Below are 250,985 nucleotides of genomic sequence, written 5' to 3'. Positions count from 1 at the left end.
ACGCTGCAGCGATCCGGATCGTTGTCGGTATCGCTGCAGCGTCGCTAAGTGTGAAGGGGCCTTTAGTTATTCGGACCGGCCATAGTGTAAGGCTCAGGTGTTCATGTAAAGCTGCATGAACCAGTTATCTGCCTAAGTATGTAGCAGTACAGACACAGAGGGCTAATACTGCATAAAGTGTATGAGAACATGATGCGAGGAACCTTTTTTTTTTTTTTTTTTTATAAATAGGCCACACAGGGATCGTTAGGTTAATGCATTGAGGCGGTAGGCCAGTCTGAACAAATGAGTTTTTAGGGTACGCTTAAAACTGTGGGGATTGGGGATTAATTGTATTAACCTAGGTAGTGAATTCCAAAGAATCGGCGCAGCACGTGTAAAGTCTTGGAGACGGGAGTGGGAGGTTCTGATTATTGAGGATGCTAACCTGAGGTCATTAGCGGAGCGGAGGGCACGGGTAGGGTGGTAGACTGATACCAGGGAGGAGATGTAGGGTGGTGCTGAGCCATGGAGTGCTTTGTGGATAAGGGTAGTAGTTTTGTACTGGATTCTGGAGTGGATGGGTAGCCAGTGTAATGACTGGCACAGGGTAGAGGCATCGGTGTAACGGTTGGTGAGGAATATGATCCTGGCTGCAGCATTCAGGACAGATTGGAGCGGGGAAAGTTTGGTAAGAGGGAGGCCGATTATTAGAGAGTTACAATAGTCCAGACGAGAATGAATAAGTGAAACAGTAAGAGTTTTTGCAGAGTCGAAAGTAAGAAAAGGGCGAATTCTAGAAATGTTTTTGAGATGCAGGTAAGAAGAGCAAGCCAATGATCGGATGTAGGGGGTGAATGAAAGGTCAGAATCAAGGATGACCCCAAGGCAGCGGGCATGTTGCTTTGGAGTAATGGTGGAACCACACACGGAGATGGCAATGTCAGGCAAAGGTAGGTTAGTAGAGGGAGAGAACACGAGGAGTTCAGTTTTTGACAGGTTTAGTTTCAGATAGAGGGAGGACATGATGTTAGAGACAGCGGTAAGACAATCACTGGTGTTTTCTAATTATTAAATAATTTTGTCATTTTTTAAATTAATATTAGATGGCCCGTGTGAAATTTTCTCTACAAAAAAACTTTTTGACAGTGAGGGTGAAAAATGAGTGGAACATGCTACCACGAGAGGTGGTGAGTTCTCCTTCAATGGAAGTCTTCAAACTGAGGCTAGACAGACATCTGTCTGAGATGGTTTAGTGAATCCTGCATTGATCAAGGGATTGGACAAGATGACCCTGGAGGTCCCTTCCAACTCTAACATTCTATGATTCCAGGCTTTTAAATCTATTGGCAATAGTGATGGGCGAGTGTGCTCATTACATGAGATTTCCAAGCATGCTCGGGTCTTCTCCAAGTATTTTGGGCGTGCTCATAGATTATGTTTGTGTCGCTGCATCTGCATGATTTGCTACTGCTAAACAGCCTGAATACATGTGTACATGTGGGGATTCCCTAACAAACAGGCAATCCCTGCATGTGTTCAGGTTGTCTAACAGCCACAAATCATGCAGCTGTGGGGACACAAACATAATCTACGTTCACGCCAAAAATACTCGGAGTTCTCATCTCGGCTGCAGGAAAATGGCCGCCGCGATCGCCATCTGCGCACGCGCGGCATCCCGTGGCCATTTTCCTGAAGCCCCGGGAAGCCGAGAAGAACCATCTGCGCACGCGTAGCCTCACAAAGATGGCCGCGCCCACCGATAAATGGCTGAATAGTGCAGATCGCGCTATTTTCCTTCAAGCTGCACGCTGGATTCGCCTGTTGGACATGCGCACACCACTACGCCACCAACGGAGATCTGGGGGAGAAACAGCGCTGTCACCACGCCCATATGACCTGACCAGCGTGAGTGACAGCCCAAAACGGCGACTTTACAAAGGTATTTCGGCAGCATAGGTGGGGAATAAAGGCTCTAAAATACACTAATGTAAAGCACAGCTCTGCCCCTATTTAACGCTATTTTTAGCTCTTCTTGAAAAAACGGAGTGACAGGTTCCCTTTAAGGGTTGCCCTAGCTTGCACTGTTGCCTGGATTACTTCTGATGGTGAAGACGCCGGGGCCACGTACCTTACCTTAGTTCTTGAATCTGCCTTTGGTCTGTACCCTTCCCCCACCCAGGAAAGTGAGGGGTAGTAGTGCACTGTAATACACCAACCAGACTAACAATGTAATACAAACAGGGATAAAGGAAAATACCAATCATGCAAATATACTCACATCAACACCAGAGGTAAACACCAGGAAGTGAAAGATGGGGAAAAAATAAAATAGGAGGAGGGGAATTAGCACACATACAAAACCTCATGGCACAGTAAAAGAAAAAAGGAAGGCACTCACCGTTACCAAAAGTGGAAGTCTTTATTTCATGGATAAAAAAGCATAGGCTTGGGAGTAATGCACAGAGTGCGGACAACAGCCATTTCGCAGTCCTGCGCTTCAACGGGTCCTAATTCACTAGGACGTCCAGGCGGAGGTCGGTTCACTGTATCATTTCATTTCACTTCATAGCAGTTGGTTTCACTTCTCCCGAGCCTTATTATCCATAGTGCAATGGGATCTCTCTCATATGCCTCCTGTATATGCTTCACTGTATTACTGTAGTATTCATGACTATTTGTATTTTTTTAGTAAGGTACCTACTTATTGCACTAGCAAATGTTTATGCATTGGGGCTATACTACCGTATTTATTATATTTTGGCACTTTGCACTTTATTGTGACTTGATCTGTTGAATTCATTTAATGTGATATTTTGAGCCTTTTGCATATATATATATATATATATATTGTAGGGATTTCACTCACTCAGCTGCGACGGCTGACACTCAGGAGACGTGTTCCTTTAAAGTTCACTGCGTTTATTGCTTCATAAACCATGTGGCAAACAACAGAAAACAAAATAGCCTTTGGTTCAGGTAAAGAAAAACAAGTGTCCAGTTCATCCGGCTCAGTCCTGAAGCCGTAACACACTCAGGAGGGTTTCACCTCCACACATACCTCTCTGTGTTAAGCATTAGGCTTTCTTTTATATGTCTAACCACACCCAGAACCCATCACATGACCAGACATGTGGTTGTGACATCACCACAGGTCCTGAAACACATATAGGTAGCCATGGTTACATCACAGCAACAAGCTATCTATAAGACACATATCTCCCATCGATTAGACATCCTTTAGCCACGCTACATACGTCCCCCCTCTGCCTAAAGCCGTGGGGCTTGGCACTTTCTCCCACTAGACAAGGGATTCTTGACAGGGCATCAGCATTACCGTGCAGCTTTCCGGCCCTATGTTCCACATGGAAACAGAAGTCCTGCAGGGCTAAGAACCAACGGGTGACCCTAGCATTTCTACCCTTCGTTTCCCTCATCCACCTAAGTGGGGCATGGTCGGATATCAGTCTAAATTTACGTCCCAGCAAATAGTACTGTAATGTGTCGACTGCCCATTTTATGGCCAAGCACTCCTTTTCAACGACTGAGTAGTTCTTTTCAGACGAGGACAGCTTCCTACTCAGATAGAGAACAGGATGCTCCTCTCCATGTAGTTCTTGGGAAAGGACTGCTCCCACCCCAACATCTGAGGCATCTGTCTGAAGAATAAACTCTTTCTTGAAGTTTGGGGCCATCAGAACGGGTTGCTTACATAAAGCCTCTTTCATTTCTTGGAAGGCTGAATCTGTTTCTTCGGACCACTTAACCATTACTGATTTTGTCCCTTTTAGCAGGTCAGTCAGAGGCGCCGCCATTGTGGCGAAGTTTGGGATGAACCTCCTGTAATATCCCACGATTCCCAGGAAGGCTTTAACTTGCTTCTCGGAAACTGGTTTTGGCCATGTTTGAATTGCCTCCACTTTACTGACTTGGGGTTTTATTTCTCCATGACCCACTATGTATCCAAGGTACTTAGCTTCTTCTTTACCCAATGCACACTTCTTCGGGTTTATTGTAAATCCGGCCTCTCTTATAGCATCAAACACCGCTTGGACTTTCTCCAGATGACTCTCCCAGTCCGGGCTAAAGATGACGATATCATCTAGGTACGCAGCAGCGTATGCCTTGTGGGGTGCAAGGACTCTATCCATAGCCCTTTGGAAGGTGGCCGGAGCTCCCTGTAGGCCAAATGGCATCCGGACATACTGGAAGCATCCCTCTGGTGTAGAAAACGCCGTCTTCTCCTTGGCTTCCTGTGCCATGGGGATCTGCCAATACCCCTTCGTCAAATCCAAGGTGGTTATGTACCTGGCGGGCCCAAGCCTTTCGATGAGCTCATCAACTCGGGGCATGGGATATGCGTCGAACTTGGAGACCTCATTCAACTTCCTATAGTCGTTGCAAAATCTCCACTCCCCATCAGGTTTTGGGACCAGGACAATTGGGCTCGACCAACCGCTCTTGGATTCCTCAATGACTCCAAGCTTCAACATACGCTCCACTTCCTTGGAGACTATTTCTCGACGGGCCTCAGGAATTCTATAGGGCTTCACGTTCACGCGCACATGGGGCTCTGTCAGGACCTCATGCTCTATGACCTTCGTGTACCCAGGCAACTCGGAAAACAGGTCCCTGTTTTTCTGGAGTAACTCCCGGCATTGCTGTTTCTGGGACTCCGATAGCGTCTCCGCTATAGTAACCGCTCCAACCTCATCTTCTGGGTTGCTTAACAACGATGGAGTTACTGTCGGCTCTCTATCTTGCCACGGCTTGATAAGGTTGACATGGTATACTTGGAATGGTTTCCGTCTTCCTGGTTGGTGAATTTTATAGTTTACTTCACCAAGTTTCTCGACAACCTCATATGGCCCTTGCCATTTGGCCAAGAACTTGCTTTCCACTGTCGGAACTAACACAAGAACTCGGTCTCCCGGATTGAATTGCCTCACTCTTGCAGACCGGTTGTAGACCCTGGCCTGAGCTTCTTGTGCTTGGAGAAGGTGTTCTTTCACGATAGGCATCACCTTTGCAATCCTCTGCTGCATCAGGGCCACATGCTCAATGACGCTTCTGTGGGGCGTGACTTCGGCTTCCCAGGTTTCCTTGGCTATATCCAGGAGTCCTCGTGGATGTCGGCCATACAGAAGCTCAAACGGTGAGAAACCTGTGGAGGCCTGTGGAACTTCACGAATGGAAAACATCAAATAGGGTAAGAGACAATCCCAGTCTCTACCGTCTTTCTCTATAGCTTTTCTCAGCATGCTCTTCAGTGTCTTGTTAAATCTCTCAACAAGGCCATCTGACTGGGGATGGTACACCGAGGTCCTCAACTGGGAGATTTTCAGGGCTTTGCATAGTTCCCTCATCACCTTGCTCATGAAAGGTGTCCCCTGGTCAGTCAGGATCTCCTTCGGCAGACCTGTCCGGGAAAAGACATGGACCAACTCGCGAGCTATACTCTTTGAAGAAGAATTTCTCAAGGGAATTGCCTCAGGATAGCGTGTGGCGTAGTCCAGGATGACTAATATATACTGATGGCCCCGGGCTGATTTAACTAAGGGACCGACCAAGTCCATGGCAATTCTCTCGAATGGCACCTCAATAATGGGCAGTGGCACAAGGGGGTTCCGGAAATGAGGAGTGGGAGCAGTTAGCTGACATGTAGGGCAGGACCTGCAATAGTTCACTATTTCCCGGTGGCACCCAGGCCAATAGAACCTCTGCACAACCCGTTCCTGAGTTTTTTCCACCCCTAGGTGTCCACCCAAGATGTGTGAATGGGCCATGTCCAACACCTTCCGTCTATATGGACCCGGCACTACCAACTGCTCTCTTATTTTCGTGACCCGGTACAACAACTCCCTGCTCATTAGAAAATGGGGAAATCTTGTGTCTGCCCCCGGCTCCTGTACCACCCCGTCAATAACTGTGACATTATTAAAGGCTTCCCTCAGAGTGGGGTCCCTATGTTGGGCAGTCCCAAAATTTTCACCGGATACCTCTAACTCCAGAATGTCAGATACAGGGGACACTTCCTCCTCATCTCCAGCCAGGACACAAAAAGGAAATCTGTCTGACTCTGGGTGTGGCACCACCCTTCCCGGGTTCACTGGTTCCCTACTCTTGCTGGCTCTGTTGTATCTGCTGCATCAACAGCCTGTTGGTCTCTTGCTGCCTTTGCTCCTGCTGGCTCTGCCTTTTCTCCTGCTGTGACTGCATCTGGACCAATTGTTTCAGCAGGTCCTCCATTTTCTCCGGCAATGCTTGCTGGCTTGCAACAGCCTTGACCCAGGACATTCAAAATAAACTCACGTCTCCGCTGGGAACGCTGCTCGCACGTCTACCACCAATTGTAGGGATTTCACTCACTCAGCTGCGACGGCTGACACTCAGGAGACGTGTTCCTTTAAAGTTCACTGCGTTTATTGCTTCATAAACCATGTGGCAAACAACAGAAAACAAAATAGCCTTTGGTTCAGGTAAAGAAAAACAAGTGTCCAGTTCATCCGGCTCAGTCCTGAAGCCGTAACACACTCAGGAGGGTTTCACCTCCACACATACCTCTCTGTGTTAAGCATTAGGCTTTCTTTTATATGTCTAACCACACCCAGAACCCATCACATGACCAGACATGTGGTTGTGACATCACCACAGGTCCTGAAACACATATAGGTAGCCATGGTTACATCACAGCAACAAGCTATCTATAAGACACATATCTCCCATCGATTAGACATCCTTTAGCCACGCTACAATATATATATATCTATTGTAGGTTTACCACACCAATCATATAGTGAAATTTGATGGGATAATGTAGTGTTATTTGTGTTGTTTACCTGTACTACTAAGTGGCTATTTTTGATCATTCCTGCAATACTTTGTTCTTGCACGTGGTACTAGGATGTTCATCTGTCACCTTTTAATTTTGTCCTTCCATTTTTTAAATTTTCTAATAAAATTCTACAGCATTTTATTCAGCTCTAGTGTCCATTTTCTCTTTGGGTTTCTTTACACATACAAAACCTAACAACAGTCTCAGATAAATTTACCAAACGCCATCTCAAACCACAACCACCTACCAACATCTCCTATCCATGCAGCATAAGCTAACTCTGGCAAAGAGTGCTAACCAGGGCCCAGATTATATAGGATATGGGAGTGGCTAACAGTGAACAGCTGAGAGTCTTAAAGCAGGAATGCTTCCAAGAGCTCTCAACTGAGCAGATTAACAACTGCACTACAAAAAGAAACCTGCACCGTTTAATATGAAGGTGAAGTGTTTCTAAAACAGTGCAGGAGTAGAAGAAATAAGATGTTGCAATCTTCTAGCTCCTCTCTGTTGCGGTAAACCTGTGACACCATGTTTTTGGGGATGAGATAAAACCAATATATAATATTTTAATCTGTTTTATTCCCTGATTGTAAATGTTTTTATTTCTGTTTCTGTGCAGGATTTTAAAGTCAGGATTAATGCCTGAGCTGCTGCTCTGTTAGGAGCATTCAGAGATAAGATGGATGTACAATAACTGATTTGCTACATTAAATGAACACCATTCAGTAAATATTTACTGATCATTAGCCATTTAATCTTTTAAGGGCCACTTTGTACGTTCATGACCAAGCCTCATTTTTTTTAAATCTGACCAGTGTCACCTTATGAGGTAATAACTCTGGAATGCTTCAACAGATCCCAGTGATTCTGAGATTCTTTTTTTGTTTGCGACATATTGTAGGCCCAGATAGTGGTAAAATCTTTTGATAAGACTTGGATGTATTTGTGAAAGAATCAGAAATTTGGAGAAAATGTCACAATTTTAACATTTCCAATTCTTATGCCCTTAAACCAGAGAATTATGTCACACAAACTAATTAATAAATAACATTTCCCACATGTCTACTTGACATCAGCACATTTTTTGAAACATATTTTTTTGTTAGGAACTTACAAGAGTTAAAAGTTGATCAGCAATTTCTAATTTTTCTAACCAAATTTACAAAATGATTTTTTTAGGGACCACATCACATTTGAATTGACTTTAGGGGGCCACTATGACAGAAAATACGCAAAGTGACACTATTCTAAAAACTGCACCCCTCAAAGTCCTCAAAACCACATTTAAGATGTTTATTAACCCTTCATGTGCTTCACAGGAATTAATGCAATGTTAAAGGAAAAAATGAACATTTTACTTTTTTGCCAAAAATTTTACTTGGCACAGAATTTTTGTACCATTGGGAAGTGAAGAAAAAATAATTACATTTTTACCATAAACATTTTGTTTTAGTCCCAGATTTTCATTTTCACACTGGGAAATGGTTAAAAATTGCACCAAAATTTGTCACACAATTTCTGCTGAACATGAAAATACCGCATATGTGGTTTTACAGTATGGCTTAGCCATACAGCAAGACTTGGAAAGGAGAGCGCTATTTGCTTCCTAGAAGAGTTTACAAATGCCATATACAGAGCCCCTAAGGGATAGAAGATCAGAATATCCCCCTCAAGGGACCCCTGCCCAACATGTGGACACTAGGGTTGAGCGAAACGGATCAGACAAATTCAAAAATCGCCGACTTTCGGCAAAGTTGGGTTTTGTGAAACCCGAACCGATCCTAGCGTGGGATCGGCCATGAGGTCGTCAATCTTCGTGCCAAAGTCGCGTTTCGTATAACGTTTTCAGCGCCATTTCTCATCCAATGAAGGAGGACGCAGTGTGTTGGCAACGTGATGACATAGGTCTCGGTCCCCACCATCTTAGAGAAGGGCATTACAGTGATTGGCTTGCTTTCTGCGGCGTCACAGGGGCTATAAAGGGGCGTTCCCGCCGACCGCCATCTTACTTCTGCCGATCTTAGCATAGGGAGAGGTTGCTGCAGCTACATCAGAAGAAGGGATATAGTTAGGGAGGGAAGATTAACCACGAAACCGCTTGTGCTGTAGTGATTTCCACTGTCCAACACCACCTTTTCTTTGCAGGGACAGTGGAGTTTATATTTTTGTGCATCAGCGCTGTAGCTTATTAGGCTGCCCTATATGGCTCCCTGATAGCTGCATTGCTGTTTGTACGCCGCTGTGCAAACCAACTGCTTTTTTAAAAGCAAAAATCCTGTTGCTCCTTTCTGCACAGTTCTCTTGTTTATTTGTCCACACTTTTGTGTGCAGTAGTCCTTTTTATTGCTGTCATACTTGTCCTGAGATCATTGTAGGGAGATTGAAATTGTACTACAGCACTTGTATTTTTTTACATATCTTCCAACCACACCACGTTCTGCCACTTACATTGTGTAGTGTAATATACTGGGCCTGAGTTTTGTTGCAGTCTCCCCCCCCCCAAAAAAGGGAGATTTAAATTGACACTAAGTGGATCTACGTCACAGTTCTGTTAGTTTGTCGTACATCTTCCAGCCACGTTCTGCCACTTACATTGTGTAGTGTAATACACTGGGCCTGAGTTTTGTTGCAGTCTCCCCCCCAAAAAAAAGGGAGATTTAAATTGACACTAAGTGGATCTACGTCACAGTTCTGTTAGTTTGTCGTACATCTTCCAGCCACGTTCTGCCACTTACATTGTGTAGTGTAATACACTGGGCCTAAGTTTTGTTGCAGTCTCCCCCCAAAAAAGGGAGATTTAAATTGGCACTAAGTGGATCTACGTCACAGTTCTGTTAGTTTGTCGTTCATCTTCCAGCCACGTTCTGCCACTTACATTGTGTAGTGTAATACACTGGGCCTGAGTTTTGTTGCAGTCTCTCCAAAAAAAGGGAGATTAAAATTGGCACTAAGTGGATCTACGTCTGTTCTGTTTGTCGTATATCTTCCAGCCACGTTCTGCCACTTACATTGTGTTGTGTAATATACTGGGTGTGAGTTTTGTTGCAGTCTCCCCCCCAAAAAAGGGAAATTTAAATTGGCACTAAGTGGATCTACGTCAGTTCTGTTTGTCGTATATCTTCCAGCCACGTTCTGCCACTTACATTGTGTAGTGTAATACACTGGGCCAGAGTTTTGTTGCAGTCTCCCCCCAAAAAAGGGAGATTTAAATTGGCACTAAGTGGATCTACATCACAGTTCTGTTAGTTTGTCGTACATCTTCCAGCCACGTTCTGCCACTTACATTGTGTAGTGTAATACACCGGGCCTGAGTTTTGTTGCAGTCTCCCCCCCCCCAAAAAAAAGGAGATTTAAATTGCCACTAAGTGGATCTATGTCTGTTCTGTTTGTCGTATATCTTCCAGCCACATTCTGCCACTTACATTGTGTAGTGTAATACACTACGCCTGAGTTTTGTTGCATTCTCCCCCCCCCCTAAAAAAAAAGGAGATTTAAATTCTCCACAAGTTTATATACACCTTCTACCTTGTTTCACAGTACCATATAACGGTTGTTATTTTGGTTAGATTTTTCCAAAAATGAGGAAGTCTGGTGGAAGAGGCCGTGGGCAGTCGTTGCCAGCTGGTACTGATGGTGGTGGTGGAGCATTTGGTGGTAGTGGGAAAAGCAAAATAGCACCAAAGGTTCGAGGTGTTGAGCCAGCATCATCGTCTGGCTACACAAGGCATCGAAAGCTCCCTTATCTGGGAGTAGGAAAACAGCTTTTAAAGCCGGAGCAGCAGGAAAAAGATTTGGCTTTCCTTGCTGACTCAGCCTCTAGCTCTTTCGCCTCCTCTTCAGAAGGTTCGAAATCTAAAAGCAGCGAGTCGTCAGTGGATACTCCCGGTCAGGAACAAGTCGCTTCCTTTTGTCCTTCACCCAAACCAAAAGTGAAGGATGCGGCAGGCAAAACTACAGTTTACTCCATGGAGCTCTTTACACATACCGTGCCTGGGTTAGAGAGGGAAATTGTTAAAAGCCCATTACAAGATGAATCGGACATGGAGTGCACAGATGCACAGCCACAGCTAGATTATTATGCTGTTCCATTGACTCAGATCACTACATTGCCCTCGCAGTGTACTGAGCCAGAATCTGACCCTGATGAGACTATGGTGCCCCGTCACAAACGCTATAGCACCTTACACGGTGACACAGAGGAAGGTGAATATGGCATTGAAGAGGAGGTGATAGATGACCCAGTTGTTGACCCAGATTGGCAGCCATTGGGGGAAGAGGGTGCCGCTGCCAGTAGCTCAGAAGCGGAGGAGGATGATCCGCAGCAGCCATCTACATTGCAACTGCTTTCATCTGGCAGGCCTGTATCTGGCCAAAAATGTTTGTCAAAACCAAAAACAGTTTTAAGACAGCGTGGCCATCTGGTGAAAGTAGCACAGAGTGCAATGCCTGAAAAGGTAATCCATAGTAGGAAGAGTGCAGTATGGGAATTTTTTAACCAAGATCCGAATGATCAGTGCAAAGTTACCTGTAAGAAGTGCTCAAAGACCCTTAGCAGAGGGAAGAATCTCTAAATTTAAATACAACGTGCATGTGTAGACATTTAACCAGTGCACTTGCAAGCCTGGACTAACTACCAAACGTCCAGTACCGTTGGTGCACCTGCTCAGTATGAAGGTAGTCAGCAACAATACATTGCTTCCCTCACAGTAAGCCCACCGGTTAGGACACCACCAGCAGCAAATGTGGAGGTATCGTTGCAAGGCCAAAGCAGTCAGGGAATCACAAGGTTCTTGGTAGAAAACACTGTAGGTAGGCCAACATCAAGAATACCATCACCAACCCTCTCTCAATCTGCCATGTCCACCACCACCCCCGCTAGTTCCACCATATGCAGCTCTCCAGTCCACCTCACCCTACAAGAGACTGTCGTTAGGAAAAGAAAGTACTCATCCTGTCATCCGCGTACACAGGGTTTGAACGCCCACATTGCTAGACTAATCTCGTTAGAGATGACGCCCTACCGTTTGGTTGAAAGAGAAGCTTTCAAAGCCCTGATGGCCTACGCAGTACCACGCTATGACCCACCCAGTCGACACTTCTTTGCGAGAAAAGCCATCCCAGCCCTCCACCAGCATGTCAAAGACTGCATTGTCCATGCACTGAGGCAATCAGTCAGTAAAAAGGTGCACCTCACAACAGATGCATGGACCAGTAGGCATGGCCAGGGACGTTACGTGTCCATCACGGCGCACTGGGTTAATGTGGTGGATGCAGGGTCCACAGGGAACAGCCATAGTGGGACAGTTATGCCTAGCCCACCCCTCCTCCTCCTCCTCCTCCAGAAGTGAAAGCTCGTCCACAGAGCGCAGTCGCACGACCACTCCATCCGCAGCTGCCAGTGTTGCACACGAGGTGTCCCATTATGGAACAGCTAGTGGTAAGCGTCATCAGGCTGTGCTACAAATGAAGTGTTTGGGCGACAACAGACACACCACGGAAGTACTGGCCGAGTACTTGCAGCAAGAAACTCAGCCATGGCTGGGCAGTGTACATCTTGAGGCAGGCAAGGTAGTTAGTGATAACGGAAGGAATTTTATGGCTGCCATAGCCCTTTCAGGACTGAAACACATACCTTGCCTGGCTCACACCTTGAACCTGCTCCTAAATGTGCGAAGACTTTGCTCGCACATCCGCCGGTCGTCCGTACACTCCAGCCGTATGCAGAACCATCAGCGATCACTGAATCTTCCCCAGCACCGCCTAATAATCGACGTTGCAACAAGGTGGAACTCCACACTGCACATGCTTCAGAGGCTGTGCGAACAGAGGCGTGCTGTCGTTTATTTGTGGAAGGATGCACATGCATGGGCAGGCAGTTGGATGGCAGACATGGAGTTGTCTGGTGTGCAGTGGTCGAAGCCGTGGTATGCACACGGCTGGTAAGTGCAGACAACGCCATCATAAGCATGAGCATCCCACTAATGTGTCTGCTGATGCATAGTTTGACGCACATCAAGGAGCAGTTGTCTGCAGCCAAGGAGGAGGGAAGTCTTGATGACAGTCAGCCATTGTCTGGTCAGGGAACTCTCCTGGACGAGGTGGAGGATGAAGAGGAGGAGGAGGAGGATGATGGGGATGAATATTTATGGGAGGAGGATGCTTCTCAGGGGGCAATAAAAACTGGTGGCGTTGCAACCAATGTTAATTTGCAAGAAAGTGCTCCTCAACCCAGCACAAGCAGTGAATTGACACCTGGAACATTGGCCCACATGGCAGAGTATGCCTTGCGTATCCTAAAAAGGGACCCCCGCATTATCAAAATGATGACCGATGACGATTACTGGTTGGCTTGCCTCCTGGATCCACGATACAAAGGAAAATTACAAAATATCATGCCACATGAGAACCTTGAGCAAATATTGGCTACCAAACAAGCAACTCTTGTAGATCGTTTGGTTCAGGCATTCCCAGCACACAGCGGCGGTGATGGTTCTCACACGAGCTGTAGGGGGCAACATGGCAGAGGTGTTAGAGGTGCACAAATCCACAGTGGCGTTGGACAGAGGGGTGTTGTGAATTCTGCTCTTGGGTTCCCTCCAGTGGTTGTTGGTGGGAATGCAGTTGTCTCTGGCTCGCAGTCCTGGCCAGGTGTATCGGATAATTACAATTCTGACTGGGATATTTAGGTGTGCAGGATCCTTTAGCCCTTGCCAGTTGTCAATGTTTCTCTGGAAGTATTGGATCTCTGCCAGGCCTCTCCTGCTTATCTGCCAGTTCAGCAAAGATAAGTGTCGGTTTCTTTTCCTGTGGCACACATGCAGTGTGCTTATTTTCAGTATTGTTTGTTTGTTTTTCTTTTGTCCAGACTAGACTGTGTCTGTGTTTTCTCAGTCTGGTTGGTTTCACTGGAGTTGCAGATATACGCTCCTACATCTTTAGTTAGATGTAGGAAGTTTTTTGTATATTCTGCTGTGGATTTTTTGAAGGGTTTTAATACTGACCGCACAGAACTCTGTCCTATCCTGTCCTATCTAGCTAGAGTGGCCTCCTGTGCTAAATCCTGTTTTTTCTGCCTGTGTATGTTTTTTCCTCTCCGACTCACCGCCAATATTTGTGGGGGGCTGTCTATCCTTTGGGGATTTTCTCTGAGGTAAGACAGTATTCCGATTTCCATATTTAAGGGTATTTAGTCCTCCGGCTGTGACGAGGTGTCTAGGTGTGTTAGGTACACTCCACGGCTACTTCTAGTTGCGGTGTTAAGTTCAGGTTTGCGGTCAGTATAGTGGCCACTTTCTCCAGTGAAAGTTCTCATGCAGCTCCAAGGTCACTGGATCATAACAGTACAACTGGCCAACAATGAGTTAAATGCACCTCAGAAGAAGGGAAGGAAGCTCTTGAGCCATTTTTTTTTCTCCAGTCTGATATGTGTTCTCTTCCCTCTTAATATCTGGGTGGCTGAGGAGCCTGGTGCAAGCATGAATGTTCAGGAATTAGCTTCTCGTGTAGACCAGCTTGCTGCTAGGGTGCAAGGTATTTCTGATTATATTGTTCAGACTCCTGCTTTAGAACCGAAGATTCCTACTCCTGATTTGTTTTCTGGTGACAGGTCTAAATTTTTGAGTTTTAAAAACAACTGTAAACTGTTTTTTGACCGGAGACCTCGATCCTCTGGTGATTCCATTCAGCAGGTAAAAATCGTAATCTCCCTGCTGCGTGGCGACCCGCAGGATTGGGCGTTTTCCCTGGAATCTGGGAATCCGGCTTTGCTTAATATTGAATCCTTTTTTCAGGCTTTAGGACTATTATATGATGAACCTAATTCTGTGGATCAAGCTGAGAAGACCTTGTTGGCCCTGTCTCAGGGTCAAGAGGCTGCAGAATTGTATAGTCAGAAATTCAGAAAATGGTCTGTATTGACTAAATGGAATAATGATGTTTTGGCGGCAATTTTCAGAAGGGGGCTTTCTGAATCCGTTAAAGATGTTATGGTGGGGTTTCCCACGCCTTCCGGTCTGAGTGATTCTATGTCTCTGGCCATTCAGATTGACCGACATCTGCGGGAGCGCAGAACTGTGCACGCTGTGGCGTTATCCTCAGAGCAAATTTCTGAGCCTATGCAATGTGATAGAATTCTGTCTAGTACGGAACGACAAGGTTTCAGACGTCAAAATAGGTTGTGTTATTATTGTGGCAACGCTTTTCATGTCATTTCTGTCTGCCCTAAGCGGACAAAGAGGATCGCCAGTTCAATTACCATCAGTACTGTACAACCTAAATTTCTGTTATCTGTGTCCTTGATCTGCTCATTGTCATCATTTTCTGTCATGGCGTTTGTGGATTCAGGCACCGCCTTGAATTTAATGGATTTTGAGTTTGCCAAGCGTTGTGGTTTTCCCTTGCAGCCTTTGCAGAACCCTATTCCTTTGAGGGGCATTGATGCTACACCCTTGGCTAGAAATAAGCCCCAGTTTTGGACACAGGTGACCATGCGCATGGCACCAGCCCATCAGGAAGATTGTCGATTTCTGGTGTTGCATAACTTGCATGATGTTATCGTGCTGGGTTTTCCATGGTTGCAGGTACATAATCCTGTGTTGGACTGGAAGTCCATGTCTGTGACTAGTTGGGGTTGTCAGGGGGTTCATAATGATGTTCCTTTGATGTCAATCTCCTCTTCTTCACCTTCTGAGATTCCAGAGTTTTTGTCTGATTTTCAGGATGTATTCGATGAGCCCAAGTCCAGTTCCCTTCCACCGCACAGGGACTGTGATTGTGCTATTGACTTGATTCCAGGCTGTAAGTTTCCTAATGGTCGACTTTTTAATCTATCTGTGCCTGAACATACCGCCATGCGGAGCTATATTAAGGAGTCTTTGGAGAAAGGGCATATTCGGCCATCTTCTTCACCGTTGGGAGCGGGGTTCTTTTTTTGGTTCCTTGAGACCCTGTATAGATTATCGCCTCTTGAATAAAATCACGGTCAAGTTTCAATACCCGTTACCTTTGCTTTCCGATTTGTTTGCTAGGATTAAGGGAGCTAGTTGGTTTACCAAGATTGACCTTCGAGGGGCATATAATCTTGTTCGTATTAAGCAGGGTGATGAATGGAAAACTGCGTTTAACACGCCCGAAGGCCATTTTGAATACCTTGTGATGCCATTCGGACTCTCTAATGCTCCATCTGTTTTTCAGTCCTTCATGCATGATATCTTCCGGACTTATCTTGATAAATTCTTGATTGTATATTTGGACGATATTTTGATTTTTTCCGATGATTGGGAGTCTCATGTGCAACAGGTCAGGATGGTATTTCAGATCCTTCGTGACAATGCCCTGTTTGTGAAAGGGTCTAAGTGTCTCTTTGGGGTGCAGAAAGTCTCTTTTTTGGGCTTCATTTTTTCTCCTTCGTCTATAGAGATGGATCCGGTTGAGGTTCAGGCCATTCATAATTGGATTCAGCCCACATCCGTGAAGAGCCTTCAGAAATTTTTGGGTTTTGCAAATTTTTATCGCCGTTTCATTGCTATTTTTTCCAACGTGGTTAAACCCTTGACCAATTTGACGAAGAAGGTCGCTGATGTGGCGAATTAGTCCTCTGCGGCTGTCTTTGCCTTTCAGGAGCTTAAATGTCGATTTACTTCTGCTCCAGTGTTGCGCCAACCGGATGTTTCTCTTCCGTTTCAGGTTGAGGTTGACGCTTCTGAGATTGGGGCAGGGGCCGTTTTGTCTCAGAGGGATCCTGTTGGTTCCTTAATGAAACCGTGTGCCTTCTTTTTCCGTAAGTTTTTGCCTGCTGAATGCAATTATGATGTCGGCAATCGGGAGTTGTTGGCTATGAAGTGGGCGTTTGAGGAGTGGCGACATTGGCTTGAGGGAGCTAAGCACCGTATTGTGGTCTTGACCGATCATAAGAATTTGATTTACCTCGAGTCTGCTAAATGGCTGAATCCTAGACCGGCTCGATGGTCCTTGTTTTTTTCCCGTTTTGATTTCGTGGTCTCGTACCTTCCGGGTTCTAAGAATATTAAGGCTGATGCCCTCTCTAGGAGTTTTTTGCCTGATTCTCCTGAGGTCTTAGAGCCGGTCGGTATTCTGAAAGAGGGGGTGGTCCTTTCTGCCATTTCCCCTGATTTACGACGGGTTCTTCAGGAATTTCAGGTTGACAAACCTGACCGCTGTCCTGTGGGGAAATTGTTTGTTCCTGACAGATGGACTAGTAGAGTGATTTCTGAGGTTCACTGTTCCGTGTTGGCCGGTCATCCTGGCATTTTTGGTACCAGAGATTTGGTTGGTAGGTCCTTTTGGTGGCCTTCATTGTCACGTGATGTGCGTTCTTTTGTGCAGTCCTGTGGGACTTGTGCGCGGGCCAAGCTTTGTTGCTCCCGTGCTAGTGGGTTGCTTTTGCCATTGCCAGTCCCTGAGAGGCCCTGGACGCATATTTCGATGGATTTTATTTCTGATCTTCCGGTCTCCCAGAAGATGTCTGTTATCTGGGTTGTTTGTGACCGGTTGTCTAAGATGGTTCATTTGGTGCCCTTACCTAAATTGCCTTCCTCTTCTGATTTGGTTCCGTTGTTCTTTCAGCATGTAGTTCGTTTGCATGGTATTCCGGAGAATATTGTTTCCGACAGAGGTTCCCAGTTTGTTTCTAGGTTTTGGCGGGCCTTTTGTGCTAGGCTGGGCATTGATTTGTCTTTTTCTTCTGCATTTCATCCTCAGACAAATGGCCAGACCGAGCGTACTAATCAGACCTTGGAGACTTATTTGAGATGCTTTGTGTCTGCTGATCAGGATGATTGGGTGGCCTTCTTGCCATTGGCCGAGTTTGCCCTTAATAATCGGGCTAGTTCTGCTACCTTGGTTTCGCCTTTCTTTTGTAATTTTGGTTTTCATCCTCGTTTTTCTTCTGGGCAGGTTGAGCCTTCTGACTGTCCTGGTGTGGATTCTGTGGTGGACAGGTTGCAGCAGATTTGGGCTCATGTGGTGGACAAGTTGGTGTTGTCTCAAGAGGAGGCTCAACGTTTTGCTAATCGTCGTCGGTGTGTTGGTTCCCGGCTTCGGGTTGGGGATCTGGTCTGGTTGTCTTCCCGTCATGTTCCTATGAAGGTTTCTTCTCCTAAGTTTAAACCTCGGTTTATTGGTCCTTATAGGATTTCTGAGATTATTAATCCGGTGGCTTTTCGACTGGCGCTTGCGGCCTCTTTTGCTATCCATAATGTCTTCCATAGATCTTTGTTGCGGAAATATGTGGAGCCCGTTGTTGCCTCTGCTGATCCTCCGGCCCCTGTGTTGGTTGATGGGGAGTTGGAATATGTTGTTGAGAAGATTTTGGATTCCCGTTTTTCGAGGCGGAAGCTTCAGTACCTGGTCAAATGGAAGGGTTATGGCCAGGAGGATAATTCTTGGGTTTTTGCCTCTGATGTCCATGCTGCTGATTGGGTCCGTGTCTTTCATCTGGCTCGTCCTGATCATCCTGGGGGCCCTGGTGAGGGTTTGGTGACCCCTCCTCAAGGGGGGGTACTGTTGTGAATTCTGCTCTTGGGTTCCCACCTGTGGTTGTTGGTGGGAATGCAGTTGTCTCTGACTCGCAGTCCTGGCCACGTGTATCGGATAATTACAATTCTGACTGGGATATTTAGGTGTGCAGGATCCTTTAGCCCTTGCCAGTTGTCAATGTTTCTCTGGAAGTATTGGATCTCTGCCAGGCCTCTCCTGCTTATCTGCCAGTTCAGCAAAGATAAGTGTTGGTTTCTTTTCCTGTGGCACACATGCAGTGTGCTTATTTTCAGTATTGTTTGTTTGTTTTTCTTTTGTCCAGACTAGACTGTGTCTGTGTTTTCTCAGTCTGGTTGGTTTCACTGGAGTTGCAGATATACGCTCCTACATCTTTAGTTAGATGTAGGAAGTTTTTTGTATATTCTGCTGTGGATTTTTTGAAGGGTTTTAATACTGACCGCACAGAACTCTGTCCTATCCTGTCCTATCTAGCTAGAGTGGCCTCCTGTGCCACTGCCTGTGTATGTTTTTTCCTCTCCGACTCACCGCCAATATTTGTGGGGGGCTGTCTATGCTTTGGGGATTTTCTCTGAGGCAAGACAGTATTCCGATTTCCATCTATAGGGGTATTTAGTCCTTCGGCTGTGACGAGGTGTCTAGGTGTGTTAGGTACACTCCACGGCTACTTCTAGTTGCGGTGTTAAGTTCAGGTTTGCGGTCAGTATAGTGGCCACTTTCTCCAGTGAAAGTTCTCATGCAGCTCCAAGGTCACCGGATCATAACAGAGGGGTTTTATGACCAGGTTGTGAAGTGATTTCGCAATGACCGCAGACACGACAGGTACTGCTGCATCGATTCAAAGTGACAGGAGACAGCATTTGTCCAGTATGGTAACCAACTATTTTTCCTCCCTTATCGATGTTCTCCCTCACAGGTCATTCCCCTTTGATTACTGGGCATCTAAAATAGACGCCTGAATTGGCAGAATATGCATTACAGAAGATCGCTTGCCCAGCTGCTAGTGTGCTATCAGAAAGAGTCTTCAGTGCTGCTGGTTCAATACTGACCGAAAAAAGGACACGTCTGGCTACCCGAAATGTTGATGATCTAACCTTCATTAAAATGAACCAATCATGGATTTCAAATTATTTTGCCCCACCTTCCCCTGCTGACACGTAGCTTGCCTTAAAAATGTCTTGCTTTTGGCCTCCTCTTACTGACTTGTTGTGAATTCTGTGGCAGAGCTCCCTCCTGTGGTCACAAGTGGTACTTCGGCTGATTCTGTCTATGAGCTTCCGTTGGTGGATGTGAGTGGTACTGCGGCTTCTGAGTTTCCTTCCTCAGGTGATGAGGTTAAGTCGTTAGGTGCTGCTCTATTTAACTCCACCTAGTGCTTTGATCCTGGCCTCCAGTCAATGTTCTAGTATTGGTCTTGCTTCCTCCTGGATCGTTCCTGTGGCCTCTCTGCCCAGCATAAGCTAAGTTCTGCTTGTGTTACTTTTGTTTGCTATATTTTCTGTCCAGCTTGCTATATTGGTTTTTCTTGCTTGCTGGAAGCTCTGAGACGCAGAGGGAGCACCTCCGTACCGTTAGTTGGTGCGGAGGGTCTTTTTGCCCCTCTGCGTGGTTGTTTGTAGGTTTTTGTGTTGACCGCAAAGCTATCTTTCCTATCCTCGGTCTATTCAGTAAGTCGGGCCTCACTTTGCTAAATCTATATCATCTCTGTGTTTGTATTTTCATCTTAACTCACAGTCATTATATGTGGGGGGCTGCCTTTTCCTTTGGGGAATTTCTCTGAGGCAAGGTAGGCTTATTTTTCTATCTTCAGGGCTAGCTAGTTTCTCAGGCTGTGCCGAGTTGCATAGGGAGCGTTAGGCGCAATCCACGGCTACCTCTAGTGTGGTGTGATAGGATTAGAGATTGCGGTCAGCAGAGTTCCCACGTCTCAGAGCTCGTCCTATGTTTTTTGGTTATTGTCAGGTCACTTTGTGTGCTCTGAACTTCAAGGTCCATTGTGGTTCTGAATTACCTATTCATAACAGTACTGGAGGCCCAAAGTACTATGCTTCTCAATAGAGGGAAAAAAGAATTTCTGAGACCATTTTTTTTTCTTTGCACTGTGTTTTGCCTTTTTTTCCCCTAGACATTTGGGTGGTTCAGGACACAGGTGTAGTGATGGACATTAAAGGTCTGTCTTCATGTGTGGATCATCTCACTGCAAGAGTACAAAATATTCAAGACTTTGTGGCTCAGAATTCTATGTTAGAACCAAGAATTCCTATTCCTGATTTGTTTTCTGGAGATAGAGCTAAATTTCTGAGTTTCAAAAATAATTGCAAACTGTTTCTGGCGTTGAAACCTCGCTCCTCTGGTGACCCAGTTCAACAAGTTAAGATCATTATTTCTTTATTACGTGGCGACCCTCAAGACTGGGCATTTTCCCTTGCGACAGGAGATCCTGCATTATGTAATATTGATGCGTTTTTTCTGGCGCTCGGATTACTGTACGATGAACCTAATTCAGTGGATCAGGCAAAGAAAAATTTGCTGGCTCTGTGTCAGGGTCAGGATGAGATAGAGATTTATTGTCAGAAGTTTAGAAAGTGGTCCGTGCTCACTCAATGGAATGAATGTGCGCTGGCAGCTATTTTCAGAAAGGGTCTCTCTGAAGCCCTTAAGGATGTCATGGTGGGATTTCCTATGCCTGCTGGTCTGAATGAGTCTATGTCTTTGGCCATTCAGATCGGTCGACGCTTGCGTGAGCGTAAATCTGTGCACCATTTGGCGGTGTTATTTGAGCATAAACCTGAGCCTATGCAGTGCGATAGGACTTTGACCAGAGCTGAAAGGCAGGAACACAGACGTCAGAATGGGCTGTGTTTCTACTGTGGTGATTCCACTCATGCTATCTCCGATTGTCCTAAGCGCACTAAGCGGTTCGCTAAGTCTGCCACCATTGGTACGGTACAGTCGAAATTTCTTTTGTCCGTTACTTTGATCTGCTCTTTGTCTTCCTATTCTGTCATGGCATTTGTGGATTCAGGCGCTGCCCTGAATTTGATGGACTTGGAGTTTGCTAGGCGCTGTGGGTTTGTCTTGGAGCCCTTGCAGTGTCTTATTCCATTGAGAGGAATTGATGCTACACCTTTGGCCAAGAATTAGCCTCAGTATTGGACCCAGCTGACCATGTGCATGGCTCCTGCGCACCAGGAGGATATTCGCTTTCTGGTGTTGCATAATCTGCATGATGTGGTCGTGTTGGGGTTGCCATGGCTACAAGTCCATAACCCAGTATTAGATTGGAAATCTATGTCTGTGTCCAGCTGGGGTTGTCAGGGGGTACATGGTGATGTTCCATTTCTGTCTATCTCATCATCCACCCCTTCTGAGGTCCCAGAGTTCTTGTCTGATTACCGGGATGTATTCGATGAGCCCAAGTCCAATGCCCTACCTCCGCATAGGGATTGTGATTGTGCTATCGAGTTTATTCCTGGAAGTAAGTTTCCTATGGGTCGACTGTTTAATTTATCTGTACCTGAGCACGCCGCTATGTGGAGTTACGTAAAAGAATCCCTGGAGAAGGGTCATATTCGCCCGTCGTCATCGCCATTGGGAGCAGGGTTCTTTTTTGTGGCCAAGAAGGATGGTTCACTGAGACCTTGTATTGATTACCGCCTTCTAAATAAAATCACGGTCAAATTTCAGTACCCCTTGCCGCTGCTATCTGATTTGCTTGCTCGGATTAAGGGGGCTAGTTGGTTCACCAAGATAGATCTTCGTGGTGCATATAATCTTGTGCGTATTAAACGGGGCGATGAATGGAAAACTGCATTTAATACGCCCGAGGGCCATTTTGAGTACCTAGTTATGCCATTCGGACTTGCCAATGCTCCATCAGTATTTCAGTCCTTTATGCATGACATCTTCCGAGAGTACCTGGATAAATTCCTGATTGTATACTTGGATGATATTTTGGTCTTCTCGGATGATTGGGAATCTCATGTGAAGCAGGTCAGAATGGTGTTCCAGGTCCTGCGTGCTAATTCTTTGTTTGTGAAGGGATCAAAGTGTCTCTTTGGTGTTCAGAAGGTTTCATTTTTGGGGTTCATTTTTTCCCCTTCTACTATCGAGATGGACCCTGTTAAGATCCAGGCCATTTATGATTGGACTCAGCCGACATCTCTGAAGAGTCTGCAAAAGTTCCTTGGCTTTGCTAATTTTTATCGTCGCTTCATTTGTAATTTTTCTAGTATTGCTAAACCATTGACCGATTTGACCAAGAAGGGTGCTGATGTGGTCAATTGGTCTTCTGCTGCTGTGGAAGCTTTTCAGGAGTTGAAGCGTCGTTTTTCTTCTGCCCCTGTGTTGTGTCAACCAGATGTTTCGCTTCCGTTCCAGGTCGAGGTTGATGCTTCTGAAATTGGAGCGGGGGCTGTTTTGTCGCAAAGAGGTTCTGATTGCTCGGTGATGAAGCCATGCGCCTTCTTTTCCAGGAAGTTTTCGCCTGCTGAGCGAAATTATGATGTTGGCAATCGAGAGTTGCTGGCCATGAAGTGGGCATTCGGGAAGTGGCGTCATTGGCTTGAAGGAGCTAAGCATCGCGTGGTGGTCTTGACTGATCACAAGAACTTGACTTATCTCGAGTCTGCCAAACGATTGAATCCTAGGCAGGCTCGTTGGTCGCTGTTTTTCTCCCATTTTGACTTTGTGGTTTCGTACCTTCCGGGCTCTAAAAATGTGAAGGCGGATGCCCTGTCTAGGAGTTTTGTGCCCGACTCTCCGGGTTTGCCTGAGCCGGCGGGTATTCTCAAAGAGGGAGTAATTGTGTCTGCCATCTCCCCTGATTTGCGGCGGGTGCTGCAAAAATTTCAGGCTAATAGACCTGATCGTTGCCCAGCGGAGAAACTGTTTGTCCCTGATAGGTGGACAAATAAAGTTATCTCTGAGGTTCATTGTTCGGTGTTGGCTGGTCATCCTGGAATCTTTGGTACCAGAGATTTAGTGGCTAGATCCTTTTGGTGGCCGTCTCTGTCGCGGGATGTGCGTTCTTTTGTGCAGTCCTGTGGGATTTGTGCTCGGGCTAAGCCCTGCTGTTCTCGTGCTAGTGGGTTGCTTTTGCCCTTGCCGGTCCCGAAGAGGCCTTGGACACATATCTCTATGGATTTTATTTCGGATCTCCCCGTCTCTCAAAAAATGTCGGTCATTTGGGTAGTTTGTGATCGCTTCTCTAAGATGATCCATTTGGTACCCTTGTCTAAATTACCTTCCTCCTCTGATTTGGTGCCATTGTTCTTCCAGCATGTGGTTCGTTTACATGGCATTCCAGAGAACATCGTTTCTGACAGAGGTTCCCAGTTTGTTTCGAGGTTTTGGCGAGCCTTTTGTGCTAGGATGGGCATTGATTTGTCTTTTTCCTCGGCTTTTCATCCTCAGACAAATGGCCAGACTGAACGAACCAATCAGACCTTGGAAACATATCTGAGATGTTTTGTTTCTGCTGATCAGGATGATTGGGTGTCCTTTTTGCCGTTGGCTGAGTTCGCCCTTAATAATCGGGCCAGCTCGGCTACCTTGGTTTCGCCGTTTTTCTGCAATTCTGGGTTCCATCCTCGTTTCTCTTCAGGGCAGGTTGAGTCTTCGGACTGTCCTGGTGGGGATACTGTGGTGGACAGGTTGCAGCGGATTTGGACTCATGTAGTGGACAATTTGACCTTGTCCCAGGAAAAGGCTCAACGTTTCGCTAATCGCAGACGCTGTGTGGGTCCCCGACTTCGTGTTGGGGATTTGGTTTGGTTGTCATCTCGTTATATTCCTATGAAGGTTTCCTCTCCTAAGTTTAAGCCTCGTTTCATTGGTCCGTATAGGATTTCTGAGGTTCTTAATCCTGTGTCTTTTCGTTTGACCCTTCCAGATTCTTTTTCCATCCATAACGTATTCCATAGGTCATTGTTGCGGAGATACGTGGCACCTATGGTTCCATCTGTTGATCCTCCTGCCCCGGTTTTGGTGGAGGGGGAGTTGAAGTATATAGTGGAGAAGATTTTGGATTCTCGTGTTTCGAGACGGAAACTCCAGTATCTGGTTAAGTGGAAGGGTTATGGTCAGGAAGATAATTCCTGGGTCTTTGCCTCTGATGTCCATGCTGCCGATCTTGTTCGTGCCTTTCATATGGCTCATCCTGGTCGGCCTGGGGGCTCTGGTGAGGGTTCGGTGACCCCTCCTCAAGGGGGGGGGTACTGTTGTGAATTCTGTGGTCGAGCTCCCTCCTGTGGTCACAAGTGGTACTTCGGCTGATTCTGTCTATGGGCTTCCGTTGGTGGATGTGAGTGGTACTGCGGCTTCTGAGTTTCCTTCCTCAGGTGATGAGGTTAAGTCGTTAGGTGCTGCTCTATTTAACTCCACCTAGTGCTTTGATCCTGGCCTCCAGTCAATGTTCTAGTATTGGTCTTGCTTCCTCCTGGATCGTTCCTGTGGCCTCTCTGCCCAGCATAAGCTAAGTTCTGCTTGTGTTACTTTTGTTTGCTATATTTTCTGTCCAGCTTGCCATATTGGTTTTTCTTGCTTGCTGGAAGCTCTAAGACGCAGAGGGAGTACCTCCGTACCGTTAGTCGGTGCGGAGGGTCTTTTTGCCCCTCTGCGTGGTTGTTTGTAGGTTTTTGTATTGACCGCAAAGCTATCTTTCCTATCCTCGGTCTATTCAGTAAGTCGGGCCTCACTTTGCTAAATCTATTTCATCTCTGTGTTTGTATTTTCATCTTAACTCACAGTCATTATATGTGGGGGGCTGCCTTTTCCTTTGGGAAATTTCTCTGAGGCAAGGTAGGCTTATTTTTCTATCTTCAGGGCTAGCTAGTTTCTCAGGCTGTGCCGAGTTGCATAGGGAGTGTTAGGCGCAATCCACGGCTACCTCTAGTGTGGTGTGATAGGATTAGGGATTGCGGTCAGCAGAGTTCCCACGTCTCAGAGCTCGTCCTATGTTTTTTGGTTATTGTCAGGTCACTTTGTGTGCTCTGAACTTCAAGGTCCATTGTGGTTCTGAATTACCTATTCATAACACTGACGGCTCCAATTCCTCCATTTGCAGCTGCTGAATGTCCACTATAGGCCATTTTTATACCTCCCTAAATGGGTTGACTCCCCCCACAGGGCCGTGGTCACCACTTGGCGCAAGCACCCGTGCGAGTGCCGTTTGCCTGGACAGGTGGGTGTGCCCACTCTTGGGCGACGACACTGGCACTGGGTCCCTCATAGTACAATGAAGTGTCTCTGATGGTGGTGGTGCACAACCAACGTCAGACACACCGTCGTAATATGAGGGGCCCTGTGCCAGTACCGCCGCCCACGAGAGAGTGTTCCCCCCAGCTCGAACAGTGCTCTACCACTTGCAAAATTTACCTCCCCCTGCTCCACCACTGTGTAGTCAGTGCTGTTAAATCCTTCAATGGCACTGCCAATACAAATTTGTTGAAATGATAGATGATAGTAAAAATATACAGGGGCCCTGGCCTCCATTTAGACCAGTTAATACTTTGTGCCAACTACCACTGTCTACTACTCAGCAGAGGAGCTCACCCCTGTACCTAGCTTTGCCACCAGTTTATTTATGTACATTTTTTTGGCTGACATTTAGCCCACTTTATTATTTTGGCCTACTAACTGTGTTAGCCACTTATTACAGTTGTCCTCCACTGAACAAAGCAATGCCGCCTGTGTACTCCTCTTACCTATTTTAAACTGCATTTAGCCTACTTTTTTATTTTAGACCTACTAAGTCTGTGTGAGCCTCTCATAACAGTTGTCCTCCGCTGAACAAAGCTATGCCGCCTGTGTACTCATGTTACCAATTTTGAACTGCATTTAGCCTACTTATTACTTGGGCCTAGTAACTGTGTCAGCCTCTCATTACAGTTGTCCTCCGCTGAACAAAGCTATGCCGCCTGTGTACTCCTCTTACCAATTTTGAACTGCATTTAGCCTACTTACTTACTTGGGCCTAGTAACTGTGTGAGCCTCTCATTACAGTTGTCCTCCTCCGCTGAACAAAGCTATGCTGCCTGTGTACTCCTGTTACCAATTTTGAACTGCTTTTAGCCTACTTTTTCATTTTGGGTCTATATCTGTGTTTCCTCCTCATCCTGCCCATTGCCCAGCCACTGCTAGATGAGTCTGCTGGTACATTGACCCAGACCACTACATTCCCCTTGCACTCTACACAGCCAGAATCTGACCCTGATGAAAGTCAGGTTCCCCTTCCCGCATACTATACCAACTTACACGGGGACAAAGAGGAAGGTGCAGATGAAAGTGCAGGTTCCTTCATCAGGTGGGGGGGGGCATACTCGTTGGCTCTGGCACAGGGCCCCTCATAGTACCCAAAAGTGTCTCTGGCAGTGGGAGGCGCCACCCGCCGTCAAACACACCGCCATACTATGAGGGGTCCTGTGCCAGTGCCAACTAGTGCCCCCCCCGCTTGCTCAGGATCACAGCACTTGCAAAGTTGAAATACTTACCTCTCCCTGCTCCACTGCCGTGACGTATTCCGTGTTTCCTGGGCCCATGAAAATCTTGAGCCAGCCCTACCCCCCCCCACAACTTTAGCCAAATGAGCCCCTGTTTTCAATGCCTAACTATTATTATAAAGTAAATTAAGATTGACAAGCTTAAGAAATAAGAATTGATGTTTTTGGCATTAAAATGGACACTGTAGGTGTTTTCCTGTCCTCCACTCACTGCCGACTTTGATTCCCCATTGACTTGCATTGGGTTTCATGTTTCGGTCGGCCCCCGACTTTTCGCAATAATCGGTCAATTTCACCTGACCCGACTTTTGAGAATGTCGGGTTTCGCGAAACCTGACTCGATCCTAAAAAAGTGAAAGTCGCTCAACTCTAGTGGACACTAAATGTGGTTTAGGCACACTGGGGCTCAGAAGGGAAGGGGGCATTTGGATTTGTGAGAGCAGAATCTGAAGGATTTATTTTTTTGGGTGGTTAGGAGCATTTCAAGAGCCTTTGTACTACCAGTAGCGTGGAAGCCCCTATATTTCCATTGACAGATGATGTACCCGAGTGAGGACTTGCTTTTTTGTGGATTGATTTGAAGCTTTTGTTGGGAACATTTTACACAACATTTTGGATCATATTTATCCTGTGCTCTGCGCTGAGGATTTACATCGAGGTTTCCACCTAAATCTTGGCCTGACGTGATTCAGATAAAACTCCCAAGGGAACCATTCACTAACTCATGAGGCAGCTGAGTTACTCTGGACTGTATCTTGTTTTCGTTCACTGGTTTCCTTCTTTTCAGAAGTGCACAAAACTGTGGCGGACTGCGCTTTTATGCACGCCAATCTGAAGGGAAAGGGAATCCCCTCCTTCTCCCAACCTCCAAAATGCTGCAATCGCTCTTCATCACAGCATTTAGGGGGTTAAACAGCCAGGGGCAATGCTTGCACCGTCCCTGGCTGTTGCTGAAGGAGTTCGGCCATTAACAGCGCCAAGCTCCTACTGTGATCACGCGGGAGGCGCTGATATTTCTGCACCTCCTGTGCAATCATACTTTGATCGGTTAGTCAGATAGACTGACCGATCATAGCCCTCTGCATGCAGGGACCGATGGCATGGGTCCCCTCACCTCTTTCTGTGCTGCTCATGCTTTTAAAGCATGACGGACACAGCACGTCATGATGAGGGAACTGACACCTGCTCATGACGTACTATGTCTGACATTGGTCATCAAGAGGTTAATAGCCATTTTAGACATGCAGATGGCACTTACAATAAACCTGTCATGTTGTGCATGGATGAACATCGTGGTACAGAGGAGAGAAGATGAGCAGAAGGATCAGTAGCGTAGCTACCAGGGGGCAGAGGAGGAGGACGCCCAGGGCACTGCACTCTGAGGGGCCCAACCGGAGCTACGCTACTGTAACTGCATCAGCACCCCACCCATCACCGCAAGGTCAGCTGTATCGGCATCTAGCCGATACAGCTGAGCGCATTGATGAGGGAAGGAGCACTACGCTCGTTCTCCCATCATCCCCCTGTCAGCGTCTGACGTTGCCGACGCCGACACTGACAGCAGGCGCGATGACATCCCTGCCTGGTGCCCGCTGTCAGGACATCAGCGGGCGCAAAGAGCACAATGGGAAAAAGGAGGTAGAGAGGTATTTATTTATTGTGTTTTTTAATGGGGGCTGCCTTATACTACAGGGTCTGCCTTTAGGGGTGCTGCCTTATACTACAGGGTCTGCCTATGGGGGGTGCTGCCTTATACTACAGGGTCTGCCTTTGGGGGTGCTGCCTTATACTACAGGATCTGCCTATGGGGGTGCCACTATATAATACAAGATCTGCCTATGGGGGTACTGTCTTATACTACAGGGTCTGCCTATGGGGTGCTGCCTTATACTACAGGGTCTGCTTATAGGAGTACTATCTTATACTACATGGTCTGCCTATGGGGGTGCTGCCTTATACTGCAGGGTCTGCCTATGGGGGTGCTGCTTTATACTACAGGGTCTGTCTATAGGGGTACTGTCTTATACTACAGGGTCTGCCTATAGGAAGACTACCTTATACTACAGGGTCTGCCTATGGGGGTGTTGCCTTATACTACAGGGTCTGCCTATAGGGGTTGTTAGGGGTCGAGTTCCTGCCTCTGCACAGGGGGAATCTCGGGCCATCTCCGCTGCGGTCTCCCATTCTTCTCCTGCCGCAGTGGAGCTTGCTCAGCAGAGACGTCGATCCCAGCGTCTCGCTCAGTCTCACTCTGTGCTTAGAGTTTCTACTGCGTTTCCTGCTTCTCCCATTGAAGTCAGTGCTGGGCAGCGGCGAGCGGACGTTTCTGGGGCTAAGTCCTGCTTTTTACATTCTGAGCATGCCCAGAGTAAGATCTCTCAGTGGAGATCGAGGGTCACATGATCAGATACTGCAGCTAAGGTCCTTGTAGCTGCTAGGACTAAATCCTGCTTTGCACTCTGAGCATGCCCAGGGCGAGATCTCTCAGTGGAGATCCAGGGTCACATGCTCAGGTGCTGCAGCACTCCATTGGTCCTTCTTTGGAAGGTCCTAAACATGCTGCAGCTATTTAAGCCTCGCATGGCCGCACGGCCATGCGCTAGTATTGTCTTGTAAATATGTGTGTGTGTTGTGAGTGAAAGTCGCTCTTTAAATAACCCTCCCTATTGAATGTCTGTTCGCGGAAGGTGTATGTTTGCTATCTAGCGCCCGACTTATCCAACAGCACGAAACACACATTACAGCTACCAGTTGCTGTGTCCGCCAGTACGGCGCCGTGCGCTTGCTCTGCGCTTTCCTGACCCAAGCCTGGGTGGTTAGTGGCATCCGTCAGTGCGGCACCGCACGCACTCTTGTGCCTTTATATTATTATTTGTGTTCCTCTGACACACCCAGTTGCGGTGTTGTGCCAGCAAGTGTCTAATCGGACTTCAATCTTGTGTAGGGGTTGAGTCCGCTGACTTCTTGCTCGCGCTTTATGTGCGGTACTGCGGTCCTGTGACACAACAGGATCGCTTCCTTCACGTAGGGTGAAGTTAACCCATGTGTGTATACTTAGTACCGCCATATAGTCCGTCTTACTAGCAGCAGGGTCTTTTACCTGCACGGTGGACCTCGGACTGCGAGCGCACCTAGTTTCTTATTATCTATACTTGGTGCGTTCCGCCGGTCCTTAACATAATACTAGCGCCAAGGTCTGGCTAGTAATGACGGACGATCAGCGTTCACAGCGGTACTTCCAGCAGCTGGAGGGAAGGTTGGCGGCTCTAGAGCGTTCAACCTCAGCTGTGGATGTTACTGCTGTCGCTGTTCAGGCTGCAAGTGTGGCTGCAGCTACCTTGTCCACTGCCGCCCCTGTACCGACGCTATCTCGCCTCCCGCTACCAGAGAAATTTTCTGGTGACAGTAAGTCCTGTAGGGGTTTCGTGAGTCAGTGCTCAATACATCTCGAGCTTCTGGCCTCTCGTTTCCCTACAGAGCGGGCTAAGGTGGGCTTTATCGTATCTTTATTGTCGGACAGGGCGTTGCAGTGGGCTACGCCGCTGTGGGAGCGTGGCGATCATGTGGTGCAGAGTGCTCCGTTATTCCTGAGCACTCTGAAACAGGTCTTTTTAGGACCTCGTGTCACCCATGATATGGCGCTCCAACTGTTGGCATTGACTCAGGGCTCGTCCTTGGTCAGCCAGTTTGCCGTCCACTTCCACACGCTAGCATCTGAGCTGGAGTGGTCGGATAAGGCCCTTATTCCTATATTTTGGAAGGGGCAGGCTGACCACGTTAAGGACGCCCTGGCCACTAGGGAGATTCCCGCCACACTGGAGGAATTAATAACAGTATCCACTCGTATTGACCTCCGTTTTCACGAGCGGAGGTTAGAGCGAGCCCAGTGTAGGCAGAGGTTTCGGCTGGCTCCCACCTTCGCCAAACCTTTGGAATCTCCAGTCCAGGCTCCTGAGTCCCATGAGCCTATGGTAGTGTCACGAGCGGGATCTAAGTCCCGGACCGCTCGTGCACTCCAGGTTTGTCATGTTTGCCAACAGTCAGGACATCTTGCCACCAGATGTCTCCAGCGGTCGAGGAAACGTCAGCATCTAGTGGTAGTAGGTGGAGGTGCACTAGACACGGCGACGTTTGCCTCCAAATTATCCTTTAAGGGGACAATAACATTAGGCTCATCCTCCCACTCGGTAGACCTCTGCGTGGATTCTGGGGCGGAGGGCAATTTTATGTCTTCTGCCTTCGCCCAACGTCACGCAATACCCTTGGTTATGCTACCTCAACCAGTAACGGTACGAGTGGTGAATGGGTCGACACTGCCCGCACAGATAACACATCAGACCATCCCTTTTACTCTGTCCATGTCACCATCCCATCAGGAGATTATATCTCTGCTCATCATTCCTGAGGGGATTGATGAGGTCCTGTTGGGGATACCTTGGTTACGGTACCACTCTCCTCACATCGAGTGGTCCTCAGGCAGAATTCTGGGATGGGGTGAATCATGTGGGGGTAGGTGTCACCGAGAGTGCGTTCAGGTTGCTACTACAGAGGTACCCGCAGATCTATCCTCTCTCCCCAAGCAATATTGGTCGTATGCAGACGTGTTCTCCAAAAAGGCGGCGGAGACCCTTCCGCCCCATCGCCCCTATGACTGTCCTATTGATCTCTTGCCTGGTGCTGAGCCTCCCCGGGGTCGAGTCTATCCATTATCTCTCCCGGAGATGGAGGCAATGTCTCAGTACATTCAAGAGAATCTGGCAAGAGGGTTCATCAGGAAGTCAGTGTCACCTGCTGGGGCAGGGTTCTTTTTCGTGCAGAAGAAGAATGGGGAATTACGTCCATGCATAGACTACAGGGGTCTTAACGCGATCACCGTTAAGAACAAGTATCCTTTGCCCTTGATATCTGAGCTTTTCGATTGGCTTCGGGGAGCAAGGGTGTTTACCAAACTAGATCTGCGGGTGTTGTGAATTCTGTGGCCAGGCTCCCTCCTGTGGTCGTGAGTGGTACTTCGGCTGGTTCTGTCTATGAGCTTCCTTTGGTGGATGAGAGTGGTACTGCGGCTTCTGAGTTTCCTTCCTCAGGTGATGAGGTTAAGTCGTTAGGTGCTGCTCTATTTAACTCCACCTGGTGCTTTGATCCTGGCCTCCAGTCAATGTTTTAGTATTGGTCTTGCTTCCTCCTGGATCGTTCCTGTGGCCTGTCTATCCTGCATAAGCTAAGTTCTGCTTGTGTTACTTTTGTTTGCTATATTTTCTGTCCAGCTTGCCATATTGGTTTTTCTTGCTTGCTGGAAGCTCTGAGACGCAGAGGAAGTACCTCCGTACCGTTAGTCAGTGCGGAGGGTCTTTTTGCCCCTCTGCGTGGTTGTTTGTAGGTTTTTGTGTTGACCGCAAAGCTATCTTTCCTATCCTCGGTCTATTCAGTAAGTCGGGCCTCACTTTGCTAAATCTATTTCATCTCTGTGTTTGTATTTTCATCTTTGCTCACAGTCATTATATGTGGGGGGCTGCCTTTTCCTTTGGGGAATTTCTCTGAGGCAAGGTAGGCTTTTTTTTCTACCTTCAGGGCTAGTTAGTTTCTCAGGCTGTGCCGAGTTGCATAGGGAGCGTTAGGCGCAATCCACGGCTACCTCTAGTGTGGTGTGATAGGATTAGGGATTGCGGTCAGCAGAGTTCCCACGTCTCAGAGCTCGTCCTATGTTTTTGGTAATTGTCAGGTCACTTTGTGTGCTCTGAACTTCAAGGTCCATTGTGGTTCTGAATTACCTGTTCATAACAGTACTGGAGGCCCAAAGTACTAATGCTTCTCAATAGAGGGAAAAGAGAAGTTCTGAGACCATTTTTTTTTCTTTGCACTGTGTTCTGTCTTTCTTTTCCCCTTTACATCAGGGTGGTTCAGAACACAGGTGTAGACATGGACATTCAGGGTCTATCTGGATAATCTCACTATAAGTGTAGAGAACATTCAAGATTTAGTGGTTCAGAATCCTATGTTAGAACCTAAAATTCCTATTCCTGAGTTATTTTCTGGAGATAGAGCTAAGTTTTTGAATTTTAAAAATAATTGTAAACTATTTCTGGCTTTGAAACCCCGCTCCTCTGGTGACCCAGTTCAACAAGTTAAGATCATTATTTCTTTATTACGTGGCGACCCTCAAGACTGGGCATTTTCCCTTGCGCCAGGAGATCCTGCATTATGTAATATTGATGCGTTTTTTCTGGCGCTCGGATTGCTGTACGACGAACCTAATTCAGTGGATCAGGCAGAGAAAAATTTGCTGGCTCTGTGTCAGGGTCAGGATGAGATAGAGATTTATTGTCAGAAAGTGGTCCGTGCTCACTCAATGGAATGAATGTGCGCTGGCAGCTATTTTCAGAAAGGGTCTCTCTGAAGCCCTTAAGGATGTCATGGTGGGATTTCCTATGCCTGCTGGTCTGAATGAGTCTATGCCTTGGCCATTCAGATCGGTCGACGCTTGCGTGAGCGTAAATCTGTGCACCATTTGGCGGTATTATCTGAGCATAAACCTGAGCCTATGCAGTGCGATAGGACTTTGACCAGAGCTGAAAGGCAAAACCACAGACGTCAGAATGGGCTGTGTTTCTACTGTGGTGATTCCACTCATGCTATCTCCGATTGTCCTAAGCCCACTAAGCGGTTCGCTAGGTCTGCCACCATTGGTACGGTACAGTCGAAATTTCTTTTGTCCGTTACTTTGATCTGCTCTTTGTCTTCCTATTTGGTCATGGCATTTCTGTATTCAGGCGCTGCCCTGAATTTGATGGACTTGGAGCATGCTAGGCGCTGTGGGTTTGTCTTGGAGCCCTTGCAGTGTCCTATTCCAGTGAGAGGAATTGATGCTACGCCTTTGGCCAGGAATAAGCTTCAGTATTGGACCCAGCTGACCATGTGCATGGCTCCTGCGCACCAGAAGGATATTCGCTTTCTGGTGTTGCATAATCTGCAGGATGTGGTCGTGTTGGGGTTGCCATGGCTACAAGTCCATAACCCAGTATTAGATTGGAAATCAATGTCTGTGTCCAGCTGGGGTTGTCAGGGGGTACATGGTGATGTTCCATTTCTGTCTATCTCATCATCCACCCCTTCTGAGGTCCCAGAGTTCTTGTCTGATTACCGGGATGTATTCGATGAGCCCAAGTCCAATGCCCTACCTCCGCATAGGGATTGTGATTGTGCTATCGATTTGATTCCTGGTAGTAAGTTTCCTATGGGTCGACTGTTTAATTTATCTGTACCTGAGCACGCCGCTATGCGGAGTTACGTGAAGGAGTCATTGGAGAAGGGTCATATTCGCCCGTCATCGTCGCCATTGGGAGCGGGGTTCTTTTTTGTGGCCAAGAAGGATGGTTCGCTGAGACCTTGTATTGATTACCGCCTTCTAAATAAAATTACGGTCAAATTTCAGTACCCCTTGCCGCTGCTGTCTAATTTGTTTGCTCGGATTAAGGGGGCTAGTTGGTTCACCAAGATAGATCTTCGTGGTGCGTATAATCTTGTGCGTATTAAACGGGGTGATGAATGGAAAACAGCATTTAATACGCCCGAAGGCCATTTTGAGTACCTGGTTATGCCATTCGGGCTTTCTAATGCTCCATCAGTGTTTCAGTCCTTTATGCATGACATCTTCCGAGAGTACCTGGATAAATTCCTGATTGTATACTTGGATGATATTTTGGTCTTCTCGGATGATTGGGAGTCTCATGTGAAGCAGGTCAGAATGGTGTTCCAGGTCCTGCGTGCTAATTCTTTGTTTGTGAAGGGGTCAAAGTGTCTCTTTGGTGTTCAGAAGGTTTCATTTTTGGGGTTCATTTTTTCTCCTTCTACTATCGAGATGGACCCTGTTAAAGTTCAGGCCATTTATGATTGGACTCAGCCAACATCTCTGAAGAGTCTGCAGAAGTTCCTGGGCTTTGCTAATTTTTATCGTCGCTTCATCAATAATTTTTCTAGTATTGCTAAACCGTTGACTGATTTAACCAAGAAGGGTGCTGATGTGGTCAATTGTTCTTCTGCTGCTGTGGAAGCTTTTCAGGAGTTGAAACGTCGTTTTTCTTCTGCCCCTGTGTTGTGCCAACCAGATGTTTCGCTTCCCTTCCAGGTCGAGGTTGATGCTTCTGAAATTGGAGCAGGGGCTGTTTTGTCGCAGAGAAGTTCTGATTGCTCGGTGATGAAACCATGCGCCTTCTTTTCCAGGAAATTTTCGCCTGCTGAGCGAAATTATGATGTTGGCAATCGAGAGTTGCTAGCCATGAAGTGGCATTCGAGGAGTGGCGTCATTGGCTTGAAGGAGCTAAGCATCGCGTTGTGTTCTTGACTGATCACAAAAACTTGACTTATCTCGAGTCTGCTAAACGGTTGAATCCTAGACAGGCTTGTTGGTCGCTGTTTTTCTCCCGTTTTGACTTTGTGGTTTCGTACCTTCCGGGCTCTAAAAATGTGAAGGCGGATGCCCTGTCTAGGAGTTTTGTGCCCGATTCTCCGGGTTTGCCTGAGCCGGCGGGTATTCTCAAAGAGGGAGTAATTGTGTCTGCCATCTCCCCTGATTTGCGGCGGGTGCTGCAAAAATTTCAGGCTAATAGACCTGACCATTGCCCAGCGGAGAAACTGTTTGTCCCTGATAGGTGGACGAATAAAGTTATCTCTGAGGTTCATTGGTTGGCTGGTCATCCTGGAATCTTTGGTACCAGAGATTTGGTGGCTAGATCCTTTTGGTGGCCGTCTCTGTCGCGGGATGTGCGTTCTTTTGTGCAGTCCTGTGGGATTTGTGCTCGGGCTAAGCCCTGCTGTTCTCGTGCTAGTGGGTTGCTTTTGCTCTTGCCAGTCCCGAAGAGGCCTTGGACACATATCTCTATGGATTTTATTTCAGATCTCCCCGTCTCTCAAAGAATGTCGGTCATTTGGGTAGTTTGTGATCGCTTCTCTAAGATGGTCCATTTGGTGCCCTTGTCTAAATTGCCTTCCTCCTCTGATTTGGTGCCATTGTTTTTCCAGCACGTGGTTCGTTTACATGGCATTCCAGAGAACATCGTTTCTGACAGAGGTTCCCAGTTTGTTTCGAGGTTTTGGCGAGCCTTTTGTGCTAGGATGGGCATTGATTTGTCTTTTTCCTCGGCTTTCCATCCTCAGACAAATGGCCAGACTGAACGAACCAATCAGACCTTGGAAACATATCTGAGATGTTTTGTTTCTGCTGATCAGGATGATTGGGTGTCCTTTTTGCCTTTGGCTGAGTTCGCCCTTAATAATCGGGCCAGCTCGGCTACTTTGGTTTCGCCGTTTTTCTGCAATTCTGGGTTCCACCCTCGTTTCTCTTCAGGGCAGGTTGAGTCTTCGGACTGTCCTGGTGTGGATACTGTGGTGGATAGGTTGCAGCAGATTTGGACTCATGTAGTGGACAATTTGACTTTGTCCCAGGAGAAGGCTCAACGTTTCGCTAACCGCAGGCGCTGTGTGGGTCCCCGACTTCGTGTTGGGGATTTGGTTTGGTTGTCATCTCGTTATATTCCTATGAAGGTTTCCTCTCCTAAATTTAAGCCTCGTTTCATTGGTCCATATAGGATTTCTGAGGTTCTTAATCCTGTGTCTTTTCGTTTGACTCTTCCAGCTTCTTTTTCCATCCATAACGTGTTCCATAGGTCATTGTTGCGGAGATACGTGGCACCTGTGGTTCCATCTATTGATCCTCCTGCTCCGGTTTTGGTTGAAGGGGAATTGGAGTATATAGTGGAGAAGATTTTGGATTCTCGTGTTTCGAGACGGAAACTCCAGTATCTGGTTAAGTGGAAAGGTTATGGTCAGGAAGATAATTCCTGGGTCTTTGCCTCTGATGTCCATGCTGCCGATCTGGTTCGTGCCTTTCATGTGGCTCATCCTGGTCGGCCTGGGGGCTCTGGTGAGGGTTCGGTGACCCCTCCTCCAGGGGGGGGTACTGTTGTGAATTCTGTGGCCAGGCTCCCTCCTGTGGTCGTGAGTGGTACTTCGGCTGGTTCTGTCTATGAGCTTCCTTTGGTGGATGAGAGTGGTACTGCGGCTTCTGAGTTTCCTTCCTCAGGTGATGAGGTTAAGTCGTTAGGTGCTGCTCTATTTAACTCCACCTGGTGCTTTGATCCTGGCCTCCAGTCAATGTTTTAGTATTGGTCTTGCTTCCTCCTGGATCGTTCCTGTGGCCTGTCTATCCTGCATAAGCTAAGTTCTGCTTGTGTTACTTTTGTTTGCTATATTTTCTGTCCAGCTTGCCATATTGGTTTTTCTTGCTTGCTGGAAGCTCTGAGACGCAGAGGAAGTACCTCCGTACCGTTAGTCAGTGCGGAGGGTCTTTTTGCCCCTCTGCGTGGTTGTTTGTAGGTTTTTGTGTTTTGACTTCAAGGTCCATTGTGGTTCTGAATTACCTGTTCATAACATGCGGGGTGCTTACAATCTGATTCGCATCCGTGAGGGGGACGAATGGAAAACGGCGTTTAACACCAGAGTTGGGCACTATGAGTATCTGGTGATGCCCTTCGGGCTCTGTAATGCCCCAGCCGTTTTCCAAGACTTTGTCAACGACAACTTCCGGGATATGCTTTCCACCTCGGTTGTAGTCTATCTGGATGATATTCTCATCTTTTCTCCAGATATTGACTCCCACCGGAGAGATGTTGGCAGAGTCTTCGACCTCCTACGGGCAAACTCTCTTTATGCTAAGTTGGAGAAGTGTATGTTTGAGCAGGAGTCTTTACCGTTCCTGGGCTATATCATCTCCGCCCAGGGGTTGGCTATGGATCCTGCAAAACTACAGGCTGTGATGGACTGGCAAGAGCCCCATTCTCTTAAGGCGGTGCAGCACTTTATGGGGTTCATTAATTATTACTGCCAGTTCATTCCCCACTTCTCAACTCTGGTAGCTCCCTTGGTAGCCCTCACCAAGAAGGGAGCAAATCCCAAAGTGTGGACTGAAGAGGTCTCCAGGGCCTTTTCTTCTACTAAGTCTCATTTTGCTAGCGCTCCCATCCTACATCGTCCCGATGTCGATAAGCCGTTTATAATGGAGGTGGATGCCTCTTCCGTTGGTGCTGGAGCAGTCCTCTTCCAAAAGGATGCTCAAGGTCGGAAGCATCCGTGCTTCTTCTTCTCCAAGACCTTCACACCAGCGGAGAGGAATTATTCCATCGGGGACAGGGAGTTGCTAGCGATGAAATTGGCTTTCTCAGAGTGGAGACATCTCTTGGAGGGGGCTCGTTTTCCCTTTCAAGTTTTCACAGACCACAAAAATTTGCTATATTTGCAAACAGCCCAGCGGCTAAATTCTCGCCAGGCCAGATGGTCCTTATTCTTCTCCCGATTCCACTTCACCCTCCATTATCTCGCTGGGGAGAAGAACATTCGAGCTGATGCCCTTTCTCGCTCTGTTGTGTCATCTGAGGAGGAGGAAGGAGAGCCTCGGCTTATTGTTCCTTCTGAGAGCTTGAGAACCGTGGCTTGAGTGTCGCTTGAGTCTGTGCCTCCGGGCAAGACTTTTGTGCCCATAAATTTGCGACCGGAGGTTCTCTCTTGGGCTCATTCCTCCAGGCTGGGTGGACACTTTGGAACAAAAAGGACATCTGAGCTGCTGGCGAGGACGTACTGGTGGCCGCATATGCTCCGAGATGTCAGAGATTACGTTCTGGCATGTGTCTCATGCGCCAAAAATAAGTCTCCTCGACAACGGCCGTCTGGGTTACTCTATCCCTTGCCGGTGGCAGACAGGCCCTGGGAGATGGTCGGGATGGACTTTGTAGTGGGTTTGCCCAAGTCTCGCAGCTGTACCGTCATTTGGGTTATTACCGATCATTTCTCGAAAATGGTACATTTGGTGCCGCTCCCACGGTTACCTTCTGCACGGGTCTTGGCAGCGTTGTTCATAAGACACATCTTCCGCCTACACGGCATGCCAGACAAAATTGTCAGTGACCGGGGTCCCCAGTTTGCGTCTCGGTTCTGGTGAGAGCTTTGTCGTCTTCTCAGCATTGAGTTAAATCTCTCTTCCGCATATCATCCCGAGACGAATGGGTTGGTAGAGAGGGCCAATCAGACTCTGGTCACATATCTACGACATTTTGTTTCTGCCAGGCAGGATGACTGGGCATTTTTATTACCATGGGCAGAGTTCGCCCTTAATAACGCTGTAGCCGACTCCACTGGTCAGACACCTTTCCTCCTTAATTACGGCCAGCATCCGCGGGTTCCTGTGCCTATGCCCGTGTCCTCTGCTGACTCCAGGGTGGCAGACTGGGCAGTGGAGGCACGGGACATTTGGGACCGCACTCAGGATGCCATTCGGGCCTCAAAGGAGAGAATGAGGTCCTCCGCCGATGCACATCGGCGCCCTGCCCCGACCTTTGCTCCTGGCGATTTAGTGTGGCTCTCCGCCCGTAACATCAGGCTGCATGTAGAGTCCACTAAGTTTGCACCTCGCTACTTGGGTCCCTTCAAGGTCCTCGAACAGGTTAATCCTGTGGTCTACCGTCTGGCCCTTTCTCCACGCCTTGGTATCACCGACACCTTTCATGTGTCCCTCCTTAAGCCCGTATACATGTCCCGGCTTTCTGAGTCATCTGCCGGGACATCGGGTTCGTCTACGGATGATAACGAGGTGAACGCTATTTTGGGGTACAAGGTGGTACGTGGTAAAAAATTCTATTTGGTGGATTGGAAGGGTTATGGCCCTGAGGACAGGTCTTGGGAGCCTGCTGAGCACATTCGGGCTCCGCAGCTCATTGCTGCCTTCGAACGTAGCGAGGCCCAAGGAGGGGGAGGCCCTAGGAGGGGGGGGGGGGGTAATGTTAGGGGTCGAGTTCCTGCCTCTGCACAGGGGGAATCTCAGGCCATCTCCGCTGTGGTCTCCCATTCTTCTCCTGCCGCAGTGGAGCTTGCTCAGCAGAGACGTCGATCCCAGCGTCTCGCTCAGTCTCACTCTGTGCTTAGAGTTTCTGCTGCGTTTCCTGCTTCTCCCATTGAAGTCAGTGCTGGGCAGCGGCGAGCGGACGTTTCTGGGGCTAAGTCCTGCTTTTTACATTCTGAGCATGCCCAGAGTAAGATCTCTCAGTGGAGATCGAGGGTCACATGATCAGATACTGCAGCTAAGGTCCTTGTAGCTGCTAGGACTAAATCCTGCTTTGCACTCTGAGCATGCCCAGGGCGAGATCTCTCAGTGGAGATCCAGGGTCACATGCTCAGGTGCTGCAGCACTCCATTGGTCCTTCTTTGGAAGGTCCTAAACATGCTGCAGCTATTTAAGCCTCGCATGGCCGCACGGCCATGCGCTAGTATTGTCTTGTAAATATGTGTGTGTGTTGTGAGTGAAAGTCGCTCTTTAAATAACCATCCCTATTGAATGTCTGTTCGCGGAAGGTGTATGTTTGCTATCTAGCGCCCGACTTATCCAACAGCACGAAACACACATTACAGCTACCAGTTGCTGTGTCCGCCAGTACGGCGCCGTGCGCTTGCTCTGCGCTTTCCTGACCCAAGCCTGGGTGGTTAGTGGCATCCGTCAGTGCGGCACCGCACGCACTCTTGTGCCTTTATATTATTATTTGTGTTCCTCTGACACACCCAGTTGCGGTGTTGTGCCAGCAAGTGTCTAATCGGACTTCAATCTTGTGTAGGGGTTGAGTCCGCTGACTTCTTGCTCGCGCTTTATGTGCGGTACTGCGGTCCTGTGACGCAACAGGATCGCTTCCTTCACGCAGGGTGAAGTTAACCCATGTGTGTATACTTAGTACCGCCATATAGTCCGTCTTACTAGCAGCAGGGTCTTTTACCTGCACGGTGGACCTCGGACTGCGAACGCACCTAGTTTCTTATTATCTATACTTGGTGCGTTCTGCCGGTCCTTAACAGGGGTACTCTCTTATACTACAGGGTCTGCCAATGGGGTGCTGCCTTTTACTACAGGGTCTGCCTATGGGGGTGCTGCCTTATACCATGTTGTCTGCCTATGGGGTTGCTGCCTTATTCTACATTGTCTGCCTATAGGGGTGCTGCCTTATACTACAGGGTCTGCCTATGGGGGTGCTGCCTTATACCATGTTGTCTGCCTATAGGAGTGCTGCCTTATACTACAGGGTCCGCCTATGGGGGTGCTGCCTTATATGCCCCTCTTTTCAGTTTTGGAATTTCCAACAAAATTTAAAATAGGCAATAAATTTCGTTCAACTTCACAATTGTGTTCCACTTGTTGTTGATTCTTCACCAAAAATTTACATTTGGTATCTTTATGTTTGAAACATGATATGTGGGAAAAGGTTGAAAAGTTCCAGGGAGCCAAATACTTTCGCAAGGCACTGTACATGGAGGTTATCTATGGGGCCATAATACAGTGTGGGGATTACACTGAAGAAGCCATGATACAGTGTTGGAGTCATCAGTTTGGAGGCTACTAAGGGTTCAGTATACTGTGTACTATACAGTGAGGGGGCATCATACTGTGTATAGGGGAGCTGTACAGGGGGTGAGACTCGGGACATTATTAAATGTAAAGTGGGCACTTATTGTTATAGGGAACTCATGTTACTGTGACTATCAAAGGGGCACCCACAGGGCAATATTACTTTCTAGGGGGCAAAATATGGGCACTGTTTTCTAGGGCACTTACATTCGGCATTACTATATTGTAGATGGTTGCTTTAGAATTTAGAGAGCACAGAGAACCGCACAGCAGGTACAGCAATAGAGGCACATACGGCAGCAGCGGCTCAGTATTGGGGTATCAGGAGCAGTAATAGGGACACATACGGCAGCAGCGGCTCAGTATTGGGGTATCAGGAGCAGTAATAGGGACACATACGGCAGCAGCGGCTCAGTATTGGGGTATCAGGTGCAGTAATAGGGACACATACGGCAGCAGTGGATCAGTATTGGGGTATCAGGTGCAGTAATAGGGACACATACGGCAGCAGCGGCTCAGTATTGGGGCATCAGGGGCAGTAATAGGGACACATACGGCAGCAGAGGCTCAGTATTGGGGTATCAGGGGCAATAATAAGGACACATACAGCAGCAGCGGCTCAGTATTGGGGTATATGCAGGATGAGGAGTTTGTGCAGGTTGGCAAAAGATGGTGATGGGGCTGGAATATGAGAAGTGATAAGTGAAATGTGTCTTTGTTGTATTCTCTGCAGTCGAGTCGTGGCTGGAAGAAGTTGTCATGTCGGTCTGGGCCAGATGGAAAAGATGTGAAAAGTGACAACTCCATCAGAAAGAACGTCAGCGGTAAGACATTATCTGTAACTGTGCTGTGATCTCTCCGCACTCCGTTACCACTGCTATTAACCCTGTGTGTCCCCAACTATTTACTATTGATGGTGCCTATGCAGCATCAATAGTAAAAATATATCACGTTAAAAATAGTAAAAAAACACAAAAAACCTGCTATAATCACCATCCGCCGCCTTTCCCGCTCCTCACGACGCTCCGGTGACCGCTCCATGCAAGCCGCAGCTTCCGGTCTCAGGGCTGGTATACGACAAGGACCTGCCATGACGTCACGGTCATGTGACCGCGACGTCATCACAGGTCCTGCTCATACCAGCCCTGAGACCGGAAGCTGCCGCTTGCAATGGAGCGGTCACCGGAGCGTCGCGAGGAGCGGGAAAGGCAGCGGATGGTGAGTATAACAAGACTTCAACGGGCCTTCGGAAGGTGAGCATATGTTTATTTTTTATTTTAAGTCTCTATACTACGTGGCTCTGTGCTGTATACTCCGTCGCTGTGCAATATACTATGTGACTGAGCAATATACTACGTGACTGGGCAATATACTATGTGGCTGGGCAATATACTATGTGGCTGGGCAATATACTACGTGGCTGGGCAATATACTACGTGGCTGGGCAATATACTACGTCACTGGGCAATATACTACGTGGGCTGTGCAATATACTACGTGGCTGGGCAATATACTACATGACTGGGCAATATTCTACATCGCTGGGCAATATATTACATGGGCTGTGCAATATACTACGTGACTGGGCAATATACTACGTGACTGGGCAATACACTACGTGACTGGGCAATATACTACGTGGCTGGGCAATATACTACGTGACTGGGCAATATACTACGTGGCTGGGCAATATACTACGTGGCTGGGCAATATACTATGTGATTGGCAATATACTACGTGACTGGGCAATATACTACTTGATTGGGCAATATACTACGTGGCTGGGCAATATACTACTTGGCTGGGCAATATACTACGTGACTGGGCAATATACTATGTGGCTGGGCAATATACTACGTAGTTGGGCAATATACTACGTGACTGGGCAATATAGGTGACTGGGAAATATACTACGTGGCTGGGCAATATACTACGTGACTGGGCAATATACTACGTAGCTGGGCAATATACTACGTGGCTGGGCAATATACTACTTGGCTGGGCAATATACTACGTGACTGGGCAATATACTACGTAGCTGGGCAATATACTACGTGACTGGGCAATATACTACGTGGCTGGGCAATATAGTACGTCGCTGGGCAATATACTACGTGACTGGGCAATATACTACGTGGCTGGGCAATATACTACGTGACTGAGCAATATACTACGTGGCTGGGCAATATAGTACGTCGCTGGGCAATATACTACGTGACTGGGCAATATACTACGTCGCTGGGCAATATACTACGTGGGCTGTGCAATATACTACGTGGACATGCATATTCTAGAATACCCGATGCGTTAGAATTGGGCCACCATCTAGTTACTATACAGTGGGGCAAAAAAGTATTTAGTCAGTCAGCAATAGTGCAAGTTCCACCACTTAAAAAGATGAGAGGCGTCTGTAATTTACATCATAGGTAGACCTCAACTATGGGAGACAAACTGAGGAAAAAAAATCCAGAAAATCACATTGTCTGTTTTTTTATCATTTTATTTGCATATTATGGTGGAAAATAAGTATTTGGTCAGAAACAAACAATCAAGATTTCTGGCTCTCACAGACCTGTAACTTCTTCTTTAAGAGTCTCCTCTTTCCTCCACTCATTACCTGTAGTAATGGCACCTGTTTAAACTTGTTATCAGTATAAAAAGACACCTGTGCACACCCTCAAACAGTCTGACTCCAAACTCCACTATGGTGAAGACCAAAGAGCTGTCAAAGGACACCAGAAACAAAATTGTAGCCCTGCACCAGGCTGGGAAGACTGAATCTGCAATAGCCAACCAGCTTGGAGTGAAGAAATCAACAGTGGGAGCAATAATTAGAAAATGGAAGACATACAAGACCACTGATAATCTCCCTCGATCTGGGGCTCCACGCAAAATCCCACCCCGTGGGGTCAGAATGATCACAAGAACGGTGAGCAAAAATCCCAGAACCACGCGGGGGGACCTAGTAAATGAACTGCAGAGAGCTGGGACCAATGTAACAAGGTCTACCATAAGTAACACACTACGCCACCATGGACTCAGATCCTGCAGTGCCAGACGTGTCCCACTGCTTAAGCCAGTACATGTCCGGGCCCGTCTGAAGTTTGCTAGAGAGCATTTGGATGATCCAGAGGAGTTTTGGGAGAATGTCCTATGGTCTGATGAAACCAAACTGGAACTGTTTGGTAGAAACACAACTTGTCGTGTTTGGAGGAAAAAGAATACTGAGTTGCATCCATCAAACACCAAACCTACTGTAAAGCATGGTGGTGGAAACATCATGTTTGGGGTTGTTTCTCTGCAAAGGGGCCAGGACGACTGATCCGGGTACATGAAAGAATGAATGGGGCCATGTATCGTGAGATTTTGAGTGCAAACCTCCTTCCATCAGCAAGGGCATTGAAGATGAAACGTGGCTGGGTCTTTCAACATGACAATGATCCAAAGCACACCGCCAGGGCAACGAAGGAGTGGCTTCGTAAGAAGCATTTCAAGGTCCTGGAGTGGCCTAGCCAGTCTCCAGATTTCAACCCTATAGAAAACCTATGGAGGGAGTTGAAAGTCCGTGTTGCCAAGCGAAAAGCCAAAAACATCACTGCTCTAGAGGAGATCTGCATGGAGGAATGGGCCAACATAACAACAACAGTGTGTGGCAACCTTGTGAAGACTTACAGAAAACGTTTGACCTCTGTCATTGCCAACAAAGGATATATTACAAAGTATTGAGATGAAATTTTGTTTCTGACCAAATACTTATTTTCCACCATAATATGCAAATAAAATGATAAAAAAACAGGCAATGTGATTTTCTGGATTTTTTTTTCTCAGTTTGTCTCCCATAGTTGAGGTCTACCTATGATGTAAATTACAGATGCCTCTCATCTTTTTAAGTGGTGGAACTTGCACTATTGGTGACTGACTAAATACTTTTTTGCCCCACTGTATATGCTTGAGTGGAGTACAGGCTCCTAGGAGCTTACAGAGCCTGTGCAATGCTCTGTATGTGAGCTCAGGCAGTAGCAGAGCGCTCTTGCTTCCCAAGGAGTGCACATAGGATGAATTGGATTCATTATTAGGGGTCCCTAAAAAGTAATAGGGTCCCTTTGTTCTTCCTGGAAAGTAATATGCCCCCTTTTTTCCCCTATACAGTAATAAGGTTCCCCTTGATGCTCCATTAAAAGTTATACTGCCCCAAGTGTTACTTTAACGTAACAATGCCCCCTTAAAGTAGCAATGCTCTCATAAAATAATAATGCCCCTTAAAGTGACTATATCAGCAGCTTTTTGCTATGCATTCTGACAGCAGCATCATGTAGGGACAGAGACCCTGATTCTGGCGTAGTGTCACATACAGAGCCTTGCAAAAGTATTCGGCCCCCTGGAACTTTTCAATCTTTTCCCACATATCATGCTACAAACATAAAAATACCAAATGTAAATTTTTGGTGAAGAATCTACAACAAGTGGAACACAATTGTGAAGTTGAACAAAATTTATTGGTTATTTTACATTTTGGTGGAAATTCAAAAACTGAAAAGTGGGGCATGCAATGTTATTCGGCCCCTTTAACTTAATACTTTGTGGCGCCACCTTTTTCCTGCGATTACAGCTGCAAGTCGCTTGGGGAATGTCTCTATCAGTTTTGTACATCGAGAGACTGAAATTCTTGCCCATTCTTCCTGGGCAAACAGCTCGAGCTCAGTGAGGTTTGATGGAGATCGTTTGTGAACAGCGGTTTTCAGCTCTTTCCACAGATTCTCGATTGGATCGAGGTCTGGACTTTGACTTGACCATTCAAACACCTTGTGCGTACATATAATCCCTTTAAAACTTCACCTTTAATAATATAATATAATAAAAAACATAAACCCAGTACTCCAAATGGTTAGGGTGCCTGACTGTGGAGGTTGGCACCCTAAAAGAACGATTTTTTGGCGCCCCTACTCATTGTGGACTATCCCTCTCTTCCCTACAGCCGCCCTATCAATATTAGTGGGAAAACAATATAGCAAAGAGCAGGAATGAAAAACAGATAAATCAAATCACATAAATTTCCCGTATAGATCCTGTGAGGCACCTATAGATAACATGAAATTTACTCCAACAACCTACATACATTCAAAATATTGCTTATCAAATAGCAATTTGGCCCACAATAAACTAAATATGTACATTAGAGACCCAGCATGCACTGAGACATCCTCAAGGATGATAACAATGTCCAAAGCCAAGTTATTATGTGCTATGGCCACGCTCCTCTAAAGCCATATGGAAACTATGTGCTGGTACAGCAGTGCTGAGGAGTGTTGCAAAAGGCAAACTCAAACTGTCAGCTACCATGTGTATTACAAGGGTTTGTCCCATCACCCTCTTCACTCCTACCTGCTATCCAACAATTGCAACTACTTTTAAACTCAGTAAAATTACATTCTCAACTCTGCAGCTATAAGTAGTGGACTCATTACAGCTAATACTGGTGCTATTCACATCAATGTATTTGCAACCTAAGTACCTTAGTTTTATTTGGCTCTATTATTCATGTGTGTAATGTTATCACTACAGCATTAAGTTTGCCTACTCATCACTGCTATCCTGCAGTTAACCATTTGCCTGCTGCATCTTCCTGTTTGCATGTCTATAACAAGTGGCGCAATCTGAGACTTGTATGCCCTAATGCAAAATATCCAACAGGGCCCCCAGCTATCATTGGTGTTTCATAGAGAAGTAGTCTTCTAATATGAGACAAAGGGATGTTTTGGGCCTCCTTATCTGGAGGTGATATCATTATGGGTGCAAGATGATCCCATGGTGCACCTTCTCTACCTTCTTCCTCCTGACTGCCTTCTGTAGAGTGTTTGATGAACTAGGCTGTGTCCACTTTGCCGCTGACTCCAGGTAGGATGAGGGACTAACTCTGTGGGATGTTATAACGTACATTTCCCAACCCTGTTTTCTGAATTGACCTTGAACTTTAATGCTCTCCTTGGCTATCAGATGTATAGAAATGGATGACAGAACTCTTTGTAAGACAAAAGAGTGGATCGGGACTTTCTCCTGTATAAAGACACCAATATTCCAAGAAACCCACCCGCAGCATCCATAGAAAAGCAGTAGACAGCGCCCATCAAGGGATGGAGTTCTAGACATCTTTTATTATGCCATAAACAAGATACAACATTTTGATCTACCACAGGTCTTAATGAAGCATTATATGTTCTCCTAGATATTGTCTATGCCAGCATATCCAGGAGGATCAAGCACAGACTATCTTGAAAAATAATTGTCATCTTCTCTTGATGATCTTATTTCTCTTTGGGTTGGAGGACTACAGGTTGAGGACATTTCTTTTTTAATTTTACATTTTTCAATGCACAGGTTCTCTTCAGATACTCAGTGCTTATACTCCGGTTATTGACTACTTGTCAGATCAGATTGTACAGTATAAATCCTTTTGTTTTGCAGAAGGCTCTTTGTCAACCACTTTTTCTGAAGCTCTACTCAGCCTCTAGTTCCTTTAACTTGCCTGCTCAAGCAGATGGTCCAGATACTACCTCCACATCGGCTGTTTCACTGCTCCATACAGTACCAGTGAAAGTTTGGGCATACAAGTTCACACAAAGGTTTTTGTTGTCCCTTTTTGAGTTCTTGTATGAAGTATTACATAAATTTCAGTAAGCGTGTTCAATGCTTTTTCCCAGTATGTGGAAAGGCATTGCTAGGTCCTGGCAAACAAGAAATGCCTTATCGTGGCTACCACGTACACATGAATTGGCCAATTTATGCACTAAGCTTTCTCAATTTTTCATATTTCTAGTGCAGTAATGCAATTCAATTTTCATATTTCATGGTTATTTGATTTTATATGAGTGGGGGACTCTAGCTTCATCACCTGTTCCCACTTAGTCTATGTTTGGATGTGACGGTCAGTTTTTTAAAATTTCTCATTATTACACATAAGAGAATGTATGGACATCTAAGGTTTGATTTCTTTAACTGTGTGGATTTGACAGGTTGTTGCCAACATCTGGTGAAAATTTCATGTCAATATCACCTTTATAAATATATTTACTTAGAAAATAGGTGACACTTTCCATACTCACTTCACCCGTTATATGCCTTGTTGAGAGTTCACTTGTGAAATCGCTTGCCTTCAGAAAAGTGTTTACAAGCATCAGGTGTGTTATACTGAGGAAATGTTGTACACAGCTCCATACAGTGCTGACCCCTATTCCACAACTGTTCTGAGCCAAAATATGGCAAAAACCACTCAACTAAGTAAAGAAAAATGACAGTCCATCACTAAGAGATGAAGGTCAGTAAATCTGTAAAATTGCTGGAACCTTTACGGTATCATCAAGTGCAGTCATGAAAACCATCAGCTGCTGTGATGAAACTGGCTCTGACGAAGCCATCACAGGAAAGGAAGACCAAAAATTAACAATGATGCAGAGGATAAGTTAATCAGTTACCAGCTTCATAAATTGCAAATAGACAGCACCTCAGATAACAGCCCTAATGATTGACAGACATCAAGTAGTGGATACATCTCAACATCAACTGTCCGAAGGAGACTGTGAGAAGCAGATCTTTTTGGTCAAACTGCTGAAAAGACGCTACTGAGGACCACAGCATTAAACACAAGGGTTTCCCAGAGTTAGATAGAATATTGTGAAAGGTCAAAACTCAAAAAGCAAAATGAACACAAAATACCCCAACCAGCATAATTAAAGCACAAGGGGATCTGAGTATATTAAACCATAAATGTAATTTTATTAACATGAAAAGATGCATATTAAAAAGTCCAAACAGAATATCGCTACTAAACCAGGGATAAATAAGGGATCCACTGTAAAGATTATAGCCTTAAAGTCTGAGTGTAAAGAATTATCACTAGACAAAAAACACAGTATGTGTAGAGGGTAAGAAAAAAGAGCTAACGTGTACTGGGAAACATATTTAAATCTGATCAATCACTCTTTTAGATTAAAGGGAACCTGTCACCAGCAAAATCGAAGATGAGCTAAGTCCACCGGCATCAGGGGCTTATCTACAGTTTTTTGTAATGCTGTAGATAAGCCCCCGATGTATTCTGAAAGATGAGAAAAAGAGGTTAGATTATTCTCACCTGGGCGGGTGGTCCGGTCCGATGGGCGTCACGGTCCGGTCCGGGGCCTCCCATCTTCATAGGATGACGTCCTCTTCTTGTCTTCACGCTGCGGCTCTGGCGCAGGCGTACTTTGTCAGCCCCGTTGAGGGCAGAGCAAAGTACTGCAGTGCACAGGCGCCGGGCCTCTCTGACCTTTCCCGGCGCCTGCGCACTGCAGTACTTTGCTCTGCCCTCAACACCGTCCCTGGGTGAGTATAATCCAACCTCTTTTTCTCATCTTTCAGGATATATCGGGGGCTTATCTACAGCATTACTGAATGCTGTAGATAAGCCCCTATGCTGGTGGACTTAGCTCATCTTCTATTTTGGGGGTGATAAGTTCCCTTTAATGTAGGATAGTATCCTCATGTGAGGGAGTGAATGTCAGCATATGACAAGATGAGCCCAGCAGTAGAGTGCTGGAGTGCAATTATCTAAATTATAATAAAGTGCATATATAAGGCATAGTACTTACAATCTTGTTAGGCGAAGGGCTCCCGCCCTGCCGCCCCGACGCGCGTTTTGCCATTTCTTCGTCAGGAGGCTTAGGACCACAGCATGAAGAAATTTGTTTGGGCCAAGAAACACAAGGACTGGACATTAGAGTAGTGGAAATATGCACTCTGGCTTGATGAGTCAAAATGTTATACTTTTGGTACCCACTGCCATGTCTTTGTGAGATCCAGAAAAGCTGAGTTAAAGGTTTCTAAATGTTTGGTGCCAACTGTGAAGCATGGATGGTGGGCGTGGTGGGTGTGCTTTGCTTGTGACACTGTTGGTGATTTATTCCAAATTCAAGGCTCATTTACCCAGCATGGCTATCACTGCATGCAACGAAGACATGCCTTCCAATTTGGTTTGCACTTATAGGGACCATCAGTTGTGTTGCAAAAGGACAATGACCCAAAACACACCTCCGAGCTTTGAATCATGATTGTGTACATTGCAATAAGAAAAAAGGAAACCATATGTGTCCAACCTCTTGACTGGTACTGTACCACATCTTCCAGGTACTGAACCACACAGATTGAAAGTCTATCCTCCATCTCTCTTTAAGATTAAGCAATGCTCAATTTCAAATCATTGAATAATACATACTGTAATTATAGATAGCTCCTATTAAACTTAACCTTTAATACAATCATAAAATTACATAATAGCACAGTATAATTAGAACCCCAAAAAACAAAAAAGGTCTGTATTTTATCCTATGGGGGAGGAAAGAGGAGGAGAAAAATCACCCTAGTATATTACTATTGTATCCCTGCCTACCAGCGGAGGTTGTGTTTAGATCAGAGCTTTTATTTCACTCCAAAAGTTATAGTTGGTGCTTTGAGAAAAATGTAAAAGTCAATATAATTGAGTAACCTCAAGAACTCAGATATCACAGTCCGTATGATGAAACAAAGTTAAGTTTATTGTGGGAATTCACAGCCAAAAAATAAATGTAACAAAAAAAAGCATCTCGATGTTTTGGCCTTTATGGCCTTTTTCATGGGTTTTTTCTACATAATGAAAACATCATGAGAAATTACATAAAAATGAATGCCAAGAATTAGTAAATGTAAAAAAAAAATTAATACGTACCAACATTTGGTTATAAACATGTTCTACACAGTATAATGTACAGTATCATAATCAATAATTCTATAAACAAGACGTGAAAGGAAAAAGGGATGTGAATCCACCTGCAAAGAAACAAAAACCAAAGAAAGGGGTGAACAAAGGCTCATGGAGTTGAAGCCATTTATGTGCTCAAAGAGAAGATTTTATCCCTCACAGCAGCTCAGAGACAGGAGTATACAAATCATATTTACATTGAAGCAATGTATATTACATATAGAGTTTATCATATATGTGAATGACCCTTACACCGTCGTAGGAGGGAGGTCCAGGGATTTTAGGGGGCTTAAGGGCCAGATAACATAAGAGTAAATGACGGTGATTCTAAAATATACATGCATCTCATAGATGAAATGGAGAAAAAGGTGTAAGAAGTTAAAGAAATTTATGCAGTACAATGAAGAATCAAGTAATGTCAGATTCAAAGGTCCAGATATAACATAAAAGAACAGAAAATAAAAGTATATCGGTATAATAAAAAAGGCGCTGTCACTGACAGTGGGATAGACAACCAGGAATTGTGCAATGCCACAAATAATTGTTACCTGTAGCTAGGGCTGTCGGCGTGTGCGGCGTGTACCAGCGGAGTAAGACGATGTGACCGCTGTGTGCTGCCGGAGGTCCTTTCATAGCACGGGAATGTCACATGATCCCGATAAGTCACGTGAAACTGTAAGCTGATTGGTGGCGGAAAGAGCCGAAGGAAGCGATCAGGAGTGCGCATGCGTCAGTGTGGTCCGTGATAGACTAAAGGGAAAAAGACAACCACTAATTGTGCGTGCGTGAGAGCCGTAATACACAGTGGAAACTAACAGCAAAAGAAGGAGAACATAGAAGAATAGACCTATACAACAACAGTCGCACTCAAAGAAGAGGTTTTCAGAATTTTAGTTTAGCTGAAAAACGTGGTTTTCCTTATTACAAACACCAAAATAAAGGTATCACCGCAGTGTTTCAAGGTAGGTAACGTTTTGACCCACAGGGTCTTTCTCAAACCTTACTTTTAGTTGTAGAAACAGAGCGGAGGGCACAAATCCCTGGAGGGGTGTAGGAGTCCCGTTAGGGGCTATAACTGCGAAAGCACTGGTGTCTGCGGTGGTGGTGTGTGTATATAAGAATAGACGACATGTGAGAAGAGAGAGATAAGAAAAAACAGCACATGAATAAAGGGACAAGATATGGGTACATAGAGAAAAGAGTAATATCATGACATGAAAAAAAATAAAGTGTAAAAAATAAGGTTAAAATAACCAGGAATTATAGGTAGAAATAAGGGATGCTGGTAGAAAAAAAAGAGAGAAAGAACAGTAAGTGAAAAAAAAAAGAAAAAAAGGAGAGAAGAAAGAGAGGAAGTGGATCAATGTAATTCATTACCAGGTTCATTATGTGACCTAAAAGAAGAATAAAGAAAAGTAAAAAAATACCACTAATACAACATTTCTTAATAAAAAAATATGGCATAACTCAAACAATAGGTGATTTCATATTCTCTGTTTAGACCTTTAGGGTTCCAGTGTTTGTAATGTATAGATCCTATAGGCCTCTCTCAATATCAGCATTTTTAACCTGTCTCCTCCCCTTCTTGGCACTGGGATACTCTCAATTACCTGATATTTTAATTGAGATATATTATGTCCTGCTGCGGTAAAATGTGCTGAGATGGGCAACATGAGTCTTTTACATCTGATGGTTTCATTATGCTAGAATATACGGTCTCGGATATGTTGGGTGCTGGACTAGAAGAAACCTTTAACCAGAAATTGTTTACCTCTTCTGGGGTGTGAAATGGTATCTCATTTGGTAATATTGGAGCACTGTAAACAGTGTAGACATGGAAAAGTGCCCGTTTCTGTGTGGATAGTGTTCTTTGTATATTCATGGTTTTATTTTAGCCAAGGTTGGCTTTGACCAATGATTTTCTGAGGTTCGAGGGTTTTTGTAACACATTATAGGTATGTCATTAAACTCAGGAATATTTGGGTATTCCTTACTCAAAAGGTACCAAAGACGATAGATACAATTCTTGATCATATGCATATAGGGATGGTACGTATTTACAGAAGGTATCCTACATCTACTGTGCTTTGTAGGGGTTATGGTGGTAGTGACATCAGTCGGTATGAGAATCTTATTCGGGTATCCACATTTTCTGTATTTATCTGACATTTCATCTAATCTAGTCTTCTTCTTAAGTTCATCAGATACAATGCGTGTGACTCGATGGAACTGGGATTTAGGTAAGGATTTCTTAACGTGTAAAGGATGACAACTGGTATAATGTAGTAAACTATTCTTATCAGTTGGTTTGGTGTACAAATCAATGTCCAATCTCCCATCATCTTCATGTGTAATTAATGTATCCAAGAAATTGATACTTTTTTGTGCTTTCTGTATGGAAAAAATGAGATTAGGCATACATAATTTAATATCCTGAAATAATTGTACAAGCTGACCCTCGTACCCTCCCCATATCATAAAGATATAATCTATTTATCTTTTCCAACATATAGAGTGTGTCTGAAAAAGTGAATGGGTATAGAAATGTGTTTTCTCGAATATTGCTATAAAGATGCTGGCATATGGTGGTGCCATGTTTGATCCCATGGCTGTGCCCATTTTTTGAACATAACACTAGTTAGCAAACAGAAAAAAAAATCATAGAAAGTGAATCCACACAAAATTGAACTTGTGGAGGGGAAAACCAGTATATGTAATCAAGAATTGATGAACTGCCCCAATGCCTCTAGAATGGTCAATGCAAGTATATAGACTACTTACGTCTAATGTGATGAGTATACAGTTGGAGGGGATAGGACGAAGGGATTTTAACTTTGTTAAAAAAAAGTCAGATCTTTGAGATATGAAGTGATATGAGGTAGCAAGGGAGTTAAAATTTGATCAAATGCTATGGGAAGTGGTGAAAAAATAGAATTTGCAGATGTCACTATTGGTCGTCCTTGGTGGATTCCTAAGGTCTTCATGTACCTAAAGAAATATATAGGATACTGGTGTTATAAGATGAGGGGTAATTAAAATTTCTTCTAATTTAGCATCAATGGTGTTAGGGGTCGAGTTCCCGCCTCTGCACAGGGGGAATCTCGAGCCATCTCCGCTGCAGTCTTCCATTCTTCTCCTGCCTGTTGTGAATTCTGTGGCTGAGTTCACTTCTGTGGTCACAAGTGGTATTGCAGTCTCTGGGCTTCCTCCATCAGGTGTTTTGGTGAGCTCGTTGGCTGCCTTGCTATTTAGCTCCACCTGAGTCTGTCTTCCTTGCTCCTTGTCAATGTTCCAGTGTTGGATCTGAGCTACTGCATCTTTCCTTGGGCCTGCTGCTCTGCTAGATAAGTGCTTCTAGTTTGTTTTCTGTTTTTTCTGTCCAGCTTGCTTTTAACTTTTGCTGGAAGCTCTGAGAAGCAAAGGGGTGCACCGCCGTGCTGTTAGTTCGGCACGGTGGGTCTTTTTGCCCCTTTGCGTGGTTTTCGTTTTAGGGTTTTTTGTAGACTGCATAGTTCTCTTTGCTATCCTCGCTCTGTCTAGAATATCGGGCCTCACTTTGCTGAATCTATTTCATTCCTACGTTTGTCTTTTCATCTTGCTAACAGTCATTATATGTGGGGGGCTGCCTATTCCTTTGGGGTATTTCTCTGAGGTAAGTCAGGCTTGTACTTCTATCTTCAGGCTAGTCAGCTCCTCAGGCAGTGTCGAGTTGCATAGGTAGTTATAGGCGCAATCCACTGCTGCTTATAGTTGTGTGAGGATAGATCAGGTACTGCAGTCTACAGAGATTCCACGTCTCAGAGCTTGTCCTATTGTTTTGGGTTATTGCCAGATCTCTGTATGTGCGCTGATTACTGCACGCTGTGTTGCCTGATTGCCAGCCATAACAGTACAAGGAGCCACACCAATGATTCCCAATAGAGGGAAAAAAGAAATCCTGACATCATTTTTTTTTCTTAGCTCTGTCTTCAGTCTTTTTTTTCCCCTAGACATTAGAGTGCTTCAGGACACAGCTGTGGACATGGATATTCAGGCTCTGTGCTCCTCAATGGATAATCTCGTTGTAAATGTACAAAAGATTCAAGATACTATTGATCAGAAATCGATGCTAGAACCAAGAATTCCGATTCCTGATTTGTTTTTTGGTGACAGAACTAAGTTCCTGAGCTTCAGAAATAATTGTAAGCTATTTTTGGCCTTGAAACCTCATTCTTCTGGTAATCCTATTCAACAGGTTTTGATTATTATTTCTTTTTTGCGCGGCGACCCACAGGACTGGGCGTTTTCTCTTGCGCCAGGAGACCCTGCATTGAGTAGTGTCGATGCGTTTTTCCTGGCGCTCGGATTGCTTTACGATGAGCCTAATTCAGTGGATCAGGCTGAGAAAAATCTGCTGGCTTTATGCCAGGGTCAGGATGATATAGAAGTATATTGTCAGAAATTTAGAAAGTGGTCAGTACTCACTCTGTGGAATGAATCTGCACTAGCGGCTTTGTTCAGAAAGGGTCTCTCTGAAGCTCTTAAGGATGTAATGGTGGGATTTCCTATGCCTGCTGGTTTGAATGAGTCCATGTCCTTGGCCATTCAGATCGGTCGTCGCTTGCGCGAGCGTAAATCTGTGCACCATCTGGCGGTATTGTCTGAGAGTAAACCTGAGCCTATGCAGTGCGACAGGACTATGACTAAAGTAGAACGGCAAGAACACAGACGTCTGAACAGACTGTGTTTCTATTGTGGTGATTCTACTCATGCTATTTCTAATTGTCCTAAACGCACTAGGCGGTTCGATAGCTCTGCCGTTATTGGTACTGTACAGTCCAAATTCCTTTTGTCCATTACCTTAATGTGCTCTTTGTCATCGTATTCTGTCATGGCGTTTGTGGATTCAGGCGCTGCCCTGAATCTGATGGATTTGGATTATGCTAAACGTTGTGGATTTTTCTTGGAGCCTTTGCGGTGTCCTATTCCGTTGAGAGGAATTGATGCTACACCTTTGGCCAAGAATAAGCCTCAGTACTGGGCCCAGCTGACCATGTGCATGGCTCCTGCACATCAGGAAGTTATTCGCTTTCTGGTACTGCATAATTTGCATGATGTGGTCGTGTTGGGGTTGCCATGGCTACAAACCCATAATCCAGTATTGGATTGGAACTCTATGTCGGTAACCAGCTGGGGTTGTCAGGGAGTACATGGTGATGTTCCATTTTTGTCTATTTCGTCATCCATTCCTTCTGACATCCCAGAGTTCTTGTCGGACTTTCAGGATGTATTTGAAGAGTCCAAGTCTGATGCCCTACCTCCGCATAGGAATTGTGATTGTGCTATCGATTTGATTCCTGGTAGTAAATTCCCTAAGGGTCGTTTATTTAATTTGTCCGTACCTGAACACACCGCTATGCGCAGTTATGTGAAGGAGTCCCTGGAGAAGGGACATATTCGCCCATCGTCGTCACCATTGGGAGCAGGGTTCTTTTTTGTAGCCAAGAAGGATGGTTCGCTAAGACCGTGTATTGATTACCGCCTTCTTAATAAGATCACTGTTAAGTTTCAGTATCCCTTGCCATTGATTTCTGACTTGTTTGCTCGGATTAAGGGGGCTAGTTGGTTCACCAAGATAGATCTTCGTGGTGCGTATAATCTGGTGAGAATCAGGCAAGGAGATGAATGGAAAACGGCATTTAATACGCCCGAGGGTCATTTTGAGTATCTGGTGATGCCGTTCGGACTTGCCAATGCTCCATCTGTTTTTCAGTCTTTTATGCATGACATTTTCCGTGAGTATCTGGATAAATTCTTGATTGTTTACTTGGATGACATTTTGATCTTCTCAGATGATTGGGAGTCTCATGTGAAGCAAGTCAGAATGGTTTTCCAGGTACTGCGTGCTAATTCCTTGTTCGTGAAGGGATCAAAGTGTCTCTTCGGTGTGCAGAAAGTTTCATTTTTGGGGTTCATCTTTTCCCCTTCTACTATCGAGATGGATCCGGTTAAGGTTCAGGCCATCCAGGATTGGACTCAGCCGACATCTCTAAAAAGTCTGCAGAAATTCCTGGGCTTTGCTAATTTTTATCGTCGCTTCATCTGTAATTTTTCTAGCATTGCCAGACCATTGACCGATTTGACCAAGAAGGGTGCTGATTTGGTTAATTGGTCTTCTGCTGCCGTGGAAGCTTTTCAGGAGTTGAAGCGTCGTTTTTGCTGTGCCCCTGTGTTGTGTCAACCTGATGTTTCTCTTCCGTTCCAGGTCGAGGTTGATGCTTCTGAGATTGGTGCAGGGGCGGTTTTGTCACAGAGAGGTTCTGGTTGCTCAGTGTTCAAACCATGTGCTTTCTTTTCCAGGAAATTTTCTGCTGCTGAGCGTAATTATGATGTGGGCAACCGAGAGTTGCTGGCCATGAAGTGGGCATTCGAGGAGTGGCGTCATTGGCTTGAGGGTGCTAAGCATCGCGTGGTGGTTTTGACTGATCATAAGAACCTTACTTATCTTGAGTCTGCCAAGCGCTTGAATCCTAGACAGGCCCGTTGGTCGTTATTTTTTGCTCGTTTTGATTTTGTGGTTTCATACCTTCCGGGCTCTAAAAATGTGAAGGCGGATGCTCTGTCTAGGAGTTTTGTGCCCGACTCTCCGGGGTTATCTGAGCCGGCGAGTATCCTCAAGGAAGGAGTCATTGTGTCTGCCATCTCCCCTGATTTGCGGAGAGTGTTGCAGAAATTTCAGGCTAATAAACCTGATCGTTGTCCGGCCGAGAAACTGTTCGTCCCTGATAGGTGGACTAGTAAAGTTATCTCTGAACTTCATTGTTCGGTGCTGGCCGGTCATCCAGGAATCTTTGGTACCAGGGAGTTGGTTGCTAGATCCTTCTGGTGGCCATCTCTGTCACGGGATGTGCGTGCTTTTGTGCAGTCCTGTGGAATTTGTGCTAGGGCTAAGCCCTGCTGTTCACGTGCCAGTGGGTTGCTTTTGCCCTTGCCGGTCCCGAAGAGGCCTTGGACACATATTTCGATGGATTTCATTTCTGACCTTCCCGTTTCTCAAAAAATGTCGGTCATTTGGGTGGTCTGTGATCGCTTTTCTAAAATGGTCCATCTGGTGCCCTTGGTTAAATTGCCTTCCTCCTCTGATTTGGTGCCTTTGTTCTTCCAGCATGTGGTTCGTTTACATGGCATTCCTGAGAATATTGTTTCTGACAGAGGTTCCCAGTTTGTCTCGAGGTTCTGGCGAGCCTTTTGTGGTAGGATGGGCATTGACCTATCTTTCTCCTCGGCCTTCCATCCTCAGACTAATGGCCAGACCGAACGAACCAATCAGACCTTGGAAACATATCTGAGATGTTTTGTTTCCGCTGACCAGGATGATTGGGTGTCATTTTTGCCGTTGGCTGAGTTCGCCCTTAATAATCGGGCCAGCTCGGCTACCTTGGTCTCTCCATTTTTCTGCAATTCTGGGTTCCATCCTCGTTTCTCTTCAGGACAGGTTGAGTCTTCGGACTGTCCTGGTGTGGATTCTGTGGTGGACAGGTTGCAGCAGATCTGGACTCAGGTAGTGGACAATTTGACCTTGTCCCAGGAGAAGGCTCAGCTTTTCGCTAATCGCAGACGCCGTGTGGGACCCCGACTTCGTGTTGGGGATCTGGTTTGGTTATCTTCTCGTCATATTCCTATGAAGGTTTCCTCTCCTAAATTTAAACCTCGTTTTATTGGTCCGTATAGGATTTCTGAGATTCTCAATCCGGTGTCTTTTCGTCTGACCCTTCCAGACTCCTTTTCCATACATAATGTATTCCATAGGTCGTTGTTGAGGAGATACGTGGCACCTATGGTTCCATCTGTGGAGCCTCCTGCCCCTGTTTTGGTGGAGGGGGAATTGGAGTATATTGTGGAGAAGATTTTGGATTCTCGTGTCTCTAGACGGAAACTCCAGTATCTGGTCAAATGGAAGGGTTATGCTCAGGAAGATAATTCCTGGGTTTTTGCCTCTGATGTCCATGCCCCAGATCTTGTTCGTGCCTTTCATGTGGCTCATCCTGGTCGGCCTGGGGGTTCTGGTGAGGGTTCGGTGACCCCTCCTCAAGGGGGGGGTACTGTTGTGAATTCTGTGGCTGAGTTCACTTCTGTGGTCACAAGTGGTATTGCAGTCTCTGGGCTTCCTCCCTCAGGTGTTTTGGTGAGCTCGTTGGCTGCCTTGCTATTTAGCTCCACCTGAGTCTGTCTTCCTTGCTCCTTGTCAATGTTCCAGTGTTGGATCTGAGCTACTGCATCTTTCCTTGGGCCTGCTGCTCTGCTAGATAAGTGCTTCTAGTTTGTTTTCTGTTTTTTCTGTCCAGCTTGCTTTTAACTTTTGCTGGAAGCTCTGAGAAGCAAAGGGGTGCACCGCCGTGCTGTTAGTTCGGCACGGTGGGTCTTTTTGCCCCTTTGCGTGGTTTTCGTTTTAGGGTTTTTTGTAGACTGCATAGTTCTCTTTGCTATCCTCGCTCTGTCTAGAATATCGGGCCTCACTTTGCTGAATCTATTTCATTCCTACGTTTGTCTTTTCATCTTGCTAACAGTCATTATATGTGGGGGGCTGCCTATTCCTTTGGGGTATTTCTCTGAGGTAAGTCAGGCTTGTACTTCTATCTTCAGGCTAGTCAGCTCCTCAGGCAGTGTCGAGTTGCATAGGTAGTTATAGGCGCAATCCACTGCTGCTTATAGTTGTGTGAGGATAGATCAGGTACTGCAGTCTACAGAGATTCCACGTCTCAGAGCTTGTCCTATTGTTTTGGGTTATTGCCAGATCTCTGTATGTGCGCTGATTACTGCACGCTGTGTTGCCTGATTGCCAGCCATAACACCTGCCACAGTGGAGCCTGCTCAGCGGAGACGTCGGTCCCAGCGTCTCGCTCAGTCTGACTCTGTGCAAAGGGTTACTGCTGCCTTTTCAGCTTCTGCCATTGTAGCCAGTATTGGGCAGCGGCGAGCAGACACTTTTGGGACTAAGTCCTGCTTTTCCCCTTCTGAGCATGCCCAGGGTAAGATCTCTCGTTGGAGATCAAGGGTCACATGCTTAGATACTGCAGCTAATCCCATTGGTCCTCTAGGAAGGTCCTGAAGGTGCTCAACTTCTGTGGCAGCCTCCCATTGGTCCTTCTGGGAAGGTCCTGTACTTGCTACAGCTATAAAAGGTTCGCATGACCGCACGGCCATATGCTAGTATCAATCCAAGGATGTGCTTTGTGCCAGTGTGGTTATCTGTGAATGTATTCAGGGACCCGGCTGAAATAAGCCCCTAGAATACTGGCACCTCCGGTGAGGAGATTGCGTGCTTGCATGACCACTGACTGCTATCAGTTCGGCAGTAAGCTTGTGAGGCTAACAGGGTGCAGTGCTTTCCTTTCATGGCTACTCTGTGAAGTAACAGAGCTAGTCTATACCACCAAATAGTAACACCATTCACTAGCGGCAGGTTCCTCCTGCACGGTGGACCCCGGGCTGCGAACGCACCAATTATAATATTTATATTTACTCGGTGCGTTCCGCTAGCCCTAACAAATGGTCCCTGATTTCATATACGAATCCACTAGGTGGCGTATTGCCCTTCCTACTTCAAATGTAGGATCTCTGTCAGCTATTCCATATGTGATTCTATCACTCAACTGTGATTGGATGATGGAAACATACTGAGACTTATCCATAACAATAGCGCCCCTTTGTCGGCGGAATTCACAACAATGTGTTTGTTCTCTTTTATTGTTTTTAGGGCCTCTCTCTCCATGGTTGAGAAATTCTGGTGGATACAAAGGGATCCCCTATTGATATGTTTAAAATTCAGGTCTATATTTTTTTTTTCCAGTGAAATGTAGGTTTCGACCGGGTGGTATGATTATGGGCAATTGAAAGAACTAAGTCAGGGGTGTGGAACCTTTTTCCAGCCATGGGCGATTTGGAAATTTCTACCATCATTCGGTGGTTACACAAAAATGATCACCTTGAAAATTACCCCGGTATATTTAATCAAACAACTAATTACAGTAACTCCTCCTTAATGTGATGGCTAGAGCTGCTTCTCTTTGGTGCAGCTGTCATGTTGGGTGATACTGATCATGTTGCTTCTCACAGCTGCTTTTCCAGGTTTGTGTTGGCCAGAAGAGCACTCATCCTTTTGTCAGAATAAGGTTTGTAAATCATATACATCACCATAGGAGACGGTGGGACTACTGTATATACATCACATAGTGGATGCTGACACTGCTGTATATACAGTACACCACATAGGAGATGATAGGACTGCTGTACAAGCATCAGATAGGAGACACTGTGACTGCTGTCAATCAAGGTGTGGATGAAGGACCACCACATCAAATCCCTGTCATGGCCAGCGCAATCTCCAGACCTGAACCCCACTGAAAACCTCTGGAATGTAATCAAGAAGAAGATGGATAGTCACAAGCCATCAAAGAAGAACTACTTAAATTTTTCGTACGTGGAGTGGCATAAGGTCACCCAAAAGCAGTGTGAAAGACTGGTGGAAAGCATGCCAAGACGCATGAAAGCTTTGATGAAAAATCATGGTTATTCCACAAAATATTGATTTCTGAACTCTTCCTGAGTTAAAACATTAGTATTGTTGTTTATAAATGGTCATGAACTTGTTTTTTTACATTATTATCTGAGCTCTGCAAGCAATGCATTTTTTTTGTTATTTTGACCATTTCTCATTTTCAGAAAATAAATACAAAATTTATTGCTTGGAACTTCGGAGACATGTTGTCAGTAGTTTATAGAATAAAAGAACGATTTACATTTTACTCTAAAATATACCCATAAAGAGAAAAATCAAACAAACTGAAAATTTTGCAGTGGTCTTTTAATTTTTGCCAGGGCTGTACATCACTGGTGGGGTCACATACATCACTGGGTGTTATATACAGTGCTCAGTGGGATATACAGCACTTCTGGGGTAATTGCAGCACTAGGGAATATACTGTACATATCACTTGGGTCACATACAGCACTTGAGGAGGGGTACATACAGCAGTGGGGGGATGGGTGCAGTGCCTCCAAGGGTTATGGGGAACTTGGTACCGGGCCCTTCTGTAGTCAATGGGGATGTCACAGTGGCTGACCCGGTCCGTGGCCCTCGGGAGGTCCGTTGATGAAATGGGGGAAAGGTCTTTAAAGGGATAATGTTCATGGCGCCACCTGTGGTATTCGGTCAGGGTGACCGACGCTGCTTAGGGGTCCGCTGGGGTGATGTTATGGCAGCTAGATGGTATACCTTCCCATAGGTGATGTATGTCCCCAGGGCTTCCCAGAGTATGGATAGTGGATGGTGGATGATGTAAGGTGCAGTGAATAACGATGACATATGGTTGCAGTCTCTTTACCTTTACTGAAGGCTTCAGCATCCACGGTCCAGGGTAGGGACCACAGGGTAGGCAGAGTCCGGCCGGTCTGAAGGCAAATCCAAAGTCCCCTTATCCAGGTGGAATTCAATAGCCTTCCTATGTGCACAGTAACACTTTCCTTACTTGCATAAGCTCCAATAAGATCCTCACTGTTGTTACTCCTCTCACTGTTCCCCGTAGTCGGATAGAACAAAACACGTATGACCGGTGACTTGAGACTTTGGTAAGGGACTCCTAGAGACACCCCGGCCTCTTTAAGGTTGCCACCTTGCCTCCTGTGTATAAAGGGTGGACGAGCAACTTGGAATCACCTGCCCTGCTGCTCTCTGAAGCAAGGCGTAGAGCACTTACTCCCTCGGTATTCCAGCTACCGGATCGCGCACCAGAAGGATGCAGCTTCTTTCGGTCACTCTCCTCTCTGGTATCCACTTGTTGCTATGCCTTCATTTCTCACTCACTGCAATACACTTCTCTTCTACATCTCGTTCTTAGGATGCTGCCGCACATGGGGCAGGTGCAGCTCCGTGGACCCTCGTCCTCCTCAGACCGCAGTCTGGATCTGACTGGAGTTCACTCCAGCCAGCTCGACCTGGAGACATTTCCGTGTTGGTCCCCAGCCAGGAACTCTCTAACTTCCCTCCAACTACCAGTTTTACCCAAGTGTGAGGAGTGGCCTAATAGATAGAACCTTTAGCTCCCCCTGGTGGCTGGAGTGTGAAGTGTATGTAATGGTTGTGATACCTGGACAGAAGATCTCCTTCATTGCCTTCAGACGTAACATCACTCCCCCTGGTGGAAGAATAACATTACTGCAACGAACCAGGACTCTGGGGGCGCTGCACGGGCATCGCCGGGGAGGCACATAGATCACTGGGTGGGGCTCATAGATCCCTGGGGGGACATAGAGATAACCGGGGGATGGCACGAAGATAATGGGGGGCACAGAGATCACGGGGGAAGCACAAAGATCATGGGGGCACAGGAATCACTGGAGGGCACATAGCTGGAGGGCACAGAGATCATGGAGGGGTACATAGCTGGAGGGGACAGAGCTCACAGGGGGCACAGAGATCACATGGGAACACAAACATTACAGGGGGTATATAGCAGGGGGCCACAGGGATCGATCACGGGGGCACATAGATCACAGGGGGGCAGAAAGCTGGGAGCCTCAGATCACAGGGGTGCATATAGCTGGGGGGCACAGAATAGATCACAGGGGGCATATAGATGGTGGGCACAGAAATCACAAGGGAGGAATATAGCTGGGGGCAGAGAGATCACAGGGGGAACAGAGATCACAGGGGGCACATAGCTGGGGGCACAGAGATCACAGGGGTGCATATAGCTGGGGGACACAGAGATCAAAGGGGACATATAGCTGGTGGGCACAGAAATCACAGGGGGCATATAGCTGGGGGGCAGAGATCACGTGAGACAGAGATCACGGGGGGCACATAGCTGGGGCCACAGCGATCACAAGGGGGCACAAAGATCAGATGGGGGCACATCGCTGGGAGGCACAGAGATCACAGAGGGGCATATAGTTGGGGGCACAGAGATCAAATGGGGCACAGAGATTATTTTGGGGCAAATAGGTGGGGTGCACAGAGATCACAGGGGGCACATAGCTGAGGGCACAGATCACTAGCAGAAAGTCACAGAAATCAACAGCAGAGAGGCACTGAGCTGCCTGCACAGAGATCGCTCTGGACTGACTCTCTTGCAGCAGCTCCTCTTCCGGGACAGGAGGACGGGAGCGCATTGGGCACTAACTACACCCATCCTGGCGCTAACCCTGCCCGCCCCAATGACATCATCATTCATGTGCAGGCAGAGCTCTGTAATGAACACTGCGTGCATTTGTGGGTTAACGGGCTGGCAGCTGGCAGGTTACGCCTGAGTATTGCAGACTCAGGGGACCTGCCTGTGGGCTGCATGTGGCCCGCGGGCCGGAGGTTCCCCACCCCTAAACTAGGTATTAGATTTAATTGTTTTAGTTTAAAATTGTGATCCATGCTGTGTGGAAATATCCCCTTAAAGGGCAGTTAAGTCATTGCTAGAAATATTTGCTTTTCGTCTCAGTTATCTAAAGAAGCAATGTAGTTCTTGGTTAGTGTAAAACCATCAAAACAAGGTGTAGGACAGAACGAGAGACCCTTCTGTAAGACATTGCATTCAGTGAGGGAGAGGTTATAGGATGATCTAGATGACTTGGTTGTCTCTACCAACCATGTGAGCGTATGCGTGTATTTTCGGATGTGATATTTTCTGAGGCTCCTCCTCTTTCACCTCTTAGGGGTTTCCCCGTCTCTGTTCTAAAAAAGGAAGGTAACCACGGGAACTGAAATCGCTCTCTGAGCCAGATAATGCTGAAGAGTTGCCATGTCGGTAACTCTGTCTTCCTTCCTGGTCGCGGTGATAGTCCTCTGGTGAGCGTCCCGGAGGGAATTGGATCTTTTCCTCTCCTGTAATTGGGACCTAAAGGTCTAAATTGTTTTATTGGTTTTCTGCAGTATAAGATCAAATTTCTCTGTAGTTAAAGTACTGCTTAAAGGGAACCTGTCACCCCCCCCCCAGGCGTTTATAACTAAAAGAGCCACCTTGTGCAGCACTAATGTTGCATTCTCACTAGGTGGCTCTTTTAGTTCGGGTCCCTGGGACTGCCGAAAGAATCGCTTTTGAAATTTGTCCCTCATACCGTGAAATCGCCAGGGGGGCTGGTCTTTCCCCCCATATCCAGACGCCTCACAGCCATCAATCATGGCCTCTGCGTGCCGGGCGCCGCCTCCTCTTCCTTCATTAGCGTCCCCGGCGCCTGCGCAGTTATTTTTTTTTTCAGGCATGCGCAGTTACGCTGTCCTTCGAACTCACAGCGCAGCGCCGAAAGGCATTACTGGGAATTGAACGTCGCGAGGAGCATCGCTAAAGGCCTGGGCTGGATCCGGGGGCCGCCGGAAGGTGAGTATATAACTATTTTTTATTTTAATTGTTTATTTAACAGGAATATGGTGCCCACACTGCTATATACAGTTATATGAAAATGTTTGGGCACCCCTATTAATCTTAAGCTTAATGTTTTATAAAAATTGTTTTTTTTTGCAAGAGCTATTTCAGTTTCATATATCTAATAACTGTTGGACACAGTAATGTTTCTGCCTTGAAATGAGGTTTATTGTACTAGCAGAAAATGTGCAATCTGCATTCAAACAAAATTTGACAGGTGCATAAGTATGGGCACCCTTATCATTTTCTTGTTTTAAATACTCCTACCTACTTTTTACTGACTTACTAAAACACTTTTTTTGGTTTTCTAACCTCATTGAGCTTTGAACTTCATAGTCAGGTGTATGCAATCATGAGAAAAGCTACTTAAAGTGGCCACTTTCAAGTTGTTCTCCTGTTTGAATCTCCTCTGAAGAGTGGCATCATGGGCTCCTCAAAATAACTGTCTAATGATCTGAAAACAAAGATTCAATATAGTTGTCCAGGGGAAGGATACAAAAAGCTGCCTCAGAGATTTAACCTGTCAATTTCCACTGTGAGGAACATAGTAAGGAAATAGAAGAACACAGGTACAGTTCTTGTTAAGGCCAGAAGTGGCAGGCCAAGAAAAATATCAGAAAGGCAGAGAAGAAGAATGGTGAGATCAGTCAAGGACAATCCTCAGACCACCTCCAGAGAGCTGCAGCATCAACTTGCTGCAGATGGTGTCACTGTGCATCGGTCAACGTGGACTGTATTATATACTGCGTGGGGGGTGTTATATACTGCGTGGGCTGTTATATACTATGTGGGCTGTGTTATATACTGCGTGGGCTGTGTTATATACTTCGTGGGCTGTGTTATATACTACGTGGGCTGAGCTATATACTACATCGCTGTGCTATATACTACGTGGCTGTGCAATATACTACGTGGGCTGTGTTATATACTACGTGGGCTCTGTTATATACTGCGTTGGCTGTGTTATATACTACGTGGGCTGTGTTATATACTACGTGGCTGTGCTATATACTACATGGCTGTTCTATATACTACGTGGCTGTGCAATATACGTGGGCTGTGTTATATACTATGTGGGCTATGTTATATACTGCGTGGGCTGTGTTATATACTACATGGGCTGTGCTATATACTACATGGGCTGTGCTATATACTATGTCGGTTATGCTATATACTACATCGCTGTGCTATATACTACGTGGCTGTGTTATATACTGCGTGGCTGTGCTATATGCTATGTGGCTGTTATATACTACATGGGCTGTGTTATATACTACGTGGGCTGTGTTATATACTGTGTGGCTTGTGTTATATACTATGTTGCTGTGCTATATACTACGTGGCTGTGCAATATACTATGTGGGCTGTGTTATATACTACGTGGCTGTGCAATATACTACGTGGGCTGTGTTATATACTACGTGGGCTGTGTTATATACTGCTTGGGCTGTGTTATATACTGCGTTGACTGTGCTATATACTACATACATATTCTAGAATACCCGATGCGTTAGAATCGGGCCACCATCTAGTAATTGATAATTCTATAAGCAAGACGTGAAAGGAAAAAGGGATGTGAGTCCACCTGCAAAAGAAACAAAAACCAAAGAAAGGGGTGAACACAGGCTCATGGAGTTGAAGCCAATAATGTGCTCAACGAGAAGTTTTTATCCCTAACAACAGATCAGAGACAGGAGTATGCAAATTATATTTACATTGAAACAATGTATATTTCATATAGAGTTTACCATATATGTAAATGACCCTTACACCATCGTAGGAGGGAGGTCCAGGGATTTTAGGAGGCTTAAGGGCCAGATAACATAAGAGTAAATGACGGTAATTCTACCATATACATGCATCCCGTAGATGCAATGGAGGGAAAGGTGTAAGAAGTGAAATAAATATATGCAGTACAATGAAGAATCAAGTAATGTCAGATTTAAGTCCAGATATAATATAAAAGAACAGAAAATAAAAGTATATCGGTATAATAAAAAAGGCGCTGTCACTGACAATGGGATAGACAACCAGGAATTGTGCAATGCTACAAATTATATGTTACCTGTAGTTAGGCGTGTGCGGTGTGCACCAGTGGAGAAAGACGATGTGACCGCTGTGTCAAAATCAAATCACCGAATAGTATCAAATTCTAGATAGCTCCGATAACACTTAACCTTTAATACAATCATAAAATTACATAATAGCACAGTATAATTACAACCCCAACAAACAACAAAGGTCTGTGTTTTATCTTATGGGGGGAGGAAAGAGGAGGAGAAAAAAATCACGCTTGTATATCACTATTGTCTCACTGCCTAGTAGCGGATGTTGGCACCCTCAAACCTACGCAGTGGCGCGCCCAATCGACGGCTATCCCCCCTCTCCCTAAACGGCCCTGTAAAGATACAGTATATAGGGTGCAAAAACACTTAGTAGGGCACCATATGTTAGTAATTAAGTCAACGTAGTATCCTGCTCCAGATATACCATGTGGCAGGTGTAATATATCAGAGAGGGAGGCTAGTAGAGCCAAAACAAAACAGACACAATATCAAAAACTATATGTAGTTTTCATATATTCACTAAATTAGTGACTGAGGAATTAAAACTTGTTGGTGGACTCCTACAAGAAATTACTCTAAGGCTATGTGCACACATTGTGGATTAGGCTAAGGAATTTCTGGTGCGGATTCTGCCTCCCCTGGCAGAAAACGCACCTGCGGATTTGTCGCGTTTTTAATGCAGTTCCGCAGCGTTTTTTGTGCGTTTTTGCTGCGGTTTTCTTGCGGATTTGCTGAGTTTTTTACCCCTGCGGTTTTCTATAATGGAATGGGTACAAAAGTGCTTCAGATTCACAAAAAAGAAGTGACATACTACTTCTTTTAAACCGTAGCGTTTCTGCAGCAGATTTTCCGCAAAACGTGCACAGCTTTTTTTTTTCTCATTGATTTACATTGTACTGTAAATCAATTGCGGATCTGCAGCGTTTCTGCACCTCAAAAAACGCTGCGGATCCACAGAGAATCCGCAACGTGTGCACATACCCTAATATGTCTAGATTAGAGAGGGAAACCCTTGATAGACTTACAGACAACAAGAAGTTAATAATTTTCAAACCCTCGGATAAAGGGGGTAATCTTGTTATGTTAAATAATGAGAAATATTTACAGATGTGTAATAGAATTTTTAGGGATGAAAAGACATAAAATCCTAAGAGAGGACCCCACCAATGGATTCCTACGGGAATTAAAGAGTCTATTATCTGGAGCTTTGAACCTTAAGATCATATCGAAACATGAATGGGACTTCATGTATCATAAATTCCCAGTCCTGGCTATCTTTTATGTGCTACCCGAAGTGCATGAGGGCTTGAACCCACTTAAAGGGCGTCGTATTTTTGTGGGGATTGGCTCCATCACCCAGAACTTGGGCTTATACATAGATACTTAGACCATTCGTAGTGTTTCTGCTGTCATATATTATGGACACTTCAGACCTCCTCCTCAAGCTGGAGGGTATAACAGTGGGTGAGAATGTTTATTTGGTGTCCATCAACGTAGAGGCTCAGGAAATAGGGCTTAGAGCAGTGGAACAGTATCTTAGATCCAGGGGACTACAGTGTATGGCATATAATAAATTCATATCGAGACTAATGGAGTTCATATTTGAACATAATTTTTTCTCATTCAATGGTAAGTTCTTCCACCAGCTCAGGGGCACAGCAATGGGGAGCCCCTGCACCCTCACATATGCTAATTTGTTCCTGGGCTTGTTGAACAGAGGGGAAGTAAAATAGCGTCTTCAAACCTTCTGAGCTGATAATTTACCGTAATAAACCGTGGCACCAACAAACAAACTGAATTTTCTGATTTCATTTTTAAGGATGTTTAAGCGGATACAGTGGATTTGGAGCCCAGCATCACAGTCCTACTCTCTATAAAGAAAAATAAACAGCTAATGACATTGGACCAACTTACATAAAAAGGAAACAGCCTCCCAAACTACCACCATAGTGCTACATAAACCTTTTCCTACATTACAATAAAGTGGATTTCACCTGAAGAAAAGAACACAATAAGAATGTTACATGGCTAGACAGGGCTTGATGGTGACTAAGACTGGGACACAGGCCCCACCTAGTGTAGCATAACAAGCAAGTAGCAAAAATCCAACTGGTTTAGACATTTTGCAAGTTGCCACCGCACTTACCAGCATTACATTATGATGTAGCAGCGGCACAGAGTGAATGCGCGATTGGTGCTGCTGCCATAGTCATCATCTAGCTGTCCTATCCTTTTTGGAAAATATTTCCATTGTGTTACATCTGTAGGCTGGCACTAGGGGGAACTGAACACACATAAAAAGGTTCACATCTACCAGAACCGAAACGTTGCTGAGATGGGCTAATAAAAGTAGCTCCTGCTTTTTCCACTACTAATGGTGTGCTGCCTCCGTTTTTGGATTCCTATCTATCTATATGTCCTTCTATATTATTTCTAAACATCTGTGGGAGAGAGGGGGTGGGGAATATTGGTTACATAGATTATACTACAAGAAAAATTAAGAGGAGAATTTCAGAATATATAGCTAATATAAATAACACTAATTTAGGCTATTCTGGAGCCACTAAACATTTCATCTGGTCAGATGTTAATGTATTTAAAGGGAACTTGTCACCTGATTTTGGCGGGCCCTATGATCGGTCCGATGGGTGGTGTTTTGTGTTGTTTCATTGACCCCTTCCTTTCCCGCTGGCCGCACTATTTTCTTGAATGTAAGTTGGTTTCCTCCGCAGTACATGCGTGCGCAAGGCAATCTTGCCTTGCGCACGCGCAGTATGCTTTGCCCAACTGTGGACAAAGCCAAAAAGCATTAGTGCGCATGCACCGCCGCACTATGTCCCGGAAGTATTTTGCTGTGTTCCGGGACATAGTGCGGCGACGCATGCACACTAATGCTTTTCGGCTTTGCCCGCAGTTGGGCAAAGCATACTGCGCGTGCGCAAGGCAAGATTGCCTTGCGCACGCGTGTACTACAGAGGAAACCAACTCACATTCAAGAAAATAGTGTGGCCAGCGGGAAAGGAAGGGGTCAATGAAACAACAGAAAACACCGCCCATCGGACCGAACACAGGGCCCACCAAAATCAGGTGACAAGTTCGATTTAAATACATTAACATCTGACCAGCTTGCGTCCCCGACAACCAATGTGCGAAAATTTTGTACGGGCCAACTAGTATATATATATATATATATATATATATACTGTATATATATATATATATATATATATATATATATATATATATATAAATATATATATATATAGTAAGATTGTGCTTACTGGATGTGTTGGGGGACACTCGCTTGGCACGGGATTCAAGCACACGCGCACGGTTTTCGTTTAAACACAGTCTATGCAGTTTATTAAAGTGTCATAAACCGGGTTATGCACAGTTCATTATATACATTTCATAGAACACAATAGGCACCAACTGTTGAGGGCAGAGGAAAGTACTGCAGGGCGCAGGCGCTGGGCCTCCATGTCCTTTCCAGGCGCCTGCGCACTGCCCTCAACAGGGCAGATAAAGTACGCCTGCGCAGGAGCCATGACAGGAAGCAAAGAAGAGGACGTCATCGTAATAAGATAAGAGGCGCCGGAAACGGACCGCGACACCCATCGGACGGGACTGCACCGGGACAGCCCCTGTGTGAGTATAATCTAACTTGTTTTTCTTATCTTTCAGGTTACATCGGGGGGCTTATCTACAGCATTATAGAATGCTGTAGATAAGCCCCTAATGGCGGTGGCAGCAGCTTATAGGCAAAAAATGGGGTGACAGATTCCCTTTAATATCACAAAAGTGGCGGTGTATATAGGTGAAGATACCACCTCACATAAATTGATCCAAATGCATAAGCATGTAGTTCTATAAAAAAAAACCTGCAAATACACCCAGAATTTAGTTTGTTAGAAAAGCTGGATGCACTGATCTTAACAGGAAAGCTGGGTGCCCTGTGTCCAGGGCCACAGTGTATTTAAACAATACATACACCAGACTGCCAGCACATGTGTATAAATGCTGTTAATTAAACATATAAGCTCAAGCTGTTGCCTTGGGTTTTAAGGGCGAGTGGATTTAGTGCACCCATCTTTTCCAGCCACTAGTCACTAAAACTCAAGGCAGTTGGGCAGTTGATTAACCCTTTGAGTGCTTCACAGGAATTTTTGGAACGTGGAAGGAAAAAACGAACATTTAACTTTTTTAACAAAAATTTCACTTTAGACCAATTTTTTTATTTTCACAAGGGTAACAGGAAAAAATGGACCCCAAAATTTGTTATGGAATTTCTCCTGAGCATACTGATACCCCATATGTGGGGCAATACCCAAGATGTGGGGGAAAACCTCTCTTTGGGTGCATTGCAGGGCTTGGAAAGGAAGGAGCACTATTTGACTTTTTGAATGCAAAATTTGCTGAAATAATTAGCACACACCATGTTGTATTTGGAGAGCTTCTGATGTGCCTAAACAGTGGAAACCGCCACAAGTTACACCATTTTGAAAACTATACCCCTCAGGGAACTCATCTAGATGTGTGGTGAGCGCCATGAACCCCCAGGTGCTTCTCAGAAGTTTATAACATTGAGCCGTAAAAATAAAAATCTCTAATTGGTTTTTAGCCCCAAATTTTGCATTTTCATAAGGGTAATAGGAGAAATTGCACCATATGTGGGGAAAAACTACTATTTGGGTGTACGGCAGGGCTCAGAAAGGAGTGACGTTTTGGAATGCAAACTTTGATGGAATAGTGTGCAGGTGTCATGTTGTGTCTGGAGAACCTCTGGTGTGCCTTAATGGTGGATTACCCCCACAAGTGACCCCATCGATCAAACCACTCAATGACCAGCTCTACACTCGCCTACTGTATTCTCACTTATCCCTTGTAGATTGTGAGCCCTTGTGGTCAGGGTCCTCTCTTCTCATGTACCAGTCGTGACTTGTATTAAGATTATTGTACTTATTTTTTATTATGTATACCCCTCCTGTTACGGTTGGCATGAGCATGGAGGGTGTGGCCCCACTGTGCCACAAACCAAACTACCCTGGAAGGGAAGTGACTAAGCAGCTACCTTGGTGTTCACTGGAGCCTCTGATGGTGAGGTCAGGCTTGTGTGGCAGGTAGCTGCCAGGTAAAACTCCAAGGTGGTGTCTGGCTGTGGCTGCTGATCCCACTGGAGGACGGAACGCTAGGACAGGAGCAGGGAACGGGCTCGACTGGCAGGCGGGTATGGCTGAGACACTGGCAGGTGGGCACTGCTGAGACACTGGCAGGCAGGCATGGCTGAGAAACTGGCAAGCGGGCACGGCTGAGACAGGCAGGCGGGCACAGCTGAGACACTGGCAGGCGGGCACGGCTGAGACACTGGCAGGCGGGCACGACTGAGACACTGGCAGGCGGGCACAGCTGAGATACTGGCATGCGGGCACGGCTGGCACTCTGGCAGGACAGGCAGACATGGCTGGTACTCTGGCAGTACAGGTACTGACTTGGCAGGGATTGGAATACGGGCAAGTATATGTAAACAGGTAGGGGCCTGTTCACACTGGAGGGTATATGGGAACAAAGGAAAAAAAGTAATGTAGTCAGCTTACCGGTTTTAAGGTACCTTCACACTGACCAACTTCACAACGATATCGCTAGCGATCCGTGACGTTGCAGCGTCCTGGATAGCGATATCGTTGTGTTTGACACGCAGCAGCGATCTGGATCCTGCTGTGACATCGTTGGTCGGAGCAGAAAGTCCAGAACTTTATTTCGTCGCTGGATCTCCCACAGACATCGCTGAATCGGCGTGTGTGACGCCGATTCAGCGATGTCTTCACTGGTAACCAGGGTAAACATCAGGTTACTAAGCGCAGGGCCGCGCTTAGTAACCCGATGTTTACCCTGGTTACCAGTGTAAATGTAAAAAAACCCAAACACTTCATACTTATGTGTCGCCCAGGAGACCAGGATACCCAGCATCGGACCAATGGGGTCTGTCTCTTGAGGGGGATGTCACGGGTGGCTTGATCCGGTGCTGTGGCCTCAGGCAATGCACAGTGTAAGGGGTATCGTGAGGGGACAGGCACTTACTTGATCAGCAGCAGGTTCTCCCAGCGGTGACGATCCCGATCCTGGATAGATGGCTATTGTCCAAATGAAAGACTGAGGCACTGAAACGTTTAACCAGTTTACTTTAACATAAAAGGATTTACAACCAGTCCTGTCACCGGAGTCTGTATGGGAACTCTGAGTTACTTTGACCCTGCCGGGGTCTTCGCCTCTTATTGTGCGCAATTTCTGTGTGGCCCTGCTGCTGTATGTGAACTGGCTGCCGGCCCAATCTGTCCCCTCCGAGTCCTGGTTCGACGGGCGACCCGAGTCCTTTTATCGGTTTACCCCTTCTGGGAGTACCGCTGAACTCTGTGTCTGTTGCTGCGTCCGGCCCTAGTGAAGCTGATATCACCTCACGTCTTTCCGGTTGCTGTATTATATATAATGAATACAGCCACGGATCCGGTATCCGTCTTTGCGCCTGTTCTGGGTAGTGATTAATGCTACCCGGTTCTCACAATGTCCTTTTTCTCTATCCCTCTTCTCCTCAGGCCGGTGATTTAGGCCTGGTAACAGTCACAGGGCTGTTAGAGATTCAACTGTATGACCTCTCACTTTCAGCTCCTTGGCCCAACTGCCATTTCTTCTCTCAGACCAGAATGGATCAAGGGGAGTCTCTGGAGCTCCCCCTTCTGGCCGGAGGTGATAGTGCAGTCTTGCTATTTTAGTATTTGTACTTACTGTCAGTAACTATTTTTGTGGCAAATACCCCTAGGGGTGCCACATTCCCCCTTAGTTAAGAACAGTACTCCGGGACTGTGGGACAATAACATTTTGAAATAACAATTAATATGTACAGAGTCTTAAAAATGAAAAGTTACAAAAACCACTCAAGGAAACAAAAATAGAGTTCTGTAAAAAGTCACTTCAAATAGCGTCCATTAATACAGTTCTATCCTTGAAGGTATTAGGAAAGGCACTGTACTTAGTGTCCAGGAATTTAGTTCCATTTTTCCAATGGAGTTATCAATATAAAGTCTAAAGAAAGTTCAAAAAGAGCAAAAAGCAAAGTTCAAAAAGCAGTCTTTCCGGAGCTTTGATTTAGTGCCTCCGGGCTGATAAAAAGTTCAAGAATATGCAATAAGTTCATACAGACAAGTCTCTGTAGGCACTGGGCTTAAACGTTGCAGACTGATAACAATGACTATACTACATTTTCTGTTTAACTATATACGGCATAACATATATACAATTCACATTATGAGCTTTATAGTTGGTAATCTGCATACCTGGCCGGTAATTGACCCTGGGTACTACGCTGTGATCTACGTAATAGCGGTGTCTCTTCATGTGGTGTACTACTGTCTACTGCGGATGTAGTATCTGCCCGCTCTGCTAAAGATAATTCCACGACTATGGAGTTGGCAAGTCCACCGTGAATGGGATTACTCTTACCAGGAATCTGTTCTTCCTGGCCTGGAACCTCCTGTAGTACGGGGTCAGCCTCTTCCTGTCTTGGGACTTCTGGTATTGGGTTCGGTGTTGGGTAAAAGGCCACCATGGGAACCACTACTGCACCATGGTATGTTAGTAGGGTTTTGGGAAAGTCTCCTATACAGGTGTGATACATTTCCTCTTCTTTTTCCTTTACTGGTTGAACCTGTATGGGTTGAATAACTTCTGGTTCTGGCTGGACAACTTCTGGCTCTTTCAATGCTTCCGGACATAATTTAAGATTGTCTCTTGACACTAGTACAGATGTTAAGCCTCCGTTTTTGCTAATGAGACACATTTTAGGATTATCCACTCTTGTTGGTAAAACTGTGTAGGGTACGGCTTCCCACTAATTGTCCAGTTTATTGGTTCGACGATTTCTCTTGAGCACTTGGTCACCCGGTCTTAATGGGGTCGCTAGAGCATTCTGGTTGAAAGTTCGCTCTTGTCTTTCTCTAGTTTGCTGAAGGCTTCTTTCCACACTCTCTTGCACTTGGCGATACTGCTTTTGCCGTATGATATCCCAATTGGAGTCTTGAACTTCTGCGTCTGGTTTCAGAATTCCCATTTCTAGATCGATTGGTAATTGGCCGGGTCTTGCACGCATAAGGTAAGCTGGGGTGCAGTTGGTGGAGCTCACCGGGACATGATTATACAGATCCACCAAGTCAGGCAATTTCTCTGGCCATTGATTCCTTTCTGTCTCAGGTAAAGTCTTTAGTAGGTCTATTACAATATGGTTCATCTTCTCGCATAAGCCGTTTGTTTGTGGATGATAGGCCGTCGTCCGGATCTTTTTGCAACCATACATATTACAGAATTCTCTGAAGATCTCTGATTCAAAGGCTGTACCTTGGTCGGTGAGAACCTGTTCCGGATATCCATGGGGTCTACAAAAGTACGTTTGGAACGCTTTGGCTGCTGTTTTTGCTGTCAGATCTTTTACGGGTACTACTACCAAGAAACGTGAATAATGGTCCACGATGGTCAAGGCATAGACATAGCCGGACCGGCTTGGTGTCAACTTCACGTGGTCCATGGCTACAAGTTCAAGTGGTTGTTTGGTGATTATGGGCTGCAGTGGTGCTCTTTGGTTCTTTTGATCGTTTCTTCTGAGGTTGCACGGGCCACAATTTCTGCACCACTGTTCGATTGATTTTCTCATCCCGACCCAATAAAATCTTTCTCTTAGAAGTACTTCTAACTTTTTCCAACCGAAGTGACCAGCACCATTATGGTAAGCTTCGAGGACCATCTTCACATCTTGTTTAGGCACAATAATCTGCCAAACCAATTCATGTGTTTTCGGATTGGTGTATCTTCTACAGAGCTTCCCTTGATACAGGAATATTTTGCCTCTCTCTTTCCAGAGTTGATGCGTCTCTTCTGGGGCATCCTCATCGGGATATGCACTTTGCTCAGTCAACAGTTCCTTCACCAACTTCACAGCCGGATTGCTGTCTTGGGTGTCAGCCCATCTATGGTGTGCTAACGGATTAAAATTCACCTCTTGTTGTTTCTGATAGGTACTTGACTGATGATGTTTTGCCTTGGGACGATGGAAGGCTGGTAGTTCAATTTCTTCAAGCTCCCCCGTTTCCTCTTCTACATCTCTCAAGTGTGGCATCCGGGATAGGGCATCGGCATTTCCATTCTTGCGACCTGCTCGATACTTGATTATGAAGTTGTAATTAGATAACCGGGCTATCCATCGCTGTTCTAACGCACCTAATTTGGCTGTGTCCAGGTGGGTCAACGGATTGTTGTCAGTATAGACAATAAATTCTGCAGCGGCCAGATAGTGTTTGAAACGCTCCGTCACAGCCCAAACTACTGCCAGTAGTTCCAATTTGAAGGAGCTGTAATTTTCTGAATTTCTTTCAGTAGGCCGGAGCTTTCTACTTGCAAAGGCGATGACTTTCTCCCGACCTTCTTGCTTTTGTGACAGCACCGCTCCTAGTCCCACATTACTGGCATCGGTGTAGAGGATGAAAGGTTTATGGTAATCTGGGTATGCCAGAACCTCTTCTCCGGTTAGTGCCTTCTTTAGTTGTTCAAAGGAGTCTTCCCTTTCGTCGTTCCACTGAAAAGGAGGGTTTCGGTTTGAAGGTTTCTTCGTCTGCCCTACCAAGGTGTCTTGCAAGGGTGCTGCCAACTTGGTAAATCCTTTTATAAATCTGCGATAGTAACCCATCAATCCCAGGAATTGTCTCACTTCTTTTGCGCTGGTAGGTCTTGGCCAATCCCTTATGGCGCTTATTTTCTCGGGATCTGGTGCTACTCCCTCCGAACTCACGATGTGTCCCAGGTACTGTACCTTTGGCTTGAGAAGGTGACATTTGGATGGCTTGACTTTCATGCCATACCTGGATAAGGCTTCGAACACTTCTGCCAGGTCTATTAAGTGTTGTTCGTAAGTCTTTGAGTAGACGATCACATCATCTAGGTACAGGAGGACGGTCTCGAAGTTCTTGTGTCCGAGGCAGCATTCCATCAGCCGCTGGAAGGTACCGGATGCGTTGCAGAGTCCGAACGGCATGCGATTAAATTCACATAGACCCATTGGTGTGGTGAATGCCGTCTTTTCCTTATCTCTCTCAGCCACAGGGACTTGCCAATACCCGCTTGTTAAGTCTAAGGTGGAAAAATAATTAGCAGATTTCAAAGCAGTTAAGGACTCTTCTATCCTAGGCAAGGGGTAGGCGTCTTTATGGGTGATGTTATTAATCTTCCGGTAGTCTACGCACATTCTCATGGTTCCGTCCTTTTTTTTGACAATCACTAGAGGGGCCGCCCAGGGGCTACAGCTGTCTCTTATTACCCCGGCCTGTTTCATTTCCCTCAGCATATCTTTTGCACATTGATAGTGAGCGGGCGGTATGGGTCTATATCTTTCTTTTATTGGGGGATGGTCACCTGTGGGGATTGTGTGTTCTACCCCTTCTATCCGTCCGAAGTCCAATGGGTGTTTACTGAAGACTTGTTCATATTCCGTCACTAGCCTATACACCCCTTGTTTTTGATGGGTAGGTGTTGAATTTATGCCCACGTGTAGCTGTTGGCACCAATCCTCCATTTCTCCATCTGAGCCATTGCCTTCCAACTGACAGGTTGGTTCTAAGGGCTCAATGGTTGTGATGGCATTGTTGTCAACAGTATATAGCTTTGCCATTGTAGCATACCTTGGCAAAGTGACCTCTTCCTCTCCACAGTTCAAAAGTCGTACCGGCACTCGTCCCCGGTGTACCTCGACTATCCCTCGTGCTGTGAGTATAGTGGGCCTGCTGTCGGTGTACACTGGTTCTATTAAGGCTTGATAATCTCGTCCCTTAGTACCAATGGCTGCTCTACACCATACCAGCATTTCTGTTTTTGGTGGGATTACAATAGACGTTGGATCACTTACCCTCACACTGCCGATTTCTCCACCTGCAACTTCTACCTGTTGCCTTAACATCAATACTTTTATTTCCCTCCGGAGAACTCTCTGCTGGCAGGATTGGGCAGTTTCAGCAATTTGCTGTAAGACAGAAATGACTTCGGAAAAGCAGTTCTCTAACACATTCATTCCTATCAATACAGTTGGTTCACAGTTCCGCCGGTCATCATCAACAACAATTATACCCTGTTTCTTCAGTTCTACTTTACCAATCTTTATGGTCATCTCCCTGAATCCTAGTTTCGGTACCAACTTACCATTACTGGCCCATATATCTAGTTCAACATCAGAGGGCCCTTTATCAATATCTGCATCAGCCCAGTACCTCTTATAAAGGATATACGGTATAGATGAAATCTGGGAACCTGTGTCCAGCAAAGCGTTGAGGGGAATTCCGTCCAGCACGATAGGGATAATGGGTCGTCCTCCGATGTACCTGTCGTGCCAGGGTGTTGGGCCTTGAAAGTTCATTCCTGCGAAGCGGCCCGCATTCCCAGGAGATTCCCGTTTAAATCACAATCTCGTGCAAAGTGGCCCGGCTGCTGGCAACGGCGGCAAATGGGCTGTCCATCCGGTTGGTAGCGGTCGCGGGGTCGTCCTCTCCATGTCGGGTATATCCGGGGTCTCATCCATGGAACATCCTCTCTACAGTTTGCCAACTCCATCTTGTGTCCTCTCATCTCCTGCATGGTTTTAGCCATTGAAGCAACAACATCAGCTAAAGAGTCAAGCTTTTGTTGAAGAGCCTCATTAGTACTGGGCCCCAGGGGCTTAGCAATGGCCCCAGACATAGCTGATGTCACTGGCACTCCCTGTTGTTGAGGTGCCTCTGCCATGGGTTGTGCAGGATCCTGATCCCGAGGTGCCTCTGCCAGCTGGAGACGTATAGCGCTCTCCTTTAATTGGGCAAATGTCAATTCAGGGTTCTTAAAAACAAGCATGCTCACATGCCCCCGGTGAGAAGGGGTGTAGAGTCCCTCAATAAATTGATCTCTTAGCAGTTTATCCGCTCCAGTGTTAAAAATGGGTTCAGCCAGTGTAAGTGATTTAAGGGCTTCCTGCAGGTTTAAGGCAAAGTCTCTCACGCCCTCATTAGCTTTTTGTTTGCAATTAAAGAATCGTATTTTAGCTTTGCTGCTGGCAGTGGTTTCAAATGTAGCTTTTAATCCAGCAAATATGCGTTCAACAGTGCCTTTTAGATCAGCTGCCCATGCTGTGACTTCTCGCTTAGCATGGCCACTTAACTGCATCATCAGGAGACTAACACGCTGAACTTCACCCACAGGGAACATGTCAAAATGGGCCAGCATCTTTTCTCTGAAATCGTCAAGGGTATTAGGCTCACCTTCATACATTGGAAGCCATGGGCCACCCGGGGTATATGGCATCAGCACCGGCATGATGGGCGCCACTCCTTGCAGCGCTGCGCTGCCGGACTCTCTATTGATACTCTGTCTTTCAGCTGCATTAGCGTTGCCGGGTGCTGCGGCGTCTCCGTGCTGCGACATACTGTGCCCCCTTAGTTAATCCGGACCCTTCCGGTCCTCCGCTTCCGTCGGGATAGTGTAGATTCGTTCCGCTGTGCAGCAGGATCGATTTTCCCCTTGCTCTGATGTCAGAGCGCTCAGCTTGGTGCCGCCCACAATGACACGCCCCCTGCTGCTCCCACCCACCGCGCTCTGTAATGGCGGATTCTGAAGTTTTTCAGTTAGACTGGGGCTCAGGTGATAGCGTAGCTCAATTAACAGTCTCGTGCCTAACGGTTATGAGGTGATTACCTCAGGGGATGGCGGCCATCTTTACTCCATTATAACCAATGGGGAAAAGTCACTTTCAATAGTTTTCAATGGGGAATGGATTTTTCTTTAATAAAGTCAATTTTCAAGATTTTTCATCCCAGTTTTCACAGTTTTGGGGTCCAATCACGGCACACAATACCCGGTATACGGGCTGGCTAGATCCTGTTCGTGACGCCAATTGTGTCGCCCAGGAGACCGGGATACCCAGCATCGGACCAATGGGGTCTGTCTCTTGAGGGGGATGTCACGGGTGGCTTGATCCGGTGCTGTGGCCTCAGGCAATGCACAGTGTAAGGGGTATCGTGAGGGGACAGGCACTTACTTGATCAGCAGCAGGTTCTCCCAGCGGTGACGATCCCGATCCTGGATAGATGGCTATTGTCCAAATGAAAGACTGAGGCACTGAAACGTTTAACCAGTTTACTTTAACATAAAAGGATTTACAACCAGTCCTGTCACCGGAGTCTGTATGGGAACTCTGAGTTACTTTGACCCTGCCGGGGTCTTCGCCTCTTATTGTGCGCAATTTCTGTGTGGCCCTGCTGCTGTATGTGAACTGGCTGCCGGCCCAATCTGTCCCCTCCGAGTCCTGGTTCGACGGGCAACCCGAGTCCTTTTATCGGTTTACCCCCTCTGGGAGTACCGCTGAACTCTGTGTCTGTTGCTGCGTCCGGCCCTAGTGAAGCTGATATCACCTCACGTCTTTCCGGTTGCTGTATTATATATAATGAATACAGCCACGGATCCGGTATCCGTCTTTGCGCCTGTTCTGGGTAGTGATTAATGCTACCCGGTTCTCACAATGTCCTTTTTCTCTATCCCTCTTCTCCTCAGGCCGGTGATTTAGGCCTGGTAACAGTCACAGGGCTGTTAGAGATTCAACTGTATGACCTCTCACTTTCAGCTCCTTGGCCCAACTGCCATTTCTTCTCTCAGACCAGAATGGATCAAGGGGAGTCTCTGGAGCTCCCCCTTCTGGCCGGAGGTGATAGTGCAGTCTTGCTATTTTAGTATTTGTACTTACTGTCAGTAACTATTTTTGTGGCAAATACCCCTAGGGGTGCCACACTTACATTCCGGTGTCTGTCGCGTCCCTCGGCGTTCTGCTTCCCTGCACTGTCAGCGCCGGCCAGCCGTAAAGCAGATTACAGCGGTGAAGTCACCGCTGTGCTTTACGGCCAGCCGGCGCTCACAGTCAGTGCAGGAAAGCACAGCGACGGGGGACAGACACCGGAATGTAAGTATGTAGTGTTTGTTTTTTTTACATTAGCACTGGTAACCAGGGTAAACATCGGGTTACTAAGCGCGGCCCTGCGCTTAGTAACCCGATGTTTACCCTGGTTACCAGGGGACTTCGCATAGTTGGTCGCTGGAGAGCTGTCTGTGTGACAGCTCTCCAGCGACCACACAGCGACGCTGCAGCGATCGGCATCGTTGTCTAGATCACTGCAGCGTCGCTAAATGTGACGGTACCTTTAGAAGGAATCCCCAGACCTGCCAACGCCCAGCACGGATTGGGGTGAGCGCCCACAGCAAATGGAGATAAGAAGAGAAATGATCCAGCTGAAGGCGGAGGTGGTTCAAACTTTGTGAGACTTTATTAGACAACTAAAACGATATATCGTTCTTCAAAAAAGAATCATGAGTAAGACTTCATAGTTGAAACGCGTTGATCCTCCTTACTGGTGTGCCAGGTATTTGCTATGCAAAGACTTTTTTGAAGAACGATATATCGTTTTAGTTGTCTAATAAAGTCTCACAAAGTTTGAACCACCTCCGCCTTCAGCTGGATCATTTCTCTTCTTATCGGTATATGGGAACAGGTAGGGACCTATTCAGACAGGAGGGTAGATGGGAACAGGTAGGGACCTATTCAGACAAGAGGGTAGATGGGAACAGGTAGGGACCTGTTCAGACTGGAGGGTATATGGGAACAGGTAGGGACCTGTTCAGACAGGAGGGTAGATGGGAACAGGTAGGGACCTGTTTAGACTGGAGGGTATATGGGAACAGGTAGGGACCTGTTGTGAATTCCGCTCTTGGGCTCCCTCCGGTGGTTGTAAGTGGCACTTTTGTGAGTTCTGCTCTTGGGCTCCCTCCGGTGTTTTTTTTTTTTTTTTGTAAATTCTTTATTTAAAGTAAAGGCAAAGAACAATCGCACAGTTTATATTAGCGTAAGTAAATCATGTCCATTACATTAATGGCATTAAACAAACCAAGACTACCATCCTTTGGGAAGGATAGGAAAGGGGGAGGGGTGGAGAGGGATAGGAAGGGTAGGGCAAGGGGGTGAGGCTGAGGGGGAAAGACAAGGAGGGAAATGGGGGGAGGGAGGGGAACAATAAACATAACATTTCAAGTACACGTGAAGACATCACTCTAAAGTAGACTGATCGATATCGTGGAGTTTGCGAAGGGGCAGAGACAAGTAAAGAACAATATTAAGGCGCACTGGATCTAAATGATTTCCAGGGGAGCCAATCAGCAACAAAACGTTCATGAGAATATGTTTCCCAGCTTGAGAGTTCCTCTAGTCTGTGGATATGGTCAATTTTGTTAAACCACTCACCCATCGTTGGAGGGGTCACGCTCCTCCAATGAAGAGTTATCAAGTGCTTTGCAGCACTAAGCAACAATGGAAGAAGGCCATGCCTCGATGGTCTGAAGTTGTTCGATGGGCACGAGAGAATGGCCTCAGAGGCCAACAAATTGGTTTTGATTAGTTTTAGTTCTTTAAGTGTGGAGTTTATTCCCCCCCCAAAATTTCCAATCTGAGAACATTCCCAAAATATGTGTCCATGGTTTCCTTGGGCGGCTTGGCATCGCCAGCATAAGTCTGAGTCTGATAGACCCAGATGGTGGAGCTTTACCGGGGTCATATGCCATCTAGTTAGCACCTTGTATGAGTTTTCCTGTAACAGGATACAACGGGAAAAACCACGGGCAAACCTCAACATCTTGGAGATCTGATCGTCTGTAAAAATAACATTAAATTCAGATTCCCAGGAGTAAATAAAAGAGGGCTTAGAGTATTGAGGAGGGGTAATAAGTCGTGAGTATATACGAGATATTACTTTATATCTAGCTGGTCCTGTTCTGAGCATGAGATCCAACCACGACCAGCTAGACTTGTGTGGGAATTGTTTTCTGAATTGCGTTAGAATACGTATAGTATGGTGTTTTTGAAGGAAGTTTTTTGGAAAGGTTAGAGCATTACTAGGCCAGCTATCATTTTTAAGGGTTTTTCCATCATAAAAGTTAGTAAGAGAGTCCATTGGAAGTTTCGACCATAAGTTATATGAATCTTTAAAGTTAGGATTGACTAGATAGGGGATGACTGCAATAGGGGTTAGTGAAGAAGGAAACGACTCCGGTGGCAATTCATTCAATAGGGAGCGTCTGGTATGCAGAGTTGCTAAGGTTATATCATCCAGACCAAGCGAAGCCCATGGTTTTGAATGTGACCATAAGAGTGGGATCCCCCCATTGCCTAGTAGGGCCATATCTATCAAGTCTAGTGTACCCCTCTCAAAGCCGAGTACGATTCTCAGCCATCTACTTAAGTGTATAGCTTTATAATAGATATAAGGGTCCGGGACTCCCAACCCACCGCATGAAGTGGGGTATGTTAACAATTTGAAGGGAAGCCTAGCTGGTTTGTTTCTCCATATGAATTTAGATATTAAGGACCTAATTTTTTTGAAGAAAGTAAGGGGGAGACGAATGGGGACCATACTCATGCAGTATAGTAGTATAGGCATCAGGTATGCTTTGAATACGTTGATACGTCCTATCCACGATAAAGTGGGTAAGTTGTAAGATTTCATCAACATATCTAATTTCTTTAGTAAGGGAGAAAAGTTAGAACTGAACAAGTCCATGGGATCCCTGGTAACCCAGACTCCCAAATATTTTATGGAGGAAGCAGACCAAGAGAAGGGGGTTATTTTACGTAAATTAGATAGCTGAAAGTTTGATAAGGTAATATTGAGAGCCTCCGATTTAGAGTAGTTAATTTTAAAATTTGATAATTTACCAAACTGATTAAGTATATTGAGGATAATAGGGAATGCTTTAAAAGGATTAGTGATGAGGAAAAGTAGATCATCTGCGAATGCTAAGGTTTTTATTTCCATACTACCTATCTGCAAACCCCTGACCTGGACCTCCTAATTCTCTGAATCAGTGTTTCGATAACTAGTATAAACAAAGAAGGGGACAAGGGGCACCCCTGCCTGGTACCATTACTGATATTAAAAACGTCTGATAGTATACCGTTCACTCGGACCCTGGCGGTGGGAAGGGAATACAAGGAAAAAACAGCTGTAATAAACTGAGGAGGAAAGCCAAACCGATGCAAGACCCTCTCCATGTATCTCCAACTCACTCTATCAAAAGCCTTCTCGGCGTCAGTAGATAAAAGAGTCAGTGGCAGATTCCGCTTTCTAGCATACATTATGGATTGGAGAACTTTAGTTGAATTATCCCTGCCCTCCCTCCCTCGTATAAAACCCGCCTGGTCCGAGCGAATCAGTCTAGGGAGGATGTTACCCAATCTGGTCGCTAGGAGTTTTGCCCAAAGCTTTGTATCTGCGTTGAGGAGGGATATCGGTCTGTAGCTAGAGCAAAGATTGGGATCTTTACCCTCCTTTGGCAGTACTGTGATAAAGGCTTCTAAGGCTTGTTTCGGGAGAGATTCTCCTACCATATAAGAGTTGAATAGTGAAACCAGGTGGGGTAATAGGGATTTTATTAATTTTTTATAGTAGATGATTGGTAGGCCATCAGGGCCCAGGGCCTTCCCGTTGGGAATGTTAGATAGAGTTTCTAAGACCTCCTCAGGAGTGATTGGAGCCACTAAAGATGTAATGTCATCTGTGGACATTGAGGGAAGCCTCAAAGAGGAAAGAAATGTGTCTATTGCCTCCGAGGCTGTCCCAGGTTCCTCCATGCCCCCCGGTACCTCTAAATTATAAAGGTTTTCATAGAAATGTGTAAATTCCTTGGCAATGTCCTTGGTCTCAGAAATAATTGATCCATTCCTACCCTTTAATTGTGTGATAAAGGTTCGTCCACTACGCTTTCTCAAGAGAGACGTCATGAGCTTACTTCCTCTGTTACCGTGGAGGTAGAACCGTTGTTGACTTCTCATATAGATCTTAGCTGAATGTATGTTCAAAAGATCTTTCAAGGATCTTCTGAGTGCAATGAGTTCTGTCTGTGTTTTATCTGTCTGAGAGCGTTTGTGTAACCTTTCTATAGTATTAATCTGATGAAGAATACTGAACTTTGAACTTTAGGAAGGCAAAGTTTGACCAGCTTAGAGATGCCCTTAATCTGGTAGACTGGGACAATATCCTCAGAAATAAGAATACAGATAATAAATGGGAAATGTTTAAGAATATCCTAAATAGGCAGTGTAAGCGGTTTATACCTTGTGGGAATAAAAGGACTAGAAATAGGAAAAACCCAATGTGGCTAAACAAAAAAGTAAGACAGGCAATTAACAGTAAAAAGAAAGCATTTGCACTACTAAAGCAGGATGGCACCATTGAAGCTCTAAAAAACTATAGGGAGAAAAATACTTTATCTAAAAAACTAATTAAAGCTGCCAAAAAGGAAACAGAGAAGCACATTGCTAAGGAGAGTAAAACTAATCCCAAACTGTTCTTCAACTATATCAATAGTAAAAGAATAAAAACTGAAAATGTAGGCCCCTTAAAAAATAGTGAGGAAAGAATGGTTGTAGATGACAAGGAAAAAGCTAACATATTAAACACCTTCTTCTCCACGGTATTCACGGTGGAAAATGAAATGCTAGGTGAAATCCCAAGAAACAATGAAAACCCTATATTAAGGGTCACCAATCTAACCCAAGAAGAGGTGCGAAACCGGCTAAATAAGATTAAAATAGATAAATCTCCGGGTCCGGATGGCATACACCCACGAGTACTAAGAGAACTAAGTAATGTAATAGATAAACCATTATTTCTTATTTTTAGGGACTCTATAGCGACAGGGTCTGTTCCGCAGGACTGGCGCATAGCAAATGTGGTGCCAATATTCAAAAAGGGCTCTAAAAGTGAACCTGGAAATTATAGGCCAGTAAGTCTAACCTCTATTGTTGGTAAAATATTTGAAGGGTTTCTGAGGGATGTTATTCTGGATTATCTCAATGAGAATAACTGTTTAACTCCATATCAGCATGGGTTTATGAGAAATCGCTCCTGTCAAACCAATCTAATCAGTTTTTATGAAGAGGTAAGCTATAGGCTGGACCACGGTGAGTCATTGGACGTGGTATATCTCGATTTTTCCAAAGCGTTTGATACCGTGCCGCACAAGAGGTTGGTACACAAAATGAGAATGCTTGGTCTGGGGGAAAATGTGTGTAAATGGGTTAGTAACTGGCTTAGTGATAGAAAGCAGAGGGTGGTTATAAATGGTATAGTCTCTAACTGGGTCGCTGTGACCAGTGGGGTACCGCAGGGGTCAGTATTGGGACCTGTTCTCTTCAACATATTCATTAATGATCTGGTAGAAGGTTTACACAGTAAAATATCGATATTTGCAGATGATACAAAACTATGTAAAGCAGTTAATACAAGAGAAGATAGTATTCTGCTACAGATGGATCTGGATAAGTTGGAAACTTGGGCTGAAAGGTGGCAGATGAGGTTTAACAATGATAAATGTAAGGTTATACACATGGGAAGAAGGAATCAATGTCACCATTACACACTGAATGGGAAACCACTGGGTAAATCTGACAGGGAGAAGGACTTGGGGATCCTAGTTAATGATAAACTTACCTGGAGCAGCCAGTGCCAGGCAGCAGCTGCTAAGGCAAACAGGATCATGGGGTGCATTAAAAGAGGTCTGGATACACATGATGAGAGCATTATACTGCCTCTGTACAAATCCCTAGTTAGACCGCACATGGAGTACTGTGTCCAGTTTTGGGCACCGGTGCTCAGGAAGGATATAATGGAACTAGAGAGAGTACAAAGGAGGGCAACAAAATTAATAAAGGGGATGGGAGAACTACAATACCCAGATAGATTAGCGAAATTAGGATTATTTAGTCTAGAAAAAAGACGACTGAGGGGCGATCTAATAACCATGTATAAGTATATAAGGGGACAATACAAATATCTCGCTGAGGATCTGTTTATACCAAGGAAGGTGACGGGCACAAGGGGGCATTCTTTGCGTCTGGAGGAGAGAAGGTTTTTCCACCAACATAGAAGAGGATTCTTTACTGTTAGGGCAGTGAGAATCTGGAATTGCTTGCCTGAGGAGGTGGTGATGGCGAACTCAGTCGAGGGGTTCAAGAGAGGCCTGGATGTCTTCCTGGAGCAGAACAATATTGTATCATACAATTAGGTTCTGTAGAAGGACGTAGATCTGGGGATTTATTATGATGGAATATAGGCTGAACTGGATGGACAAATGTCTTTTTTTGGCCTTACTAACTATGTTACTATGTTACTATGTTACTAAGAATAGACATTACTTCTTTTGACCTTTCCTTTTTCAAATATGAGCCCAGGGCTATAAATTCTCCCCTCAAGACCGCTTTATGTGTCTCCCAGACCAAGGGCATGGAGGTACCCGGGAGACAGTTTTCCTTGAAGAATAGATTGATAGAGGTTGAAAATTTAGTTACATGGGAACTAGAGCCTAGCAGAGTTTCGTTCAGCGTCCAAGTAAATGACGGGAGGGGAAGTGATTTAATAATCATCTCTAGGAAAATCGGGGCATGGTCTGAAAGGGAAATAACATCTATTTTTGCAGATTTCACCAATTGAAGGTGACAAGATTGAGTTAGGAGGTAGTCTAATCTATGGTAGTTATTGTGGGGAGAGGAAAAGAAAGTAAAGTCTTTAGTCGACGGATATAGCGTTCTCCATGGGTCGATTAATTTTAAAGATTGCAGGCTAGTATGCAGTTTTCTTAGTGCTTTTTGTGAGATAGAGGATTTTCCTGACGAGGAATCTATCGCTGGGTTGAGAGAAACATTGAAATCCCCACCTAGAATTATGATCCCTTCTTTGAATAAGCTAAGGGTATTCAATACTTGACACAGCCAACCAATTTGATTTTGATTTGGGGCGTAGATGTTGCAAAGGGTAACTTTTGTGTTGGCTAGCAGACCCTTTACCATAATATATCTCCCATCAGCATCAGATAAGATATCCTTTAAGGTGAAAGGAACATTTTTTTTTAATGCTATACTGACTCCCCTGGAAGCAGTGGTACCGGTATTATGATACCATATAGGGAATTGTGTTCTTGACATATCAGGGGTCCTATCTTTTTTAAAGTGTGTTTCCTGGAAAAATACTATACTAGAATTTTTAGATTGCAGAAGTCTCATTAGTTGCCCTCTTTTCCTTGGGGAGCGCATGCCCTTCACATTATATGAGGCCACCACTAAGGTGGCTGATTTTAAATCGCTAACGGTCATAAACCAAAAAAGAAGTTAGGAGGACATCTGCACACGTGTACCAAATTAACAAGGGAACCATAACAGTAGTAAAAACATTAAGGAAGAAAAAATGTAACATATAAACATCAAACATCCCATCTATGGCGGAGGTAGGGGCCCAAAACATCCTCCAAAAACAGACAGGACAGTCCATTACGGGCGCACAAGTGGCGATCAAAATAACTATAACTAATACAGTTAAATTCTATAACAAAGACAATGTAGAGGACAAATTCCATTATCCAATCGAACTTTGAGCTGTACCCGATCTATATATACCAGCAAGATCAGGTCCAGCAACCCATCCAAGATCAGGAGCAGAAGCGTCACATAAGCGCTTCAAGGAGGCAGATTCTTTTTAGCTCCAGTTTTGCCTTGTTTCGGGGAGGCAAGTCTCTTGGCTGGAGACCACTCGCCATGGTCCAACAAGGGGCGAAGGCTGGGTGGAATATTCGGCATCATATCCAAGGGTAGCCAGGAAGGAACATCCACTGCCTCGATGTCGAATGTAGCCCAAACTTTGGCAAGATCATCTGGATGGCGAATTGTAGCTTGTTTTCCTCCGCCGTGTATAGTCAGGCCAAAAGGGAATAACCATTTACATAGTATCTTATTCGCACGAAGTGTGTCAAGAAGAGGCTTCAGGACCCTCCGTTTGGCGAGAGTCGATGGTGCAAGGTCCTGGTATAACTGTATGGAAGATCCTTCGTAGGACAAATTTTTATTATCCCTGGCAGCATTTAAGATTGCCGAGGTATCCAGATAATTCAGGAGACCACATATCACATCCCTCGGGGGATCTGCGGGTTTAGGTTTAGGCCTAAGTGAGCGATGTATCCGCTCAATGACTATTTGATCGCATCTTTCTTGAGACAGTAATAATGCAAATATTTCCTTGGCCGATTTTTCGAGGATCTCGTTAGAGACACTTTCAGGTATCCCTTTGATTCTGATATTTTTTCTGCGACTCCGATTTTCTTGGTCCTCTATGGATAGGGACACCATGTTTAAATGAGATTTGTGGAAGTCCAGATGGTCTTTTATTTTGTTAGAATTACTTATAATAGAAGATTGGGTGGCCTCTAGAGACTCAACTCTGTTGCCAATTTGTTGAATATCTGCTCGTAGGCCTGAGACCTCTGCAATCAATGGCTTCATTGCTTGAATTAGTGCTTTTTTAAGGAAGGATTTTGTGATTCCTCCAGAGTCCATATGTGTAGTGTCGCTTCCTGAGGCTTCATCACTTGAATCGTAGTCGTCGACTTGTTCATCCACTGTGGCACCTAATTGAGAGGTCTTGCTGGTAGACCTGGTTGACGAAGGCTTGTGTTTTAGGAATTTCTCCATAGCTTTTTGTTTGTCTTGTCTAGTAGCAGAGAGAGAAGAGTTGCGGCGCTCTTTATGAAGTTTAACCATTCTATCTAAATGTAGCGCTCGCTTTGAAGCTCACCACATGTGCGCCAGCCTGATGCTTAGGTCATCATATTGGTTGTAGTTGAGTAGAGCTGCACAATGACATAGTTTGAGCAAAGAAAAGGATTTTCTCCGAGTTGTCTAAAGTGTCAGACTTAGAGAGAAGGTTAAGATGTATATCCTTTATTCCACCACTAGATGGCGGTGTAATACCACAAAGTAGCTTATTTATTGTCCGCTACTGCAGACTGCTTTCTTGCAGGGAGATTTTTATCCCTGTTTGTGTGTGAGATGATCTGGATCACTTCCAGCAGAAGTTGTCGTTCTTCCGTGGGAATACGATTATGGTAGGCTTAATAAAAAAAAAATAAAAAAAAAAAAAATATATATATAATAAAAAAAAGAGAAAAAACTAAATAAAATTAAATGAAACTGTATAGGGCTTGGTCACCAGGGTCTAGAGCAAAAGTCAAGTGGGCACAGCAGGGTTCATGTATAACAGCTCTGGATGCTAAGGAGTTAACAACTCAGTCAGCCACAACTGCTCTTTTATAGAGAAGAGTTTCCCAACCCGTGCAGCACTTATGTACAAGGGGTGGTCGCATTAAAAGGCACCTCTCTGTTCCAGACGAGATGGTGGAGGGACCTTGTGTGTGGAGTCCCCTCCTAATTGCTGTGTAGCAGCCCAAAGCGCAGTCCCCCTCCGGTGGTTTTAAGTGGAATGGCGGCTTCTTGGATTTAGCAGTCAGCAGCTGCTTCCACTGATTGTCTTTCTGCTCGGCTATTTTGCCTGGCGCTTTCCTTCAGCTTGTGCCACTTTTCAATGGTTCCTGGTTGGATTCACATCTCTTTGGATTTCCCTGTTATCCTGACCAGTTCAGCAAAGCTAAGTCCTTGCTTGCTCTTTTCTGTCCACAGGTTGTGGACTTATCCGTTCTGTGCTTTCTATGTTTGTCCAGCTTGTCAGTATGAATTAATTCGGTGTAGCTGGAAGCTCTGGGAAGCAGATTTACCCTCCACACCTTTAGTCAGGTGTGGAGATTTTTTGTAAACTCTGTGTGGATTTTTTGTAGTGTTTTATACTGACCGCACAGTATTCCATCCTGTCCTATCTATCTAGCTAGACTGGCCTCCTGTGCTCATCCTGGTTTCATTCTGTGTATGTCTTTTCCCTCTCCACACACAGTCATTACTTGTGGGGGGCTATCTATCCTTTGGGGATTTTCTCTGAGGCAAGATAGTTTTCCTGTTTCTATCTTTAGGGGTAGTTAGTTCTCAGGCTGTGAAGAGGTGCCTAGGGAGTGTCAGGAGCATCCCACGGCTACTTCTAGTGTTGTGTTGAGCTTAGGGACTGCGGTCAGTACAGGTACCACTTCCTTCAGAGCTCGTCCCATGTTGCTCCTAAACCACCAGATCATAACAGGGACCTGTTCAGACAGGAGGGTAGATGGGAACAGGTAGGGACCTGTTCAGACTGGAGGGTAGATGGGAACAGGTAGGAACCTGTTCAGACTGGAGGGTATATGGAAACAGGTAGGGACCTGTTCAGACTGGAGGGTATATGGGAACAGGTAGGGACCTGTTCAGACAGGAGGGTAGATGGGAACAGGTAGGGACCTGTTCAGACAGGAGGGTAGATGGGAACAGGTAGGGACCTGTTCAGACTGGAGGGTATATGGGAACAGGTAGGGACCTGTTCAGACAGGAGGGTAGATGGGAACAGGTAGGGACCTGTTCAGACAGGAGGGTAGATGGGAACAGGTAGGGACCTGTTCAGACTGGAGGGTATATGGGAACAGGTAGGGACCTGTTCAGACAGGAGGGTAGATGGGAACAGGTAGGGACCTGTTCAGACTGGAGGGTATATGGGAACAGGTAGGGACCTGTTCAGACAGGAGGGTAGATGGGAACAGGTAGGGACCTGTTCAGACAGGAGGGTAGATGGGAACAGGTAGGGACCTGTTCAGACTGGAGGGTAGATGGGAACAGGTAGGGACCTGTTCAGACTGGAGGGTACATGGGAACAGGTAGGGACCTGTTCAGACAGGAGGGTAGATGGGAACAGGTAGGGACCTGTTCAGACTGGAGGGTTTTTGGGAACAGGTAGGGACCTGTTCAGACAGGAGGGTAGATGGGAACAGGTAGGGACCTGTTCAGACTGGAGGGTATATGGGAACAGGTAGGGACCTGTTCAGACTGGAGGGTAGATGGGAACAGGTAGGGACCTGTTCAGACTGGAGGGTATATGGGAACAGGTAGGGACCTGTTCAGACAGGAGGGTAGATGGGAACAGGTAGGGACCTGTTCATAATGGAGGGTATATGGGAACAGGTAGGGACCTGTTCAGACTGGAGGGTAGATGGGAACAGGTAGGGACCTGTTCAGACTGGAGGGTATATGGGAACAGGTAGGGACCTGTTCAGACAGGAGGGTAGATGGGAACAGGTAGGGACCTGTTCAGACTGGAGGGTATATGGGAACAGGTAGGGACCTGTTCAGACAGGAGGGTAGATGGGAACAGGTAGGGACCTGTTCAGACTGGAGGGTATATGGGAACAGGTAGGGACCTGTTCAGACAGGAGGGTAGATGGGAACAGGTAGGGACCTGTTCAGACAGGAGGGTAGATGGGAACAGGTAGGGACCTGTTCAGACTGGAGGGTAGATGGGAACAGGTAGGGACCTGTTCAGACTGGAGGGTATATGGGAACAGGTAGGGACCTGTTCAGACTGGAGGGTAGATGGGAACAGGTAGGGACCTGTTCAGACTGGAGGGTTTTTGGGAACAGGTAGGGACCTGTTCAGACAGGAGGGTAGATGGGAACAGGTAGGGACCTGTTCAGACAGGAGGGTAGATGGGAACAGGTAGGGACCTGTTCAGACTGGAGGGTATATGGGAACAGGTAGGGACCTGTTCAGACAGGAGGGTAGATGGGAACAGGTAGGGACCTGTTCAGACTGGAGGGTATATGGGAACAGGTAGGGACCTGTTCAGACTGGAGGGTATATGGGAACAGGTAGGGACCTGTTCAGACAGGAGGGTAGATGGGAACAGGTAGGGACCTGTTCAGACTGGAGGGTATATGGGAACAGGTAGGGACCTGTTCAGACAGGAGGGTAGATGGGAACAGGTAGGGACCTGTTCAGACTGGAGGGTATATGGGAACAGGTAGGGACCTGTTCAGACAGGAGGGTAGATGGGAACAGGTAGGGACCTGTTCAGACAGGAGGGTAGATGGGAACAGGTAGGGACCTGTTCAGACTGGAGGGTTTTTGGGAACAGGTAGGGACCTGTTCAGACAGGAGGGTAGATGGGAACAGGTAGGGACCTGTTCAGACAGGAGGGTAGATGGGAACAGGTAGGGACCTGTTCAGACTGGAGGGTATATGGGAACAGGTAGGGACCTGTTCAGACAGGAGGGTAGATGGGAACAGGTAGGGACCTGTTCAGACTGGAGGGTATATGGGAACAGGTAGGGACCTGTTCAGACAGGAGGGTAGATGGGAACAGGTAGGGACCTGTTCAGACTGGAGGGTTTTTGGGAACAGGTAGGGACCTGTTCAGACAGGAGGGTAGATGGGAACAGGTAGGGACCTGTTCAGACTGGAGGGTATATGGGAACAGGTAGGGACCTGTTCAGACAGGAGGGTAGATGGGAACAGGTAGGGGCCTGTTCAGACTGGAGGGTATATGGGAACATGTAGGGACCTGTTCAGACTGGAGGGTAGATGGGAACAGGTAGGGACCTTTTCAGACTGGAGGGTATATGGGAACAGGTAGGGACCTGTTCAGACAGGAGGGTAGATGGGAACAGGTAGGGGCCTGTTCAGACTGGAGGGTATATGGGAACATGTAGGGACCTGTTCAGACTGGAGGGTAGATGGGAACAGGTAGGGACCTTTTCAGACTGGAGGGTATATGGGAACAGGCAGGGACCTGACCCGCAGGTTGCAAAACGGAAGTAAAGCAGGACCGCAAGGTTGCGGAGTTTAGAGAAGAACAGGGACACTGGTTTCAGTGCAGCGAGCTGAACCGCAAGGAGCGGATGCAAGGCAGAACCGCAAGGAGTGGAGCAAAGCAGAACCGCAATGAGCAGATGCAAGGCAGAACCGCAAGGAGCGGATGTAAGGCAGAACCGTAAGACGCGGAGCAAAGACCAGAACCACAGGAGGCGGAGCAAAGACCAGAACCGCAGGAGGCAGAGCAATGACCAGAACCGCAGGAGGCAGAGCAAAGACAAGAACCACAGGAGGCAAAGCAAAGAGCAGGACCAAAGGAGGCGGAGCAAAGAGAAGGAGTGAACACAAGGAAACACACAGCGGAATAGAAAAGGCTACAGACAGGGATACAATCGGACACAGGTTAAGGACTAGGTTTAGAAAAGGGTCAGGAATGGGACAAGGCACAGAAACAAGGACTCAGACCAGGGTACGAAGCCCCACTGGGTGGCAGAAACAAGAGACACAAGTACAGGCCAGGGTACAAAGTCCCCTCTGAGTGGCTGACACAAGAGAAATAGCAAGACAGGACCTGGCACCTCAGCAGCAAGACACTGAGGAAGTGGCTCAGGCATCCTCCTATGGGCGGGGATGCCTTAAGTACCTGAGACCTCTTAGAGAGATGCACACTGACTCAATAAGAGACAGGGAGTGCCGGCGCCGCTACACACTAGGCACACAGCCAGGAAGTATGCAGAGAGCAGGCAGGAGACAAGAGGCACCCAGCATGGAGCCGGCAGAAGACAGAACTCACAGCATGGCCCGGAGTAGTGAGTAAGTTGGTGTGTAAGGCAGGTGGGGGATGGGAGCCCATGCAGTGATGCTGGCAGAGTTGTTACACTCACATGTAAAGCGCCATGGAATAAATGGCGCTATAATAATAAATAATAATAATATATGACCACATTTTACAAACTACGCTCACATTGACACATGTACCTCACAGATTTGCATACTATTGGGTGTGAAAAAGAATAACTAAATTTTTACCACTAAAATTTTAGGAAAAAATGGACCTAAGTTTGTTGTAAAATTTTTTACTGAGTGCGCCAATACCCTACTTGTAAACCAGAAATACTTTTCAGGCACAGAGCAAAGATCAGAAGGGAAGGAGTGCCATATTAAAGTGCAGATTTTAGTGTTATGGTTTGCAGGTGCCATGACCCACTGGGAGAGCCCCTGAGGTGCCAGAACAGCAGAACTAATCATAAGTGACCCAATTTTACAAAATACACCTCTTGATAAATTAATATAGGGGTGCAGTGATCATATTGACACCACAGGTGTGTCACAGAATTTTATACCATTGAGCTGTGAAGAAAAAATAATTACATTTTTTTATCACCTAAAAATAGTTTTAGCCTCTCATTTGACATTTTCAAAAGGAGAAATGGGTAAAAAATGGCACCAAAATGTGTCCCACAATTTCTGCTGAATGTAGAAATACCCCATATGTGGATATACAGTACTCGTTACTGCTTAGCCACACGGAGACACTCGGGAGAGACGGAGCGCTATTTGCTTCCTGGAGCGCAGATTTTCCGAGAATAGTTTTCGGACTCCATATACAGAGCCATTAAGTGCTAAAAGAGCAGAATCCCCCCTCAAGTGACCCCATTTTTGGAAATTATTTCCCTTTGGGAATTTATCTACAGCTGGAGTGACGAGTTTGACTCCTTGGGTGTTTTCCAGAAACAAGTAGCAGTGGATGATACTGAATAAATTGCAAACTGCCATTGAAGTTACCTGTATGCTGCAGTCACCAGTACATTATGCGAAGCTCATGCTTCTGGAGACACGTACCTGAAAATTAGGCGTGCTGTCATCGCTACAGAAATGCCAAACATGCAGACGCTATATGTGATTTAGGCCGGTTTCACACGTCCAGATAATTTCAGTACCGTATAAAATTGGTACTGGAGTTATCCGTGTCCATGTGCTCACGTGGCACATCAGTGTGCCCCCCCCCCCCCCGCTGTTCTGAAAATACTCACCCGCCTCCCTCGTTGGCTGTCGCTGCTTCCTGTTCTGGCCGCATCTTCTCCTGTATGCGGTCACGTGGGGCCGCCAATTACAGTAATGAATATGCGGCTCCACCCCTATGGGAGGTGGAGCCGCATATTCATTACTGTAAATGAGCGGCCCCACGTGACCGCATACAGGAGAAGATGCGGCCAGAACAGGAAGCAGCGACAGCCAACGAGGGAGGCGGGTGAGTATTTTCAGAACAGCGGGGGGGGGGGGGGGGGGGCACAGGGGGTGGGAGGGCAGGGGCACATAGATCTTTATTTTAAACACTATTATTCATATTTTCTCTGCAGCAAACGCTGCTGCAGAGAAGATATGAATCGCGGATTCAGCACCAGTGGGGGGACAGCACTTAATGTAGCGCTGTCCCCTGCACGGCACACGGACTGCACACGGACAACGTTAATGGGTCCGTGTAATACGTGCGCTCCCACGAACACTGACATGTCTCCGTGTTTGGCACACGGAGACACGGTCCGCAAAAAATCAATGACATCTGAACAGATGCAGTGATTTTTATGTGTCTACGTGTGTCAGTGTCTCCGGTACGTGAGGAAACTGTCACCTCCGGTACCGGTGCCACTGACGTGTGAAACCGGCCTTAGACACACTGGGGCTCAGAAGGGAGAGGGGCATTTGGATTTGGGAGCGCAGAATTCGCTGTATTTCTTTTGGGGGCGAGGAGCCATAGTGCTTTTCCAGAGCCTTTGTGTTACCAGTAACGTGGAAGCCCCCTATATTTCCAGTGACAGGTGATGGACCTGAGTGGGGACTTGCTATTTTTGTGGATTAAGTTGAACCTTTTATTGGGAACATTTTACATGATGTTTGGGATCGTTGTGCTGAGCACTTTATTTGGGGTTTCCATTTAAATTGTCCACTAACGTGGTTCAGATGAAACCCCCACTCACTTTGATGAGGCACCAGGGTTACTCTGGACTCTGTCTGGCCTCTGTTCAGAAGTTTCCTTCATTTCAGAAGTGTACAAAACTATGGCAGACTGTGTTTTCATGCATGCCTAAAAAGACATACACTGCCAGATCATAGGCCACAGTGTTCACATATGCCTCATTATAGAGACTCCTCTGCTGGGGGTTTTGTTTGAATCACGTATTTCAGTGAATTACACTGAAACACTGGTGCAGGCACTCAGCGCAGAGCGCAGGATAAATGTGAGCCAAGCCTTGCTGTGATCTTTGGGAGGCAGAATGAAAAAATCAACAGCAGGTGAAGAATTGGTTTTATTTATTTTTTACGCCGTTCCTCGTGCAGTATAAGTGATTACAGGACTTTATTTTTCGGGTCGGTGTGATTACAGTGCAACAAGAAATAAAGTTAGAACGTCAGAATTATGTTTTTTTGTTGCCACAACATTGCATTAAAGTGCAATAACGAGCGAGCAAAAGATCATATCTATACCAAACTCGTATCAATAGCTCGGCATGCAAAAAATAAGCCCTCAACCAACCCAAGATCACGAAAAATGGGGACGTTACGTGTCTCAGAATATGGCGTTTTTTTTAAGAAACTTGGGATTTTTTTTCACCATTTAAATAAAATGGAAACCTAGACATGTTTGGTATCTATGAACTCGTAGTGACCTGGAGAATCATAATTACAGGTCAGTTTTAGCAGTTAGTTAACATGGTAAAATAGCAAAACAAAAAAACAATTGTGAAATAGCACTTTTTTTTGCAATTTTACTGCACTTTGAATTTGTTTTCCAGTACACTATATTGCAAAACAAATAGTTCAAATATACAACTCTTCCCACAAAAAACAAGCCCTCACATGGACATATTGATGGAAAAATGAAAAAGCTGTGGCTCTGGGAAGGAGAGAAAAAAACAGAAAAACCCAAGGCGGAGAAGGGGTTAAGACCGTCATATGAAATGCCAATCTTAATGAATCGGCCCCTATGTTTATTGTCTTTGTACTGTGGACTGGTGTCTATTTTCATCTTCACTGTTGCTAATGTAGATGACTCAAATCTGTAGGTACACAGTGGATCCAAGTATTAAACTGGATCGCATAGCATCGACTCAATACTCATAAATTAAGAAATTGTTTCTTTTAATCTCATAATGATTTCCAACATTTATGATAATAATTGTATCATCGTCCATGATGATAATTTTCTAGTCCCATATGACAGGGCAGATGTTATTTTTAGGCTCAATTAAGCAAAATCTGACCTTAAATCACTCGAGGTAATTTTCTTGATATTCGCATAATTTCCCTGCAGCTTTTTGATTAATCAACAATTAAATGGAAGTGATCTGATGGAGCCTGATGTCCTACAGGAAGCACAAGCTTGTGTTCTGAGCAATGTCTGGTATTTCCATCTGTATAATTCCACTGTAATAACAAAATTCCAAACTTCAGTTCTCTTATCTGTCCGGAAAGTAACATAGTGTCAGCAGACGCATGATTTCCCAATGAGTGAGGCTGCACAATCCTGTAATGGACGGTTAGAATCATTTGTATAGGACAGCGGAGATTACCGAGGCTCCCTCCTGGCCAGACTTGGTGGTGGAAACGTGAAGAGGAAATTCTACCAACACATTTCTAATTCAAATATTTTTTTCTTAGGGGAGACGATATATAAACGTCACCATATCAGGCAATGTAAATGATATTTGTAATTACAGCTGTGCAAAGAAAGTGAACGTAAATATTTTGGTAAAAATATAAGTTGTTTATATTTTGTACGTTCTGTATGTGCCACAGTGGATTCCATCAAGACGCCTACTAAAAGTAGCATTCCAAGACCATTCATAGGGGGTATTAATCAGGGGGCACAGTGAGCGGCTACTTATTCTGGGGGCAGTGTGCGGTATTACTTATCCTGGGAGCACAGTGTGTGTTATTACTTATCCCAGGGGCACAGTGTGCGGTATTACTTATCCTGGGAGCACAGTGTGCGGAATTACTTATCCCATGGGCACAGTGTGCGGAATTACTTATCTTGGGAGAACAGTGTGCGGTATTACTTATCCTGGGAGAACAGTGTGTGTTATTACTTATCCCAGGGGCACAGTGTGCGGTATTACTTATCCTGGGATCACAGTGTGTGGTATTATTTCGAGGGCACATTGTGCTGTATTACTTATTTCGGGGGGGACAGTGTGTGGTATTACTTATCCCATGGGCACAATGTGCGGTATTACTTATCCTGGGAGCACAGTGTCCGGTATTATTATTATTATACATTTTTATAGCGCCATTTATTCCATGGCGCTTTACATGTGAATACGAGGCAAATATAGACAAATACATAAAACATGAGCAGATAACAGGCACACGGGTACATAAGGAGGGAGGACCCTGCCCGCGAGGGCTCACAGTCTGCAGGGGAGGGGTGATGAAACACTAGGAGAGGGTAGGGCAGGTTGCGCGGCGGTTCAGTAACTTCAGGATCACTGCAGGCTGTAAGCTTGTCGGAAGAGGTGGGTCTTCAGGTTCTTTTTGAAGGTTTCTATGATAGGTGAGAGTCTGATGTGTTGGGGTAGAGAGTTCCAGAGTATGGGGGAAGCACGGGAGAAGACTTGGATGCGGTTGTGGGAAGAAGAGATGAGAGGGGAGTAGAGAAGGAGGTCTTGAGAGGATCGGAGGTTGCGTGTAGGTAGGTACCGGGAGACCATGTCACAGATGTATGGAGGAGACAGGTTGTGGATGGCTTTGTATGTCATTGTGAGGGTTTTGAACTGGAGTCTCTGGGCGATAGGAAGCCAGTGAAGGGCTTGGCAGAGAGGGGAGGCTGGGGAATAGCAGGGAGATAGGTAGATTAGTCGGGCAGCAGAGTGTAGGATGGATTGGAGTGGTGCCAGAGTGCTAGAGGGGAGTCCAGTGAGTAGGAGGTTGCAGTAGTCGAGGCGGGAGATGATAAGGGCATGCACTAGCGTTTTTGCGGTGTCGCGGTCAAGGAAAGCACGGATCCGGGAAATATTTTTGAGTTTGAGACGGCAGGAGGAGGCAAGGGCTTGGATATGTGGCTTGAAGGAGAGGGCAGAGTCGAGGATCACCCCGAGGCACCGGGCGTGTTGGACTGGGGAAAGTGAGCAGCCATTGACATTGATGGATAGGTCTGGTGGAGGGGTAGAGTGAGATGGGGGAAGGATGATGAATTCTGTTTTGTCCATATTCAGTTGTAGAAAGCGAGCAGAAAAGAAAGCTGAACTAGCAGACAGACAGTGCGGGATTTTGGTAAGTAAGGAGGTGAGGTCAGGTCCGGATAGATAGATCTGCGTGTCATCAGCGTAGAGATGGTACTGCATACCGTGGGATATTATGAGCTGTCCCAAGCCGAAAGTGTAGATGGAGAAGAGTAGGGGTCCTAGAACAGAGCCTTGAGGAACACCGACTGACAAGGGGCGAAGTGAGGAGGTGGTGTGGGGGAGGGAGACACTGAATGTTCGGTCTGTCAGATATGACGAGATCCAGGAAAGGGCCAAGTCTGTGATGCCAAGAGATGAGAGAATTTGTAGCAAAAGGGAGTGGTCCACAGTGTCAAAGGCAGAAGACAAGTCCAGGAGAAGGAGGACAGAGTAGTGTCGCTTGCTCCTGGCAGTTAGTAGGTCATCGGTATTACTTATCCCGGGGGAACAGTGTGCGTTATTACTTATCCCAGGGGCACAGTGTGCGGCATTACTTATCCCGGGGGCATAGTGTGCATCATTACTTATCCCGGGGGCACAGTGTGCGGTATTACTTATCCCATGAGCACAGTGTGCAGAATTACTTATCCTGGGATCACAGTGTGTGGTATTAATTATTCCGAGGGTACATTGTGCTGTATTACTTATTTCGGGGGGCACAGTGTGTGGTATTACTTATCCCATGGGCACAATGTGCGGTATTACTTATCCTGGGAGCACAGTGTGTGGTATTACTTATCCCGGGGGCACAGTGTACAGCATTACTTATCCTGGGGGCACAGTGTGCGGTATTACTTATCCTGGGAGCACAGTGTGCGGAATTACTTATCCCATGAGCAAAGTGTGCGGTATTAATTATTCCGAGGGTACATTGTGCTGTATTACTTATCCTGGGAGCACAGTGTGCGGTATTACTTATCCCATGGGCACAGTGTGCGGTATTACTTATCCTGGGAGCACAGTGTGCGGTATTACTTATCCCGGGGGCACATTGTGCTGTATTACTTATTCCGGGGGCACATTGTGCTGTATTACTTATCCCATGGGCACAATGTGCGGTATGTACTTATCCTGGGAGCATACTGTGCGGTATTACTTATGCTGGGGGGCACAGCGTGCAGTATTACTTATCCGGCGGGCACAGTGTGCGGCATTACTTATCCGGGGGGCACAGTGTGCAGTATTACTTTTCCCAGGGGCACAGTGTACGGTATTACTTATCCCGGGGGCAGTGTGCGGTATTACTTATCCTGGGGGCACAGTGTGCGGTATTACTTGTCCTGGGGGTACAGTATGCGGTATTACTTATCCCGAGGGCACAGTGTGCTGTATTACTTATCCTGGGGGCACAGTGTGCAGTATTACTTATCCAGAGGGCACAGTGTGCGGTATTACTTATTCCAGGGGCACAGTGTGTGCTATTACTTATCCCGGGGGCACAGTGTGCGGTACTAGTTATCCTGGGGGGCACAGTGTGCTGTATTACTTATCCCGGGGGCACAGTATGCGGTATTACTTATCCCCGAGGCACAGTATGCTGTATTACTTATTCCGGGGGCACAGTGTGTGGTATTACTTATCCCGAGGGCACAGTGTGCGGTATTACTTATTCCGGGAGCACAGTGTGCGGTATTACTTATTCCAGGAGCACAGTGTGCAGTATTACTTATCCTGAGGGGCACAGTGTGCGGTATTATTTATCCTGGGGGCACAGTGTGCGGTATTACTTATCCCGGTGGCATAGTATGCGGTATTACTTATCCCGAGGGCACAGTGTGCGGTATTACTTATCCTGGGGGCACAGTGTGCGGTATTACTTATCCCGGGGGTACAGTATGCGGTATTGCTTATTCCGGGGGCACAGTGTGTGGTATTACTTATCTCAGGGGCACAGGGTGCGGTATTAGTTATCCTGGGGGGCACAGTGTGCGGAATTACTTATCCTGGGGGCACCGTATGCAGTATTACTTATTCCAGAGGCACAGTATGCGGTATTACTTATTCCGGGGGCAGTGTGGTATTACTTATTCCGAGGGCAGTGTGCGGTATTAGTTATCCCGACGGCACAGTGTGCGGTATTACTTATCCCGTGGGCACAGTGTGTGGTATTACTTATCCCGGGGCCACAGTGTGTGGTATTAGTTATCCTGGGGGGCACAGTGTGCAGTATTAGTTATCCTGGGAGGCACAGTGAGCGGTATTATTTTTCCTGGGAGCACAGTGTGCGGTATTATTTATCCCGGGGGGCACAGTGTTCAGCATTACTTATTCTGGGAGCACAGTGTGCAGTATTATTTATGCTGGGAACACAGTGTGCGGTATTATTTATCCTGGAGGCACAGTGTGCGGTATTACTTATCTTGGGAGCACAGTGTGCGGTATTATTTATCCTGGGAGCACAGTGTGCGGTATTATTTATCCTGGAGGCACAGTGTGCGGTATTATTTATCCCGGGGGGCACAGTGTTCAGCATTACTTATTCTGGGAGCACAGTGTGCGGTATTACTTATCCTGGGAGCACAGTGTGCGGTATTATTTATCCTGGGAGCACAGTGTGCGGTATTATTTATCCTGGAGGCACAGTGTGCGGTATTATTTATCCCGGGGGGCACAGTGTTCAGCATTACTTATTCTGGGAGCACAGTGTGCGGTATTACTTATCCTGGGAGCACAGTGTGCGGTATTATTTATCCTGGGAGCACAGTGTGCGGTATTATTTATCCTGGAGGCACAGTGTGCGGTATTATTTATCCCGGGGGGCACAGTGTTCAGCATTACTTATTCCGGGAGCACAGTGTGCGGTATTACTTATTCTGGGAGCACAGTGTGCGGTATTACTTATCCCGGGGAGCACAGTGTTCAGCATTACTTATTCCGGGAGCACAGTGTGCGGTATTACTTATTCTGGGAGCACAGTGTGCGGTATTACTTATCCCGGGGGGCACAGTGTTCAGCATTACTTATTCCGGGAGCACAGTGTGCGGTATTACTTATTCTGGGAGCACAGTGTGCGGTATTACTTATCCCGGGGGGCACAGTGTTCAGCATTACTTATTCTGGGAGTACAGTGTGCAGTATTACTTATCCTGGGAGCACAGTGTGCGGTATTATTTATCCTGGAGGCACAGTGTGCGGTATTATTTATCCCGGGGGGCACAGTGTTCAGCATTACTTATCCCGGGGGGCACAGTGTTCAGCATTACTTATTCTGGGAGCACAGTGTGCGGTATTACTTATCCCGGGGGGCACAGTGTTCAGCATTACTTATTCCGGGAGCACAGTGTGCGGTATTACTTATTCTGGGAGCACAGTGTGCGGTATTACTTATCCCGGGGAGCACAGTGTTCAGCATTACTTATTCTGGGAGCACAGTGTGCGGTATTACTTATCCTGGGAGCACAGTGTGCGGTATTATTTATCCTGGGGGCACAGTGTGCGGTATTACTTATCCTGGGGGCACAGTGTGTGGTATTATTTATTCCGGGAGCACAGTGTGTGGTATTACTTATCCCGGGGGGCACAGTGTTCAGCATTACTTATTCTGGGAGCACAGTGTGCAGTATTATTTATCCTGGGAGCACAGTGTGCGGTATTATTTATCCTGGAGGCACAGTGTGCGGTATTACTTATCCTGGGAGCACAGTGTGCGGTATTACTTATCCTGGGAGCACAGTGTGCGGTATTACTTATTCTGGGAGCACAGTGTGCAGTATTATTTATGCTGGGAGCACAGTGTGCGGTATTATTTATCCTGGAGGCACAGTGTGCGGTATTACTTATCCTGGGAGCACAGTGTGCGGTATTACTTATCCTGGGAGCACAGTGTGCGGTATTACTTATCCTGGGAGCACAGTGTGCGGTATTACTTATCCTGGGAGCACAGTGTGCGGTATTATTTATCCTGGAGGCACAGTGTGCGGTATTGCCTATTTCGGGTGACCATGGCGGTGCCCTTGTCACACACACGGCCCTGCCTCCTGTCAGCTGTATGAGAACACGTCCTTACACAGGGTGTCACACAATAAGACGCCCGGACACCCGCGGGTGTGTTACCAGGGACAGGAGACATGACACATCTGCAGGCGCAGAACATACGGACCAAGCCCAGCGGTCATACAGTCCGCATCCATCTTGTTGCCTAGTAACGAGTGAAGGAATCCGGAAGTGTATTGTGTGACTTCCGCCTTCCTTTCTGCCGTTCATGTCAGAACGTCCGTCCCGCCGTCCTCCTCCACGTGAGACCATTCTCACGATCCGCACGATGCGTGTTCTCCCGCGCTCTCACCCGTGTACAGCGCGATTATTATCTCTCTAATAATTGCTGCTTGCCCTTTAGCGTCAATAGGCCTCGCCTTTATGAACGTGACGTTGTGAGGCCACGCCCCTAGACACGTCACTGGCCCTTGACTGTGCCTGCTAGGTGCCGCCCGGTGTCTCCCGGTGTGTCGCCCGCGGCCGGAGCTCACCATGGCGGCCAGCGCCAAGCGGAAGCAGGAGGAGAAGCACCTGAAGCTGCTCCGGGAGATGACCAGCCTCCCGCACAACCGCAAGTGCTTCGACTGTGACCAGCGCGGCCCGACCTACGCCAATATGACGGCGGGGGCCTTCGTGTGCACGTCCTGCTCCGGCATCCTGTGAGTACCGGCTCCTGTACGGGCAGCGGCAGCTCGGGCCGGGAAGGTGGGGGCTGCGGGCAGGGAAGGAGGCTACAGACAGACAGACCGACATACATACAGGGAGGGAGGCTACATACATACATACATACATACATACATACACACACATATATATATATATATATATATATATATATATATATATATACGGGGACAGAGGCTACAGACAGACAGACCGACATACATACATACGGGGACGGAGGCTACATACATACATATATATACGGGGACGGAGGCTACAGACAGACAGACCGACATACATACATACATACAGGGACGGAGGCTACATACATACATACATACATACATATATATACGGGGACGGAGGCGACAGACAGACAGACCGACATTCAGGGACGGAGGCTACATACATACATACATACATATATATACGGGGACGGAGGCTACAGACAGACAGACCGACATACATACAGGGACGGAGGCTACATACATACATACATATATTTAATCCAATAAATAACCACTTGTATGTAAAATATATGTCATGCACCACTAAAATTGAATCATCCAAAACAGAAAAGTGCAATACACAGACACAGTATTAAAATAATTTTTATTGATAGTAATAATAATATTTAAAAAATAGTACAGTACATAATGAAGCTGATAAATATCAAAACACTACAATAGTATGATGGAGCACCTCAACATATATCAAATGTAAATTATAGACCCTATATTCATATAATTCATTTATATTGCACTAAAAAAGGATTATTGAATACAAATAATGAAAAAACTAAACAAGTGTATAATAAAAATTCACAAAAAAGTGAAAAATAGTGTATTATAGTAAATATTGCAAATAATGTGCAATGTATATATATGATAAAATTTATATGTGACAATAAACTAAAGTAAATAGCGCTAAATATACCCCATAAATTGCACTCAAAAAATATATATAAAATAAATAGTGCAAGATGTAAAACCAAAAAATTATATGTAAACGTGTATGATAACTAAAAAGGGATAAAAAACGCTAAATGTATCTTATATATTGCACTACCCAAAATACAAAATATATATATATATATGTGCACAGTGGTGCTATGAAGTGCTAAATAAATAACTATAAATAACAAAGGCAAAGGAAAAAAGAGATTATAACAAAATTTGTATTCAATGTAGCAATCCCTGCATATAAATAAGGTATACCGCTAAAAAAGTGCACATGTGCAAATGCTAATGACCAGTACTGAGTCTCTATATTGCACCAATACCACACTGGGCCACAGAACAAGTAGTGCAGCACAAAATAGGGCAACCGTAAACTGCTAAAGTAAAGTGCAAATAGTGGTTGACTGGGTCCGCTGCTATAAAAGCAGCATAGATATAATAAAAACAAATTACTGACAGAGGCTCCACATACCTATAGGTGCTCTGTCCCTACGTACGTTCCGGCTAATGCCTTCTTCCGGGGGCAACCGTAAACTGTCAGTAATTTTAGCAGTTTACGGTTGCCCTATTTTGTGCTGCACTACTTGTTCTGTGGCCCAGTGTGGTATTGGTGCAATATAGAGACTCAGTACTGGTCATTAGCATTTGCACATGTGCACTTTTTTAGCGGTATACCTTATTTATATGCAGGGATTGCTACATTGAATACAAATTTTGTTATAATCTCTTTTTTCCTTTGCCTTTGTTATTTATAGTTATTTATTTAGCACTTCATAGCACCACTGTGCACATATATATATATATATTTTTTGTATTTTGGGTAGTGCAATATATAAGATACATTTAGCGTTTTTTATCCCTTTTTAGTTATCATACACGTTTACATATAATTTTTTGGTTTTACATCTTGCACTATTTATTTTATATATATTTTTTGAGTGCAATTTATGGGGTATATTTAGCGCTATTTACTTTAGTTTATTGTCACATATAAATTTTATCATATATATACATTGCACATTATTTGCAATATTTACTATAATACACTATTTTTCACTTTTTTGTGAATTTTTATTATACACTTGTTTAGTTTTTTCATTATTTGTATTCAATAATCCTTTTTTAGTGCAATATAAATGAATTATATGAATATAGGGTCTATAATTTACATTTGATATATGTTGAGGTGCTCCATCATACTATTGTAGTGTTTTGATATTTATCAGCTTCATTATGTACTGTACTATTTTTTAAATATTATTATTACTATCAATAAAAATTATTTTAATACTGTGTCTGTGTATTGCACTTTTCTGTTTTGGATGATTCATACATACATATATATACGGGGACGGAGGCTACATACATACATACATAAATACATATATATACGGGGACGGAGGCTACAGACAGACAGACCGACATACATACATACATACATACAGGGACGGAGGCTACATACATACATACATACATACATACATACAGGGACGGAGGCTACATACATACATACATACATACATACATACATACATGCATGCAGGGACGGAGGCTACATACATACATACATACAGGGACGGAGGATACATACATACATACATACATACAGGGACCGAGGCTACATACATACATACATACAGGGACGGAGGCTACATACATACAGGGACGGAGGCTACATACATACATACAGGGACCGAGGCTACATACATACATACATACATACATACATACATACATACAGGGACGGAGGCTACATACATACATACAGGGACGGAGGCTACATACATACAGGGACGGAGGCTACATACATACATACAGGGACCGAGGCTACATACATACAGACATACAGGGACGGAGGCTACGGACAGACCGACCGACATACATACAGGGAGGGAGGCTACAGACAGGGACGGAGGGCGAGGCTACATACAGACATACAGGGACGGAGGCTCCATACATACATACATACATACAGGGACGGAGGCTACAGACAGGGACGGAGGCTCCATACATACATACAGGGACGGAGGCTACGGACAGACCGACCGACATACATACAGGGACGGAGGCTACGGACAGACCGACAGACATACATACATACAGGGAGGGAGGCTCCATACATACAGGGACAGAGGCTCCATACGTACATACAGGGACGGAGGCTCCATACGTACATACAGGGACGGAGGCTCCATACGTACATACAGGGACGGAGGCTCCATACGTACATACAGGGACGGAGGCTCCATACGTACATACAGGGACGGAGGCTCCATACGTACATACAGGGACAGAGGCTCCATACGTACATACAGGGACGGAGGCTCCATACGTACATACAGGGACGGAGGCTACATACGTACATACAGGGACGGAGGCTACATACGTACATACAGGGACGGAGGCTACGGACAGACCGACCGACATACAGTGGGGCAAAAAAGTATTTAGTCAGTCAGCAATAGTGCAAGTTCCACCACTTAAAAAGATGAGAGGCGTCTGTAATTTACATCATAGGTAGACCTCAACTATGGGAGACAAACTGAGAAAAAAAAATCCAGAAAATCACATTGTCTGTTTTTTTATCATTTTTTTTGCATATTATGGTGGAAAATAAGTATTTGGTCAGAAACAAACCATCAAGATTTCTGGCTCTCACAGACCTGTAACTTCTTCTTTAAGAGTCTCCTCTTTCCTCCACTCATTACCTGTAGTAATGGCACCTGTTTAAACTTGTTATCAGTATAAAAAGACACCTGTGCACACCCTCAAACAGTCTGACTCCAAACTCCACTATGGTGAAGACTAAAGAGCTGTCAAAGGACACCAGAAACAAAATTGTAGCCCTGCACCAGGCTGGGAAGACTGAATCTGCAATAGCCAACCAGCTTGGAGTGAAGAAATCAACAGTGGGAGCAATAATTAGAAAATGGAAGACATACAAGACCACTGATAATCTTCCTCGATCTGGGGCTCCACGCAAAATCCCACCCCGTGGGGTCAGAATGATCACAAGAACGGTGAGCAAAAATCCCAGAACCACGCGGGGGGACCTAGTGAATGAACTGCAGAGGGCTGGGACCAATGTAACAAGGCCTACCATAAGTAACACACTACGCCACCATGGACTCAGATCCTGCAGTGCCAGACGTGTCCCACTGCTTAAGCCAGTACATGTCCAGGCCCGTCTGAAGTTTGCTAGAGAGCATTTGGATGATCCAGAGGAGTTTTGGGAGAATGTCCTATGGTCTGATGAAACCAAACTGGAACTGTTTGGTAGAAACACAACTTGTCGTGTTTGGAGGAAAAAGAATACTGAGTTGCATCCATCAAACACCATACCTACTGTAAAGCATGGTGGTGGAAACATCATGCTTTGGGGCTGTTTCTCTGCAAAGGGGCCAGGACGACTGATCCGGGTACATGAAAGAATGAATGGGGCCATGTATCATGAGATTTTGAGTGCAAACCTCCTTCCATCAGCAAGGGCATTGAAGATGAAACGTGGCTGGGTCTTTCAACATGACAATGATCCAAAGCACACCGCCAGGGCAACGAAGGAGTGGCTTCGTAAGAAGCATTTCAAGGTCCTGGAGTGGCCTAGCCAGTCTCCAGATCTCAACCCTATAGAAAACCTTTGGAGGGAGTTGAAAGTCCGTGTTGCTAAGCGAAAAGCCAAAAACATCACTGCTCTAGAGGAGATCTGCATGGAGGAATGGGCCAACATACCAACAACAGTGTGTGGCAACCTTGTGAAGACTTACAGAAAACGTTTGACCTCTGTCATTGCCAACAAAGGATATATTACAAAGTATTGAGATGAAATTTTGTTTGACCAAATACTTATTTTCCACCATAATATGCAAATAAAATGTTTAAAAAACAGACAATGTGATTTTCTGGATTTTTTTTTCTCAGTTTGTCTCCCATAGTTGAGGTCTACCTATGATGTAAATTACAGACGCCTCTCATCTTTTTAAGTGGTGGAACTTGCACTATTGCTGACTGACTAAATACTTTTTTGCCCCACTGTACATACAGGGACGGAGGCGACAGACATACATACATACAGGGAGGGAGGCTCCATACATACAGGGACAGAGGCTCCATACATACATACAGGGACGGAGGCTACATACGTACATACAGGGACGGAGGCTACACACGTACATACAGGGACGGAGGCTACACACGTACATACAGGGACGGAGGCTACACACGTACATACAGGGACGGAGGCTACACACGTACATACAGGGACGGAGGCTACACACGTACATACAGGGACGGAGGCTACACACGTACATACATACATACGTACATGCAGGGACGGAGGCTACATACATACATGCAGGAACGGAGGCTACATACATACATACATGCATGGACGGAGGCTACATACAGACATACAGGGACGGAGGCTACATACATACATACATGCAGGGACGGAGGCTACATACATACAAACATGCAGGGACGGAGGCTACATACATACGTGCAGGAACGGAGGCTACCTACATACATACATACAGGGACGGAGGCTACATGCATACATACATGCAGGGACGGAGGCTACATACGCACATGCATACGTACAGGGACGGAGGCTACATACGTACATGCATACATACAGGGACGGAGGCTACATACATACGGTACAGACCAAAAGTTTGGACACACCTTCTCATTTAAAGATTTTTCTGTATTTTCATGACTATGAAAATTGTACATTCAAACTGAAGGCATCAAAACTATGCATTAACACATGTGGAATTATATACTTAACAAAAAAGTGTGAAGCAACTGAAATTGTCTTATATTCTAGGTTCTTCAAAGTAGCCACCTTTTGCTTTGACTACTTTGCACACTCTTGGCATTCTCTTGATGAGCTTCAAGAGGTAGTCACCGGAAATGGTTTTCACTTCACAGGTGTGCCCTGTCAGGTTTAATAAGTGGGATTTCTTGCCTTATAAATGGGATTGGGGCCATCAGTTGTGTTGTGCAGAAGTCTGGTAGATACACAGCTGATAGTCCTACTGAATAGACTGTTAGAATTTGTATTATGGCAGGAAAAAAGCAGCTAAGAAAAACGAGTGGCCATCATTACTTTAAGAAATGAAGGTCAGTCAGTCCGAAAAATAGCGCTAACTTTTAAAGTGTCCCCAAGTGCAGTTGCAAAAACCATCAAGCGCTACAAAGAAACTGGCTCACATGAGGACCGCCCCAGGAAAGGAAGACCAAGAGTCACCTCTGCTTCTGACGATAAGTTTATCTGAGTCACCAGCCTCAGAAATCGCAGGTTAACAGCAGTTCAGATAAGAGACCAGGCCAATGCCACACAGAGCAGCAGACACATCTCTACAACAACTGTTAAGAGGAGACTTTGTGCAGCAGGCCTTCATGGTAAAATAGCTGCTAGGAAACCACTGCTAAGGGCAGGCAACAAGCAGAAGAGACTTGTTTGGGCTAAAGAACACAAGGAATGGACATTAGACCAGCGGAAATCTGTGCTTTGGTCTGATGAGTCCAAATTTGAGATCTTTGGTTCCAACCACCGTGTCTTTGTGAGACGCAGAAAAGGTGAACGGATGGACTCTACATGCCTGGTTCCCACCGTGAAGCATGGAGGAGGAGGTGTGATGGTGTGGGGGTTGTTTGCTGCTGACACTGTTGGAGATTTATCCAAAATTGAAGGTATACTGAACCAGCATGGCTACCACAGCATCTTGCAGTGGCATGCTATTCCATCCGGTTTGTGTTCAGTTGGACCATCATTTATTTTTCAACAGGACAATGACCCCAAACGGCTCCAGGCTGTGTAAGTGCTATTTGACCAAGAAGGAGAGTGATGGGGAGCTACGCCAGATGACCTGGCCTCCACAGTCACCAGACCTGAATCCAATCAAGATGGTTTGGGGTGAGCCTACAACCTGCAGTAACCACTGATCGACCAAACCGCTGCATGACCAGCTCTATCCTCGCCTACTGTATTCTCACCCATCCCTTGTAGATTGTGAGCCTTCGCGGGCAGGGTCCTCACTCCTCCTGTACCAGTTATGACTTGTATTGTTTAAGATTATTGTACTTGTTTTTATTATGTATACCCCTCCTCACATGTAAAGCGCCATGGAATAAATGGCGCTATAACAATAAATAATAATAATAATAAGTTGGCCCGCAGAGGGAAGGCAAAAGGGCCAACAAGTGCTAAGCATCTCTGGGAACTCCTTCAAGATTGTTGGAAGACCAATCCCGGTGACTACCTCTTGAAGCTCATCAAGAGAATGCCAAGAGTGTGTAAAGCAGTCATCAAAGCAAAAGGTGGCTACTTCGAATAACCTAGAATATAAGACATATTTTCAGTTGTTTCACACTTTTGTTAAGTATATAACTCCACATGTTTTAATTCATAGTTTTGATGCCTTCAGTGTGAATGTACAATTTTCAGTCATGAAAATACAGAAAAATCTTTAAATGAGAAGGTGTCCAATCATTTGGTCTGTACTGTTCATACATACACGGAGGCTACACACACACGCTACATACACGGAGGCTACACACACACACGCTACACACACACACGCTACACACACACACACGCTACACACACACACGCTACACACACACACACGCGCTACACACACACACGCTACACACACACACGCTACACACACACACACGCTACACACACACACGCTACACACACACACGCTACACACACACGCGCTACACACACGCGCTACACACACGCGCTACACACACGCGCTACACACACACGCGCTACACACACGCGCTACACACACACGCGCTACACACACACGCGCTACACACACACGCGCTACACACACACGCGCTACACACACGCGCGCGCTACACACACACGCGCGCGCTACACACACGCTACACACACGCGCTACACACACACGCGCGCGCTACACACACACGCGCGCGCTACACACACGCGCGCGCTACACACACGCGCGCGCTACACACACGCGCGCGCTACACACACGCGCGCGCTACACACACACGCGCGCGCTACACACACGCGCGCTACACACACGCGCGCGCTACACACACACGCGCGCGCTACACACACACACGCACGCGCTACACACACACACACACGCACGCGCTACACACGCACGCGCTACACACACACACGCGCTACACACACACGCGCTACACACACACGCGCTACACACACACACACACGCGCTACACACACACACACACGCGCTACACACACACACACACGCGCTACACACACACACGCGCTACACACACACACGCGCTACACACACACACGCATACGATAATGTGTGCAAAAACTAAAGCGCTGTGGAATATGTTAGCGCTATAATAAAATAAAGATTATACACGGAGGCTACATACATACATTTCACATAGGTTGCCCTTAGTAGAATGCCCCTAAATTGGGGATACAAGTACCACTAGATACTGAAGACACAAATCACATTTTTTTGGTGATTATGCTAAGCAGTAAATCCCAAAACAAGAGGTACTTTTTAGATAAAATATCATTTATTGAACAAAAATAAAACATATATAGACATTCAATGACAAAAAAAATGACAAAAAATAACAAAGTGCAGAATCCAATAAAAAGAGGGACATAACCATAGGAGAGCCACCAAATCTTGTAGCACTGCGGTGAAGCTAAATAAAGAGAGGCTAAATACCGCACATAGGCGCCCAATTAGGTCTGATAGAAAAAGTGCCGTAGCCAATGTAAGCCATATAGTATATTCCTGTCTAAAACTTAGACTATCCTGTGCTATGACAGTGATGCATATGGTACATTTTATAAGGAAGCCCCAATAACTAAAGTGGTAAGTGCGGAAAATAGCGCTCCATAAAATAAATCAAGTACACATTACCCGCAGTGTATGGTGTGGTCTCTCCTCGGCGTCCCTCTGCCCCGATGCTGAAGAAGCCGTCAGTGAAACGCGCGTCGGGGCAGAGGGACGCCGAGGAGAGACCACACCATACACTGCGGGTAATGTGTTCTTGTTTTATTTTATGGAGCGCGATTTTCCGCACTTACCACTTTAGTTATTGGGGCTTCCTTATAAAATGTACCATATGCATCACTGTCATAGCACAGGATAGTCTAAGTTTTAGACAGGAATATACTATATGGCTTACATTGGCTACGGCACTTTTTCTATCAGACCTAATTGGGCGCCTATGTGTGGTATTTAGCCTCTTTATTTAGCTTCACCGCAGTGCTACAAGATTTGGTGGCTCTCCTATGGTTATGTCCCTCTTTTTATTGGATTCTGCACTTTTTTGTTTTTTGTCATTGAATGTCTATATATGTTTTATTTTTGTTCAATAAATGATATTTTATCTAGAAAGTACCTCTTGTTATGGGATTTACTGCTTAGTATAATCACCAAAAAAATGTGATTGATACATACATACTTACATACTTACATACATACATACATACATACATACATACATACATACATACATACATACATACAGGGCTGGAGGTTACATGCATGCATACATACATACATACATATATACATGTCCTCATCCTGTGTGTGTTCCACATGTGTGCTCGTACTGTATATACAAATCCCTATACTCTGGATGTATACTGTATATATGTGCTCATACTGTACTGTGTATATAATGTCCTCATACTATGGGTGTATATATATGATGCACTCATGCTGTACTGTATATACGCGTCCTTATACTGTGGATGTATATTTATGTGCTCATACTGTAATGCATTGACGGATATATAGATGTCCCTATACTGTACATATGTATGTTTGTGTGAAAATATATATATATATATCAGCATATCCCAATATGTTCTCATACTGTGTAGTGTATGTTGTGTGCACGTTTTCGTACCTTTATACTGTATACATGGTCAGATGCGTTCTTTATACATGTTATCCTGCCTCATACAGACATGAAGGTCCTTCATGCTGGATACATACATGTGACCATTACTCTATATACACAGGGTGCTGGACTTTAGTCCTGCTGGATACATACATGTGGCCATTACTCTATATACACAGGGTGCTGGACTTTAGTCCTGCTGGATACATACATGTGGCCATTACTCTATATACACAGGGTGCTGGAGTTTAGTCCTGCTGGATACATACATGTGGCCATTACTCTATATACACAGGGTGCTGGACCTTTAGTCCTGCTGGATACATACATGTGGCCATTACTCTATATACACAGGGTGCTGGACCTTTAGTCCTGCTGGATACATACATGTGGCCATTACTCTATATACACAGGGTGCTGGACTTTAGTCCTGCTGGATACATACATGTGGCCATTACTCTATATACACAGGGTGCTGGACTTTAGTCCTGCTGGATACATACATGTGACCATTACTCTATATACACAGGGTGCTGGACCTTTAGTCCTGCTGGATACATACATGTGATCATTACTCTATATACACAGGGTGCTGGAGTTTAGTCCTGCTGGATACATACATGTGGCCATTACTCTATATACACAGGGTGCTGGACTTTATTCCTGCTGGATACATACATGTGGCCATTACTCTATATACACAGGGTGCTGGAGTTTAGTCCTGCTGGATACATACATGTGACCATTACTCTATATACACAGGGTGCTGGACTTTAGTCCTGCTGGATACATACATGTGGCCATTACTCTATATACACAGGGTGCTGGACTTTAGTCCTGCTGGATACATACATGTGGCCATTACTCTATATACACAGGGTGCTGGACTTTAGTCCTGCTGGATACATACATGTGACCATTACTCTATATACACAGGGTGCTGGACTTTAGTCCTGCTGGATACATACATGTGGCCATTACTCTATATACACAGGGTGCTGGACTTTAGTCCTGCTGGATACATACATGTGACCATTACTCTATATACACAGGGTGCTGGACTTTAGTCCTGCTGGATACATACATGTGGCCATTACTCTATATACACAGGGTGCTGGACTTTAGTCCTGCTGGATACATACATGTGACCATTACTCTATATACACAGGGTGCTGGACTTTAGTCCTGCTGGATACATACATGTGACCATTACTCTATATACACAGGGTGCTGGACTTTAGTCCTGCTGGATACATACATGTGGCCATTACTCTATATACACAGGGTGCTGGACTTTAGTCCTGCTGGATACATACATGTGACCATTACTCTATATACACAGGGTGCTGGACTTTATTCCTGCTGGATACATACATGTGGCCATTACTCTATATACACAGGGTGCTGGACCTTTAGTCCTGCTGGATACATACATGTGACCATTACTCTATATACACAGGGTGCTGGACCTTTAGTCCTGCTGGATACATACATGTGGCCATTACTCTATATACACAGGGTGCTGGACTTTATTCCTGCTGGATACATACATGTGGCCATTATTCTATATACACAGGGTGCTGGACTTTATTCCTGCTGGATACATACATGTGGCCATTACTCTATATACACAGGGTGCTGGACTTTAGTCCTGCTGGATACATACATGTGACCATTACTCTATATACACTCTCATACAGTATAGCTATGTTTCATGAATGCATTATTGCGATCAAAGTATAGCAATACATGTTCTCATACACACTATACAGCATTTACATACATATGTGATACATGGAATACATTTCCCATACATGCACATTGTATAACTCATGTTCTTATAGCCTCACAGAACTATAATCTCTGTATTGCATCATCAGTGTCTTGGTGGAGCATCTTCTCATACTTCACATGTTCTCATACATTGTGCCTTCATGTTTTCATCCTTTTATACAAGTGCTTTTACTTTCCTACATATTGTATGGCTGCACACAGGCTCTCATACTCAATACGTGCACGGATAGATGTTCTCAGTATTACTTATGGGTTCTCATACCTGGTACATGCTGTCAGCCCATGCCCTCGTACACTCTGCATATACGGTCTCGTACACACAGTATGAGGATGTCCATTCGTTATTCCTAGGTAGGTACATACTGGGGGGACCATGGCTGTATTTTCTGTGTTTGGATGAGCGGCGCCAGGTGTCATGGGGGTTTTCATATCCTTCATGGAACGTGTCAGTCACTGAGCAGCGTCACTTCCTCGGGGGCCATAATCACCAAGTGGTTTCTGTTGACAACTATAGATCTTCTTGGCTATTATCGTCATTGAATCTGCTCAGCTTCTGGAGAATTGTGACTTGTAGTTCTGCAGGTATTTCTGTTGAGTCCATCCCAGTAGTTTTCCTCCACCAGGATCCAGATTCTGCGTTCTCCTATTAAGGTCGGTCAGTTGTGTCCTCGTTGCCGATCATCCAGCCCCTGACTGTACTGGTGACAGCCTTGTCCTGGGTAGCTGAGGTATACAGATGAGTGACGTGTTGTCTTGCCGAGTGTTGGGCCTGAAATGAATGGGACACTATAGTGTCAGGAGCTTTATTGGTATCATGTTCTATGTGGATCTTTCAGGCATGTTAGTCTTGATGACTGAGTTATAAATCCACCATCTTGTATTATTTTACAGCGCAGGATTTCCATGTAGGCAGGTAGCTGAGCGCAGAGGTCAGGACTATAGATGAACTGATTAACCCCAGGCCGCAGAGTTGCCTTCACGTAGACTCTCGTAATCATTCATAATTAAATATACAAGGACATTCATAAAGCGTCCATGGCCGTGTTCACCTTAGACTCCTACATGTGCATGCACGGTTTGGCCAAGCATACATGTGGTCGTATGGGCAAAGGGGACAAGGACCACAATCGGCTACTATGGCTTTTATATTTTGTAAATGTTGCATTGAATATTGATTTCCTATTTGTTTCTGTATTTCAAATAAACAGTTACATGTCATCTAACGAATTAGGCTTTGGGGGGTTTGTGGTGCCAGGTGTCCAGATGGATGGACGGCGTGTACAGAGGAGCTGCCCAGACTCCATATTAGTGTATGGCAGCAGTGAATAGAGGAATATTATCCGACTGTTCCTAAAATCAGTGGCCATCTACTAGAGGATAGGGCATTTTCTGCTTCATTATTGGGTATAGTGTGTGATGCTTTATTGTCAGAATATGCCGTAAGTGTCTGATGGGGTCTCCACTGAATCCTGATTGTGGCTTACAGACGGCCGTTTTGCCCGATGTGGAGGCTCACAATCCAGTTTACATGATGTGCTGCTGACAATCCCTGATTTTAATGTGGGTGGCATCAAACAAATGATCTTTCGTCACTCGGTTGCTCTCCTCTTTTGCTTTGGACATTCACGATGAACGACCATTCTGTAAGTTACACCCACCCATGTAAAGGTATGAGCTAGACGAGGTGCACGCTGCGTCTGTGAGCATTGTGTGACACGCACACCCCGGAGGTAAGCGACTGACAGTGGCCACGGTCCGGACGGTGCCTCGGCATCCATACACCAAAGGGACCCACTGTAAAGTAGAGATACAGAATACTGTGTGTTTTGTGCATTATGTATAAGAAAGGATAGGATGCATGGATTTCCTATATATTTTATGCAGACTGTTGAGTGGTGGTCTATGGGAACATTTCATTATGTCGGGGTAATAAATACTGTAGGCGAAGTGCCCAGGCGCAGCGTGAACCTCACCCAACTGCTCTGCCCAGCACTGGTGTCTGGAATGCAAAAGCTATGGCAGCCAATATCGGAGAAACAAGGATCGGACCTGTTCTGTTTCAACATGTCCGATCTTTTCATCTGATTGGAGGGATCAGCAGTTATCGCCAGTGTCTCAATTATGGAGATGCATAGAATTCATTTTATTTTTAAAACCGATCAATGAAAGACAACCCAAAAAGGTGAGAAGCAGAGATCCGGGTGCTCTGACTGGCGCCCTGATGGGCTGACACAGTGGGTCGGGGGTTGCAGCAGCTCCGGCGGTGGCAGCCAGGTTATACTGGTAACATTACCGTTTTCCCACCATCTTGGCTTTTTGTAGACGCTCCGATGCTTCCTAGTTTCAGCTGTGGGTGGCGGGTTGGGAATGTCACTACCTTCCCCTCAGACTGCAGGCAGGGAATAGTTTTCCTCATGGGGTCTTTCTTCTGCGATTCCACATCTCGTTAGGTACCATGAAAAGGCCGGGTGTTAATTGGCAATCGTGCTCTTAATCCTGTTTTTCCTTGACAACATGTTGTGATGTGCGGAGTTGGCATCCAGACCCCACGTTTGCGTCCCGCTGGCACTCGGTGGTGTGATCGCGGTGCTGGGTGGATGGTTAATAATACTGACTGATGGGCTGCTCCTGGCACCGGCTACAGTGGCTGGTTTTTAGGCAAAATATCTTTGAGTGATTGCGGTGTTAACTCTTCCTTAACTGGTTTAATGTTTTCTGAATGCCTCCTGCTGTGGGGGAAAAAGAGAAATATTGGCCAGCTATGGTGATTGTAATATTAAAGTGCTTGGTAAGTCGTGGAGAAGCAGGAAATAAAGGGAAGATGGGGAAGGAAAAGTTAGCTCTTGGAAGCCAAACCTCAATGGAAGGATAAGAGGAAAGGTCATCCATTCAGCAAGCCACGTTCTGTAGTCCAGGAATTGTTTTCTTCCTATGCTGTCGGGATGTTTCGGCTGACTTTACACTGCGCCTTGCATTGTGGAGGTGTACTGTACATCGGGAAGATTTACCGATCTGATCGATGTCTCCCAACGTATGGTGCCGTAAAGATAATATTCAATGGAAACCTATACGCAAAAACCAGACATATACCAGCCAGACTTGGGCTACTTTCGCACATCAGTTTTTTGCTGTCAGGCACAATCCGACAAATTTTTGAAAAAACGGATCCGGCAGAAGTTGCTGCCGGATTTGTTTTTTTCTCATAGACTTGTATTAGCGCTGGATTGCGACAGATGTCCTCACGTTTCATCCGTTTTTTTGCCGGATCCATTGAAAATTATTTTTCCAGCAGCCGGAGAAAACTGACATAGGAATGTGTTTTTTTTTTTTTTTTTTTTTTTTTTTTTTCTGTGTAGCAAAAAAACGGCCAGCGATGGATCCGGCGAAAAACGTATGAAACGTGAGGTGAAATGATTGAATCCGACGATCGATTTTGGGTTTTTTACACAAATCATGCATTTTCCATTCACATCATGAATTTTCTGTTAAATTTTATCTCTTCAGCTTCTTTTTGAGAAGTTTTAGATTTATATGGGCAATTTAAAAAAAAAAAAAAAAATTTGGTGGAAGTAACTGGCGCCCACCTCATCGCTCCAACGTGGGAGTTTCCAGGTTTAAAGGAGCAGGTTGTTTTGTTTAGGTTTCTTTTACCTAGGGAGAGTTATCGCAGAATATTCGGGGCCTCGTCTGAGCGACTCCCTGTAGTTGTCATTATGTGTTTTTACACCAACTCAATAGTGCAGAGTGTGGCTGACAAAAGTCGTCATAAACTAGGCCACAACTTCCACCGCCATTACGACTTCTCCAGTCCCTGAGTAGAGTCCGTTTTTTGCGTTGGTGCTCGGCAGCTGATAAAGTGCCAAGGTCACGAAGACTCTCGTGCCTTGTAATGAATTTATTGCATCTTTACTCCAGCGCACACTGCTGGTGACTGGCGTGTAAAAGCCATTCCTGTGGTTGTCTAGGCATATTACTGTTCCTGATTGGAGCAATGTGCTGAGTGCGGTCAGAACGAGCAGGCTTTGGCTGTTTCAGTATCTATCGGTAAGGGCGCAGTCACACGGCCATATAAAATGGGCTGAGATCAGAGCGCAGTGCACGGACTGTCCGGCGGCTCTGCCCACAGTTACAGCTGTCACGCTCTGGCTAGTAGAGCAGTCGGCCAGTCCGCGCGCTGCCTTCCTATCTCTGCGCCATTTATACATCTGACTGCGCCCTTCCTTACGGACCAGCTGTGGAGTAAATGTCTCTTACATTGTTCTGCTGCGTTGAGGATAGCCGCCCTGACGGTCCTGCCGAACAGGTTGTATTGATGTAAACACATTCCATGTTTTCTCTGTTAATATTTAGCCCCGTGCTAGTCACATAGCTGTGCCGTCAGCTGCCCTATCCACCAATCTATACGATTAGCATACTCCTTTCTGCAGATTTCCTACAATGCCCCCTCCCAGTACGGTTGTGAGACCTGGGAATTCCAGCGATACCAGTTCCGGTTCCTTACAATGTATATTCCTCCGGGGCTGAGACCCATCTGCAGTTACTTACACCTGCCGTATATTACAAGCCTGGCGGCCACAGACATGAAGCTGTAAACAGAAGAGACTCTAGGTGTTTGGTTTTTTTTCTTATGGTCATAAACATGATCCCATAAAGGGTAAATCTGCAATTGTCCCATTTATCTGATGGGCTTGCAGAAAGCTGTGTACTAGTTGCCCCCAAAACAACCGCCCCCAGATGGGTGGCATAGATTTACAGCTGCACAAATTTCCGAAACCCCTGGCGGTCTGGATTCATTCTTATGCTTTGTTTAGGCGGCTTAGGGAAGGGAACAGGTCAGGTGAAAAATGGTGTCTGGAGACAGTATGGTATAGAGTTAAAAAGAGCCGAGCAGACATGGAGATTCCACATAGTTATTCTCTGATAACCGGGCACATTTTATCTATTGAGATTTCTCAGCCAAAACTAGGACTGGGTCATAAAGGGATAGGAAAGGGCGGACACTACTGTTCCTCATATATAGACAGATTGAGCAGGACCGCCCACTGGACTCCTGTTCAGTGATTTCGAAAAATGACCAGCACATCTAAGCTAGTGTGAACAGGTGCCAACCAAAAACAGAACTATAAAAAGCTATAAGGTTGCATCACAAATTGCGAAGAGTGAATACTGTGGAATATTGAAACTGTAATACTGCCATATAAAATGGGGGAAACGCTATATAATGTATATAGGAAATATTAATCTGCAAAATTGCTGTCATAAATTACAGTAAAAAAGGTTCTTGGCGCATAGATTGACCTATATATGTGAGCCCAACTGCCAAGTCAAGGCGTCCTTCAAAGTTGGGTCCCTGTCCTGATATCTTACCTTTCCTGGGCAAAAAGCCCACAATTTATGGGGCACGAATGGACTAGCTAAGGACTTAAAAAACCTGTGGCTGATGGGAGTAGGAGTGCACAAATGTTCTAGAGTCGTCATTCTTAGCAATTCATGGTGCAACCTTATAGTTTACCTTCTGCATGATATCGGTTTTACTTGTGCGCCCCCTCTGTGGCTCCCCGAAAATGGACGGCACACGGAGGACAATCATGTCTGAACAAACCTTAGCCCAGAGGTAGCGTGCTAGAGAAATGGCAGCACAAAGTGATGGCGTTTTCTAGGTAGGCGTTAGGAACCAGTTGGCAGGCGTTGTTTTGGCTACATGCGGCCTCATACTCCTATCTAGAAATAGAAATTTCTCCGTAACAAATGGACACTGCCAGGCGGACAGCTGGGTCATGCCCACACCTGGAGGGTTAGACACTTCTGGTCATTTTGGGACTGTTTTTAATTTTTTTATTTTTGGACCTACCTCTCAGGCCCTGATGTTTTTGTTACGTTTTGAAATGGAAAATTTGGTGCTAGAGAACCATTATGGATACATCTTTAAAAAGAGGCTGAAACAAGATGGCCCCTTCACCCGAAGAAGGTACCGTATATAAGTTTTCCATGACGTGCATGGCCCCGTGTGAGCCTGACCTCACGGTACATTACCGGCGGGGGACTTGGTATTTGAGTAACCGGGTGCAGAGACTCAGGCTGAGTTTTGTCGGTCATCTGACTTTTTTTTTTTTTTCCTTAATTCTTTAAATGTTTTTTGGAAAGTCTGTTTAGCTTGGAATCCTTCAGCATGATGTAGTGTTACTGGTAGGTTACACCCAAACAACTCTGGATGTTCATTATAGCAATGCGTTACTTTTCAGTTTTGACCTGATAAACAAGGGATTTAGCCCATCTCCTCTTCTACGATGTGGGCCCATTATGACTTGTGTACTACAAGTGCCAGCAAGCGATCTCACGCCCTAAAATGACATCAGAAGTCCTGATGGCTGCACATAAAGCAGCAGCTGTACTGGGGGAGTGTGTGGTGCGCTGGCGTCCCCTCTGCTGGAGGTTTCGGGGTCTCTCACCTCTGTAGCTCGGCAGTGGCTGGGTGCACCTGGAGCAGGCAGATTTATGCTTGTAGAGCTGCTGGCAGCCGTCTCCGGCACATTTTCTTGCATGTGCAGATCATTCCTGGCAATGCCAGCGGGCATACTCCCACACAGACGTGTAAGTCAACTGGGCTTCTCCACTATTCCGTGCCTGGTGTATTGCTGGGCATTCGCCTGCTGTGCGTCCTCTCCCTGTCCACTTGTCTGTCCCACAAATACCCAACCTGCTGATAGACATTACAAGTCCTCTGCCGGGGCCTTATTAGCTATTAGAATTGGTTTTCACGGATTCTTCCCACACAAGTATATTAATGGGTTAATCGACTACTTACAAAATTAGTTCTAGCAAAATATGTGGTTAGATGTAGGGAAATTAGATTGTGAGCCCCTCTGCCCCAATTGCATAAAGTCCCTAGAGCTGGTTCATTGTAATTGCCCAGCAATATGAAAACTGGATCCCCCTCTCTCATTTCTTAAATTTGATTGGGCGACGACGATACTTCCATTTTATTGCACCAGTTTTGATAAATCTCCCTGATTGACTGTTGTAAAGCAGCCCAATGACTGTCTGCAGCCTGACTCCCCCATGCTGGGTGTGGGACTATACTACTCAGTGTTAGGCCGGGGTCACACAGTGTGCAGCTGCATGTATGTGTATGCAGCTGAACGCTCCGCTCCCGAGTGCCGCCGCCGCCAGTGCCGGGTATTTAGGCGAGAGACTCGCATTGCACACACAAGTGTGACCCCGGCCTTAGCGAAAATGAACGCAGAGCAGATTTGCTTCAAATCTTCTGTTCGGATTTATGGTACTAAAATATGCTGCAATTTGTAAAGAAGCTGTAGTACATAGAGCACAAGGTGGTTAGACAAAAGGTGACCGTAAACTTTAGGGTGCGTGCCCACAATTGGTAATAGCTGTGGGTTTGCAGTGTCAACGCCACAGACGCCAGATGTTACAGCATAGTGGATGGGATTTCTGTGTGTGCAAAGTCGCCTGTGGATCACCCGCAGAAACTGACATGCAATGCAGCGTGTCTTTCAGGATCGCAGCATGTCAATTACTCTTGCGGAGACCATACTATATATATATATATATATATATATATATATATATATATATATATATATATATATATATATATATATATATATAATAAAGACCTTCCACATACATACACTATAAAGGCCTCCTCCCGTGCCCCGTATATACAGTGCGTACACTATAAAGGCCTCCTCCCGTGCACCGTATATACAGTGCGTACACTATAAAGGCCTCCTCCCGTGCACCGTATATACAGTGCGTACACTATAAAGGCCTCCTCCCGTGCACCGTATATACAGTGCGTACACTATAAAGGCCTCCTCCCGTGCACCGTATATACAGTGCGTACACTATAAAGGCCTCCTCCCGGGCACCGTATATACAGTGCGTACACTATAAAGGCCTCCTCGTGTGCCCTGTATATACAGTGTGTACACTATAAAGGCCTCCTCCCGGGCAGCATACCTATCTGGCATATCGGTTAGAGGATGTCCGATGTTTGATCATGGCTCTTTATTGTTCTTTTATTGCTGTTGTAACAGAATAGAAACCCATAAATGCAGAGGTGACCTGGGGCTTCCATGTTTTATACAACCTTGTGATCCTTGAGTTTGACCGGTGTAATTCTCTGCTCTGGCTGTGAGCACTGCGGCCGGAAAGCAGAGCGGTGACGTCACCGCTCTGCTTTCCGGCTGGCCGGCGCTCACAGCCAGAGCAGAGAAGCCCAGCGCCGGGGGACAGACAGCGGTAGGTAAGTATGTAGCGTTTGTTTTTTTTACTTTAACGATGGTAACCAGGGTAAACATCGGGTTTCTAAGTGCGGCCCTGCGCTTAGTAACCCGATGTTTACCCTGGTTACCAGCGAATACATCGCTGAATCGGCGTCACACACGCCGATTCAGCGGGAGATCCAGCGACGAAACAAAGTTCTGGACTTTCTTCCCCGACCAGCGACATCACAGCAGGATTCTGATCGCTGCTGCCTGTCACACTGGACGATATTGCTAGCCAGGACGCTGCAACGTCACGGATCGCTAGCGATATCGTCTAGTGTGACGGTACCTTAAAGTCCTGGACTTTCTGCCCCGACCAGCGATATCACAGCAGGGGCCTGATCGCTGCTGCCTGTCACACTGGACGATATCGCTAGCCAGGACGCTGCAACGTCACGGATCGCTAGCGATATCGTCCAGTGTGACGGTACCTTTAGATACCTCATGTGTGTACTTATTGAGTGCTGTGACAACAGAGCAATAAGTGACTGTAAATAATCACAGCTTGGAGTTGAGATCTGAGTCTGTTTTCTGTGCCAGGATATGGATTCACCGAGGTGTGATAAAATGGCAATCCCCGCATGTGTTGTGGTTGTCTAACCGCTGAAAAATATACAGCGCCTGGACTGGAGCAATGTTATTCGAGCACGCCGAAGACACTGTGATGTTTTCCGAGCATGCTCGCTCATCACTAGAATAATAGCTTAGTCCTGTGCGGAGGAACAAGCCGACTCTTCTATGAGCAGCTGTGATGGCGCTGGTCTGTACACAGCACGGTACATGGGCATAAGCCGCACTGGTGTTGGGTGTGTAGAATAAGATGTCGGCACAGTTAGAGGGTTTGTGGAGTCCAGTGGGGCCTGACCGTCTCTCCATGGATATCGGGGAGCTACACCGGCCTGCTGTTAGCTTGTTACAGCAACTCTTCTGCCTATGGCACCTTGCATCGCCATCATTAGGCGGTCCCATAGTTGTAAGCCGCGCACGCACCTGCATTGAAATAGCTGCGCTTCAGATATGGACATTATTTTTCCGGCCAAGAAATACAAGCTACAACCCTTGTGTTCCAACAGCACAAAAAAATAATAATTTTACCAGTATGCACAAAGCTCATGGAGTCTATTTTGCAGAGGAAGAGTTTCTTGTACTTCATTGCTGGCCTTATTGGGGGCCGAGCATTGAGTATTACTGCCGCCTTCTGTGGGTAAACGCGACATCTGTGTCCTCTGACGAAAACCCACCGCTTCCTCCTCTCACCACGTGCAGACAAAGTGGGAAGTTGTAGAAAGGCTTTTTTTTTTTGTAAAATTGTCACTAGATGAGTTTTTGCTTTCATATCCTCTGTTACATCACATTTCAACATTTCCCATTAGCCTGCCATTACTTAAAGGGAACCTGTCACCAGATTTATTTCACCTAGTCTAAAAGCAGAATAATGCTAGAGACCCTGATTTCAGGCTGTAGTTTTGATAAAGGACAAGTATACCTGCTGCCCTCAATATTTGAGCTCTGTATAACCCCATTCCAATTGTTTCTGCCTATGCACAGTGTATACAGAAAGCTGACAATTAGTGGTGTGGGTGGGGATATACAGAGCTCAGTATTCAGAAAACTGCTAGATCTGCATTAGAGAAAAACATGATCTTATCTAATCTGCTGCAAGCATCCTCATTAGTCACACATCACTGGAATCAGGGCCTCTTCCCCTACATCATGCCACTCTCTAAGGTAGAAAAAAACCTGGTGACACTCCCTTTAAGGCAAATCAGTTTACCAAATATTAGCCCATTGTTTCCAATTCGAGCCCCTTATAATGCTTAAATAGGCTAACGAGAAGCAATAGCAGCCATTTCTGGAGAGAACGGGAGATCAGTAGTGTCCTGTGACCTGAACTATTGCCAAGAGACTTGCAGGTCAACTCACTCAACGTTAAGGTCTGTTTACATGGACCGACCGGCGGCACAATATGACTGCAATCAGTAAACTTTACCGATCCGTGGTCGTTTATATATGAACAGCCAGATCAAAGTGAGCGATGCTTACCAAGCGATCCACCCTAGGGCCACATAGGCTGCCAGATGCAGTGGAGTCCTGTTTACACAGGATGATGTACTGCCGAGGACGATGACGGTCAGGTGATCTGCAGCCTGTTTGCACTGCTAGATAATCATGAAACAAGTTTAACCACAATCGAGCAGGATGACTTTTCACTGTAATTGCCCTTTTAAGTCTATATTTTCACTTAACGTTTTCTTTTTTTCAACATTTTAGATGTCTCAGCCAAATTTTTCTTTCCTATTCTCTCCTGATTGTGTATGAAATCTAGAGAATGTATTTAACTACTCCCCAATCACTGTCTTCCCCAGTTTCCACGGTGGCTCCAGTCCTCTTCTGTCTCATGTAGACTTCTCTGCGGCTTTGCCGGATCACAGCGTCTACTGTGTGGACGGTAGCTGCTTTCCCGATTTAAGTCACGTACACCCTGGTTTTACGACAGATGAACACTAAGAATTCTTTAGGTCTCTGCAAGGGGGGAAACTTGCAATTTGCTTAAGATATGCTTCTCACAAGCAGTGATTACCAAAGTGGAGAATCCCTTTAAAAAATCTCTCCCATGAAGCTTTATTTGTACTAAATCTTTGTATATGTGCCTGTTGTGTAGTGTCAGTGTGTTATATACTCGCCTACTGCCAGCTTCTCCAGGATCCGGAGCCGTTCTGGTCCTCTTCTGAGTGACGTCTCCGCACTTTACTCTCTGGGTGACTATGGTGTGTGCGTGAGCCGGAAGTCTTACAATGTTAGTCTATGGCACCTCGTTCTGATTCTCCATAGACTTAAATTAAAGCCGATCCGGGTGGCGGAGAGTGTAGCGTGACCCCGAGAGTCTGTAGAGTGGTGACATCACTGAGAAGAGGAGCAGAGTGGAGCAGGACACTGGAGGGAGCAGCTATAGGTGAGCATATTAAAGGGAAAAACGCTATTAACCTGCAGACATGGGGTTAATCTGCATGTTAATAGCGTTCTGCTTGGCGCCTGCACTTAGACCCCCGCTGCCAGGAGAAATTAATTTCATTGTGCCCACCCCCCTGGTAGTGTTCAGGCTTCAGTCACGGAGGCAGCGCCGATGCAGGTTTAGTTACTGCTCTGTGATGTGTTAAAATGTTACAAAAATTCTGGTATTTGGTACATCCATGTATAAATAGTTACTGTGTGTGAATAGAGGCGCAGCTTTTTATCACCTCTTTTGCCTCGTCTTGTCTATAGCACCAAGAATACATGTGAAACTTACAGACAAGCATCCACTTGCCGTTCTCTGGTGCTACTGCCAAATTGTGTGATAAGGGCTTTAAATCCGGATCCTGCATACCTGCATACAGTATGTCCTGTGTGATTACACAATGATCTCCATGGGAGATCACTACTGAACATAAACTAGAAGTCTTGAACAAGAGTATTGGTGCAAACACTCAGAAAATGAGATCCCAAGGGTCTGTCTGGTCTGGAGACCCTCGATGTGATGCTGAGATTGTGAGAACAGCTAGTGCTCCCGGACTGCAGCTGTGAAGATGTCCTGCTTCGGTGAAGATACCAAGGGCAATGGGGTAATTGTAGATCTGACCACCTAGATGTGGGAGATCTGGGCTGCAGGGGTAGCAAACTTCTGTGTGTACACCTAGCCGCAGACACGCTGGATTCAGACTGCCAAATTCTGCTGATGGATTTGTTTAAAATTCCTTGGGTCTCGTGGTATGTTATTGACATTCTTCTACCGGTAAAGGTAGACTGGCCCTTTAAGAGGAGCAGATAAATGGCAAGTGAGCTTTTGTAAGAACCCTTGTTTCTGATTATCTGACGGGTAAACCGGTGAGGTGACTTGGTTTTTATTCTGCATAAAAATCATCTTCTAACCTACACTGTGGTCGTTCTGCCCCCATCATTGTTCTTCAGGACGGAGTGCCGAACCACTGGAGTACAGGCAGTCGGTGATCATTACTGTCCAGGAATCAGCCGCTGTAAATGGGCTCTAAATTATGGGCTCTAAATTATCTTTAGTATAGGAGTTTAATTCTTAAGAGGACCATCACTTTTCCTCACTTGCTTGTTTTTAGTAAATATTTGTAAAAAAAAATTGAATAAATGTTAATATGTATCTTTTCTTAGGGTATGTGCACACCTTGCGGATTTGCCTGCGGATCTGCAGTGGATTGGCCGCTGCGGATTCGCAGCAGTTTTCCATCTGGTTTACAGCACCATGTAACCTATGGAAATCAAAATCTGCAGTGCACATGCTGCGTAAAATACTGTGCGGAAGCACTGCGTTGTAATTTCTGCAGCATGTCAATTCTTTGTGCGGAATCCGCAGCATTTTACACCTGTTACTTTATAGGAATCCGCAGGGGGGTAAAACGCAGGTGAAATCCACACAAAAAACGCTGGAAATCTGCGGGTAAAACACAGTGCATTTTACCTGCGGATTTTTAAAAAACTGAGCGGAGAAATCCGCACAGAAATCCGTAACATGTGCACATAGCCTCAGAAATCTTTATAGTGATGTTCCTTTGTTATTCCACCTAGAAATATATGCAGAGACTAACAACTGAGTGTTAGCAGTGTGAGGTGTCCCCGCTGCTAGTCTGGCGGTGTCCCCGCTGCTAGTCTGGCGGTGTCCCCGCTGCTAGTCTGGCGGTGCCCCCGCTGCTAGTCTGGCATGGGAATGGCAGCAGAAATGACAGTGCAGAGTTGTAGGAAAAGATACTTCAAAATTGTGATTTCATGGTAAATGCAAATACCTAGTAGTGTTCCCAATAAGAACGTTTCCTCACCTTCACATGACTTTGGTAAGAAGGATTATGATGGGAGCTGCACTTCATGAGTTACTCCTCCATTTAGTCCATGGGGCTCATTGTAGGTAACCCCTATAATGTAGAGCTGATTGTCCAGATCGTGAGGGTAAAAGCTTTTTTCTTTTTCCTTACATAATTTCTTCACTGTGAAACGTCGTCCCTTGTTCTGTTTTTCTTCCCTGCGACTCTCCTAATGTAAATGTCACGCTTGCTCTAGGCTTGATATTAGAATCGGTGTAGACTGTCACATGACCTGCACTACATTCATAAGTGGGAAGGTCACATGTCAGGATAAATATTTGATATACTGCCGATTTTGCAAGTTTTCCCACCTTCAAAGAATGGAGAGAGCTATAATTTTTATTGTAGGTACAGTTCAACTGTGAGACACAATCCTAAAAAAAAAAAAATTCAAAAAACCACATTGTATAACTTTTACTTAATTTGCATTTTATTACATAGGACAGACGTTTCCTGTAGTTCTTGACCAAGTTTGCACACACTGCAGCAGCGATTTTGGCCCACTCCTCCATACAGATCTTTCAGGTTTTGGGGCTGTTGCTGAGCAACATTGAGTTTCATCTCCCTGCAAAGATTTTCTATTGGGTTCAGATCTGGAGACTGTCTAGGCCACTCCAGGACCTTGAAATGCTTCTTACGGAGCTGCTCCCTAGTTGCCCTGGCTGTGTGTTTTTTTGGTCATTGTCATGCTGGAAGACCCAGCCATGACCCATCTTCAATGCTTTTACTGAGGTAAGGAGGTTGTTGACCAAAATCTTGCGATAGATGACCCCATCCAACCTTCCTTCAATACGGTTCCGTTGTCCTGTCCCCTTTGCAAAAAAGCACTCCCGAAATGTTTCCCCCATCATGCTTCACGGTTGGGATGTTGTTCTTGGTGGTGTACAAATCCCTTCTTCTTTCTCTAAACATGGCCAGTGGAATTGATACCGAAAAGTTCTACTTTGGTCTCACTTGATCACATGACCCTTTTTCCATGCCTCCTGTGGATCATCCAGATGGTCATTGGCGAACTTCAAGCGCGCCTGGGGCTGTGCTGGTGTGAGCAGGGGGACCTTGCGTGCCCTGCAAGATTTTAGTCCATGACTGTGTAGTGTGTTAGTAACGGTAATGTTGGAGATTGTGGTCTCATCTCTCCAAAGGTCGTTGACCAGATTCCCTCATGTAGTTCTGGGCTGATTCCTGACCTTTCACAGCATCATCCTTACCCCATGAGGCGAGATCTTGCATGGAGCCCCAGACCGATGAAGAATGTCAGTCCTCTTGTGTTTCTTCCATTTTCTAATAATTGTGCCAACAGTTGTTGCCTTCTCACCAAGCTGCTTGCCTATTGTCCTGTAGCCCATCCCAGCCTTGTGCATGTCTACAACTTTGTCCCTGGTGTCTTTCGATAGCTCTTTGGTCTTGGCCATTGTGGAGAGGTTGTAATGTATTTGATTGTGTGGATAGGTAACGAGTTCAAACAGGTGCAATTAATACAGGTAATGAGTGCAGAGTAGGAGGCTTCTTAAAGAAGAACTAACAGGTCTGAGAGACAGAATTCTTGCTGCTTGATAGATGATCAGATACTTATTTCATGCAATAAATTGCACATTAATTATGTAAAAATCGCACAATGTGATTTTCTGGTTTTATTTTTAGATTCTGTCTCTCCCAGGTGAAGCGTGCCTACGATAAAAATTAGACTTCTCCATTCTTTGTAGGTGGAGAAAACGTGCAAAATCAGCAGTGTATCACATACTGTACTTATTTTCCCCACTGTCCAGATAGTGATGAATGAATCAGTTTGCAGGACCCTGATCCAGCGACCATGCCAGTATTCCATGATCACCGGACTCGTGCAGACTGCCTCCTACCAGCAGCCCCGATGACCTCGCATTAGGCCTAAAAATCAGAAAAGGCACCAGAGATCCCAGCAGGTAGAATGCGATTCACAGCGCTCCCTTCCTACAGCCATGGAATATTGCTGTGGCTACTGGGCCAAGGTGCGGCGAGCATATTCGCTTATCGCTATACATTTCCACAGTAGCTGCCCAGAAAATGTTTTTTTCATTTTCCTTCTATAACAATGTTCCCTTTTGATTGAAGAAGCCAATGCATAGTGATGACAGTAATATAGTGTCGGCTAATGTTCTGAGAGTGTGCCAGCTGTCCTGGGTATCACTCGCCCACATCTGCTATTCCTGCTCGCCCTACAGTACGGCCCAGCCACATGCTGCAAGGTGCATGCACCCGTAACACTACACTGATATCCGATCTGCCAGCGTGTAGAAGTGCTGTTATCGGTGTCACCCAGAGAAGGCGCGCTGTAACAGCATGTCTATTAACTATATAATGTGGATATGACAGGCCCTAGAATGTCATACTCATCATTCAGGTGTACTGCGTCTGGGTACTGCGCTGCTTTTCTGTCTCCTTGGCATTTGACCAGGCTACATGGCAAGTATGCTCCTCAAATTGCAAGAAAATCAGTTTTTCCTGGTAATTGCCGCAATGCAATGCAATGCCATTCCATTATAATGAATGTTTTATGTATTCCTGTTTTATGTTCTAAAAGGGGTATGCTTGTTTATATAAAGTGATGACCTATTATTAGGATATGCTATCCATTCTGATTCAGAGAATTGGGGGCAGCAGTGCTGGTTTAGTGGTGCGTCCTCTTAGCCCCCTCTCGCCCGCTTTCCACACCCCGTACAGTGGTGCTCCCACCGTCAGCTGTGCAGGGACCTGCTATGTGGTCCTATTATTGTGCATGTGACCGTCTGCAGTTCCTTACTTAGCTGGCCTACTGCAAGCGCCACTGTGGAGAGAAGTTGTAGATTGGGGTGCACTGCTGCCCCTTTATTTTCATGATCAGTGGAAATTCCAGAGGTTGGACCCCATCAGTTACAGGTTCTTCTCACAAAATTAGAATATCCTCAGAAAGTTAATATTACAGTTCTTCAATACAAAAAGTGAAACTCCATATATTATATAGTCATAAAACGCAGAGTGATCTATTTCAAGTGCTTATTTATGTTAATGATGATTATGGCTTTCAGCCAATGAAAACCCAAAATGTTGGCCTACTGAATTGTATGCTTGTAAATGCACTCAATACTTGGTCGTGGTTCATTTTGCATCAATTACTGCATGAATGCGGCGTGGCATGGAGGCGATCAGCCTGTGGTGCTGCTGAGGTGTTATGGAAGCCCAGGTTGCTTTGATAGTAGCCTTCAGCTCGTCTGCATTGTTGGGTCTGGTGTCTCTCATCTTCCTCTTGACAATACCCAATAGATTCTCTATGGGGTTAAGGTCAGGCGAGTTTGCTGCCAATCGAGCACAGTGATACTGTTGTTGTGTCTTATCCGTGTGTTATGTTGCTATCCTGCCTCGCGTAGGCCGCCAGAAATGCCATAGAGCTGTCATGAAGCTGCCCTTCCTCTGCTATCTCTGCCCTAGTCTAAACAGCAAAGCTTATAAGGGAGCTATAGAAAAATAATATTTCAGCTTACTGACTGTTAAAATTTAACTAACTTCAGGATTTTTATTTTTTTTTACCGCATATGTATAGTCACAAAAAAGATAAAACAAAAAAAATGAAGCAACCTGTGTTTAGCCTACATGAATATGTATATTAATGGCAACAAATGTATTTTTAGGAGACTCCAGTAGGAATTTTCTCTAATTGAGCCAGCTTTCCTTTTCCTAATGGGTCTTTCTTTTGATCTCTCGCAGGCGCGGATTGAACCCACCGCACCGAGTGAAGTCAATCTCTATGACCACGTTTACTCAGCAAGAAATAGAATTCCTCCAGAAACACGGCAATGACGTAAGTGTCACCGCATCACCCGCACATCAACGTAAATCACCCGTTCAGACTGATCATGTCGGAGCTGTGCATGCAGTGGATATGCTGTGGTGTAACAGGGCAGACTTCCACCTCTGCAGACCCCTGCTGTGAGCATACACTTCTCTGTATTTTCCCCTTGGGGTATGTTAACATGTGGAGGATGCGCAGTGGATTTTGCACCTTAAATCTGCAGCAATTTAGAGCACAGTGTTAATGGCTCAGAGCTGAAGGATCCTCATTCCTATGCAGGAAAAAAAAAGTTCCCTGCTCAAAGTACAAGATGAATTATATGGTGAAACTGCAGCACGATGCACCGCAGAACATGCAGCTTGTGCCGCAGAATTATTCGGCTGTGTCTGATCTCGCACTAGTAGAGCAAGTGTCCAAGACCTGGGGGGGTCTGCTGCTGCATGGATCTCGCAGATTTGCTAGGGATCCAAGGGGTAGTGTTTCTCCTTGTGGAGAGTGGCATGCCAACGTGAGGAGACTTTTAGGCCTTGCAGTGTTTCTGTGGGAAATGGAATATGCAAATCGCCTCTTCAGGGAGGAAGAGGACTAGAACTCTAGAGCCACCTATTGGAAGTAGCAATGCTAAAAGTCAATGTCGACCCTTTAATGAGCCTTGTCACATGACTTGGGATAAAAGCCAAACCAGAACACTGTGCTTTGGGCAACTACCCTTCATCAGTGCAAAGTGTAAGATCTGGTTTGGCTAGGTAAGAAGCGTCTGACCGGAAGCCAAGGGGTAACGCTTGTACTGTGTGCTAGGAACAGCATATTCTAATCTGTTTCTGCAGTTAATTCATGTATTTTCAGTTTTCAGTGCCATTGCATTGTTTTGCATTTATGTTGGTGAATCTATGGTGTACATGCACCTGCATAGTTATTTAGTACTTTATGAAGTTCTAGCCACTCGTTTCCGTGGGGGTCCAAGGTTCTGATATTGAGGACCTATCCTTAGGCTATGTTCTCAGTATATCAGATTGGGGGTCCGCGTCCCCGCACCCTATGGATCAGCTGTTGTAAGCTAAGGTGGTGGCCAGATGTAGATGCATTGAGCTGAGCAGCACAGCTTTATTCCATATGTAGTGGCCACTGCTAGGTCCTGCAGAACATCTAGCTGCCACCGTGGCTTATAAAAGAATATGACAGATTAGCTCATTAAACGATGTTAAAACATAAAAATAATCTGTTTATCTGAAAGGTTTTCCGTTGTTTTCAGCCACTATAATCCACACTGGCCGTGGTGTGAGCGTTTGTGTGCACACACCGTGATGTTTTGCCCGGTTCTTTCATGTTTTTGCTGAAACTAAAGGACTTGTTTCTGGCTGTGTAAATACACCTTGTGAGCCCAGTCTGGGCCGATCAGCTGATCACTATGCGGGCCTTTGTTTCCTAGCAGGAAGGCCCTGACTATAGAGCAGGAAATTATAAATGGTGACCTTTATGTTTCCCTGCCAACTCAGCTACTGCCTGGAGAACGCAGAGCAAAGTGCTCTGATACACAGCTGCTTCCTACCCCAACTGCAGGCACGTAGGAGATTTCTATATGTGCCCCTCCCCCCTAGAAAGATCGGGCTTGTTGAAAAACTGTTATGGCTATCAGGACCCCTCCATGTACAGTAGATTAGCGATGATCAAGCTTTTCTGGTTTGAGGGTCACAATGTCAGGTTAGACTAATCCGAAGGTGCTCAATCCAAAAAAACACATTCCTGACATATTTACATGGTATGTCGTAAATTTCTAAACCACAAGGCTGTGGTCTATTGCACCACAATCCCAAAGGAGAAGGCCCCACACTAAAAACTCAACACATTCCAGGCCCTCCTGGCCAGAAGGCCACAGTGACCGAGATCAGTAGCATCCCCATCGCTGGAGGTTGGAAAGCCTGTCTTTCTCCCAACATCTCCATGGGCTTAAACCCCCAGAGATGCCTTTCCTCATGAGGGTGGAGGACCAGGGAATGCAGGCGATGATGGATCCTGATGACCACATTTCCCCTACAGTTCAGGAGGGAACACATAAAAGAGCCACATACCAAAAAGTGACAAGCACACATTTGTAGATTGTGAGCCTTCGCGGGCAGGGTCCTCACTCCTCCTATACCAGTTATGACTTGTATTGTTTAAGATTATTGTACTTGTTTTTATTATGTATACCCCTCCTTACATGTAAAGCGCCATGGAATAAATGGCACTATAACAATAAATAATAATAATAATTCAGAAATGAATAAGATGGTGATTTCTGTGAGGAGCAGACCTGACCTTCAATAAGGAATTTAGAAGGCCTGTACCTAGCCAGGAGGTCGGATTAGGGCGGTGTGCTTAGGGTACCGTCACACTATACGATTTACCTACGATCACGACCAGCAATATGACCTGGCCGTGATCGTAGGTAAATCGTAGTGTGGTCGCTGGGGAGCTGTCACACAGACAGCTCTCCAGCGACCAAGATGCCGAGGTCCCTGGGTAACCAGGGTAAACATCGGGTAACTAAGCGCAGGACCGCGCTTAGTTACCCGATGTTTACCCTGGTTACAAGCGTTAAACTAAAAAAAAACAAACAGCACATACTTACATTCTGGTGTCCGTCAGGTCCCTTGCCGTCTGCTTCCCGCACTCAGTGACTGCCGGCCGTAAAGTGAAAGTGAAAGCACAGCCGCTGTGCTCTGCTTTCACTTTACGGCCGGCAGTCACAGTGCTGGAAGCAGACGGCAAGGGACCTGACGGACACCAGAATGTAAGTATGTGCTGTTTGTTTTTTTTTAGTTTAACGCTTGTAACCAGGGTAAACATCGGGTAACTAAGCGCGGTCCTGCGCTTAGTTACCCGATGTTTACCCTGGTTACAAGCGAACGCATCGCTGGATCGCATCGCTAGATCGGTGTCACACACACCGATCCAGCGATGAAAGAAAGTTCTAAACGATCTGCTACGACGTACGATTCTCAGCAGGATCCCTGATCGCTGCTGCGTGTCAGACACAGCGATATCGTAACGATATCGCTGGAACGTCACGAATCGTACCGTCGTAGCGATCGAAATGTTATAGTGTGACGGTACCCTTAGAGTTAATACAGATAAAGACTGGAAGTGCTGTGCAAACATTCCACCCCTCATGGGAGCCCACACCTAGCCAGTTGGGACACCTCAGGGTCACCAGTCCTGGGGCACACTTGACCTTCAGGCTCTCAAGCTGCTGGGCTCATGGCTTCAGTCTCGGGGGTCACAGTCACCTGCAGGATGATTATGCACGCCATCCTTTAACTTCTGCCCAGTGTGAATTGGTGACTCCCCCATCATCATTGGCTTTAGCTGCTGAAGAAGAACAGATACTACTCTTGTTCCAAGAATTCTACGACTCAGATCTTTTTGGACTATAGAAGTTTAGTTTTCTTCTGTTTATACCCCAGAAATGAAGACACCGTAAATGTGACTCTATTATAGTTGTGCTACAACCATGCATGGTCACCTCTCCATCTCACCATCCTATCACTATATGGAGGTGCCATAGATGTACACACCATTATTATATACTTGTCCTTGCTCCCGTGCCATCTGCCGCGCCTCCACCTGGCATGGGCATACATGAGAGCAACTTTTAATTACAGAAACTGGAGCATTCAATAAGTAAATTCTAGTCAGGGGGTCGGTTGAGTCTGGGTTATTTGCCAAAAACCTAGAGAGATTTTTATTTTATTATTTTTTCCCCTCTGTGTAATTCCTTCTCGGTCGGAATGTCAACCACCTCGACTTGTACTGACTGTACTTCTTTATACAGTGAGCTTTTCACCTTGGAATCCCCGTGTTTTTATAAATGAAAGTAATGAGTACGGTTATCTAAGATTATTCTGAATCTTCCATTGTTTTATCCTAGGTGTGCAAACAGATTTGGTTAGGATTGTTTGATGATAGGTCGTCTGCTATCCCAGATTTTAGAGATCCTCAAAAAGTTAAAGAATTCCTACAAGAAAAATATGAGAAGAAACGATGGTAAGTGCTGCCTAACTTTTCCTACACATATAAGATGAATTGGGTCTGAGCAATTGGAAGGTTTTCTCACTGTAGAAAATAAAAGCTTAAAGTTAAGATGTTACTTTCTAATGAACAGCGTGAGTCTGACTGCCAGGTTCCTCACTGATCCTCAGAATGATTGGCTGCAGCGTTACTTTAGCACTGTGGGCACTTCATGGATTTGCCCTGCATAGTTCCATTTTCTCATTAGAGACCTGCATTTACTTGATTTCTGCTGCTTCCTGCATCACATCTGCAAGCCTTGTGTAGACACACAGGGGTGAGCAGGTACTTTAGTTTGCAAGCCGAAAGCACATGGACCAGGGCTAATCCCACCGAACACACGCTCTCCTTCTACCGTGTGCTTAATACTACTCAGACAACACAGGGTGAGGGTAAAACAGTGTGGCAATACTTTACTGAACCATAAAACAGGTAAATAACACAAAGAACAGTCCCAGCAAAATACCCAAGGTGGTGCAAAATTAGTCTCAGCCTTCCGCAAACTCGCCGGGATAAGAACAGCTGTGACTTCAGAGCTTCCAGGGCCAACAATCCCCACCAGTACCACGCACAGAGAGGAGTTGACAAAAAGCTTAGGAAACTGACAGTCCATTGAGGTACAAGGCCAGGTGACCGGAGGGTCACAACCTGGCTTCTGTGAACATCCATGGAGCCAGATGACCAATGGGTCCTAATCCTGGCTTTCTGAAACATATCCATGGGGCTCAGGTGACTGTTGGGTCCAAATCCTGACTACCCCAGATGTATCCATGCGTTCAGTGATGGTCTATGGAACAGATCTGGATTCTTTAAGCTGGGGCCATGGTCTCCCTAAGCTGGCATCCTGTAGAATGTCAATTCTCTGTCCCTCGTGATGGAGCCATGATCTGGCAGCTATCAAGTAGTGTTCCTGTCTGGTTTTGTGAAAAGTCTCTGGATCTCTTGGATGTTTGGATGTATCTTGTTACAGAGGCATATCCCCTTTTATAGTTCACAACTGTTCGTCAAGCCATTAACAGGTCAAGCGGAAGGAGTGATGAGGTTAATCCGCAGTGTTTGATTATTTATACCTTATCCTTTAATGTTTGCAAGTCAACAAACTGCATGGCCTGGTATAATGGGTAATTAACATATCAGCAAACATCATTCTTCAGTGACCCTGCATCCCTGTTTTGCAAAGAGAACAGTACAATAAACTGTAGGTGCTGATATAAAAGGTAAATAACAACCATTCATTAATTTAAAAATATCAGTTTGACCTACAAGAATCAACATTTCAGACTCTTGACCCACCAAAGAAAGAAACACACAAACTCGTAAGTCACCATATAGATAACAGTCTATGCCTCCTGGCTTCCTAAAATAAACTTCTGGTTAATTAAAATAAAATGCTGTTGTCACACCTTGCTTTTCCTTTCTATTGTCCCCTAACAGTGTGTTAATTTTTCATTTAGGTATGTTCCTCCAGAACAAGCCAGGGTTGTGGCCTCTGTCCATGCCTCTATATCTGGGTCCTCCGCAAGTAGCACCAGTAGTACACCAGAAGTAAAACCATTAAAAACGCTATTGGGGGACACTGCACCATCCCTACAGCTGAACAAAGGGACCCCAAGTCAGGTGAGCAAGTAACTACAAAATTATAATTCAATGAATGTCAAGGATTTTGTATTGGATGCAACAACATTTACCCTGCAGCATAGGCACCATGGGACGCTCCCACCACACGGAGGCAGACAGTTTGTGTGCCGGGATACCATGCAAATAGTGCTGCAAAGGGTTCAATTGAAACGAGACGCAGCTTTTCATAGAAAAACAAACTTTGGCTTCTTCTGGGCACAGTAGTACGTTACATCTGAGGACGCATTGCTCAGTGTTTTCCTGTGTTCAGTTTCCGATCAGCACACACCAGTCCCAGTGGCCCACCTATGTCTACCATGCCTGTAGGTGGATCTGGCCCTGATTGTAGAATTAAAAAAACAAGACTAGGATTGCGCTACTTTTCTTTCTTTAATTTACTGCAGATAAATAGTCATATACCGCCATTGACTTCTGCTGTAAACTCTCCCCTTCCTCCTAACAGTTGTTGGCAGATGTAATGAACATGTAATACTTCCTAGAGTTCTGCCTTACTTTGGTAGAAGCTATTAAATGGCGAGAGCTCCACTAACCTACTTTTCTAAAAGCATTACGCTACCTTTGAGACCTGCCCACATCCCATTACACTACGTGCACAACTCAAATATTCCGTCTCTGTCGTTCAGAAGCGCTAGCGGAAAAATGAGATTTCTGGATGACGCATCCTTGTTCGGATACTACTTTGAGGGCGCTAGTAATTGTCAACAGGAAAGAAATATATCTTGGTACCGTGTTAGCCAGTGGATAGAAAAATATTTAGAATTGAGAGTCCTCAGTGGTTGATACCTTTTAATGGCTAACTGAAAAGATGGTAACAAATTGCAAGCTTTCGAGACTACACAGGTCTCTTCATCAGGCAAAGACTAAAACAAATTCTGAAGAATCACATATTTATGCACAACATAGTATAGGGGAAAAAAAAAAAGGGAAAAAAAACCATGGATAAGCCAGGTGACATGAAGCAGAATTACCATGGGTGATAAACAGTTACGTCCATAAATATTGGGCCAATTCTTAGATAAGGATTGTTTTATTGTCCTGTGATTAAGGTCTCTGTTGTAATGACCCTTCATGGTCTGAGGGGCAAGTTCCTTAGTTGATGTAAAAAGACATAAATCCATGTGACACATTCATTCCTGCATCAAGACTGTCAAAGGTCGTCATCAGTTTATATTCCCAGACTCTCCTGTCTTTCTGCGATTTGAAGTTTCCTTTCAATACAAGTAATTTCATGTCCATAATGTTATGATTTGGGAGACAGAAATGTATGGCCACCGGTGGACGTAACTGTTTATCACCCATGGTAATTCTGCTTCATGTCACCTGGCTTATCCATGGTTTTTTTTCCCTTTTTTTTTTCCCTATACTATGTTGTGCATAAATATGTGATTCTTCAGAATTTGTTTTAGTCTTTGCCTGATGAAGAGACCTGTGTAGTCTCGAAAGCTTGCAATTTGTTACCATCTTTTCAGTTAGCCATTAAAAGGGATCAACCACTGAGGACTCTCAATTCTAAGTAATTGTCAAATCATTTGTTTGCTATGAATGACCTCTAAGAAGATGAAGCACATGAAGGCGTGCAGGTTAATGGTGCACATCTGACATGCCTTTGGCTGCTGCGGATCATTACAGGATCATTAGAAAGCGTTAGGAGCTGGATTCTATATTGAATATTCCCCTGGTGGTCCATGAAATGACGACACTAACTACTTTAATGTCCGTCTGTACGCTTTGGTCACACTCAAGGAACGCTATGAGTGAGTTGTAATAGCAAAAAACATTAAAAAGGAGTTAGAGGATTTCTGGGCTTGGATATTGATGACCTATTCTCAGGATAAGTCATCAATATCAGATTGGACGCCCGAAATCCTCACCGATCAGACAGCAGCCGCACGTGTACAGAGCCGGAACACTGCAGCTCCGACCCCATACACTTCAGTAGAAGCTGAGCAAAAATGACCTCTGGAAACCTCCTTACTTGTGTAGCTTATATCGAATAGTATGATAAGTTAGAATTAACAAGAGAATGGTGTTGAGTAAAATGGAAGACACTACTTTGAGGTGGTCAGGAACAATCTCATCCAACTGATTTGACTCCAAATTAGCCATGATTGTCCAGTTAGAATTGGCTTTATTTCTTCATGATGAAACATCTAGGTCTTACGAAAACATCTAATCCTAATGGAGCCCTCCCATATTGGAGAAGAAATGGATGAGGTTTGTGAGTGTAAGATAAGCCACTGGCAGGGTTGTATGGCAGCAGCTTTCTTCTCTCTGCTGAGATTCTTGAAGGTTTGGCTGAGTTGAGCGCTCGTGTTTAGCGGAGGCGCACTTTGGCCACACAGGTGTATAATTTCCAAGTAATTGTAGGGTGAAATAGTGAAATTTGGCCTTTTCCGCCTCCTTTTCTGCTGTGTATGTGCTACACAAGACCTAGAAGGTGGAGTTGAGCTGCACCACTAAGATGGGGTGAAGTTTGGGGATGAGTACGTTTTAGGATTGTCAGCCTACATAAAGCAATGGAGCCATTGCGCTGCTCCTCCTGCACGTTGCTGCCTCTCTGAAATGCTGAGACGACATCCGAGCAGTTTCCCAACTGCATTTCCTTTTCCGTGATGCCGCTTCCTCCCTACAATCTTGCGCTGACTTTGCTCGTAGATTTTTGAGGCGGTGAATGAAAACTTCCCCTTGTTTTTCCTGTCCATCATTCGCTCCCATCCGTCAGCGCACAACCATTTGTTCCAGCAATGCCCTCCCTCTTGCCTACTCTTCTTTAGTAATCCCTTAGTAGCCATTTTTTTCCCTCCCTAGAAATGGCTTTTTCCACAAGTTGTGCTAGTTTTTTAGTAATGTGACTTGGCAGTCATCACTGGGATATTCCCATAAGCACAGAAATAATGAACTCCCCAGCTAATTGCTGGATCGTGAGCGCTCTCTCCGCGGATGGCTACTTAGGAGGTGGTGCATTATGTGACATTTCGCATTACATTGTCTGCCTGCTGAGTACATTAGAGCGCGGGTGCGGACAAGAAATATGGTGCCATACAATAGCCGTATACTACTGGGCTCTAAACCTCTCTCTCCAAATGCTACCAGTAGATCCCAATGGTTTTAGGTCACTGGATTGCTATATTGTTGACATGGAAATACACCGCCTGGACATGTCCGGACGCTGATGAGTTGTAGTATCACAAAAATGTCCATTTTGAGTCCTTTTGTTTTTACACCTTTTTTCGGCCTCTATCTGATGTGTGGTGGCCTATAGGAACATTGCAGTATACCTTGGGAAAAAGGCGTTCACTATAGGCTCAGTGTACACTTGGCATTACCCCTGTGGACAGGTTCAAAAAACATAATTTTTAAATTAAAGTTGTGTGCAGTAGCCACACGGGAAACTTGTCAGCCGTTAGGTTAACATGTAACGCCGATCCCGACGCTGAAACTTAGGCTGTTTGCTTCCACTGCATGTAAATAAGCCCCGGCAGGAGAGGACATGATGTACGTAGCTTCCTGGCTCGCTAACAAAGGTCTCTTTTTCAGTCTCCTGTTGTGGCTCGTAATCAGGTGGCCCAGCAGCAGCATCACCACCACCACCATCATGAGCGGAAACCATTTGACCTCCTGGGTGACCTCGGAGCAGACATCTTTGCCACCCCTGCACCACAGCCAGCTGCTACTGCTAATTTCGCCAATTTTGCAAACTTCAACAGTCATACTGGTAAGAAAAAGACTCTACTTTATTCCAGCACTGAATTGTATTTATGCCGAACACTGCTGGTTTCACACATGTCTATATCGAGGTACACGTATGGGCCGCAATATACGGAGTGGCCATGGGGGTCTCGTGGCCCAAACGCAACAACGTCACATATGGGTATAAGGCTGCCGAATTCGGGGCAGGAGACCTACGGTCAGTCTGTAGATCACGGTTCTTCCTTGGACCATGATACACGGATGTGTGAAACTGGACTTGCAGCGTAAGCACAGAGGACAGAAAGCAGAATGTCAGAGCTACAGCAGCTGATTGGCTGCAGCTGTCATGTGACGTCCCGCTTGCTTAAGAGCCCGCCGGGAATGCGGGCAGCAGAAATGGAGCAGTGCTGCCGGTCTGGTAGAGAATGTCTTGTTTTGGATAAAAACTTAATGGTGAAAGTGTGTATTAATATGGAAGCCCCCTGGGATCGGCTGTTAACATTATGGACAATCCCTTTAAGAGGACATATGCGTCAGGAGTTGTGTAGGGATTTCCTCCAATATTACTGAATGTTCTATATGTGACACAGGCCTCGCATAGATTTAGAGCTTTGTTAGTGTTTATTTCCAACTTGTTCCTTGCAATTGTATTGGTCAAGGGGCAGGTTTAATAATGCAGGGGGTTACTGAATAATTTAGGGTTTCTCGAGAAGCAGTATCGGGTTATCCTGGATTCTGGCCAGTTGGTAGGGAAATAATGAGTGCTTTGTGTTTAATGACATCTCGTACCTCTACAATTGGGCACTCGCATCTCATTATACATAACCGTGTTCACATCCATCCTTTCTCTTTTATGTTTAACAGTACCTTTTTTTTGTCTTTAGTACTGTAATAAAAGAAAAAACCTGGTTGAATTTTGTTTTGGGTTTACATTTATTACAAAGAATAACATTTTTGGTGTAGGATTAAATGGTCTTAAAAGGAATGACCTGTTTAAATACATTTTCTCTGTTAACTGTATGTTTTTTTTTTTTTTGTTTTTTTTCCCAAAGATCTTGCAATTTTCACACAGGCCACTCTGACTATTTTAGACTCTGACTTCCTGACCTTTTATAGAAGACTTTTCAGCAGTCTCATTATCCTCAGAGGCAGGATTACAATGGCAGATAATACCTGTACACACAGCTGATAGCAAAGGATCCACCAATCACGCTAGGTAATTTCATCACTCACCGCCTCATCCCTGTCCCCCCGCCTTCATAATAACCTTATCACATTCTCATTAGATCTTTCCATACTACAGATAGATGGTAGGTCTGAGTCAGTGTATTGCTGCCATTGTAAATGTGGATTTCCTGAAAGACCACGTAGTAGTGGTTCAGAGTAGTTTCTGGGCCAGTGTTGAAAACTGCAAGTTTTTTTTATTATACGCTTTAAAAATGACCTTTCTCTAATTTTTGCCTTATAAACTGCACATTTCTGCACATTAATTTACGGTCAGATCTGTGGGCGTCTGCTTTTTCCGACCTATTGACGCCACACTGCCTTTTTTAAGATTGGACAACATTCTAGTGGGATGATTGTACGCTCCCATGGAGCTGAGCAAAATTACACTTCTAAGGGAACATGAAAAATAACACATTAGGTGTCAGAATGGAGAAGAGGAGACAAGTGTTTACTATGTACAAGAATGTATGGTTTATAAGGGTACCGTCACACAGTGGCATTTTGATCGCTACGACGGCACGATCCGTGACGCTCCAGCATCGTAACAATATCGCTCCAGCGTCGTAGCCTGCTGTCACACTTTGCAATGTACGACGCTGGAGCGATAATTTCATGACGTATGTGCGATGTAGAAGCCGTTGGTTACTACGCGCACATCGTATACAATATCGTGCACACCTTTGTTACACCATGCGATGATGCCGCCACAGCGGGACACTAGACGACAAAAGAAAGTTTCAAACGATCTGCTACGACGTACGATTCTCAGCGGGGTCCCTGATCGCAGGAGCGTGTCAGACACAGCGAGATCGCTGGAACGTCACGGATATATCGCTGGAACGTCACAAATCGTGCCGTCGTAGCGATCAAAATGCCACTGTGTGACGGTACCCTAAGGCAAACATTGGTGAAAAGTCCACTATAAACAATGTTATGTTCTGGTGACACATTCCCTTTGATTTTGAAGTTATTTAGTTTCTGGGATTGGTGTTCTGTCATCAGTATATGATCTGTGTGAGGCTGACTTTGTACAATACCAATCACAACACATGGGAGATGGCGGTGCTGTGTCTGGTACTTGGGGTCCACATCATGCTGTGCTCTCCTCCATTGGGATGGGGAAGGTGTTCTGTCTGGAGCAGCGAAAAACAGTATTTGGATTTGCCCCCATCTATACATTCATTTGAGTGAGGCTAAGTTATAAAACTTTGCTAGAAAAAAAAAGTCAGAAAATGTTCAATACTCAACTTTTTTCCTTCCAGCTGTATTTCGCTTTTTAGACAATATTCTCCCCTCTCACTCCTTAATGGAGTCCCCAACCTGATGTGTTCCCTCTCTAAAACTCCACAGGAGCTCCCTTTTGACTTTGTGGTTGTAGTGTTGGTTGTGCCTTCACAGATCACACAATGATGACGTCTCCAAGGATCCGCCATGTTGCAAAACCGCATATAAATGCACATCCGACAGCCCCCTCTTCTCCATGAAAAAACCCAAAGCTATCATCAGTTCCTCAGAAATGCCTGAGATGAGGGCGCAGTGCACAGCAGCTTCAGGCTGGGCCCCTGAGCAGTAAAGCCATGGAAAGGAAAGAGGGAAATCCATCAACCACAGAAAAAATCTAAAGCATCACATTTATTGAAAATATTACAATTGGGAGTACACATTGTTGCTACGCTTTGACGCGTTTTGAGCTATACGAGCTCTTAATCTTGACAGCTGTGAAGCACGTTGACAGTTGTCAAGATAAAGACCTCATATAGCTGGAAACACGTTGATAGTTGTCAAGATTAAGACCTCGTATAGCTCAAAACGCATCGACGCTTATCGCAAATATATACTTCCAATTTAAATAACTTTCTTTATAAGGGTATGTGCACACGATGCAGATTTAGTGCAGAACTGCAGCAGATTTTTCTGCAGCAGAAACGCTGCAGAACTGCACTGTGATCACAGTACAATGTAAATCAATGTGAAAAAAAAAAAAGCTGTGCACATGGTGCAGAAAAATCTGCGCAGAAACGCTGCAGATTTCAAAGAAGTGCCTGTCACTTCTTTTGTGCAGTTCTGCAGCGTTTCTGCACCCCTCCATAATAGAAATCTGCAGGTGCGTTTTTGATGCGTTTTTTATGCGTTTTTTGTGCAGATTTGTGCTCAAAAAACGCATCAAAAACGCACCTGCAGATTCTGCCAGGAGATGCAGATTTAGTGCCGAACTGCAGCAGATTTTTCTGCACCAAATCTGCATCGTGTGCACACAGCCTTATATTTACAAGAAATGTGATTTTTTTTTTTTTTTTTTTTTTTTTCCGCGGTTGCTGGATTTTCTGCCGCCTTTTCCATGCTCTTTCTCCATCTTTACCCCGGTATGAGTAATAATGACCCCCATGTCCTCATTGTGCTTCATCAGACATCCGTGTCTTCACTAATTAATGATCTGTTTATTTTTCATGTTTGTGTTACTTTGTAGTATTATGTTTACTCATCCTCATTAACACCATTATATTATTATTTTGTTTTTCCCTTCTGTTTTCCACATTTTACAGCTCACAATTCTGCCAATGCAGACTTTGCAAACTTTGATGCATTTGGACAGTCTAGTGGCGCAAGTAGTTTTGGAGCGTTCCCCTCATCAAGTCAGACACCCACCCAGCCTATAAATCCAGGTAGTCTCGCCTCTCCGGCAGCCTTGTGCTGCAGCTGGCGGCCAGGTGCTGACCTCTCCATCCCTCTGTGCCTGTTGTGTTTCTCACATCTGCATAGTGTGTGCTGTGTATTACTCGTGTTGTGCTTTCTACGTGCGTACTCCTTCTTATGTATGTCTGTATATTGGTATGCTGTTCCTTTATGCGCATTACATCGCTAGCAGGGCTTTTCTCCTATATAAATAGTTGCTGATACTTTACTTTTCCTTTTTTTTCTTCCATAATTAATGGCTGTTTTGTGTTACTGTTAATATACAGTCCCTATTTGAGGGCTCTACATATTTCTGCCATGTACACTGTGTGCAGAAATATTAGGCAAGTTGTATTCTAGAGGATTATTTTTATTATTGATCAACAACTACAGTCTGTTTTCAATCAACCAAAAGACTCATAAATATCAAAGATTAATATTTTTGGAAGTTGGAGTGGGGTTTTTTAGATTTGGCTATCTTAGGAGGATATCTGTAAATATACAGTATTTGTTTATTAAGTTGCCTAATAATTCTGCCCAGTAAGTTACCTGCACAAACAGATATCCTCCTAAGATAGCCAAATCTAAAAAACAGTGTTCTCCGGTTTCCTCCCACATTCCACATACTGAAAGGGAATTTAGATTATGAGCCCCAATGGGGACAGTGATGATAATGTGTGCAAAATGTAAAGCGCTGCGGAATATGTTAGCGCTATATAAAAATAAAAATTATTATTATGAGTGACCAATATAGCCACCTTTCTTTATGATGACACTCAGCGGCCTTCCATCCATAGATTCTGTCAGTTGTTTGATCTGTTTACGACCCAACATTGCGTGCAGCAGCCACCACAGCCTCCCAGACACTGTTCCGAGAGGTGGACTGTTTTCCCTCCCTGTAGATCTCACATTTTGAGGGACCACAGGTTCTCTATGGGGTTCAGATCAGGTGAACAAGGGGGCCATGTCATTATTTTTTCTTCTTTGAGACCGTTACTGGCCAGCCACGCTGTGGAGTAGTTGGAGGCATCTGATGGAGCATTGTCCTGCATGAAAATCATGTTTTTCTTGAACCCCATAGTTTGTAAGCTTGCGAGCAGGGCCCTCACTCCTCCTGGTATCTGTTTTGAACTGTATTTCTGTTATGCTGTAATGTCTATTGTCTGTACAAGTCCCCTCTATAATTTGTAAAGCGCTGCGGAATATGTTGGCGCTATATAAATAAAAATTATTATATTATTATATTATAACGATACCAACTTCTTCCTGCACCACTGCTTGAAGAAGTTGTCTTCCAGAAACTGGCAGTAGGCCTGGGAGTTTAGCTTCACTCCATCCTCAACCCGAAAAGGTCCCACAAGTTCATCTTTGATGATACCAGCCCATAAAAGTACCCCACCTCCACCTTGCTGGCGTCTGAGTCGGAGTGGAGCTCTCTGCCCTTTACTGATCCAGCCTCTGGCCCATACATCTGGCCCATCAAGAGTCACAATCATTTCATCAGTCCATAAAACCTTTGAAAAGTCAGTCTTAAGATATTTCTTGGCCCGGTCTTGATGTTTTATCTTATGTTTCTTGTTCAAAGGTGGTAGTTTTTCAGCCTTCCTTACCTTGGCCATGTCCCTGAGTATCGCACACCTTGTACTTTTTGTTACTCCAGTAACGTTGCAGCTCTGAAATATGGCACCACTGGTGGCAAATGGCATCTTGGCAGCTTCACGCTTGATTTTCCTCAATTCATGGGCAGTTATTTTGCGCCTTTTTTGCCCAACACGGTTCTTGCGACCCTGTTGGCTATTTGCCATGAAACGCTGATTGTTCGGGGATCACGTTTCAAAAGTTTGGCAATTTCAAGACTGCTGCATCCCTCTGCAAGACATCTCACACTTTTGGACTTTTTAGAGCCCGTCAAATCTCTCTTCTGACCCATTTTGCCAAAGGAAAGGAAGTTGCCTAATAATTCTGCACAGTAATAGTTACCTGCACAAATCGATATCCTCCTAAGATGGCCAAATCTTAAAAAAAAAAAAAAAAAAAAAGCCCGGTCTAACTTCCATAAATATTAAGCTTTGAAATTTGAGTCTTTTGGGTTGATTGAGAACATAGTTGTTGAGCAATAATAAAAATAATCCTCTAAAATACAACTTGCCTAATAATTATGCACACAGTGTAGTACCGTCACTCACAAATGTCATGGTTCATGGAGATGTGAGCCTGGTGGCACAAAGCTAAATTTTAGAGCCAGACCCCCAGTCTTACTCCTCACCCCCTACGATCATGGGCTGCAGCCACTTCTCTGGCTGCTTGGAGGAGAACACAAGGACTCCACTATTTGTTCTCTACTAGACCGTTCATGTATAGAGTGAAGCTGGCCATACTCATTAGATGGCTCTCCAGCGCTCTCTGAGAAAGCTGTCGACAGTCACATCATCCGATGGAGTATCTCAAGGAGGATCATGCGAGATCGGCAGTCCAAAATAAGTCATGCATGATTGACATCGCCCCTGACCATGAGTCAGCCAGCGCCCCCATACACACTAGACTGCTGTGTGTATCGGCAGGCTCAGCCGCCATGAGTCTTCCTTTAGCAGGATGTCTTTTAGACTCATTGTTTATGGGTTTAGACCCTCTGTAACTGACCGATCATCCACGTTCAATCCAATCGGTCGTTTCACAGCCTGTTTATATAAACTGACCAGTTTTGTGCACCGAACAATTGTTAATACCATCATTCTGTGCACATAGAGTATTGTTATCGGCAGCACATTACCTGTTTACTCCGAACAGTGTGCTGCCGAGAACGATGCTCATTCACCGGGTATTGCCGACATGTTTGCAAATACTGATAATGGAGAAAAGAATATTTAGATAAATACCCTCTGTAGGTTATGCACCTGTGTAGAGGTAAGAGACGCCACTGACCTGATAATGATGACGTGACCTAGGAATTGGTATCTCAGTACCTGGCCTTCCCTTGTAATTATAGCTTTCTCCCAATGTTATACAGTTTAATTTATGGTATTATAAATCATAATTCAAAAGAAAAAAATATTAGTTTGGAGAGTTGACTGCATTTAAAGCAGATCTCACAATATAATCGACATACATTATGAAATGGCTCTGTGCTGATGAGAGATACTTACTTTGAAAATCCATGTCATGGTGTCTGTATAATCATTAAGGCAAGGATGTTAGGAGTGTAGCTTGCGCCGGGTGCCTAAAATGCTAAGTAATTACTTTCAGAAGTTTCTATGCCTGATAATATAAACAGCCATAATCAAAGTGAGTATACCAGCCTCATCAGGTCTAAGATTCTTTTCATACTGTATGCAGTGAGTTCTGAGAAATGTGGTTACAGATCTTCCTCTCTGTACTCTGGAAATGTGAGGCCAGTAAGTTATACACTCCACAACCACTTATGAGACTGCGCTGCCGTGAGGACCAGCTAACAAGTCCTTCCTCTGAGTGCATTTTGTGGTCGGTCCGAGGTGACTAGTAAACTGTTGCCCTCCTTGGCTGTCCAAGCATGACGACTGAGTTAAGGATTTTAATAAGACTGTGTAAGTAGAAACATTCGCTTGGCTGCTTTCCTGCACTTGAAACGGCTTACTGAAGATTAGCAGGGGAAAGTCATAGGAACTGTGCCAGAGAGCAGGCAGAGCAAGGAAAAAGACCCTGACCTAAATCGTCACCAGTCATAGGGATAAAGCTCCCCCAGTTCTCATCTAACACCAGGCCCATAATATGGCGCATGTTGTCAGGCCCCATTATAAGTGAAGAACAGTCTAGAATTCCAAACTTTTCCCATTTTTTTACATGGAAAATTCTGAGGTTTTTATTACAGTCCAGAAGAAAGCATTCCATCAGCCTAGGGCACCTTTGGTATTACCAGGGATTGATGCCCGCTGATGTGTACAGGCACATGTGTCTACGTGCACTGGTCGTCTGTAACCGTAGCCTCCTGCCTAACACTGAATTCCTCTTGTGCTGTAAGATCACATCTGTCACTTTGAGGTATGGCCTTCACAAGACCTCTGAAGATGTCCTGTAGTAGCTGCACCAAGAATTGGCAGCGGATCCCAAGTCCTGTAAGTTGTGAGATAGGGTCTCTAAGGGTATGTCCACACTTTCAGTATTAGGCAGTGTTTTGGACGCATCACATGTCTGCTCCGTCCAAAATGTTGTCTGCTTTTGAACACGGGTGAATCCTCATGTGATCATTGAACCGTGCGGAATCACAGTACCCTATACGTTGTATGGGTGAAATTTATCTTGCGGACACTCGCGTCTCCGCAAGATAAATAGACATGCTGTGTCTGGAAAGACGCGCCACATGTCCGTCTCCACAGGTAAAATAAACCATCAATGTACATGAAATTTTAACAAAAATTCTCTCAGTTCCATAATGGAACAGAGAAGACTAATACATAATTATATACCGTGCGTATATAGTGATGGATGGGAGGATGGGGAATGGGAAAAAGGGAAATAAAAATAAAAATGAAGGAAAGAGAAAAGATCATACCTTATAGTCAAAGGTAGCAAGAGTGTAGCTCAAAATGTAAGTAAGGTCCTAGTGTAAGTTTACAGGGAAGGTCCTAATGTAGATCCTAAACAGGAAAAGGGGAGCATATCATGACTGAGTAATTTATAATGTGCTTAGACTATATTAATAAGAAAGTAACTGACCCGTATACAAGTCACAATGAGGGTCATGTGTAGGGAAAATCCAATGGTGGCTCTTGACTATGGTAAATAGAACTGAAACTAAATAAAAATAGAGCATAATAGGCAAAGCAGGGGTGCACATGTAGTAACAACAGACAGGAAAGATCTACATACCCTATGAGAGTAAAATGTATTGTATGGGTCTAACAGGTGAGTCAAAGGAGACCTCTAACCTAAATTAAAGGATAAAATGGATATGTAATAAAGGGAGACCCCATAAGATATGATGTCAGTCTCTGTTGTGATGTCTTACCCAGGATCGGCCGTAGCTAAATATGGACCAAACAAGTGTGTTGTATGGATCTAACAGGTGGACCAAAGAACACCTCTTGCCTAAATAGAGAATAAAATGTACCCATATAAGTGGAAAAGCAATAAACCGAAAATCTCATAAAAATTCCAGCTCTATTATAATGTCTTACCCAGAATCGGTAGTAACTATATGCGGACCATAGAAATGGAGCAGGAATATGTTCCTGTTCTAAAAAGAGAAATGCGGCCATGAATCTAGAGATGTAACAAATAGATAATGAGCCCCACCTATGGGGCGCCGACCCTAAAGGCATCTTACCCAGGACGGATGGTGGTGATGAACGCGGTGTCCACCGCTAGTTCTGTGGTGTAGCATCATGGTGAAGAGCGCTCTTTTGTGGGCTGGGGGCGGGACCTCAATGTCGGCCGCGCACTGGAAGTGCGTCACCGGAAGTGACGCACCGTCAGTACGAGTTGGATACCTGTCTTACAGGACAGAGTGGCAATGCGTGCCACATGAATATGCGGTCCACAGGAGTAAGGGAAGAGGGGTGATGCCTCTATGACAAGTAGGGGGCGGGACGCATAGCCGGCCGCATACCGGAAGTGCGTCATCGAGGAAATCCCACTCCCCTAATGGGTATATGTATGCGTGGCACTAGGGGCATAGAGCAGTATGGTGGTGCGTTCCACCGGTGTGAATAATCTACCAAGGGTGGAAAAACTAGTGATAATAACATACAGCTGGACCCATAGTACCTGAGGGGAAATGTAAGATAATCCACTAAGGATGGGAAAGGAAGAAAAGGAAACGAATAAAGGGAGAAACCAAAAGTAAAAATAAAAATAATGAAGATGAGGAAAAAATAAGGAAAAATAATAAGAGGCAATGGGACCGGGGTGGGGGTCCAGGGGAAGGAGGATCAGGATGTGAGAAATTCCGTGCCGTCATATTCAATATTGTTGACTCTGTAAGATAAAGCAACGTGTCAGTATAAAATACAAATAGAGTGGATAAGAGCCTTAATTACAACAGATGTGGGAGAAATAATACATGAATTTTAACAGTAGTCATTATTATTCCAAACAATCATAGAAATGAAAGGAGATCGTACTCCCTGTTTAGACCCCTAGGTGTCATGGTCTCCAACTCATGTATCCAGAACGCCTCCCTTTTCTTGAGGGTCTGGATACGATTGCCCCCCCGTCTGGGTGCAGGGACATGCTCGATGACCTGAAATTTGAGTTGGGGTATGGAGTGTCCCGCATCAATAAAATGGTGAGGTAATGGGAGCAGCGTATTTTTACATCTTATAGTAGACTTGTGCTTACTGATGCGGTCTCTTATTGATTGTGATGTCTCGCCAATATATAGAAGGCCACAGGGGCACTTAATGGAGTATACCACAAAAGAGGTGTCACAGGTACTGTAATCCTTGATTTTGTATTGTTTACCCGAGTGGGGATGGTAGAAATGATCTCCTTTTAATACATTCCCACACTGATTACAGTGTAGGCACGGATACGTGCCTGTCCTGGGTTGTGAGAGAAATCTCTGTACAGATGTACGTGGGCCTGACCCAACGTCCGCTTTGACGAGCGTGTCACGAATGTTACGAGGGCGTTTGTAACAAGGCAAAAAATGATTCTGAAACTCGGGTATATCTGGGTGTGCCTCCCTCAGAAGTCTCCAGTGTTTCCTGATATTATGATGAAGAATGTGGACGTAAGGATGATACGTGTGCACAAAAGGTATTCGTCCCATGGAAGATTGTTTAGGGGATATTCGCGGTTGTAAGGCATCATGTAGTACATTTGGAGGATAACCCCGTTCTCTAAATTTATGGTACATCTCATCTACCCTTACTTGTTTCTTAATGGGATCAGTGACTATTCTGTCCACCCTTTGGAATTGGGAACGTGGAATGGCATTTTTAGTAGAAACTGGGTGCAGACTGGTGTAATAGAGCAAGCTGTTACGATCTGTGGGCTTCCTGTATAGATCTGTGCTAAGGGTGCCACTTGCATCCTTGATCACCAGGGTGTCCAGAAAACTGACCTGTTGTGTGTCCTTAGTTATCGTGAACGAGAGGCCCGACCATGATCGATTAAGGGTCTCAAAGAACTCATTCAGAGAGTCCAAGGAGCCTGTCCATATACAAAAAATGTCGTCTATGAATCTTTTCCACGTGACACAATGTGTTCTAAAAAGACCATTTTGATATACCACTTCTTCCTCGAATGTGGCCATATATGTATTTGCATACGGGGGCGCCATATTGGACCCCATGGCGGTCCCTTGTGCCTGTAAATAATAATTATCTTCAAACAGAAAATAATTACGGGTGAGGACAATTTTCAATAATTCAAGGCACAATTCAATTGTGTTGGGATCTAGTTCCGATCTAACCAATAAGCGTCTGACGCAATCAATGCCTTTATCATGGGGGATGGACGTATAAAGATCCTTTACGTCGAAGGAAACCAGATAGGAGTCATCAGGTACAGTGCCTATTGTATGTAGTGTCCTAAGAAAAGCCCCTGTGTCAAGTAAATAGGACTGAGATTTTTGTGTCAAAGGTGTGAGGACTTCTTCCAAAAATATGGAAATGGGGGATAGGATGGAGTCTGTAGCTGCAATAATGGGTCGGCCTGGTGGGTTGATTAGGCTCTTGTGTACTTTAGGCAGTAGATAGAGTACAGGCGTGACTGGATTAGCCTTAATGAGAAAATCCCTTGTTTTACTATCGATAACACCCAAATCGAGATATGTCTTTAGTATGGATGATATGTCATCACGTATGTCGTTAGTCGGGTCCTTACTCAATTTTATGTAGACTGTATTATCACCCAGTTGGCGGTAAGCCTCTTTGATATAGTCTGTCCTGTCCATAACGACTATGGCTCCGCCTTTATCGGCGGGTTTGATGATTATGTTTTTATCTTCGCGTAATATCTGTGATGCCTGAAGGTCAAGGTTAGTCAGATTGGGTAAAAAATGCAATTTGCCACTGTCAGAGTCTCGACGCAGTTGTGTAAATGCCTTATCAACAAATTCGATAAATGTTTCTACTGCGTGTGAGCCTGAGGGTGGTCGATAGGTGCTTTTGTTACGAAGACCAAGTTGGTCTATAGATATAAGGGTTCGATGTATGGAAGGGTCAGAGACCCGTGTGTTTTCAACCTTAGAGAAATGCGTCACTAATCTAATGCGGCGGTAGAAACGTTGTAATTCCATATCAAGTCCGAATGTATTCAATTTGGAATAAGGGCAGAATGAAAGTCCCTTTTGTAGAAGGCTGTGTTCCGCAACACTGAGTGTTCTTGAAGAAATGTTAATGACTAAAGAGTTAGTACCTGAGAGCGGGTGACTGTAAAAATCTGGATTTCTTCCTCCGCTGGCTCCGATGGGGCCTTTTCTTCTTGGGTATCTTCTGCCTTGATCTAAAAAATGACGATTTATGTTGATGCGGTTGCCTCTTCTATCTGTATCAGAGCCTGATGAAGATGCTTCGTTTGACGAATAGTGGTCAGACCTAGATGGGTCAGAGCGAGGAAATGAGTTATTGCGCCAATAATACACACGGTTATCGTAATCCTCTAAGTCTCTTTGGAATTTAACCCTTTTCCGATTCTCAGTGTCCCTCTTGTGTTGATCAATAACGGTCTGTATCTTTGTTTTGAGGGTACCAAGTTCCTCTGCTGTGCACGATGATGTTAGTTGCGATTCAATGTTTTTAATCGTGTCACTTGATTTAGTAATTGCACCTTGTAGGTGTTCAACAGTTAGAGTCATTAAATCAAACGAGCACTTATTGAGTATTTGCTCAAACTTTAAACAGAAAGCAGAGGAGTCACTGAAGAGAGTTGGTCTTAGAGGTACTCTGAGGCCCCTTGGTATGCGTTTGACCCGGAGATACTCCGATAGCGTGGCGCAGTGTAACTCCAAGTTGACCAAATGTCGTGACTCACGTTCCAGATCTCTCCCCCTGGTCTCCCTGGGTGGGGCCTTGAGGAACTCACTAGAAAAATTGGACTTAGAAAGAATAGTATTAGTCTCCTCCTGATTATAGGAGAAAATCAGTGAAGACATGGTAGACAGCGTGCACACGGAAGGGTGAGTACGTATATTATGGAGCAACGTGGCACAGCTGTGAGGTGCACAAAGAAGGTTCCCAAACCAGTGACCATTAAAAATAAACTTTGGCACTCAACTTTAGTATGTCGTAAATTTTATTAGCAGCCACTCGTACAGACGTTTCGGTCAGTATTATTGACCTTCTTCAGTGTACTGCATTGACATCAAAAGAACAGAACAGCAAAATAAACCATCAATGTACATGAAATTTTAACAAAAATTCTCTCAGTTCCATAATGGAACAGAGAAGACTAATACATTGTTGGTAAAATATTTGAAGGGTTTCTGAGGGATGTTATTCTGGATTATCTCAATGAGAATAACTGTTTAACTCCATATCAGCATGGGTTTATGAGAAATCGCTCCTGTCAAACCAATCTAATCAGTTTTTATGAAGAGGTAAGCTATAGGCTGGACCACGGTGAGTCATTGGACGTGGTATATCTCGATTTTTCCAAAGCGTTTGATACCGTGCCGCACAAGAGGTTGGTACACAAAATGAGAATGCTTGGTCTGGGGGAAAATGTGTGTAAATGGGTTAGTAACTGGCTTAGTGATAGAAAGCAGAGGGTGGTTATAAATGGTATAGTCTCTAACTGGGTCGCTGTGACCAGTGGGGTACCGCAGGGGTCAGTATTGGGACCTGTTCTCTTCAACATATTCATTAATGATCTGGTAGAAGGTTTACACAGTAAAATATCGATATTTGCAGATGATACAAAACTATGTAAAGGAGTTAATACAAGAGAAGATAGTATTCTGCTACAGATGGATCTGGATAAGTTGGAAACTTGGGCTGAAAGGTGGCAGATGAGGTTTAACAATGATAAATGTAAGGTTATACACATGGGAAGAGGGAATCAATATCACCATTACACACTGAATGGGAAACCACTGGGTAAATCTGACAGGGAGAAGGACTTGGGGATCCTAGTTAATGATAAACTTACCTGGAGCAGCCAGTGCCAGGCAGCAGCTGCCAAGGCAAACAGGATCATGGGGTGCATTAAAAGAGGTCTGGATACACATGATGAGAGCATTATACTGCCTCTGTACAAATCCCTAGTTAGACCGCACATGGAGTACTGTGTCCAGTTTTGGGCACCGGTGCTCAGGAAGGATATAATGGAACTAGAGAGAGTACAAAGGAGGGCAACAAAATTAATAAAGGGGATGGGAGAACTACAATACCCAGATAGATTAGCGAAATTAGGATTATTTAGTCTAGAAAAAAGACGACTGAGGGGCGATCTAATAACCATGTATAAGTATATAAGGGGACAATACAAATATCTCGCTGAGGATCTGTTTATACCAAGGAAGGTGACGGGCACAAGGGGGCATTCTTTGCGTCTGGAGGAGAGAAGGTTTTTCCACCAACATAGAAGAGGATTCTTTACTGTTAGGGCAGTGAGAATCTGGAATTGCTTGCCTGAGGAGGTGGTGATGGCGAACTCAGTCGAGGGGTTCAAGAGAGGCCTGGATGTCTTCCTGGAGCAGAACAATATTGTATCATACAATTATTAGGTTCTGTAGAAGGACGTAGATCTGGGGATTTATTATGATGGAATATAGGCTGAACTGGATGGACAAATGTCTTTTTTCGGCCTTACTAACTATGTTACTATGTTACATAATTATATACCGTGCGTATATAGTGATGGATGGGAGGATGGGGAATGGGAAAAAGGGAAATAAAAATGAAGGAAAGAGAAAAGATCATACCTTATAGTCAAAGGTAGCAAGAGTGTAGCTCAAAATGTAAGTAAGGTCCTAGTGTAAGTTTACAGGGAAGGTCCTAATGTAGATCCTAAACAGGAAAAGGGGAGCATATCATGACTGAGTAATTTATAATGTGCTTAGACTATATTAATAAGAAAGTAACTGACCCGTATACAAGTCACAATGAGGGTCATGTGTAGGGAAAATCCAATGGTGGCTCTTGACTATGGTAAATAGAACTGAAACTAAATAAAAATAGAGCATAATAGGCAAAGCAGGGGTGCACATGTAGTAACAACAGACAGGAAAGATCTACATACCCTATGAGAGTAAAATGTATTGTATGGGTCTAACAGGTGAGTCAAAGGAGACCTCTAACCTAAATTAAAGGATAAAATGGATATGTAATAAAGGCCCGAGGGTACATTTTATTCTCTATTTAGGCAAGAGGTGTTCTTTGGTCCACCTGTTAGATCCATACAACACACTTGTTTGGTCCATATTTAGCTACGGCCGATCCTGGGTAAGACATCACAACAGAGACTGACATCATATCTTATGGGGTCTCCCTTTATTACATATCCATTTTATCCTTTAATTTAGGTTAGAGGTCTCCTTTGACTCACCTGTTAGACCCATACAATACATTTTACTCTCATAGGGTATGTAGATCTTTCCTGTCTGTTGTTACTACATGTGCACCCCTGCTTTGCCTATTATGCTCTATTTTTATTTAGTTTCAGTTCTATTTACCATAGTCAAGAGCCACCATTGGATTTTCCCTACACATGACCCTCATTGTGACTTGTATACGGGTCAGTTACTTTCTTATTAATATAGTCTAAGCACATTATAAATTACTCAGTCATGATATGCTCCCCTTTTCCTGTTTAGGATCTACATTAGGACCTTCCCTGTAAACTTACACTAGGACCTTACTTACATTTTGAGCTACACTCTTGCTACCTTTGACTATAAGGTATGATCTTTTCTCTTTCCTTCATTTTTATTTTTATTTCCCTTTTTCCCATTCCCCATCCTCCCATCCATCACTATATACGCACGGTATATAATTATGTATTAGTCTTCTCTGTTCCATTATGGAACTGAGAGAATTTTTGTTAAAATTTCATGTACATTGATGGTTTATTTTGCTGTTCTGTTCTTTTGATGTCAATGCAGTACACTGAAGAAGGTCAATAATACTGACCGAAACGTCTGTACGAGTGGCTGCTAATAAAATTTACGACATACTAAAGTTGAGTGCCAAAGCTTATTTTTAATAGTCACTGGTTTGGGAACCTTCTTTGTGCACCTCACAGCTGTGCCACGTTGCTCCATAATATACGTCTCCACAGGTAAGCCGTGGGCGCCGCTGCACGCTCAGTGGGTATGGAATTTCTTGAAATACCATCCACTCTGCTGTAACATCTGGCCGCTGTGGGTTGGATGCGGCGACTGTACGCAGCGTCCAATCCGCAGCATTTATTGACCGTGGGAACATACCCTAAGGATTAGACTTCGTTTTCTAGACAAGTCAACACCACAAACTCTTCTCAAATTTTTACTGAATGGTGTCCATCTGAAAGTGGCCCCCTTCCATTTAGGGAACTTGTCTGCCATAAAGGGTTGTATTTGGTCCTTAAAGGGACTCTGTCACCTGAATTTGGCGGGACTGGTTTTGGGTCATATGGGCGGAGTTTTCGGGTGTTTGATTCACCCTTTCCTTACCCGCTGGCTGCATGCTGGCTGCAATATTGGATTGAAGTTCATTCTCTGTCCTCCATAGTACACGCCTGCGCAAAGCAATCTTGCCTTGTGCAGGCGTGTACTATGGAGGACAGAGAATGAACTTCAATCCAATATTGCAGCCAGCATGCAGCCAGCGGGTAAGGAAAGGGTGAATCAAACACCCGAAAACTCCGCCCATATGACCCAAAACCAGTCCCGCCAAATTCAGGTGACAGGTTCCCTTTAATAAATTTTAGAAACGTGATGGAGGTTTATGTAACATCCATATAAATGTCAAGATTAAGATTTCCCAGCATCACGCTACTTCTCCCAGCTCGCCTCCTCCCATAGAGGGCATGCTATCCATGATCCTGTCTGTGTCACTGATTGTCCTTGCTTTGACCACTTTTGGTAGGTGCTAACCATTATGGTTGTCTTCTATGATCAGTCTGGTCAGTAGCTCCTTACAACTGCCCGTATTTCCTGCTTTCATCACTAGCTGAATGTTCACTTGCAGCCGAATATATCGCACCACCTGTTAGATGCCATCGTCACCAATGTTATTTACGTCACCGGTGCGTGGTTTTCATGTTATGGCTCTTCAGCGCCATCAGTCATTAGTGAGGGTCTTCAGGAAACGCTGGGCTCCTGAGTACAGGCGACCATGGCTGAGTCCTCTGTAATATTTCTATTTGTGTAGTATAAATACAGCTCTGTCTTTTTTTTTTTTTGTTCTTTTGGTGGTGTGCCTACTAGTCTGGCCTGTCAGGATCTGCGATGTTTTCCTGGAGGACTAGTAAGGCCGTGTTCACACGTAGCATTAAATGCTTTATTATTTTGTACCAAAGATCTGTGTTTTACTGTTCAGGCGAAGTCTGTCGTTTCATGAACAGTCTCACTGTGTTTAAAGACGCTGTTCAACGGTACGTTCCATTAGAACTAAATGGGAAATCCTGTTCTAAAAGGCATTTATCAGATAAGATTCCTATTGCTTCTCTTTGTGTGGAGATATGCAGAAAACATGGCGATTAAAAGCAACAGAAACCCCTCCTGATTTCCGCTACTTGTGAACACTAGAAGGTCAGCGGTGTTAATGACGGCGGTGCGATTCCGCTGGGTGCACCGTCAGCAGGTACTGTAATAAATAGGACAGGTGAATGACGCCTGTGGGTTGTGCACATGTCCTGGCAGATGTGTTCAGTCATCACCTTTCCATGCAGATTGATCCTTGATGATTTTCTGCGCCCACCACATTAGCGCTTTGTCTCCTAGAGGCGATGCGATCAATGGCAAAATCTATTTCTAATCCATTAAGATTGCACATGTAGCATCAGCCGGTGTTTCTCGCCCCCATTCCTTTGTATTAGGACTGCCGCCGCTCCTTATAGTCCTTAGCTGTGGAGAAAGTGTAGGAGATGGTCACCAGTACCCAGCTTTTCCTGCCGCTTTTATAGAATAACATTGACTGTCCGAGGAATGTGCTGAGCTCCATTATTATAGTACAGCTTCCTGCATTACCAGAAGAGAGTAGTGGGTGGTCCGGGGGAAGAAGCCTGTAAGGTCATTGTCTTGACTCTTTGTATCTTTAAAGACAAGCCGGAAAGAAAGCTTCCTCTCGTTGGTCCCCACCATGGTGTCCCCTTTTGTAGTCGAGTACAGTGCGTTGCCCGCTGGCACAGTTTAGGTGGGTGTGTGCTTGTACCATGTCCGTACCGCCTGGTTCACGTAATGCTGCACAGTATTAGCGGCTTGCATTTTCATTTGGTCATGCTTGTTTGTTTGTTTTTTTGTTCTAATTATTCGCTTTTTCTTTTCTTTAAACATGGCATTTTGTTTTTTTTTTTCCTCTGCAATCCCTTCTTTTTCTTTTTCCACCCTCCTCTTTCACCTTTCATGGCCACTCAGCGTTCAGAACGCTGTCTACCAGCTGCAGTTTTGGTGACTTTACGTCTGCTTTCTCTCTGCAGACCTCTTACCGTAAGTCTCGTCCGTCCCTCATCAGGGCGGCTTCTGATGTCTTATTTGTACTAGCTGTGTGTAGTTTTTAGATTGTAGACTAGATGTTCTTGTGTTTGTGAATGGATTGCAGGGGGTACAATCTGCAAAATAATCTGCCAAAGTTGATAATTGAGGTGCATTGAACTTCCCGCCAGTATTGCAGCGGTTGATGGAGTCTGGCCTACAACTCTGGGCAGCGCTCTTCACCGGACCCCTGACTGTCTTCCGCCTGGCTGCCGCTGATGCCTGTGATGTCCAAGACCATGAGCCACTTGGAAATTGTCACTGCCAACTGCAATGGTTGGAAGTCACGGTATTTTCTGTGTAAACTCTACGTGTGACCGCCATGGACAGCATAGGTTTCAGCTGCAAAAGGATAGCAAGGGTATCCCTTGAATGGTGCATTTAAAGTGAAACTTTCCAGTCAAGTAGATATCCATAACTATCCAAATCCTACATTTTGTCCAAAGTTACTTTTTTATTTTCAAAGTTCAGAGATTAAGAACGCTTGGGACTGTTTTAGATTGGTTTTGGGATGGTCTATTTATATTCTCTCAACTTCTAGAAACTTCATTAAAAAAATATGATCTGGTGTCATTCTGGCCTGAAACTAGTATGCCTGCTGCCTTTATGTTCTTATACTTAAACATAGATTCTCATCTAACTGCATTTAGGTGAATGTTTCAGCATCTGTCCATACTAGTTCAAGAAATCCAGCTTTATTTTATAGGTACAAACGCAAATGCAAACTTTGCTCAGTTTGACAACTTTCCCAAGTCCTCCAGCGCTGACTTTGGAGCCTTTAATTCAACTGGACCTAGTAAAACGGCTGCTGTTGGTAAACCAAGTCAGCCATCAGCAGATAAATATGCAGCTCTCGCAGACTTAGACAATATCTTCAGCGGTGTGCAAGGTAAGATTATCATCAGTTTGGAAAAATTTTAGCGGACAGAGTGTAAATAATATAACTTAAGGGGACAGGATACGTAAAATACACAGGAAAATATTGTATCACTTGCTTCATCTAATTTTTATTTTGTCTTTTTACATTTAAGACTGAGAAGTATGTTAAAGGGAACCTGTCACCCCGTTTTTTGAGATTGAGCTATAAATACTGTTAAATAGGGCAGGCTGGTCAGGTCGGGAGGGCGTGTTCACAGCGCTGGTTCTTCCTCAGCTTTATGTTGGTGGCGTAGGGAAAATGGCCGCCGCGATCTCTAATGCGCACGGGCGGCATCCCGCGGCCATTTTCCTGAAGCCCCGTGCAGCAGAGCACTCGATCTGCGCACGCGCGGCCCCAGGAAGATGGCCGCCCCCACCGACGAAAGGGATGACAACGCAGATCGCGCGCTGCTTGTTCACCACTACGCCACCAACGTAAAGCTGAGGAAGAACCAGCGCTGTGAACACGCCCTCCCGACCTGACCAGCCTGATTGACAGGCGAAAACGGCGACTTTGGTAAGTTATTTCTCAGCATAGGTGGGGAATCGGGGTACACTACATACACTATAGTAACACACAGCGCAGGCCCTATTTAACAGTATTTATAGCTCAATCTGAAAAAACGGGGTGACAGGTTCCCTTTAAGAGTATTCTCAGGTTGTCTCTTGAGCAGCTCAGAGCTTCACAGTCTCCTTGCGGTCTCCTCACTTCCTGATTTCTGGCGGGGCGGACTCTCCTCCTTGAGTGACAGCTCTGGTGAATAATAGTGCTGCAGTTATAGTATTATTATTATTTATTAATATAGTGCCATTTATTCCATGGCGCTTTACATGTGAGGAGGGGTATACATAATAAAACAAGTACAATAATCTTAAACAATACAAGTCACAACTGGTACAGGAGGAGTGAGGACCCTGCCCGCGACGGCTGTGTCTACAAGGGATGGGTGAGGATACAGTAGGTGAGGATAGAGCTGGTCGTGCAGCGGTTTAGTTGATCGGTGGTTACTGCAGGCTGTAGGCTTGTCAGAAGAGGTAGGACTTCAGGTTCTTTTTGAAGGTTTCGATGGCAGGTAAGAGTCTATGTTGTGGTAGTAGGATCCAGAGTATGGGTGATGCGCGAGAGAAATCTTGTATACGATTGTGGGAACTACAGTATATACTTGAGCATAAGCCGACCCGAGTATAAGCCAACCCCCCCCCCCTAATTTTGCCACAAAAAACTGGGAAAACTTAATGACATGAGTAGAAGCCTAGGGTGAGAAATGCAGCAGCTACCAGTAAATGTCAAAAGTAAAATTAACTGAGACATCAGTAGGTTAAGTGTTTTTTGAATATCCATATTGAATCAGGAGCCCCATATAATGTAATGCTCCATACAGTTTGATGGGCCCCATAAGATGCTCCATATTAAAATATGCCCCATATAATCCTGCATAAAGGTTAATAATGGCCCCATAAGATAGATGCATTTGCCCAATATAATGCTGCACAAATGTTGATTATGGCCCCATAAGATGCTCCATAAAGATATTTGCCCCATATAGTGTTGCACAAACGTTGATCATGGCCCCATACAGACACTTGCCCCATATAGTGCTGCACAAACTTTATGGCCCCATATAATGCTGCACAACTTTATGGCCCCATATAGTGCTGCACAAACGTTATGGCCCCATATAGTGGTGCACAAATGTTATGGCCCCATATAGTGCTGCACAAACGTTATGGCCCCATAGATGCTCCATACAGACACCTGCCCCATTTGCTGTTGTTGCGATAAAAAAATAAAAAGATCACATACTCAGCTCTCCGTCGCTCAGGCCCCCAGCACTTTCAATATTCACCTGCTCCTCGTTCCGGCGCCGCTCCATCTTCAGCGTCTCCTGCACGGCCACTGACGTTCAGGCAGAGGGCGCGCGCTAACCACGTCATCGCACCCTCTGACCTGAGCGGCGCCGGAACGAGGAGCAGGTGAATATCACACAGCGCTCCAACCCCCCCACCACCCCCCCTCCCGTTATACTCACCTGCTCCTGGTGCGGTCCCTGCACGTCTGTTCCCTGGCGCCGGTAGCTTCTTCCTGTACTGAGCGGTCACCGTTACCCTCTATGGGAGGTGGAGCCGCATATTCATTACTGTAATGAGCGGTACCATGTGACCGCTCAGTAAAGGAAGAAGCCGTCAGCGCTGGGGAAAAGACGTGCAGGGACCGCACCAGGAGCAGGTGAGTATAATTAGACAGCCCCGCTCCCCCCTCCCCTGCCGACCCCTGGATATTACTCGAGTATAAGCCGAGAGGGGGACTTTCAGCCCCAAAAAATGGGCTGAAAATCTCTGCCTATACTAGAGTATATACAGTATATAATACTATATAGTAGAACTATACATCTCGGCACAAGTTCTGCTGTAACACACTCAGCTATCCAGGGCCATATTTGCCACTAGGCACTTGAGGGCACGTGCCTAGGGCGGGGACGATGCGGGGGGCGGCACCTGAGCAAGGTTTTTTTTTTTTTTTTTAAAGTCCTGGGTCACTTCCCGACCAACCATGTGGCCATTATACAGTATGGAGCATCATGTGTGGCCATTATACTGTATTGAGCATCATGTGTGGCTATTATACAGTACGGAGCATCATGTGTGGCCATTATACAGTACTAGATGGTGGCCTGATTCTAACGCATCGGGTATTCTAGAATATGCCTGGCCACGTAGTGTATTGCCCAGGCACGTATGTAACAGGTTACAAAATAAAAAAGAAACATATACTCACCATCCGAAGAGCCCGTTGTAGTTCCGGCGCCTGTGTGCGGTGCACTTGGCAGCTTCCGGTCCCAGGATTCGTATGAGCGCAGGACCTGTGATGACGTCGCGGTCACGGTCCGGTAACGCTGGCATTAACCCTGTGTGAGGGCTGACTGGAGGGGAGTATGGAGCAGGCACTGACTGACTGCGGGGAGGAAAGAGCGGCCATATTGCCGCCGGACTGTGGGCGTCGCTGATTGGTCGTGGCAATGGCCGTGGGCGTTTTTGCCACGACCAATCAGCGACTTGGATTCCATGACAGAGGCTGTGACCAATGAATATCTGTGACAGACAGAAAGACGGAAGGCCCGATCGTGGCCCGATTCTAACGCATCGGGTATTCTAGAATATGCATGTCCCCGTAGTATATGGACAATGATGATTACAGAATTCGCGGCAGACTGTGCCCATCGCTGATTGGTCGAGGCAACCTTTATGACATCATCGTCGCCATGGCAACCATTATGACATCATTGTCGCTGTGCCCGCTGCTGATTGGTCGAGGCCTGGCGGCCTCGACCAATCAGAGAGCAGGGATTTCCAGGACAGACAGACAGACAGACGGAAAAACCCTTAGACAATTATATATATAGATGGAGTATCATGTGTGGCTATTATACAGTATTGAGCATCATGTGTGTCCATTATACAGTATTGAGCATCATGTGTGGCCATTATACAGTATTGAGCATCATGTGTGGCCATTATACAGTATGGAGCATCATGTGTGGCCATTATACAGTATGGAGTATCATGTGTGGCCATTATACAGTATGGAGTATCATGTGTGGCCATTATACAGTATGGAGTATCATGTGTGGCCATTATACAGTATGGAGCATCATGTGTGGTCATTATACAGTATGGAGCATCATGTGTGGCCATTATACAGTATGGAGCATCATGTGTGGCCATTATACAGTATGGAGCATCATGTGTGGCCGTTATACAGTATGGAGCATCATGTGTGGCCATTATACAGTATGGAGCATCATGTGTGGCCATTATACAGTATGGAGCATCATGTGTGGCCATTATACAGTAATTATTTTTGCTTATAATTATTGTATATAAAACAGTGTGATCAGCAGTGCTAAATGGCTGTGGTTGGGACGAGGATATGGGTGTGACTAGTTGTGAAATGGGTGTGGTCATAGGCGTGGCCTAAAATTTGCCACTCCGCACTACGTGCGCCGCAAACTTCATACCTCTTTCCCTTCTTCAAAAGTTGGGAGGTATGGTACCGCATTTGCCAGATCACGGCAAGTGCCACAAATCCCATAGGGAATGAATGAGGCCGAACGCAGTGTTGCTGTAATTGATCTGTTACACGGCAGATGCAGAAAAACTGCCCGATCTACTGCAAAAGGCGACTTTCACATCAGCGAGTTATGGCAAAGTCACTGCCGATAGTGTCATACTCACCAAAGGGGGAGGCAGCACTAAGGCTAGGTGCACACGTTCAGGGGTTTTCGCGTTTTTTTTCAGTGTAAAAACGCTATAAAAACTCATTAAAAACGCATACATTATGCATCCTATCATTTAGAATGCATTCTGCATGTTTTATGCACATGATGGGGTTTTTTCCGCGAAAAAACGCATTGTGGTAAAAAAAAGCAGCATGTTCATTAATTTTGCAGATTTTCTGCGTTTTTCCCGCTATTCTATGCATTTGGGAAAAAACGCGTCAAAAATGCGAAAAAAAAAAAAACTCATGCGGATTTCTGGCAGAAATGTCCGGTTTTTGTCAGGAATATTTCTGCAAGAAATCCTGAACATGTGCACACACCTTAAGTGCCTAGGGCAGCACAAACTCTAAATATGGCCCTGCAGCTATCAGTGGTTTGTTCTGAAGTCTACACTGTTATCACAGTATATATACACAGAGATAACAGGACATTTGGATAAGTGCACACCTTGGGTTAAGGTACCTTCACACTCAGCAACTTTACAACGAGAACGACAACGATCCGTGACGTTGCAGCGTCCTGGATAGCGATCTCGTTGTGTTTGACACGCAGCAGCGATCTGGATAACGCTGTGACATCGCTGGTCGGAGCTAGAAGGCCAGAACTTTATTTGGTCGTCAGGTCGGCGTGTATCGTCATGTTTGACAGCAAAAGCAACGATGCCAGCAATGTTTTTCCATGGAGCGAACAACCAGCGAGAACGATAAGTGAGTCGCCGTTACGTCACTGGATCGCTCCTGCATCGTTCTGGAGTTGCCGTGTTTGACGACTCTGCAGCGATCGGCTCGTTGTCTATATCGCTGCAGCGTCGCTGAGTGTGACGGTACCTTTAGTGGGAGCCAAGAGTTGTGATTGAGCTCTGTGGGAAATTGATGTATGTGCAGGTGATTTTGCAACATTAATAACAGCAGCTTGTCAGGAGTAGGGTTGAGCGACCTTTACTTTTATAGGATCGGGTCGGGTTTCACGAAAGTCAAAAGTCGGGTCGAGTGAAATCGGCCGATCCTATAAAAAAGTCGGGGTCGGTTTCCATGGTTCCCAGGGTCTGAAGGAGAGGAAACTCTCCTTCAGGCCCTGCGATCCATATTTTAGTGTAAAATAAAGAATTAAAATAAAAAATATCGCAATACTTACCCTCTGACGCACCCTGGTACTAACCGGGAACCTTCCTCCTTTGAATCAGCGCTTCCAGGACCTTGCGGTGACGTCGCGGCTTGTGATTGGTCGCGCGGCCGCCCATGTAACCGCTCGCGCGACCAATCAGAAGCCGTGACGTCACCGCGACGTCACCGAAGGTCCTGCAAGCGCTGATTCTTAGGAAGGAAGGCTGCCGGAAAGAAGCAGGTTACGTCCGAGGGGGAGTATATTCCTATTAGGTATATACTCCCCCTCGGACGCGCCCTGCTTCTTTCCAACAGCCTTCCTTCCTAAGAATCAGCGCTTGAAGGACCTTCGGTGACGTCACGGCTTCTGATTGGTCGCGCGAGCGGTCACATGGGCGGCCGCGCGACCATTCACAAGCCGCGACGTCACCGCAAGGTCCTGGAAGCGCTGATTCGAAGGAGGAAGGTTCCCAGTTAGTACCAGGGCGCGTCAGAGGGTAAGTATTGCGATATTTTTTATTTTAATTCTTTATTTTACACTTAAATCTGAATTCCGATACCAATTCCCGATATCTTAAACATATCGGGAATCGGTATCGGAATTCCGATTCCAGATTCAAAAGATCGCCGACTTCATGGCTGACCCCACACGGGTCGGGTCGGGTTTCATGAAACCCGACCTTGCCAAAAGTCGGCGACTTTTGAAAATTTTCGACCCGTTTCGCTCAACCCTAGTCAGGAGTTGAGGGAGGTGAACAGCTATCTGTTGTATTTTAAATCACTTGGGGGAGCTGACTGGGATGTTACGTGTTAACCTTCTGTCTTGGAATGTAACTTCTGTGCACACTTGGCCAGGGTCTAGGCAAACACTAGTGGCCAAGCTCCATGGAAACCAGTTCTATACTATGAAAGATAAAGGTTCTCATTGAAGGAGAATGATGGCAGATAGAAAAAGCAAGTAAATTGCAAAATTGCTTGTTTTCATGCTAACTAACTAAAGCAATTTTCATAACTTGAGAATACCCCTTTTTAAAAAAAAGAAAAATCTTCTTTGCCTCACAGGATTCCAACCTTGTCCTCCACTCCCTCCCTTTTGTGTCTGCCTGTGGGACCACAGGCTGTGGAAGGTGCTCCAACTTCTGTCTTATACACGTGCTCAAAATTGTTGGTACCCATCGTTTAATGACAGAAAAACCCACAATGGTGACAGAAATAACTTGAATCTGACAAAAGTAATAATAAATAATCTCTGAAAATGAACAAATGAAAGTCAGACATTGCTTTTCAACCATTGGACTGTTCTGAAGTGGCCTTCTATGAGCCCTGACCTAAATCCTATTGAGCATCTTTGGAAAGAACTGAAGCATGCCATGTGGAAAAGGCAACCATCAAACACGAGACACCTGGAGCAGTTTGCTCTTGAGGAGTGGCCAAAATACCTGTGGAGAGGTGCAGAAGTCTCATTGACAGTTACAGGAATCGTTTGATTGTAGTGATTGCCTCAAAAGGTTGTGAACAAAATATTAAATTAAGGGTCCATCATTTCTGTCCAGGCCGATTTCAAGAGTTATTTTTTTTTTTTAATTCTGTGGAAGCATGGTTGAAAAGCAATGTCTGACTTTCATTTGTTCATTTTCATGGATCTTTTATTTCAAGTTATTCCTGTGACCATTGTGGGTTTTTCTGTCATTAAACGAGGGGCACCAACAATTTTGACCACGTGTGTGTAGGCAAGCTCCTCCCCTTTGTCTCCATTTCCCCAGATTAAAATTGACATCCGCAAGAAATTAACCCCTCTGTTCCCTGCAGGATTTCCACAACTCAGTTATTTTTCAGTAACATCCAAAAACCTTGAAGACTGACAGGCAGTAGAAACAATGATATCTCCTGTTTTAGTGTTGTAAATTTGGTCAAGAATCACTGCAATTTGGCAGTGAAAGTTTTTTTTTTTTTGTTTGTTTTTTTTACCTGTAATTTAAACTCCTGCCCCTAAAGATATACTTTCTTGGACATCACCCATGTATGAATCCATAAAGGTCATCCTGCAGGCTATTCCAGCAGCCTGACTGCCGGCTTCAGAGAAGCGCACTGTGCTTGATCCGAAGTCTTCTGCACTTCCGATCCCGTGCCTCAATCAATCAATGCAGTGAGGGAAAAACAGCCACCCACATGCGCAAGGTATGTATAGTACTGGCGATGGCGCTTCTAAAGGTACTTTCACACATAACGATATTGTTAACAATATCGTTGCAACGTCACGCTTTTTGTGACGCAGCAACGATCCCGCTAACGATATCTTTGTGTGACAGCGACCAACGATCAGGCCCCTGCTGGGAGATCGTTGGTCATGGGGAATGATCAGGACCTTTTTTTGGTCGCTGATCACACGCTGTCATCGCTAGATCGGCGTGTGACGCCGATCTAGCGATGTGTTCACCTGTAACCAGGGTAAACATCGGGTTACTAAGTGCAGGGCCACGCTTAGTAACCCCGATATTTACCATGGTTACCATTGTAAAAGTTAAAAAAAAAAAAAAACAGTACATATTTACATTCTGATGTCTGTCACGTCCCCCGCCGTCAGCTTCCCTGCACTGACTCAGCGCCGGCCGTAAAGCAAAAGCAGAGCACAGCGGTGACGTCACCGCTGTGCTCTGCTTTACGCCGGCGCTGACAGTCCGTGCAGGGAAGCTGACGGCGGGGGACGTGACAGACATCGGAATGTATGTATGTAGTGTTTTTTTTTTTTTACTTTTACAATGGTAACCAGGGTAAATATCGGGTTACTAAGCGCGGCCCTGCACTTGGTAACCCGATGTTTACCCTGGTTACCCGGGGACTTCGGCATCGTTGAAGACAGTTTCAACGATGCCGAAGTCTTTCCCCGGATCATTGGTCGCTGGAGAGAGCTGTCTGTGTGACAGCTCCCCAGCGACCACACAACGACTTACCAACGATCACAGCCAGGTCGTATCGCTGGTCGTGATCGTTGGTAAGTCGTTTAGTGTAACGGTACCTTAAGTCATGTTATCACGCCCGCAGGGGTGTGATAACATCTAAGTGGGCCAACTAGTCTGGGGACACTAACGACCCATCAACTAGTCAAAGCCCTCATTTACATATCCTATCCGGACTTCAGAAAGAGTTTTTCTAAAGATCTGTTTGTGTGTAATGTAATAAAGGGACTGTTAGGAATTTCACAATGTAGACACAACTGCTGGTGCTTCTGGGGGACCGAGGACCTGATGGGTTCCCTTTTAAAGACTTACTAGAGGAGATGACCTAACAGAACATGTATAGTGGTGGAATTACTCCTGCCAGCCAATCAGATTCTTGAACCTGTACTTCTAGTGGATCTGTTGTCCGATATTACTACGATCCCACTTATAAGATCCTTTCTTCCAGGAGGCGGTACACAAGGAAGTAGCTACAGTGGTGCACCAGTGTCTTCTGCTCCTGTCCCAGCTGCTCCGGCCCCAACCGATAAGTAAGTGTCCATTACAGATAATCTTTGAGATTAGTTAGTTGACTATTTTATCATGTTTTCAATGAAAGAAACAACATTTTGGTACATAAATGAAGCTTTTAAAAGTTTGGTGGTGTCCAATGAATATTAAGCAGATACCACTGCACAGTTACTCCCCTACATATTTAGTCAGGGTGGGTGATCTCTATATAGAAATGTCTATTTCGTGTTCTGTTTAATGAGATAAGATTTTCATTAATGTAATTAGTTTTTTTTTTACATCCTTAAATATAATGATTGAGGGAAAGGAGCTATTGGTTCTCCTAATAAAACCAGTCATGTGCAGATCCTTATTGGCCATCCTCCACGGCTGAAAAGTGTGCACATGGAAGAAAGTTGTGTTATAAGTGCCACAGTGGAGAGGTAGTTATCCATCTACCAAATAATTGTTCAGTGAGTTTCTGGCTTGGCTATTATGACTGATCATGTTTCACGACTTATTATAGGGTCAGACGTTGACTTGTAAGATGCTTACTGCACGTAGAAAGCACTTGTGGGTGAATTTTGCCAGTCAGCTAATTTGCATAAATGTAATCCCTAATATGAGGCATCTAGTGACAGATCATACCACTGAGCTTATTTCTGGGGATAAATTCCTTATTCCAATTTTGTTTTAACCTCTCCATGTGGCAAGAATGATGGGAGTTTTCTACGTGCAGAAGCCATATCAATCATACATATAGGGCCTGATTCATCAAAGATTTTCACCCAGAATTTTGGCATAAAAAGTTTGAAAAGTTGCAAAATGTTTGGAGCAACAGAAAGCTATGCTAAAATTTTAGGATTTATGGAGGCCTTCACTCCAGTTTCGCTCAGTTCCGGCAAAGTGAGTGAAGCTGGGGCCTGACGGGAGCGTGACCATCCCCGCTCTTCAGTTTGACAAGCAGCGGCGCTCCTTACACCACAAATCTTACTCCAGTCACTGACTGGAATAAGATTTGTGGTGAGGCGCACGGCACTTGGCTAGATAGGCATGCCTCTTAATGAATCAGGAGCATCTTACTGCAGCAGGCCTTCTCAAGACTTGGGTGAGAATCGGAAGTGTTGATAAATCGGAGCCATAGTGTATATGTAGTAAACCTTAGGATGCAATTAGGCCAGTTTGCCTGAGTAAGGTTAAGGTTTAATTCCAGACACCACCCGTGTTCAAGAGGCAGCCTTTTGTGAAAAATCAAGGCAAAGTCTTCCTAACCTCAGACATCCCCTTAGGGCTTTGAGCTAGGAAACTGTGAAAATTGACTTTGTCCAAAGTGATGCTGCAGCTGCCTAGTGTTGGAAAGCAGCCGACCTCTTTCATGTGTGTGACAATCTCCATGTCTCTTCCAGCAATGTTTTTGGGATCCCTGCTGCAGTCCCCGCAGCGCACAAGCACCCTGTTCCATCAGTTGCGGGAGCTTTTGGAGGTAAGGGACCTTTTGATTTTGCCATTAGGGGCCCTGGTGGAAGGCCCTATGCCTGTGTACAGCGAGCTGATAAAACCACACAACGTGCCTCTAGTTATATCCCACCAAATCCATCTCCGTTATGTAGACTGGAATAACATTACATACGAGGGTTACTAATCGTTATATGTTCCTTTCCCAGCTCCTGCCTCTACGAACCCCTTTGTTTCTGCTTCCGTTGCACCTGCTGTGAACCCGTTCCAGACAAATGGACGAGCGCCTCCAGGTATGGGGAGAGTCATGTATGGTTCACCAAAAATGCCGACAAACTAGGGGTTGTTAGAATTGTCGCCATCCTTTCCTTACTGTGATGGCTGCTCAGGTTTCTCATAGATAGAAGAGCCTTCTATTATAAATTCATTTTTTTTCTCACTGGGGACTAGTCCTGGAATCATTAACACATTGTACCATGGCGCAGCATAGATTGTAAAGGCGCCTAAACACACCAGACGCTAGTTGATGAAAATTTACACTCTGTCATAACGAATGGTCATTTTAACCAACCAATCACAGACGGCCATGTTAGGAAATGAAGTCAGCGGTCAGATGGCCAAAAGTCCTTCTGTTTAAATACTCCCGGAGAGATGTCATTCATCGCCTGGTGTATCTACACAGGTATGACCGCTACGATCAGCTGCAGTGGCCAATATGGACGGCAGAGTGTAAGGCTGATTGCTTTGTCCGTGGTTGTTCAAACAACAACCTACTTCTAATTTTTTTTTATGTATGGCCACCATAATAAAAATCATAGATGCAATCAGAAACCTTCCTACTTCTAATCCCTTCATGGTAGATATACTTTATAATGGCACCCCAAGAATCCTGAGAGCGAGGATCTCAATCCCGTGTTCTCCTGTCAGTGAATTGAGCTGCGTGGTCGACCAGGATCGATACTGCTTCAGTATTTGGCCATGAGACTAATGTAAATAACTGAGTGGATCCTGTGAATAAATATCTTTTGAGGCAAAACCCCTCAATAGGATATTTACTGATATTTCTACCCCCTACAGCTTCCTACATACATTAGATGGCTGTTAGCCGAATGATCCTTCAGCCATCAGTAGTCTCCCACAATGACTCAGCCGAGCTCTCCTGTGATCTGAGAGTAGTCTCCCACAATGACTCGGCCGAGCTCTTCTGGGATCTGAGAGTAGTCTCCCACAATGACTCGGCCGAGCTCTCCTGTGATCTGAGAGTAGTCTCCCACAATGACTCGGCCGAGCTCTTCTGGGATCTGAGAGTAGTCTCCCACAATGACTCAGCCGAGCTCTCCTGTGATCTGAGAGTAGTCTCCCACAATGACTCGGCCGAGCTCTTCTGGGATCTGAGAGTAGTCTCCCACAATGACTCGGCCGAGCTCTCCTGTGATCTGAAAGTCACCTCCAGCCTCCTGGCTGGCCGTTGTGGGCAATCGGTGATGACCCAGATATACTCACGGATACTCTTGTATTAGGGCTTTATCTTTCCGGACCATCACAGATCCCAATAGCGCTGTTTTCCATAGCCTCTAAGTTGTATCATTCTCAGTCGGGTCTGCTCTGTCTTATAGGGTAGTAGTCACCTCCATTTGGGAGTCAGAGCCTCAGTTTGTTTTCCAAGCATTCCAGCGCCGTATGAAATGTTGAGTTATCCTGATTAAGAGTCTGGTACAATAAATGTCACAACATAGCAGCCATGTCCCCTGAAAGTTTATTGAGCTTCTACTGGAATCTGCCCACCCTGGACTTAATCCTGCTGTAGAGAGAGCAAGGATGTCAGGTCAAGACTGAAGGAGGGATAGAGGTGAAAGAGACCCTGATGTCCACGGTCACCGGATTCTTATGGTGCAGGAATGCTTTGAAAACTATTTTTAAAGGGATCACACACTTATTAGAAAAATATACTGGGGAATGACCTGACTCCTTCCTGCTACATGCCTGTGTGATCGGTTGGGTTGCCAAAATAGTCATGACAGGTTTGCTTAAAATAAAATTGTGTTCTTCAGAAGATTTTTCTGAAACCATGCATTGAAGACCTCTTTGTTATGCCAACACTTCCCATGGCTCCTCTGGAGCTTTCCTCCCATTTGGCATGCCTGCTCTGTACTGTGCTAGCAAAGTACCAGCCTTGGAAGACCACTTTTTAAATTCTCAACCAGGAGTCCGTGATGGTCACACGACCGAGATAGACTACCCAGGTGCCCAATTTCACCCATTCCACCAGACCAGACTACCGACAGCTGCAGGAGCAATGGATGTCTGTGAGTAGTCTGCCTGTTTTATGCAGCCCTGGTGCTGATGGCATGCCATGCTTGGCTTTGCAGAAAGCTGGGCATTCACGTTATGTGCAACTCCTTACTTTTCATTACCTATCACAGCATGGAACCCTTTATCAATCCATCTCATTTATTTGCATATTGGTGTTTGTCTTGTATTAATGTGAAATATTGACCTTTGGCTATTTTGTTGTGAGGCTTGTGATGGCACCTGTAAGTCTACAAATCTCACCATTTGCACATTATTTTTTTCATCCAAGCATTTCATAAATGTATTTGCAAAGCTCCTGTCCTGGGATTATGAGGACTTGATAAACCTTTTACAAAATGGCATGGACCAAAGGAAGCCGTAGCGACACTGAGGGTGACATTGTGCAGCCATGGGACACACCAAGCGTGTCAGGGCAGACCGTCTCAGACATCACTAGCACAAACATATTGGGATTCTTCTCAGACATGTTTAAAAAAAAAAAAAAAAAACACAAACAAACCCCTTATGTTTCTGGAGGTTGCAAACTTAAAGGGGTTATATGGGATTAAAATCCAGTGTTACCCATGGGCTGCGTTTGGTGCTACCCCTCAGCCCTATCCTCCAATTGGAGGAGAGTCTGCATCATGCCGGATGCAGTCCATGGACAAGGAACGGCAATGTCCTCCTGTCTGATAACCATCCAGCTACAACCCGTGGCCAAAAAACTTGTGCAGGCAGAACTTTATTGTACGGCTAAAAAAAAACTAGTGTTTTTTTTTTTTTTTTTTTTACATTGAAGTCTTAAGAAAAATGATCCGCTAATTTGACATCTTTTTCTTTCATTTGTATAGGATCTATTTTTTTTGCTTACTGGATCCATTTCAAATATAAGAAATCAGATGATTATTTAACAAACCAGTTTTCCATAGATTTCAATGTTCAAAAAAATTTTGCTGGATAAAAAAAATTGTCTCGACAAAAGGGTTGCTGCTGCATCTGTTCTAGTGGATGATTACTGGACATGTGAACATGGCCTAACCCCTTTTTGCTGATGTGGGGATTACCTATTAAAGTGGTTGGCCCAAGTTTGACACTTAAGGTACCGTCACATTAAGTGACGCTGCAGCGATCTAGACAACGATCCCGATCGCTGCAGCGTCGCTGGAGAGCTGTCAGACAGCTCTCCAGCGACCAACAATGCCGAAGTCCCCTGGTAACCAGGGTAAACATCGGGTTACTAAGCTCAGGGCTGCGCTTAGTAACCCGATGTTTACCCTGGTTACCAGCGTAAACGTAAAAAAAAAAAAAAAAACACTACATACTTACATTCCGGTGTCTGTCCTCCGGCGCTGTGCTTTCCTGCACTGTCAGCGCCGGCCAGCCGGAAAGCAGAGCACAGCGGTGACGTCACCGCAGTGCTTTACAGCTGGCCGGCGCTCACAGCCAGTGCAGGAAAGCACAGCGCCGGGGGACAGACACCGGAATGTAAATATGTAGTGTTTGTGTTCTTGTTTTTTTATGTTTACGCTGGTAACCAGGGTAAAAATCGGGTTACTAAGCGTGGCCCTGCGCTTAGTAACCCGATGTTTACCCTGGTTACCAGTGAAGACATCGCTGAATCGGCGTCACACACGCTGATTCAGCGATGTCTGCAGGAGGTCCAGCGACGAAATAAAGTTCTGGACTTTCTGCTCCAACCAACGAGGTCACAGCAGGATCCTGATCGCTGCTGCCTGTCAAACACAACGATATCGCTATCCAGGATGCTGCAACGTCACGGATCGCTAGCGATATCGTTCAGTGTGACGTTACCTTTACTGTATTATCTCTTCACAAGGTCGGTGTCTGGACAGTGGGGATCCTACTGCTGGCATTCTTAGAAATCACAAGAAGGCTGTCCTGAGTCCCACGTGTTAATGGCTCAGTGGTTGAACATGTAAAATACTTTGCTGGAAATGGCTGATTGCTGCACTCTATCCCCAGCAGTCTTATACTGTTGAGTGGAGCTTGACACTTGCTCCATTCAGTCAGGGAACTCGAGGACCCCCTTCTTGTGATCAGCAGGCATCCAAGTACGAAGACTCCCACTAAAGTGATAAGTGTTGATCATGGGCTAACCTCATTGAACGGTTATTCCCAAATGTGCACGTTATCCATAGAATAGTAGATAACTCGCTGATCGCTGGGGAGAGCGGGGGGCTGACTGCTAGGAGCCCCATCAATCCTGAGACCTGGGCCCCATCGAGTGGAGATGAGAAAGCTATATATTATTCATTGTGTTTGGGATTGTCTAGAAAACCAAGCGCTGTGCTTGGAGGTTTCAGAGCCTCAATCCTAGGATCGCTGGGGTTTTCAATGGTCAGACTCCCGCAATCAGAACGTTCTTCCCCGTGCAAAGGATGGGAGATAACTTGTGATTTTTGAATACCGTTTGAAGGTAATCTGCCGTCATGTTTTTGCTGTGTTCTGAGAGCGGCGTGATGTTAGAACAGAGACTCTAATTCCAGTGATGTGTCACTCACTAGTTTGAGTGTTTCTGTTTGAGTAAATTCAGTGTTTCTTCAGTTGGAAACGATCACTGCAGGACAAGCTGCCTCGTGCCTTCTAGTCCAACCCTGCCCCCACCGCTGATAGGAAGCTTTCTAGGTACAGTATGCACAAAGCTTCCTATCAGCAGTGTGGGCAGGGTTATACAGGCTCAGCATTCCCAGCTCTGCTAGATCTGCAGCTGAGAACACCGTGATTCAACCTCAACTGCTGCACTCGGTCAACTATCTGGGTCCGAGCTCATGCTGCTCTCAGATTACATGGCAGAAACCTGCTGACAGATCCCCTTTACTGTGTCTTTGCAGCTGCGCTGCACTCTGCAGAGTTTGTCTCCTTAGTATGTAGATCTGACTGCACTCAGTTTCTGATGGCTAATGCTCCCTGCAATGTCTCAGTTTTCTTTCCAAGGGCATTCCCAGTCTTCCCATTCGCATGCCAGACTATAAACACAGGTGATCGTCTCGTGTTTCTACCCAGGATTTCCTGTTGCAATTCCCTATGTTTCATTCCCTGTGTGTGGAAACGTATGAGCATGCACCTGTCTGAATAGGTCGTAGTCTACTGGAGCGATTCTTTATTTTGTTGTGATCTGTATTTTTTTTTTGTCTGTGTGAATTCCTTTAGATAAATGCTTTCCACCTCTGTCTGCGCTGAGCATTGACCCGTTCACATTGTGCATGTTTGTAAGGGTCTAGGTTGTGCTTGTGATGTAGCGTTATAGCATTTATTGTAAAGCGGTCACTCATACGGCGCATTGTGCCAAGACCAGAAATGTTTGCAGTTCACGGCGCCATTGTTCTCCTCTTCCCCGTGTTTGTGGATGACATTGGCTCGGCCTCTGGGTGTCATACAGCAGCCACAATCACATGGTAGTGTGAGGGGCCGCTTGTGTCTTTCTCTGCTATGAAACCACTTCTTATGTCATTTCTAATATCACAAACAAGGAGGTGACTCCATAATTAGGATTACCACCGCTCCCTGGTTTTGTATGGATAGACTGCAACCAAGCGAGCACTGGAAGAGGCTGCACAAATATCCTTGTAGAATGAAAACTACTTTTCAGACAGTTATTGTTTTACACTCGTAAAAAAAAAAAAAATTATATATATATATATATATATATATATATATATATATATATATATATATATATATATATATATATATATTTATTTTCATTCACTCACTTATGGGGTGGTCCTAAGGCGAATTAATTTTTCTCCTAACTCCCTATGTATCTGCTATTGTATTTTTTTCCTTTCTATTTCTGGTCTGATGACGATTGGTTTGTGTCACCAGTGCATGCTGGGATACTCAAAATGAAGCGCCAGCACAGCGGGGAGGTAGTCGCACCTGTTTCAGGGACTGAGAGGTGTCACTATACCCGGCAGAGACCAGTGACATCATCTTAGGAGACGGCGATGGCTCATGCACCACCATTTATAATGACACCGCTCTGCTGCTGGCTTATTACTTTTCATCTAAGCTGACAACAGACCGCAGCCTGCACTGTGCACAGGTTGAGACACTAGGCACAGGGCAGGGACCCCCTAAAACTGTCACCACAGCCTCTGTCCCCCGATGACGCTTTATTTCCGTATCCCAGCATGCACTGGTGATACTCAAATGAATCCTCATCAGACGGGAAATAAAAAATATATAAAGTAAAACATTTGTTGGTGTACAGGGTGGGCCATAATGTTCTGTGTAAACTGAGGGTCCTGTTCCAGTTTTTGTTTTGCCCATTCTAAACAAAAATGGAGCAGGACCCTCAGTTTACACAGAACATTATGGCCCACCCTGTACACTAACAAATGTATTTTTTTGTTTTCATTCATATGGATACACCTAAATAACATGGGAATAGTGACAGTTTTCATCCGTAGGGTGTCTTGCATTGAAATCTGCTGCAGTGACCCGGGTACTGCGTTCACCAGACATCAACACAATTTCTATCCGCCCCTCACGTGTTATCCTCTGCGACATGTCAATGGCTGTAAACAAAGAGAAACTTGTAAATAACTCATGAAAGAATAAAGTTACGTTAAAACCAAGCACACCATTGTGTTTCTTGCGAAATTCTCCATAAGTTTGATGTGTCACATGACCCTCTTCCCATTGGAAAAAATAAAGTTGGATCCAAAATGGCCGACTTCAACATGGCCGCCATGGTCACCACCCATCTTGAAAAGTTTTCCCCCTCCAATATACTAAAGTGCCACAAACAGGAAGCTGATATCAACAACCTTTCCCATTTTATTTAGGTGTACCCATATAAATGGCCCACCCTGTAGTTAAAGAACGGTAGGGGAATTTGTAAAGCAGGTATATTAGAAAATAGCTCAGGTAATGGGACTAATTAGATAGGGAGCTAGGAGATAAATGATCGTGCCATTGGACCACCCCGTTAAATCTTTCTTTTTTTTTTTCTTTTTTTTTTTTTTTTACAAATTTGATGCAGAAAATTGCATGAAAAACTGGGCCAAATTGTTTGGAACAGGTCTTGCAAAATAAAAATACACAAAAAACCCCCCCAAACTATGGCCCGGCCTTGCCTTTACTGCCTGCAGAGGCCCCTGGACTGGTCCCTTGCTGATGTCGGTGCAGGCTGTGATCTCTGATTAGCGGCTATTTGGCTGCAGTGATTTTTTTTTTTTAATAAATTGAGATGGAATATGTTTGGTGCACTTTCCTTTGTGGGCTCACCCGTAATTCCTTATTATAGATGTTGGTGGGAACCCTTTGCTAGCTAGTAATTAAATCACATTTTTTTTTATCAATATACGATGTATAAAAGAAACATTCATTTTTTTTTTAAACAATTTTGTGGATGAATTTGACAAAAAAAGGTATTTAGGCATCATATATTCTTAACTTATTATGAAAATTGGATTTATTTAACTTTATTTTAAACAGGTATTTTTAACAGGAATTTTGTTAATCTTTCGTTGATTAATTTCAGTAGCTAACAGAGCCCATTTTTACATAGCAGAACGCCAAATTCCCCACATAGGCCAAGATGTAAAGAATGACCTGCTGCAGCCACCACTAGAGGGAGCTAATTCCGTATCGCAAGCAGTATGCTCCCTCTAGTGGTGACTGTGTGAAATACATTAATAGAAAGTAACTGCGTACATGTCACCAACCCAGCCATCAGCTCAATGTGTTCGCGTTAGTGGCAGTAGTCTTACCTCCCTCCGTTTCATCCAGCTTGGTAAAGTTCTAGACTGTTTTATTATTATTTATTAGGGACTTCCACGCTCATAAAAGTACCTTTATGAGTCCTGGCTTGGGCATCTGCTGCTCTCTTATGCGTCCTAATGTATCTATTGGTTGTATCTGAAACAGCTTCTTTTGGAACAGCCTCGCTAAGCATGCCCGCTGGTTTCGGGACATCGGCACCCTACAGTCTTCCTACCAGCTATAGCGGCTCTTTTCATCAGCCGGCATTCCCCCCTCAGACGGCCTTCCCCCAACAGACTGCTTTCTCCCAGCAACCTAATGGGAATATACAAGGTACTGTATGAGCTTCAGCAACAGTCAATGGACTCCAGCTCCCTGCAATATCTTTATTTGTTTCCTCTGTCTTTTCTTTTCTGTAAGGAGCTGGTTTTGGTGTTTTTGGTCCAGCAAAGTCAGTGGTTACTCCATTTGGCCAGGTTGCAGCCCCTGCAGTCTCTAGTAATCCTTTCATGGTAAGTGTTTCCTCTCCATCGATGCACTTTGAAGAACGTTTTTTACGCCGTTTGTTTCTGTATCTTCATTCACTTTAGTATTGGGACATAGTAGGAGGAACATTAAACTCCCGCAATCCTACATTTGTGCTATTATAGCCTACCTATAGGATACAGTGTGACGTCCTGATCCCTGCTGGTTCTAAGAATGGTCATCTGAAGACCCCCATGTGAATCGGGTCGAGGTCCGGTATGCTTCATCCTCTTGTAGACTGCCTGGCACAGCCATGTACTTGGCTTTTTCTGGCAGTCCTGCAGAGAATGAATGGAGTGGAGGTACACATGCTTGACTCATAAGTCAGGGCCCCATTTTTGTGATTTGCGTTTGTCCCAGTGATCTTGAAGATCTCAATCCTACAGATAAGGGATAACATCAAAACTTGGCTCAAACCTCTAAAAAGAGATGGATTGATATAAAAAACCTTGACCATTTTAACCAAAAAGGTTTCTGTACAGCAAACCGTGCAAGTTTATTAAGGGTACCGTCACACAACGATATCGTTAACGATATTGTTGCTTTTTGTGACGTAGCAACGATATCGTTAACTAAATCGTTGTGTGACAGCGACCAACGATCAGGCCCCTGCTGGGAGATCGTTGGGGAAAGTCCAGCACTTTATTTTGTCGCTGGATCTCCCGCTGACATCGCTGAATCGGCGTGTGTGACGCCGATTCAGTGATGTCGTCACTGGTAACCAGGGTAAACATCGGGTTACTAAGCGCAGGGCCGCGCTTAGTAACCCGATGTTTACCCTGGTTACTGTTGTAAATGTAAAAAAACAAACACTACATACTTACCTTCCGGTGTCTGGTCAGGTCCCTCGCCTTCAGCTTCCCGCACTGACTGGTGAGCGCCGGCCGGCCGTAAAGCAGAGCACAGCGGTGACGTCACCGCTGTACTTTACGGCTGGCGCTCAGTCAGTGCTGGAAGCTGAAGGCGAGGGACCTGACCAGACACCGGGAATGTAAGTATGTAGTGTTTGTTTTTTTACATTTACAACGGTAACCAGGGTAAATATTGGGTTACTAAGCGCGGCCCTGCGCTTAGTAACCTGATGTTTACCCTGGTTACCGGCATCGTTGGTCGCTGGAGAGCGGTCTGTGTGACAGCTCTCCAGCGACCAAACAGCGACGCTGCAGCGATCGACATCGTTGTCGGTATCGCTGCAGCGTCGCTTATTGTGACGGTACCTTAAGTCCTGTGATCACAGCAGCAAAGGCACCAATTTAAAGGGAACCTGTCACCCTTTATTGTCATATATCAACTAAAAGTATCATGCGCACTTATGTCTTCTGCTGTCCCCTCAGTAGGGCAAAGCACAGAGCTGCGATCTCACCCGGCAATGTGGGTGGCGCAGATATTGTCAGTGACCATTGTCCATTAAAAGAATATCAGATTGGTTTTCCGATCCATGACTTTCTTTTTTTCTTCCTTTTTGCAGGCCGGGGCACCCTCGGGACAGTTTCCAGCAGGAAGTTCATCGACAAATCCTTTCTTATAGCCTTAGACTCACACAGGAGCTTACCAGGCATCACCGTACATGTACTGCCTCTTGCACTGTTTGTCTTGTTTGACCAGCGTAAGCTTTAAACACAGGGAGTTCTTTCAGAGCCGCAACTATAGTTTTTTTTTTTTTTTTTTTTGTATTTAAACAAAAAAAAAAAAAACGAAGAAAAACAAGGTAATATGTGCAATTGGGAAGCCTTTTCTTTATCATTCGATCCTTTGACTGCCTAGAAGTGTTTGGCAGCCAATGGGCTAATTGAGGGCATATCATGTATATTAAATTTGGTAAGTTATTGCAGATCCCATATTCATTAAGCTGCAGTACTGTATGTATATATATATATATATATTTTTTTTTTTCTTAGGGACTAGATAATTATTCATATCAGTATTTCTAACTCCTAACACTTTATGCTATGTGGAAGAGCAAAGTGGGTCTGCGAGTCCACCGTGTAACTGAAAAAGAATTCAATAATTTTAGCAATTTGGCTTAAAGGGATGTGGGAGTTCAATGTTCGATGAAAACGTATCAATTTTATTCACTGAAAAAAAATGGAAACAATCCCACAAACATTTATTTTTTCCCAATAAAGCTATTCATTTCTATACGCCTAAAAATCTCCATACTGAGGATTCATTTCTGCCTAATAAAGCTAATGATGTTTTGCTACACTTTGCAGGTGAAAAAATATTAAAATATTAGAAAAATGTTGGATGTGTGATACATTTTTTTTTTTGGTACCATATGATTAACAGTGCTCCTTCAAGTTACAGTACTAAAGGGGCTGTAAATTACCTTAAGGGTCTCATACACATGAGATGTCAATCGAGCGATGAATGGTCGTTTATACGAGACGTCATTTACAGAATCGCACCATACACGTCCAATTACATTGCACAAATATTTAAGGCCACGTTCGCACGTTCAGTATTTGGTCAGTATTTACATCAGTATTTGTAAGCCAAAACAAGGAGAGCAACAGTCAGAGGAAAAGTATAATAGAAACATACGCACCACTTCTGTATTTATCACCCACTCCTGGTTTTGGCTTACAAATACTGACAGAAAATAATAACAAAATACTGATCACTGTAGACGTTCAATATTCTAAACTTAATACACCCAAAGGCCGAACTACAAATACCAGTTCGTTTTTTTTCCAAATGATCAGCACATCCACTATTGCCCGTGGCAAAATGTGTTATGTAGGGGCAAATTTTTATCTAAATGTCAGATCAGGTGGGTGAATCTGCCTACACAACCCCTTAATCAATTTCAGGATGACCATTTGTAAGCTTAAAGGGAATCTCAGCGCAGCATAATATTGGGCAAGAAATCCTGATTCCAGCGCTATGCCACTTATTAGGCTGTGTTGTAGTTCTGATAGAATCCCCATTTGATGTAGTGGTGCTAAGTATAACCCCGCCCACACCCCTCCCTGATTGGCAGCTTCATGTGTACACTTAATCAGTGGTGTGGGCGGAGTTAGAGATTAGCTGGACTGCTGGGCATGTGAGATATAGTCCTGTACTGATAATCTCCTGCTGATTAACACTGTATTGAAACTACAGTACACAACCTAATAAGTGACACATCCCTGGAATCAGGCTCTTGTGGCCTATATTATGCTGCTCTCAGATTAAATAGAAAAAAAACTGCTGATAGATTCCCTTTTAGAGGGGTATTCCGTAGTTTTGCAACTTTTGAAAGCCTTTAATGCCACTTTTGTGGCATAAAAGCTTTTGAATCAGCTGCAAAAGTTTTTATTGCAAGGGAATAACCACAGATCGAAAAAGCAAGTAAACTGCGAATTTGCTTATTTTCATGTTGTCTATTTGAAGCAATTTAAGAACTTGAGAACACCCCTTTAATACATTGAAACCATTGCTCTATAGAAAACTAGTAATTGGTTTTAAAGCCACAAAAATGTAACCCAAAATAAAAAAGAAAATGTAAGTAAAAAAGGTAACTAATGGATTTAGCAAGTTCTTACATAAAAAAGGTTAGATATATGTGATGCGTGCTCTAGAAGTCACTTTTTCTGTCGAGGACGAGAGCATCTTCAGGGTCCTGTAGATCACACAGTATACCAAAAAAATAAAATCTAGCCGAACACCCCGGTCCCCATTTGTATTGATGGGCAGGTGAAACGGGTAAAGGGCAGTACCCCAATGTACTGTAGAGAGGCGCTACTCGCAGTAATGCAGGCGATCCACCAGTGAAATACCCATGGTATGCAGAGTCTGTGCCATTATGTATACATGTGATTTCAGGCTACAATGGTTTAGCAAGATTTCTCTTTTTGCCTTTTCCATTAATATTCTGGTTGTAACCTACATTATGTGACAGTGTCATTTACATGTCACACTTTTAGGTCCAGCGTATATTGACTTTGTATGAGAAAGTAAAATTTGCTTTCTTCCTTTTGTTCTACGATCTTCTGCACCGCAGTAACAAAAGTGGAGGCCACAATTTTCCTGGAAGATTACAAGACGGCACATTCCACCAACAGCAATTTGTGACATTAGTAATGCCTATTGCGCACAGACGTGTGCATTCTCCTGTACAGCAAGGCACGATATAGACATAGCAATGTCAATGATGGCGGCATAGGACAGGGGTCAGGGCTGTGAAGTCAGCAAGAAAAGGAATCGGTGACTTTATTTTTCCACAGTCTGATTTGTGTTCTACCCGAGTTAACAATAATTAACAAATTTACTGTAGTAAAACGATCACTAATCTATATTATATTTTACAGGTATCAAGAGAAACCTGCAAATTGATATAAAAAATATATCAACATTTCTAAAAATGTTAATTAATATTAATGGATACAGCTTTTTTTTTTTGTTTTTTGTTTTTTTGTTTTCTAGTTCTGCTGACTCTGACTCCACAGCCCTGACTTTAAAGAAAAAAAACAAACTGCAATATGGCACAAAAAGTGTAACGTACTGGGATAAGCTGTTATCTGAGCATACACCGGTGCTAACTCGGGGTCTTTGGGGTGCACGAATAATATGTTCGAGTGTCTGCGGCTGCATTTCTTGCAGCTGTTGAATCGGCAATCTGCATGTGTTGTGGCTGTTGAACAGCTGTGGGGACTCCATCATATTTTTTGAGCATACCGAAGACACTCTATTAGCACCCGAGCATGCTCAGATAACACTTTATCCAAGCACATTCGCTCATCACTAATCTTTAGCACAAAAATCTTTATCATCTCCTCATTCTCCACCAAACAATTTAGGCCCCAGTTTCTCCATTTTTGTCTCTGTACAGTAACACCCCTGTAATCCGTGATGTGCGTGTTCTGTCCCAGGGCACAGTCACCGCCTGATGCTCCTGATCATGAGATTCCGCAGTCCTTCAAGTCCATTAAAAATTAGTCTCCGCTTTCATTTCTTGACCCGGGGTATTTTCCTTCTTTTTGTGATATGATATTAAAATGTACAAACTCCTGATGAGGAATATTCCCGCAATGACTGCAAAGTAACTTCCATACACCAGAAACTGAAGAAGGAAACAAAATAATGAGTGATGTGAGCTCCTAGGTGCATTCGGGAACTTTATAATTCAAAGATCAAAGGACTATAGACATTACAGGTCAGATGCTCTATTGGAATTTTAATATTAATGACTGATTAAAGAGGTAGTTTGAAATAGAAATCAATTTTCATCCTATATGTTTATTCAATTCAAAAATAGTTTAGATTATGGCATTCAGTAAAGTATCAGAGTGGTGCTGGTCTCTGCACACCTGGCATTGTGAAAGCACACAGTGACAGTGCACTCTGTTGCCGGTTCTTTACTGCTGATCTGAGCTGGCTGGAGAGTGCACTGTCATTGTGCACATGGGACCAGCCCTTGAAACGAGCATCACTGATGGCGCTTTGTTTCTGGGAGGAGGCAGGGGCTGTGTCAGCTTCATTTGAGTATCCCAGCATGCATTGGGGTTCTCAAATGAAGCATCATCAAAAAGGAAGCGGGGGGAAAAATGATAAGCAGATAGTGTAGATTGGGACTTGAATGGCACAAAGCTGCAATAACCCAGTACATACTAAGGTACCGTTACACTAAACGATTTACCAACGATCACGACCAGCGATACGACCTGGCCGTGATTGTTGGTAAGTCGTTGTGTGGTCGCTGGAGAGCTGTCACACAGACAGCTCTCCAGCGACCAACGATGCCGAAGTCCCCTGGTAACCAGGGTAAACATCGGGTTACTAAGCGCAGGGCCGCGCTTAGTAACCTGATGTTTACCCTGGTTACCAGTGTAAATGTAAAAAAAACACTACATACTTACATTCCGGTGTCTGTCACGTCCCCCGGTGTCAGCTTCCCGCACTCAGTGTCAGCGCCAGCCGGCCGTAAAGCAGAGCGGTGACGTCACCGCTGTGCTTTACGGCCGGCGCTCACAGTCAGTGCGGGAAGCTGAAGGCGAGGGACGTGACAGACACCGGAATGTGAGCATGTACTTTTTTTGTTTTTACTTTTACAATGGTAACCAGGGTAAATATCGGGATACTAAGCGTGGCCCTGCACTTAGTAACCCGATATTTACCCTGGTTACCAGTGAACACATCGCTGGATCGGCGTCACACACGCCGATTCAGCGATGACAGCGGGTGATCAGCGACCAAAAAAAAGGTCCTGATCATTCCCCAGCGACCAACGATCTCCCAGCAGGGGCCTGATCGTTGGTCGCTGTCACACAGAACAATTTTGTTAACGATATCGTTGCTACGTCACAAAAAGCAACGATATAGTTAACGATATCGTTATGTGTGACGGCACCTTTAATGTATCACATGCTGAAAATTTGGAGCAGTGTACACAATGAAGGTTGATCACACACATTTATGTGTCACTGTGAAAATAAGACCTGGTAAGAACCTGGGTGATGATGTCCAGTCCTAGGCCTCTACCGTCCACTACAATTATTGTAATTATGGTCTGAAGCGCAAGTGCAACAAATGTGTTCATTCCAAACATCAGGGCGTAGCGCTCCATACTCAGGTTTACAGCAATCTGGAATCTGAAAGTCAACACATTCAGGTTACGTAAATCTCACTTCTGGTTTTTGGGTTTCCCGTGAATCACTGAAAAGTAGTCAGAAACAGCACATGGTTAATCAGGGAAACTGTTCTGATATATTAGTATATAAACGTCCTGCAGTCGGCACATGTAGTGTCATCAGAATAACACCCACTTTGCTTCAGATGCTCATCACTAGGGTTGAGCGACCTTGACTTTTTTAGGGTCGAGTCGGGTTTCGCGAAACCCGACTATCTGAAAAGTCGAGTCGAGTGAAATCGGGCGACTGTGGCGAAAAGTCGAGGATCGACCGAAACACGAAACACTATGCAAAGTCAATGGGATTTTTTTTTCTCTCTCTCTCTCTCTCTCAACTGAAAAGCTAGTGTTACACATTGCAAATCGCTACAGCGCAAAAGCGACAACATAGCGATATGCGTCCACGCCCCTAAGACCTATGTCATCACTCTGCCCACGCTCCTTCATTGGCTGAAAAAATGGCGCCAAGCGCGTCATACGAAACGCGACTTTGGCGCGAAAGTCGCGTACCGCATGGCCGACCCCACACAGGGATCGGAAGGGTTTCATGAAACCCGACTTTGCCAAAAGTCGGCGACTTTTGAAAATGAACGATCTGTTTCGCTCAACCCTACTCATCACCATTGCAGTCACTACTGGGCCTTTTACCAAGCAAATGTCTCCACCTAGTGGAACGAAAGATGTACTGTTCCCTGCGTCGCTATAGAGCTTTCCATATAAATATTTAGTGACTCTGACTCTGTGATGTGTGAACTAGAAACAGAATACAATAAGCAGGACCCAGATTCCACATCTCGTGGATGCATCCCAGAAACAGCTCTCAAAACGTCACAGCATTCAGTGCAGTATGCACACCTTATACGGACCCTTCAATGTGTATTAAAACTAACTGAAATAATAATTTAAAGAAACTTTTCATAATAAACTAAAGTATGTGTATTTTCACCTTTTTTTTTTTTTTTTTTTTTTTTTTTTTAACATCCCTTCCACATCACAGCATAAAGAGATGAATTTCTGCTCTTCAATAGTTTTTTTTTTTGTGTGCTATATTAAAAAAAAAATCATGGAGGTCAATAAGCCAAAGTACTGAGCAGCTCTGGGGTGAACGCATTTTTCTGTGTCCCTCAATCTGTTTCCTGACTCCTCTCATTGAGTATAATGGGTGCATCGTGACACCTCATGGCATTGTGAGATGGATCTGAGCAGTTTTTTGTGGGATAATAAGATCAAGAGTAGAGAGGAGCGAATTTGATCGGGTCAAGGTTTATTTGGCAAGCTATAGCGCTTACCGAATAAGCTGCAGCGGGAACCCGGATACCTGGCGCGTGCCGGCTGATCGTGTCATGGCTGTGTGACAGTCACAGCACATGTATGGAGAACCTGTGTGTTGGGCGCGCTGCATGAATATATTGTGCCTGTCACACAGCCATGACACATGCAGCTGCGGAGCCGAACACCTGATTAGCAGGAGCGCTCCAGGTATCCGGGTTCTCGCTGCAGCTTATTCGGTAAGTGCAATAGCTTGTGGAATAAACCCTGACCAGATCAAATTCGCTCATCTCTAGTCAAGAGGTAAAGGGTGGAGGAGAAGTGTCAAAAGTGGGGAAGGGCGCGCATTTTTCTAAGGGCTTCTCACTTGCATGAAATACGGCTGAGTCTCGCAGGTTAAAACCCGGCTCAGACACCGGCACTCCGGAGCGGAGCGTGCGGCCGCACATTAATACATGGAGCCGCACGCTCCGCTCCCAAGTGCCGGCGTCCGAGCTGGGTTTTAACCTGCGAGACTCGGCCGTACTTCACGCAAGTGAGAAGGAGCCCTAAGTTGTACTATTGATTTATGCAAAGTTTGTGGAAAATATCCATTGAATGAACTAATGAATGGGAGATGGATTTAGTGACAATAGTCAGGAAGATTAGACTTTTACATTCAAGGTAAATTTTTCCTGACAAAAGGCCCACTGTAAAAAAAAAAAATCTATTTAATCAGGTTTTGGCAGAAAAAAATGCTGTAAAGCCTGATACCTTTTGTGTTTTTTGGCGCAGATTTTCAGCGTTTTATCACCACCCATTTCTTTCAGTGGGTGAAAAATGCTGAAAGAGACATGCTCTATTATGCAAAAAATCATGCAAAACACAGAATGCTGATGACAAAAAAAACAAACACAATGTTTGTGCATGAGATTTCTGATATCTCTTACTTTGCTGGTGTAAAAGGCAGCTGAAATTTTGCGCTAAAACAGTGTGAAGAGAGCCTTAAGGTACCGTCACACTAAGCGACGCTGCAGCGATACCGACAACAATCCTGATCGCTGCAGCGTCGCTGTTTGGTCGCTGGAGAGCTGTCACACAGACCGCTCTCCAGCGACCAACGATCCTGAAGTCCCCGGGTAACCAGGGTAAACATCGGGTAACTAAGCGCAGGGCCGCGCTTAGTAACCCGATATTTACCCTGGTTACCATCCTAAAAGTAAAAAAACAAAGCTACATACTTACCTAACGCTGTCTGTCCTCGGCGCTCTGCTTCTCTGGTCTGGCTGTGAGCGCTGGTCAGCCGGAAAGCAGAGAGGTGACGTCACCGCTCTGCTTTCCGGCCGCTGTGCTCACAGCCAGACCAGAGAAGCAGAGCGCCGAGGACAGACAGCGGTAGGGAAGTATGTAGCGGTTGTTTTTTTTACTTTAACGATGGTAACCAGGGTAAACATCGGGTTACTAAGCGCGGCCCTGCGCCAAGGCAAACAGCTGCCAAGGCAAACAGGATCATGGGGTGCATTAAAAGAGGTCTGGATACACATGATGAGAGCATTATACTGCCTCTGTACAAATCCCTAGTTAGACCGCACATGGAGTACTGTGTCCAGTTTTGGGCACCGGTGCTCAGGAAGGATATAATGGAACTAGAGAGAGTACAAAGGAGGGCAACAAAATTAATAAAGGGGATGGGAGAACTACAATACCCAGATAGATTAGCGAAATTAGGATTAGTTAGTCTAGAAAAAAGACGACTGAGGGGCGATCTAATAACCATGTATAAGTATATAAGGGGACAATACAAATATCTCGCTGAGGATCTGTTTATACCAAGGAAGGTGACGGGCACAAGGGGGCATTCTTTGCGTCTGGAGGAGAGAAGGTTTTTCCACCAACATAGAAGAGGATTCTTTACTGTTAGGGCAGTGAGAATCTGGAATTGCTTGCCTGAGGAGGTGGTGATGGCGAACTCAGTCGAGGGGTTCAAGAGAGGCCTGGATGTCTTCCTGGAGCAGAACAATATTGTATCATACAATTATTAGGTTCTGTAGAAGGACGTAGATCTGGATATTTATTATGATGGAATATAGGCTGAACTGGATGGACAAATGTCTTTTTTCGGCCTTACTAACTATGTTACAATGGTAACCAGGGTAAACATCGGGTTACTAAGCGCAGCCCTGCGCTTAGTAACCCGATGTTTACCCTGGTTACCCAGGGACTTCGGCATCGTTGGTCGCTGGAGAGCGGTCTGTGTGACAGCTCTCCAGCGACCAAACAGCGACGCTGCAGCGATCGGCATCGTTGTCTATATCGCTGCAGCGTCGCTAAATGTGACGGTACCTTTAGGCTTTATTTTTTTAAGACCTGCCTAGAATATGCAACTTTCATTTATGGCAATGTCCCACTTCAAGCCAAAAAATTGATCAGAGCCCTTTTACCATCATTTTTTAGATTCGGCATAGGTACAAAAAGTGTTTTAAACGGGGTAAAAATGCTAGATTTGGTTCATGCATTTATAACAAGGAAATGTCACAAATTGAGCAAATTTTGGACTCAAAAGCGACGATAAATGACCTTACTCTTCGGTATGCAGGCAAATCCTGACAAGTGCCAAAAAGACACGCCGACATACGTCTGAGTAATAAGACACATATACATGTTTCTCAAATGTGCGGTGTTGTGTCTGCCGTGTCTAGTATAGCTTAATCAGGCTGCTGATATGGCAGTGTGGTGCAGCTGGGGTATTGTAGGCTGTAGCCTTTTCCGAAGAATTTAATTATTATTTTTTTAATCTTAGGCTATGTGCACACATAGAATGGTCCTCTGCGGATTTTTCCGCAGCGGATTTCATAAATCCGCAGGGCAAAAACACTGCGTTTTTCCTGCGGATTTACCACAATTTTTGTGCGGATTCCACTGCGGTTTTACACCTGCGGTTTTCTATTATGGAGCAGTTGTAATACAGCTGCAGATTATGCACAAAGAATTGACATGCTGCGGAATGTAAACCGCTGCGTTTTCGGTTTCCCATAGGTTTACATTGTACTGTAAACTCATGGGAAACCGCTGCAGATTCACAGCAAAATCCGCATCGTGTGCACGGAGCCTTAAGCTTTGGATTTACGAAAGAGTACAAATGGTTTGGTTAGTATCAGGGCTGTGGAGTCAGTCGGAGCCCATTTTCATTATGTATACCCCTCCTCACATGTAAAGCGCCATGGAACAAATGGCGCTATAACAATAAATAATAATAATAATTTTGGTGGAGTCGGAGGTTTGGCTTACCAACTCCACAGCCCTAGTTAGTACAGGGAAACATGGGAGAAATCTAGGAGCTGGTTGTGAGGACCAGAGGTCTTATGAGGATTGGAGATTAAATGTGGAGATGTATGGAGGAGACAGGCTATGGACGGCTTTGCACGTCATTGTTCATGACTTTGAATGTTCTGGGCAGTCGGCAGTAGAGGTGTCGGTACATAGGAGCTGATCGGACTAAATTTGAATTTGCCCAATTGTGCAGATTTAATAAGAAATTTGAGCAAAGTTATTCTCTACAAATTGAATGTTCCTTATATGTAGGTTGTAAAAAAAAAAAAAGATTATGCTTACCTCACTGCTAATCTGTTCCTCAATCCGGCGGCCTGCTGACCCATATTCAGAGGCCCTTCTTTTCCCCTTTGGTTGTCGCCTTCATTCTCTACGACAGCTTCACTCCTTGATGAGTCTTTCAGGTCAACAGGGCCTTGACGTTCACTGCACGCCATGCCGTCACAACATATATCATCACATGAGGTGCATTATCTGAGGGATGGCACAGCGCAGTGGCCTCTGAGGACTAGATAACCTGGAAGACCCATCCTGGAGTGTAGACACCGTAGAGAATGCACGTGACTGCGAAAGCTGGAAAGGCTCTGATGGTCAGGCTGAAGAGTTGGTGGGACAAGTGAGTGGTGATGTATTATTTTTTTTGTTAACTGATAAGCAAAATTGCAAAAAAAAAAAAAGTTTTCTGGAGAATATAAATTTTTATAAGATTTGAGTAGATTTCAATTCCACTAAATTTTCTCCTTTCAAATTGGGGGCCAGTGAAGGGATTGGTGGCAGAGAAGTAACGAGGGGAGATATGCGGGAACTGTGAATTAGAAAAATCTATATATATAATTGTCTAAGGGTACTTCCGTCTCTGTCGGCAACATCCGTAATGGAAATCCCGCGTCGCTGATTGGTCTCACCAGCTGCCTGTCATGGCTGCCGCGACCGTCACAGTCCGATTAGTCCCTCCCCTACTCCCCTGCATTCAGTGCCCGGCGTCCGCTCCGTAATCCCCTCCAGTCACCGCTCACACAGGGTTAATGCCAGCGGTAACGGCCCGCGGTGTAACGCACTCCATTATCGCTGCTATTAACCCTGTGTGTCCCCAACTTTTTTACTATTGATGCTGCCTGTGCAGCATCAATAGTAAAAAGATGTAATGTTAAAAATAATTAAAAAACAAAAAACCTGATATTCTCACCTTCCGTCGTACGATGATGCGCTCGCGCCGGCCGCCATCTTCTATTCCCAGAGATGCATTGCAAAATTACCCAGAAGACTTAGCGGTCTCACGAGACCGCTAAGTCATCTGGGTAATTTTGCAATGCATCCTGGGAACGGAAGATGGCGGCAGCCGCACGCACATCGCCGGAGTTTCGCTGGATCCCAGGGGGTAAGTATATAACTATTTTTTATTTTAATTATTTTTTTTAACAGGGATATGGTGCCCACACTGCTATATACTACATGGGCTGTGTTATATACCGCGTGGCTGCTATATACTATATGGGCAGTGTTATATACTCCGTGGGCTGTGTTCTATACTGCGTGCCCTGTGTTATATGTTACGTGGGCTGTGTTATATACTGCGTCGCCTGTGTTATATACTGCGTGGCTGCTAAATACTGCGTGGGCTGTGTGATATACTGCGTGGGCTGTGCTATATACTACGTGCCCTGTGTTATATACTGCGTGGCCTGTTATATACTACGTCGCCTGTGTTATATACTGCGTGGCTGCTATATACTGCGTGGGTTGTGTTATGTAGTATGTGGGCTGTGTTATATACTGTTTGGGCTGTGTTATATACTGCGTGGCCTGTATTAACGCATCGGGTATTCTACAATATGTATGTATGTATATAGCAGCCACATAGTATAAAGCACAGGCCACGTAGTATTTGCTATATACTACGTGGCCTCTGCTATATACTATGTGGCTGCTATATACATACATACATCAATATTCTAGAATGCCCGATGCGTTAGAATCGGGACACCATCTAGTAGTGTTATATGGGAGCAGATGGTGATCTATGTGGAGATGATAAAGACACGCACTAATATTTTTGTTGACTCAAAATTGAGGACAGCAGATTATTGAAATGCTTTTAGTTGGTAAATGCTTGGATGTGTGGTTTGAAATACGGGGCAGAGTGATAGATCGGTCTGGTGGGGGACGTTGAAGGAGATGGTGGAAAGGAGATTTAGAAATTCAGTTGTCTCCACTTGTGGTAAAGGTACACTGCGGTCACAGTGTGAGGAGACCCCATTAGACCGCATTCAGACCTCTGGGAAACACTGTCCCAGTATTGACCACTATGTACCGATTGACTCCGGGTTTCCCGACCTGAATTTGACCGCCTCACAGGCCTGTAAAAGGCTGTTTGAATTTGGGGCAGGAGTTTGTTCATCACTGTCTGTACATGGACATATAAGTTCAATCTTAGGTCTAGTAGTTAGAGGGGTTATCCAGGCATCTAACATTGACCAAATAGTGTATGGAGTTGTGCTGTTCAGCTCCATTTACATGGGGCTGCTGCTGGAGCTAATAACAGCTGATCGATGGGTGTTGGGCATCGGATCCCCACTGATTTGATATTTATTTCCTAGCCTTAGAGTAAACCGTTTCCAGCATAGATTAATGTAGAAAGTTTACTTACGTGGCGACAGTGATGAGAAGCATGTACGAGGATTTGAAGATCAGGTAGCCGGCGTAGCACATCCAGATATTAATACTATAGTCCATGAGAAATAGGCTGCCAGCACTAACAGCTGAGAAGATGGCGAGGGCCAATTCTCCACTTAACTCCCAATTCACTTTTACATATCCAACCGAGAAAGAGGTGAGAGCACCTGATGGGAGACAATGTAATCTTCGTTAATCAGACATAATACAAGAGCACAATTGGCTGTGTCCTGACTAACCCCCATTATTTACCCATGGTTGCCAAACAATGTCCTATTGTAGACCACTTCTCACTAATTAGGCTAGTTTCACACTAGCGTTTTGAGGAGCTGCGCACTTCCTCCGTGAAGCCCCACCCTCGGCTGCTAGCTCCGCCTACTTCTGCATGCGGCCGGCATGCGGCCTGCGTACCTATCTTTAACATTAGGTCTGCAGGTCGTGCCGCTGTATACGGATGTTTCCGCATGCGTCGTTTTGACGATGCGGAGAAAAAAAATTGCTACAAGCTGCTTTCTACGCTGGTCGCTGCATCGTCAAAACGACGCATGCGGAAGCATCCGCATACAGCGGCACGACCTGCGTACCTAATGTTAAAGATAGGTACTCTGGTCGCATGCTGGCTGCATGCAGAAGTAGGCGGAGCTAGCGGCGGAGGTGTGGCCGAGGGCACGGGGCTTCACGGAGGAAGTCTGCAGCCCTCCGCAACGCTAATGTGAAACCGGCCTTAGTCTTAGTTGTGTGGCTGAAGTCACTGTAGCACCAAAGAGCCCTGTGGAATTTCTACAACATAAAGAACATAGAACTTTTTGCTACACTGTTTTCACAGGTTCCAGTTAGAAGTTAAAATGCATATACCCAACTCACAACAAGACTATTTGGCTTTCAGGTGAAATTTCAAGATGACCCTAAAATGCCTCTAACCTTTTCAGGTGAACTTAATGTGACCTTTCCTAAACTCTTGAATGCACATGTCCAACCGTTCAATGTTTCGTCTTTTACATTTTAAAAACCACAAAAAGGAAAATGGGCCGATGCAAAAGTTTGAGCACTCTGCCTAGTAGCACCCCTTTTTGCAAGTATCACAGCTTCTGGATACTTTTTACAGTCAACCAACAGTCTTTCAATTCTTGTTTGAGGGATTTTCATCCATTCTTCCTTGGAACATTCTTCCAGTTCTGTGAGATTCCTGGGTTTCCTTGCATGTACTGCTATTTTGAGGTCTAGTCACAGATTTTCAATGATGATCAGATCAGGGGACTGTGAGGGCATTGTAAAATCTTCAGCTTGCTCCTTTTGAGGTGGTCTATTGAGGATGTTGACTTGTGTTTAGGATCATATCCATTTGCAGAAACCATCCTCTTTTCAACTTCAGCTTTTTTTTAACAGATGGTGTTATGTTTGCATCAAGAATTTGTTGAAATTTCATTGCATCCATTCTTCCCTCTGTGAAATGATGTGGGGATGACAAAGTACAGGTGCTTATTTACAATGATGGCCCAGCCATCTTGAGGGAATGGGGGGCAGATAAGGGCTGGCTGAGGTAGCCACCAGCCAATATTTGCAGTGCTTTAGGGTGCAGTGGAGTTTCATGGAGAATTGTGTTCAGAGAAATAGTGAATGGGCTATATTTAAAAAGACTTTGATTAGGGAATGTGATAGGCCGCCATAGACAGATGTGTTTTTATGGAGTGCCTAAACCTGTAAGTTGTGGTTAAGCCTAATTTCTTGTGATAGAGCATTCCAGAGAATTGATGCAGCTCGGGACAAGTCTTGGAGCCAGGAGTGGGAGGTACTTGAAAGTCGCTTGCAAAGCGTAGAGAACACTAGGCCGGTTTGGGTAGGCCGATAAACAGAAATGAGAGAGGAGATGTAGAGGGGTGCCGCACTGTGGAGAGCCTTGTGGGTGAGAACAAGCAGTTTAAATTGGATCCTATAATGTATGGGCAGCCAGTGCAATGACTGGCACAGAGCGGAAGTACTGATTTGCCTCTAGCAATCCTATGAGCAGCTCTCAGTGAAATTTTGACCTTATCTTGACCTCCACTGTTCCTGGCAACCGCCATGTTTTAATTACATTTTGAACTGAGGAAAGGGCAACTTGAAAACACTTTGCTGTCTTCTTATAGCCTTATCCTGCTTTGTGGGCCTCCACTATTTTTATTTTTGGAGTGCTAGGCAGCTGCTTAAGGTACCGTTACACTAAACGATTTACTAACGATCATGACCAGCGATACGACCTGGCCGTGATTGTTGGTAAGTCGTTGTGTGGTCGCTGGGGAGCTGTCACACAGACAGCTCTCCAGCGACCAACGATGCCAAAGTCCCCTGGTAACCAGGGTAAACATCACCCAGGGTAAACGTCACCGCTGTGCTCTGCTTTACGGCCGGCGCTGACATAGTCAGTGCGGGAACCTGACGGCGCGGGCCGTGACAGACACCGGAATGTGAGTATGTAGTGGGTTTTTTTTTTTTTACATTTACAATGGTAACCAGGGTAAACATCGGGTTACTAAGCGCGGCCCTGCGCTTAGTAACCCGATGTTTACCCTGGTCACAAGTGAACACATCGCTGGATCGGCGTCACACACGCCGATCCAGCGGCAAAATAAAGTTCTGGCCTTCTAGCTCCGACCAGCGATGTCAAAGCAGGATCCTGATCGCTGCTGCGTGTCAAACACAACGAGATCGCTATCCAGGACGCTGCAACGTCACGGATCGCTATCGTTATCGTTCAAAAGTTGCTCAGTGTGAAGGTACCTTTAGAAGAACCGATTGCTGCTGTTTTTTGGCACAAGGTTAGAGGAGGCTGGGCCTTTATAAAGCTGGGAAATTTGCATCACCTGGACTTTCCTAACGATGAAAGTGAACAATATTCGGCTCCCTGGAACTTTTCAACCTTTTCCCATCATATATCATGCTTCAAACATATAGATACCATATCTAAATTTTTGGTGAAGAATCAACAACTAGTGGAACACAATTGTGAAGTTGAACGAAATGTATTGGTTATTTTACATTTTTGTGGAAATTCAAAAACTGACTAGTGGGGCGTGCAATATTATTCGGCCCCTTTAATACTTTGTTGCGCCACCTTTTCCTGCGATTACAGCTGCAAGTCGCTTGGGGAATGTCTCTATCAGTTTTGTACAGCGAAAGACTGACATTCTTGCCCATTCTTCCTTGGCAAACAGCTCAAACTCAGTGAATTTTCATGGAGATCGTTTGTGAACAGCAGTTTTCAGCTCTTTCCACAGGTTCTCAATTGGATTGAGGTCTGGACTTTGTCTTGGCCATTCTAACACCTGGATACGTTTATTTGTGAACCATTCCATTGTAGATTTTTCTTTGTTTGGGATCATTTTCTTGTTGGATGACAAATCACCGTCCTAGTCTCAGGTCTTTTGCAGGCTCCAACAGGTTTTCTTCAAGAATGGTCCTGTATTTGGCTCCATCCATCTTCCATGTCCCTGCTGAAGAAAAGCAGGCCAAACCATGATGCCGCCACCACCATGTTTGACAGTGGGAATGGTGTGTTCAGTTCATCCAGAGTGATCATGGGCCTCTTGGCTGCATTTCTGATCAGTCTTCTCCTTGTTTGAGATGAAAGTTTAGAGGGACGGCTGGGTCTTGGTAGATTTGCAGTGGTATGATACTCCTTCCATTTCAATATGATCACTTGCACAGTGCTCCTTGGGATTTGTAAAGTTTTGGAAATCATTTTGTATCCAAATGCGGCTTTAAACTTCTCCAGAACAGTATCACGGACCTGCCTGTTGTGTTCCTTGGTCTTCATGATGCTCTCTGTGCTTCAAACAGAACCCTGAGGGTATGTTCACACGTTCCTGATTTCCATCCTTTTTTTTTCAGGACTGTTTTTTAAAAAACTGCAGCTCTTGGCAGAATACGCAGGTCCTTTTTTTGGTCCTTTTTTTGTCCTTTTTTGATGCGTTTTTTGATCCTTTTTTTTATGCAGTTTTCTATGCAGAGACTGTGTGTTTCCTAGGAAGCTTTTTAGGGCTAAAATGGCTGAAAATACCCTAACCCTACCCCTAACCCTAACCCTACCCTTAACCCTAACCCTATTCTAACCTTAGTGAAAAAAAAAAAAAAAATTCTTAATTTTTTTATTGTCCCTACCAATGGGGGTGACAAAGGGGGGGGGTGTCATTTACTATTTTTTTATTTTGATCACTGAGATAGGTTATATCTCAGTGATCAAAATGCACTTTGGAGCGAATCTGCCGGCCGGCAGATTCGGCGGGCGCACTGCGCATGCGCCCGCCATTTTGCAAGATGGCGGCGCCCAGGGAGAAGACGGCCGGACGGACACCGGGAGGCCGGGTAAGTATAAGGGGGGGAGATTAGGGCGGGGGGGGGGGGGCATCGGAGCACGGGGGAGGGAATTCGGAGCACGGGGGAGGGGCATCGGAGCATGGGGGGGTGGGATCGGGGCAGCCACACTCCACCCACGCACTTCCGCTCGCTTCCCCGCACTTCCTGCTGCAGCGGTTCTGCACCACGAACCGCAATAAAACCCGCAGATCTATTTTTGATCTGCGGGTTTTACTGCGGGTTTGACCTCACAATGGAGGTCTATGGGTGCAGAACCGCTGCGGCTCCGAAAAAAGAAGTGACATGGTACTTCTTTTTTCCCGCAGCTATTCAGCGCGGCTTTTTTTTGAAATTCAGGATCATGTGCACAGTGGTTCCTGTTTTCCATAGTAACATAGTTAGTAAGGCCGAAAAAAGACATTTGTCCATCCAGTTCAGCCTATATTCCATCATAATAAATACCCAGATCTACGTCCTTCTACAGAACCTAATAATTGTACTGTACCCTGCATGGAAAACAGCTGCGGAACCGCAGCGGCAAAAACGCTGCGGTTCCGCAGTAAAAAAACGCACTGTGTGAACATGGCCTGAAACTATCACAGAGCAGGTGCATTTATACGGAGACTTGATTGCACACAGGTGGATTATATTTATCATCATTAGGCATTTAGGACAACATTGGATTATTTAGAGATCCATAATGAACTTCCGGAGTGAGTTTGCTGCACTGAAAGTAAAGAGGCCGAATAATATTGCACGCCCCACTTCTCAGTTTTTGAATTTCCACAAAAATTTAAAATAACCAATACATTTCATTCAACTTCACAATTGTGTTCCACTTGTTGTTGATTCTTCACCAAAAATTTACATTTGGTATCTTTATGTTTGAAGCATGATATGTGGGAAAAGTTTGAAAAGTTCCAGAGAGCCGAATACTTTCGCAAGGCACTGTAAATCAGGGGTGTCAAACTGCATTCCTCGAGGGCTGCAAACAAGTCAAGTTTTCAGGATTTCCTTGCATTGCACCGGTGATAATTTAATCACCTGCAGAGAATGATTCCAGCACCTTGTGTGCATTACATTATGGACATGAAATTACTTGTGTTGAAGGGCAGCTTCAAATCCCAGAGAGACAGAAGAGTCTGGCAATATAAACTGATGACGACCTTTGACACTATTAATGCAGGAATGAATGTGTCGCACGGATTTATGTCTTTTTACATCAACTATGGAACTTGCCCCTCAGACTATGAGGGGTCATCACAACAGAGACCCTAATCAGAGGACAATAAAACAATCCTTATCTAAGAGCCGGCCCAATATTTATGGACATAACTGTTTATCACTCATGGTAATTCTGCTTCATGTCATCTGTCTTATCCATGTTTTTTTCCCCTTTTTTTTTTTTTCCTATGCTATGTTGTGCATAAATATGTGATTCTTCAGAATTTGTTCTAGTCTTTGCCTGATGAAGAGACCTGTGTAGTCTCGAAAGCTTGCAATTTATTACCACCTTTTCAGTTATCCATTAAAAGGTATCAACCACTGAGGACTCTCAATTCTAAATATTTTTCTATCTACTGGCTAACATGGTACCAAGATATATTTCTTTCCTGTAGCTGTATTTGGTCAGTATTTTACATCAGTATTTGTAAGCCAAAACCAGGAGTGGAAGAAATAGAGGAAAAGTATAATAGAAACATAAGCACCACTTCTGTATTTATCACCCACTCCTGGTTTTGGCTTACAAATACTGATGTAAAATACTGACCAAATACTGATAGTGTGACGGCAGCCTGAGACATATTTTCAGTTGTTTCATAAGTTTTTTGTTGAGTATATAATGAATAGTAATGAAAATACAGAAAAATCTTTAAATGAGAAGGTGTGTCCAAACTTTTGCTCTGTACTGTATATACAGGGCACAGACAAGTTTTGGACCAAGATCAGTTTGGACAATTCAGTGTGAACTGTTATTCCTGAGGTAAGCACAATTCCTAAACTGTGGGAATTTGCTATTTTTGCTGGCAATAGTGATGCTATTGAAACAAAATGAGTCCTGATTTTACATGGAAAGATGGATAATACTAATAATAAGGACCTCAGGGTGTTTTTTGTATTCACTACGGCTACATGGGAAGTCGTAGATTTCTTGCTTGAAGTAATATTTGGACATCTGACATCCAGGGAGCAGTCTTATTTCTTGTTCTCGTCTTTTTGTATGATCTCTGGCAGCCGAGATCCTGGAGAAATAACAGAAGTGTCTCCATTTTGATGAAGAAATTGCTGTTTTTAGAGACCAAAGAACTTCACACCTTGCGTAATCCCAATCTAATCGCAGTATGAACATTAACAAACCAGATGCGTCCAGGGGATGGAGAACTGGAAACCCACTGGGCACATAAATGTAAAGTGTTAAATGACATTTATATGTTAGGTGATAAATGTCTGATCATCAGGACCCCCAGCAATCACTAGTATTGGGGTCCTGAGTTCCTGTTAGTCCACTCTACACAATAACACCGAGGAAGAGTTTCAATAGAGCAGCTGTTGAGCATGTGCCCATCTCTCTATTCAATGTCTATGGGGCTTTCAGAATCTCCTGAGCCATGTACTCATCTATATGTGCTGTGTATCTCTTAATCTGTCACCAGGTTTTTGCAACCCCATCTGAGAGCAGCATGATGTAGGGGCAGAGATCCTGATTCCAACGGTGTCACTTAATGGGTTGCTTGCAGCACATGTGATAAAATCAAAGTTTTATCAGCAGCAGATTATCACTACAGGAGTAGTAAACCTGCTGCCATGATGTTCTCCTTATTCATGAGCTCTTTGTAACCTTGACCCCACCACTGATTGGCAGCTTTCTGCTTATGCACAGTGTACACAGAAAGCTGCCAATCTGTGGTGTGGGCGGGGCTACACAGAGCTCAGCTGGTAAATGTGCAGCAGATAAATAAAAGTGATTTTACCAAAACTGCAGCAAACAGCCCAGTAAGTGACACATTGCTGGAATCAGGGTCTGTGTGCCTACATCATGCTGCTCTCAGATGAAGTTGCGAAAAAACAAGTGACAGATTCCCTTTAAGTCAAGAGACCCACATACCCATTAGATAGCCATCAGCAGAATGACTGTGCGGCTGGCAGCCATTTCTCCAGTCTCTTCCATATACACCCGAGCGCTTCTGTGATCTCTTTGAGAGACGCAGCTAGAATCATCTAATAGCGGCTTATCCCCGCCCCCAAAAAAAGATCGACAGTTGAAATTCCAATGGTCAGATCCTTCTCTCTGACATCTTCTTTCCATCTATAAGGGGGGATGTCAGGAGGGCCACACACATTAGATGGTCGGCTTACGCTGCTGAAATTGGCAGGTGCAGATGACTTTTATCTAATTTGTATGAGGGCCTAAAAGGGTAAATTATCATTCTCATCCACAGAAATATCTTCTTGAAGTTTTATGTTTATTTCTAGATTTTTTGGGTGCGCTCATTTTGGAGAAAATAGGCTATCGGTGTGCTTTCTTTTTCCCCTCCAGTACACTATCTGTTCCTCAAATCTTGATCAATAGTGAAGAGATCTATAGATCCAGACACAAATGCGGTGACAGATATATGTATAGAAGTTCATTGTCCAAAGTATAAAGGTGAGCAGGTAACAATCATGTTTTATTAGGAAGTCACTATTTATGTTCTATGTGCGAATATCAGTAAAGAGGACAAGTATTCTTCTGAAATGTCTGTCTTACTATATACAGGTGCTTCTCACTAAATTGGAATATCATCAAAAAGTTAATTTCAGTTCTTCAATACAAAAACGGAATCTCATATATTATATAGAGTCATTACACACAGGGTGATCTATGTCACATGTTTATTTCTGTTAATGCTGATGATTATGGCTTACAGCCAATGAAAAGCCAAAAGTCATTATCTCAGTAAATTAGAATAATTAACAAAAAAAACACCTGCAAAGGCTTCCTAAGGGTTTTAAAAGGTCCCGTAGTCTGTTTCAGTAGCTCCACAATCATGGGGAAGACTGCTGACTTGACAGATGTTCAGAAGGCAGTCATTGACACACTCTACAAGGAGGATAAGCCACAAAAGGTCATTGCTACAGAAGCTGGCTGTTCACTGAGTGCTGTATCCAAGCATATTAATGGAAAATGGAGGGGAAAAGTGTGGTAGAAAAAGGTGCACAAGCAACCAGGATAACCGCAGCCTTGAAAGGATTGTTAAGAAAAGGACATTCAAAAATTTGGGGGAGATTCACAAGGAGTGGACTGCTGCTGGAGTCATTGTTTCAGAGCCACCATACACAGACGTATCCAGGACATGAACTACAAGTGTCACATTCCTTGTGTCAAGCAGCGTCGGACTGGAGCACCTTGGGCCCACCAAAGAAAATCATTCTTGGGGCCCACTATGTAGCTACATAGAAATAAATACAAGACCAGCAATTGTGTGGTAAAACACGCTAATATCAGGGTATAACATAAGGTAGTACACATCTTAATTATGTAGCAGGAGTTGGGGTAGCCTCCCTCATAGAATATAATGAAATTAGCCTCATAGAATATAATGCAGCACCCTCACGAAATATAAAGTAGCCCCCCTCACAGAATATAATGCAGCCCCTCATAGGATATAATGCAGCACCCCACAAAATATAATGCAACCCCTCATAAGGTATAATGCAGACCCCCCATAGAATATAATGTAGCACCCTCACAGGTTATAATACAGCCCCCCTCATACAGCATGATGCAGCCCCTCCACACAGAATATAATGTAGCCCCCTCAGAGTATAATGCAACTCCCCGTAGAATACACTGTAGCCCCCTCATATAGTATGATGTAGCCCCCAGAATGTAATGTAGCCCCCTGAGAGAATCGAGCCCCCACACAGAATATATTGCAGCCCCCCTCCACAGAATATAATGTGGAACCCTCAAAGTATAATGCAGCTCCCCTCATCGGGTATAATGCAGGCCCCCTCCACCTCCATCATTGCCTTCTCACCCACATTCCCTATCATTGCCCATTCCACCACCTCCATCATTGCCTCCCCCCACCACCACCACCATCGTTGTCCTTTCCACCACAACCATCATTGCCTTCTCCCCCCACCCCATCATTGCCCATTCTACCACCTCCATTATTGCCTCCCCCCACCACCACCACCATCATTGTCCTTTCCACCACAACCATCATTGCCTTCTCCCCCCACCCCATCATTGTCCATTCTACCACCACCGTTATTGACTCCTCCCCCACCTCTGTTATTTCTCCTGAGAATGAATAAATAAGTTACAACCGGACCTTAAGGTACCGTCACATTAAGCGACGCTGCAGCGATATAGACAACGAGCCAATCGCTGCAGCGTCGCTGTTTAGGTCGTTAGGAGCGTCAAACACCGGCAACAGCAGAACGATGCAGGAGCGATCCAGTGACGTACTTATCGTTCTCGCTGGTTGTTAGCTCCATGTAAAAACATTGCTGGCATCGTTGCTTTTGATGTCAAACATGACGATTCACGCCGACCTGACGACCAAATAAAGTTCTGGACTTCTAGCTACGACCAGCGATGTCACAGCGGGATCCAGATTGCTGCTGCGTGTCAAACACAACGAGATCGCTATCCAGGACGCTGCAACGTCACGGATCGCTGTCGTTCTCGTTGGAAAGTTCAGTGTGAAGGTACCTTTACTATTGTAGGATATTCACAGTCTGACACTGTCGGCAATAATTAGACAGTGTCTGTGTGTGCAGAAACAAACCCGACTGACAAGGGGAAGAGTAATAATAACCGACTATCAATTTATTTATCAAATCCCAGGAGGAATAACAGAGGAACAATACAGTTAAAACTATGATGCTCCAGCATTACGCCATAAAAAATAGAAGTATTTACTACAACATCGTCGGGACAAGTGACAGGTGGGCTTTTAAGAGTAAACATTTAAAGAGTAATCTTTGTTGTAGTTTTTATTTTATGAATGAATAGTACACATAGGGATAAGGTACCTTTCCATATATCTTATCAGAGAAATTTTCTTTGTCCTGGACTGATCATGCATTCTCAAATCTTGGGTAAAATCTGTAGGAAGACAGATTTCCCATTACTAAGAGAGGAGATGCCAGTTGGTGCTTGTAGAATTCTATGGAGAGGAGAGAAGCTGGAGGCAGACAAAGGCAACAGCTACAGTTCTCCATAAAACTTTACAGGCACCAACCGTCATCGATCTCAGTAACGGGAACAATTTAATCTGTGAAATGAGAATTTAAAAAATGAATCCGTCCCGGAGGAGAGAGGAGCAGGTTTCCCTGATTTCTTTTCGCGTGTATTATTGATTTATGAAAACAGAAATTAAGACGACAGTTTACTCTGTAATTTATTTCACAGCTTGTTAGAAATTCAGTCTACTCACCCAGAAATGTGGCGATGGCCTCGACTCCTCCGTTGTAGATCGTGGCGTTCTGCTCGGGCTCCACGTGCTCCCAGAGAACCTGCACATAATTCACCACTTGGTTGTATCCCGCTGTGGCCAGTGCCCACCATAGAGACCAGTAGAGGAGCTGCATTGAGGAGTAACAGGCCTTCAAGTCCTTGCCCAGGAGCCAGAGAACTTTACAGAAGGTTGGGCCAGAACTTTTGCTTGGGTCCTTTGTCTCTGATTCTGCACATGGCGCATCTGGGTTATTACTAGTTACTGTTGGGTCTTCAGATGTTCCACCAACATTGTCTTCCATTGATTTTTTATGGAAAAACATACTCTTTCTTGGCATGGGAAGGACAAAGGATGATATAAAAGCTATTGAGACGCTTATCAAAGAAATGACATTGAGATAGAAGTAAGACACTCCAGCGAAGGAGACCAGAAGCTGCCCCAGAACGGAGGCCACAGTATATCCCACCAATGTGACACTGCGGCAGTAGCTGGTCACCTTCTGGTAATGTTCTGTGTCCACCACACTGTAGATGTAGGAGAAGTAGGCCACCTCTGTGGCAGTGACCATGCCGTACATAAACTCTAGGCCCTGCATGGCAGGAACTCCACGGGCAAAGAGCAAAAGGATCCAGCAGATCACGTAACTCAGGCCCTGCAGGACAATCACTGGCTTGTATCTTAAATAGTCTGTGAGCAGGAATACTGGGAATAATATCACCAGGTAGCTGTAGGTCCATACTGGGAAGATAGAGTTTGTCACCTGTGATATGGGAATATAGTGGAAATTATAATATACAGTCAATAACCAACATATGTAGCAATAAGAATCATATAAACATACATATAATTATAGCCATGGAAGCGTGACGGAAGGGAAAACAGAAAGAGGGCAAAGGCAAGACATATGCCAAACCATGAATTATAGATTCAGTTAAAGGGAATTTATCACTAGGTTTTGCCACCTAATCTGAGAGTAGCATAATATAGGGGCAGAGACCCTGATCACTGTAATTTTTTATAAAACTACTATTTTATCAGCAGGAGATTATCACTAGAGGATTAGTAAACCTGCTCCAATGTAGTCTTCTATATTATTGTGTGCTGTATAACCCCGCCCCCACCACTGATTGGCAGCTTTCTACCTATGCACAGAGTACACAGAAAGCTGCCAATCAGAGGTGTGGGCGGGGCAATACAGGGCTCAGCATTCAGAGAACTGCTAGATCTGCAGCAGATAAAGTGATTTTATCAAACCTGCAGCAAGTAGCTCAGTAAGTGACACATTGCTGGCTCTACATTACGCTGCTCTCTGATGGCATAGCAAAAACCTAGTGACAGATTCCCTTTAAAGGGATTGACCAGGACTTAGATATTGATGACCTATCTATATCAATTACATTTAATCAAGTGATAGTCGGACACCCAGCATTCCCACTGATTAGCTGTTTGCTGGTCCTGAGGTGGCTGGATTTACAGTGTATGGAGTCGGAATATGTGCAATGGCTTTTCTTGGGTGCTGCAGCTCAGTTCCCATTGAGGTGCATAGGAGCTGAGCTGTAGAACCCAAGAGCGGCTACTGCACATAGTACATGTGGTGTCCTAAGTCTGTACACTGTGTTTCTGGCTGCAGGACCTGCAAACAGCTGATCTTGGGGGTGCCAAGCATCGGACCCCCACTGATCTGCTATTGGTGACCTATTATCAATATCTAGCGGCCTTGCAACTGAAATTTAAAAATTGATCCTACTTTGAAAATGGTCTTGAATATAAAAACCTACCCTAGAAAAAAAGTCTACACGCTCCTTTTAAAATGCCAGTTTTTTGCCAATTCTTACCAAGAAGAATCATTTTAGAACTTTTTCCACATTTAATGTCACCCATAATCTGTACAAATCCATTGAGAAACAAACTGAAATCATTTTGAGAGGGAAAATAAAAATAGCAAAGGTCAAATAATGTGATTGCATTAGTGTGAACACCCACGTATAATTAAGGATGTGGTTGTGTTCAGAATTAGCCAATCCCACTTCCACTCATGTTAGGTAGTGGTCAGTACACCGCTGCCATCATTCACAGTGATTCTGATTTACCCCATATAACATTTAGCTGTTCTAGTAGGGTTTAAACTGACATTTTCTTAGTTGTATGTTACAGCAAATGCTTATAAGACAGCTAAAGGATGACAGTGATTAGTCAGAAGGGAAGATTTTTTTTCCAAGGCATTAGATATTCCATGGAACACTGACGACTGTGGCTTAAATGTGGCACTACTGTGGCATCAATTGGACATCCCTCAAAAATTGATGAAAATTTGTCCTGGAGGCTGCCAAGAGGCCTACAACAACATTAAAGGAGCTGAAGGAATTTCTGGCAAGTACTGGTTGTGTACCGCATGATAACAATCTCCAGTATTCTTCATATTTAGATTGTGAGCCCCATCGGGGACAGCGATGATAATGTGTGCAACCTGTAAAGCGCTGCGGAATATGTTAGCGCTATATAAAAAAAATAAAGATTATTATATGTCTGGTCTGTGGAAAAGCGTGTCAAGACTGAAGACTTTTACAAAGAAAAACATGTTTTTCCAAAACCTGCATAAAGTGTGACAAAAGTATGTGGGAAAAAGTGTTATGGTCTGATGAGACTAAGGTTGAACTTTTTTTTTCTATATAATTGCATATATTTGGTACAAAGCCAACACTGCTCATTGCCAAAAGAACACCATACCCCCAGTGAAGCATTGGTGGAGGCAGCATTATGCTTCAGTATTGTTGTTTGGCTGCGGAACTGAGGCTTTAGTCAAGTTGAAGTGAATAATGAATAGTTCCAAATAGTCAATTTAGTATCTTTCGAGCCTATGCAAAAATAGCTGAAGATTAAGAGGAATTTCATCTTAAAGTGAGACAACGATCCTAAGTATACCTCCAAATCAACAAACTAATGGCATTGTCAAATGAAGATCAAAGTTTTGGAATGGCTCAGTCAGAGCCCAGACCTGACTCCAGTAGAAAATCTGTGGGTGACCTGATGAGAGATGCCCTCGCAATTATTAGTTTAAGGGTGTGCAAATTTATGCAGCCACATTATTTTACTTCTTTCATTTTCTTTTTACACTCAAAAAGATTTCATTGAATTGTGCAGATTATGGTTGACATTAAAGGTGGAAAACATTCTGAAATTATTCTATTTGGTATGAACGCACACACACACTGGATGTCACAGATGGTTTATTGAATTTCCACTTGCTAATGTATCGGGACCAGACATGTTTATTCAGTTTACTTTAGTTAAATGTTTCCCACAGTGGGTAATAATTAATGAGTTATTCTTTAGAGTCCATTACGAAGCATAATTCCTGTTCCTCTCCTCACACTTGTTCTAATATATATTGCATTTAGGAATGAAGAAAATACATCACGTACTGAAGCTGGAAACCAATGCAAGGTAAAGTATACATAGATATACGAAGTATACCGCAATTCTCATCCATTCAAAATCCACTTCTGACTTTGGTTTCTCCAAATGCCAAGATGCCAACATGAAAGGAGCCATGAACTGACATATGCCATCATATTAGTAATAGAGTAAAGGCTTTCCTTTGCTTCTCTTTTTTTCTTTTCACCATCTAATCATTCTTTGCGCACTGATTTTCTAATTTGGTCCAAGATGTTTCCTACTGGTGATGCTTAGTTTAACCGTTAATAAAGTAACTCACTTTTTACCAGTAGCAGTATGCCATGTATTAATAAAGATGAGTATTAGAACTGGTTGATGCTATTTTCACCCTTTTTTCCAATAATAAAAAGTTGCCACCTTGTGTTTTAGGCTGGTTTCACATTTGTGGTTGTGTCCGTAGCGTTTGTGCCGCAATTATCCGCATGCGTCGTGTATTCCTATCTTTAACATTAGGGACCCATGTGTCTGCGATCGGTTGCGCTTTGCCGCATTTGACGACGCATGCGTCGTTTCGTCGTCTGCGGTTTGGGGCGGTAAACACTACATGTAGTAATTTTAGAGGCGTCAATTTGCTGCCTAGAAACGAATGTGGTTGTTAGCGGAAGGAATGCGGCAAAAAAACGCATTATGGTCTATGTGAACGCATGCATTCGCAAGCACATGCGTTTGCTTGCGTTTGTGAACTCATGCGTTGCACCACAGAAAAACATGTCTAGACACTGATTACCCCCCCACATACAAAGTGATAAAGGGAGGGAGTGGACATTTGCAGGTCACTACTCAGCAGACAGAGAAGCAGAGCAGACGCAGGCAAAAACCTTGGAGGAAACAAGACACTGAACAATGTGAGTATATCCTAACCAATGTCTTTATTTTCTATTTTCTGTCTCTATATGTCCTAATTTCTGGCATTTTTTTCTTTCTGCATGCATCAGAATGTCATCTTCTGATGAGGAGCAACGTTATGGGCCTGCACAAGCCGAACATGTCAGTGCAGTGAGTACTCACCTCCTCAGATTGGTAAGTATTCACTATCACATCTACACATGTGACAATTTTTTTCCCCTTTTTTTAGAGCACTTCTTCCACTGCGGCAGAGGCCGAGCAGGAGCAGCGGGGTCACGGTCGGGTGGCAAGGCGGCAGCGTGCAAGTATACCTGGCTGATTATTGTATCCTGACTTTACTATTCTTGAATGTTCATTTCTTTACTTTCCTCTTTTTTTACCTTTTTCTTCTTGACTTTTATTTATTTTTTAGGTTCCAGAACGGGATGAGGACCTCATTGAAAATGACCTCCTAATCTCACTGGTCCTTGAGCGAGTCCCGTTGTGGGACACCCGGGTTCTGCAGCACTCGGACAACATGACGATCCGGCGGCTATGGAATGAGGTGGCCAAAGCAATGTGGGATGGTTGGGACAACGCCCCTACTCGGGTCCGAAATGCATTTTGTAAGCATTGCAATGCGGTGTGCTGCAGCAGTGACCTTGGTCGTGATCACATAACTGTGTGTAATGAGAGAAACTCCTGAGAGTTTCTCTCATCACACACAGTTGTGTGATCACGGTCAAAAGTGCATTGTCTAACCATTATTTATATTTTTCAACAGTGCTCAAAGTCAAAACACGTTACCGTTCGATGAAGGATCGCTTCAACAAGGATCTTCGTCAAGAGTGCCGGCTTCCTAGTGGTTCTGGAGCAAGGATCCGCAAATACAAGTATCACCGCATCCTTGCATTTTTTAGACCGGTCCTTGCCCAGAGAACATAAGTATTGTTTGTGGTGTAATGGGTTGTGTTGGATTGCCTAATCTGTATTTTTCTATTTCACAGGAGTTGGCGCTTTACTATTGTAAATGTTTGGTAGTAATGTGTTTTTTTCTTTTTTCACAGCACATGGAGTAGCACTCTTGACCCTGGTTCTGGAGCGGTCCTTTCATCCAACAGCCACGGAGCCGTCCCAGCCATCGAGCAGTGCTGCAGCCAGTGGGCCTGCCACACAGACTGGTCCATCAGGTGTTCCCCTTTCCCAGTTCTCTGCCTGTGCCTCTTTTTTTGGGGCTCTTCCCGGCAGCGGCAGAGGGCCTCGGACAGGTCACTCATGCACGAGTTTTTGCACTTGAGCTCGGTCTTTCATGATGGACTCAATGCGATGGGTGACCGACTGGATAGTGCCATAAACAAGAGTCCCTCAAGGCTCTGTCCTAGGGCCCCTACTTTTTTCCATCTATACCCTTGGCCTAGGACAACTCATAAAGTCCCATGGCTTCCAGTACCACCTATATACGGACGACACTCAGATCTACCTCTCTGGCCCAGATGTCGCCTCTCTTCTGTCCAGAATCCCGGAGTGTCTGTCAGACATATCCTCCTTCTTCACCTCTCGCTTCCTAAAACTCAATGTAGACAAAACCGAACTCATCATCTTTCCCCCATCTCACGTATCCCCCCTACCTGAACTATCTATTATAGTAAACGGCATCACGCTCTCTCCCGCACCTGAAATCCGCTGCCTCGGGGTAACTCTCGATTCTGCCCTGTCCTTCAAACCGCACGTCCAAACCCTTGCCACCTCCTGTCGCCTCCAACTCAAAAATATTGCCAGAATTCGTCCCTTCCTCAGCCCACAATCTACTAAAACTCTTGTGCATGCCCTCATCATCTCACGCCTCGATTACTGCAACACCCTCCTCTGTGGCCTCCCCGCTAACTCCCTTGCACCACTCCAGTCTGTCCTCAACTCTGCTGCTCGGCTAATCCACCTCTCTCCTCGCTACTCCCCTGCTTCTCCCCTCTGTAAATCGCTCCACTGGCTCCCAATTCCCCAATGAATCCAGTTCAAACTACTAACACTGATCTACAAAGCCATCCACAACCTGTCCCCTCCCTATATCTCTGAACTAATCTCCCAATATCTTCCCTCACGTAATTTCCGATCCTCCCAAGACCTCCTTCTCTCCTCCACACTTATTCGTTCCTCACACAACCGCCTCCAAGATTTCTCCTGAATATCCCCCATCCTCTGGAATTCCACGCCTCAACACATCCGATTATCCACCACCCTCGGATCCTTCAGACGGAACCAGAAAACCCATCTCTTCAGTAAAGCCTACAGCCTGCAATAACCACTCTACTGCCACGTCACCGACTGCCCAAGCTGCCGCCACGTCACCGACCGCCCGAGCTGCCGCCACTTCACCGACCTCCTGAGCTGCCGCCACGTCACCGACCACCCGAGCTGCCGCCACGTCACCGACCACCCGAGCTGCCGCCACAGCACCGACCACCCGAGCTGCCGCCACGACCACCCGAGCTGCCACCTCACCACCACCAGTGCTGCAGCACACCAACCTCCTGTCTCTTCTCCACTATCCTGAAGAATGTAAGTCCACAAGGACAGGGTCCTCTCCCCTCTGTACCAGTCTGTCACTGTAAATTTGTTTACTGTTAACGATATCTATAACCCTGTATGTAACCCCTTTTCACATGTACAGCACCATGGAATTAATGGGGCTATATAAACAAATAATAATAATAATAATAATAATAATAAACAATATGAATACACGTATCCAAGAGGTCACAAAAGCCTTGACCAAGTAAAAGCCGACCTCCAGAGGCCAGCACATCATTTTTTCAGTCAAATTGAACAGGGCATGTCAGAACACCTTACTCCTGATCTTCAGCTCAGTGTCATGCAGGCCTGCAATGCTGCTTACGTGCAGGCTAGGCAGCAGAGTCGGAATTTTCAGCAGATAGTGGCGGCATATCCACCTGTGCCTACACTGTCACGCTTGACGTCAATGCTGAGCTCTGCTGCATACCACTGCACGGCCACCTCCATTCCAAACACTGCCGGACACCACTACAGCACCACCACCATGCCGAGTGCTGTTGGACAGCCCACCACCACCTCCATGACAACTGCTGCTCCTGCTTGGACCTCCTCCACTGCCACCACCATGCAGCAGCAGCACCCGGATCAGGACAGGTCGGCCACCATCACCAGGTCCCAGCTGCTGCAACAGCAGCACCTGGATCCTGGCATGCTTTTCAGCACCAGCATGCAGCAGCAGCACCCGGACCCTCGAATGGCTTTCACCACCACCAGGATGCAGCAGCAGCACCTGGACCCTGGCATGGCCTTGCCCACTACCACAACCATGCAGTGGCACACGGACCCTGGCAGGTCGGTCACCACGACCAGGCCACAACAAATGAGCCCACCAAGGCTCCCCAGACCGCAGCGCCGATCCCAAAAAGGGAAACAAAATAAAAAACAAAGGACGATCTCAATTCTTCCTCCTTCACCTCCCAATGTGTCTGTAATGTCAGGTTTGTCTCACCCTTCCAGTGTGTCTCTGCCCTCTCGTGCATCAAGCCCCATCTCTGAACTCCCAGACCCCACTACTTTAATTGCCCCTACTCCTGTCACCCCTGCGTCGTCCACATTAAGCCAGGCCTCACAGCTACACCCCCCCCATTTCCATCACTACCCCAAGCAGGCGTAGTTAAATTAATTTTTTTGTTAAAGAATAATAATGTTTTTGCCCCCAATAATGTTTGGTTAATTGTGTATTTCGCCGCCGGCAACACGCACCGTGCGCCGAATAAAATACTGCACCGCACACTTTATTTTTTGGCCAACTCATAACTCCAGTAGTTATTAAGTAGAAGACTTCACCTTTGTGTGTTTGGTATAGAGCTATGAGGTGGCCAAAAAAAAACAAAATTACTTGTGTTTTCTCCATAATCTCTTCAGTCTGATTAATCTGTGTCGCTGACTGAAGAGAAAATGGCGGTAATACAAAGCAGAACTATACTGAACAGGTCATGTTTCAAAAAAATATTTATTACACTTGACCTGGTGAATAGAGAACTGCCGTGTATAACCTCCATTTTTTCTTCAGTGTACGTAATCTATTTCACACAAACTGAAGAGACGATGGAGGTCATACAAGGCATATCTATAGTCACCTGGACAGGTGTCAGAAATAGTGAATTCATGAGGCTGTTATTTGTGCATCATGAATTCATTATTTATGACACCTGACTTGATGAGTGTAGATCTTCAGTCTGCGTCCAATAGATACTGCAGAACAGAATCAGGACGTAATGACGTCAACTACCTTTCCACTAACATACCGTATATACTCGAGTATAAGCCGACCCGAGTATAAGCCGACCCCCTAATTTTGCCACAAAAAACTGGGAAAACTTATTGACTCGAGTATAAGCCTAGGGTGGAAATGCAGCATTTACCGGTGAATTTCAATAATAAAAATACATCATTATTTCCCCATAGCTGTGCCATATAGTGCTCTGCGCCATTCATTATTGCCCTATAGCTCTGCCCCATATAGTGCTCTGCGCCGTTCATTATAGCCCTATAGCTGCGCCCCATATAGTGCTCTGCACCGTTCATTATTGCCCTATAGCTGTGCCCCATATAGTGCTCTGCACCGTTCATTATTGCCCTATAGCTGTGCCCCATATAGTGCTCTGCACCGTTCATTATTGCCCTATAGCTGTGCCCCATATAGTACTCTGCGCCGTTCATTATTGCCCTATAGCTGTGCCCCATATAGTGCTCTGCACCGTTCATTATTGCCCTATAGCTGTGCCCCATATAGTGCTATTGCACCGTTCATTATTGCCCTATAGCTCTGCCCCATATAGTGCTCTGCACCGTTCATTATTGCCCTATAGCTGTGCCCCATATAGTGCTCTGCACTGTTCATTATTGCTCTATAGCTCTGCCCCATATAGTGCTCTGCACCGTTCATTATTGCCCTATAGCTGTGCCCCATATAGTGCTCTGCACCGTTCATTATTGCCCTATAGCTGTGCCCCATATAGTGCTCTGCACCGTTCATTATTGCCCTATAGCTCTGCCCCATATAGTGCTCTTGCACCGTTCATATTGCCCCATAGAAAGCTCTGCCATTGTCGCTGCTGCTGCTGCTGCAGTAAAAAAAACCAAAAACACATACTTACCTCTCTTGCTTGCAGCTCCCGGCGTCTCTCTGCTCTGACTGATCAGGCAGAGGGTGGTGCGCACACTATATGCGTCATCGCGCCCTCTGACCTGAACAGTCAGAGCGCAGAGACGCCGGGAAGATGGAGCGGCGCCCGGCGGCTGGAACGTGGACAGGTAACTATGACATACTTACCTGGTCCTGGCGTCCGGCTCCTTCTCCTGGACAGCTGTCTTTGGTGCCGCAGCTTCTTCCTCTATCAGCGGTCACCGTTACCGCTGATAAGAGAAATGAATAGGCGGCTCCACCCCTATGGGAGGTGGAGCCGCTTATTCATTTCTCTAATGAGCGGTCCCACGTGACCGCTGATAGAGGAAGAACTGCAGCACCGAAGACCGTGGGACGGCAGGGGGAGCGTCAGGATCGCTGGAAGCAGGTAAGTATGCCTCAGCGCCCTCACCCCCTCACCCGCCGACCCTGCCACCCACCTTGACTCGAGTATAAGCCGAGAGGGGCACTTTCAGCCCAGAAATTTGGGCTGAAAATCTCGGCTTATACTTGAGTATATACGGTAAGTGGTTTTTAGAGGAATACATAGGAGACTCGGTCAAGATATCAAAACACAAATTTTATTAACAAAAAATATCATTAACATTTAAAACATAACTGGTACAGGCCCATACACAACAGGAAATTTTACATAATATTGTCTTGCCATGCCACACGTCCAATATCAGAATAAGAAAAGGCAGCAAATTGGTCCCGCATGTGACCAACTTCAACAGTTGACCGCAGCTGGTGATGCTGGTAATCTGGCAGTGGGTTTGCAACTGGTTCATCCAGTTCAATGTTGGGTCGTTCCTTAGCCATTATGTAATTGTGGAGAACCACGCAGGCTTTGACCACCTCATCGACTGTCTTCATTGGTAGATTAATGGCTGTTCCAAGAATGCGCCATTTTGAGCCTAGAAACCCAAAGGTACCCTCTACTGTTCTTCGGGCCCTGGTCAGTCTGTAGTTATAGATCCTTTTAGTGTGGTTCAAGTCCCGACTGGAATATGGCTTCAGCAGGTTTCCACACATCTGAAAGGCCCAACCATAACAGATGGCATCAGTGGGCCTTGAGTGTTGGGGAGAGGTCGTGGCAGTGGAAAATTAAAATTTTTGACATACACACATCAGCCCATATCAGAGTTCTTGAAAGTCTGGGAGTTGCTGCCACGGCCAAAAGCTCCAATGTCCACGGCGATGAAGCGACAGTCCGCATCTGCTATTGCCATGAGCACAACTGAAAAATATTTTTTGTAGTTGAAGTACTCCGATCCAGTTCTGGCGGGTTTGATAATGCACATGTGCTTTCCATCCACCGCTCCCAAACAGCTGGGGAAATCACACACACTCCAGAATTTTTCTGCAATTTCAATCCACATGTCCTCCGTGGGTAGGGGTATAAACTCATCCTGGAGAACATTCCACAAAGCCCGGCAGGTGTCCGCAACTATTCCAGACAGGGTGGAAATAACAAGCCAGTACTGAAAGAGAAGGGATGATAAACTCTCTCCGGTTGCCAGAAATCTGAAATAAAAAAAAATAAAAAATAACAATCAATTCCATTTATGGTGGTGTTTAGCTAAAGACATAAAGGAAAATACAAATAATACATGGCAGACCAATAATAATTATAACTGGCTTTTGTTTAGAATTATTACGTACCTTAATGGGACCAGGAGACGTTCCTCTGCAGGAATCGCTCTACGGAGCTGGGTGTCCTGTCTCCGCATGGCTCCTTGAACATGACCAAGCAATTCCCGGAAAGAGTCTTGAGACATCCTGGTATATTCTGGGAATTTGTTGGGGTTGGCATTAAGCTCGCCATATAGTGTGTGATAGGCTCCACGGCTCTCCCAGAGTTCAATAATGGGGTGTCTCCAAAAACGCCGACGCTGTGTCCTTCTCTGTCGTTCTCTATTTCTTTGTTGCTCCCAAGCAAACGCACAGGCAAGAAACAGCTTGATGCTCAAATCCAGGTTGAAATAAAAGCTCTCCATGCGAAGATCCATCATGACACAGGATACAGTAGCAAACTATGAAGATTTCAGCAGTCCTAGGGTCTATATATACAGTACAGACCAAAAGTTTGAACACACCTTCTCATTTAAAGATTTTTCTGTATTTTCATGACTATGAAAATTGTACATTCACACTGAAGGCATCAAAACTATGAATTAACACATTATTATTATTATACATTTTTATAGCGCCATTTATTCCATGGCGCTTTACATGTGAATACGGGGCAAATATAGACAAATACATTAAACATGAGCAGATAACAAGGCACACGAGTACATAAGGAGGGAGGACCCTGCCCGCGAGGGCTCACAGTCTGCAGGGGGTGGGTGAGGATACACTAGGAGAGGGAAGAGCTGGCTGTGCGGCTGTTCAGTAGGTTGAGGATCACTGCAGGCTGTAGGCTTGTCGGAAGAGATGAGTCTTCAGGTTCTTTTTGAAGGTTTCTATGGTAGGCGCAAGTCTGATGTGTTGGGGTAGAGAGTTCCAGAGTATGGGGGAAGCACGGGAGAAGTCTTGGATGCGGTTATGGGAAGAAGAGATGAGAGGGGAGTAGAGAAGGAGGTCTTGGGAGGATCGGAGGTCGCGTGTAGGTAGGTACCGGGAGACCATGTCACAGATGTATGGAGGAGACAGGTTGTGGATGGCTTTGTATGTCAGTGTGAGGGTTTTGAACTGGAGTCTCTGGGCGATAGGAAGCCAGTGAAGGGCTTGACACAGGGGAGAGGCTGGGGAATAGCGGGGGGACAGGTGGATTAGTCGGGCAGCAGAGTGTAGGATGGATTGGAGTGGTGCCAGAGTGCTAGAGGGGAGTCCAGAGAGTAGGAGGTTGCAGTAGTCGAGGAGGGAGATGATAAGGGCATGCACTAGCGTTTTTGCAGTGTTGCGGTCAAGGAAAGCACGGATCCGGGAAATATTTTTGAGTTTGAGACGACAGGAGGAGGCAAGGGCTTGGATATGTGGCTTGAAAGAGAGGGCAGAGTCGAGGATCACCCCGAGGCACCGGGCGTGTGGGACTGGGGATAGTGAGCAGCCATTGACATTGATGGATAGGTCTGGTGGAGGGGTAGAGTGAGATGGGGGAAAGATGATGAATTCTGTTTTGTCCATGTTCAGTTGTAGAAAGCGAGCAGAAAAGAAGGCTGAAATGGCAGACAGACAGTGCGGGATTTTGGTAAGCAAGGAGGAGAGGTCAGGTCCGGAGAGGTAGATCTGCGTGTCGTCAGCGTAGAGATGGTACTGCATACCGTGGGATTCTATGAGCTGTCCCAGGCCGAAAGTGTAGATGGAGAAGAGTAGGGGTCCTAGAACAGAGCCTTGAGGAACACCGACTGACAAGGGGCGAAGTGAGGAGGTGGTGTGGGGGAGGGAGACACTGAATGTTCGGTCTGTCAGATATGACGAGATCCAGGAAAGGGCCAAGTCTGTGATGCCAAGGGATGAGAGGATTTGTAGCAAAAGGGAGTGGTCTACAGTGTCAAAGGCAGAAGACAAGTCCAGGAGAAGGAGGACAGAGTAGTGTCGCTTGCTCCTGGCAGTTAGTAGGTCATTGGTGACTTTACTTAGGGCAGTTTCAGTTGAGTGATGGGAACGGAAGCCTGATTGTAACCGATCAAAGAGGGAGCAGGAGGAGAAGTGGGAGGACAGTTCAAGATGGACGTGTTGCTCCAGCAATTTGGAGGCATAAGGGAGAAGAGATATTGGGCGATAGCTAGACACAGAGGATGGGTCGAGGGAGGGCTTTTTGAGGATGGGTGTGATCTTGGCATGCTTGAAGGATGAGGGAAAGACACCTGTTGTGAGTGAGAGGTTGAAGAGGTGTGTTAGGGTTGGGATGAAGACCGTGGAAAGGTTAGGGATGAGGTGGGATGGGAGCGGGTCAAGCGTGCAGGTGGTGAGGTGTGATCTTGACAGGAGGGTGGAGAGCTGATCTTCTGTCATGGTGGAGAAGCTGGTTTTGGAGGAGCAGGGTTGAGCAGCTAAGAGGGGCAGTGGGCGCTGTGGGCCAAAGCTTTCTCTGATCGTATCGATCTTCTGTTTAAAGAAAGAGGCGAAGACGTCAGCAGAAATGAGGGGGGAGGGAGGAGGTGCGGGGGGACGGAGTAGAGAATTGAAAGTGTTGAAAAGCTGTTTAGGGTTGTGAGACAGGGAGGATATGAGGGATGAGAAGTAAGTTTGTTTTGCGGCAGTGAGCGCAGACTTGAAGCTGGCGAGGGACTGCTTGTATGCAGTGAAGTGGTCGGCAGAGTGGGATCGCTTCCATCTCCGCTCAGCAATCCTGGAAGCCCATCTCAATTCTTTGGTCAGGCTGGTCAGCCAGGGCTGCCTGTTAATTGTACGAGTTTTACTATGCATGAGTGGGGTGGCCGAATCGAGTGTTGTTGTTATTGTGGTGTTATAAAAAGTGGCAGCAGCATCTGTGTCATGAAGGGAAGCTATGTCTGTGAGAGGGAGAAGGGACTCAGAGAGTGATTGTAAGTTGAGATGTTTGAGATTTCTGCGAGGGTGAGTGAGTTTGTGGAGTGGGGGTTGCACACTAGGAGAGGAGAGGGACGAGAATGTCAGTAGGTTGTGGTCAGACAGGGGGAGGGGTGTGTTAGTGAGGTTAGTAAGGGAGCAGAGGCGGGTGAAGATGAGGTCCAGCGTGTGGCCATCTTTGTGAGTGGCCTCAGAGGACCATTGAGTGAGGCCAAAGGAGGCAGTCAGTGATAAAAGTCTAGAGGTAGCTGAGGTGAAAGTGTCAATGGGGACATTGAAATCACCCATGATGATAGTGGGGATGTCAACAGAGAGGAAATGAAGTAGCCAGGTGGTGAAGTGGTCGAGAAAAGTGGAGATGGCTAGTTCTGGGGGGCGGTAGATGACAGCCAGCTGGAGGTTGGAGGGGGAATAGATGCGGACAGAGTGCACCTCAAACGAGGGAAGAGTAGCGGAGGGTGGTAGCGGGATTGGAGTAAAGGAGCAGGTGTCGGACAGGAGCAAGCCAACTCTTCCACCGCGTTTGTTGCTGGGGCGAGGGGTGTGAGAGAGGTGGAATCCGCCATAGGAGAGCGCAGCTGGAGAGGCCGAGTCAGAGGGCGTGAGCCAGGTTTCAGTGAGGCCGAGGAAGGAGAGTTTGTTGGTGATGAAGAGGTCATGGATAAATGGCAGTTTGTTGCAGATGGAGCGTGCGTTCCATAGTGCTCCAAGTAGGGGGAGCGGGGGAGTGGGGGCTGGATGAATGGGTATGAGGTTGTCGTGGTTGGGAAAACGTGCGGAGGATCGTGGCAGGGGGTTAGAAACGAGTGTGGGGATGAATTGGGGAGGGCCGGGATTTGGGGATATGTCACCAGCAATGAGGAGTAACAGACAGATCATTAGAAGGTGGGAGCAGGATAGGACATGATGTGGCCGTGTGTGTCTGGATAAAAAGGATTGTATGTGGAGGAACAGTTCTGAGGGGAAGGTGAGATGGCTGGGGAGTATGGAGGAAGAAATGACTAGTTCCTTACTAGGAGGAGGGATTGCAGGAGATTGTAAGAAGGAAAGTAGTATGGGGGTGAAAGAGAAAAGAAACCGAAACATTGTAGTGGTTGGTGTTCTGTTACCTTCCAGTCAATTCCAGTCCAATTCAGTCTAATTCAGAATCATAATTAAAAAGATGTAATTTAAAAGATGGAAGTTAAAAGATGATTTGCAGCAGACTGAGTCTATAGCAGACTCCTGCATGTGAATAACACATGTGGAATTATACACTTAACAAAAAAGTGTGAAACAACTGAAAATATGTCTTATATTCTAGGTTCTTCAAAGGAGCCACCTTTTGATTTGATGACTGCTTTGCACACTCTTGGCATTCTCTTGATGATCTTCAATAGGTAGTCACCGGGAACGGTCTTCCAACAATCTTGAAGGAGTTCCCAGAGATGCTTAGCACTTGTTGGCCCTTTTGCCTTCACTCTGCAGTCCAGCTCACCCCAAACCATCTCGATTGGGTTCAGGTCTGGTGACTGTGAAGGCCAGGTCATCTGGCGTAGCACCCCATTACTCTCCTTCTTGGTCAAATAGCCCTTACACAGCCTGGAGGTGTGTTTGGGGTCATTGTTCTGTTGAAAAATAAACGATGGTCCAACTAAACGCAAACCGGTTGGAATAGCATGCCGCTGCAAAATGCTGTGGTAGCCATGCTGGTTCAGTATGCCTTCAATTTTGAATAAATCTTCAACAGTGTCACCAGCAAACCACCCCCACACCATCACACCTCCTCCTCCATGCTTCACAGTGGGAACCAGGCATGTAGAGTCCATCCGTTCACCTTTTCTGCATCGCACAAACACACGGTGGTTGGAACTAAAGATCTCAAATTTGGACTCATCAGACCAAAGCACAGATTTCCACTGGTCTTATGTATATTCCTTGTGTTCTTTAGCCCAAACAAGTCTCTTCTGCTTGATGCCTGTCCTTAGCAGTGGTTTCCTAGCAGCTGTTTTACCATGAAGGCCTGCTGCACAAAGTCTCCTCTTAACAGTTGTTGTAGAGATGTGTCTGCTGCTAGAAGTCTGTGTGGCATTGACCTGGTCTCTAATCTGAGCTGCTGTTAACCTGCAATTTCTGAGGCTGGTGACTCGGATAAACTTATCTTCAGAAGCAGAGGTGACTCTTGGTCTTCCTTTCCTGGGGCTGTCCTCATGTGAGCCAGTTTCTTTGTAGCTCTTGATGGTTTCTGCCACTGCACTTGGGGACACTTTCAAAGTTTTCCCAATTTTTCGGACTGACTGACCTTCATTTCTTAAAGTTATGATGGCCACTCGTTTTTCTTTACTTAGCTGCTTTTTTCTTGCCATAATACAAATTCTAACAGTCTATTCAGTAGGACTATCAGCTGTGTATCCACCAGACTCTGCACAACACAACTGATGGTCCCAACCCCATTTATAAGGCAAGAAATCCCACTTACTAACTCTGACAGGGCACACCTGTGAAGTGAAAACCATTCCCGGTGACTACCTCTTGAAGCTCATCAAGAGAATGCCAAGAGTGTGCAAAGCAGTCATCAAAGCATAAGGTGGCTACTTTGAAGAACCTAGAATATAAGACATATTTTCAGTTGTTTCAAACTGTCACGATATGGTATGAAATATCATAAGTAGTTCTCTTGCTTGCCTGCGTGGGCTAAGCCCCCCTTCTTGGAGTGATGCTGCAACAGTTTGTAGCTTCAAATTCCTGGCTTTCAACTCCCAAATTTCCCATCACACCTCGCCAAAGGTATTTACGACTGGCATTTCCTGCAGTGTAAACTCTTTTCCAGCAAGAACTGGATTCTAAGTCGCTTGAATGCAGGGAAGTTCTTTGTTCTGTGTTTGTGAGATATTAGGCACACCGTTTACATTACGAATACGAAAATATATATTGTTAGAGTCCATCGGAGGATCTATACATCGCTCGTAACACGGGCTTCTAACTCCATCTGGTAAAGAAGTAGGGTTTTCTCGGTAAATATGTATCCCAGATAGGACATATTTGATATCATTAGAATGCCCATGTTAATCCGAGATGAATGATGGGTTTGTTATGACTATGACATGTTTTGTAGCGAAGTTCTAGAAATTAGAGAAAATAGTTTAAAGTTTAGTTAGACTGAAGAGGTAGGAGGGACGAGGTGATCCAACCCCTTTCTGGGATGTTACAGGCTGAAGTTATAACTGTCTGCCCAGATCCCCAGCTCATTCTTCTTCTTGACTTCTGCTCTCCTCCTGAAGCCCTGAGCACGTCCAATGAGCTGGGACGTATGGTTGCCTGCCATGCTTTGAACATGTGAGTGTTACCTTTTCTCATTTAATCCCTGTTTATTTCATAATTACCCTTGTACATATTTGCAATTGTCTCATTTGTAACATCTCTTTATAAAATATTTTTGATAAAGCACTGCCTAATTTTTTATGGGATATACTATTATATGTTAGTTCATTCTCCATGCTCTAAAAACCGTACCCTAAGTTTTCTGAAGGGAAATACGCTACTGTTGTGTTGGGTTAGCTTCGGACCCGTTTAATCGAAGCTGGTGGCAGTGATAGTGTGCTGACTTTTGGGATTATGTTGTAGCGACTGCGGCGTTGGTAATTATTGTTCCTGCCTGAGTGGGAGTAGTTTATTGCGTCGCTGCAGCGTGCCCAATAGCCAGTACATAGCAGGCAGCCTGTCGGGCGACCAATTACCCAGGGTGCAGTACCTAATCTGACCTGAGAGTAAGGGGGGCGCCAGAGAGCTGCAAGTGTTAAGTGGAACTGTAAGCAGGATATACATAAATCCCTGCAGTTTGTGGTATATTGAAAAGCAGTGGGATACCTAAAATAAGCCCCTGCTGGAAACTAAGAGGGCAATAGCCTTGTGGGTGTTTTTTCATCACATTGTTAGCAGTGGAGGGATAACTAAGATAAGCCCCCCTGCACATGTGATAGCCGTCTGTTGGCCTAAAGTCACCCCTACCCGTGACGTAGGGGTGACGGTCACGGTGTGAATCGTGACAAATTGGGGGCAGTGGTCAGAGGAATCCTGACAAATTGGTGGCAAGGCGGTGGGATATCTTGGAGCATTAGTGATTTGGTTTGAGTAATCATTCCTCTCACTAAAAACTTGCAGAAAGTTCTCGCGAGGACTCTGCGCAAATAAGTTTGGAGAACGAACTCAGTGTTTTATTAGTCTTGAGACAATTGCGTACTGGTAATTATCCCCTCCCATTCTCTTCGTTTTTCTGTCCTATCTTTTATTTGGCAACCATGGTTGTGTTGGGAGAAACCTTTTATGAGCAGCAGACCAGAGACACCCTTATTGCCTTATGCAAGACACAGCACATTGACTCTGCAAGCAAAAACAAAGCCCAACTGGTCGCAGATCTGGTGCAATGGGAAGCCGCTCTAGACCGCTCTCAGAGCTCAGAGGCCGCAGAAGCCAGCACAAGCAGAGGTGCTGCAGCAGAGGTCCAACCACTGAATGCTGGCCCTGTTAGCAATCCGGGCGAATTGGACCCCCACCTGCAGGCCACCTTGAAAGAATTCCCCACTGACGACCATGAGGGATGTCGGCAGCTGATTCAGCAATACCGGCAGGAGGCCGAGTCCCGAGCCGAGCGAGAGGCTCAGGCCCAACGAGCCGAGCAAGAGGCCCAGGCCCAGCGAGCCGAGCGAGAGGCCCAAGCGGAGCGGGAGTACCAGCTGCAGATGGCCCGACTGCAAATGCAGGGGTCGTCCCAGTCCAGCCGTGAGCCAAGCAGCGCTCAGATACCTAAGCCCCGGCCCGATCACTTCCCTGTAATGGAGAAGGACGGAGACTTGGACACGTTTCTGCGGGCCTTTGAGAAAGCCTGCAGACAGTACCGACTGCCTACAGATGAATGGGCACGATACCTGACACCAGGGCTGAGAGGTAAAGCTCTGGAGGCGTTTGCTGCCCTCCTTCAAGAACAAGATGGTGACTATGAGGCCATCAAGCAGGCTCTGATAGCCAAGTACCAGCTTACACCCGAGGTGTACCGTAGAAAGTTCCGGACCCTCCAACGTGGCCCACACGACAGTTACAGTGATGTGGTGCATGGACTGGGGACCCACTTTGACCAGTGGACCCAAGGACTGTCAGTGACCACCTTTGTACAGCTGCGAGACCTGATGATCAAAGACCAGTTCTTTCATCTTTGCCCAGCTGAGGTGCGACAGTTCGTGATGGACAGAGAACCCAAAGACGTGACGAAAGCAGCGCAGATTGCCGATGCCTATAAGGCCAACCGTAGATCTGAAGTGCGGAAGCCAGTCACCACCAGCTGTAGAGGGGGTAAGCCTGCACCTAACGCCAGTACCCCTGCCAGCCAACACACCAGAGGTCCTGGCCCTGTGGCCAACAACACCAGACCTACCACCGAACCTCGCCAGTGTTACTACTGCAAGCGGCCTGGGCATATCATTACCTTCTGTCCAGACAGGCCGAAGAACCCCCCAGCCAAGGCCCCAGGGCCTAATGCAGCAGTTCTTTTGGTGTGTGGTGTGGTTGGGAGGGTGTGTGACAACGTACAGCACGTCACTGTGGGAGGCCATGTTGCTACAGGCCTCAAAGACACCGGGCTGAACGAACCCTCATCCGACCCGAACTGGCGGCCCCTGAAGAAATCATTCCGGGGAAAACCCTAACTGTCACTGGGATTGGGGGCATCAGTTGTCCCTTACCAATGGCCCGGGTTTATATTGATTGGGGTGCTGGGAGCGGGGTGAAGGAAGTGGGGCTGTCTGATAATTTGCCCACTGATGTTTTGTTGGGGACTGATTTGGGGAGGATGGTTGCATACTACGTCCCTGACACCCCTCCCCAATCTACTAATGAGGGTAAAGTTAACCCTGATGATGATGATGGGAAATCGCATGTGTTACCTGACCATGCTTTATCTTGTAATGATGCATCTATTAACCATTTTTTTCCTAGGATTGATGGTTAAAATGTTGTACCTGTGCCAGCTGAACCTGATAATGATTTTTCTGTGAAGGTTAATGTGTCCATAGGTACAGGCGTGCCAAGCCACGTCGCTCTGCGGAGTGAGACGACTGAGGAACACCTAACAGGGGCAAGTGTCGGTGCTACAGGAAATGCATGGGAACCGTGAGGAAGGTGATGCCATGAAAGTGACCAGTGCCACCGAGGAAGGTAACTGGCCCATAAGTAGCACTGCCCCTGGAGTGTTGGGGGTGGATGGGGAGGTAGAGCCCATAGCAGCGCCGGCTGATGGGCCTGTAGAAACCCCCGGGGAGACAGCCTACGTAGCTGCTGTCACCCGCAGTCAGAGTGCCCAGAACGCAGAGAACTGTCTGCCTTCCGGACCCTCCTCAGTCATCACTGTGACTGAACCAGAGGTGGACCCAGAGCAGGTCCAAGAGGGTTCCCGTGGGGAAGGGACCCTGACGTCGCTTTTTGCTTCCCCTAGCCAGGAGTTTCAGGCGGCTCTGCACACAGATGCGAGCCTAGAGAGTTTGAGACAACTTGCCGGGACGCTCTTCTTAGAGACTGATAAGGAGAAGGTGTTCTGGGAACGAGGAAGGTTGTACCGGGAGACAGTACCCGGAGAATCACAAAAGGAGTGGTTGAGGGAAAGACAGCTGGTCGTCCTGCAGCAATTCCGGGGTGAGTTGTTGCGGATTGCCCATGAGATCCCGCTAGCTGGACACTTGGGGATCAGCAAAACTAAGGCCCGGCTGTCTCAACACTTCTATTGGCCTAAGATGGGGACAGATGTGCCAAACTACTGCAGCTCCTGTGTCACCTGTCAAAGAGTGGGGAAGGCGGGGCCTGCTCTTAAGGCTCTCCTGATCCCGTTGCCAGTGATAGAGGAGCCTTTCCAGAGGATCGCGGTGGACATTGTGGGCCCGCTGGCCGTCCCCAGCAGCTCTGGAAAGCAATACATCCTTACTGTGGTAGACTACGCTGCCCGGTACCCAGAGGCAGTAGCTCTGTCGTCAACTAGGGCAGATAAGGTGGCGGATGCCCTGTTGGCCATCTTTTCACGTGTAGGATTTCCCAGGGAAATGCTTACTGATCAAGGGACCCAATTTATGTCTCGCCTAATGGAGGCTCTCTGTAAGAGAATGCAGGTGAAGCACCTGGTATCGAGTGCGTATCACCCACAGACCAATGGCTTGTGTGAACGCTTGAATGGTACCCTCAAACAGATGCTACGCATGCTGGTTGAGACTCAAGGGCGCGACTGGGAGCGGTACCTCCCACACCTGCTGTTCGCTTACCGATAGGTTCCTCAGGCCTCGACGGGGTTCTCCCCCTTCGAGCTCCTGTACGGCAGGCGAGTCCGGGGACCCCTTGGTTTGGTAATAGAATACTGGGAAGAGGAGCCGAACCCTTCTGAAGTGTCCATAGTGGAGTATGTAATGCGCTTCCGTGACAAGATGCAGACCTTGACGCAGTTGGTGCATGACAACATGACGCAGGCTCAGGCTGACCAGAAGCACTGGTACGACCAGAACGCCCGGGAGCGGACCTACCACGTGGGTCAAAAGGTGTGGGTGCTGGTCCCCGTACCAACAGATAAGCTTCAGGCAGCCTGTGAGGGCCCGTATGTCGTCCACCAACAGCTCAACCCGGTCACGTACGTGGTCACGCTTGACCACGCTCGGGGTAGGCGAAAGGCCTTTCACGTCAACATGATGAAGGCTCATCACGAACGTAAACCTTTCGTCCTACCGGTCTGCAGCTTGCCCGAAGACGGGGAGGAAGACACCCTCCTGGACATGCTGGCCCAAGCCAAGGCCAATGGGTCCATCGAGGACGTGGAGGTAAGCGCCTCGTTAACTGAACCCCAGCGGTTGCAGTTGCAAACCACACTGGAACCATTCCGGGTCGTGTTCTCCAACCGACCTGGGAGGACTCAGCAGGCCACGAGGTGGACACCGGGAATCACGCCCCACTACGGCGAACACCCTATCGAATCTCTGACCAGGTGCAGCAGATTATGCGCCAAGAGATCGATGAGATGTTACAGTTGGGGGTGATTCGACGGTCAAAGAGCGCGTGGGCATCACCTGTAGTTCTCGTGCCAAAGAAGGACCGGACCACCCGGTTCTGCGTGGACTACAGGGGGCTCAACGCCATCACAGCCTCCGACGCGCACCCAATGCCGCGCATCGAGGAGCTGCTGGATAAGTTAGCTGGCGCAGATTACCTAACAATAATGGATCTGAGTCGAGGATACTGGCAGATTCCCCTGAGCCCTGAGGCACAGGAGAAGTCCGCCTTTAGCACACCCTTTGGACTGTACAAGTCCACGGTCATGCCCTTCGGCATGAAGAATGCCCCTGCCACTTTCCAGCGGATGGTCAACCTCCTGCTTCAGGGACTAGAGAAGTACGCCGTGGCGTACTTGGATGACATTGCCATCTTCAGTCCCTCTTGGAAGGAACACCTGCAGCATCTCGAGGAGGTGCTCAGGCGAATTCACCAAGCAGGACTGACTATCAAGCCGGAAAGTGCCAGATGGGCATGAGGGAGGTTCACTACCTGGGGCACCGGGTAGGCGGGATACCCTGAAGCCAGAACCGGAGAAAGTGGGTGCGATCGTGAACTGGCCCACTCCCGTGACCAAGAAACAGGTGATGTCCTTCTTGGGCACTGCAGGGTACTATCGGCGCTTCGTACAGCACTATAGTAGCCTGGCAAAACCTTTGACGGACCTCACCAGGAAGAAGCTACCCCACATCGTCAACTGGACAGATGGCTGTGAGGGGGCCTTCCAGGCGTTGAAAACCGCACTGTGCAACGCCCCTGTGTTGAAAGCAGTCGACAGCAGTCGACCGTTCTTGGTGCAGACCGACGCCAGCGAGTTTGGTCTTGGTGCTGTGCTCAGCCAGGTTGACTCGGAGGACCAAGAGCACCCCGTGTTATACCTGAGCCAGAAACTTTTGCCGAGGGAAGTGGCCTACTCCACCATCGAGAAGGAGTGCCTGGCCATAGTCTGGGCCCTGCAGTGCTTGCAGCCCTACTTGTACGGTTGCCCCTTCACTGTGGTGACCGACCACGACCCTCTGCGCTGGTTAAACACCATGTGTGAAACCAACGGCAGGTTGCTACGCTGGAGCCTTGCCCTTCAGCAGTTTGACTTCACCATTGAACACAAAACGGGCAGGGAGCATGGGAATGCAGATGGACTGTCCCGCCAGGGTGAACCTACTGAGGTGCTCATGGAGGCATACCGTCGGGTTCTACCTCCCTAGCGCACACCAAAAGGGGGAGGTGTCACGATATGGTATGAAATATCATAAGTAGTTCTCTTGCTAGCCGGCGTGGGCTAAGCCCCCCTTCTTGGAGTGATGCTGCAACAGTTTGTAGCTTCAAATTCCTGGCTTTCAACTCCCAAATTCTCCATCACCCCTCGCCAAAGGTATTTACGACTGGCATTTCCTGCAGTGTAAACTCTTTTCCAGCAAGAACTGGATTCTAAGTCGCTTGAATGCAGGGAAGTTCTTTGTTCTCTGTTTGTGAGATATTAGGCACACCGTTTACATTACGAATACGAAAATATATATTGTTAGAGTCCATCGGAGGATCTATACATCGCTCGAAACACGGGCTTCTAACTCCATCTGGTAAAGAAGTAGGGTTTTTTCAGTAAATATGTATCCCAGATAGGACATATTTGATATCATTAGAATGCCCACGTTAATCCGAGATGAATGATGGGTTTGTTATGACTATGACATGTTTTGTAGCGAAGTTCTAGAAATTAGAGAAAATAGTTTAAAGTTTAGTTAGACTGAAGAGGTAGGAGGGACGAGGTGATCCAACCCCTTTCTGGGATGTTACAGGCTGAAGTTATAACTGTCTGCCCAGATCCCCAGCTCATTCTTCTTCTTGACTTCTGCTCTCCTCCTGAAGCCCTGAGCACGTCCAATGAGCTGGGACGTATGGTTGCCTGCCATGCTTTGAACATGTGAGTGTTACCTTTTCTCATTTAATCCCTGTTTATTTCATAATTACCCTTGTACATATTTGCAATTGTCTCATTTGTAACATCTTTATAAAATATTTTTGATGAAGCACTGCATAATTTTTTATGGGATATGCTATTATATGTTAGTTCATTCTCCATGCTCTAAAAACCGTACCCTAAGTCTTCTGAAGGGAAATACGCTACTGTTGTGTTGGGTTAGCTTCGGACCCGTTTAATCGAAGCTGGTGGCAGCGATAGTGTGCTGACTTTTGGGATTATGTTGTAGTGACTGCGGCGTTGGTAATTATTGTTCCTGCCTGAGTGGGAGTAGTTTATCGCGTCGCTGCAGCGTGCCCAATAGCCAGTACATAGCAGGTAGCCTGTCGGGCGACCAAGTACCCAGGGTACAGTACCTAATCTGACCTGAGAGTAAGGGGGGCGCCAGAGAGCTGCAAGTGTTAAGTGGAACTGTAAGCGGGATATACATAAATCCCTGCAGTTTGTGATAAATTGAAAAGCAGTGGGATACCTAAAGGGCAATAGCCTTGTGGGTGTTTTTTCATCACATTGTAAGCAGTGGAGGGATAACTAAGATAAGCCCCCCTGCACATGTGATAGCTGTCTGTTGGCCTAAAGTCACCCCGACCCGTGACGTAGGGGTGACGGTCACGGTGTGAATCGTGATAAATTGGGGGCAGTGGTCAGGGGAATCCTGACACAAACTATTTAGTTATGTATATAATTCCACATGTGTTAATTCATAGTTTTGATGCCTTCAGAGTGAATGTGCAATTTTCATAGTCATGAAAATACAGAAAAATCTTTAAATTAGAAGGTGTGACCAAACTTTTGGTCTGTACTGTAGATATCCCATAATTCACGCCCACTGTAGTTCCATTGGCGGTGTCTGTTTATGTAGATTTTGTTCCTGTTAAATTTTTCACCATGCGTACAGAAAACGCAAACGCATGCAAAACGCATGGAAAAGCGTAAAAACGTAGCTTTTAATAAAAAAGCCTTTAGTGACTCTTTAATGACAGCCTGATTTTTTTTTCTTATCAAATTCTAGGCCATAATGACATTCCTTTATAATAAAGTCTAATATGTATAAGGCTGTTTTTAAAGTTGCGTGTGAAGCAAAGTAATGGATTCCAGACTGTTGTAAAGATTAGGATAATAATGGCTAGTTTTATGTATGCAATCTACATCATATCTGATTCTGCAGAGACTAGTAGTTGTCACCTCTTATATTTCGTAACCTGTCAGCAGGATTGTGTACAGTAACCTACAGTGTCAGGTCGGCGCCGTTCTATTGATTAAAATTATACCTTGGCTGATGAAATCCGCCTTGTGATTGTTGTTTAATCTGTATTGTCAGTTTTGAGTTAATGATTGGTCAGGGGCGGCCTGTGGGGGTCTTCATGTGGTGCTCTGATTAGGTATTCATCAGTATAGCTTCCGACAGGTCACTGACCTGATGTATTTTGCATACTGCATATCTTATTGTTTGAACAAAAAAAATTACATTCATCATGCAGGCGCCGATGCCTGCGCTTTTGCATGAAAGGGTCTATAATATTCATATTGTCATTTAATTTTGTCATATATATGTCTTGAGGAAAAAAAAATATCTTAATCAAAATGGCACTGGCAGCCGCGCCTGCGCAATAGCATCATTCAGAATGCGATAGATGCTACTGCGCCGGCGCCATTTTACTAGAGAAAATAAATAAATTGGCTCCATCAGGATGGCGCCAGCGGTGCCTGCGCAATAGTATCCATCTGATTACTCATAGGTGATACCGCGCAGGCGCCACCGCAGGCGCCCTTTTGCTAGATTCACACATCCGCGGTCTGTACACTGACTACAGTGCAAGGACTGGCTGCAGATCTCTTGACCGTAATTTGCCAGCGTCATAGACATGTATGAGGCTGTTACACGCCGGTCAGGAGATCCACAGCCAGTCCTTGTAGCTTAATTAGTGTACAGAGCGTGAGAAACATGGATGTACAAAACCGGCATAATGTTAGTTAAACAACAAATATATATCATAGTTGTACCTAGGCAAAGATTAACGCCAGTGAATACATAAAACAAACTGCAATTTCAGCAATATGTGAATTATTATGTAATTTTGCTGAGCAACTGCAGCTATGTTCTCAGTGTAAGGCCCTTTATCTATGAAGTCATTTTTATTTTATTTTCAAGTGTTATCTGTTGAACAAAGAATTTCCTATACTGTGCATCAGGTTTACAACCTGTAATAAATCATTGAGCTCATCAGAAAGTATGCAATTTGGTAAGTTACATAGGGTGGAAATAATGAATGTTCATAATTAGGTCAAGTGCAGCTTTAAAAACTTGTTATAGCAGGCTGATATGTACATACATGTAGCAGGAGGACAGTGTGACACAAGGAAGCGCTGTGGGTTTAAAGGAATTATTATTATATAATCAATTATTTTTAATACAAAATTAAATGTACTTGTTTGTTTTTTATTTCATAATTTTTTTCTTCAGCCACAGGGGGAAGCTTTTTTCATTTGCTGTTGTGTATACGATGCTTTCACACCTCAAATACGGCAGCACCTGGGCATAGGAGACTGCGCTCATTGTCTGACCGCATCTCCTACACTGTGGCTGCCTCCTGCTTGTGACCGGGACAGGCCCACTGGGCTGTTCAGTTCACAGTCGTGGGATGAGATTGCGGCTATTTTGTTGTGGCCCAAAGCTACACTGCGAGCTCCGGTTCCCCCTGTCACCGCCCACACTGTTCAGGGCATGCGGTGACAGGAGCTGCCGAACAGAGGAGGTGCTACAGAGCAGAAGTTCGGGTTGACGTGAGGATGTAATCCTTAATTGAATGCGCTGCAGCATTCAGTAGTGATGTACAATACAGACCAAAAGTTTGGACACACCTTTTCATTTAAAGATGTTTCTGTATTTTCATGACTATGAAAATTGTACATTCACACTGAAGGCATCAAAACTATGAATTAACACATGTGGAATTATATACTTAACAAAAAAGTGTGAAACAACTGAAATTATGTCTAATATTCTAGGTTCTTCAAAGGAGCCACCTTTTGCTTTGATGACTGCTTTGCACACTCTTGGCATTCTCTTGATGAACTTCAAGAGGTAGTCACCAGGAATGGTCTTGCAACAATCTTGAAGGCGTTCCCAGAGATGCTTAGCACTTGTTGGCCCTTTTGCCTTCACTCTGCGGTCCAGCTCACCCCAAACCATCTCGATTGGGTTCAGGTCTGGTGACTGGAGGCCAGGTCATCTGCCGTAGCACCCCATCACTCTTCCTCTTGGTCAAATAGCCCTTACACAGCCTGGAGGTGTGTTTGGGGTCATTGTCCTGTTGAAAAATATATGATGGTCCAACTAAACGCAAATCGGATGGAATAGCATGCCGCTGCAAGATACTGTGGTAGCCATGCTGGTTCAGTATGCCTTCAATTTTGAATAAATCCCCAACAGTGTCACCAGCAAAGCACCCCTACACCATCACACCTCCTCCTCCATGCTTCACGGTGGGAACCAGGCATGTAGAGTCCATCCGTTCACCTTTTCTGCGTCGCACAAAGACACGGTGGTTGGAACTAAAGATCTCAAATTTGGACTCATCAGACCAAAGCACAGATTTCCACTGGTCTAATGTCCATTCCTTGTGTTCTTTAGCCCAAACAAGTCTCTTCTGCTTGTTGGCTGTCCTTAGCAGTGGTTTCCTATCAGCTTTTTTACCATGAAGGCCTGCTGCACAAAGTCTCCTCTTAACAGTTGTTGAAAACACAAAAGCGCACAGAGAGGTAAAAAAATACTCTGTTACAAAAAAGTCACAGTAAATAAGCAAGTGCTAGTCAAAAAATGAAAAAATGAAAAATGTGCGCTTTTGTGTTTTCAAGTTCTTTGGTGGTGTGAACAGGTTCCTACAGACTTGTTCGCTATGCAGGTGGCCCATGTGTTTTTGGTTTTATAATTGTTTTATAATTGTTCTCTTGTTTCTACAAGACTGGGGAGTTCACCACTCCTCTGTGGGTCATTTACATTGTAGATGTTCCATCTCGCATGCTCTACGTGGATATTTTCTCTCTGAGCCCTGTTCATACAGGTACTATACAGATGATCAGGTTTTTAAATACATCAGATAGGGATTATATACATTAGACAGGACTGCTCTATTATGGGTATGAACGATGAAGAAGAAATATGCGGCAGTCACCCCAATGTTTGTCCAAGCTCCATTACCTCACCCTCCTGCTTACCTTATGTCCTGACGGATGTATGTACTAATTTATTTTCTCCATTAAAGTTCACGTCTTCACTGCAACATTGGGGTGAGTGCCGCATATTTCTTCTTCATCGTTCATATGAACTCTTTATTTACTATTGGAGTGCAGAGCACCATTACCCCCAGCATGCGTGACACCTGACAACCTGGGATTCTGTTTTAGTCCTGATCTAACTGCATCGCTCTAGTGCGATTGGTGGAGCAGCTTGACATACTTTTTTTGCAAAAAAACGTATTAACTAAATACCCTGTATTTTTTTCATTTTTTGACTAGCACTTGCTTATTTACTGTGACTTTTTTACAACAGAGTATTTTTTTACCTCTCCGTGCGCTTTTGTGTTTTCAAGTTCTTTGGTGGTGTGAACAGGTTCCTACAGACTTGTTCGCTGCGCAGGTGGCCCATGTGTTTTTGGTTTCTTAACAGTTGTTGTAGAGATGTGTCTGCTGCTAGAACTCTGTGTGGCATTGACCTGGTCTCTAATCTGAGCTGCTGTTAACCTGCGATTTCTGAGGCTGGTAACTCGGATAAACTTATCCTCAGAAGCAGAGGTGACTCTTGGTCTTCCTTTCCTGGGGAGGTCCTCATGTGAGCCAGTTTCTTTGTAGCGCTTGATGGTTTTTGCCACTGTACTTGGGGACACTTTCAAAATGTTCCCAATTTTTCGGACTGACTGACCTTCATTTCTTAAAGTAATGATGGCCACTCGTTTTTCTTTACTTAGCAGTCTAACAGTCTATTCAGTAGGACTATCAGCTGTGTATCCACCAGACTTCTGCACAACACAACTGATGGTCCCAACCCCATTTATAAGGCAAGAAATTCCACTTATTAAACCTGACAGGGCACACCTGTGAAGTGAAAACCATTCCCGGTGACTACCTCTTGAAGCTCATCAAGAGAATGCCAAGAGTGTGCAAAGCAGTCATCAAAGCAAAAGGTGGCTAATTTGAAGAACCCAGAATATAAGACATAATTTCAGTTGTTTCACACTTTTTTTGTTAAGTATATAATTCCACATGTTTTAATTCATAGTTTTGATGCCTTCTGTGTGAATTTACAATTTTCATAGTCATGAAAATACAGAAACATCTTTAAATGAGAAGGTGTGTCCAAAATTTTGGTATGTACTGTATATATGCCAGTCTCTGTGCCTCCAATTCTATATGCACCAGCTCCAGTGTCTCCTATGATGTATATGCTCCTGCCCAAATGTTTTTTATGTGATGTATATGTTCCATCCCCAGTGTCTCCTGTGATGTATATGTTCCATCCTCAGTGTATCCTGTGATGTATATGCTCCATCCCCAGTGTCTCCTGTGATGTATATGCTCCATCCCCAGTGTCTCCTGTGATGTATATGCTCCATCCCCAGTGTCTCCTGTGATGTACATGCTCCATCCCCAGTGTCTCCTGTGATGTACATGCTCCATCCCCAGTGTCTCCTGTGATGTACATGCTCCATCCCCAGTGTCTCCTGTGATGTACATGCTCCATCCCCAGTGTCTCCTGTGATGTACATGCTCCATCTCCAGTGTCTCCTGTGATGTACATTCTCCATCCCCAGTGTCTCCTGTGATGTACATGCTCCATCCCCAGTGTCTCCTGTGATGTACATGCTCCATCCCCAGTGTCTCCTGTGATGTACATGCTCCATCCCCAGTGTCTCCTGTGATGTACATGCTCCATCCCCAGTGTCTCCTGTGATGCACATGCTCCATCCCCAGTGTCTCCTGCGATGTACATGCTCCATTCCCAGTGTCTCCTGTGATGTACATGCTCCATCCCCAGTGTCTCCTGTGATGTACATGCTCCATCCCCAGTGTCTCCTGTGATGTACATGCTCCATCCCCAGTGTCTCCTGTGATGTACATGCTCCATCCCCAGTGTCTCCTGTGATGTACATGCTCCATCCCCAGTGTCCTCAGTGTCTCCAGTGATGTATATGCTCCATCCCCAGTGTCTCCTGTGATGTACATGCTCCATCCCCAGTGTCTCCTGTGATGTACATGCTCCATCCCCAGTGTCTCCTGTGATGTACATGCTCCATCCCCAGTGTCTCCTGTGATGTACATGCTCCATCCCCAGTGTCTCCTGTGATGTACATGCTCCATCCCCAGTGTCTCCTGTGATGCACATGCTCCATCCCCAGTGTCTCCTGCGATGTACATGCTCCATTCCCAGTGTCTCCTGTGATGTACATGCTCCATCCCCAGTGTCTCCTGTGATGTACATGCTCCATCCCCAGTGTCTCCTGTGATGTACATGCTCCATCCCCAGTGTCTCCTGTGATGTACATGCTCCATCCCCAGTGTCTCCTGTGATGTACATGCTCCATCCCCAGTGTCCTCAGTGTCTCCAGTGATGTATATGCTCCATCCCCAGTGTCTCCTGTGATGTACATGCTCCATCCCCAGTGTCTCCTGTGATGTACATGCTCCATCCCCAGTGTCTCCTGTGATGTACATGCTCCATCCCCACTGTCTCCTGTGATGTACATGCTCCATCCCCAGTGTCTCCTGTGATGTACATGCTCCATCCCCAGTGTCTCCTGTGATGTACATGCTCCATCCCCAGTGTCTCCTGTGATGTACATGCTCCATCCCCAGTGTCTCCTGTGATGTACATGCTCCATCCCCACTGTCTCCTGTGATGTACATGCTCCATCCCCACTGTCTCCTGTGATGTACATGCTCCATCCCCAGTGTCTCCTGTGATGTACATGCTCCATCCCCAGTGTCTCCTGTGATGTATATGCTCCATCCCCAGTGTCTCCTGTGATGTAAATGCTCCATCCCCAGAGTCTCCTGTGATGTATATGCTCCATCCCCAGTGTCTCCTGTGATGTACATGCTCCATCCCCAGTGTCTCCTGTGATGTACATGCTCCAACCCCAGTGTCTCCTGTGATGTATATGCTCCATCCCCAGTGTCTCCTGTGATGTATATGCTCCATCTCCAGTGTCTCCTGTGATGTATATGCTCCATCCCCAGTGTCTCCTGTGATGTACATGCTCCATCCCCAGTGTCTCCTGTGATGTATATGCTCCATCCCCAGTGTCTCCTGTGATGTACATGCTCCATCCCCAGAGTCTCCTGTGATGTATATGCTCCATCCCCAGTGTCTCCTGTGATGTACATGCTCCATCCCCAGTGTCTCCTGTGATGTACATGCTCCAACCCCAGAGTCTCCTGTGATGTATATGCTCCATCCCCAGTGTCTCCTGTGATGTATATGCTCCATCTCCAGTGTCTCCTGTGATGTATATGCTCCATCTCCAGTGTCTCCTGTGATGTATATGCTCCATCTCCAGTGTCTCCTGTGATGTATATGCTCCATCTCCAGTGTCTCCTTTAATGTATATGCTCCATCCTGTTTATCTTGTGATGTATATGCTCCATCTCCAGTGTCTCCTGTAATGTATATGCTCCATCCCCAGTGTCTCCTGTGATGTATATGCTCCATCCCCAGTGTCTCCTGTGATGTATATGCTCCAACCCCAGTGTCTCCTGTGATGTATATGCTCCATCCTGTTTATCTTGTGATGTATATGCTCCATCCCCAGTGTCTCCTGTGATGTATATACTCCATCCCCAGTGTCTCCTGTGATGTATATGCTCCATCTCCAGTGTCTCCTGTGATGTATATGCTCCATCTCCAGTGTCTCCTTTAATGTATATGCTCCATCCTGTTTATCTTGTGATGTATATGCTCCATCTCCAGTGTCTCCTGTAATGTATATGCTCCATCCCCAGTGTCTCCTGTGATGTATATGCTCCATCCCCAGTGTCTCCTGTGATGTATATGCTCCAACCCCAGTGTCTCCTGTGATGTATATGCTCCATCCTGTTTATCTTGTGATGTATATGCTCCATCCCCAGTGTCTCCTGTGATGTATATGCTCCATCTCCAGTGTCTCCTTTAATGTATATGCTCCATCCTGTTTATCTTGTGATGTATATGCTCCATCCCCAGTGTCTCCTGTGATGTATATGCTCCATCCCCAGTGTCTCTTGTGATGTATATGCTCCATCCCCAGTGTCTCCTGTGATGTATATGCTCCATCCCCAGTGTCTCTTGTGATGTATATGCTCCATCCCCAGTGTCTCCTGTGATGTATATGCTCCATCCCCAGTGTCTCTTGTGATGTATATGCTCCATCCCCAGTGTCTCCTGCGATGTATATGCTCCATCCCAGTGTCTCTTGTGATGTATATGCTCCATCTCCAGTGTCTCCTGCGATGTATATGCTCCATCCCCAGTGTCTCTTGTGATGTATATGCTCCATCCCCAGTGTCTCCTGTGATGTATATGCTCCATCTCCAATGTCTCCTGTAATGTATATGCTCCATCTCCAGTGTCTCCTGTGATGTATATGCTCCATCTCCAGTGTCTCCTGTAATGTATATGCTCCATCCTGTTTATCTTGTGATGTACAGTTAGGTCCATATATATTTGGACAGAGACAACATTTTTCTAATTTTGGTTATAGACATTACCACAATGAATTTTAAACAAAACAATTCAGATGCAGTTGAAGTTCAGACTTTCAGCTTTCATTTGAGCATATCCACATTAAAATTGGATGAAGGGTTTAGGAGTTTCAGCTCCTTAACATGTGCCACCCTGTTTTTAAAGGGACCAAAAGTAATTGGACAATTGACTCCAAGGCTATTTCATGGACAGGTGTGGGCAATCCCTTCGTTATGTCATTCTCAATTAAGCAGATAAAAGGCCTGGAGTTGATTGAGGTGTGGTGCTTGCATTTGGAAGGTTTTGCTGTGAAGTAAACATGAGGTCAAAGGAGCTCTCCGTATAGGTGAAACAAGCCATCTTTAAGTTGCGAAAACAGAAAAAACCCATCCGAGAAATTGCTACAATATTAGAAGTGGCAAAATCTACAATTTGGTACATTCTGAGAAAGAAAGAAAGCACTGGTGAACTCATCAATGCAAAAAGACCTGGGCGCCCACGGAAGACAACAGTGGTGGATGATCGCAGAATAATCTCCATGGTGAAGAGAAACCCCTTCACAACAGCCAACCAAGTGACCAACACTCTCCAGGAGGTCGGTGTATCAATATCCAAATCTACCATAAAGAGAAGACTGCATGAAAGTAAATACAGAGGGTTCACTGCACGGTGCAAGCCACTCATAAGCATCAAGAATAAAAAGGCTAGACTGGCTAAAAAACATCTAAAAAAGCCAGCACAGTTCTGAAAGAACATTCTTTGGACAGATGAAACCAAGATCAACCTCTACCTGAATGATAGAAAGAGAAAAGTATGGTGAAGGCGTGGTACAGCTCATGATCCAAAGCATACCACATCATCTGTAAAACACGGCGGAGGCAGTGTGATGGCTTGGGCATGCATGGCTGCCAGTGGCACTGGGTCACTAGTGTTAATTGATGATGTGACACAGGACAGGAGCAGCCGAATGAATTCTGAGGTATTCAGAGCCATACTGTGTGCTCAGATCCAGCCAAATGCAGCAAACTGATTGGTCGTCGTTTCATACTACAGATGGACAATGACCCAAAACATAAAGCCAAAGCAACCCAGGAGTTTATTAAAGCAAAGAAGTGGAATATTCTTGAATGGCCAAGTCAGTCATCTGATCTCAACCCAATTGAGCATGCATTTCACTTGTAAAAGACTAAACTTCAGACAGAAAGGCCCACAAACAAATAGCAACTGAAAACCACCGCAGTAAAGGCCTGGCAGAGCATCAAAAAGGAGGAAACACAGCGTCTGGTAATGTCCATGAGTTCAAGACTTCAGGCAGTCATTGCCAACAAACGGTTTTCAACCAAGTACTAAAAATGAACATTTTATTTAAAATTATTGAATCTGTCCAATTACTTTTGGTCCCTTTAAAAACAGGGGTGGCACATGTTAAGGAGCTGAAACTCCTAAACCCTTGATCCAATTTTAATGTGGATACCCTCAAATGAAAGCTGAAAGTCTGAACTTCAACTGCATCTGAATTGTTTTGTTTAAAATTCATTGTGGTAATGTCTATAACCAAAATTAGAAAATTTTTGTCTCTGTCCAAATATATATGGACCTAACTGTATATGTTCCAGCCCCAGTGTCTCCTATGTGATATATATGCACCAATACAACATGATCAGTGATAAATTTCCCAATGTGGGGAGACATTATTGCACCTTGTCTAGCAGAAGACCACCAGCGTGACTTGTGCTGGAGCCAAGGAGTCAGTGTACAGTACCTTCTGGAGAGTACCCATAACACAGTGTCTTCCAAACATTACCTATGACATAGTACCTTCCAGAGAAGTATGTCACATGAAAACTTTTATATTTCAATGAAAAGTTATTTGTATCATTAAAAGCTCTGTTATTGTGTTTTTCTTTTAAGACAAAAGATGTTAATGTGTTAATGTATGTGTTTTTTTCCAAATTAAACCCTCAATATTCAGGTTAAAATAGCAGTTTGCTATAAATAAGTGTGTTTTGGGATGCAGTCTGGGCACTTGGCCTCTTTAGGGTTCGCCATCACTGTACTAGGGTCACGGTGGTTCTTGGCGCTCACACTCAAGACTGAATCCATGAAAATATTTTGAACATTTTAACATCCGCATATTATTAACATGTCTATCAATCTTGTTATTTTCAAAATTACATGATGTTTCCTTTTTGGTGTCGTATGCACACATTAACAATTGTTATATTGTTTTTTTTTCTGCTCTACCATAGATGGTGCACTACATACATATTTCTGAGGCATATGTCATTTTGACTATTTGGATAAGGACGAGCAGCTGTAATATGATGAGATTTACCTCCGTTTACTCCAGGCACCAAGATAACAGATACCTATTCTTCTTGCTATTGTGTTTATCGGACTTAAGCCAAAAATAAATTGTCACAAGTAATGACTCTGTTGCTAGCAACAAATTAACTTCTTCACTTACCTGCTCAATTGTGAGATTGTGTACAGGTCCGGTTAGGTAAGGGGTGAGGAAAGGCTCTGATGGTCTCATGTAGGTAAAAAATCCATATATGCAAAGGAGGATAGTGGGGTACTTCCAGTTATTATTTTCTAATTTGGGGCATAATCCCATAACTGACTCTGAATCCTGAGTCACAAGTTGAGTTAAAGCTTCAGTTTCTCAGGAGTCAGTAATCTGTTCTCTGCTGAGGCTGAGGTTAAAGTACATTGTTATGCATCACATGGGAGAAGTGAGGAAACACAATGGTGGGAGGAATAAAGTAATGCAAATCTCTCTATAAATTTACATATACAGTACTGTGCAGAAGTTTTAGGCAGGTGTGGAAAAAATGCTGCAAAGTACAAATGCTTACAAAATTTATTATGGTAATTGTTCATTTGTACTCAATTAACAAACCACAAAATGAATAGAAATCTAAATCAAATTAATATTTGTCTTCAAAACAGCATCAATTCTACAATTCTTCAAGGTACACTTGCACAAGGTTGTGTCAAGACCAGGAGTGGGTGATATATACAGACGTGGTGACGTGTTTCTATTATACTTTTCCTCTGATTGTTCCACTCCTGGCCTTGACTTACAAATACTGGCTTAAAATACTAACAAAATACTGAATGTGTAGATGTGGCTTAGGGTACCGTCACACTATACGATTTACCTACGATCACGACCAGCGATATGACCTGGCCGTGATCGTAGGTAAATCGTAGTGTGGTCGCTGGGGAGCTGTCACACAGACAGCTCTCCAGCGACCAACGATGCCGAGGTCCCTGGGTAACCAGGGTAAACATCGGGTAACTAAGCGCAGGACCGCGCTTAGTTACCCGATGTTTACCCTGGTTACAAGCGTTAAACTAAAAAAAAAAAACAGCACATACTTACATTCTGGTGTCCGTCAGGTCCCTTGCAGTCTGCTTCCCGCACTCAGTGACTGCCGGCCGTAAAGTGAAAGTGAAAGCACAGCCGCTGTGCTCTGCTTTCACTTTACGGCCGGCAGTCACAGTGCGGGAAGCAGAGACGGCAAGGGACCTGACGAACACCAGAATGTAAGTATGTGCTGTTTGTTTGTTTTTTAGTTTAACGCTTGTAACCAGGGTAAACATCGGGTAACTAAGCGCGGTCCTGCGCTTAGTTACCCGATGTTTACCCTGGTTACAAGCGAACGCATCGCTGGATCGCATCGCTAGATCGGTGTCACACACACCGATCTAGCGATGACAGCGGGAGATCCAGCGATGAAAGAAAGTTCCATACGATCTGCTACGACGTACGATTCTCAGCAGGATCCCTGATCGCTGCTGCGTGTCAGACACAGCGATATCGTAACGATATCGCTGGAACGTCACGAATCGTACCGTCGTAGCGATCGAAATGTTATAGTGTGACGGTACCCTTAAGTGTTATTATGTGCAGAGCTATGGATAAAATTGAGACAGAGCTCCAAAGCGCCTGCTGTCAATCAATGTGTGCCTGCCCAGAAAGAACTGGAGACGCATGTGGGAAAACATTTCTCTGGTCCTGTACATTGTATGATGGATGTAAAAGTCTTAGTAGTGAGAGGTCATTTTAAAGCCAACAGAGAACTTAACCTTTAGTCTATTAATTAAAAACTATAAAGTGCAAGGAGGCGCATGCGCGGACCTCGGCAGTGACGGATATGTTTTGCTGAGATCCGCTACCCGACCAGCCTATTTGGACCCCAATTAGCGACCGAAGCACGCTAGCCTCACCGTTGTCAGACCCATCTCTCCCCCAGGAGATACTCCACCGGCGATGCCGAAAAAAGGGAGCGCAGCACAGCCGGCAGGTCGCACTATCACGGAGCTTCTTCTGAGCGGCAGCGCTCCCAAGATGGCCGCTACAACAGCTCTCTCCCCAGCCTTTGCAGAGAGCACAGGAGGTGACTCAGATCAGGAAGAAGCCGCCTCACATGCGGAGACGGTGATCTCCACTGCGGCTCTTACTAAATCTCTACAAGACACATTCCAGTCAGAGCTCACCTCTGCTATGCAGAAAATATCCTCCCAGCTGCAAGATATTATGCAGCGCACGGTTACCTTAGAGGAAAAGATGGATGCCAACGCGGACGCCTTAGATGAAGACCAGGAAGTCTTCAAACTACATACAGAGCGCATCGCTGACCTCGAGCTCAGGTGCGAAGACTATGAGAACAGATCGCGCAGGGGCAACATACGGATCCGGGGTCTCCCTGAAAATATAGTGGCTCTTAAGGACACGGCTACAACCCTTTTTACTGCGCTGCTGCCTGGCACGGACCCGACCATGCTTCACATCACCAGAATCCACAGAGCCCTGGGTAAGCCGCGCAACAGCGATATGCCCAGAGATGTGATTTTAAAATTGCACTACGAAGAAGCACGTGATTTAATACTGACTGCTGCAAGAGGGAACCCCGTATTGCCCGGCTTGCCAAACTCAGTACACATTTATGCTGATATAGCGACAGCCACGCTTGCCAGGAGGAGATCTCTTAAGCTTATTACAGCTGCCCTCCAAACGGCGCAAATTAAATACAGATGGAACTTCCCCTTTGCTTTAATCTTTACATATAATTCCCAAATGTACACCTGTCGTACACTAGAGGAAGGGAAGCAGGCCCTGACCAGGGCCGGGGTTCCAGTTTCTATCAACACACCATCCCTGCCACAACGAAAACCGCAGCCTACAAGGGAATGGAAGAATACCCCTAGAACAAGGAGTCAGAATGCACGGATCGCCTGACCTGGTCCACCTATATGATTACTTAACCGGAAACTAATGGCAAGGCTTATGGCGCTATTAGTCATTTTGACTGTTCTCAGAACAGGGAAAGGGGAAGCAAAGAACCTACGCTATCCTTTTCCAACCCTACCTGGACTCCATAGTTATGTTCCGACAACTTATAAGATTATCCTGCTTCGGTCTTAACATAACGGACCCACCAAACCCTTATGCTTTCACTTGGTTTTTCACCCGCCTCACCCTACCTTCTCCCAGTTCTCCCCCCCCCCCCATAATCCTCTACTCCCCCCCATCCCACTCCTGCCACCTCTATCTCACCTTACCCCTACGACTCTTCCCCAATCCCTCCCCCCTTTTTTTTTCTTTCTTTTTCCTTTTCCTCTTTCTCCTAAGGGTCTGGCTGTCGGGTTCATAGCATGCTGCCCAAACCTGGTGACACCTGGTGCTCCACTTAATATGGAAACCCAGATCACCATACCTTTTGGAACTGTTACCCGTTTAATAATGTTAACTGTTTTAATTGTCTTCGTCTCCCCTGTTTGTTTCTTCCCTACTGTTTTCCTACAGAGATCATTACTGTATTTCTCTGCTATTCCAGCAACCGCTTGATGGGGACATGAACCGGAGCACAGCCTGTATCTTCTCATTCATTAGCGGTAAATATCTATTAAATCATGTGTAATGTTATCTCACATAATGTTCGGGGATTCAACTCGCCCATAAAACGCAAGAAGGCCTTCCTTGACTACTCGAAACACGCACCAGACATAATCTGTCTACAGGAGACCCACTTTTCCAATTCATCTTGCCCCAAATATTTTAGTGCCAATTACTCACAATGTTACATGTCGACCTGGAGTCGAAAAACGAGAGGTGTTGCCACTTTTATTAAAAATAGCTTTCCATTCCAGCTTGTTAGCTCAGACCCTGAGGGCAGGTTCATTATCCTTCTTGGAGCTTCACGAGGTCTGAATATTTGTATTGTTTAACAGCTATCTCCCTGCAGCCTCCCAGATGTTAGTCTTCCAATTAATTCTATCAAAACTTGCTCCACTCACATACGATCACCTCGTTTGGTATGGTGACTTCAACTTCACCATCAATCCAAAACTAGATAGCAGTGTACAGAAGCGCTCAGATATAGCAAATGTTGATAGGAAAAAAATCCTACACTTAATGAGGAAAAATTGTTTGGAAGATGTATGGAGAGACCTAAACGGTCCCGTAAAAGGCTACACATATTTTTCCCCTACACACAGATCTTATTCAAGAATATAACTACATTTAGCCACAGCAAATACGTTCCCCTCGGCCCTGTTCTCTCGTCACATCCCATCATCGTGTTCTGACCACGATGTGGTCCTCTCGACATTTAAATTCAACAGCACCACCTCTAAATTATTTAAATGGAGACTGAATGAATCCTTACTTACTGGCCCTTCTGTCCTTTCTAAAATTAAAGATGAGCTGGGACTGTACTTCCAAGCTAACGCTACTGGAAATGCAACTCCTGGATTTGTTTGGATGGCACACAAAAAATGTATCATCGGCTCATTAATTAAAATTGCCTCTAATAGAAAGAAGCAAAGATCCAAACTCCAAACACGCTTGGAAAATAAACTTATAAAACTTGAGCTCGCTAACCAAACTTCCACTTCTCTCTATATAACTAAACAGATCCGGGACACTAAATTACAGTTAAATGTTAGTCTTACAAATAAAACAGAGAGAGCGTTAACATGGTCTAAATCAACCTTCGATAGGCAAGCTAATAAGCCAACTGGTATGTTGGCGCGCAAACTCAGATGTAAAGAACTCCTAAATAATGTTACCTCTATTAAAGACTCCAGAGGTCGAGTCTCAGCCCACCCAGATATCGTCTATGATACGTTCCGGGACTACTATCAGAAACTATATTCTGCCCCACAACCTCCTCCGCCACAATTCTTATCTTCCTTCCTGGACAAACTGACACTCCCCAAGATCCCCAACTCTGCTGTTGACCAACTCCAGTAGCCTATTTCTACAGATGAAATCTCTACAATAATCAAAAATCTAAAAAAAAATAAAGCCCCCGGACCCGAAGACCTCACGGCACTCTACTACAAGAAATTTCATGACACCCTCATACCCCATATTAAAAACTTTTGCAATGCTCTACTAAACGGCTCCCAGATGCCCCCTGAGTTCTACGTTGCCCATGTGACAGTGATCCCCAAGCCATAAAAAGACCACCTGTATCCCAAAAATTACAGACCCATATCATTGCTAAATGTTGACCTAAAAATTTGTACATCTATTATCACCGCCAGGCTCAACAAACTCTTACCCACTCTCATTCATCATGACCAGGTTGGGTTCATCCCTAAAAGGCAAGGCCCTGATAATTTTAGAAGAAATCTAAACATCATACACTCAGTAAATTACCATAAACAACCACTATTACTATTAGCCTTAGACATAGAGAAGGCCTTCGACTTGGTCTCGTGGACTTACCTATTCGAAGTTCTATGTAAATTTGGTATCCCCCATAACCTTGTCTCGTGCCTTCAATTATTATACGACAGACCTACAGCCTATCTGAAGCTTCCGTCCACTCGGCCTACTCCAATTATTATACAAAGAGGGACGAGGCACTCTCACCAGCTCTATTTGCCATGGCCATGGAGCTATTGGCTAAAGCCATAAGACTTAATCCAAACATATTCGGGCCTACTGGGCTTGACGCACAATATAAGGCTAGTCTATTTGCCAATGACTTATTACTGACCCTATCCAGCCCAGTTACTACTCTCCCAAATTTATTCACAGTTCTCCATAAATTTGAGGTGGTCTCCGGCCTCAAATTCAATGTTGATAAATCCAAAGCACTATTCATTAATACCCCAAAGGATACGCAAACAAACATAGTCTCCCAGTTTAAATTTACTCAAAATTAGCACTTCCTAACTTATCTTGGAGTCAACCTCACTCCTCATAGATCGACTCTATTTAAATGGAACTATCTCCCACTGATAAGAGGTCTCCGAGCTGACCTGGCTAGATGGTCCTCCATGACGTTATCTTGGTTGGGCAGGATACACACAATTAAGATGGTCTCTCTGCCCAGATTCCTATACTTGTTCCGCTCCCTTCCCATCCCGTTACCTTATAAGACTTTTCACGAAATCCATACAAGTTTAACCTTCAATCCAAGTCCTCTCCGCTAATCCCCCTCTTCCATAATCCCATGTTCATACCTGGGCTCGATCCCCGCCCATATTCCTGGTGGGTAGCTAATGGAATAACTATCCTAAAACATCTTTGCACGCCCTTTAATATAATTTTAACCAGACAGGAATTCCTGCAAAGATATGTACCACCTGCTAAGGAGACATTGCGTATATGCCAAGTATTCCATTTTTCAGAACAGATTCTACAACATAAGATCCCATTTCGAGCTACCAGTTTCGAACAGAGATGCCTGGATGATCCCCTGGGTAAGGGAACTATTTCCCTGTTGTACTCATCTTTAAACATTTCACATGGAGATGACAAATTAAAATACATGAAGCAGTGGGAGGAGGATCTGGGTATTGATATGTCTTTAGAGGATTGGCAGCGATGCTGCAACACAGTCTCCAGGGGCAGCAATCAGACCTCCTTGGTGGAAACGTCCATTAAAATCCTCCATCGAACATATCAAGTCCCGAGCAGACTTAATGCCATATACCCAAACATAACAGATCAATGCTTTAGAGGAGACATGAAGCACATTTGGTGGGAGTGCCCAGTTGTTTCGGCTCTATGGCAAGAGGTTAAATTTACAACGGAACAAATGTATGGCAAAGCAATACAACTTGAGCCGGATGTCTTTCTACTGGAAGCCAAATGCCCAGGCTTCTCTAACAGGTTCCACAAATTGATAGGCCAGCTGTGTATGGCTGCTAAACTTCACATAGCTGCCAACTGGAAGTCGCCTTCACTTTTTATGCAGTTAGAGATAGGATGAATACAATTCTTATACATGAACGTATACAAGCAACAAGAAATGACTTGTGGGATGCTTTTTACCAAGTCTGGAAACCATGGATGGAACTAAACACGAATCTAAACCTCAGTCAGACTTTAACCTTGTCTATATAAAGCCACCAGTAACTGACACCCCGAGGAAGATTCTGATATTTAAAGGAGCGGATTTTGTATCTGTTGTAGTGGGGAGAGGGGGGGCAAAATAAACCATTGCCTCGTCCTGCGACTACGTCGCTAACTACAGTAAAGCACTGTATAGAATCTCTCTTTCTACCCCATTTCTCCTCATGTATTTGACCCTTTGTACTTGTCTTGTCATGTTTAGGTTTGTGAAGTTGTGTTTATATATGTATATTCTATCTGATGTAAGTTTATTGCGCTCCCATGTGCGGGAGCTTGTTGTAAATTTGCTTTGTTAATGAAAATAAAATTCATTGAAACTAAAAACTATAAAGTGCGAAACAAGTGCAAAAAAGTGCTTGTGCTAAGACCACATAGTGCAAGTAAAAACAGACCCAACATACTCGTACCTACCACATATGTCTGCCTTTCAGAAGTAATATATTACAGCTATCAAGTATTGTCACGCTGATCTCATCGGGGGGTAGCGACATTCAATGCTCGCTGAATGATGAATGTCGCTACCCCTCCTGATGATTCAAAAGATGAAACGTGTCGGGAGACATCAGTTTCTGCTAGGATGAGACGGCGTGGTAACATTGAAAACGGCCGGTTATGAGATCCTGGGCACTCTGAAAAGGCACCGTTTGAACACTCGGTCCTATGGATGAGTATAAATGGGTTTCTTTTTATTAATGCCTTTCTAAGTCACTTATTGAACATATGCCAGTATGGGCAGTTCCTGAGGGGAGGCATATATGTATTCTGGTGAAATCTTTGGGTAAAATATTATGATATAGAGACACTTTGAGCTTGCTGCTATATTGTACTACTACTCTTCTGCTATGATGATAGAGGGTATGTTGGCTAATTGCCAGGCTATCAGTAAATAATATAATGTGTATAAGCCCTCGGTGTATGGTTGGATTGCACTGAGCCCTCTTGGTTTAGGTAGGATTGGTCTTCTCCGTCCTCTCCCTCGGCGTGTTATAGATAAAGCTATAAATATACCTGTGACTACTTTTCATTGTATAATTCTGACACAGGAGCATTCAATACATATAGGTCATAGACCTGTTTGAACTGGTATTAATCCCTCGATGATAGAGGGACAGTGTGACAATACTTGATAGCTGTAATATATTACCTCTGAAAGGCAGACATATGTGGTAGGTACGAGTATGTTGGGGCTGTTTTTACTTGCACTATGTGGTCTTAGCACAAGCACTTTTTTGCACTTGTTTCACACTTTATAGTTTTCAATTAATAGATTAAAGGTTAAGTTTTATTGATATTCTTCCAATCAGCTGAGAGTAAAGGTACCTTCACACTCAGCAACTTTACAACGAGAGCGACAACGATCCGTGACGTTGCAGCATCCTGGATAGCGATCTTGTTCGCAGCAGCGATCTGGATCCCGCTGTGATATCGCTGGTCGGAGCTAGAAGTCAGGAACTTTATTTGGTCGTCAGGTCGGCGTGTATCGTCGTGTTTGATAGCAAAAGCAACGATGCCAGCAATGTTTTACATGGAGCTAACAGCCAGCTACAACGATAAGTGAGTCACCGTTACGTCACTGGATCGCTCCTGCATCGTTCTGGAGCTGCTGTGTTTGATGTCTCTACAGCGACCTAAACAGCGACGCTGCAGCGATCGGCTCGTTGTCTATATCGCTGCAGCGTTGCTGAGTGTGACGTTACCTTTACAGATTGAAGGTTGGATTCAGTTATTTGTCCTTGCTTAAAAATAAAGCCAACAGAGAGAGGAAAATCTGGGAATTCAAACTGATAAGGATGTAAAGTCCTTGACAATGGAACTCAATATAACACCTGGATTTACGACGCCCTGCATGGACACAGTTCACACCTCCAGCAGACAGACTTCATGTCACCAAGCTATCACTATCACCACCTTTCCATTTGAAACAAAATCTTTATTTGATCTCCTTGGCTTACCTTTGGAAATCACCACCCCATCCACCCTACAAACAAATGTAACATCTCTGAAATGTTGTGCACATGTTGTGTGTCTTACTGTCATGGTAACCCCTTCCAAGAAAAGCTAATTTGGATTGAGATACAAAGGATTTCCAATCTGCCATTATTTGACAAAATTAGATAAATACAATGCATGATGATAAGAAAAATAACACACAGCTAGTGTCTGTCAGTGTACAATTCTTGTCTAAATCTCAGATGCCCAGTCACAAGTCTTTATTATAACTACAAAGATAAGGAAAGTGGGAACGGCTTAATACATTACCTAATAAAAAATATTTTAGTATACCGTATTTTTAGGACTATAAGACGCAACAGACCATAAAACGCACACCAACGTTTGAGGTGGAAAATAGCACAAAAAAAGATTTTTAAGAGATGGGGGTCCATCTTATTGTCCAAATTTAAGGTATCTTACCTGAGGGCCGGTGGTGGTACAGCGGGGTCACAGGAGGCATGGTCTCTTCCTCAGGAAGCCAGCAGTGGCAAAAGTGGGGCAATGTTGCAGTCCCGGGGTGCGATGCTGCGGGTCCGGTGTCGGCCGTGAGGCCGAGCACCGGAGCAGGGTTCCTTCCTCAGGATGCTGGTGGCAGAAATGTGTCCCCGCCGCGGCCCGGTGTCCACGCCACTGTCCACGCCACTGTCCACACCGCTGTCCATGCCGCAGCCCGGTATCTACGGCGTGCGCTTCACTTGTTTCCCTGCGGCCATCTTCCTGAAGCCGTGGGCCGCACTTGGCTTCAGGAAAATGGCCGTCGGAGGCTGCGCGCGTGCAGATTGAGATCTTGGCGGCCATTTTCCTGAAGCCGAGTGCTGCCGAGATCTCAATTTGTGCAGTGCTGCGACCCCCGGTAAGCCTGCATTCACACCATAAGATGCACCCCCCATTTTCCTCCCACATTTTTAAGGAAAAAAGTGCATCTTATGGTGTAACATAGTTAGTAAGGCCGAAAAAAGACATTTGTCCATCCAGTTCAGCCTATATTCCATCATAATAAATCCCCAGATCTACGTCCTTCTACAGAACCTAATAATTGTATGAT

General features: G+C 45.3%; 2 protein-coding genes and 1 long non-coding RNA gene across 9 annotated transcripts; 1 reads left to right on the top strand and 2 right to left on the bottom strand.

The window, feature by feature from the left end:
• Positions 1-50,833: 50,833 nt before the first annotated feature.
• LOC138675685 (uncharacterized) lies at positions 50,834-129,932 on the bottom strand. Its single transcript, XR_011320703.1, has 3 exons — positions 129,734-129,932; positions 51,575-51,776; positions 50,834-51,094 (listed from the first exon to the last, which is right to left on the bottom strand). It is a non-coding gene; the product is annotated as an uncharacterized lncRNA (long non-coding RNA).
• Positions 104,712-183,437, top strand: LOC138675683 (arf-GAP domain and FG repeat-containing protein 1-like). 5 transcript variants are annotated; one of them, XM_069764111.1, is made up of 14 exons: positions 104,715-104,973; positions 133,493-133,586; positions 137,488-137,603; positions 139,082-139,244; positions 142,803-142,980; positions 146,726-146,845; positions 162,155-162,337; positions 171,152-171,233; positions 172,599-172,675; positions 172,857-172,940; positions 174,852-174,953; positions 180,850-181,002; positions 181,090-181,181; positions 182,663-183,437. In XM_069764111.1, the coding sequence occupies exons 1-14, from the start codon at positions 104,807-104,809 to the stop codon at positions 182,720-182,722; spliced, it is 1,671 nt and encodes a 556-aa protein (XP_069620212.1). In that variant the 5' UTR covers positions 104,715-104,806; the 3' UTR covers positions 182,723-183,437. The 5 variants fall into 5 exon arrangements, with proteins under 5 accessions (XP_069620215.1, XP_069620212.1, XP_069620211.1 ...); XM_069764110.1 differs by having other exon boundaries at positions 104,716-104,973; positions 180,835-181,002; XM_069764114.1 differs by lacking the exon at positions 146,726-146,845 and having other exon boundaries at positions 104,712-104,973; positions 180,835-181,002.
• LOC138675684 (thiamine transporter 2-like) lies at positions 183,242-241,251 on the bottom strand. 3 transcript variants are annotated; one of them, XM_069764115.1, is made up of 5 exons: positions 241,034-241,251; positions 205,819-206,599; positions 195,030-195,222; positions 187,625-187,766; positions 183,242-186,238 (listed from the first exon to the last, which is right to left on the bottom strand). In XM_069764115.1, exons 1-5 carry the CDS (start codon positions 241,181-241,183, stop codon positions 186,104-186,106), a joined length of 1,401 nt encoding a protein of 466 aa, XP_069620216.1. In that variant the 5' UTR covers positions 241,184-241,251; the 3' UTR covers positions 183,242-186,103. The 3 variants fall into 3 exon arrangements, with proteins under 3 accessions (XP_069620216.1, XP_069620219.1, XP_069620217.1); XM_069764116.1 differs by having other exon boundaries at positions 186,143-186,238; positions 187,587-187,766; XM_069764118.1 differs by lacking the exon at positions 187,625-187,766.
• Between the last annotated feature and the right edge of the window lie 9,734 nt (positions 241,252-250,985).

This window comes from Ranitomeya imitator, chromosome 4, assembly GCF_032444005.1.
Source record: "Ranitomeya imitator isolate aRanImi1 chromosome 4, aRanImi1.pri, whole genome shotgun sequence".
Classification (NCBI taxonomy): domain Eukaryota; kingdom Metazoa; phylum Chordata; class Amphibia; order Anura; family Dendrobatidae; genus Ranitomeya; species Ranitomeya imitator.
The sequence above is the reverse complement of the archived record's forward strand: the minus strand, read 5'-3'. Positions and strand labels throughout refer to the sequence as shown.

Excerpts from the sequence above, each read along its gene's own strand:
- LOC138675683 (XM_069764110.1), top strand. The coding sequence starts at position 104,807 with ATGGCGGCCAGCGCCAAGCGGAAGCAGGAGGAGAAGCACCTGAAGCTG. Across the intron at positions 162,338-171,151 it reads TATCTTCAGCGGTGTGCAAG|GAGGCGGTACACAAGGAAGT; the intron begins GTAAGATTATCA and ends CCTTTCTTCCAG. Across the intron at positions 172,676-172,856 it reads AGTTGCGGGAGCTTTTGGAG|CTCCTGCCTCTACGAACCCC; the intron begins GTAAGGGACCTT and ends TTCCTTTCCCAG.
- LOC138675684 (XM_069764115.1), bottom strand. The coding sequence starts at position 241,183 with ATGGGATTATGCCCCAAATTAGAAAATAATAACTGGAAGTACCCCACT. Across the intron at positions 206,600-241,033 it reads ACAATCTCACAATTGAGCAG|GTGACAAACTCTATCTTCCC; the intron begins GTAAGTGAAGAA and ends CCCATATCACAG. Across the intron at positions 186,239-187,624 it reads GACTGGACATCATCACCCAG|TTTCTGGTGTATGGAAGTTA; the intron begins GTTCTTACCAGG and ends TTCCTTCTTCAG.